At 42.0% G+C, this 288,358-nt stretch overlaps 1 protein-coding gene across 1 annotated transcript; it reads right to left on the bottom strand.

The window, feature by feature from the left end:
* Positions 1–117,742: 117,742 nt before the first annotated feature.
* col12a1b (collagen, type XII, alpha 1b) lies at positions 117,743–286,755 on the bottom strand (the record flags this gene model as incomplete). Its single annotated transcript, XM_080745150.1, has 84 exons — positions 117,743–118,995; positions 122,123–122,299; positions 130,211–130,279; positions 130,926–131,111; positions 132,053–132,119; positions 132,455–132,490; positions 134,154–134,225; positions 135,142–135,195; positions 135,417–135,470; positions 139,969–140,022; positions 140,968–141,063; positions 141,592–141,645; positions 142,779–142,865; positions 147,421–147,498; positions 148,964–149,122; positions 156,922–157,031; positions 157,886–158,028; positions 160,510–160,648; positions 160,874–160,912; positions 161,023–161,187; positions 161,751–161,894; positions 162,020–162,143; positions 163,053–163,192; positions 164,516–164,590; positions 165,796–165,948; positions 169,219–169,335; positions 170,525–170,671; positions 170,810–170,929; positions 172,116–172,245; positions 174,422–174,564; positions 175,859–175,988; positions 179,521–179,663; positions 182,238–182,367; positions 182,663–182,802; positions 182,989–183,118; positions 184,706–184,845; positions 185,098–185,227; positions 185,498–185,637; positions 186,432–186,561; positions 188,961–189,100; positions 189,519–189,648; positions 191,818–191,957; positions 192,893–193,022; positions 194,140–194,279; positions 197,678–197,807; positions 198,062–198,201; positions 198,828–198,957; positions 199,248–199,387; positions 200,471–200,600; positions 200,888–201,027; positions 202,103–202,232; positions 202,520–202,659; positions 206,957–207,086; positions 207,450–207,589; positions 208,134–208,263; positions 219,984–220,123; positions 222,107–222,239; positions 222,692–222,831; positions 224,918–225,047; positions 226,983–227,119; positions 228,305–228,431; positions 230,524–230,669; positions 234,121–234,250; positions 235,326–235,462; positions 238,245–238,394; positions 239,455–239,619; positions 240,100–240,219; positions 240,537–240,686; positions 243,969–244,093; positions 244,538–244,730; positions 245,821–246,087; positions 248,340–248,609; positions 265,313–265,585; positions 271,013–271,288; positions 271,698–271,979; positions 274,377–274,979; positions 275,199–275,489; positions 276,012–276,185; positions 277,974–278,138; positions 278,627–278,890; positions 280,910–280,960; positions 282,329–282,472; positions 283,002–283,118; positions 286,677–286,755. 84 exons carry the CDS (start codon positions 286,753–286,755, stop codon positions 118,874–118,876), a joined length of 12,006 nt encoding a protein of 4,001 aa, XP_080601276.1. The 3' UTR covers positions 117,743–118,873.
* Between the last annotated feature and the right edge of the window lie 1,603 nt (positions 286,756–288,358).

Raw genomic sequence — 288,358 nt, 5'->3', positions numbered from 1 at the left:
TGGTGTAAAATTATTTTAATAGCCATTCATCACTATAAGGTATACGTCTGGACGGTCTGGGTGTAGTCGTTTTAAATACAGCATTTCAACGACTATCTTTAGACCATGTAAAAGTTATCCTTGGTACTAAGGCGCGGTAAGCCGGTAGAGTGTTAATTAATTACCGTGATTGTGTGTAGTCACTCACTGTAAAGTGGAAACGTCCAAAAACAGCATGCTACTCTGAATTACATTTCTGACAGCAACACACACAGTCAAACACAGCCGCGGCGCCGCCCCCGCCAAAATCATTCAATACGTATTGATTAAACATAATAATTGTAATCGCTATAGGCTTATTGGGCTCCCAATACATTTAGTTTCCTCAACAATGCGCACTACCCTAAAATGAACACAGGTGGGCAATGTCACCTTTTAATACGGCCAGAAAGTCTAAACTGATATATCAGCATTGATGGCCGAATGGATAGCGTCGCCGATTTGAGTGCCAGAGATCATAGGATCGAATCTCATCGTCGCCCTACTTTTCACAACTTTCGACGGCCGCTAACGGCGAAATGTAGACTTTTTGTATCCGACTAATAGTGGTCTAGTGTAGCAACCTGTGTAAATATAGCCGACTAAACAACTAGCAAAAAATTGCAAATCTAGACCTTTACAACACTGATTTTCAACGCGTGGTGTAGAAGATAAAAACACCACTATTAGGCAACTAATAAACCTCAAAATGCTCAGTGGGACAGTATTAGGCCTGGATCCAACTTTAAGTCGACGCACATGATTCCAGAAGTGTAGTGCTTATTCGCTCTTGTATCAAACCGGTACTCGAAACGTACTTAGAATTTAACATATTTTCTAAAGTAAATATGGGGGCGGCTGTGTTAAGAACGTTTCGTTGTCAAGCTCAACGTTGGGCATTTGGACCTATACATGGAGAAATGGAGCGAATCTGTTTGGCCTAAACATGGAGATGTGGATAACACTATATATGGAGATAGTCTAGTACATCATGTCATATGGGACTACCGTCATAGACAGTAGCCATTGTTAGGTCGGGGGTCAATGGCTGTCTGTCTGTCTGACTGTCTGTACAGGAAGTGATGTCACATGACATACTTTTTATGCCCATATATGAGTCCTTCTGTAACACATCTCCATGTTTAGGCAAACTCCACACAGAAAGGCCCTATCGCCAACCCAACCTAGGGTGTGAGCGATAGGGCCTTTCTGGGTGGAGTTTGCGTGTTCTCCCCGTGTCTCCTAGGGTTGATACCCTCACAAAAACACGAACAAACTCCCCCCAGAATGACAACAACTAGAATCGTCAGAGAAACGCTGTGGTTGGCCAGATTGTCAAGAATTGGCGCGACCTCGCCCTTTAGGGCGAGGTTGCATGTCACCCTGAGGTCGCATTCCACCCTCGGGTGTCTTACTAGTTTATGTATTACTAGAATACTACTAATACTACTAATATCACAATTTAAAAGTACTGTATGTTAACCACATTGACCCTGGTGTCCCTATATATTTTTTTTTTTTGGGGGGGGGGGGGATCTATTGTTAAATAAATGTGACACGTGAGCTAATTGTAAATTGCTGCTCATCAGGAGCAACTAGGGGTTCAGAGTCTTGCTCAAGGACTCTTCGGCACTAACTCTGGCGGAGCCTGGATTCAAACTGGGAACCCTCCGGGAACCCTCCATGTTCCCGAAGACGGCAACTACCCTGAGCCACTGCTGCCCCCCTGCATGCTTGTTTTACACTGTCAGAGTTAAATTAATGATGTGTTGTTTACTGTCTGAACTTCACTACTGCTGCCCTTCTGTATGCTTCCCAAATATGACGGCATCAAATTTGTGTGTGCGTGCGTGCGTGCGTTCGTGCGTGCGTGTGCGCGCGCCAGTCACACACTTGTGCAGTCACACACTTGGCCAAAGGAGATGGATTCCGATTCTGACAGTTGTTGGTTGTGAAATATTAGTACTGTCTCAACACAGTGCTTTGTCTGTTTTAGACTACATTGCAAAACTCTTGAGTTTCATTTAAAAAAAAACAGCTGAAATGAAAAAGGTTTCCCTCACCTCTATAGCCTATCAGTGGTTATAGATTTTTTTTAAAGTTTAGACTTATGATAGGTTATCAGTGGTTATAGATTTTTTTTAAGTTTAGACTTATGATAGGTTCTTGGTTTATCTATGATCCTAGATTACTACTTCTATGCATTGTAATCACCCTGGATTAAGTGCGTCTGCTAAATGCCTAAATTAGAAGAATGTTGCCAGCAGTCAGCGGATAACAAAAATGTTCCAGCAGTAGACTTGAGTACTGTGCTTATGTACGTGTTCTGAGTGTATATATAGGCCTACTTTACTTGAGTACCATTTGTTTTTTGGAAACGTATTAGGCCTACTTTAACTCTAATGTCAAAGACAGATAGGCCTATCGTATAAATATGTACTCTGAGGCCCTCTACACTAAGGGACAGATGAAGCTGTTCTTGTTGAGGAGATTCAGGTCCTTAAAAGCATGCAACAGGCTGCTGCAGATGTTTCAGTGTCATCTTATTTTGTTTGTGGGTGGGGTGTAACAGAAACACAAGGGATGCCAACAGACTGAATGCTGGTTGAGGAAGGCTAGCCTTAGTTACTGTTATACTGGGCAATCTGGAGGTCCCCAGCTAAATGATGGAGAGTTTGTAACCAAATGGACCCTTATAGATCTTTAACTCTTGAGAGTGTAAAATGAAACCAAATGGACCCTCCATTTGCTTTCATTTTCTCAAGAGTTAAATTGTTGTCAAACCTCTGCATTACTCAATTTACAATTAGTCAACACAATTAGAGAATGTAGAAGAATTGGTATTTTGATCAACGTTTGCCTGTTATATTAGCCGGGCAGATAACAGAAATAATCGTTCACTTGCGGATACAAGCACCAAAATTGGCACACATACTCCTTAGGGATTGCTCTTTTCATAAAACCATCTGGCCAAATCAAATTTCAAGATGGCGGCCATTTTTCAAGATGGCCGCCATAAAATACCATAGACCTGTCCTATTTGAATGATCTTGGTGTCAAATCATACATTTTTCACTATGTAGAATCCAAATTTGGACCCATGGACTTACTCACTGGCTTCCTTGTACCATATATCAGTCCCGGAATCCTAATATTCTGCTAAATTAGAGGTTTGTGTTATGTCTGACTCGGATAAAATGGGTGGTAGTGTATATCTTAGTATTGTTAGAGGTTTATAGTGTGTGTGTGTGTGTGTGTGTGTGTGTGTGTGTGTGTGGGGGGGGGGGGGGGGGGGGGTAATGTAGTAATGTAGTAACTCAACAGAGCGGATTTCAATGCACAGCGGCTGACGCGGCTAAAATGCATGGTAGATATAATAGCGCCGTGGGATCACTCTTTGTCTAGTCTCTATTCTTCGACCTTTTTGACTTGGGTAACCCTGCCAGGAGTACAGGAGTACAAGACTCCTGCCGACATAGCTCTGGGGGTCATGGAGACACGCAAACTGCCTCACCACGATAAGGTGATGATCCCGTCGAGGCAGGAGGTAGTTTTTTTTTTGTCTTTTCTTTTTCTTTTTTTTTCTAGGGCCTAGGCAGTATAGTACAATAGTATAGTAGGCCTATACTACAACGCTTCTAAACCTCGCACCTGCAGCTGCACAGTGCCGTGCAGGTCAGACCAAAGTGGTAGCATTTGCATCGACTGCAGCATTCCAACTTGCATCCACACTTGGTCAGCTGCTGGCAACTCTCTGCAATGGGTGGGAGCTCAGTCCAATCAATCTGCCACAGATCTCCTTTCTTGGTCCAGCCCCAGTTGTCAGGAGTCTGCATTTCTGGTTGACATACTGTTGACTGACTCCAGATGCAGGCCGCTTGATAGGAAGCGCGCTTCACATGTTGCTTCAGTGCTGCTTGCGTTGGAGGAATGGCTTCGTATGGCCTCTGCTTCCGAGCAAACAAGTCCAACCTCGCATCATTGACACCTTCAGCTGTGCTGGATCGGTCGTACATCATGACCACAAACTTCTCCAAGGTTTTCAGGTCTTCATCATCCACTACAGGTGGGTAATGGCTGAGTTTGCTGAAGACACCAGAAGCCTCATCACAAACATTCCAGGTTTGCCACGCAGACTTCTTCCCCTTTACGCGGAATGCTGAAACAACATCGCAGCCAGTGAAGGCATGGAAGAAGAGCATCCCTGTGCAACACAGGTCATGAACAGAATCCACTTTAAGTTCTGTCTTTGGCCAAAGGCAACCCACTGCCCAGCCCTGAGGCTCATAGGGCAGGAGTCTATGTCCTGTTTCTGTGAGGCTGCTTGATGTACATTAAGTACCCCTAGAGGACATGATAATAGTTTGTCACAGGGACATACCCCAATCCAGCCGGATCATCACCTTATCGTGGTGAGGCGTGGTCTGGCCAAATCAAATTTCAAGATGGCGGCCATTTTTCAAGATGGCCGCCATAAAATACCATAGACCTGTCCTATTTGAATGATCTTGGTGTCAAATCATACATTTTTCACTATGTAGAATCCAAATTTGGACCCATGGACTTACTCACTGGCTTCCTTGTACCATATATCAGTCCCGGAATCCTAATATTCTGCTAAATTAGAGGTTTGTGTTATGTCTGACTCGGATAAAATGGGTGGTAGTGTATATCTTAGTATTGTTAGAGGTTTATAGTGTGTGTGTGTGTGTGTGTGTGTGTGTGTGTGTGTGGGGGGGGGGGGGGGGGGGGGGGTAATGTAGTAATGTAGTAACTCAACAGAGCGGATTTCAATGCACAGCGGCTGGCGCGGCTAAAATGCATGGTAGATATAATAGCGCCGTGGGATCACTCTTTGTCTAGTCTCTATTCTTCGACCTTTTTGACTTGGGTAACCCTGCCAGGAGTACAGGAGTACAAGACTCCTGCCGACATAGCTCTGGGGGTCATGGAGACACGCAAACTGCCTCACCACGATAAGGTGATGATCCCGTCGAGGCAGGAGGTAGTTTTTTTTTTGTCTTTTCTTTTTCTTTTTTTTTCTAGGGCCTAGGCAGTATAGTACAATAGTATAGTAGGCCTATACTACAACGCTTCTAAACCTCGCACCTGCAGCTGCACAGTGCCGTGCAGGTCAGACCAAAGTGGTAGCATTTGCATCGACTGCAGCATTCCAACTTGCATCCACACTTGGTCAGCTGCTGGCAACTCTCTGCAATGGGTGGGAGCTCAGTCCAATCAATCTGCCACAGATCTCCTTTCTTGGTCCAGCCCCAGTTGTCAGGAGTCTGCATTTCTGGTTGACATACTGTTGACTGACTCCAGATGCAGGCCGCTTGATAGGAAGCGCGCTTCACATGTTGCTTCAGTGCTGCTTGCGTTGGAGGAATGGCTTCGTATGGCCTCTGCTTCCGAGCAAACAAGTCCAACCTCGCATCATTGACACCTTCAGCTGTGCTGGATCGGTCGTACATCATGACCACAAACTTCTCCAAGGTTTTCAGGTCTTCATCATCCACTACAGGTGGGTAATGGCTGAGTTTGCTGAAGACACCAGAAGCCTCATCACAAACATTCCAGGTTTGCCACGCAGACTTCTTCCCCTTTACGCGGAATGCTGAAACAACATCGCAGCCAGTGAAGGCATGGAAGAAGAGCATCCCTGTGCAACACAGGTCATGAACAGAATCCACTTTAAGTTCTGTCTTTGGCCAAAGGCAACCCACTGCCCAGCCCTGAGGCTCATAGGGCAGGAGTCTATGTCCTGTTTCTGTGAGGCTGCTTGATGTACATTAAGTACCCCTAGAGGACATGATAATAGTTTGTCACAGGGACATACCCCAATCCAGCCTTTGATGCTGAGGTCATAGATTCAAGATGTATGACAAGGTCCATATATGGAGTTCCCTGATGTCTTCAATATTAAGCCCATATCTAACAGGACTTCATATGGGAATGCCCATATATGGAGGCCACATTGGCCACATACCACACTAACAGAATCCATATATGGCCAAGACAGATGGCCAAGACAGCCCATATCTGTGTGACTGGTTCTACAGACAGGGATCTCCATGTATGGGCATAAAAGGGTATGTTGTCAGTTGTCATGGACATCATAGTACTTTCACATAACAAATAACTGAGTAAGCATGTTTGGGCTCTCACAGCATATCTCCATATACAGTACATGGACCTCCATATATGGGTACCAGGGGGTCTCCATATATGGGTAAACAGCCGTTTGGATAGCCCCCTGTAGTAACGCTGAGGACACCTGGGGGTCCCGGACCCTGTGGAAGACCCCTGGTATTAGCTACAGAGCCCAGGTACAGGTACAAAAGCTTTTATGCTTCAAGTATGATCTAATTGTTCTGGAGCAGGAGCAGAGCAAGGACTGTACTGAGATAGGCTCAGGGGTCATTCCGGGGGTCCCAGGTGAGGAGAGACCCCCACCAAAAGTCATAAAGGTTATTCTGGCTGCTTCAAAAGTGCAATATATGAACTTAGAATGTTTTAAAACCTTCAAAACAACTCTAATATTATGAGAATTGGACATTAACTGGCTGACATACTGTTCTGCGAGGTCCTAACATAGATGACCCCCCAGAAAGGGGGCTGGGGTCAGGAAAATCTGACACCCATCATTTTCTGACAGTTTGGTCCCTATAAAAGCCAAAGCAGTAAAAAAATACATTTTAGCAAAGAAATCCTTAGAAGTACACTTCTTATCACACTAGGTAGTAACTCCGAGGACCCCCAGGGGTCCCGAAGCCCCTGTGGAAGACCCCTGGTATTTGTTACTACTTTTTTTTTGTTTTCAGAAAAAAAGTTATGATCTAATATGACATTGTTCTGGAGCCGGAGCAGAGCGAGTACTGAGAAAGGCTCAGGGGTCCATCTGGGGGGGTCCCAGGTGAGGAAAGACCCCAACCAAAAGTCAGAAAGCTTATTCTGGCTGCTTCAAAAGTGTAATAAATGAACTCAGAATGTTTTAAAACCTACAAAACAACCCTAATATTAAGAAAATTGGACATTAACTGGCTGGCGTACTGTTCTGGCATGCAGGTCCCAAACTAGATGACCCCCAGAAAGGGGGTGGGGGTCCGGAAAAGTTGACACCCATCATTTTCTCATAGTTTGGACTCTATAGAACCAGGATCTGCAAAAAGATCAATTTTAGCACAAAAATCCTACAGGAGCTGTTTTTTGGACGCATCGCACCACACTATTAGCAGAATATTAAGATTCCGGGACTGATATATGGTACAAGGAAGCCATTGAGTAAGTCCATGGGTCCAAATTTGGATTCTACATAGTGATAAATGTATGATTTGACACCAAAATTATTCAAATAGGACAAGTCTATGGGATTTTATTGCGGAATGCAAGATTACTGTATATTCAATGGCGGCCATCATGAAAATTGGCCGCCATCTTGATTTTTTTTTTGGCCAGATGGTTTTCTGAAAAGAGCAATGCCTAAGGAGTATGTGTGCCAATTTTGGTGCTTGTATCCGCAAGTGAACGATTCACCTGTAATATGCACTTTATCTGCCTCGCTATATGGAATTGTGAACACAATCGTATCCAACAATTACAAAATACCGTATTCTACGTTTTGGGTCTGAGGGGCTAAATCTCATCTCAAGTGGTGGTCCGTGGCTCAAATGCGGAATAGATAACGGACCTTGATGTGAAATAAGTTGAAAACCACAGCTATAGAGGGATAAGATAAGACCTTTATTGGGAAATTCAGTCACAAAAGGCAACACAGCAGTTGAAGATACAGTTACGGGGCAAGACAGTTCACTGTAGAGCAGGGTAAAAGACAGTTCACATCGCTCCACCTCACAAAGTCCCCTCACCACCATGTCGTCATATTTTTAGTTTGGCTATATTTTAGTGAAAGGTTCTGAAAGGTTTTCGTCTAGTTTTAGTGGACTAAATAGTAAATGGCGATGCATTCTGAGCTTGTAGAACTGCTATTTCCAGAGCGCAACACCTGAGCACAACCACACATAAAATTACTTGGTTCTACTGGATCTCATCTCCACTAGTCCCTCTCCTAACATCTGCTACTTTTGTACTTTTTCTACCGCTTTGGACGTGATGAGGTTTATACCCCACAGAGAACGATAGGCTATGTTCTGTTCTTGGACTATACTGACGCCAGCTTGACTCATGGAGACTACTGGGATGCACACTTCCAGAGCAATGATGACAAATGGCCGCTTAAGGATAAACGTTTCCGTTTTACTGTTGATAGACTGTATATATTATATGCTCATTATATTCACTGTTGATAGACTGTATATATTATATTCTCATTATATTCACTGTTGATGGACTGTATATATTCTCCAGATACTCACTGTTGTAGGCTGAACACTGTCTCCTATCCCACTGTTTATAGTGTGTTGATATCCATTCTTAGGCAATAGATATAGATGGATAATGTACCGGTATGTTAAAACATACATTATGTTAACTCGGTGCAGATGGCTATTAATTTATTCTATTATTATTTTTTTGTTTGTTTTTTGTTATTATCTCCCTGCCCCACTTCTACATTATCGTTTGTCGGGTGGAAACCTCCTTACAAAACTGGATTCAATTTCACAAGTAACAGATCTGCAAGCTCAAAACATGTCGCTTCGCACAGCATTTCGAGCTTGCAGATCTGCTAATTTTGATGCTTTTGTGTGACACTGTTGTATGATCAAGTAGGACATGCCTTACCCCTTATCCCTAAACTTTTCACTATTTTGAAAATCTTTTTAAAATACTTCAAATAGCCGATCTACATCGGCACGTTGTGAGCTTGTAGATCAGCTATTTGAAATATTTAAAAATGATTTTCAAAATAGTAAAAATTGTCAAAAGAGCTTAGGGATAGGACGAAAATAGAGCCCAAGAGGTTTGTGCCCCGAAAGCAACAGTATCCTGTTTTTCATGTTTACAGACTACTAGCCTACTGGTGCTGCTGACACCTGAGTTCCCCCGTGAGGGTCCATAAAGAAAGAAATACATCTGTCTGACTGTCTGGTACTGATGAAGGTCAGGATAGTATCAAGATAAATGCAATGGCCAGGGGGCGCGTGTACAGGGGCTCCCGTGGTTTTGCACTTTGCTTTTCATGCTGACCCCAGACCATTCTGGCGTGCGCACGGAGCAGTGGCAGCATGCAGGCCTCCAACCACTCCATCAGTGTCGGCTGCCTACTGTAACCGCTGTTTAAACTCGCACGGGCGCTGAGAAACGAGAGCCCTTTATCTTTATTTTCCACAGCTGCGGGGCATGGGGGCAGACGAGACGAGCGCAATGGAATTGGATAATAGGTATTTTGCACCGCGTGGATCATCTCTGTATATACGATATGAGATCTTGTGTGGGTAGATTTGGAACAGCGCCTGTGCAACTGACAAATGAAAAGTCTTTTGCAGCTTGTCACACACTGGATCACCTCAGACGTATAACTCTGCCTCGGCATCACGTTGATGGGCTGCAAATCCTCAACCCCAGAATGTCTGCTGCAAGGTGCTGGAAACCTTTAGAGGGTACCGGAAAGTTTCTCTCTTTCCATTGGAATAATCAGTCATTGTCAAAATAAGGTAATGTACAGAAAAGCACCCCCCCCCCAAAAAAACAGAAGCAATACTACGCGATAGCATGGCAAATATGTCAAATATGAAGTAGACTATAATGCAGCAGAATCAGTGTTTACATTCGAGTATCTAAATTACATGTAACCGCTCCTTGTAACGCTTTGTAGGATTTTGCATTTGTATACTCCGTGTAACTCTGATAGGCCTATTCCCTATACAAAGAAAAGGTAGCCGACGACATTTCGTAATAGTTGTAGTCAACAAAATCAACACTACAATGATGGTGTCATCAGAGAACTGCTTGAGATGACAGGTCTTAGACAGTGAACTAACAGTAAGAGTGACAGAACAAAGGGGGCGTGAATTTGTAGGAGCCTGTGTGTCTCTAACTCCCTATTGCCGGAGCCAAGTATTCCTCAAATATATCATAGATGTAAAACCCATTATGCCTCAAGAGCTGGTTTGCACAAACAAAATAATCAATTAACCAAAATCATAAGGACAAAAACAGCAGGGACACAGAGCTCCTACTATTAACAGAAAGACAAATATTAACAATACAATTTAAAAAAAAATTGAAAACAAATAGAAATGCAGGCAGCCCTTTACCTCATTGAGAGCCACATTAGGCAAAGAGAGACCATGCTGTCATCACACCTTGGTGAGGCCATGCGTCATGAGCCACCCAGAGCTGATGCGGTATCTTATCTTAATGGATGTCATAAGGATGTCTTTTCAAATGGGGGTCCGCTGCCTGCCAAATGCATATCAACTTGGGGGTCCTTCATGACCTGAAGATGTTTGAGAGACACTATGTTAAAGAAGAGACCAACCCAGTGAACTCACCACAGGAGTTGTTTCCTGAAACAGCTGACGCATTATCCTTGTCATGTTAAATCCCTAACTCTTTTCTTTTTCTTTTCATTTTTTACTCCAGGGGACAGTTTTTCTCTTTCGCTCTGTCCGCTGTTTTGTTCCAAACATTTCCACAACTTCCCTTCCAGTCTTTTCCTGTTTCTCATCTGCTGTTCTCTTAAATGTCATCGGAGGAACCGTTTGTGTCAGAAAAGTGTAGAAACAAATTTGAATACAGTTGGAACATGTTAGCATGCGGTCCTGTGTGTCTCAGTGAGAGCCAGTTTGTTCCCTGCTAAGGTCATCTGTGAGACAGTCTCTTGAAACAACATGATTCCACCTTATAGTCATGTCATAATTATCCATTTAAACCCTCTACTACAGGTCAGGTATACCATGTTTCTCAAATGGGGCTAGCACAACTGAATAGAAAACTGGCTACTTACTTTTATTTTCAATATATTGACATAAAAAATAACTGGACTTTTGATGTCAGTATTTTCTAATGAAAATGTTGTCGGAGGAACTTGGATTCAGCAATCAGGAAAAGGGGGTACTGAAGCACAAAATGTTGCGAAACACTGCTCTATACTATTTAATCAGAGTCTCCCAGGGCTCTATATACTAGGGCCGCTCCTGTTTTCCCTCTACATTAAATATTCTTCTAGACAATATCTCATCTTCAAGCTCAGTGTATTGCCACATAAAGCGTTGTGACCTTGTACATCAATTCATGTGTTTAATAATGGCAGGCTATTAATATGAAGTTAATTCACATCCTTGTAAATAGTAGGCTAGACATTTCCCTATTCTCTGATTTGGTTTCCATACCCTGGACACCGTCTCGGCGCACAGAATGCTCTGGTAATGTCATTGAACATATTCCCTTGTCTCGTCTTTAGTTTAGCATTAGCCAGTCATTCGTTTAGAGGTATGCTTTGTCAGAACTACTCAAATTCTCATCTCAATGACATTCTCTTTCTTTTGCAAATTGTCATTGGAACCGGCAACGTGACAAGTCAAGTTTAATCCTTTAACTGTTAGGGTTTTTCTTATTGCCTTATAATTTGCCTCTTATTCATACAAGATAATAGAGGCTCAAACACCCTCGTAAAATTAAGTAGAAACTGTAAACAGTCACTAAAAAAAGCCACGCTGTCATTTTAAGGGTGGACATTTGAACCCAAATCGGGTTTGCAAATGATATCACTTTCTCCCAATAACAATAATAATTGCATCTGAGTTTGGGTGAGAAAAATCTATAAAGCAGCTTAATGTGAGCCTAGCAGTTGTGATGGTTAAACAGCACTGCAGCACAGTGCCTAGTCTGTCACAACTTTGCTATTGAAGTGTGCACGGACGCTGCCTGCAAGCAACCGTAGCTTTTGTTGTTAAACAAATAAAGATACGGTTGCACTCAAGAAATATTATGAATATAATATAATATAAAACTAATATAATATCTCATTCGTTGAACCATTTATCATGACAACGCACCTCAGAAGTCAAGTCAGAGCGAGCTTTTGTCTTTTTTGTGTGTTTTTTGGAGCTGTGTGCAGCTCCCTATACGTGGCTGTGTGGGTCTGTCTGTGTGTCTGTCTGTGTGTCTGTCTGTGTGTGTGTATGTAGCCTGACTTCGGCGCGTAACTAGTGCCGCACCATTTACGCCACTCGCGCAATATATACATCAAAATGTGCGGCTCGGCCGGGAATGGTGTTCTATTACCTTTCGTTCCGATCCGCCTTACCATGCCGACGTAATCGGCAAAAAACGACGCTTAATTGTCCCCATTGACTTATAATGGGACAATGCAGGAAATCACTTTCAAGTATTTTTCTCTCGTAAACCATAGGAGCTACAGTTTCAAACCTCGGAGAGGAGATTCATAATGATTTTAAGAATGAATCGAAAAATAATTACATCACTCGGCCTCATGGTGGCGCTATAACGGCCCACTTTACGTTTTGCCCCGTAACTCTTGAACCGTGGATCGGAAAATTAAAATTCTTTTTTCCCTGGATTCCTTGGATCAAGACGCATCTCCCCATTTGCGCCAGGATAGATTTTCCGCCATCTTGAATTTTCTCCAAAACACACCTTTTGCTCCTTTTCCTACATATTTTCTTCAAATGTCACAAAAATCGGTGATGTGTGTGTGTGTGATGATCTACACACACACACACACACACACACACACACACACACACACACACACACACACACACACACACACACACACACACACACACACACACACACACACACAGCTCCACTTCACACGGGTGTGATTTTTCTAGTTTGATTGATTGATTGATTGAAGACTTTATTAGAAGTTTGCATAGGAAAAGGTACAGTTTCATGACGGTACAGTTCACTGGTACAAGGTCTACTAAAAGGAGATCCATGAAAAGACTAAGCTTATTTCCACTGGAAACCATTGAAGTATCTCATATAACATTGAATGACAGACAAATAGAACACAGTACTATGCAGTAGATATGTAAAGAAAAACAAAAAAGAAGACAGTAAGTCTAAAACAAACAGTATATACAAAGAAGGGGCAGGGGAGGGTAGGGTTGGGCTAGGTTCATTTTTTACCAGTTGCGAACGGCTGCTGCCTGTAAGTGGTTTTTCAGGGCAATTTTAAAGGATGCTAGTGATCCACACTCCTTTATGGCCTTCGGTAAGGCTTTCCACATTTTGGTGGTATAGCAGAAAAAAGAGTTTGACCCTTTGTTGGTTTTGACTCTGGGTTGAAAGTGATCTGTGGCGCTGCCTCTGGTGTTGTAATTATGGACATCCTTAATGTTTATAAAGTATTTTGATAGGTACTTGGGTATCATAGTGGTGTAGTGTATCTTGTACACCAGGCCCATTGCAAGTTGCTGTACTCTGTCATCTACTCTGAGCCACCCCACTCTTAACTGGTGAGTAGCGGTGAGGTGAGTCTGATAGGGAAGGTTAAGCAGGACCCTAATTAAGTGTGCCTGTTATGCAGTAACAGGCAACTTATTGGAGCTGTGTGAAGCACAGGCTCCCTATACGTGGCCGTGTGGGTCTGTCTGTCTGTGTGTGTGTGTGTCTGTATGTAGCCTGAACTTCCTAAACTTCGGCACGCCACTAGTCCCACAGTTTTGCCACCACACACTCGCGCCATATGTCAAATCGACCGGCTTACTCGGGAATGGTGGGCTAGTAACTTGCTAAGAGAAAGGTTCAATAGTTTAATTGATATTAATTTATTAGTGAATTAATTTTTCCCATTGACTTATAATGGGAATCGCAAAAACTCACATTCAATTATTTGTCTCTCGCAAACCATAGGGGCTACAGTTTCAAGACTTGGAGAGGAGGTTCATAATGATTTCAAGGATTAAATAAAAAATAATTGTGTCATTTGGCCTCATGGTGGCGCTATAACAGCCCAGTTTACGTTTTGGCCTATAACTGTTGAACCGTAGGTCGGAAAATTAAAATTATTTTTACCCTGGATTCCCTGGGTCAAGACGCATCTCCCGATATAGGCCACGCCCATTTGCGCCAGGATAGATTTTCCGCCATTTTGAATTTTCTCCAAAACACACTTTTTGTTCCTTTTCCTACATATTTTCTTCAAATGTCTTAAAAACCGGTACACATGATCTATGAACCTATGCAATGAACATACTCAAGGGATATTGCGATAGTCCATTCCGTTCGTTCGTAACGGGCTTCCAAAGTTAGCGGGAGGGGCCCGTTTTGCAAACAATAGCCATAAATCACAAACAAAAGGTCCAGTCAACACTGAATTTCAACCACAGGTCGGGGGTGGCATACTCAACGAATCCCCAAAAGCATTTCCACTCTGCCTCATGGTGGCGCTATAACGGCCTACTTGTCTCGTAACTCTTGAACCGTAGGTCGAAAAATTAAAATTATTTTTTCCCTGGATTCCTTGGGTCAAGACGCATCTCCCCATATAGGCCACGCCCATTTGCGTCAGGATAGATTTTCCGCCATCTTGAATTTTCTCCAAAACACACTTTTTGCTCCTTTTCCTACATATTTTCTTCAAATGTCACAAAAATCGGTACACATGATCCTGGGTGACCAGAGAGGTGCCGTTGAGTCTAGCCTGCCCTGAGCATCAACTGCAATACACACACACACACACACACACACACACACACACACACACACACACACACACACACACACACACACACAGCTCCACTTCACACGGGTGTGATTTTTTGTTATCACTCATACTTAAGCCAAGCAGGCAGACATGGTTTCGCCCCAAAGTTTGGCACGCTACTCCTCCCACAGTTTTTGCACCACACACTCGCGCCATATGTCAAATCGACCGGCTTACTCGGGAATCGTGTGCTAGTAACTTGCTAAGAGAAAGGTTCTATAGTTTAATTGATATTAATTTATTAGTGAATTAATTTTCCCCATTGACTTATAATGGGAATCGCAAAACTCACATTCAATTATTTTTCTCTCGCAAACCATAGGGGCTACAGTTTCAAGACTTGGAGAGGAGGTTCATAATGATTTCAAGGATTAAATAAAAAATAATAGTGTCATTTGGCCTCATGGTGGCGCTATAACAGCCCAGTTTACGTTTTGGCCTGTAACTGTTGAACCGTAGGTCGGAAAATTTAAATTATTTTTTCCCTGGATTCCTTGGGTCAAGACGCATCTCCCGATATAGGCCACGCCCATTTGCGCCAGGATAGATTTTCCGCCATCTTGAATTTTCTCCAAAACACACTTTTTGCTCCTTTTCCTACATATTTTCTTCAAATGTCTTAAAAACCGGTACACATGATCTATGAAGCCATGCGATAAACATAGTCAAAGGATATTTCGATAGTCAGGGGCACGTTTCGCAAACAATAGCCATAAATCACAAACAATAGGTCGAGTCAACACTGAATTTCAACCACAGGTCGGGGGTGGCATACTCAACGAATCCCCAAAAGCATTTCCACTTCGACCCCTAGGGGGCGTCACAAACGCGCAAAACGTAACCGTTTCGTGCCAGAACGCGTTTTTCACGGGGACCGATCCTCTCACAACGAAACGCAGACAACTTGGCGGATGGTCTCACAGTCCAAACCGCTACACAAGGTCGCGCATTTAGCGAGCTGCAGGCACACTTGTCAAAATTGACTCTGTCAATTCTAGTTAGTTTATTTTGGGCTGTTTGGAGTTTAGTTTTCAGGGCTTGTGGGGCGTCACGATACCATACGTGGACTCCGTAGTAAAAGAGGGGCTGGATTATTGCACCAGCTATGGTCTTCAGTGTGTTGAAATTGACCATCGGGGCGATCCTCTGTAGGAAACGAGTTCGTTGGTTGATTTTATTTATTACTTTAGAAGTCATCTTTTCACTGGAAAGATTAGCTTCAAGGATGCATCCTAAGTAAGAGATTTCGTTTTTTCGTGTTATGACCTTGTCACCCACTTTGATTGTGAAGTTATCGACTTTTTTGAGGTTATGATTTGATCCAAAGAGGATGGACTCCGTTTTTCCCAGGTGAATTGATAATTTGTTGTCGTTAAGCCATGTGCAGATCTTACTTAGTTCAGAGTTAAGTGTCTTTTCAACCTGCAAGTGGTCCTTGCCCGAGACTAGGAGAGCCGAGTCATCCGCGAACAGGAACAGGTTGCAGTCGCAAGCAGATGCCATGTCGTTCACGTATATTAGGAACAACAGAGGTCCCAGTATGCTACCTTGAGGAACACCACAGCTTACTGGGAGGGGGGGGGGACAGGGTACCGTTAATCTCCACCACCTGTTCCCTCCCCACCAGGTAAGATTGCATCCAACTCACTGCTGCGCTGTCAAGACCGATGGCTTTTAGTTTCTCAATCAGAATAGAATGATTTACGGTGTCAAATGCCTTCTGGAGGTCCATCATGACCATGCCGCTATATTTGCCGTCATCCGCTTCGCGTTTGATTTGGTCGGTCAAATAGAGAAGGCATGTGTCGGTGGAATGAGATTTTCTGAATCCAGATTGGAACTCGTAAATCAGATTATTCTCATCGAGATATCTTGCAATCTGTTCGTAGACTATTTTCTCCATGACTTTGGATATGGAGCTAAGAATGGAAACGGGACAGTAGTTTCCAGTCTAGTTTGCTACCTTTTTTATGCAGGGGGGTTACTTTTGCTAGTTTGAAGTCCTGTGGGACATGACCCTGTTCGATGGAAAGGTTAATTATGTGGGTAATGATTGGAGCAATGGTGGCGGCTGAATCTCTGAGAAATCTAGCTGGAATTTTATCAAGGCCAGTGGCCTTGTGTTGAGGTAGGGCGCTCAGTTTTTTAAACACTTCATCAGTTGTCACTGTGGCAAGTTTAAAACTGTCTTTTCTGACGCCCAGTTTATTGTTGAATTTCTTAACAAATTTTACACCATACCGCCCAGATGGGGCGACCAGTCTTTCAACCAGTGAATGGGCCATGGTGGTAAAGGTTTTGTTAAGATGGGTAGCCACTTCACATTTGTCAGAAATGAGAGCGGCGTCCGTTTTGATGTTTATGCTGTGGCATATGGTTTTAGGTTTTAAGCCTAATTGGTTGTTAAGCAACTTCCATAGGTCTCATGGTTTGTTTTTGTATTCGTCAATTTTGACGTCGATGTAGTCTTTTTTGGCGGATCTAATTAGGGCGATTGTCTGGTTTCTGAGTTTCTTGCACTGAGCAGTAAGATGTTTGATTTGGATTTTGAGGTCAGGGTTGAATTTCTTTCTAAGCTTTTTGCAGCACTTACGTTTTTCATCGTACTTTTTGTCTCTGAGTTTAGCTGATTCGGTAATAACTGAGTTATACCATGGCTCTTGGCGGGCTTTAACCCTGGTGGTTTGCAAGGGGGCCACGTTGTCTAGAGCATCGGTCAATTTGGTTTTAAAACCACACCATGCTCCTTCTAGTATATCATGTATCCATATAAGTATATCATGCACAGTATATCTGCTGCTATACTCACGCACCTTTATATCTTATCTCAGCATTCTCAGGTCATGTGTAAATGTGTGTGGAAAAGACTGACACGCACATGTTTCAACTTAAGAACATACACTGAAATATATACAGAAATGCACACATAGTGATTGATTTGGTGTAGGACCACGGCCCTGAGGGTGGTTGATCCGGACCTGATGTTTAATCAATGACATTTAGGGTAAATTATTGCACTCTCTTGAGTTAAATTAATGCTTTGGATTTTGCTGCATAGGATATTAAAGATTTTTTTTCCACATACAAAAATCCCCCAATTTCACTCTCTGGGACGTTGTGTATATTCTTTTGAATTTGAAACTTTGTGTGTGTATGAATAAAAAAGCTGTGTATTTTGGATGAAATGCAGAATACAGCAAGTTTTTGAAAGTCAACCTAATATTATGACTGGAACAAGATTAATTGAAGCTTTTTAATTTGGTAACAAAGGGAGCTAGATAAAGTCAAAATTAATTGATGTAATTATTTTCCACAGCTACTTTGTTTATCTTACCTCACTCTTTTCCTGAGTGTATTGTAGATTCATAGCACTTTGCCCATTGGTAAACCTGAGTAAAGGCCCATTCACACTGGGCCAGATAAACAGATACAAATACGTCTCCATTCAAGTGGATGGTAAGATACAGATAAAAAATATCTGTCACAGTTAACCCATTTAGAACGAGTACACATTATTGTGTATCATTATTTTATGCTTTAACTATTGAAAAATAGCAGATATACAAGCTCACAGAGCGGCACTGAGTGCCGCGCTGCGAGCTTGTAGATCTGCTATTTTTGAAAAATTGTGAAAATTAGAATTTTGACCCAATTCTATAAGTGTCTTTTGAATCCTAAGATTTTTTGAAAAACCTATGTTTCTATGTGTCAGCAATCTGGCTCGCCATCGTCAAAGAAAAGGTCCTTTTCACTTAACTGGAGCTCAGTTAGTCTGTTCTTGAGAGACTACTATGTCAGTGGTTCTCAAACCTTTTCATGTGAAGGACCCCCATCTCAAAATATTTATTTCCAGGGACCACCCAGAAGCAAAATTTGAGTTACAAACGTTCGCTTTGAAAACACATATAGTCAAAGATTTGCACACATTTTCACGACTTTTTCAAAAATAGCAGATCTACAAGCTCGCAGCGCGGCACTCGGTGCCGCGCTGTGAGCTTGTATATCTGCTATTTTTCAATAGTTAAAGCATTCAATAATCATAGGCCTAAATGTGTAAAAATGTACGAACTACAAGCTCACAAAGCATTGCAATGTGATGCGCTATGAGCTTGCACATTTTTCTATTTTGGTGCGATACCAGCACATAACTAAGTATAAAACAGCTATTATGTCACTGTTGTTCACTCAAGGGACACACAAGTCTCTTCTGTATCACAAACATTCTGGAAAAGTCCAAGGCTATTGGCTGTACCTGTCAATACATTCTTCTGACTTGGATCAGTGGATGAGCAATGAGAGGTGGTTTGCTCTGTAAGGGTCCTTTATCTTTGCAATCCATCATCGTGTTCTCGTTCCCTCTATCCATTTATCAGGATGACTTATCTGTTTTTCTTTCAATTTAGACTGGATTGCAGTTGCTTAATGAGAAACAGTTTTTATCCCCTTAGTTCTTACTTCGCTCTTTGGCTGGGCTCCCATTGACACATATAGCTGCACACAGGAATGTTTGTGCATGCACACGTGCACGCTTGCACGCACGCACACACGCACGCACACATACACACACAGGCTCAACCCCATGGCTGCTACTGTAAATGAGCACACACACACACACACACACACACACACACACACACACACACACACACACACACACACACATTTATCTTGACTATATCTTCATAATGTCCTGTCAGTTCGAAACTTTAAATTAATGAATAATTGAACAGTGAACGGATGGATAATGTATTGGTTGTGGTTGAACTTTCCACACAGCCCCTAAGCAGCCGCCGCTTGAACCAACTCACATGTAGTTCAACCTCAAATGTGTGCTGCTACCACCTGGCTGTCAATCTATCTATCTATCTGTAAAGGGATTACAAGGAAAAATAACATGCACACATTATAAAAGGATCCATTTTTCGGGGGATTAGACGTCTGACAATACTAGTCTAAAGGGCTAGGCTAAAACCGTGTCATAACTGGTCTAAAAGCAAAAGTTTTTTTTCACGGCTATAGGCTAAGCCTAGACGTTGAAACAACAGCGCATTAATTCCGGGCCTCACAATTCAATACAATACTACACACGTATAGAAACCAAAGTTTTGGTCCAATAGCTCCATTAAGCTCCATGAGGAACCGGTATTATCCAGGATAAAAGCCTTCTTGGGTCACAGATAATTGTAACCCCGGCCGACGTCAAAGTTGCATCGCTCTCCATTTTCCATGATGCTGTTTCCGTGTCAGATGTTTGAGTGATATCGGGAATTGTTACCATCTTGTGGCAAAAGCAACATGTCGACAAGCGCCTCTGACGTAGCCAGGCCAACCACATGCTTTCTGTTTGCTCATGTCACATTCACACAGCAATTACAGATCAGCAGAGATGCATTGTTGTTTCTGGGTTCACCATGAGCAGGGGGTTTGGATTGGGTTGTTTGTAAATGATTAAATTACATGCAGGAGAAAGGGGGGGCACATGAGGTACACAGATATAGCACTCTGACAATGAATGTGACATTATCACATAATGTGAGTGTAATGAGCACATGTGCCCTGTTCCAGCTGATCGATCTATTATGAATCACCCCATTCACTGGAAAGGAATCCTAATTGTACTACCCCTACAACCCCGCACTCACCCGAGTTACACAAATTACTCCCAAAGCCACATTTAATATTAAGGCTTCTCGAACGGCTGCACCCTGTGAATAAAAGGCTTTTATTGTTCGAGTTTGCCTCAGTACCTTCCTTCTACGCTTCTCCATTGGCTGTTCTCTCGGCCACCCCGCCCACCTCTTTCACCCGGTTACGCAAATTATGGCCCAAATCCCCTTTAATGGTATTGGATTATCCATTGGCTAAGGCTGTCGTGTGATCGGTCTGTGGAAAAAACATGATTTACGATTCTGTCCAGTGCATTCCCCGCTGAATTCGAATCCCCCTTCTGCCAGTACATTTTTTGTCTTTCTTTGCTTAGTTTTTTGCCTTTTAACGTTATTCTCTTAATAAATGTGTTGTTCTGTTGTGCAAAGCTACTTTGGGTACCAAGAAAAGCGGATATTTTATATAAATTGGGTGTATTATTATTGTGTTTTCGGGCATCAGTCTATATAACATGCTATCCAAGTTACATTTTAGTCTTTGCATAAGTATGGTTGAGCTTGAGCAAGTGCTACGGTAAGTGCTATGCACTTCTTACATGCATGGATACTATTGATCGATGAAGAAACTTGAAGAGGAGAAAGTTTCGTACATCAATTTGTTTCCCTGAGGTGATGTGCTGTTGTCACAGGTGCATATTCATTTAGTCCACACCCGTTTGGGGTATTTTCTGTGCTGTATTATTTGCACGTACGTGAAATGTGTCCTCTGCATTTTCTCATCCTATAGGAGCATTGGGCAGCTGCACATGTTTTTGCCTTTGTTTCTTTTCTTCATGTTTTTACAGCGCCACCCACAAATCATATCAGAAACAGCATACACATATTGTATAATAGGTGGGTGTACGAGTCAAGCAGGCAGAATTGAGAGGCACACACGTTGTAGCTGTAGTATAGGTACAATTGAATTTGTTTTAAAATGTCCAAACTGGAAAAAAAAAAAACATTTTTAAAGCTTGTTTGCATAGAGATTACATTGAATTACCAAGCCAACCATTAGCTTGGCTTCTCTCAGTGTGAATGCAGCATTAGGTTAGAAGACCAATTTTTTTTAAATTAATGGGGATTCCCATATTAAATGGTAATAGGTACCACGTTGTTTGGGGCATTTATTGCATGCTGCAGAACATGATTCATCATACTTAAGTTACTATACAGTACGTATTTCAGGAGTCACATGCAATTTATGAATTATCTTCAAGTTATCTGTTTCATGTGATTATCTGGTCTAGTTATTTGTGTTACATTATTGGCACTTTTAATGCAGGTGGCTGGCTCTATTAATGCTGCATTATTTTCAAAACGCAGATCTACAAGCTCTTGTATCATCGTGTGATGAACTACTTAGGCTTAAGTGAATAAAGAGTTAAAGAGTTAAACAGAACATGCATAGACCCCTGGGGGATCCCGGTCAACAATGTATAATAGGGTTTTAGTGCTTAAATGGGATGCAAATGGTCTCTGTAAGTGATTGGAGCTGTGCAGTCAGTGCACAATCTGCACATTGAATGCATATACCGGTAATGCATGCTTGCAATTCCACTGGATTTCCATATACTGTAGGGACATTTAACCAAAACATTCCACAAGACAACATTGCCTTTTTATGTGTGTTTTGCCAAAAATAGATTTTTGTATTGAAATTTGGCAAATTCTCCAAAAATATCCCATGGACATTTTCTGGTAATTTACCTTACAGTTTGTGACCCTTTGCAACCCCTGACTGCACATTGCGATAACATTCTGTTACAGTACAGTGCATAATGGCTGTCATATTCTAATAAGTGTGAAATTCTCTTTTCAGTGTACCAATGCAACCAAGACCGATATAGCATGTTGTTATTGGCCTTTCAAATTATTGTGGTTTTGAAATCTAGCGCTTTTCCAGCGCTGAACGCGTTTCCTTTTTAGGCCTGAGGCAGATTGATAAACCTGGAGTAGACATAATGAGACAGTTATTCTAAGGATCCCATTGTTGTTGTTCTGCGATGTGTTAAACTTAGCTGACAGGCTGGACAGATGAGTGAAATTATGAGGAAAATCTTGACAGCGAATATTAATTGCATCTTTATTCAGTCTAGTTTGATTGATAACCTCCTTTACAGACAGAGAGACATCCCAGGCCAGATGCACAGCTTTTCACTGTAATTAAGGTACTTATTAATATAAAGCTTTGGTTATTGTTGCATTGTAATAGAATAAATTGCTTTCTCCAGCTCCAGCATTATGCACTTCAGAATAAAACATTACAACATTTTCCAGCCATTCTCCTCTCCAACTATCTGGTTAGTCATTATCTTTAGAAAACTAGAGTTGTGATGTGCTGTGAGCTTGTTGGCATTTCAAAATCTTTTTTTTTTTCTACATTTTTATCCCACGATTTTGTAACCCATTTTCACCCAGTGCCAATGCCTAAGCTGTAATCCTGGGCTCTGCTCTCCCTCTGCCAACCTGAGGAGGGCCCCGAACTGAGCTCAAAGAGCATCTGCCACATATATAAAACAAACATATTAAATATAAGGTAAGTGTAAACAAATCCTGCCTTGCCAAAGGGCGTTGAGCATTCTTCAAAAGTCGGTAAAACGTTGCACCAAGAATGAAAAATGTCTCCAGAATGGAGGCCCAGTAGCTTCCCTCTCCTCTCCCCTCCCATCCTCTCCCCCTCCCTCCCTCCCCCCGGCTGTCCCTGTTCTGCAGTCAGCGTGTGCAGCTGCATGTGCGGTGGGCTTGTCTGTCCCCCAGAGGGCACATTCACCATGAAAGGGGGCTGTTTAGACTTCAGCTGTCATCGCTTATGCTGTTAAACACACAACAAGCTAAATGAGGATAACGTGAGGAAAGAGGACCCCTGTAATGTTATTCCCTCAGCATGCTGCTCCACTGTCAGCTCCGCTGAGAGACCATAAGAAGGCCCTCTTCTCCTCCATCTCCCCCTTTTGTGTCTTTCATCTCGACACATGTGTGTGAAGAGTGGGTCAAGTGGGGTAATGGGGGGAGAGAGAGGATAGATGGAGAGGGAGAGAGAGAGAAGCACCTGTGAGTTTGTGAAGGGCATATCCCTGTTCAATAACAAACATATTATGAGGCAGATGCACGCAAAGGAAAGTCTTCGAGAGGGTTCATGCAGGACGGATGATCGCAAGCGACCCGTCCCGCTTGTTGTCGACATTCTTGTCCAATATAGGGAGAACAAATGGAAGAGATTAAATAACTGCGAGGCTGTCATTTGAATGAAGTTGTTCGACGGTGACAGTTCTGGAACTGGAAAGGTCACAGGTTTAAGTCTTCAGCAGTGAAATGTACAAACAAAATCAACTGAAAATCTCTGTCATTTAGAGCCTCCAGCCAGCGGAACTACTTACCTACACACATTAAACAAATTAGAAGCAAAATACTTATTCAAAAATCACTCAAACAGAAACTTGTGTGAGAGACCACACAACAGGAATGAAGTCACCTCCTGACGTGATGTTTTCTTTAAGCATTGAACTTAGTTTGTTTAATAACCTCTGTACAGACACTGTTTAAGTCTTCAGGCATTTTGTTTACTTTGACTTTAAATTATGTAACTTTTGTTTAGAGTGGCAGGGTGTCAGTCGATGTTTCTTTGTACAATTGGATGTCTGTATGTTTTTATAATTTTGTGTGGACTTCAGGAATATTAGCAACCACAGCCGAGGAACTTAATGGGTACTAGCCTACTGTATGAGGTTATGTGAACGAACGGATGCACTGTAGTCTGTGGATGTTTACTCCATTTAATATTGGATTTTATTTGTTTAAACTGTAACCAAATTGCATATGGTGGAAATGACTCTACATTTAAGTGGGAGAGATCATCTCTCCCATTTATAGTACTAGAAGCTGGGCCGCCCTTCGGGCGGCCCAGCGTCTAGTCGGCGACCTGGCCAACTCGGAACAATGTAAATAGGGAATGAATGCCCCGCCCTTTAATGCAAACCCCATTATACCTGTTTTTTACCTGGTCATAGGACCCGTTTTGACCATCTGTCTGCCTGTGTCCATTTATGCCCATATATGGAGATATCTGTATCTGTCTGTCTGTATGTCGGCGTCCATTTTATGTCCATATATGGAGATCACTGCAGTTATAGTTCTGGGTCCATTTTATGCCCATATATGGAGATATCTGTCTATCTGCGTCCATTTTATGCCCATATATGGAGTATCTGTCTGTGCCTCCAACTGTGTTGCAGACACAGTGCCGGTTCCCCCTTTAATGCAAACCTCATTATACCTGTTGTCATTGTCATAGGACCCGTTTTGAACATCTGTTTGCCTGTGTCCATTTATGCCCATATATGGAGATATCTGTATCTGTCTGTCTGTCTGTCTGTCGGCGTCCATTTTATGTCCATATATGGAGATCACTGCAGTTATAGTTCTGGGTCCATTTTATGCCCATATATGGAGATATCTGTCTATCTGCGTCCATTTTATGCCCATATATGGAGTATCTGTCTGTGCCTCCAACTGTGTTGCAGACACAGTGCCGGTTCCCCCTTTAATGCAAACCTCATTATACCTGTTGTCATAGGACCCGTTTTGAACATCTGTTTGCCTGTGTCCATTTATGCCCATATATGGAGATATCTGTATCTGTCTGTCTGCGTCCATTTTATGCCCATATATGGAGATCTTTGACCATCTGTTCATTTTATGCCCATATATGGAGAACGCGCGTGCCCGTGGGACGAACGGTTCTCGAGATACGCGGATTACATACATAATACACACTCACAGAGATTTTTTGTTGACTCATGTGGCGTACGTGATGTCAGAGCCTTTTATGAAGTGATGTCACAATGAGTCAGAGCTTTCGCCGATTTCCTCCGGAACAGCCTGATGTCAACAATCAACCCCGCATAAGGAGATTCCGAACGTTTCGCGCCCGTTCGGGAAAACCGCACGTCGGGTCGGGTCGAGACCCGGCACTGCACTCCGTGCCGCGGCGGGGAACGCGCGTGCCGAATCTGAAGCCGGTGGGACGAACGGTTCTCGAGATACGCGGATTACATACACGCAGACACGCAGAGACTTCTCGCATTTATAGATAGATTAGCAGAAGTATAGAGGCCAGGGTATGCGCGTGACATCATCATCATACCCGGATGTTATGCGGGAACGCCTACTGAGTGGCAAAAAAACGACTTTCTGACCATGACAGCCCATACATCCAAACATCCTATCTGATTGCATTAAACAACGTTAAACAACGTAAAACTCACTTTGCCACTCGATTTGCCATTCACTTCATGCATGCGCATACCCTCTATAACATGTTTTAATGCAGGACATATGTATTAACAACTTTCAAACTGGCATCCTTTTTTGGGTGAAAACTGACGAAATATCCACCAAATGTCCCTAAACTTCCCTAAAAAGTGATAATAGCTGGCTATTTTCACAAGTTTTTAAATATGGCTTAAGTGGTTAAGCACGACTACAATGGCTAATTACTGTGCGCTAATGATAGGTGCAATGATAGAATGAAAATGAGCCTCTACAATGGTTACTGTTGCATAATATCTCTGCCAGTAACCCTCGGTACCCTAGTAAGGGGTGGCTTCAATCAGTTGTTCTGTGCTTTCAAGGCTAAGCGTCCTTCAGCTGTGCCATTCTGCTTTGGATGAAGGGTCGATTTGATCCATAACCCGAGCTTGAGAGCAAGGCACTGCCTCAACCATTAGTCTGTCTTATTTTTGGCCGCTCAAACACAGGAGTTCTTTGAGGCATGTCTGCCAGTAGGTATTTATGTGAAGCTGAAATATCTGTGTTTCAGTACCAAATGCGCATTGTGTAAGCCTTTTCTTTCTTTGTTTTTTTTTAAACATTAAAAGTTTAACCGCAGAATCTCAACGTCAGGATGCCTTTTGTTGAGGTTTTGGAGTGTGCAGATGGTTTTCGGTCGGATCTGCCAGTACGGTACGATCTCTAAATGATATCTGGTTGGCACATTTGATGCCCCACCACCAAGATGTAATGGATACCAGGTTAATGTCAGCGGGAGGAGAAGCACCGAAGAGCGCCCATCTCTTATATCAGTGCTCACTTAACAAAGCCAAGTAGGAGAGATTCAGTCCATGAGGGAACCATTAACCTTTGTTTTTTTTGTTCATATAAATTCAAAGAAGAGAATAAACAAAAACATTATCAAGTATGCCTTGCATCCGGGTGCTGCAGTATACACTTCCTGCCTACCACCGCGGAGCCGGGGGTTTGATTCCTCAGTGTTGGCCGGACGCTCTGAGGAGCGCAGTTGTTCGTGGGTGGGATTGGGAAGCCGGCAGGCCCAAGCAGGGGAGGGAGTTCTCTGTGATTGCAGTAGTGGTCACTACAGGTTGGTTGGAATGCCTGTTCAGCATGCAGGGAGCACAACTGGGATAGCATATTCCTCCACACATGTTACGCACTCCACTCCCAGAGATGCCCTTTCACTATGCAGGTGAAAAGTACTCTGTATAGAAGTAGATGTCCTTTTGGCACTACCCCTTCTTATATCTGACAAAAGATTTCCAAACTAACAATGCCTTGAGAGCTTGTAAAAATAAAACATTGTTATTTTTTGACAATAATGACCAAAATAGGGATGCCAGGTTGAAAGTGTTTACACCTTTTAACCATTCTATTTATTATTGTGCTTCACAATGATGTTACTGTACATTGCCAAGTGCCAACGTTAGCTCTGTTAAAGTTACAGGATAACTATTGTGGACTACCTCCAAGAGACGAGGCCTCACGCCCCTCCCTGTGATCTTTGGTGCCTCCCGCAGGGCTGCAGGTTGGGAACCACCTTCTCTATTTGACAGTGACAGGGACTAAAACAATAAAGACATAAAGAAACAAAAATAAATGTTAAAACAGTAGTAGTAACAAAAAGTAAGACATCTTTAATTATCACCCCATGTCTTCTAAGTGTGATGTCATATAACGAAGTATGTATTTGGGCTCGTGCATAAAATGTATTGCAGTGTATTGCAATAAAACATTACGAAGTAGGGGTGTAACGCTATAGTAACTGAATCGAGAAATCTTTTTTAATTTGCAATGAACTACTATATCGATATGCAAAAGCGAATATCGTACCGTTTGGCTCTGTATGTCGTATCGTTTTACAATGCAAATAATCGGTATTTAATCGTTTTGCAATGCAAATAATCGATTGTGTATAATCTCTGTGTTCATGTCAAGGTGAAGGTTTGTCCATGTGTTGTAATATAATGTCCATGTATTTGCTAAAGAATCACAATGTTTACTTATTTACAGTATATCCATAATAATATTTTTTCACATAAAAAACTGCTCTATTGACATGTTTCACACAGATTTAAAGTCTTTGCTAAATAGTTACTATATCGATGTTAAATCATTGAAACTGAATCGTATCGTATCGCCATGAATGAACCAATATCGTCCATGTATCGTATTGTCGTCCATGTATCATGATGCGTAAAGAATCGTTGTTCAAATGTATCGTTACACTCCTATTACGAAGTGTTACTGAAAAGCTGCCTGTTACGTAACGCTACTGACATGACATGACCAGCCATGTAACCTGCAAAGTTATCATACAACTGTCTTTTTTGACACATTTCACTCTGCTAAGGCAGGGTTCAATGGGTTCAGTGAGGAGTGTTCAATGTTTGAATGGATGACATTGCATGAGACACAGAGTAAGCATGTTAAAAATGCATGTTTATTGCAAGTGTGATGTTGACTGTCTTTGGGAGTCGAAGTACGTGCAAACAATTCCATCATTCATGTTTGCTTAAATGTGTTGTCCATAGTGAATCACATTCACTAATCGTTTCAAGGGAAATTAAATGGAAATCTGGCAAACTGAATTAATTTAATACATCCTATTAAAAGAAAGAATTCTTTCACAACATCTTGTAGCAGAATGTTCTTTCATTTGGTGCCAAGCGCTGAAACTGAAAACACATTATCCACCTTATCCTCACTCTTAATCCTAGTAATTCCCAATATTGGGTTTTGTTTGTTTGTTTGTTGGCTTCCTTGTTTGCTATTGTTGACTAATTCCCCCCCATTCCCAAGAACAGTCAGCTGGTTCTGGCCATAAGAAGGCTGAGCATTAAAGTCAGTAATGTCCGTTGGCTGTACAAAGAGGCTGTGTACAGCACACAAGATGCAAACAGCAAAGAAATCAGTGATTCTCAAACCTTTTCATTCTGAGATTGAGCGTACAAAGAGCTTACTTTATATTGCTTCCATTATGGCACACATTTGTACACTCTCGCAGTTGCCCATTATTTCGCTGGGAACCCCCTCAAAGACCCTTGGGGGTTCCCGGACCCCATTCTGACAGAACAATAGGCCAATTAAACCTGATACTTCATTGTACGCCGGAAATAGATCAACAAGCTCAATACTTGTTGTGCATATGACGCGCATATGATGCGTTTTGAGGTTGTGGATCTATGACAGAGCATAAATTAGGCATTATCCTATAATTAGTTGTGTGCCAGTGTCTTAATTTTCATCTTAATTTTTATGTTCTCTGTATTGTTCTGTGTGGACCCCAGTAAGAATAGCTGTTGCCATGTGTAACAGCTAATTAGTATCCTAAATGAACTCAAACAGTAGATCTGCTAGACAAAGGATGCAACAGAAACGGGAGGCTCTCTCCATTCCGACATGTCGCCACTCCGAAATTGACTTCTTATTGTCGGAGTGGCGACACTCCCATGGGGGTTCGGTTTAGGGTTAGAGATAGGGTTAGTGTCGGAATGGAGACATGTCGGAAAGGAGACATGTCGGAGTGGAGAGATGCACTCAAACTCATGCACTTTGAAATCCCACCAATGATGTCTTCAGCACAGAGTGAGTTGACATTAATGATACAGTGTAGAGAGTGCGTTAGTAATCAGGTTGAAGAGAGATGAATCAATTTAAAGACACCTCAGTGCCAAATAGATTTGATACAAGATAGATTAGATGGATGGATGGATGAATGGATTCATGGATCGAAAGGTTGGTTGGTCCGCTGGTCAGTCGGTTGATTGATTGATTGGTCGATCCATAGATAGATACGAAGGTAAATAGATAGGTTGATAGATAGGAATAGGTAAATCGATCGACAGCCATTCCATTATACCCGGGATATTCAGCGTATTCAAATTATTTTGATTTTAGATGCCCCATTCTTGGACTCAGTCCAGCAGATTTCCTCAGTTTACCAGCACAGGTATGAGGACAAGACATTTGCAACATCGGCATCTGGAATCTATAAACGTGATCTAGAGGAAGGGACTATACAGTATATGTGATATCATTTACCCATGTAGAGCGTTTATTCATAAAAGTGAACAAAGTACTAAAAAGTGACTCAGGATCGCTAAGATAACAGTTTGAATGTTTGCCCACTTAAGTATTTCCAGTTGTTTTATGGGGGAACATTAGCCAAATAGACGATCTACAAGCGGTGAATCGGTCTGCTATTTTGGGGGCGAAGAGATTTGGTGTAGACGGCAAATCCTACAGTTTTGTAACTTGGGTCCATTTTAACTAAGACTAGAGGGATTAAAGCGGTTGAGTAGGTCTCCGGCAAGGTATCATCACACTTAGGCAATAAGAGGTTTTGGATTGGACTGTCACTTCAAATGAAATAAAAATAAGGAAAACCGACAGCACATCTGTAAACACTTGTTGTAGTAGAGGAAAAAGAAGCTTTGTTTCATCAAGAAAGAATGCGATCGCTTTTTCCCTTCTTCGTCCAAGGTCAGGAGGAGACACCTCTAAAGTGTCTCTGCCTGGTCTGGACTTACCAGTGAGGTATACCCACAGTGAACAGCTCATGTGAAAGTTAAATCAGTGTCAATGATATACGCTAATAGAACGCTATGGAATAAGCATTTAAATGGCTATAGTCCAAAAACGGAGAAGTAGTGTGAAAGGAAAGACTACACAAACAGCACCAAGATTATTTCAGGAGCCTTTAGTCTCACTAACATGGATCGGTTTCTGTTTTGCAATGTTTTCCATGTAGATGTAGAGAATAAATGCTAGGGTGATTATTTTTTATATATATTTTCAGTGACTTTAGCTGTGTCATTTTTAATGAAGTACAGTCTTGTGCTTTTGCTTTTGGAAGGTTTGTTCTCCCAAGTTCCTGCATCTAACAGTGTATGGAATGAGAATGGCGAACATTGTTTTAATTATGCATCAGTTTTAACAGTTTTCAGAAAGAACAATGGGCAAACTTTGAACCTGTGATGGTACCAGACGCTGTAAATTATCAAGCAGAACTTGTCTTCCACTGTTGGTGGACAGACTCATGACAAGTCAATAAGTTCAATAACCAAGATATTTTGACTTGCAGAAAAACAACCATTTCATTCTGATCAATGACAAAATGTGTTTGCTTTTGCTGGTCAGTCATAACAGACTTGTATGGTCCTTCGGGGCTTCAACTCATGCTGCAGACAATAACCTTCGTCGGACTACAGTATGTCCTTTCAGAGAATTATTTGTAAATTGTCTTGAAGTGTTGCTGAAAGAATGTGACTACAAGTTCCACCCACAAATCCATTTTCATGTGTGCTCACAGTACCTTTCAATAAAGGAGATTTCTTAGTTGACACAATGGGCATGGCGTTGGCTTGTGGTATCCTTTTGAACTTAGAATATTCATGAGAGGTTGAATCTTGGACAGAAACCACATTTTCCTTGGAGCTGAAGAAACGATTAATCAGTGATTATTTGCATGCGATTTTAATCCGGCGTTTAAAGAACCCGTACACATGTGCCACGTTAGGAATATACATGTTCCACCTCGGGCTTATTATCAAATCCTGCTGGAATTATTCAAGGCAACTATTTCATTCAGCTGTAAATATACCTCTGACCAATTGTTTCTCTTCTCTCTTTAATTCAGTAAACAATACATCTTAATTTCACATAGGCTGATCAAAACAGCACAGTGGAGATGGTCATTTCCCTCATCCAGGTTTTCTTCAGTAAAGGGCTATCCACACTGTCTCCTACCACCAAACTTTTCGTCGGAAAGTCTGATCTTTCCGACGTGTAGCTTTCCGTACTCCAAATCGGGGTAATGCTTTTCAGAGTGACGTTAGTTGAACCGGACCTTTCCGATGAAAATTTCAGTGGTTGGAGACAGTATGGACAGCCCTTAAGGGCCGATTCATCATCCAATAAGGAGCCGAATTTATTTCAGTTTGGGATGCCCCCCCCCCACACACATACTTTGCACATAATCAGAGCGTATACATCATGATAATGATGTACTGTATGCTGTACATGATGAGAGACACAATGATGATGTTTGAAAATAACAACTGCAGGCTTCAATCAAAATACAGTAAAGCTGCTCGGCATGCAGCAACCATATTGTAGATTTGAAATGCCAACATTCGTAGGCTTAACACAATATTTATTTACTTCTCAGTGATTGCCAGTCATCCACTCGAGATTAAAGTCACGCTTCACTCATACAACCCGGCTCCCCATCATAGCAGGTGTTAAAAAACACAGGCTGACACGTCGAATCCGTCGCCACTTGGCAAAGACATAAAGAGCAAAGCGACTGAAACCCTGCAGAGGGATAGCACGTCTAAAAATGTTTCCAATTATGTTTTTGATCAATAAACACTTTGTAGTGATATCTAATATCAGAATGCCTGCTTGCTTGTTGTTTGAAATGTTTTCTCAGGGGGTTAAAACAATGTTATGCTTAGAGGTCTTTGCCCCTAGTGGGATCCAGACTCTGTGTCTTTAGACATGAGGATAAAAGTCCACGTTGGTCCACAGATGCGTATATTTACAATCTCATAAGGGATTCCTTTGAAAGCCACGTATCTTTACTGATTGAGGGGGAGGACAGCCTGCTGCTCCCAACTGGCTCCATTCGTTTCTTCTCCATATTCAAAGTATGTTGTACTATACTGTAAAACGAGGATCCCCTGGTAATGACTCCGAGGGTGCATATTCAATGAAAATAACAGATCTACTAGTGCTGCGATAGCCATATCCACCGGTGCAAAAGATATAGTCTGGCTACGTGAGGCTAGTGCTACGACACATTGTGAACTTGTGGATGAGCTATTTAGTATGAAGATATTTTATGTAGAGGGGAAAAAATAGGGGATCAAGTATAGACTCCTTCGGCATCCTGGTTCTGTCTTTTCGTTCTCTTCTTCTGGAAATGATCAAAAGCTTGCACAAAAACTAATTCCACCCACTGTTTTACATCTGTAAACCTGTGATGTGACAATGAAGATGATTCTTCATTGTCAAAATGGTCTATGTTAATATGGCCAAAGCTTTGACTAGATATTGTAATGACGTGTTTAGACTGGTATGGTCTTTAAGCTACAGGAGACTTCTACATTCATTTGGCTGGTGGCTGGTGTTAAAGGACCGGTTCACCTCTGGGACAACCAGATCTTATTTTATTGTTGTTTGGGTCACGATCAACACAATCCTGAGTAATTTTTTGTGTTCAATCTGTGTTTTTAGATATTTTAGTATTTAAGCATGCTACAAAGCATCATATGATGCATTTTGCATCATATGATGCATTAGATGATGCAATATCTTGCTACAAAGCATCATATGACCAGTTGTAACATGCTGAAATACTAAAATATCTAAAAACACAGATTGAACACAAAAAATAACTCAGGATTGTGTTGATCGTGTCCCAAACAACAATAAAATAAGATCTGGTTGTCCCAGAGGTGAACCGGTCCTAATGTTTCCCTGTGGCTGAGTCATGCCGAACTTCTGTGACTGGACAGCATGCAGCACCATGAAACCTGTGTTTGAGTCACTGCAAAGTAAATGTATGGCAGAGCTCAGCAGCTTCAGTGTCTCTTACGGTTACCCAAACCCTCCTCTGACATTGATTACATTGATTAATGACTTGATTATGTTGTATCCAGTTCAGCACCACAACTATCCGCTAATCAGTTTCGCAACCAACCGGATGAAACTCTGGTGTCGTTTTGCAGCCTTGTACCAAATGCAGAGGAACAGATGGAGAAAAAAGGGAACGGAAAATTCCAGGCTAAAGAGCAGGAGGATGCTGGTTCAAATCCCCAAATCAGCTGGGAAAGTCTTAGCAGCAGCATGGGGGCAGAGACTAATGACAATTCCACAAAAGAGGCAGTTGTGCAAGGTTTTATTGTTTGTTTGCTTGCTTGATTTATTGATTTAGTTGAGGTAAGCAGGGTTTGATTTGATGTTTATGTTAGAGTTGTTGCTTTTTAAATCTTTGATAAATGTTTATTTAGAAGGTATTTATTATTTCCATGTGTTGTAATGTTTGTTTGTTTTACACAGAGGACCACAAGTATTTTAAGTAATGTTTTTAAGTGCTATCCTCTGGATTGTTTTGTCTCATGTTGCCATGAGATGCTGTTTTAATCATTATATCAATCAATAAATCACGGTGCAAATACAATTGAACACATATTCAACCTATTTTCATATAATCGGTCCACACTAATGCACATTATAAGATGGCACAATGTATGTCTACTCACTCTGTGGGCTGTGTTTAGACGATCTAGGCGCATGGTCTAAAATGCAGGGTCCCAGGGGACCCTTTGGCTAGTTAGATGGTGTATAACACTGGTTGCAGAACCTGGCGATCAGCCTCTGAATTAGTCATGGTGTGTTGTGTGTTTCGGGCTTTTATTCAACCAGTAGTTTTTAAACCACTTATCAAAACATGATGGATGGCTGCATGCTCCGTGTGTCAGGAGTAGAGTGGGTGTTGTGCTGTCTGAATAGTAAGGAAATACCTGTACCTTCACTGCGCTGGCTGATGAGACCAACTCAAATCAGGTCTGAGCGCAAAGCACAAAGTCTGTGCATAAGATAGCAATGCGCCCTGTTATGCCCATGGACACTAAATAGGAGCAAGATCATTTGGTATTTAGATATTTGGTATTTTTCTCCTCCTATTCTTTTCCACCGTGGTAGTAATGTAACCCAGTTCTATACATTAGTGGCCAGGTAGCCTACACCTTCGCAACCCGGACTCCTAGATTTCATTTTATATAAATCTTCAGATGAGAACGAAGTATGTGAAAACATATAATCCTGTCATTGTCTGGAGGTTGTGGGACAGATCTACATCTCTGCTTCTGTTACCATTGGTTCCATTGTTTGTTCCGTCTATGTTGAAGTACTTGGCACCATAACGGCTGTTTTAGGGGATGTGTTTTATGGCTTGTGCTAATCAGTAGCCCGCCTCGTGTAGGTGGGTTGTTTCCAAGCTCTTGTATTTTATTTGTTCAGTTAAAACTTTGTTAGTTTGTTTTTGGTTTGTTGCTTTTAAGGAACATGACACCATTTATTAGTTTTGAGAAGGATAATGCCTTGTGTTCTTAATAATTGAAAAAAAAAATCCTTGAAGTTAAAAGGCATAGCGAATAAAAGGAAAATTGGATAGTTTTATTTTATGCCGTGTTTCAGGAATATGTCAAGACAGAACTGAATGAGAAGCACTTCAGTGAACGGCCACATACAGATTAAACTCTACCCTTAAAATGTGTAATGCTGGTGAAACCTGATATTTCTTTCCCCATAAAGTTAAAAGCATGACTTGCATGATCACTGATTTAAAGCCCCCCCGTATTGTTGTATTTTCAAGTCTGTTATTGTCCCTCTGTAAGCTGGTTTCTGATTCATGTCTGGCCTTTTTATTGTTTGTTTGATTGGCTTTTATTTACTGCTGTCTCACTGTGAAGGGCTTTGTCACAACGATGTCATGCATTTGCACTGGCAGGATGTGATCAACTAAGGTTGGGGTACATCTGGGCCTTAAAACTGCAATCCGGAACTTATTTAAATGATAAAACATTAATTTAACCAATCGGTATGGGTGGAGTATGTTATTACAATTACAACCAGCACATCTGCAGTGGTTGTAAGTGTTGTCCCTGCTCATCTATTGAGTCATTTGGACCCTGGTAACCGTGGTGGACTCGGACACCTGCTGGTTGACAAAGTAGTCCTGCCTGAAGCTCATACGCCGAATAACTCCGCTGGCCAAAGGTGGATTCCCTCTCGACGGAGTGGTAGATGTTTGGTTTTTTCGCGGGACACCAGGGTTTGAATCCTGAATGTGTTATATGTTGCAATCACCTCTCTCTGTCAGGAGAGGACATGGTTGTACTGTAGCTTTAACCACTGATTTCAACTTGAACCATTTCACTGATCATTGAAATCCATAACATTTTAATCTCTGTAGTCTGTACAATAAAGATGGAGCATATGGACAACTCACCACCCCTCAAAATATTGTTTTATAGTAGATACATATCTGGGGTGGACACAGAAGAGAGACAAACAAACTATGCATTAACTGTTTCAAGACAACAAGTAGCATGTTTGTAAGTGACTTTGTCCTTTGAAGTTTTATGTAGTTTTATGTAACATTTCCTTTTGCTGGACTACCCATCTGTACTTACAACATGAACCAATTTAAACCACTTAAAGCGTATATCATCTCTGTCGGGCGGAAACCTCATATCCAAAACAGTCACTTTTCAGTTAAAAAAAAAGTTAAAAAATAGCAAAAGATTTACAAGTTCAAAACATGTCGCTTTGCACCCTGTTCCGAGCTTGTGGATCTGCTATGTTTATGCTTTTGTGCTGTAGTGTGTGATAAGTCAATAACGACAACCTTCTTCTGGGTATTAATATATTTTACTCAGTATAACGACAGGCAAAATAACAACACTGTGGCCACTGCCAAACACTATAGACTGACTAGGGATTATGGGAAAAACCCGCGCAAAGCGCAATACCAGCTGGGTACTGTAGTACCGTATACACTCACTCAGTACCATAATAGGCATAATGGTGTGCAATACAAAAAACATAACGTTTACAATCTCCCACTCTTTTTTTCTTTTTTGTTAACAGAAAAGTCAAAGTCTATAATTAGAGGCATGAAAAAGTAAGAACAAGATGACCAACAAAAATAACTTCTGTCCTGAAAAAAATACTACAATTCAAACTGAATAGTCTCTATTCCAGTTTCCATACTCCAACACTGAGTGCCTTCAGGAGCTGAAGAGCGGATGCACCTCGTTTTGTCAAACAATCGGACAGCTGTTCTCCTGTAGGTACCCATAGTATCTGTTGGATTCTTCGGCTCTCGAGAAGTTCCTTGATACCACTTATTTCAAGACGAAGCCTTTTCTCTGTGACTGACTTAGTAGACTTGATGGCATCAGCAAGGGAGTGGTTGTCAGTGACACACAATATTGGTAAGGCATGCTGTGTTACATTTCCTGTAGTAAGTTCTGCATACAGATCAGACAGAGAAATTGCACTGTCAACAGCATCTGCAAGGGCAAGTGTTTCTCCAGCTAGTGTGCTTCGGACGACTCTCCTGATCTTTTTTGATTGCCAATAGACAGGTGAGAATCTTCCTTCCTCACCCATCAGCACAATGAGATGTCCCCCTTGAGTGCCACCATCTGGAAGGTTTCCTAGTGAGGCATCGCAGAACACCACAAGCTTTAGAGAACTGTCTTTTCCCAGGTTCTGAAACTTAAGTGTCACTTTTTCAGATTTTAACTTTCTCACCACCTTATTTGTGTCATGTAGAGTCTGCACAGTAGCATGTTTTATGTCGGCTGCAAGGACACACGTATCAAACATAATATCAGGTCTACTTTGTCTAGCAACCCACAGCAGTTGACCTATTTTTGATCTCAGGTCATCAATTTCACTTTCAGTGAGAGGAGCATCCCGTCTCACGGCACGGGAAGTGTCCACAGGAATTGGCTGGAGATTCTGTATGTAATTGTCTTGATGCATACATGTTATTCCATTTTCAGTGACATACTCCATGCCTACATAGCGAAAGCGGTCATGTTCTTCTCTACCCACTTGAAAGGCAGACTGCAGGCGGGGGATTACTGTTTTTTCAAAGGTGTGTGAACCACCCCAGATGAAATCATCAACATGACTAGCAAGCACCCCACACACTTTACAATCTTCATCCAACCAATAAAAAATGGCAGGGTCAACTTGTGACATTTTTCCTCCTGTTTGCAACATTGTTTCTTTAACTCTATTGTACCAGTACAGTGAGGCGTCATTCAGTCCATAAACACATTTTTTCAGCTTCCACAGAGTTCCCTCAGTTTTAGCTTCAGGTGGTGGACGGACATAGATGTCTCGGGATAACTCATTTCCTTGAAGAAATGCTGACTTAATGTCCATAGAGTGAGGTGTCCATCGGTTTTGACATATCACTGACATGAGTAGTCTAAGAGACTCTGAGGCACATGTTGGCGAGTCTTTAGGGAGATCTTTTGTGTTTAGCTCTTCAAATCCTCTCGCCACTAGCCTTGCTTTTGGAACTATGCCGTCTGGTGTGTCTTTGAGTGTGCACACCCATCTTGTAGAAATACATTTTTGTCCCATGTTTTTTACTTCATCGAACACTCCATGTTTCTCCCAGTTACTGATTTCAGTGAGTTTGGCTGATTCAAAAGACACATCCTTTGTAACAAGTACATCATCTTGCTGTCTGTCAGATGGCTGTGGTTCAATCTGCAGTGTGTCAACCTGTGAAAGGTCAGCTGACCTTGTTGTGCCAGTGAGGCTAACTGGCTCAGTGTACTCCAGGTTGTACCAGTTCTTATTCTTTCCAGTTGCCTTTCCTGCTCGACCTAGCACTTTTGCTGTGTGTGAAATTCCGGTGTCTCTTTCCACATACTTAATGCATTGTCCAGCCTTCAGGTTCAAACTACAGTCTGTTCTTATAATAGAAGGTTGCAGGTTAGATGGATCATTGGCATGCTCATTGTTGTCTCTGTCATTATTAGAGCCCCCTGCAGCATTCTCTGTGTCATGCACACTGTCTTCATCACTAGACACAGTATCGGGGGGTAGATCTACAACATTGTCCATGTCACATTCTGCTGCATTATGTTCTGTCTGACTTTCTTGGCCGTCGCCAGACTTGTCGGTGTAGTGATCTTTGGCCTTGCGTAGTCTGCAGTGATGCACCCTGACATAGGTGCCTCCATGTCTAACAAATATGACCACGCCGTCCTGTCCAATGACCACCCCAGGGCCTTTCCATTCATTGCAGTCCATTCTTTTATAGTACACCTTATCTCCAGTTTCATAGTGTTCATCTGTGGGGCGAAGCTGTGTGCGCAGAGCTCTCCTGATTCTCTCAGAGCACTCTGCCTCAGTAAACGCTGTCCTTGCTTGATGCAATGCTGAAATGTGCTGTCCTACCCATTTACTCATGGTAGTGCCCTCCAGGGCAGGTGGTTTATCAACCAGCACAGAAGGTAGGTTCGGATTTTGCCCAAATACTAGCTGGTATGGACTAAATCCATGTACATTGTGCATTGTATTCTTTGCCATCAGGGCCCAGTCTAGGGCTGTTTTCCAGTCACATCCACTGCTTTTCTTCACCTTTAACAATATCTCTGTAAGGGTCTTGTTATGCCTTTCACAGAGCCCATTACTCCATGGACTGAAGGCAGCAGTGGTTTTGAATTCAATATTAAAGTTCTCTGCCATGTCTCTCATTTCCTCATTATTGAATTCGCCCCCATTGTCACAAAAAATCTTTGATGGGGCCCCATGAACACTGACCCAGGAATGCATAAAGTGCTTCACAATTTCACTGGATTTCTTTGTGGTCACAATGCTACCAGCACTGAACCTGGTGAAGTGATCGATCATGTGGAGGTACCAGACATTTGGTTCTAGCTCATGCAGATCTAATGCCACAGTCTCATTGTATTTTGAAGCCATTGGTAGACCAACTGATGGCTTTGGCTTGGGTTTGTTGTACTTGAGACATATTTCACAACTGCTTACGATGTCCTTCAGAATAGCAATACTCTCTTCATCATTACTTCCAGCACTAGTCAGTAACTTCTTAAGTTTATCAACTGAAGCATGTCCAAACTGCTTGTGTAGTTTCACTAAGGCTTTGTGTTTTTCATCTTTACTCATGTTATCTGTTATGGCCAGAACCTCATCAGCTTGGGGTTCATTCTCACAAGTGGCTGTGCAATCTTTGTCCACTATGCTGACACAGTAATGTCCTGAGGATGTAATCTCAAGGGGCACTGGTTTATGAAACATTGTGGCTTTGTCATTTTCAATGTCAAGCACTGCTTTTGCCCTTTTAAGTGACGTTTTGCTAAGTAGTAAAGGAATGTCCACTGGGACCACCTCAGTCTCTATGTGGCACTTGGTTTGGCCTATTTTTGCTGGGACTTTAACCTTTTTTGTGGAATGTACAACTTGCCCATCACCAAACTTGAAAGCTCTTCTACTCTGTGCATTTTCCATTTTCTTCCTGTCACTCTCTTTCAGTGTATGAATGTAACTGTCCAGCCATTTTTCACCACAGACTGTTCTGGTGCATGCTGTGTCAATTACAGCTGAACCTAAGGCCTCTACCATGAATATTTCAGCATCAGATACTGACTCTTTAGCAAACAATGTAATATTGCACTCTTCAATTTTTTCTGTCTCCTCATTTTCCTCTGTCAGTTTTACATGATCAGCCTTATGTGGGCAGTCTTTCACCCAGTGGAACGTACTTTGACATATTGCACACTTTGTCCTCCGACCATACCTGTCTAGTGGGTTTGAGCCGGTCAATGGCGCCCTCCCTTGGTTGGTTTGGGAACGAGATTTGTTAACGTCTCTCCTTTGATCTACATAGAAAGCAGCCTCTTCTTGACGCACGTGGATCCCTCCGCCGCTGCATGTGGGTGACTCGGTATTGTCTCCAAAAATCCTTTTTAGAGCAGACTTCATGCTTGCGAATGTGAGCGTTGAACAAGCTGTAAGCGCAAGCTGTTTGTCTTTAACATCAAGATTGGCTGTATCCAACAACTTGAACGCCAAAACAGCGTCAGGGAGAGCCATGTCAAATTTGCGCATTTTGTTGTATCTCTGCTCGAAATTAACGATGTAATCCGCCATGGAAACTTCTTTTTCTCTCCGGATCCTGTCAAAGTCTGTGTATGCGTCATACGCCCGGTCCTTTTCTTCTTTAAGGAATACACCATCCAAAGCATCGAGAAGTGTCTTCATTCCTCCATCCTTGTTCAAATCAGCCGCAGCTATTTCTAAAGCTGTATCTCTAGCTCTTCCCGTCAGTGATAGAGCAACAGCCAACGCTTGTTTCTTCTTATCCAGTTCTGTAACAAGTATCCACATTTCAACTTCATTTTTCCAGCTCTCATAAGACTTCTTTTCTTCAAATGCAGGTGGGACTCTGTAGTTAGCGTTGTGAGACATCCTCTGCTACCATTGATAAGTCAATAACGACAACCTTCTTCTGGGTATTAATATATTTTACTCAGTATAACGACAGGCAAAATAACAACACTGTGGCCACTGCCAAACACTATAGACTGACTAGGGATTATGGGAAAAACCCGCGCAAAGCGCAATACCAGCTGGGTACTGTAGTACCGTATACACTCACTCAGTACCATAATAGGCATAATGGTGTGCAATACAAAAAACATAACGTTTACAGTGTGATCAAGTGGGGCATTAATTTACGGAAAAACACAAAAAGTTTTAATGTGGAGAAGAGAGGTTTCTGCCCGACAGCAACAATATACATGGTTGAGAGAGATCAACCAGGGGCTCAATGGAGATAAAAGTCAGGTTAGATATACATGGTTGTTTGGCTCTGCTTTTACTGGTTTCTTTTATTACAACGATACCTCTGTGTAGGGACGTGCTGGCCATTGGGAAAAGCGGGACAACTCCTGAAGGGCCGGTTAATTCCCGGCCGGTCCAGGCCGGCCATTAGGAAAAAAAATAAAAATAAAATGTCGGCCTTCGTTCCATTTTGGGGGCTGGGCGGCCAACAAAGTAAATCGTCACTGTCGGGCAGAAACCTCGTATCTCCAAGTTTCAAATTTGTTAATTTTTTTGCAAAGCAAAGCCCTGCTTCATCATACAAGGCAGTCACACAAAAGTAGTGAAAACAGCGGATCTACAAGCACACAACGCCTCGCGGTGCGAGGCGTTGTGTGCTTGTAGATCGTCTGTTTTCACTAGTTTAAATCATTTTTAAAATGATAAATACAAAACAAACGGTTTTGGACATACAAGGTTTTCACCCGACAACAACGAAATATAACTGATGTACAGTAATTGGCCCACTGGCTTGTCACTTGTCATGATCTGAAATGGCAAATCTTTGAGTAGCAGCAGCGCTATAGAGAGAGAGCGCAATGAGGGCCTCTCCAACTCTTTTTTTTCCCCCGGGCTGAATCAGGGGCCGAGCATGTCCCTGCCTCTGTGTACGCCTACATGTAGAAACATTGGACTACTGCTGCACTACTGCCGGAAAACGGCAATGCACATAAAAACCCTATAGTATAAAGAGCAATTCCGCAAAACATAAGACAGTGTTTTCCTTGTTTAGGCCCATATATTTCCAGAAGTTAACTTTGTTGCGGGGAGCTTTCAAGTTCAAGTATTTAATCAGATGGACTGGAGGTTTTATGTGGAAAAAGATCCGTTCTGACTTTCAAAGCTCTCATCACAATTAGCTTTTATGTTCCCCTCTATCGCCTCATATCCATGATTGACTTTAACTGTGCCAGGAGGCTGAACTGCCACAGTTAATGGAATGCATCATTCTGAAAGTCTCTGTCTTGGAGAACACACTTTCGCCAGTTGGTTAGAAATAGACAGAAACAAAGTACACTAGTAAGACGCCTAAGGGCGACATGTGGACCGCGCCCTAAAGGGCCTTGGCGATAGGGCCTGGGTTTGATGCTTGGGGGATCTCCATATATGGGCATAAGGGGGTACCCTAACAGGGCATCATCTGGGAATGCCCATACTGTATATGGACATTTTATTTTGTATCCTTTATGGACTTAATATTAACATTTCGGGGAAGGTAGGGTGTAAATCAAAGTAAAGCAGGCTCTTGGGCCAAAAGTTGTGGTGAAAATAGTGATTCTACATTACACCCTCCCAGTGAACCTCCTCACTGTCTGGTGAAAAGAAGTGGCTGGCGACTCACTCCACGTGTATTGGAGGAGACACGTGGTTCACACACCCTGAAATGACGGGGACTATAGGGGGGAATTGTCAATGACTAAATTGGGGAGAGATTGTAGATGGTTTACTGTGTGTGTGTGTGTGTGTGTGTGTGTGTGTGTGTGTGTGTGTGTGTGTGTGTGTGTGTGTGTGTGTGTGTGTGTGTGTGTGTGTGTGGAGGATATAGAAGCAGACTCGGTAGTCTTTGAGCCAGATGAGGTTTAGACAGGGATCAAACCCCTGACGTCATTGGTTACCGAGCTATCTCTGTTAAAGGCCACACTTATTTTATGACTGTATAGGAAAATGAGCCTCTTTTACATTTGTGTAAGCATTGCTGCTATTTGTATATACATTACGTGTGTGACTATATGCAGCAGAATGTTTGATCAGTCACCCCAGACATAGTCTCTCTGTGTGTGTGTGTGTGTGTGTGTGTGTGTGTGTGTGTGTGTGTGTGTGTGTGTGTGTGTGTGTGTGTGTGTGTGTGTGTGTGTGTGTGTGTGTAACTAAACTGTAAGGCTATAAGGGGGAAATCATTAAACAGTTGTAAACTGAAAATGAAAACATAACCTCTTTGGCCAAATTTTATTTCGTTTTTATAACCCCTTTTGTTGTTTTTACAGGAGCCTTTGAAGGTTTAGCTGGGCTTGCACTTGAAACAAACATTCGTTCCGGTATTCTAAAATAAAAAGCATTCTGTAGTGCTGAGCGTATATCAAGTTGAGACCTTTTGGGAGGGTGTGAGCTACTGCTATACATTTTCTGCAGTTCCAAGAGGAGTTATATAAGTACCCTTAAAGTGGCAATATGTATTTTTTCTTTAATGAATAAAATATACATTTGTAACTTATACAATTGGAGGGGTTGTATTTTGTCTCTATGCCCTTCTTTTGATACATTTACATTGTATCAAAGGTCAGGATCTGACACAGATTTGTTTCAATTTATCCCCTGAGCAAGCAGGCAGGCTCTATTACCTGTAGCTAAGATGTCAGCACTTTAACTGGGTTACAATCTGGGGTAGAAGAGGAAAGTTACATACTGTAGTTCTGCTTTAAATAAACCTTAAATAATCTGAAACTACCATCTGAAACTCCTATCTGAAACTACATTAACCACCTTCCATGGTGTTGAAAGCTGTAACAAACATCAATGTAAAACATTGTAACAATAATGAATGCGACAGAACACGATAAATGTCCAGTATTATTATTTCGTCTGTGCATGGTGAATACCTGGACAAGTTGCTTGTGAGTGTGGAAAACCAGGACATTTGGGTGTTTTACAGATATCTGTCGGGACTCTGCCACCCAGCTTGAAACCGGGACAATCCTGGGCAAACGGGGACATCTGGTCACCATACCATTTAATCCATTTGACCGCTGCCATCACTGTTCCCACTGTTCTTCAATGCATGTCATTCTCTGCAGCTCATTAGAAGTTGGCCGCAGCGTTTGTTTTTATTTGAATTCCTGAAAAGCCCAAATCACAGTACTAAATAAGCAGCATGAAACAACTTCAGCAAGTTCGTTTCCATTTTCACCATTACACCGCGACTTGTGTGTACTACTACACTGCATAACGGCACTCCTTGATGACATCACTGGCAAGGGGACATTCAGATTAATCCAAATCTTATGGATTAGTGTAAAATGGTTTATAATCCCAAGAATGTTTGTTCGAGATCAAGAATGATTTTAGTATGTTGACCAGGTGTGTTTTGTTTGGTTAACTGGTCTTTTAATGGCTTTGTCCTAAGGCCATTACTTGTTATTCGATCTCTTTCAGATTGTTAAAGTGTAGTCTGTACTTTGGGGTTTAGAGGCTTAAGCAGAAGCTCTTGCTGTCTTAAGGTATCCGCTTTCTGAGCTGTTATCTGAACTGGCTACAGACGGGGGAGATAACAGGTCCGTCTGAGGAACACTGGAGCCTCCCGGAGAACAGGGGATTCTTGGGGTTCATTCCTAAAGTTCTGGGGATTTTCTTTTTAATTGTTTATGTATGTATGTATTTTAAATCTAATTCAATTTGATTCAATTCTGATTAGTTTAGCCAAGTTCAGCATATTTTAGTTCAGTTGTGTTTTCTCCAGCTCAGCCCAGTTCTTCTTTATGTTCAGTTCAAGTTTTATTTAACATGGGTGATCTATCTATGGTTACTAAATATTAAATCACTTTTCCATAGACAGGAGACTGAAAAAGAAAAACCTCTCGTCACACTGTCATCAAATGCAAGTGTTTTTGATGGGAAATCAACAATGTTTCGGTCTTTTAGACCTTCATCAGGCTATGATTATCTAAAGATAGCCTGCTGAGACCGAAATGTTGTTGATTTACTAAAAACAGTTGCATTTGAAGATGAGAGGTTTTCTCTTTTGTCGGACCTTTGTTTGGTCTGTTCCTCTACGCACCTGTCTCCTAGCTGTGAGCGTGCAAGAGACTTTCTTTTCATAGACAGGATACCAAATACTGTACAACACACCAATATACATCGTTGTAGTATACATGCATGTTGATTAGTTTAAAGAAAACACACACACACACACACACACACACACACACACACACACACACACACACACACACACACACACACGCAGAGTACACTATCTACAATCCTTTTTATCTCCCTTTGTCAACACAATTTGCCTTGGCAAAATGAAACCATAACACAGTGAATCAATTCTACATGTACTACTTTACATTTTATTGCACCATCAAAACTCGAAACATAAACGCAACATAAAAGATGAAACCATGGCAAATCAGCAGGATTAAACTGTGTACATTAAGTCCATAAAAGTGAAGGGGTTAGTGGATTTACTAGCCTCAGGTTCTCAGACAGTTCATTCCAGAGTGGAGGAGAACCCTGGTGAAAAATAATTCTGAACCCGCTTACACTGCAGCACTTAAAGAGGTATAAAATAGAATATATACAGTATCTCACTGTAGATATACATTCATGATATTTGTTATATAGAAGATACTCCAGAACACTGTATATTTTATATTTGCTTTTGATATTTGCTGCATGAAAAATTGGCGCTTCACCGACGCATTTCACAGTTTGTTTTAGTGCCCCTTTCAGCAGTTTCTAGAGTTTGCTTCTAGATTGTGGCGCTCTTACGGCGATAGTCTTCTTTCACTTTCTCCCCGCTGTTTGGCAGTATGCTATCATACTCTGGTTGGTTATTGGTTATAGCATCCAGCCACCAGAGGTTCTGTGGAGTGTGGAGAAGCAGAGAACATAGAGAGAAGTGTGAGTCAGAGCTGTTGTAGGCCTAACACATGTGCGAGAAAATAAAGATGCTGGTCCCCTGTTGAACTTATTTGTGTTGTAATTGGTCTGAACATGTATACTGTACTATAGGCTTCAAGTGGTTAACGCATTAAAACCAGGAAAGCATCTGTGTCATTTTAGATAATGTTGGCTGTATCCTATTCAAAAATAGCAGATGTACAAGCTCACAGCAGGTCACTTTGTGCCAAACCCCTCTCCTTCTCTAATTCTCTCCCTTTCCTGTCTCGCTCTTCCTGAGAAACTGAAATAGGAAAGAAATCTGGACAGGAGATGGAGGCATGTATAACGCCTCATATCCACCGTTAACTTTAACTGGACATAAGTTTCAGTTATGGGGGAAGACTTTTGTAAAAAAAAGGGGGAAACTAATCACACCCAGTGTGAAGTGAGCGGTGCTATTTATGAGTTAATCTCATTAAGCGTCCCATGAAGCTTAGCCAATGTGACCCTGGGCGTACACATACAACAAATGCCAAAGTGGATGTCGGAGCTTAGCTCCTTCAAGAAGCACCGCTCAGAAAATGTATATACCCCACCCCCCGTCCAAAGAAGAAGAAAACAAATCGGCCTGTTATAGTGCCACCATGAGGCTGATTTGAAAATTTTCAGGTACCATTTCTTCCTTCCTTGTGAGAATGTGCGTGCAAAGGTTCATGAAAATCGCTCAAAACGGAGCACTCCTGCAAACTTTCGTTCGACAATTCCTTTTTTTTGTGTTTACATCTGACTTTCATAATGGTGGAAATTGTCTCCAAAGAGTTTTATCTCGGTGGAGCTGCTGTAAAGAGGCAAACTGCCACTCGATCCCACCCCCGGCTCAGAGCTGCGGTGCGCTATTTTTTTTTTTGTTAAGCGACTTGGTTTATGGATGGAATAACATCAGATGCTGTAAGAAAAGCACTTGTCCGGAATCTCCTTTACTGTAATAATGATATGAGAAATGAATTTGCCCCCCTCCCTGGCTGCTACTGCCACAGTGCCCATGTGCAGTGCTCTGATGTCGCTGGCAGCAGAACACTGTGGTTGTACTTGGCATTTCCCAGGTGTGAACATTCATGTGTGTCATTTATTATGACTATGAAGGTACTGTTTACTGCCCTATAATTCATGCCATTTTCCTTGGACGTCGTAGCTGATGTCAGCGTTTAAAAATGACTTTTAAGTTCAGCGAATACTTCATCGCTTTAAAAGCGTTTGTTCTCCTACTTATATAAAGACAATTTGACAAAAAAACAGCATTCTTCTGACATCCTATTAGACAACGGCTCTCAAAGTGGGGTCCAAGGACCACTAGGTGTCCTTGAGGGGGCTTCCCAATGCAAAATGAGGAACAGTTTAAACACTCAAGACCTATTTTATTTTTGGGGTATTGAGAAATAGCTGAGTTTGTGTTGTTTTGACAAATCTGGACAGATGACAAATCTTGTCTTATGGGGAATAATATTTTCTAATTGGGTTCCACAGCAAAACACATACCAATTTGGGGGTCCTTGACTTGAAAGAAACTAACTGTGAGAAAGACTCTGAACCCCTAGTTGCTCACGGTGAGCAGATCGGTGCCTTGCATGGTTTCCTCCGCCGTGTGTGTGTGTGTGTGTGTGTGTGTGTGTGTGTGTGTGTGTGTGTGTGTGTGTGTGTGTGTGTGTGTGTGTGTGTGTGTGTGTGTGTGTGTGTGTGTGTGTGTGTGTGTGTGAGAATTGGTGAATGTAATACACAATCTCTGTTGTGTGCCTTGGACAAAGGCGCTTTATAAATGCACCATTTAGTTCTGCTATTCTCACTAGTTTGGGTCCCGGGAAAATGTCTAATCTCTCTTTTGGGTCTCGACCTGAAAGTTTGGGAACCACTGCAGCAGTGTATAGCCTACTGTACTATCAATATAGGCCTAAAAAGGCCCCCAAAAAGGAAAGCCTCGCAGCTCCGGTTGGTTTCTGGATCCACTAATCTAAATTACATTTTATTTTTTATCGATCAATCACAAGAGGCCACATCTCTCTGACAGCTATTTGACAAATATCATTGGGAAAATTTATACACTTCATTGAATATGACAAGATCAAAATACACTACAAATAAGCTTTGACAGCTTCATGTGTCCTATATTATGACACATGAAGCGGGGAGATTGGAAAGACTTGCGCTAGCAATTTACACAAACATGTGTCTAATGGCACGATAAAATCACAAGAACAATTTCTAAACTCACTGATTGGGCTTTAAAGACATAATTTAAGCCTTACTGCTGACAAAGTGCAACCCTTTAAATCTTGGGAGAATTGCGTGGGGATGCTTTAAAAGAGTCATCAGCCTGGAGGCAGGATGTTTCATTCAGACATTAATTATGGTTCCATGTGGTGGTAATTATTGTTGGTTAGGCAACGCACTGGAATGCCTACAAGTGCCTTTTCTGTGGTGAATCTGCACTGAAATGTGTCTTTTAAAGGAGCGTGGGGATTCCAGATTCCCCACTAGATAGGGAAATATTATTCCATTTCATGACTGCTTTTATCCACATCACCACCGTGCGTGCAGTGCTGCTGTGATTGTGCATTTGTACATTGTACATTCTTACTAGATATGGCACAATTAAGCAACTAAACCCCTATCCTGGTTGTGGGCCTTGTGGCAGTTTGTTCTCTGCTCATTGGGGTCTTACAGTATATAGTCTTAGGGATAATTAACCCAAAAAAACAAACTAACTACTACAAAAAATACATTTTGGGCGACTGGAATGTGGACGTTTTGCGTAAAGACGCACCCATGTTCAAGTCCTTTGATGGGTTATGCAATCAATACAGCCTCACTCAGCTTGTCACAGTACCCACCAGGGTGACAGAGCACTCTCAAACCCTCATAGATCTCGTCGTAACCACTGACAAGTCCAAAGTCACCGCTAGCGGGGCTATTGTATGCGGTCTTAGTGATCATTATATGATCTACTCTACCCGTAAAATACACAAACCCAAGGCTAGTGGCCACAGAACTGTCGTTGCTAGAAGCCTGAAGAACTACTCCAGTGAGGCTTTTAATCTCAAACTAGCGGGTGTAGACTTTTCCCCAGAGCTGCAGTGTACAGATGTCGAAGAAGCATGGTGTGGTTTTAAAACCAAATTGACCAATGCTCTAGACGACGTGGCCCCCTTGAATACCACCAGGGTTAAAGCCCGCCAAGAGCCATGGTATAACTCAGATATTGCAGAATCAGCTAAACTCAGAGACAAAAAATACGATGAAAAACGAAAGTGCTGCAAAAAGCTCAGAAAAAAATACAACCATGACCTCAAAATCCACATTGAGCATCTTACTGCTCAATGCAAGAAACTTAGAAACCAGACAACCGCCCTAGTTAGATCCGCCAAAAAAAACTACATCGACGACAAAATCGAGGAATACAAAAACAAACCACGAGACCTATGGAAGTTGCTTAACAACCAATTAGGCTTAAAATCAAAAACCATATGCCACAACATAAACATCAAAACGGACGCCGCTCTCATTTCTGACAAAGGAGAAGTGGCTACCCATCTTAACAAAACCTTTACCACCACAGCCCGTTCACTGGTCGAAAGACTGGTCGCCCCATCTGGGCGGTATGGTGAAGAATTTGTTAAAAAATTCTACAAAAAACTGGGCGTCAGAAAAGACAGCTTTAAACTTTCCACAGTGACAACTGATGAAGTGTTTAAAAAATTGAGCGCCCTACCTCAGCACAAGGCCACTGGCCTTGATAAAATCCCAGCTAGATTTCTCAGAGATTCAGCCGCCACCATTGCTCCAATCATTACCCACATAATTAACCTTTCCATCGAACAGGGTCATGTCCCCCAGGACTTCAAACTAGCAAAAGTAACCCCCCTGCACAAAAAAGGTAGCAAACTAGACCCTGGAAACTACCGCCCCGTTTCCATTCTTAGCTCCATATCCAAAGTCATGGAGAAAATAGTCTACGAACAGATTGCAAGTTATCTCGATGAGAATAATCTGATTTACGAGTTCCAATCTGGATTCAGAAAATCCCATTCCACTGACACATGCCTTCTCTATTTGACTGACCAAATCAAACGCGAAGCGGATCAGGGCAAATATAGTGGCATGGTCATGATGGACCTCCAGAAGGCATTTGACACCGTGGATCATGCTATTCTGATTGAGAAACTAAAAGCCATCGGTCTTGACAGCGCAGCAGTGAGCTGGATGCAATCTTACCTGGTGGGGAGGGAACAGGTGGTGGAGATTAACGGAACCCTGTCCCCCCCCCTCCCAGTAAGCTGTGGTGTTCCTCAAGGTAGCATACTGGGACCTCTGTTGTTCCTAATATACGTGAACGACATGGCATCTGCTTGCGACTGCAACCTGTTCCTGTTCGCGGATGACTCGGCTCTCCTAGTCTCGGGCAAGGACCACTTGCAGGTTGAAAAGACACTTAACTCTGAACTGAGTAAGATCTGCACATGGCTTAACGACAACAAATTATCAATTCACCTGGGAAAAACCGAGTCCATCCTCTTTGGATCAAATCATAATCTCAAAAAGGTAGATGACTTCACAATCAAAGTGGGTGACAAGGTCATAACACGAAAAAACGAAATCTCTTACTTAGGATGTATCCTTGAAGCTAATCTTTCCAGCGAAAAGATGACTTCAAAAGTAATAAAAAAAATCAACCAACGAACTCGTTTCCTACAGAGGATCGCCCCAATGGTCAACTTCAACACACTGAAGACCATAGCTGGTGCAATAATCCAGCCCCTCTTTGACTACGGAGTCCACGTATGGTATCGTGACGCCCCACAAGCCCTTAAAACTAAACTCCAAACAGCCCAAAATAAACTAATTAGGGTCCTGCTTAACCTTCCCTATCAGACTCACCTCACCGCTACTCACCAGTTAAGAGTAGGGTGGCTCAGAGTAGATGACAGAGTACAGCAACTTGCAATGGGCCTGGTGTACAAGATACACCACACCACTATGATCCCCAGAGGAAAAATCTGCTTCTCATTTAAAGCTTTTCAGTTGCTCATGAGACGTAAGGGAGCCACACTTTTGTTTCTCATGTGTGCTTCATTAGAAGATCAGATATTGCTCTCCTTGAAGCTCCTTGTAGATCCTAAAGGTGCTTTAGGATCTTTAAGGAGCTTCTCATTTGGAGCCATGTTTGAGAAGAATTTGAGTATCTTATTCTGAGATTACAGGGAGTGAGAGACGAGATGTAGGGGAGCACTCTCTATTGACTCATTAGTGTATCCTATATTACTCTCATATTGAGCCAAATATGAGAAATAATTGAGTAGCTTTATTTGAGATGATTCTTACTTTGAGCCATTAATGAGCAATAATTGAGATTTAATTACCCAGAACCTTTTTTTCTCACTTGGAGCTGTAAATGAGATACAGTATACATGCAGATATTTTGATATAAAAACAATACAATAATTTCCTTCAATAAAACTTTATTTAATTTCCTTCAATAAAACTTTATTTTCTGTAAGGTGGCTGAAGATGAAGTGCTTTTAACAGTAGTCTTTTAAAAGACTACTTTAGAAAAGGTTTGGGTTGTGTATTTACCTTGCCATGATGTAACTCTAAGGTGGCCAAGAAAACAATACATTTTAGTTATACAACAACCCAAACTACGACCAAAGTGGTCTTTTATTCCAAATAAAATAAAAACAAACATCACAGTTCCTCCCCTTACTACTCATGAATGCAGTGCCAAACAAGAAAGTGACCCTAATCAAATCAATGTGACCAAAACAGTCACTGCTACTTAAGTCAAATACATGCAAAAAAAAAACACATGCAATAATACTTAACTAATTAAATGCGCACAGCTTAAAAGTTCACTTAAGAGTGCAAAGTGCCCATTGGTCAGTGCAAAAAGCAGAAGTGACATGTACTCCCAGCAAAACCGGACAGGAACAAACAGTCAGTGATAACTATTCCAGTTATAAGTTACAGTTGTCCTTACCAAACGACCGTTGTGTTTCATTGTATAATGTGAGGACAACATTCACGAAGGACTGCCAGTCTCTCACGTCTCCGTCCTGGGTAGATGAATCTATCTGTTCCTCTGTCTCTTACTCCAGTATCCGAGGATCTCGGGTGGGAGTTCTTAAAGATTGTATTAAGTTTCCTGCACCCTGGCCAATTCCTCCACCCCTGCAAGGAGAACCCAACAACGGTGTCCGCCTTCCTCACCAGTCTGTTGAGGTTGAAGGTGTCACCCGCTCAGTTGTTCCTCCCCAGCACGTTATTCCAAAGAAAACTGCTCCACTTGCCATACCAGATTGGTAGAACATCTGTAGCATCCTGTTGCACACGCCAAACGATCCCGTCTTCTCAGGAAGAGCAGGCTGTTCTTACCCTTCCTGTGAATCGCCTCTGCGTTGTGCGACCAGTGTTTCCACGGACACCGCCTTCCATCCAGCTTCGGTGCCATACCGTAAGACATAGTCTGCAGACAGGGAAGATGAAATTAGCTATATAAGCACAGTCAACATGTTTTCCCCACGCCAGTGATGTCGTTCGAACCTTCTCTCAGTCAGTGGGGGAAAATAAAAGATACAATGTTACATTAAACCCTGAGACACAATCTCTTCCATTGAAATAACCAAAGAGTTAATGATCGTTTCGGCCTACACCTGCCACTGTTCAGCGACTGTTGCAGCGCAGCTATCTACAAGACTCTTATTAAGAAGGACCCAGAAGGGGCACTGTTTGATGTAAAGTCATCAACAAAACTTCCAGCTAAACCTTCAGTTTTAGAGGGGCTTTCAACAGGATAATCACAAGGTTTGTGTGCTTTCTTAAGATAAAGTACCAAAGAAATTAGAACAACCAGGCTGACCGCATTTAAGACAAAGTGTCTTTCCTGAACAAAGTCTGTGGATTAACTTCAAGTGCGTTGTTAGTGAGTTGGCATTGGCCTGAGGGACTTTACAAATAAAACAAAACATCTCAGTATCAAATCAGTGCATCATCAGAGCACTCAGATAACAATATACTTTTCAGTATTAAAATTCAGTGCAGCATCAGAGCCCTCAAAATAAATCTTCTCAGTTTAGCATCAGAACCCTCAAAACCATCTCAAAAGTATCAGAAATCAGTGCAGAATCAAGAGCCGGGAGTCTCTGGTAGGGGACCCAACCGGTAGGAGACAATATAATCTCAAAAGTATTAAATAAATAAAAACAAAATAAAAATAATAATCAGTGCAGCATCCGAGCTCTCATTTATTTGACCCTGGGATTGACCTTGGTGGTAGCAGCATCTATCTGGTAAACAGCACTTTGCAAGAAGTGGTAGACATTAGCCAGATCCCGGTTGTACGAGGTAGCGAAGACGAAATGATTTTTAAAAAGCGTGTCGAAAGAGGCAAGGGAGTCTGGTGACTTACACGGGATTGCACGTTTGTCAATCACAATGAAGTATTTGTGTATGGTACACCTCTGGGTCCCCACAGCCAGTAGATAGGGTTGACGACTCTCGTGATGCTGTCCAGATGCCCCTCGACACTGGTCCCAGTCTGTGACAAGAGAACTTCATTAGTCATGTTATTACAATTAATATGTTTGCAGTTTAGAGCCCCAACTTTATGAGATAGCCACCAGAATCACTTCTTGCCACAAAATGCAACCAACAACATTCTGCCTTATCTTTATTCTGCTAAATGTAAAATAAATAAACATATTCATATCGGTGTATCTCAGGCTGATGGGGATAGATCTGTGGGGGGCGAAAGCAGACAATTATCACAGGGCAGTCGCTGATTACAGATGAGCATGGTTATCGCATGATTTCACAAAAGTATAGTTTTAAGGGTGACTATTAGGGACAGAACAGTGAGCCATCTTAAACTTTAATTGAACTATAACCTTACCTAGATGAACTTCACAAGGTGGTCAATGGCTTGTCGGGCTGAGAGCTTCCCTGGTCTCTTGTTGCGGCCTTGAGGTGAGGGTGGCATGAGGTGGATAAGGCAAGATGGAGGACATCTCACTGTCCCATCCTGAAAATACAAGGGAGAGAAAAAAAAAACAGACATTTTTACTAAAATCTCTTCATTTTGGTTTCGAAACCAATTCCCTCTTCCATTAGTATTAGTCATTTAATTCCAGCATACCATTTTCCAGTTGTCCTGTTGGGATTCAGCTTTATGAAGCAGATCTTCAAGGTCGCCTGTCTGGGTGAGGCCATGGCTTTGTTCAAGGACTTTCTGCCTGTAGCGAGCAGGCCCCTTTTCCAGGAACTTGGAAAAGGGGCAGCGATGCAGCGATGTCATCACCAAACATCAGACTGAAATTCTGCTCCATCTGCAGACAAGATGGAATACAGACGACAACATGGCATACATTTTTAATAGGTTCACCTTATGACCAGGGCTGTGATCTGTTTAAAGTCATTTTTCATTTCAGTTCGACTTTAAGGCAATACATACCATTCCCGCAATGTCAAGAAATCTTGGAAAGGTGGTGAATATTTCAGAGGACTTCACTGGGTCATGAACCATTGCTTGGCGATGGGTGAAGGTGTGTTTCATCTTCTCCTCGACGATTGCTTCATCAGTTGTATGGTTCATCAGTGCGATGGCCTCACAACACTGGGTTTTGACAGGGGATTCTGACACTCTGTAATGATCCTCTCTCCTCCAGGTTTGGCCATCAGAATGTTTTCAATCATCTAAGTGGGAGGGGGGAAAAGGGGGGGACAGGGATTTGGTGGCCAAATATATTTACAGTAGCACAAATGTAAACCATGCCCCCATTTACCCCCCTGCTGCCCCCTTTATCAGAATCACCATCTTGATCTCCATTTCAAACAGTCATCTGCAAATCTTACCTGAGCGAGATGAGTCAGGTCAGCTCTGTTCCTTTGGGCAGGACACGGCTGCAAAATGGTGGTGTCATCAGTCCCCATTGTCTGCACTGGAGCTGAGAAAGGCTAGTTTCAGTGAGCCTCACTGAATCTAGCATGTTGACATAACAGGAGTGATTATAATAACATGTGATTAGCAAGAGGGGATCATTTGTGTTAAGAGTAATGTAAAAGAGATATTATAAATAAATATTGCGTGCCGGATCAAACAACATGAAGTGCTTTTGCGCACTGCTGCCAGTAGCCTACTTATTTAGCGTCTGGTACTAACTCTGCTGTCACGTACTGCAGTTGTTCTCAAACTTTTCAGGCCGCAACCCCAAAAATAATCATATTTTAACTGGGGACCCCCCACCCTGACGAGCACTAAGAGTTGGGACAGTACATTTTGTATAACACTGTTCTATTGTGAAAGTCTAGCAGATCTACATGCTCACAACGCCTCGCATTGCGAGGCTTTGTGAGCATGTAGATCTTCTATTTTCACAATCTCTGAGTCTAATATTTGATCATTTGGCCCAATGTTTAGTCTGTCATTTTAGAGGTATTAAAAAGTCCTTAAATTGTCACTTTAGAAATGTGCAAATACCCTCTATACACTTAAAGTTTGTTGGTTTGTTTACTGTTGAGAAAACAATGATTAGCCAATCATCAGGGGACCCCCCAAAATAATTTAGGGACGCCCCTGGGGGTCCCGACCCAAAGGTTGAGAACCACATTTCTAATACCTCAAAAGAACAGGGGAACAAAGGAAAGAAAAGACCGTTATAACATTAAAAGTAAACAAATTATATAAAAACTGGTCAAACGTTGCCCAAATTGTCAAATGATATAAGAGGCAACAATTGTGAAAATAACAGATCTACAAGCTCACTGCATTCCAAGTGCTTGTCAGGGTGGAGGGTCCCCAGTTCAAATATGACTATTTTGGGGGGTCCCCAGTTCAAATATGATTATTTGGGGGGCTTAAGTGGTTAACAGTCAACAGGATCACTGATTACATTAATTATGAGAAGCAGTGTTCTTGGTGACATCACCACCAACAAGTGCCACAGGATATAAATAACAACAAGTGGGCTTAAAACTTCATAGGATAGACCAAGGATATTCTCCTCAAAAATATAAAATAAATAAAAAATACCAACAGTACAAAGGCAGGGCCCTTAGCCAATGAGGCTAAGGGCACAGGGGTATATATTTGTCCCATATGAGCCCACACTGTTTTGTATGAACAGTATTTCTAGTTAAGAACTGGTTCTCAAACTGTTTTTTTTATTTAAAGGACCCCCTGTTTTTAGTATGCATATGGCCATGATCCCCCATCATCCATAACTCCCCTAGAACTGTACAAATGGAACCAGATGGACCTGTTAGGGTTAATTTGGTTCCATTTGTATACTCTACTACCATTGCTAGCTAACATTAGCCACAAATACCACACACACACACACACACACACACACACACACACACACACACACACACACACACACACACACACACAGTATTGAACAGCTGCTAGCTAACTTTGGCTCTGTTAGCCACAATACCACACAACAGGCTGCAAGCTGTGCACAAATACACAGCAAAGCACCTTCTGTTAATACAAAATAAAAAAACGTCCACTTCTATCAAAAGGGAAGCTTATCTTACACATTTTGAACATTCAGTTCCATTAGGATGTAGTCTACTGTAAAAACGTTAGCATCAGCTAGTGTTAGCATTAGCTAGCGTTAGCATTAGCTTAGTTGTACTGGTTGGATGAACCTTTCAGAAAAATACACACTTTGTACAAAAACACTGCAGACAACATTCTTAAGTAACATACAGTACATGTAGGTTACTTTATCCAGTGGCTATGTTGTTTCACCTACCTAAAAAGGATAAAGTCCATGAGAGCATATAACTCCTGGTTGTTCTTCTCTTCAGCACTGACTGACTGAGGTTCAAAATGGCAGCCAGCCCAGACTGGTTCAAACCAGTTCCAAGTCGTTCCAATAGCTCCTCTCTGTCTTGAGGAGCAATAGATGAGCAGCAAATGAGCAGCAAATGTTTCCTCTGAGAAAGTATAATAATAAGGATATGCCTCGCCTCCTACAGAGCTCTGTTTCCTGCTAGATCAAAGCAATATGTGATGTCACTGTTCTCATCCTTCCCAGTTGTTGTTTGGGCAATTAACCCTTTGACTGACTGCTGCTGAAGCAATAATGCATTGTTTTTCATGAACTACTGTACACTTATCTAAAGATTAGATCTGATCAGATCAGATCAGGGGTCTTCAACAGGGGGTCCGCGACCCCTAGGGGGTCCGCGGGGATACTGCAGGGGGTCCCCTAAAAAAGGGGGGGGGGAAATATATAGGATATATATAAATATATAATTTATTTTAAGAAAGAAAAAAAAGAAAAAATATATATTTTAATAGCATTATTATTATAGCAGTATTGAATGCACAATGTGATTTTACACAATTTTATACATAAATATACAATATATGTTGTAGCCCCCTTCCCTACCCTACAAGGTATCTCGGTTATAACTATTATAATTATAATAAACATACTATAAAGTGTTAGGCCTATACATCATTGGAAAAAATACTATTTTTGTCAATACTGCATGTAGAAATACTCTGTAACAAATCATTCTAAATTTACTTAAAGTACAAAACTGTTGGTATGAAAATGTATTTAAAGTGCAAAAGTAGAAAGTACTCATTATGCAGAATCTTTGAAAAGAGCAGATCTACAAGCTTACAATGGCATTGGTAACATTTTTGAGAGGCCATTTTTGCGACCGTTAGGTCGCAGTTACTATCAAAACCTTCACTGGCAGTCTGTCTGCCTGTCCGTCTGTCCGTCTGTCCGTCCGTCCGTCCACATCACGGCACACCACACTTTTGCCCTTCTCCACAACCGTTGCCCCTATCCATGCCAAACTTTGCACACACACTCCTTGCCTGCCAATCCACAAGCTCCACCCCTCCAGAGACCCCTGGAGCTCCAGGGACACCCAGGGACCCCCTGGCGCCACTGCCAAAAAGTCAAAAGTAGCCGATCATACATGTGCTTATCTCCTGGTTAGGGAGTCTTACTGGTATTGTTCTGCTCCAGGATTCTGGCTACCCCCCCTAAATCACATGCGCTGAGTCAGAATATGCAGGTTTTATTCCAATGCGCAAACAGGAAGTGTCTCAAAACTGCCACTTCCTGGTGTGTTTTGGGTATTACGAGTTGGTAGGTGCTCCGATATATTTTTTTCTCATGTCTGCATGTCATTTTAAGCCTCAGGTCGACATTCAGTAACCCTAATATTCTATCGTGATTTTATAGTAATTCAAAGGAGGCTAACCCTAGTTTAATCCTAGGAATGTCGCACAGAAATAAAACACACCTCCACGTGTTCGTCTCGGTGAGCTATTCAACATACTAAAAGATGCGCCCTTGACACATGATGGTTTCGGACTTATAACACGAAATAGCTAACCCTAGGGTCAGCTATTTCGCGTTATAAGTCAAAGACGATGCGACATCAGACCTTGGTTCCGAGATATGTTGTAGAGCTCTCCGAGACGAACGTGTGGATGTCTTGGTTATCCTCCTACGACCTTTCTTCCCTGGGATCTCCAATTTGACTAAGGGTCATAGAGTCTATAAACGTTAGAGCACATTGAATGCCAGGCCAGAGAAAGCTATCTCCTCACAGGAGTGTCTGTGTGGGATGAACCTTATACTGGCGTGTTCAGCTCGCAGAGACGAACATGTGTATGTGTGTGTGTGTGTGTGTGTGTGTGTAACTCCTCTATACGACACTCCTGTGCCGAGAGAACGGCCCCTAAAGTTAGAATTAGGGTTAGCCCTCTAGGGGTCATACATCAACGCGTTCGTCTCAGCGAGCTGATCAAGAATCTTTTTGCCATGTGTCTGTGCGTCCCCTAGAACCCGAGCTAGCTCTTTTAGAAGGGTTAGAAATCGACTAAAGCATTTTTACGTGACGGGATAAGACTAAGAAAGATCTAACTGATCAGTCTTGATCACATGACTAGCGATTTGTGTGAAATTTGAAGGAGTAATATAAGAAAATATGTATTACGTAAGTCGGCCTGCTGGTGGCGCTATAAAAGGCATGTGACAAATGTAGGGCAAAGTTGAAGTTTTAGTCATGCTGCATAAATTGTTGAAACTCATGTAGTAGTAATAATATCTTAAAATGTAACTAACTTATAATGGTTATCCCCCAAATTAGCATTCTATTGATGCAGACCCTTAGTTTTCATTAGATAACGTTTCTGTAAGTTCTATACTTTATCTTAATAAACTATCTGATACATTGCTTTTAACATTCTTAAATTGGCATGAGATTGGTTCTGTATGTGATAAAATTGAGACATAATTTATCTAATTGTTGGTATCATTCGAGAGCTTGTACTAGCTAGAATGATATATACTTAAGACATTTTCTGAATATGCTATAAATAAAGCAAGTGAATTAAAATGAGCATTAAACACAAATGCATGATCAAATGAGAATGATTGAAGACTGCATCGTTTATAGCTATATACTGGCCAATCTGAGTCTTTAATGTGACTTAAATGAGATAATCTTGAGAGCTCTTTTACAGCTCAACAGTGGTCATTCTGAGACAGACCTGAGATGTAACAAAAAGCCTTAATTGAGCTTTAAATGAGATTATATTGAAAGCTATTTTTTATATCACTTGGAGCTAAGTTTGAGACGCAACAATCCAGATGAATTGAGCAATATTTGAGACATTATTGAGCTCTCCTGTATAGCTCATCAGAGCTTCCATCTGAGGCATGTTGCTCCCCAGAAATAGAGGAGAAACAGGAGCAATACCTGAGATCTCCTTTTTGTATCACCTTGATCTCATTTGTGGCTTGAGAAACAAAAGAGCAATAGATGAGGGCTCAATCATGGATTCTGTTTTCCTCCTGTCAAAATACTTTATAAACGTTAAGGATGTCCATAATTACAACACCAGAGGCAGTGCCACAGATCACGTTCAACCCAGAGTCAACTCAAAGAAAGGGTCGAACTCGTTCTTCTGCTACACCACAAAAATGTGGAATGCCTTACCGAAGGCCATAAAGGAGTGTGGATCACTAGCATCCTTTAAAAATGCCCTGAAAAACCACTTACAGGCAGCAGCCGTTCGCAACTGGTAAAAAACCTAGCCCAACCCTACCCTCCCTGCCCCTTCCTTGTATATACTGTACATACTGATTGTTTAGACTTACTGTTACCTGCCCCTTCCTTGTATATATTGTATATACTGTACTTACTGATTGTATAGACCTACTGTTTTCTTTTTTTCTTTACATATCTACTGCATAGTACTGTGTTCTATTTGTCTGTCATTCAATGTTATATGAGATACTTTAATGGTTTCCTGTTGAAATAAGCTTAGTCTTTTCATGGATCTCCTTTTAGTAGACCTTGTACCAGTGAACTGTACCGTCATGAATCTGTACATTTTCCTATGCAAACTTCTAATAAAGCCTTCAATCAATCAATCAATCAATCAATCAATCAAAGAACTACTCCTTTAAGGACTCCCAAATTGATATGGACCGAAAAGACTCTGTGTTGTAAAATAGGGTTAAAGTGGTTAAACCATCCGTCTGGGCCACCCCCTGGAATCCCCTCAAGGAGCCCACTTTGACAACCACTGCTCAAAGGTACCTTTGCTCACCCTGCAGCATCAACTCACTCCCACATGAGATGACTGGACCTGGCCAAAGTCCCTGATGTTATTGGTGTTTACATCATAGATATAAAAAGCTAGATGCCTCATCCACCGCTGCAGTTCATTGGAGTAATGTGTAACAACTGGAGGCCGGACGCCTGGAAAAACTGAGGGATCACTGCCAGTCAAAGTGACTACTGGCGTCTTTTCCGGGACGTATCAATTCAATTCAACAGAGCTTTATTGGCATGTTTCCATCTAGAGTGTTTTGTGCACAAATCGTACACTTTTAGTTGACCTTGTACCAGTGATTTGTACTGTCATGAAACTGTACTTTTTTCTATTGCAAACTTCTAATAAATTATTCAATCAATCAATCAAGCATGAAAGTTGGCACACAGAAACATGCCATATGGAACATTTTTGGCTATAGGGACATTGCAGATTTGTCTTGGGAAACTTGTGGGAGCCAATCAAAGTTGGGCTCCCATAGACTTTACTATACAGTAAAATAATACAAAAAAGAAATATGCTTTAAGTAGAATGTGAGGGGTCAAACTAGGGTTTTTTCATGATTCTGAATCCAATGCAAGCATTTGTTTTGCATGAAAAAAAACATTCCTTTACGAAACACGACCCCCACAAAACTGAAAAGTGACGACTCATCACTAAACCATAGTTTTATGGGGGGCGTTTTTAGCTCAAGGAATGTTTTCTGTGCAAAAAAAATGCTTGCATTGGATTCAGAATCATGAAAAACACATAGTTTGACCTCACATGCTACTTAGGCTAAAGCATATTTATTTTTTGTATTATTTTACTGTATAGCAAAGTCTATGAGAGCCCAACTTTGATTGGCTCCCACAAGTTTCCCAAGACAAATCTGCGATGTCCCTATAGCCAAGAATGTTCCATATGGCATGTTCTAACTGTGTGCCAAATTTCATGCTTCTATCATAAAGTGCACGATTCCATCAACATACCGCCTGAAACGCCCGGACTAATCCATTTCCTGCTGTTCTTAGAGGCTGCCTCTGATTGGCCTACCAACTTCCGTTTCTGTGACGTACATGGAAGCGATGCACGCGGAAGCGATGCAGATTCCCTCGGTCCCCCGATGCATGCCCCAGAGCCGAAGGAGGCATCTACCTTTCTATGTCTATGGTTTACATTCCCTAGTAAAACATGGAGTGAACGAGTGAAAATCTACAAAAGTGTGTGTGTGTGTGTGTGTGTGTGTGTGTGTGTGTGTGTGTGTGTGTGTGTGTGTGTGTGTGTGTGTGTGTGTGTGTGTGTGTGTGTGTTATTGTTCATTAGGATCCCCTTTAGTATTCCTGGGGTCCGACACAGAAAAACATTAATAAAAACATTACATGTAATCAACTTTACAATCACTATAATCTAAAAATAGAAAGAAAAAACAAATTAAAACAAAAGTGCAATAACAGTAGCACAATTATGCCAAAATCATTTACAATATATTAAACATTGTGCCTCTGAAGATTAGTACAGGCTTCTTTGAATTAGATGTTCTTTTAAAGGTGATACACCATGCATTTAAAAAGTATTTATGTCATATTGTTTATGTCCCAAAAACGTTTTTCAAAAGGTTTGAGGCTAAATTACCACTCCAGAATAGAGAGCCTCTCTCATTTTTTAATGGCATTTTCAGCTGCAGTACCACCTTTGGCCTGAAGTACATGCTTGAACTACATGCTTTTAACCTCCGCCTTCCCAAAACCAGAGAAAGACACAATGGTCAGAAATGGGACTTTGTGAGGATAGAAGGTGCTAGTGGGAGTGGGACCCCAAAAAAAGGTTTTAAAATAGGAAAAGTGAAATTTCATGGTGTATCACCTTTAACTTTCTCTTAAAGGTGAATTTTTTGTCTGTATTAGTTATGCAGTGTGTGTGCGGGCAGGCGTGCGTGCGTGCGTGCGTGCGTGCGGAAGAGGGTAAATGCAGCTCTTTTCTATGCTGCGCAAAACCTTACTAAACTATTTTTTTGCCCAGATTTTAGAATACAAACCATCATTTAATGGCCACAATATGCTCCCCATTTTTACAAACATACGGTATACTGTACAAATGGTTCCAATCTGAAAACCTCTGTGCCTAAACCTAATGGTAATTTTGCGATTAGCTGTAATGTACAGTACAAGTCTACAATGCTGGAGTTTCTTGCAGAACATCATCATTAATGCTCCCCACCACCAGTTTTCGAGAAAATAAAAAGGTTAATGCTACTCTATTTATTGCAAAAACAATATGCCCTTTTATCCGTCTGTAAAAAGTGCCCTCTCCAGACTATGAATGCAGTTTTTACTATGGTGAAAGAAACGCAAATGCCCCCTTTCCATGCCATACATGAAGGCAGCATTCAAGAGAATTGCCTTTTCTAAACTCTCCTGAACTTGAAAGCAGCATCTTACATTGAAAGAATTACCCTGTCTGTGTAGAAATCCATGCCGTACACCACATCTCCACTATTGACTTCATAATGTTCAGTGTGGTATCAAGCACCGAAAATAGCCGACCTGGAGGTCTGCTATTTTCGATATTTTCACCAAAAGGCCCCTGCCTCTCTAACATTCTCTGCATGTCCCTGGTCCCTGGACATATATGATATGCTAGTTTCTAAATGTTTTGAAAAATCCCCACTCATTTGGGTGTTTTGTGTCATTGTATATGCACATATACATGAAATTCATCCTCTGCATTTACCCATCCTATAACACCTAGGAGCAGTGAGCAGCCATTCTACAGCTGCTCGGGGAGCAATTAGGGGTGAAGAGTCTTCCTGACAGACACACATTGACACATTGCTGGCCTGGCCTGGAATCGTACCTGGGAAAACCAGGGCCTCTGGCACCCCAGGTGTGCTCACTAACCACTCAGCTACTACCCACTCAGCTATTGCCAGGGGGCCCTGGCTCAAAATCTATTCAAATGGGCGGCCGCGGCCAAAAGCTTAATCAATTCGGGGGTCCTTCTTGATATGAAAATGTTGGAGAACCACTGAATTGAACCCACCATGTCGACACTGAAATCACAGAGCTCGCTTCGAGACGTTGAGAAAAAGCCAGGGAACGTTTTTACCCATGACGACAAACAGCCATAAATACCAAAGACAGTTACTCTATGATTGCCATATCAGCAAAAACCTACTATGATTTAAAGGAGACGACAAAGTGTGCTCTCTTCTTCTCACCCATTGCCAAATAAATACTTGTACTGTGACAGGAGGAGACAACGAGAACTAGAAGAAACATTCTTGGGTTTCGTCACTCCTACGCTCTCTGCTCTTTGGCTTTGGAGGGCACATAAGAGCAGCAGCGAGGTGCTATCTCTGCCAGAGACACACAGGCTTTTCCAGTAAACGAAGTGACGCACATGGCAACTAATCAGCAGAGGATATGAGAGAGTTGTGAATTGAAGCTGAGCGCGTTACATAACAAAAAAATGCAAGTTTAAAGTGAAATTTTAGCTTGACTCTCTTTTTTCCCCCCGGTCGGACCGGCTCACAGCTGCACATTCCCCACCAACCCGTTCACACATACAGTACGAGTGCATTCACACATGCATACATGGAGGCACAAGCCCGTATCAGAGTGTACGGTGGAGAGCTATCCACCGGTGGAAAGCTTTCCACCGCAAGTCAGAAAATAAGTGCAGGACATCATAGTACGCCACGGTGGAGTCATATTCACCGTGACTGACTAGTCTAGATTGACCAATCAGTGAACGGGGTGTAGAGCCTGTCTGTCTGATAGTAAAAACAGAGAGATGTGTCGGTACTCGCGGTGGAAAGCTCTCCACCGTGAGGAATGATGTAACGTTGTAGTTTCATGACTCAAAAAGACTCGAAAAGACTACACCGCGGTGTAAAGCCTTCCACCGCCCAGGCGACTATGATGCCGCCGGCTACAGTCAGACATGCATGCACGCGCACGCACACAGATACATACACCCTTAGACAGCCAGCGTCTTGTAGAGCCACACTATAAAAATAAAAAAAACATGACAGGCATTTGAATTGACCAACCACAGACCACCATTATAGCCCAGACTATATCTGACCTTTTCTCTGGCAAAAGCCAGACATGCTGACTTGTGATTCAGAACCTCCAAGGCTGGAATTGATGACATGAGATACTGAGTCCGTCTGACCACATGAGACTAGTAAACCCTGACCCTCAGGGAAAATGCTAATCGCCGTCTTAAGCCTTGCCCCCCAAGGACATACTGTAGAGCAACAGCAGATTGTAAGGGATGAGAAGTTCGAGTAGTTTCAGTGATTTGAAAACATTTTTTAAATTAATTCTGAACAGCACAGGTAACCAGTGCAATGAGATGAGAATAGGGTAAATGTTCTCATGTTTTTGTACAGTATGTAGTAGTTGTAGTAATAGTTTATTTGGTCAATACTTTTTTTTTGAACATTACGATATGTCCATTTAATTTTTTTTAACGTCATCTTGGTTCGACCAAAAAGGTGTAGGCTGAAGCCCATGGCTTATTTTGCCTACCCTTGTCATATATTTTTAGACAAAAACATAAGAAAGTAAACTCTCAAAGAAAACAAAAACAGGAACAAAGATCTGAATAATAACAAGATTAACAATAATTTATACATAATATATACACATATATACACATGCCCATTTTGTATATACAGCCTACATAAACACCACTATATCATTATCTAGTATATACCTACTATTACTTTAAGTATGATAGATAATAATATGTAATCATGATAGTATACCTACGTATACTAGTAAAACACCTCAGGGCGCCAAGCGACCTCACCCTAAAGGGCGAGGTCGCACCACAGTGATGTGGACATCAGGGATGTATGTGGACATTAGGGATCTCTGTATATGGGCATAAAAGGGATTTGTTCCCCTGGCATCACAGGGATCTCCATATATGGGCAAGGGATTTGTTCCCCCTGGCATCACAGGGATCTCTCTAACAGGGCATCATTAATATTGATGACATCAGGGAACTCCATATATAGTAAGTCACCTCAGGGCGCCAAGCGACCTCACCCTAAAGGGCGAGGTCGCACCACAGTGATGTGGACATCAGGGATGTATGTGGACATTAGGGATCTCTGTATATGGGCATAAAAGGGATTTGTTCCCCTGGCATCACAGGGATCTCCATATCTCCATATACGGGCATAAAAGGGATTTGTTCCCCCTGGCATCACAGGGATCTCTCTAACAGGGCATCATTAATATTGATGACATCAGGGAACTCCATATATGGGCATAAAGGGGATTCTGTTAGTGTGACATCACAGTGAAGCCAGTGCGTGATGTCAAAGCGGCAAACCCATTCTAGTAGAGTGGTTCTCCTGATGGACGGACGCTTGTCCGCGTCCGTCCATCCGTCCGTGTAGATGTATCTACACGGACGGATGGACGGACGCGGACAAGCTGTGCCGTTTCTCATAGTAAACTGCGACCTTCGGTCCCAATAACCCTCGTTTGTATATGTCTGGGGTGGTAGTGTAGAGTTCAAGAAACAGCGAGACGAGACAGTAGTCGTATGCGAGACGAGGTAGTTTACTTAACTCCACATTATGTGTACAACGTACAATCACACGGTATCACTCAGTGCAGGACTGACAGCCCTACATCACGTGATCACCACCACCTCAAATAACCCCAGAACCTCAAAACCTTACGACTCTAACCTCCCACTCTCTTAAAGGCACAGTACCTCTTTGGTGAATGTCTATAACCAACAGTCTGTCAATGTAGGTCACCACAGTAGATTGATTACTGTGGCAATCCAGTAAATAATGAGTTAGTAATCTAGACGGTCGGAGACAAAAGCATGAATTAGAGTTTGTGCCTCAGTGAATGAATGATCTCACCTTGACAATACTCCTGACTTGACCAATAGATGATCTTTTGATATTCCTAAAATGTTTGGAGACGTTCAGGTCAGAATCAAAGATTGCTCCCAGACTTTTGGCCCCATGATGCACTTTAAACCCTGGGAAACTAAAGTCTGGCTTTTGCAATCCCTGTGAGTATTCGTTCCAAACATCATCAGTTCAGTTTTGTCACTGGAGTGCATGTGCAAAATGCTAGGAGAGCATCGCGCATAAATCACACAAACTAGGTTTCTATACTGAGCCAGATTACTAGCTCACACAGACACTTAAATCAAGTTAAATGAACACAGAAGTGACACATGTCACACAGGAAAGTATGTGTTTAATTTAAGTTCATGGAGTAGATTGAAAAGAAGTGGTCAAATCCTGGACACAAATTGCGTCCATCAGGTTCAAAGGGTTAATGTAGGGTAGCCACTTTCTTTTGTTTATGAAGAGTAATTTATTTCAACTGTTATATCCTCACCATTCTACATTATGGGCTACAGATAATGCAATATTCTATATTGGGCTATATATTATATTATTACACAAGGTGTGAGATACACTTGTACTTTCTTTGTGATCAGAGGCCAAGATCCTCCATTTGTTGTTGTGTCTCTGCGTCCAATAAGCGCTCTCGCTCAGCCACATGTGGTCAAAATTAGCGAGCTGGATGTAATAAAATCCAATCTGCGATCCGCTAGCGAGGGATGCAGCCAGGCAGACTTTTTTTGTTCATCTGCCGATGACATGGGTTCTACAGGAAATAAATCAGTGTCCTCTCAGGCTATTAAGAGCTGTTTGCCGTTATCATTTTATTCACATTGACTTTACATTTTGCTGACGCTATTACGTATCCAGTCAGACACAAGTGCAACTGTACAATATCAATTCTCAAGCAAGTAAAGCGGTAGAAAGACGTATTATGGAATATAGATTGATTGATAGAATTTATTAGAAGGTTGCATAGGAAAGGGTACAGTTTCATGACAGTACAGTTCACTGGTACAAGGTCAACTAAAAGGAGATCCTAGTAAGCTTTTTGGCTTATTTATATACTGTATGTCCCCCCTGGGGACATACAGTATATAAAAAATAAAAAATAAAAAATAGCAGATCTACAAGCTCAGAATGCATCACGATGTGACGCATTATGTGCTTGTAGATCTGCTATTTTCAAAAGATTTGTATACATTTGAAAACTTGAAATGGGACATTCTGCATAATGATTACTTTTACTTTTGGGACTTTTAAGTACATTTTGATGCCAATACTTTTGTACTTATGCTCAAGTACATTATGAATTCTGGACTTTTACTTGTAACGGAGTAGCTACTACATTGCAGTATTGATGCTTTCACTTAAGTAAAAGGTTTGAGTACTTTTTCCACCACTGACAGGTACCCTGCTGCACACAGACTGTTTTGGAAGGTTGGTTTCCATGGAGACAGAGAGTGTACTTTTATTGAAGTTGTTCTGTGACAGCGGGGCAGAGAGAGAGAACAGCTCTGCTCCTGGATTTATGTACGTCTGCATTTATGTTCAGCGGTGGAAAGTAAGTAAGTATAGGCTACATTTACTCAACTACCTTTGCTTCAGCATAGTTTTGTGGCACTTTTACTTACCTACAAGTACTACTTTACCTACTTACTTACATACAGTATACAGTATGTCCATATGTTGATACTTTATATGTCTACTCCACTATATATCTCGGAGGCAGATATTTTTTACAATTATTTGAAAACTTTGAAGTTACTAAAAGTAAGTAAAAATATATTTTGTACTTGGTTTATTCAAAACTAGAAGATCTATAAGGTCACAACGCAACACAGCACATTTGTGAGCTTATTTGTTATTTTCAAAGGTTTTGAACACATTCTGAAAACCTTTGATCAAACCAAAACAAACAAAAAGTCAAATGGGACATTCTGTATAATGGGTACGTTTTGGTAATTGTATTTTGATGCTAATATTTCAAGTACTTTCACTCAAGTAAAAATGATGAATATAATATGTGGCTTTGCTACTTTTACTTGAGTAAGGAATGGAGTACTTCTTCTGTTTATGTGGAATGCCATCCCTGTGCACAACCTGATCCAGCTCGCACTGTGCTCACTGCAGGCACTACCAACATCTTTTTGTTTGCTTTGTCGCTTAGCACAGCTTTTTTTGTATTATTATTATTGGAGTAATGGATTGGAAAGGAGATTCTTTCCAAGGGGATTCATTCATGAATACTGTATATGCATAACTGACACCTTGCTTCAATAAAAAGAAAGACAGCCTGTAAAAGTCCAGAGACCTCGGAGGCCCTGCTGCTCCTAGACACCGGACATTTTGGGCGAAATTAGGTTATGTGATATTTTGTGTGAAATTGTAAATATTTGTCTACAGCAGGGGTCTTCAAAGTTTTACAGGCCAAGTACCCCTTAGCTGAGAGAGAGATGAAGCATGTTTACATATTAGATAATATATTATTCACATTAAACCTTTTCCAGTGATTTCATGTTCTCTCCCCTCCCGTTTTCATGCGAGAACTTCTGTGAACTCAGATACATAGAAAGCCTCAAAGACTTATTTGACAGCACTATCATCAGTGTTACATTATTTAAGAGAATGTTTTTTTGTTAATGCCAAACCTTCAATACTTAATATCGTTGCAGAAAATAGCTTAGGCTATTAAAAAATAACAGATATACAAGCTCATAGCTTGTTACTTCGTTCCGTGCTAAACAAACATATATTTTAAAGCAAACATATTTAACTTAAATATTTGGGGGTCCTTGACATGACACTGGCCTTGAGTAAAGGCCATGGCATCACAAGAAAAACTGAAGTCTTCTTCTTTATCATCGTCCTTGATGATTGGTTGGCAACATTTTATTTCTTGTTACTGTACTTAGGGGAGGCCATGAGGTGGCTGTCGTCGGCTGTCGCCTTCTCCCCCTTACTGACGTCGACCTAGGCAGGGTTTGAACCTCTCAACCTTCCGCATGAAGGACATTATGCAAACCACTACACCAACGTCACGCCAAAAACAGCAGTAAGGTTAATCCACTAGGGACATGGAAGTGCACAGCCACTTCCACGGCTATCCGGCCACTAGTTTTCAAGATTTGTTTTGATAACAAGCACTGTAGTGGTGGACAGAAGAACCAATTAACATTCTTAGCATGGCAACAACACTCAAGAGAGGTCTCTTGATGTGTGCATTTGCAGGCGAAGCGCACTGGTGTGTTGTAAAAAGACATGTCCAGATGTGCCTTGGTCTATATTTTCTTGCTCCTATCTATATCCTCACTTGAACTGAAGGTTCAGGTCGGTTCATTATTTTCATGGTCTCTTATCCCTGTTCAGAGGAGCAAGGAGCATTTCTCAGGAGCTCTAAGTGAGGAAACATGCATCCTTCTCTGAAGACTTTCCAAGCTGAACGGCATGACGTTAATGACACCCCTACAGCTGGTAATGTTACAATACGTGTGCGTGAGCGTGCACATCTTGCGGGTCGATGATGCCAATGTCAAACCGCAGCAGGGTTGTTCGTGGGTTTTTCCTTCTTTCTTTTCTTCAGAGAGAATGACACTTCACAGCACATTTCTTTGTCTCCGCTCTCTTCACATTGTTTTACAGGAAACATCTTTAACAAGGATTACATTTGTAGACGAAGGATGCATGCAAGCCCTGGGGCTCGGATCACAGATGACCTCAGCTGGACACTGAACACCACTGTCGCAGTGGAGAAAAGGCCCAGCAGCGCCTTCTCTTCCTACAACACGCAAATCATCAAAATGTCCGTGCATGGACAAATGTGTCCAGCATGGCAAGTCTTGTCGTTTTCTGTGGCAAATTCTGGATTCCGTTTTTTACGTCACCTTATAATGTTCTTATTTTGATCATAAGACGCAATTACTGAATGTGCCAGTCTCAGGTATCCATCAGAATACGTATGACACTGATTTACTATGATACTATGGCACATCAGGATTCCACCAGTACTAGTGGTTCTCAAACGTTATTTTAGAGCGGTGTGTTTCTGGTAATATTGTCAAAAATGTTTGACAAATGTCTACCACAAGCCAACATGGCGATGACCCCAGGAAAGCAGCCACACAACAACACGGTCCTCTCAAACTCCATATGAACAGAGGTTTTGACACCAAGCAGGCGTGTTCTGTTAGATCTTGGTAGGTGATTCTGTAACAAGGCATTCCTCTAAGAAGTCAAGCTGGTCAGGAAACTAGATCAGTCATATTCCAAGATAATCTGCATATCATATGCTGTGTGTGTGTGTGTGTGTGTGTGTGTGTGTGTGTGTGTGTGTGTGTGTGTGTGTGTGTGTGTGTGTGTGTGTGTGTGTGTGTGTGTGTGTGTGTGTGTGTGTGTGTGTGTGTGTGTGTGTGTGTACACGCACGCACACGCGCTTGTGTGTGCATGAGTAGAGATAGTGAAAAAGAGCACAGATTCACACAAAAAAACACTTTTAAAGCCTAAATAAAGATTTAACAAATGCAGCAACAAAGAGATCAAATGTCTCCAAAGGGATTAAAAGATTAGCCAATAAAACCAGCTGTCATCGTACCAGATTTCCAGGGTTGGGAGGTTTTCCAAATTCTGGGATTTTGATGCAGGGGAGCAATACACACAGTAGGCCTACTGTACAGTGTGTTGGAATATCCATGAAGTATGGAACCCTATAAACATACAACATAAAAGTGACATTAATCTAAAATAAAGCTACGTCCAAAACTGTGGTCCAAGTGGAAGACTCTGGGAAGGGATAACGAATGATAACCTGCAACAGCCATTGTGAGGTGACTGAGCAAGCAAATACATTACATAAATAGTAAATACTTTTCATGTGTTTTATATCTAAGCACCTCTTTTGCAATATCACAATATTTTTATGTATGGACATTTATTAAACCTGCTCCACTGTTGTTTTGTAACACGTCAGTATTTGCAATAAAATATTTTATAGTTCTGTGTGCCCTGGTTGCCAAACTCAAACAAATGTTTTGAAATGTTTGAAGAAAAGGATGGCTCAGGCCTAACAATATTTGATTGATACTGATATTTTTATTGTTGTGTTTTGATGTTTGATGGGGTTTTTTTCTACTTCAATTGTAAGAAACATCATAATTCATAACGTCATGTAATTATATTTTCTAATAAAACTTGACCTTGAACTTGATATAAAATCACACATTTGAGGATGATTTTAAACACATTTTCTGTTTTTATTTCATAGTGTAGCCAACCACAAAGCTACACACTTAAAAAATATTTTGTTTTGGCTGCTACACTCAACAACAAAATTAATAAACAAAAATTTAAGCTAAAGTATTAGGCTAGGTATTCTTACAAATTCTAAACATTTCTACATCAAATATCCACAATGAATGACCTTTGCATAACAATATGCAACAGTGAATTGATTTGCCTTAAATTACATCCATGGGGTGCAATATTTTATGATCAGAGTGGATTATCATCAAATTGCTCTTAATACAATGGTTATTAAGCATATTAATTTAAAGCGGAAATAAGACAGAAAACGATGCACACCCTCTGGCCAATCAGAATAGAGTATTCCCTGTGGCCATTTTAGTACTTTTTCAGTACTTTTACTTCTACTCCACTACATCTCAGAGGCAAATATTGTACTTTTACTCCACTACAATTATTCAGAAATATAGCCTACATTACCCACTTCAGCCCTGTATACATTTCGGCCATTTGAAAATAGACAATCTACAAGCTCTTCTAGATCTGCTATTTTCAAAAGATTGTATACATTTTATTATGATACCTTGTGAAATTGGACATTCTGCATAATGAATACTTTGTACTTTGGGTACATTGTGATGCCAATACTTTTGTACTTTTACTCAATTAGATTTTGAATTATTTTACTTGTAAAGGTGCCCTCACACCAAAATACCTAGAGTGGAATCCGCCAATGCATTTCAATGAGAATGGAGCGTTTTTTGCAGAAATCCTCTACTGGCAAAAAAAAACGCTCCATTCTCATTGAAATGCATTGGCGGATTCCACTCTAGGTATTTTGGTGAGAGGGCACCCTAACAGAGTTGCCGACTGTATTAATACTTTTACTTCAGTAAAAACAGGGTACTTTTTTTCCACCACTGCAGGTATGTTACATACCTGCTTCTTTAAATTGGCCGTAGATGTCTTGGAAGCAGACAGGCCCTCGTATGTAGGCTATACGTGCTCAGCTAAATACAATAACAAAACATTCTCTGTTTACATCATTGCTCAGAGACCAAGCAAGTATTGACCTCTGACATCTCCTTAAACAATTAGCAAAGATAAGAACCGATAACTAAAGATACAAACTGTTAAACTGATACCGTGAGGCCAGAACAGAAGCACTGGAGGACAAGTCTGTCAATCAGTTCTCAGAATGGTGTCTGGGGACCCCCAGGGGTCCTTGAGGGGTCACAGATCTGTAACAGAGGCATATGTCTGTCAGTCACTGTGACAACAGAACCCCTGGAGGCATGTCTGTCAGTCCACCGTCAGTCACTGAGCAATCCTGAAGCACTGTGGATTATGTTCCCTGTCACTCATCATGTAATTGCTTTGTTTGTTGTTCCTAAAAGAACTCCAATCTAATCCAATTGCACACTGCCATTGTAATCGTTCAGGGGTGGTCCCCCCCCCCCCCCCCCCTTTTTGAGGATGATTTGTACTTTGTCTCACAACAGTGATATTCACAAAAAAAATCGCAGATTTTCAAGCTAATGTGTTCGCTTGAAAATGTGCTATTTTCATCAAGCTGGATTGGGCTTTACCGCCACCAGTGACTGCAGACCCCCCCATCTCAAAATATTTTGTCCAAGCGATCCCCAGAATCAAAGATTTTAGTTCAAAATGTTCGCCTGCGACACAGAGCTTGCTCACAGACACCGGGATTGTTTTTTATAACCCTTGTATCCCTGCTACACACACACATGCACACGCACATGCCATGTTTTGTAACTCTAACGTCATTGTGTACAGCCATCCTCCAGAGAAGTGATCTCACAGTGCAATGTTGCACTATAAAGAATGAATGATTATGGCATCCAGATTTCCAAGCATGGCCTTGTGTTGTAACAGGATTCATTCAGCATGGGAATCTGCTGTATTTCAGCCGAGAGCAAGCAGTGGTTCACTGTTGCACCGGTGGACAAACATGCGGGTGTGTAGATCAGGGGTTCCCAAACTCTTTTGTCTCAGGGCACCCCATAAATATTTTTTTAATCCGAGGCACCCCTACATTATAATTTTCACTCCCAGCACCTTATATCTATAGCATATCGTCGACGTTGTCGGGTGGAAACCTTGTATGTCCAAAACCGTTTTGTATTTATCATCTATAAAATGTACTAAACTAGTGAAAACAGCCGATCTACAAGCACACAACGCCTCGCAACGCGAGGCGTTGTGTGCTTGTAGATCTGCTGTTTTCACTAGTTTTGTGCGACAGTCTTGTATGATGAAGCACCAAAAGACGTACACATTTAGAACTTGGAGATACGAGGTTTCTGACCGACAGTGACGATATTTTAGTGATTATGTTGCGAGGAAAACGTTGAGATAATAGCCATTTTGGTTAGAACTGACTGAAAATAACTGTACTTCAAGTAAAATGATACTAAATATATTTTCAAGTGTCCAAATAAATTCCAAATTTATCAAATTATCTCGCGGCACCCCTGGACTGCCGTCAAGGCACCCCAGGGTGCCCCGTCACCCACTTTGAAAACCCATGGTGTAGATGACACCTGGGAGGAGAGACGCCAAAGAAATCACAGCCCTCAGTTAATTCTCCCGGTATTCTCTCCATAAGTGTGTCTGGCCACTGGGCACGCGTCAGAGTGGTTGTGAACAGCTCTCCTTATAAAAAACAAATAGTGAGATCCAGCATTATAGTCCTAAAACGTATCTGTAACGAGAGCCAGAGCCTTTAGGCCTGTATCGAGGCCAAGTCCTATGAGAAGCTGTACAATGCAGTTTTTTCTTCTTCTTTTTTTTTATTAATATTGAACCCGTGAAATGTCAAAACAAATTTGTGTGCTTTAGTAATTGAGTAAATAAGCTGTCCTGTGCACAAACTTTGATCCGTGCAAGCGTGTTGAAAGATAGGGACATGTTTCTTTGTGGTTTGCTGGTTTAGTCCAACCCAACACTCAAATGTTATACTGTAGAACAATACAAGAACATTATGAGTGATTGTAATAATTGTTACAATACGTTTCTATGTCGTGGCTCCTAGGGGCAGAGCTGTCTAGAAGTGTGTGCGCGCGTGCACGGGCCGTGGGATTTCTGCAAAGAAAGCTCAGCATGTTCACTGAAATCATTTGACATCTGTTTGCTTATAGGTTTCTTGTTACAGTTGTGCTGTGTCATTGTATATTAATATCATATACCCACATAATGCAATCAGCATTGTGAACAATAGGCCTATACAATAGCCTACCACAAATGTATACATGACCATTTGTACATCTGCCAAAAGGGATAAAAAAAAGCCTGAACTTAAAGGGATAGTTCACCCCCAAAATGACCTTTTTTTTCTCCTATCGATTACTCACCGCATGGAGCCTTGCTTGAATTCATGGATATTTGTTTGTTTTTGTCGCATTCCTAAACCAATAATTTGAGGAGATTAATTGTGTCTCCATAGGGAACAAAGCAGGCTCTTTGTGTCTCCATAGGAAACTATACTGCTCAAATTATCGGCTTAGGAATCTTATCTCGAGAACCGTCTGACCGAGCGGCTTCAAACCTGGTGCATGTTGCTGAGAACTAGAGGCAGTGCTGTGCCCGCTGTATTTTTAGTGTGGTTGCCCCTGCAGGGCAACCACACTATAGTACTTGTCCGACTTTATTTTGCCACACTACTCCTTCCATAGTTTTGGTGGCACACACTTGGGCTATATGTCAAATATGAATGAATGAATTTTCTCCATTGACTTTTCCCAAATATGGAGATGACTGACATGATAGATGTCCGACCTAAGCCTCTATCATAGTCCAAGGTGAAGAGCTATCACCTCACTGCGGTCTAATTTTCTAGCTATCACCTAAAAATTATTATAACAAAGCCTACCCTAGGTGATAGCTAAAAAACTACACCGCGGTGAGGTGATAGAGTTCACCCTGGACTATGATAGAGGCTCTAGTATAGCAGTCTAACCGATGGCAGCACTATGATGTCATATTGATGACAACAGGGATCTCCATATGTGGGCATGAAAGGACACCGTCAGACAAATACAGAGATCGCCATACAGTGTGGGCAAAGGATTTACGCTAAGACAGACAGACAGACAGATATCCATACATGGTATGAAAGGGAGACAGACAGAGACAGACAGACAGATACAGATGTAATTGGCATATAAGGGACACAGACAGACAGACAGACAGACAGACAGACAGACAGACAGACAGACAGACAGACAGACAGACAGACAGACAGGTACAGTGGGTTCTCTGATAATAGGTATATAAGAGGTACCTCAGCTAGTATGGTAACATAAGATGTTACCTTACTAGACAAGTCAAATATCAAACAATATTTGGGTACTGTAAAAGGAACCTGTTACAACTCCACTAATATGGTTAGGTTCAGCTACTGTTCTGCCAGCTCATTGGACATTGCCAGTGGGGCCAATCAACCTTGGATGTAACCCATTCCACATAAGTGCTGCAGAGTATAACAACTATAGTCCTTTCAGCTTTTGAGTTTGTAATAGGCAGGAAGGTTGTGGATGGATAGGCACTTAGTTTAGGCTTACCCTGTTAGCCATGCCAAGAGTCATGTGATTTGTATTGTTTAAGCTTTTGTGAATTAACTCAGAAGTGTGTTGATGATAGCTGTCTGTAGTTGATGTAAGTATGTAGGTATGTGGCCTTAGCTTGTTGGCTGGGCCTTTAGCCAATGAGGGAGCAGCGTCCTCGGTGATGTCACCACCAACCAACAAGTGCGACCTGATATAAGGCGCAAGTTGGCACCTTGACAGAATGCAGTCTAAATCTACAATTATATGGTCATGTATATGCATTTTTGTCAATACAAAACAATAATAAATCTGTGAAATCTGAAATCCACATGGAGGCAACACCGTTATTAGATCCTCCCCCCCTCCCCCTTTCATTGAAACCAGTAGAAAAACTTGAAGTCATTATCGTACATTCTCTGTTACAGTTTGTTCCCTGCTGAGAGAGATGAAAAATAACAGGCGTTGTGATTTACAAACATGCTACCCGTAATAAGAATTTCAACAGTAGTGACAGTTTTATAGGCACACAAGAATCCCATATTGTACGATTAATAATACGTTGGTTTAGGACCAAGATGCTTGGCTGAACCTCACCAGTGTTGGGGGCGTTAAGGGGCAGGTGGGACTCCTTTTCAAGAGAGGCCAAGTCATTAGACGAGTAATGTTTCCAGTGACATCATGTCCACTTCTCCCAACGCAGAAAGCATAAAGTAAGAGAATCCACTCCAATCCATATGGCTAAGTCATCTTTGTACAGTAGCCTACTGTACATATTTTTCAGGGTGATAGAATATCAAAATTATGTTCTTAGTCTTATCTCTGTTTGGGTGTGTTGCATAGCAGCGATTGTGCATTTGATCCCTGGCTATCAATCACGTAACTATAGGGACCCCCTGGAATCCCCTCAAGGAAACCCTGGGGCTCCGCAGATCCCATGTTGAGAACCAGCGCGCGTAGAGTGACCCAATGACATTAAAGTCTCTGGCTTGTGTTCCTGGTGAGTGGCAAACGCTTACCACACATGAATAAAGCAAGAAGAAATAACATCCAAATGGGATCGCCTTTATAGACTAGTTTTGGAGCAGCCAGGCAATGGCCTGGCAAAGTGCAGGCTTACCTTTTGGCCATCCTGTCCCCATGTCCCCAGAATAACACCATGCTCTCTGCTTTTCTGAGTTGCCTGCTTTATGCATAAACATCATCAATGACATTGTGAATCGCTCGTCACTCCTCTCTAACAGCTGTAGCTGTGCTGTAGGCACGGCTCAATGGACATAGTCGTTACTGTCAGTGGTGTGTTCTAGTTTTTTTTTAAGGGTATACACAAATGTTTCCCTCCGACACGCACGGCACGCAGCCACGCACACATGCGTGTGTTGTCACTGAATGAAATAACCGTTCTATTGTAAAGTAGTTAATGTGTGAATTACTTGTAACTCAAATGGCAAGCAGCCTTCACCTCAGATGCCACATTATCACATGAAAAAGGCTATTTGAACTGAAGTTTACATTCTTGCTGGCCCCAGCCCCTCCTCCTGCGTATCAGATACGTTGGTTACTGGAGGGTATACAATTCTTTTAAAATTTTCTTGGACGGCATTCTACGTACAGTATATAGCGTAACACGGTAGAACACACCACCAACTTTACTGTTAATGCATGCATAATATGTATTTACTGCTTGTATGCAACTCTGCACAATTGACATACAGGACATGCAAAAAATGTAATAGTAATCATTGTGTCATATCAGGTCATAGTTTTTTTTTTATTTTTTTATTGGGCACTCCATTTGGAATGGAAACCCCTAACCAACACTCTAACCCCTGGCAGTCTGAGTGCCACGCTCTACCCATTAATCTGCACACGGAATGGCAGCCCTTTCCATGGCACTTTAGTCATTTTATTGTTCTGGCCAAAGGATAAAACAGCATGCGGTCTCGCTAACGTTTTCTTGGATAGGCAAGTGAAATGGGAAATGGCAAACTGCATGTTCAAATGTCTTTACCCATTTCATCACTTTCAACCTGGCGTTCCTGTTTTAGGCACAAAGAAAAGCTACTCACTGCAATTGTAGATTTAAGATTATTAATACAAAACATACATTAACCACTTCAGTGCTATATACATTTTGGCAATCTACAAGTTCATAATGCATTGTGAGCTTGTAAATCTGCTATGTTCAATAGATTTTATTTTACATTTTATACATTTGAAAAAAAAAGACCTACCTTTTCTACTTTCAAGTACATTTTGATATCAATACTTTTATACTTTTCTCAACCACATTTTGAATTCCTGACTTTTACTTGTAATGGAGTACTTCTACATCGCATTACTGGGAAAAAAAAGTACTTTTTCTACCACTAGAATTAGCTGTGCACCCCACTCGCTGTGACCCTTACTGATTCTGGGGACCGCATGACTAGCTTCATCCATAGGCCAACATTTCCACATGCACCATAGCTTTATAATAATGGTACTTTCTTTTATCCAAGTCAAAGCGTTTGCTGTTGTTTACGGTATGTGAATCCTTTAATGAATATACAACTATATCTTTAAATGTGGCACTAAATAAAGATTTACCATTTTAATTTAATTTTCATGGCCTTTTTAGCCCCACTATAGCTAAATTAACCCATATTCCTTTATATAATGTATAGGGGTTGGTTGGTTGGATTACGCAAAACCTCTTCATTTATCAACTCCCTTTATGTATTTGTATTGCCCCACTGCTTTATTCTTTTATTTTAGATTTTGTATTTACTTTTTTATTGACAAAAATGCATACAAAAGCCCCATATGTTTACATACATACGAACTGCAGTCTACATAGTCTCAAAGGGCTTTATAGTGAGAGCAGTGCAGTCAGTATACTAGCCTGCTGTGGTTGGGTGTAAGGATGAATATTGCCTCTAGGGGGCTCTGTATTTTTTATTTGTGTGCGTGGGTGCGTGCGTGTGTGCTTGCGCCTAATATGAGCATCTCCTCTTTCTCATTTTTCATCCTGTATGCTGTATGATTTTTGTTTCTTGTGCGGCGTTCATGGTGACATGACGTGTGCATGCATGCGTGTGTGTGGCTTTCTGTCTTTCACTCATTCAATCTGTCTTGATTTTGTGTGCCCTTGGCTTGGTTTCAGTGTGAGTGATAATTGTGTGTGCGTGTCTCTCGCTGTGTGCATGTGTGCTTGAGTTGAGTGTGCAGTGGTGTAAAGTAATTAAGTACATTCACTCAAGTACTGTAGGCCTACTTAAGTAGGCCTACAATTTGGAGTATTTACAATTTTCAGTATTTTTACTTATACTCCACTAGGCTATGTCCTATCTCAGAGCAGGGCTGCCAACATTGGACTGTCAAAATCCAGGAGATTTTAAGGGTGTGTGGTTTGGGGGGCGTGGAACTCCCCAAGCAGGGGGTCTGGAGGTCCTCCCCTGAAACATTTTAATAGAGTAGATATTTTGCTGTGTTCTGCAAGGCTTGCTTTACTAGCATTGAAAAATGATTGGTACAATTTCAGCCAAAGACAAAAAATTACTCCACGACAATTATTAGAAAACTTTAGTTACTATTTACTTTGTAGATTTTGATTATTATTACAAATCATACTGTACATACATTACACACTTCAGCCCTCACAATCGTCGCATATAGTAGATCTGCTATTTCAAAAGCTTTTTTATACATTTGAAAGCTTGAGAAACAAGAACAATTCTGCACAATGCATACTTTCTACGCAACTTTAAAGTACATTTGGATGCAAACACTTACTGTATAGCCTACTTTGAATTTTGAATTCCGGACTTTTACTGTGTGAGTGTTGCGGTATATACTTTTACTTAAAGGAGCTATAGTCAACTTTTTCTTGAAAAACGGATGCTAAAATAAAAATAATGTTTAGAAAATATTTTATAAAAAAATAAGCTTCATATATGTGTTTCAATTAAAAAATGACCACAAAAAGCGTAAAATAATGATAAAATAATCATTTTGGCCCTTTGTTTACATTTACAGGGCCCGTACTTTGTTTACATCCTAGTCTGTAGACTAGGATGTACACCTACAATGAAAAAGTTGACTATAGCTCCTTTAAGTAAAACATAAAAAGTGAGTACTTTCTGATGTGTGTGTGTAGCATACCATGAAGGTGTTCACGTGTTTGAAGGAGTCTAGATCAACACCAGCCGCGAGCGGCAGCGCTTTGCGTCTCCGCAGACCCCCTCATGCAGACCCCGGTCCTCACACATGGCTGAGCAGAGGGGGATGTTTACTCCACGTGTAAATAAAAGCAGAGGGTAATTTATGTGGATGTGTGAACATGCTGAACTAATAAAGGGGGGCCATCTGCCTCTGAAAACAATAGTTGGCCATTTCCTTTTTTTCCTCCTCCAGAATAAAACAGAGACAGACAAAATGCCATCAAGCATCTCGGATTCAGTTGCGTTGCAGAGTTTGAAGACGTCGCGACATGATACTGCATGTCAGACCCAAGATTAAGATTGCAGAGTGAAATCTATAATGAGAATGTACAATGTAACCCAAAAAACAGGCCTTGGCCCTGGATACTTTTAGCTAGATTTGGACACTTTTGGTTCCAAATAGTTACACTATTTAACTGAAAACTCCCTTGAAACTGAATTTGAAGAATATAAGCTGGAATTCCAAAATCTGCAAGCAAATACTTGTTAAAGGTTGTTAAAAGTGAAAATACGTGACTTTTCCTTGAACAGAAACCCATTGTAAGGGAGACCGTTGATAGAAATTAACTAGAATCACTGTGTTGTTTAACATTGTGTTTGTACCCGTGCCTCCACAAATAAACCAGACACAGCACAACCATTGTTAAGTTCAACTGTGATGTATCTGGTTTGTGTATTTCTATGATCAAAGATTTGTTTACGTTTTCTTTTCCTGAAAGGAGTTTTTCTGCTGTAGGAACCATATGTGCTTTTGCTGTTTTCATTGAAAGTCTTCCACCTACAGTAACACACATCTATCATTGCAGCCCCTTTGAGCAAGGCAGTTAAATGCCTGTACACTGTACAGTGTAGTTGTGCTGGACACATTCCAGTTATGAATGTTTGGGTATCACTGTGATGTTCGTTTCTCCTTCCTCCTTGTGTCTAGCCAGTATATTTGACACAAGCGAGCGAGATGGCTTTATTTATTTTTTGCCAGGTCAACTCCAGTACATTGTGGAGTGAAACTTTCCATTTCTTCAGCTTGCAGTGTCCTTCGCCAAACCCACTGGTAGTTGAGGGAGTTCCAGGTAGACCCAGGCTGGTCATAGCCGGTAGCGAAGAATTCATTTGATATCTCCATCCATCGGATGCGGGTGCAAGGAAAACCTCCACGTGACGAGTCCCAGCCAATAACAGCCGACAGAAGCTGTATCACTGTAACTGCCTAGCATAGCTATTTCTGCAAATACTGACTGTTGGAAACAATCAAGTTTGGTGCTACAAAATAAAAACACATTTAGAGAAACCTTCCCTGCATAATTTAAGGTTACTGTTTAACACAGACATGACCAAGGACCTCTGTCAAGGATCATGCATATATTTCATAACAGTGCTATACCACAAATGATATTTCCATTACCAGGCTGTGGTTTAAGGTTGGGATCTGTCATCGGGCCTGAATATTAGGCTGTATTTTCTCATTCTGATGACTAGTTCAGAATGATGACCTCAGAGCATTGGGGGAGAGGAAGCCAATAGACTCTCTTCTACTAATGTGCTTTGGTCATGTCCTGGATTCTGAGCAAGTATACCATTTCCTCTTAATTTCTTAAAGTGGTCATAATAAGCCTCATTTATACTTTGTCGTACAATGGTTTCGCATGTCCAGGAGCAGTTAGGGAGTTAGGAGTGAAGTGTGTTACTCAGCAGGGACCCATAGGACAGAGCCAGCGACCAAACCGGCGCCCTATAGCCTATATATCATACTTAAAGTCTGTAAACAAAATCCTTGACATATTAAAATAGCATACTACACAATCTAAATACATCCATGAACAAGTAAACACGTAATTTGATCTGCAAATAACATAACTAGCATCTTCAACAAGTGCAGATGCAAATAAAAAATCTAGACGTGGATCCACATGAGAACGGGGGGCTCCAATGTGGATCTATGACATACAGTATGACTCCAAATAGCATAATTTCATTCCCAGGTTTCATACCCGTTTCCTGTTCATTTCCCCCATAGCTTCATTTGATTGGCTTGGCAGCAGATATGAACACATGTCACCATCACGTCTCTCCGTGTCGCATCTGCTATTTTCGTAAGTCTGCGCACAATGAAGTAAACTAGGGCTCAATGAGAGTTGAGGCCTTTATGCACACAAGTTCTTTGCGATATTTCCTGCTGAGGGCGGGAGGCGGGAGGGGGGGCTGCGGGCACAATAAACCTAAACAGGCTGGTGAGGAAGGCTGGCTCTGTCGTTGGGGCTACGTGTGTGTGTGTGTGTGTGTGTGTGTGTGTGTGTGTGTGTGTGTGTGTGTGTGTGTGTGTGTGTGTGTGTGTGTGTGTGTGTGTGTGTGTGTGTGTGTGTGTGTGTGTGTGTGTGTTTGAGCCCGGCTGTTAATGATGAACGTCATCATTAACAGCCAACAGCTAGTAATGTTAAAGTATAGGGTGAAAAATTATAAAAACGAGTAACAACTAGAAGCAGTGCTCTTCCGAGCACAGGTCTCCACCAGGCCACACAAATTGGCCTGTTATAGCGCCACCATGAGGCTGATTTAAAAAATGTGGGGCAGAGGTTCTGAATTAGCATCCAGGGAGTGTGTGTGCTCAGTTTGGCAGCGATCGGGCCAACGGCGCCGGAGATTAGCTGGTAACAACCAGGCCACACAAATCGGCCTGTTATAGCGCCACCATGAGGCTGATTTGAAAAATGTGGGGCAGAGGTTCTAGATTGGCATCCAGGGAGTGTGTGTGCTCAGTTTGGCAGCGATCGGGCCAACGGTGACTGAGATTAGCTGCTCACAAACTGCGAGGACGCACGGACGCACGCACGGACGGACGGACGGACGCACGGACGGACACACGGACGGACGGACGGACGGACGGACGGACGGAGGGGAAAACATACTCTCCCTCAGCCTTCGGCTGGTGGAGACAATAAGTTGTAATAATACTGTAATATGAGTAATGTATGGATGAAAAGTACAATGGCAGCTGATTACTCTGCTGTAGGCCCACTGTAACAATAATCAACAATGAAATTGTAGTTTGATTTGGTCTCTATTGATTTATTGACATTTATTGACAGCTGTTCAGAGGTCAACACCTATTGCCCCCGCCGGCTTGTGCAATGTGGTTCAAAAATGTGCTAAGTGAGTCCAGAATATGAGTGAACGGTTATTTTACAGAACCCATATGCCGGCATACATTAACCACAGCACAGACATCTGGTATTTAATGCTGCAGTCCTGCATTGCATCTAAATTAGTATCTCGTGTCTCACTTTCAAAACAGCTGTGTTTTCTCCTCTGGCATGAAATCTAAACAAGGGGGGGTATGAGACATACTCTACCGCACAGCAAAGGGCGAGAAGGGGCAACCCCTCCAGAGGATTTCCCCCCCTTGGAGGTTTGATATCTGCACGCAGCCGTCCTTTAATCAAGCCAACGATGGGCGGACAAACATGCATTCCCTCCACGTTTGTAGACGGAGGCGGACGTGCTGAGAGAGCGCTCCCATTTCCAGGTGTATGCGGAAAAAGGTATCTACATTAACAAGTATTTCTCAAATTATACTCTCCATGTCGGGATATTTGGCCCTCACAATGCTAACACACACACACACACACACACACACACACACACACACACACACACACACACACACACACACACACACACACACACACACACACACACTATATATATATCACTTGGGGGGACATTACATAGACTTCCATTCATTTTTATGCAAGTCCTGTGGCCTTACCCTAACCTCTATCCCTAACCCTAAACCTATAACCCTAACCGTTGTGGGGGCCTACTATTTTGTCCCCACACTGTCAGAGGTCCCCTGCAGGTGACTGTGTGAACATGCGTCTTGTCCCCATAAGTATAGCTAGACAAACACACACACACACACACACACACACACACACACACACACACACACACACACACACAGGGCCGTTTTTAGCTATAGGCGGACTAGGCGGTCGCCTAGAGCGCCAGCCTAGAGGGGGCGCCGAGGGGGCGCCGAAATGGAGGGAGTGGACCCAAACCAGCCCAAAACCGACCCAAAACCGACAAAATTCACGGCAAAACCCGCAAAAATCGCGCGCGCGCTTTGCGCGCGCGGGAGTGGGGGGGCGCATTCGAGAGAGCTCGCCTAGAGCGCCGATTAGGCGCGCTACGGCCCTGCACACACACACACACACACACACACACACACACACAGTGGTACAGGCACCCACATGATCTCTCCGTCTGGGAATTACTCCTGGCACTTTGTGCTCTGTAATATTGGTGGTGTGTACCGTTGGAATTAAATACAGCAATGAAGGAGCTGAAACATATTTTACTGTGTCGTTTAGTCCAAGTCCCTCTGAACGAGTCTCAGCTTTAAATGTGAGTGTGAGGGTACATAGGCCTACCTGGAACTATTTAACAGCAACAAATACGTCATCCTATAAAACTTGACCGATTGCAGCAACTGCAGCGAACCATTCAGTAGTTTTTAACCTTTTTCAACCACTTAAACCCAATAAAACAACTAGTGTACACTTAAAGTGATAGTTCACCCCTTTTTTCTATTGATTACTCAGCCCGTGCAGACTTTGAATTCATGGAAATTTCTTTTTGTCGCATTCCTAAGCCAGTAATTTGAGGGGACTCTTGTGACTCCATAGGGAACAAAGGACTCATTTTGTGTCTCCATAGGAAAACACTGCTGGTCATCGAGTTATTGGCTTAGGAATGCGTCAAAAACTAAAAACTAAAATATCATCAATTCAAGTCTCCATGGGGTGAGTAATCGATAGAGAAAAGGTATTTTTTGGGATGAACTATCCCTTTAAGTTGGCAGGGGTAGGGCTCTATACCAGATCCGCTAGTATTTCCCTACTCTGGGATCACTTCACTTTTCGGGGTTGTAACCGGTCTGGAGCGGAAACCACAACATGTCATGTTGTTGTCCTCAAAGGACTACAATTGGCCGGAAAGATCAAACCGGATTCAGTTTTAACCCAATTCCCCTGCGCTCAAGGACATACTTTTAGGGCCTACCTAATAAACTCCTTGATGCAGAGTAGTTTTGCTTTTGAAAAAAATGTTTGGTAAGTATGCATCTTTTAGTCCAACTCGTAGCGACTGGCAAGACTACACTAGGCTACTCGAGCATTTTAATAGGGATTGGGGAAACAAACGGGAGGAACCAAATCAAAGCGGCACCGCTTCTTCTAGTTTCTGCATTAGGCGGAAACCAAATGGCCTGTTGTGAACGAACACCAGGCTTTCCCCCAGAAAGCCTGGTGAGGCGAGGTTAGTATTTCCCTCTACACCACATCTCTTCACCGTCTACAGCAGATCTGCAAGCTCACAAATGATGCGTTGTGAGCTTGCAGATCGGCTATCGGCACTGAACGTTCTCCCCAGAATGGCGACACGTAGGGTATGTGGCTTATGTGTCAGCGCATACTGTTCATTAGGACAGTGGTTCTCAAAGTGGGGTGAGGGTTCCAGGGGGTCCCCCCCACGTTATCCATTTAAATGTTTGCTATTAAAAAAATAGATCTACAAGCTCACAGCTTGTACATCTGCAATTTATTTTTCTATTAATAAATCTGTTTAAAAAAAGATAATATTAGATAAACCCACAAATCTTCTCTAGACCTCTTCAGATGGGCGTCCGTGGCCAAACATATCAATTTGGGGGTCCTTGACTTGAGAATCACTGAATTAGGATGAATGTCTATCTGGACCCTGCATGCAGTTACCAGGCAGTGACATGTGTCGATGTGGACGGATGAGAAGACGGAATGAACGAATCAAACCGGAGCCTTCCCTGAACAACTGAGATGTGAACCAGGCGATTTCCGACAGATAGTGTTGAAGTGTGATATTTCCAAAACACAGCGCCACTGGGATGAACTCTGGCAAGTTGCTGTTCCGTGCCCTACTGTAGCCTATACATCGTCGTTGTCGGGTGGAAACCTATTGTATGTCCAAAACCGTTAGTTTTGTATTTATCATTTTAAAAAGGATTTAAACTAGTGAAAACAGCCGATCTACAAGCACACAACGCCTCGCAGTGCAAGCTTGCGAGGCATTGTGTGCTTGTAGATCTGCTGTTTTCACTACTTTTGTGCGACAGCCTTGTATGGTGAAGCAGGGCTTTACTTTGCGAAAAAAATTACAAATTTGAAACGTGGAGATACGAGGTTTCTGCCCGACAATGACGATATGCAAGATGTGATGCTGCCGTTGAGGATACAAACCTCACATAACTGCAGTAACTGCGTTATAGGCCTACTTTTGTCTCCTGATTAAAGAGTTTACAAAGTCGTTCATGAGTTTTGTGGCCGTGGACATTGGCCGCTTAAGACCTGTTGACAGCTCATTGTGTATTTGGTCAAGAACAATGAGGTTGTGTACTAATTTCAATAGCATTATATTGATATTGATATTACAAATGATATAGCTGAGTAGTGGTCCTGCATATCGTTGTAGTCGGGCAGAAACCTCTAACCTCCATATTTAATTTGTGTGTGTGCGGCTGTGCGCAAGGGCGAATGTGAGCAAGTGAAAAATAGGCTATTTGCAGCGCTTTGTAGAAAGCCCCTGTCTATATAAATGCTGTACATTGACCATTTGCAGTCGATTTTGTGGGGTATGGTAATTTTTATCTAAACTGCAATGTGTCAAGTTGTAGGCTTGTAGATCAGCTACTGTAGTTATCCACCTGTTCCACGTTAATTTACTGTAGAATTATTTGTGGTACACTTCCGGAGAACAGCAGACATACAAGCTCACGTCGCACACCTTCTACGGCTACGCAATGCACGATGGGACGTTGAAAATGTGTGGATAAATCAGGCTTAAATTGTGACGTGTAAAGTCAGGTTGAAAGTGGTTTAACGGTTGTCCTCTATATTGTGCTGAGCAGGGAATTCTATTTACATGAGCCTGAACACATCAAATATAATATTTGCATATGTATCTACATTATGAATTAAGCGTTTTCCATCTGTGAATTATCTGACTGATCTACGACCAAGGTGAAGAATAACACGAGGTGGCACACTCATTCATACATTTAATAGGCTTAGCACATCATGCATCATGCATGTACTGTATGCAGATATAATGGAACCTAAGTAGGGTATGAGTTTTGCACCCAACCATCACAGCAGAGGTATGCTCCCAGTCAGTGCCTTATTACCACAAGGGATTAAGGAGCCTGCCTCTCTTGGGAGGTCGGTTGTTTGCCTTTGGCTGGGAGTTGAGAGGAACAGGGGGATTATAGGGAGCCACGTTGTTGTTATTTTCCCCTCACACTCTCTGCATAGCAACTAAATACAAGACACTGAATATTCAGCCTTGGCATTTGACTGCTGCGTTTTGCAGCTATTTGGAACTTCTTTCGACCGAGTAGGGCCTGATTCAATAAAGCACTCACCTCATTCCTTTGAGGAATTGTAAATATAAGCCAAATTAAATAAAAAAGATTATAACCGTAGCCATAACACTACACCTAATAAGAAAAACCCTCATCCTGTTGCCGTGTGTCAACGATGAAACTTGCCTAAATAGTGCCAGGAGGCAGCGTTCGATCAGTTTATCATCACTTGCATGCATAACTCTAAAAGATGCCAATTGAAACAAATTGATTGTTTGAATATTTTATGAAACAGCAACAGTAAAGTCATACACTTACAGTCCTATTTTGTCCATGTATTACCCCTTATCCATAAACTTCTTTGCTTTTTACTATTTTAAAATTTAAATAGTTCAAATAGCTGGTCTACCATCTCACAACGTGTCGATTTACTGTAGATCGGCTATTTGAAGTATTTTAAAAATGTTTTTAAAAATACGTTTAGGGATAAGGGGTGATGGACGTAAATATAGCTGTTAATAGTCCAAAAGGATCACAGAAATTTCCAGTGGACTTGTTTCCATTGAGGCACAAATCCGGCACCTCCTGCAGACTCGAGGCAATACAGTAGATTTAGAGCCTGATATACTGTATGTCATATTTTGGGTCATATTTTGTCCCAGAGCTCACAGATGAATGATGTTTTGAAAACCCAAATATTTTATGAACCCCATATCAACCTGGCATCCCTATTTTGGGCATGTCATTATACAATTAAATCTAAATCAGATCTACAAGCTCACAGCCCATCGCAATGTGATGGATTTGGAGCTTGTAGATCGGCCATTAGTTATTGAAGGTTTTGGAATAGGCCTTAATTTGGCAAAAATCGGTACGCATCCGCTAACCACCGCTACCATTGTCATCTGAAAAGGGCAAATAACAGCTGATATATCGGCCGGATCGATATCAGTCTGGCTCTATCAAACAGGGGTCTTCAACAGGGGGTCCGGGACCCCTAGGGGGTCCTCATAGTTACTGCAGGGGGGCCACCAAATCCTTGTGTGATAGGATAATTATTTTAAATTAACAATTGGACCCTCACATCCCTATACTCTGAGGAGAACTTCAGCCAAAAATAGCAGATCTAGATCGGCTATTTTTGGCAAATAGGTTTGGTGTAGAGGTAAAAAAAAAAGAGCAGACCAAGTACAGAGTGAAAGTTCAAAGGTCAAGTTTACCAAGTATCAATGATTTATGATTTTAAGTGGTTAAGTGTCAAACAAGTCTATGAATCTATCTATGAAATCGATGAGAATCTCCATCACACATTTATACAATATGTAGAGGGGGTCCCTGCTTCATCTCTCTCTTTGCTAAGGGGTCCTTGGCCTGAAAACGTTGAAGACCCCTGCTATAAAAGATGCCAATTGATGCAATCCAGCAGGACCTGCTGCTGCAGCCTGTAGGCAGGAGCACAGCGTAGCCCGTTCACTGGATGATGCTCCCCAATGAGTCATCCCCAATAGCCTGCGAACAGTAGAAAAGTGGCTTTCATTAATCACCCAAATGGCTCCTCTGAAACAACCTAAGTACTCAGACGGAGGCAGTAATCGTCATGACATGAAGCACAATGTAAGTGAAACCAGAAGTGGAGACGCTGCTGCTGGGCCGTGGCGATGCCATCATCTCCATTCACGTCTGATCCCTTTGTGTTGCACTGAGAGAGGCTAGAAACAGAGGTGGGAAAACATTATAGCGGAATACCTCCCTGTGACAAATTACAATGTAAATTGTAGAATACAAGGTTAGAAGAAGTGGGATTTCATCATCATACATGTGTTTTGGATAACGGGAAAGTGGCGTATACCAAAAGCATTTGAAGATCAAATCCTCGATAGTCCACGGGAGTTGCAAACACTTATATATTATGACTCTCTCGGAAACCAAGCAAAATGACAGCATGCTGGAAAGTTATTCATGAGATAATTCCGTCATTGAACTGTATTTAGCCTAAATAGTGTCCAGCTGGAAGATATAGGGCTGGGCAGTGTATGCAGATTATATCCATATTGTGATATGACTATGAGGCTAGATATTTACTGCTATTTTGATATCGTAATATTGTGATATGGCATCAACACATGTTATGTTTTCCTGGTTCTAAAAGCTGCACATTCAAAATGCAAAATGAATGGAATACCTAAATACATTAGTTAACATAACCTGTGCCTCCTCATCCTCTGTGGCATTTATAAAAAAGAAAAAGATCTAAGAGACTGAAAGATGGTTTGTTATCGGGGCACAGAAGACAGGGGCTTCAGTCAAAGACTGTTCAACTGGTTAGTGTTAGGTGCAGGGACTAAATAGGGAAAACGGGACAACCAGGTGTTCACAGGAGATATAAAAACTCATAGCATCAAACATGAGAAAGAAAAAGAAAACGATCCAGGCACGCAGGAGTAAAAGCTGAGGAAAAGCCTTTATTAATGTAAGGCAACGTAGGCCTACGGTGCCAACATGTTTCAACCTTTTTTGTTTTTTTTCCTCATCGGTGACTAAATATGGTTGGAAACTTTGGTCAAAACCACACTGTGATTGTCGTGAATGAGTGATACTGTATGTACAGGAAAAACTTCAGAGAAAACTCAAGATGACTGAGAATGTCAGTGCGGGACGTGATCAGACTGTCAGCAAGAACAATCTGTTTACTGTACATAAAGATGTTTTATTAGGGTTGCAGTGCATAAACCTCTCATTACCATGATGAACACATATTCATTGGTGGAAAAAAAAAACATAGGAAAAAAGAGATATGGTCAGATGAGTCATCTTTCACCATGTTCTCACAACTGGGCAAATGCATGTACACCAAGAGAACGGTACAGGCTTGAATGTTTTAGTGGGGGGGTACCGCGGTTCTGTGGGGGGAGTTTCCTTACAAGGTCTGGGAAGAACAAAAATGTATATGAGTAAAAGCACAAAGGTGATCAACATTTAGTTACAATTAAAAGTATAGAATGTTTGACCCACGGGTGGGTCGCAATTATAGCATAGTAGCCTAAATTGACTGATTGAATAATTTATTAGACAGAATTGCAAAACAGTCAAGTACATTGGTGTAGCCGAATTTAATATTCTTTGTTATGCTAAAGAAAACGACAAGCGACACAGCTTAATATTGAAATATTTCCATTAGTTTCTAAATGTTTACCTCTTTCTTATATCATTTGACAAATAGTTTGTTGATTACTTTCGATGCAGTAATTTTCTTTCTTTCTTTCTTTCTTTCTTTCTTTCTTTCTTTCTTTCTTTCTTTCTTTCTTTCTAATATTGAATACCAGACTATTACTTACAACAGAGTATTTCTACTTGGTGGTATTGATACTTTTACTCAAGGTAAAAATGTGAGTACTTCCAACACTGCATCCCAGTTCCCAGAATTCAAACCAATTGAACCCAGATTTAGGACCAACATGTTGGCGCTCTCCATCACCGTCATCAAAACAGGGTTATATGTTTTGTCAGAATGGTGTTCCTTCCATCCAGCCCAGTTCCAGAGACCTGTAGAATCCATGCCAAGGTGCATTGAAGCTGTTCTGATGGCTCCCGGAGGCTCAAAACCTTACTAAGACATTTTATAGTTTTTATCTGGTGTAAACCAGATCTTTAAAGAGATGATTTTCTGGCGAGACTTTCAGGAGACTTTCAGGCGACCTATTTGCCGATTGGCTGTCCATGTCACATGGTAACCGAGCTAGTTTCATGATTGGGAGCGGCCCTCCAGACTATGGAATTCTGGTCTGGTCTAATGAAATATTTTGTCCAGCAGGGAGCACCATTCCTTCACACTGAGGCCAGTGGCTGTGGTCACACATTTCTGGACACCAATGTCTGTGTAACTGTTACATCCATGCATTCATACAACTGCGAGTCTGCCGCTGCGTGGCCGTGCTTGATTTGGCTGTCTTGTTCATCAGGAAACATGCTCCCTCGTCGATTGGATTTTACAAAACAGACCCGCGTCGTCACATTGAATCCTGTTTAAGAAGAGCTTAAAACACAACTTTCTAATGTTACATTGATGACGTGAGGAACGCTAAAGTCGTCTTGGTTACATAGTAGGCTATGCGAAAATAACAAAGCTCAGAGTCGCAAATTCAATGATCGCTGCATCAGCACACACAAAACACGGGCGTGAGAGAAGTAAATGAATGAAATGGACATCACGTTTAGCCGATTCAACGATTCCAAAAGTCATACGATTGGAAGTTATTGCTACATGCGGCTACATGCGTCTCATGCTGGTTTTGTTAGGCAACAGCCAGGGTCCAGGGAGTGCACAGAATTTTAGAGAGGCATGGGCTGACATTTCTAAAAGGGCCTTTTCATACGGATAAAAGTTAAGGGCTCAAGCCCCTTTTGCTGTATGTGCGCACGTGCCTGGCAACCAGCGCATCACATTACAGACTTATAATTTCAATCCGTTTCTTTGCAAAAACACATTTCTTTTAGAAAACATTTGTATTCTTGTTTCTCCCAGTGTTATGGTTTTTAATGTGTAAATATAGCACTTTATTATGGGGAAAAACGTGTGTAGGCCTATTTTCCTTTTTTAAATCGCTAAAATAGCGCATTTTTGAACACATTTCCTTAACGGTTAACGGTTAATTAACTGATAAGGCCTGACGGTTATCGGTTAAGAAAAAATCTCCATTTGGCCATCCCTAGACATATAGCCTACAGTAAGTTAGAATATTATGAAATATACATGAGAAAGAACACCAACACTAACTTCAACACACCAATACACCAGATTTTAAATTGACTGTGTGTCGATTCTTGTTTCCCTTTCATTTTCACCCCGATATGCATTGAGACTGATTTGACACTTGAATTTTTTGTGGCTATTCTTTTGTTTTTAGCTTTGTCTGTTTTAGTTCTACTGTATGTGTAATGTCTAAAAATAAATACATGAGATAATGGGACTCTGGGATCCAATGCTGATACAAGTACAATATGATACTTATAACCTGCTGTGCCCAATACATAAATATATTAAATAAGGAACCAAACCCCATGGCAATGTCATTAATGATGGCTTTAATACAGTAAGAAATATTATTATTATAGCCTCTAACACTTGAGTCTTTCCTTTGCAGAGAGAAACCCCCTCAGAAACAGGTCTATGGTAAAACCTAATATCAATTATTTAAATTGATTCGATTTTTTTAATTGGTGGCAGTTCTTGGGACAATTGGTCACAATGTTAAAAAGCCGGCTCTGTTTTATTCTAATCAAACAAAGAAACTAAAGTTACTAAACTATCTGTCGCACCCCCACCCCCTAAAAAAACAGACATTCAGACTATTAACTCTCCTACTGCCAGATCATTTATTTATTTATTGGGTCTGGCGCCATCAAAAAGCGGCTTACCTTTGCGACGTTATAGTAGATAGACAGACAGACATTTATTTATTTATTTTTTTTTTTTTTGGTTGTGCAATAGTGCACTTTGGTCTGCCAGGCAGCAGAGGGCGGCGTCATGCGAGAATGAATGTGAATTTGCCTGTTATGTGTTGAAGAAGAAGAAGACCAGTCACTGGCCCCAGAGCCTTACAGCCAGAGGAAATCAACAAGGAAGTGAATTGTTCTCCGTTGATCTAACGCATAATGGATTTTTTACACCATCACCGCGGAAAATGTGTTTACAGTAGACGGCCGCGCGACCCCTCATCAGCTTACAGTCATCAGACGAACGAACCGAACGAGCGCCGTATTGGCGGTAAGGTCTTGCGCAATCGGGCGAACGTGAACGTTCAAAGCGTGGGAAGAGTTAACAAGGCCTATAGTATGCTCTTTTATGGAAGGTAAGTGTAAAATCCAATGACTTAAAAAAAATAATGGAATCACACTAACCACATTTTACAAGAGGAATAAAACACATTTCTTACCTACAGCTTATGTCACATTGAATTTAAGCAGTGCTTAGGCTTAAATTCAACGCGTTATCACTGGGGAATGTAGAATCTCAGACCGTGTTCCCTCCGATTATGACCGGGCCATAAATGATAATGGACAAAGTAGGCTACACAAGTGCTTAATGATTAAGTGCCTTTGCTCCTTGTTTGTTTAATATCCTCACTTATTCAGGCGCTGTGCTAATCCTATATGAGTTGTAAACTTAAACTCATAAACAGCCAACAACTGAAGAAGAAGCCAGCCACTACTAACCTTATTTGCCCTCTGTACAGACATGCTGCAGAAATGTTATGGAAGAGAATAGAGGGGAGATTAACATTATTTTTGTCAATGGAGAACTCTGCGATGCTTAACCACATTTTGTTGACTTACATTTGTGATATATTGCTCATTCGGAAAGATTGATTTTGCGGTGGTGGGTGCCCCCATTCTTTTGTAACTAAAATGACCCAAAGATTTAAAATTCATGTCAAATTATCGTGAGCCAGTGTCATGATCATTTTCCACACTCATCACCCCTTGTTTTATTATTAACGGGGGAGAAGAAAAGTATTTTCCACTCCCCAGGAGTGAATTTGAAGATTGAAAGTATAAGCATAATGGTGTCCACATGTGACATTGTATAGTCGTCCCTCTGAAGACGGTCCTGAGACAGTTGTTTTGTGTCCTGAAGAATGTACCCCACAGGGATGTTTGAAAAGTGTCTCTGTGTTAGCTGTGCAATGGACAGTATAGTATTTGTTTTCAGAAGAGCGTGAGGAAGACCAGCCACTGCGAGATCCTGAGTGTCATCTATACTATAATTTTGCGAATGTCTGAGTGAGTGAGTGAGTGTCTGTCTGTCACAGCGTTTCTCCTCAGTGGCTGGAGCAATTGAAATCGCATCACCATAAGCATATGAACACACCTGACATAACTGTGAAGCCCGTTTGTCACTTTCACAAATCGTATGCTGTATATTAGCATTTTATACTATCTATTCTGCATCTAGCATGAGGCACATCTATTCTGCATCTAGCTTGAGGCAAAATGTTTAACCAGCTCTGTGTGTGTGTGTGTGTGTGTGTGTGTGTGTGTGTGTGTGTGTGTGTGTGTGTGTGTGTGTGTGTGTGTGTGTGTGTGTGTGTGTGTGTGTGTGTGTGTGTGTGTGCAGGCGGGCGGGCGTGTGTGCAGGCGGGTGGGCGGGCGGGCTGGGGGGGGGGGGGGGGAACAGTATCTCTGTAGCCATTAAACGAAAAGGGTTTCTTACATTGATGCTCCTACATCATGCAAGCACCAGTTAAAGTTACTTTCCATCCCTCATATACTGTGTGCACAGTGCACATCCCATAACCCACACACTGCACATCATTTTGGAGCTCATATCTTTGAACGGGTAAGAGCTAGTTTTAACTAAATATGGACCCAGAGTCAGGATGTTGCAGTGTACGGGAGAAGATGGCTCAGGATGGGACAGTATGCATGGCCACATACACATACTTTTCAATTGAAACCCATCCACATTCAACACAATAACTCTTCTGTTGCGGTACAGGACCCCGAAAGGGAAAGTACCCCACCTGTCTGCATGTGTGCTGGAGAACCCAATATCCTACTTGTCTGTCGGTGTGCACCTGGATCCTCTGGTATGCAGTGAAGTGCTCAGCACCTCTACTGCAACAGCAGTAGCACACTATCCTAAACACCACAACACTATTAAACATCTTTCAACCTCCTTCAACTATAAATGTACATTTACAGTGAAATGTCTCACACACACTCTTCTCCTCCAGGCTAGTGTGTTAGTTGACCAGCCATAGCCCAACTTAGTCATCATTAATGTCAGCTGGATATTGTAGAAATACTGAGTGAATAAAGCTCCAAACGCACTAACCTTCTTGTTTTTAACAGTTACACGCTGATACAGTATATCTTCCCTGGCTCTTAATTTGGTGGTATACCACATTGTTTGTTGAACTTAAGTTAGCCACTTAAACATCATTGTGTTCAACTGTTTCTCTCACTCTCGGACTGTCCCTCATCTCTTCTCTTCCTCCTATACGCGGATCGTTCCGATCCGCCTGACCATGCCGACGTAATCGGCAAAAAACGACGCTTAATTGTCCCCATTGACTTATAATGGGACAATGCAAGAAATCACTTTCAAGTATTTTTCTCTCGTAAACCATAGGAGCTACAGTTTCAAACCTCGGAGAGGAGATTCATAATGATTTTAAGAATGAATCGAAAAATAATTACATCACTCGGCCTCATGGTGGCGCTATAACGGCCCACTTTACGTTTTGCCCCGTAACTCTTGAACCGTGGATCGGAAAATTAAAATTCTTTTTTCCCTGGATTCCTTGGGTCAAGACGCATCTCCCCATATAGGCCACGCCCATTTGCGCCAGGATAGATTTTCCGCCATCTTGAATTTTCTCCAAAACACACTTTTTGCTCCTTTTCCTACATATTTTCTTCAAATGTCACAAAAATCGGTACACATGATCTACACACACACACACACACACACACACACACACACACACACACACACACACACACACACACACACACACACACACACACACAGCTCCACTTCACACGGGTGTGATTTTTAGTCCTACCTCCTCATAGGTAGGTTGACTCATAGGTTGATTACAGTTGATTGACACCTGGCTCCCCAATGTGTCCATATGAGCTTGGTGTATAAGTGAAACATGTATAAAGAACTAGTTTGGAATGGGCCTTACTGTTAACTGGTTAATGTTACTGCCTGACATATGAGATATGAGACCACGGTTCAAGTCTGCATGCTTGACTTTGTTGTTTGATGCTATAGTATAGGGTAAGATTTTGAACACCTATCGTTCATCTTTCGTCCTTTGTCGTCTCACACTGTGTCTCTCTCACTCATTTGTGATAGTTTATTGTCTCCACTCTCACCAGGCCAGACGGCCAAAGGCTGCTGCTCCTGTCCGTGTCTGTGTGTGTGTCTGTGTGTGTCCGTGTGTGTGTGTGTGTGTCTGTGAGCAGCTAATCTCTGGCAACACTGGACCAGTTGGCTTGAAACTTTGCACAAAACCAAGGAAAGGAAAAACCACTGCCCCAAACCTTTTACATCGGCCTGTTACGGTAGCTAGATTTCTGCAAAAACACATCTGTCCCCTAGTGTTTTTTAAGTATTCTTTTGAATGGTAGCCTCAAAATGTAAGTGGTTCTTTAGCCTTGGGGAGGGACAGCGAATACAATTCCCGGCGGGTGCCGCGACGCTGCCGCGACAGGTGCCTGCCCCGTTACCTAATCCTAACCCTAACCCTAACCTCAACCTCAATAAAACTATGCGCCGACGGTCCTACCTGCAAAAACACATCTGTCCCCCAGTGTTTTTTAAGTATTCTTTTGAATGGTAGCCTCAAAATGTAAGTGGTACTTTAGCCTTGGGACTCTGTGCTGAGAGTCTGCACATTAGACCAAGACACCATCATACTAAAAAATGAGTAGTTTTGAAGTAGGCTACTCTGTGTAGAACTCTGCACATTTAACATTATTATTTATTTTATTTTAAGATTAAACAGGTGTCCCTTAGTGTTTTTGAAGTATTCTTTTGTATGTTATCCTCAAAATGTAATACAGTAGAACAACACTTTTACACCTATGTACTGTAGTTGTTTTTAAGTGTTAGAGCACACCTCACCATTGCCCCCTGCCCCCTTGCACCTTTGGGCTCTCGACAAGTGTCTCTGAGTACTTTTGAAGCGTTCTTTTGCATGTTAGCCTTCAAAATGTCAAAGGGCTCTTTACATTACACGGAACTCTGTGCTGAGAGCCTTTGTGTTAGACCACTAGACCATCACTCTCAATAGGTGGTGTCTTCTACTACTTTTGAAGTGTTCTTTTGTATGTTGGCCTAAAGTTAATTACAGAAGCTCTGGTACTCAAACAAGGGACCTCTGTGCACTAGACCTTTGTTGCCGCTCAAATGTAAAGGCCTTTTACTGTTCCTGTGTGAGCTTGATGGATGGGGAGATGGGTTGAGCAACGCTTTGGTTATATTAAACTTTCATGATGAAACAAGGGCAAGGTGTAGCAGTTGACCAAATAAGGTGGATTCATTGTTTCACAATTACATAATTGTGAAGCACAAAATCATGATTATGATATTCTCGATAAATTGTGTGAACTGAATATAAAACAGATGTTAATAATCTCATCGGCAGCTGATGACCACTATTATATTATTTTCTGCATACTTTAATAGTGCTTAATGTTTGAAGGCATCCCGGAATACTGACACTGTGGACTTATTGACATGAATAGATCACTTTGGGGTGTATATTTCTTAATCCTTCACTTTCATTCCACTTGATATTCCAATCAAAACAACAAAAAAGGAGAAAGGAAAAACAAAACCAAAATTAAATTTATTGCCAGTATTAAGTCCAGGAATTCTGACTCATGGGCTCGACCAAGAAGGAAAATACATATATGATTCAGTTTTTCAGTCTCATTTCATAATATTTATTTTTGGGACTATTTTGAAAACATATTAAAATGTGCAGCTCCAAATTTACACATTAAAGGAGAAGACCACCCATTTTCAATATTGAACTGTGTCATTAATATACCTTAGAGGAGTTGTGTGGAAATAGAAAAAAAGTTCCCCCCCTTCTGTGTTGCCTAGAACTGGAGGATTGATTTTGGGGTTTGTATTGTAAAGTACAACTTGATGACATCACACATTGTAATTTACAATACAAACCCAAATCAATCCTCCAGTTCTAGGCAATACAGAAGGGGGGGAACTTTTTTTCTATTTCCACACAACTCCTCTAAGGTATATTAATGACATATTTCAATATTGAAAATGGGTGGTCTTCCCCTTTAAGTAAAACTATATTTTTCCAATATGGTCCTTGATCTAAAAAGGAGGAGCCATCAAATATTTTATTTTTTTAATTTTGGTCACAATGTGACCGTGGTTTTCTAAAATGTAATAGCACATAGACTATACAGACTGGAGTGCTATTTGAACATGACCGCGCCAAGTTATCCAATTGCAGAAAAATACACAGTACTAAATATTTTCTTATGATCGTCTAAACTTTGTGGCACCCACTATTACATCATTGCATAAGAGAAATTCCATCCATCTGGCAAACTATAAACAAATCTCAGAAAGCAAATACTGCCAATCCCTTTTGACCCAGAACTGATCTCTATTATCACTGCTACTCTTCAGAGTTAAAGCCCTGTTATACTTTGCTGTGCATCTTTGTCACGCATCAATATAAGTCTAAGTATAACGCAGGCTTTACACTGTATGTGCTGCCACACAGCATGCATCTGGTCTTGCTGGATAGATTGTATGACTTCACATGATTCAGTAGAGCTATTAGCACTACTGCAGGCTCCATGGCAGGATGTTGTGTGCTGGCAAATTATACAGTTTGTCTCACACTGGGCTGCCTCCATGACTTCATCATGCACTACGACAGGGCTGGCCAAAAAGTGGACCCCGTGGGCCACATTTGCTGACTGACAGCAGTATTTTAGGAAAGGATGGTCCAGCTTTGATCTGTTTTTGATGCATATAGATTTAATTAAAAAAAAATCCCTGTCACAATGTCAGAACAATTAAGCATCATGTAAAGATGCCATGCATTATTATCAACTGTACGTTTTACTTTTGTAGATGCAAAGCTTTTGATTGAAATGTTGAAACTTATTTTAAAGGCATGTATGAGGTTTCTTAAAATTTACATGTTGGTTTTATGTAATTTGCACAATTTTCACAAAATTACAGAATGCGCCTGAAAATTTCAAATGGTGTAAACACATAAAATAAAAAGATATTACATATTTGATCCACTTTAAGTAAATGAACGTGTTGTAATTTAGTTTACAGTTTGAAATGTCTTCAGGATTCAAATTCAAAAGTAGCAAAATGAGCATATCTACAGTCTTAAAACGAGCTTGGAGATCTGATACTTTTGATACTTTTTTTGTGTGACGCTGTAGTATGATCAAGTAGGGCATTCATTTCCACCCCCCAAAAAACACACTAAAATATTATATATTAAAATATGGAAATAAGAGGTTTCTGCCCGACAGCAACGATTTATGTTTTGTTGAGATTGATGGGAATTCTGAATTGGAAAAGCCAAAAACAGAGGCACGACTTGATATGCAGTATGTGTGGGTCATCATCACTATACTAAATACTCAGACTGTAAAATAAGTCTCCGTTCATAATAACCCAATGGCACCAGAGAGTTGTTTGCTTGGAGACCGTCTTCCCCTTTCTCCTCCTCACAGTGGCGTCAGTTCAGAAAAAGCTAAGGTATGGCAATATGACTGGTGTCTTGCACGCACGCCTTCGCGCGCGTGCAAGACACCAGTCATATTGCCATACCTTAGCAACAAGCATGATATATTTATTTTAAGAAGAAGTATATATAATATATAATTATATATACCTATAACATAATAATAATACCTTGTTAAAGTGACCATTTTGTTAAATTTTGCATTTGTAGTTATTTTACTGTAATTTACCAACATAATAACCCGCACAGATAGACAAAGAGACATTCATGGATTCAAATTTAGAACAAACTTTTATCTTCCCCCCCCTGGACCCAGGGTATGGCAGCTGCATACCCCTGCCATACCCAATTGACGCCCCTCCCTCCACACTTTTCAAATCACTTCACCAGGTCAGCTGGCTTCTCCTTGGATGAGCGGCGACGCTTACCGCGGCTCATTTAGCACAGGAGTTGGTTATTAATTCCTAATCAGTCATAAAACACACACGAATAAAGAAATATTGCTCTTGGGTGGAGTCCTAACTCAAGACAGTCATTAAGTACAGTTTGATAAATTAATCCACCATTCCCAGTAGCCCATAATGACCCAGCAGATTGGCCAGTTGGAGCCGTACTGGTATTCTAATGCATAAGGTAGGCCTACAACTCATTCCTCCTTCTGGTTTAATTGTCACACCGCTGAGAGAATGATGTCCGGGCTTTGGTGATCTGGCAAATGTGATAAATGCATAAGAGAATTTTCCTCAAAACTCTATTAATAATATTTAACTCACAGTCCCAAATTTGTATTAAGATATTTAGCACCTGGAGGGGATGGCAGAAAGTGGAGAAATGCTGCTCTGATTATGTGGCCAAAGACAACATGGATGGATGGCACGTGTACGCTATGTATTAGTAGGTATCATTAATCTACGTCTCAATGAAACCTCCATGCAGCATGTTATTTTCAGCTGTTGTGGCTAATCGTCAATATTGCACATGCCGTCTTTAACGGACGATACATCCAAGTGTCACACAAACACAAACAGAGTGGCACCCATGCGGTCATAGCAAGACATGATGCCAAAGTCCGGCCAGTGTTCTGCAATGAAAGGCCGTTGAGATGAAAACATGGTACTGGCACCAAATTCCCCTCAATGGATAGAGCATAACTCGAACACTGTCAGGGTTAGTGGTTCTGTAGCAGGATTACATTTTCCATGTAGCTTAATAGGAAGAGTAATTCATTGCCAAGTGTCAGGGATTTAAATCCCAAAGATGTACAGCATACGGCATGGGGCATTGGCTCAGAGATGCCACCAAACAGCCTCTGTTGCCAATGTAGGGTTTTTTTTTAGTTCCAATTTTTAAGTATCTTTGATTGGTGCAGGGCTGAGCATAGATCAGATTTAATGTATTTATTTCACAGCAGATAGTCAACATATTACATTTAAAATCACCCTTAACCCATAAATTTAAAAAAAATCTTTCAATGGACTCAAATCTTGTTTAATTTGATGGCCTTCCTGCCTTGGCAGTTGGCCTTTGTGCCCTCAAACAAATGGACAATACCAAAGGCCAAATGGCCTTGCCCCTAAAATGATGAAATTCCAGGCCTGGCTGTGAGTGTTCTAGGATATGCTGTATAGCAAATGGCAGCAGGTCACTGATTATAATTGAATGTGAGTTGTTAACTTCTTTCAACCCTGGCGTTAGTTACAATCTGAATCACTCACAAAGGGCTGTTCTCCTCCCATTAAGATTTGAGGCCACAAAGGGCCGTTCTCCTCCCATTAAGATTTGAGGCCGATTTAGACCTCTTAAATCACCGGTGCCCAAACCTTTTTCAAAGGGGGCCACATTAGAAAATATTAGAACACCCAAGAGCCGAATGACAAAATGTATAAAATGTGTCCTCGAATGGATTATAGATATAACTGTCAATAGCTATAAGATCTGATCATTATTCTACTGTTGAAATGAATAGATTATAAATATAACTGTGCACCAGTTTGTGACCTATGGCCTTTGTGTTTGACCACCAGGGTCGATCCACTGTTGAGGTGATCTGATGCTGAGAACTCCACCTTCTCTACGAGACCACACCATGTTAGAGTGTTACCAGAGGGTATGAATTTAACCCACACACCATACAAATATACCCTACCACCACAAGAATCAAAGGACCATTCACACTATAACTATGGTTCACCACTGTATTTTATAGTGCTCAGTGTGAACTGCCCTTAACACCACAAAAAGACACAATTTGGGACATTAAAAACAGGTTATATACGCCCATATTGTTAAGGTTATTTTAATTCAATGGTTAATTGGAAATTGTATTAATTAATGTATTATTGATTTCATTTTCCTGTAATAATTATATCTGCTCTCCTCCCAACAGATATGCACGCGCGCACACACACACACACACACACACACACACACACACACACACACACACACACACACACACACACGCACACACACATTTGTGTCAATAAAGAAATTAAATCAAAACCCACGTGTTTTTTTGACGATATAGGGTTAGGTTCATGTTTTTGACAGTATTATTGGTTCATGTTTTTGATAGTATTATTACAGTATGTTGTCATAGGATATGTTGTGTCGTATGATACGAGTTATTTTACTATATAGAGGGTATGTGCGTGACATCATCATCATACCCGGAAGTTATGCGGGAACACCCATTGAGTGGCAAAAAACTACTCTCTAGCCTTGACAGCCCATACATCCAAACAGAAAGGTCCTATCTGATTGCATTAAACGATAAACTCACTTTGCCACTCAATTTGCCATTCACTTTATGCGTGCGCATAGCCTTTATTAATGGTTGTATTGAAAATGTTAAATTATGACGTGAGATGTTTATGTTGTAACAAAGACATGGAATAGAAGTGGTCGGAATCTATTTTATGTAGGTTTTAAGTCAACCAGGCAGAATGCTGTCTAAAATCTGTTAAACAACTGAATGCAGTTGATAACTATGTGGCTCAGCTTATAATTGTTCATTAATGTGATATGCTGCATGCCATGACTGATATTTTTTCAGTTAAACATTTACGCTTGGGTGTAGTACGACACCGTCTGAAACCTTATAGCCAATAATTATTTTAATGTAAAGACCAAAATGTATGTAAAAACCCAAGAGCTAATCTGTTTGATTAGAAAATGTTTCTATTTTGTGTAACTTACTTATATATAAATGGTAAATGGTGCATTTATATACAGTAGCACCTTTCTCCAATGAGTTTTATGATGGAAAAAACAGAACACCACATTAAATGTGCAAATATTTAAATATTTGTATGTTTTGCTTCGACTTTTCTCTTGCTTCGACTTTAAATATGAACTAAAGTGGGAAAGACCTGGTGGTGTAAAGGTGAAGCACAGGATTTGTGAGTGGAAAGTTGGGGGTTTGAATCCAGGCTATAGCTGTTTTAGTTTTTTGTCCATAAGAAGAGTCGGATGGATTTAGTCCACCTCCCTCAGGTGGTAGAGGGGAGGGGCTTAAAATGTAAATAACATTTTAAAAAATATTTGTTTTGTTTGCTTTTCCCCTTCTACTCTGCCTTCTTTCATCTCCACCCATCTTGAGACATTACTTTCGGAATCTCGTTAGTGTCGTATATCTTACAATCTGATGTTTACCATCTTTCGGGGGATACGGGGATTGTTCGTGTTTCACCATCTTTTGGGATTTTCTTTTACACAATTTTCCCCTTCAACATCTTTCGGGTTTTTCCTTTGCACGATTCTGCCTTGTACTATCTTTCAGGGTTTTTCCTTGAACCGCCTTTGGACTTTTCCTTCACCACTGGTGAGGTTTGAACTCTCAGACTTTGAACTCTGAGGGAATTATCTTAACCACTGACCACTATGGTTCTTACTTAAACTGTTCTCTTGCAAGATTTTAAGTGACAAATTAGAGGTAAAACTTTGAAAAATTACTAAACTGGGTTTGAACCAGGAACCTCTTGTTTGTCAGCACTGCGTTATCTCCACTGCACTACCATGGCTCATTCAGAACTTGTTCTCTTGCACAATTTCAAGTGAAGATTAGTTAAAGGTATAGGAGCCGGTTAAAACTTTGAGCATCACCCTTGCCAGGCTTGAACTGGTAACCTTTTGGCCATAAGGGCTAAAACTTAACCTCTACTCCATGAAGGTCTACACAAGCTTTGTTTGCTTGCACATTTTCACTAGAAGTTTAGATAAAGGTGCAAAAGTGAGATATACGCTAGAGGGAATCCTTTGCTGGAGTCGAACCAGAACCCTATGGGTTGCCAGTCAGGGATTGAAACGATTGTGGGGGGACTAACTAGCTTGTTCAACACTGCCCCAATGGGAGGGGTTGATGCTTGCTGTAATGATGGTCAGATAGGCACCAATGGCCCAGAGCTACTGGATGTTCTCAGTGCAGAGGTTAAAATATGTTAAAATCTCAGTCCTCCTACATTGCTATAGCACTTCTATTATATAGGACATTTTATAATACAAAGGGAGTGCTTTAAGCTCTTAAACACCTTCATTGAGAGACAGTGTAGTGGTCTGAGGATCAGACTCTCAGTGCAGATGTTCCATGTTCCTCCAATGTTCTTCTAGTAAGTAGTACTTTGTCATTTTCAAGGTTAAAATACAAAGAAGTACTCAAAAGCACCTGAATAAACCTGCAGTGAGAGATGGTGTAGTGGTCTAAACATTAGACTCTCATTGCAGAGGTTGTGTTCAAATCTCAGTCCTCTGACATAGCTATAGTGCTTTGACAGGAATACTCACAATCTCTGGAAAACACCTGCAGTGAGAGACAGTGTAGTGGTCTGAGGATCGGACTCTCAGTGCATACAGTAGGTTCCATCTATCTATACTATAATTTTGCGAATGTCTGAGTGAGTGAGTGAGTGAGTGAGTGAGTGTCTGTCTGTCTGTCTGTCTGAAACAGCGTTTCTCCTCAGTGGCTGGAGCAATTGATCTGAAATCGCATCACCATTAGCATATGAACACACCTAACATAACTGTGAAGCCCGTTTGTCACTTTCACAAATCATATACTGTATATTAGCATTTTTATGGTGTATCTACTATCTATTCTGCATCTAGCATGAGGCACATCTATTCTGCATCTAGCATGAGGCAACATGTTTAACCAGCTCTCTCTGTGTGTGTGTGTGTGTGTGTGTGTGTGTGTGTGTGTGTGTGTGTGTGTGTGTGTGTGTGTGTGTGTGTGTGTGTGTGTGTGTGTGTGTGTGTGTGTGTGCAGGCAGGCGGGTGTGTGCGCAGGCGGGTGGGCGGGTGGGCGGGCGGGCTGGGGGGGGGGGGGGTAGCCATTAAACGAAACAGGTATTTCTTACATTGATGCTCCTACATATTATCATGCAAGCACCAGTTAAAGTTACTTTCCATCCCTCATATACTGTATGCACAGTGCACATCCCATAACCCACACACTGCACATCATTTTGGAGCTCATATCTTTGAACGGGTAAGGGCTAGTGTTCAATAATTGAAGGGTAACATACAAAATAACGCTTAAACAACGCTAAAGACCACACCAATGCTTTCTCATGTAACTCCTTGCAACAAAACTATTTTGAGGTCAACAGCACTTGATCTATTATCAGACTCTCGGAGATGTTCAAATCCCTGTTCAATGTTTTCAAGTCTTAAAAAACAACAACTAAAGAACGCTTCAACAGTACTAAGAGTGACAGACATGAGTCTAGAGAGACTGAGGTATGGTGGCCTAATCATTGGCCTCCCAGCCTTGAGACCTGAGTTCAAGTCCCAGTTGCTCTGTGGTTCAATGCTGGGATGTTTAACTTTACCAACTAAGAGCTAATACTAAAGAACACTTCAACCTTTCTAAGAGATGTGTGACTGAATGGTGTAGTAGTCTAATTATCACACTCACAGCACATATTCAAATCAGCAGTTTAATCTAATTTTAATAATTGAAGACTAACATACAAATGAATAGGAGTAAAATTGACCTGGAGAATGTGTCTGAGTGGTGGTGTAATGGTCTAAACTAAGCATCTGATTTTATGTGCAACCAGTCCTTGTTCAAATCCCACGCCTCATGTTATTCAAAGCTGGAGTCTCAACTTTTTACTAACTGAAGGCAATCATATAAAATAACTCTTGAATTGTAAGAAACAACTGCATTAAACAGTTTGTTTTTTGGGGGATTTTGGGACTCACTTTTCTCCGGGTGTTTCGCCTTGATGGGACTGACTTTTTTCCAGGTGTTTGGGGATTTTAGGACTCACTTTTCTCCGGGTGTTTGGCCTTGATTTTGGGACTCACTTTTTGGGGGATTTTCAGGGATTTTGGGACTCACTTTTCTCCGGGTGTTTCGCCTTGATGGGACTCACTTTTTTCCAGGTGTTTGGCCTTGATTTTGGGACTCACTTTTTGGGGGATTTTCAGGGATTTTGGGACTCACTTTTCTCCGGGTGTTTCGCCTTGATGGGACTCACTTTTTTCCAGGTGTTTCGCCTTGATTTTGGGACTCACTTTTTTGGGGATTTTGGGACTCACTTTTCTCCGGGTGTTTCGCCTTGATGGGACTCACTTTTTTCCAGGTGTTTGGGGATTTTGGGACTCACTTTTCTCCAGGTGTTTCGCCTTGATGGGACTCACTTTTTTCCAGGTGTTTTCTCCCTGTTTCCTGAGAAGTAAAGGTGTACAGGGTTATATCTGAAAGAACTCTGTCTAGCTATAATCTTACAGGAAGAAGTTCTAAATGGTGAAATTCAACTGACCTTTTTCTGTCAATTCCAAGAATTGACAGTCACATGAAAAAGAATCCACCACTGTGCTCCACATACCTTGATGGCATGGTACTTGAACCTGCAATCTGTCTGTACCAATCAAGCGCACCACACCACTGAGCCAAGGCACCTTTGGCCCCTCAACAGGTATCCCCTGGTGATTTTGAGTTGTGCTCTTGTATTTTAGCCTTGAAAATGTAAAGGTACTTCTGAATTCTACTGTAGGAGGACTGGGACTTGAACACAGACCTCTGCATTGAGAGTCTGATCTTCAGACCACTACACTATCACTCACTGCAGATTTACTTTAGTGCTTTTGAGTACTTCTTTTGTATTTTAACCTTGAAAATGATAAAGTACAACTAGAAGAACATTGGTGGACTGAGATTTGAACATGAAACCTCTGCACTGAGAGTCTGATCCTCAGAGCAATGCACTCTCTCTCTGCAGGTGTTTTCTAGAGCCTTTGAGTATTCCTTTCCATTTGTATTATAACCTTTAAAATGACAAAGTAGCTATGGCAGAGGACTTAGGTGTAGTATGGTGGGTTCATCATTGGACTCCCAGCCTTGAGACCTGAGTTCAAGTTGCTCTGTGGTTCAATGCTGGGATGTTTAACTTTACCAACTAAGAGCTAATATACTAAAGAACACTTCAACCTTTCTAAGAGATGTGTGACTAAATGGTGTAGTAGTCTAATTATCACACTCACAGCACATAGATTCCATTTTCAAATCAGCAGTTTAATCTAATTTTAATAATTGAAGACTGAATAGACTTTTTGATTACCACCGCGCTCTGACTCTACTGGTGCGGTATCCCTTTAAATCAACATGTAGAAGGAGGAGGATGGATCGCACACAGTGGCAAGAGTTGTTTTTTCTTTATTGTCGGCTGTAAGCCTTCATCAGTGTATCTAGAGATACACTGAAGAAGGCTTACAGCCGAAACGTTTGTTTCTCATCCATGCAAATGCAACAATAAAGAAAAAACAACTCTTGCCACTGTGTGCGATCCATCCTCCTCCTTCTACAATAATTGAAGACTAACATACAAATGAATAGGAGTAAAATTGACCTGGAGAATGTGTCTGAGTGGTGGTGTAATGGTCTAAAGCATCTGATTTTATGTGCAACCAGTCCTTGTTCAAATCCCACGCCTCAATGCTGGAGTTTCAACTTAACTTTACTAACTGAAGGCAATCATATAAATAGTAAGAAACAACTGCATTAAACAGAGTTTGTTTTTTGGGGGATTTTGGGACTCACTTTTCTCTGGGTGTTTCGCCTTGATGGGACTCACTTTTTTCCAGGTGTTTGGGGATTTTGGGACTCACTTTTCTCCGGGTGTTTCGCCTTGATGGGACTCACTTTTTTCCAGGTGTTTCGCCTTGATTTTGGGACTCACTTTTTTGGGGATTTTGGGGGATTTTGGGACTCACTTTTCTCCGGGTGTTTCGCCTTGATGGGACTCACTTTTTTCCAGGTGTTTCGCCTTGATTTTGGGACTCACTTTTTGGGGCATTTTTGGGACTCACTTTTCCCCGGGTGTTTCGCCTTGATGGGACTCACTTTTTTCCAGGTGTTTCGCCTTGATTTTGGGACTCACTTTTTGTGGGATTTTTGGGGGATTTTGGGACTCACTTTTCTCCGGGTGTTTCGCCTGGATGGGACTCACTTTTTTCCAGGTGTTTCGCCTTGATTTTTGGGACTCACTTTTTGTGGGATTTTTGGGGGATTTTGGGACTCACTCTTCTCCGGGTGTTTCGCCTTGATGGGACTCACTTTTTTCCAGGTGTTTCGCCTTGATTTTGGGACTCACTTTTTTGGGGATTTTGGGGGATTTTGGGACTCACTTTTCTCCGGGTGTTTCGCCTTGATGGGACTCACTTTTTTCCAGGTGTTTCGCCTTGATTTTGGGACTCACTTTTTGTGGGATTTTTGGGGGATTTTGGGACTCACTCTTCTCCGGGTGTTTCGCCTTGATGGGACTCACTTTTTTCCAGGTGTTTCGCCTTGATTTTGGGACTCACTTTTTTGGGGATTTTGGGGGATTTTGGGACTCACTTTTCTCCGGGTGTTTCGCCTTGATGGGACTCACTTTTTTCCAGGTGTTTCGCCTTGATTTTGGGACTCACTTTTTGGGGGATTTTGGGACTCACTTTTCTCCAGGTGTTTCGCCTGGATGGGACTCACTTTTTTCCAGGTGTTTCGCCTTGATTTTGGGACTCACTTTTTGTGGGATTTTTGGGGGATTTTGGGACTCACTCTTCTCCGGGTGTTTCGCCTTGATGGGACTCACTTTTTTCCAGGTGTTTCGCCTTGATTTTGGGACTCAATTTTTGGGGAATTTTGGGGGATTTTTGGACTCACTTTTCTCTGGGTGTTTCGCCTTGATGGGACTCCCTTTTTTCCAGGTGTTTTCTCCCTGTTTCCTGAGAAGTAAAGGTGTAGGATTATATCTGAAAGAACTCTGTCTAGCTATAATTTTAAAGGAAGAAGTTTTAAATGGTGAAATTCAACTGTCAATTCCAAGAATTGACAGTCACATGAAAAAGATTCCACCACTGTGCTCCACATACCTTGATGGCATGGGACTTAAACCTGCAGTGCAATCTGTCTGTACCAATCAAGCGCACCACACCACTGAGCCAAGGCACCTTTGGCCCCTCAAAAGGTATCCCCTGGTGATTTTTAGTTGTGCTCTTGTATTTTAGCCTTGAAAATGTCAAGGTACTTCCGAATTTTACTGTAGGGGGACTGGGACTTGAACACAGACCTCTGCACTGAGAGTCTGATCTTCAGACCACTACACTATCACTCACTGCAGGTTTGCTTTAGTGCTTTTGAGTACCTTTTTTGTATTTAACCTTGAGAATGACAAAGTACGACAGGAAAAACATTGGAGGACTGAGATTTGAACATGGAACCTCTGCATTGAGAGTCTGATCCTCAGACCACTGCACTGTCTCTCTCTGCAGGTCACTCTGCAGGTGCTATTTTCAAAATGTTTGCCTCTTTCTTATATTATTTGACAATTTGGCCAATGTTTGACCAGTTTTTATAGTATAGTTAATTAGGCGGGAGGAGCAGGACAAAGGCTCTCTAGTTATCAACTGGCATAATACAAGTGAGCTTGTAGATCGGCTATTTTCACAATATTTATCTGTGAAATTGAGTGAGGCAAACTAAATGTAATGCCTAAAATTCCAAGTGCTCGTCAGGGTCCAGGCCCTAGTTCAAATGTGATTATTTGAGGTTCACAGCTGAAAAATTTAAACATTTGCGACCTAAGGTTGCAGTTTACCATGAGAAATGTCACAGCTTGTCTCCCTCTCTCTCTGTGTGTGTGTGTGTGTGTGTGTGTGTGTGTGTGTGTGTGTCAGTGTGTGTATGTGTGTGTCAGAGTGTGTAGTACACACACTGACACACAGGACCATCTAAGTGATTACCGGTACACAAATGGAAAGCATTTAGGCCTTCAAACACCTCCTGTCAACACTGTCATGATGATGGTGCATTTGTATAGAGCCTGTATCCAAGGGACTTTACATAGATTGTGCATTATATTCACCCATTCACACACACATGGTGGAGGAAACCATGCAAGGCACCAACCAACTCACCGGGAGCAACTAGGGGTTCAGAGTCTTGTCAAGGACTCTTCGGCATGTGGACAGGAGGAGCCGGGATTGAACCGCCGACCTACGGACCTACGGTCAGGATACCAGAGCAGAACCTCTCCCAAATGTTTCAGACTGGCCGGTTTGCCAAACACGTTTTTATATTACTCCTACAGATTTGTCCAAACATCATGCAAATCGGCTCACAGTATCTCTAAAGTCATGTGATCAAGACGATCTCCCAGCTAACATTGGCTTCCAAAGGTTGCAGGATTGGTTCGAAAGAAAATGCTTCAAATCATGAACGCAGTGTGCGATTGAATTGAAATTCTAAACACAGGAACATGACGGTCGGGGCTTGGTCTCTACAACCATGCGTGAACTACGATGGACTAAAATCGCTTTGGGAAACGTGGCTAATATCACTTATCGTCCCATCCCTATTTGAGTGCATGCGTTCATCTTCTGCATGGACTATATATAGTTTTTCCATAACACCACCCATGATGCTGTCTTCCAAAAGATCCTCTGTTATCACTTAGCTAATCTCACAAATTTATGATAGGATGACCTTTTTTTTTAGAACTATAGACTGCTTGGACTAAAACTGCTAAAACTTTAAAAGAGCTAGCTGCTCTGGCCCAGAAAACAAAATGCACCCAGGTGTCCAGCATATCATTGCAGCTGTCTGAAACTGTAGTGTGGACGTGAACAGGTTAAAGGGGGGCGTGGACCTTCATGGTTTTTGTTGGCCTTCGGGACCATGTGGGGGAGATGCTGTGAAACAGCGTCTCGTACCATCGAGGTTCACGCTCGGTCGGAGTCGTGCTGTGAAGGATCCGGCGCAACTCTGCGTGCAACATAGTTCATAAAAGACACGTTTTTAAAATATGTGGCGTGTATGTGGATATGGAAATTAATTCAGACACAAACAGACAGGCGCACACATGCACACGAAGAGACACAGATGGACTGCCACACAGGCAGGCAGGCAGGCAGGCATGCACGCACGCACGCACGCACGCACGCACGCACGCACGCACACACACACACACACACACACACACACACACACACACACACACACACACACACACACACACACACACACACACACACACTTGTGAAAGGGGCTCAACACAGAGACAGAGGGGTGAGTCATAGTTTTCACACAGTATACCTGTTTAATGACCTTGTAGCATTTATTACAATGTACTAGTATGATTTACTGCAGGGGTAAATGCTAGAATGGACATGGATTTTCCCTCATCTCTATGGAAAACGTTTGGACATGTTTTACAGTAGCATCTCATGTCAGTATTCCTAACATTTGTTCCATATTGGAGGCCAGTCCTTATTTTGCGGTATGGCACCCACTGTTTGAATATTGCGCCACTATACTTTCTTTATGATTAAGTGGATACAAAGATTATAAAACCCTGGATTTACCCTTTTTAATGTTTGTTTAAATATGTTGTCTGTTATCTGAGTTTTTAATACAAGGCATGACAGAACACATAAAAAGGTTGTGTAATTAGGAGTAAGACAAAGGCATCGTTATTGGTTATGATGGTAAGCATAAAGCCTTTTCTTTTCCTAATTATTCATATGAATTCCAGAGAAATACATTTTTACATTTCAGAAATGTTGAAAATGGGGGTGCCAGGGTCAAAGTGTTTAAAGAAAAAAGAAGAAACAAATCACATCAACAACCCCAAACTAGATGAAGTATAGCCTAACTGAAGTATAAGTTTAATAAACAAAACCAATTTGTAAGCACAGGTCTTGAGATGCTGCATAAGTTTAATAGTGAACCCAGACACGCTTCACTTCCATGCCAGAGATCATTCTGTTAAAGCAGGTTTAATTTTTTCTTCACATGGTGGTGTAACTCTTCCAGTACAGTCCAAAGTCACGGTCAAATTCAGGACTCTATCTTTATATACAGTATAAATCATTAGCTCTAGTTTTATTGACTCTCCATGTGATTACACTCATTGCCTTTGGTATTACTCATGGATTCCAGTGGAAGGCTCCATCTTATAAAATAAAGTTGCATTCTCTCGCTGGAGACGAGGGCTTCTTGCAAATATCTTGTAAAAATGTAACCATTTAAGCCCTATGTTATAATGTGTCTTATGGTGGTGTCGCGGAGCCGCCAGATAGACGTGCACAACAGCTCAGCACAGAACAGAACAGAACAGAACACGTTTTTTTTTCTCTCACTATGCTGCTGTTTCTAGCCTAGTACAGCCTGTCACTGGTGCACTATGCACAGTTCAGAAACCTGTATGCCAGTGACATCAACGATGGGGATTCCAAAGCTAATAGAAACTGCAGCCTCTCTCTTCCTGGAAAGTTACCATTCTGAAATAGAATTAAAAAGCATTAATAAAAAAAGAATATATTATATATATATATATATATATATATATCTAACATATAATTCACCAAATGTCTGAGTGAGTGTCTGAGTGAGTGTCTGAAACAGCGTTTCTCCTCAGTGGCTGGAGCAATTGATCTGAAATCGCATCACCATTAGCATATGAACACACCTGACATAACTGTGAAGCCCTTTTTTCACTTTCACAAATCGTTTAATTGATATTAATTTATTAGTGAATTAATTTTTCCCATTGACTTATAATGGGAATCGCAAAAACTCACATTCAATATTTTTTTTCTCGCAAACCATAGGGGCTACAGTTACAAAACTCTGAGAGGAGATTTATAATGATATCAAGGATTAAATAAAAAATAACTTTGTCAGTTGGCCTCATGGTGGCGCTATAACAGTCCACTTTACGTTTCGGCCTGTAACTCTTGAACCGTAGGTCGGAAAATTAAAATTATTTTTTCCCTGGATTCCTTGGGTCAATACGCATCTCCCCATATAGGCCCCGCCCATTTGCGTCAGGATAGATTTTCCGCCATTTTGAATTTTCTCCAAAACACACTTTTTGCTCCTTTTCCTACATATTTTCTTCAAATGTCACGAAAATGGGTACACATGATCTCTGAACCCATGCAATGAACATAGTCAAGGGATATTTTGATAGTCCATACCGTTCGTTCGTAACGGGCTTCCAAAGTTAGCGGGAGGGGCCCGTTTTGCAAACAATAGCCATAAATCACAAACAAAACGTCGAGTCAACACTGAATTTCTGCCACAGGTTGCGGGTGGCTTACTCAACGAATCCCCAGAAGCATTTCCAATTCCACCCGTAGAGGGCGTCACAAACGCGCAAAACGTAACCGTTTCGTTCCAAAACGCGTTTTTCAGGCGGACCGACCCTCTCAAAAAGAAACACAGACTACTCTGCGGATGGTCTCACGGTCCAAACCGCTGCACACACACACACACACACACACACACACACACACACATAGCCATTAAACGAAACGGGTATTTCTTACATTGATGCTCCTACATATTATCATGCAAGTACCAGTTAAAGTTACTTTCCATCCCTCATATACCGTGTGCACAGTGCACATCCCATAACCCACACACTGCACATCATTTCGGAGCTCATATCTTTGAACGGGTAAGGACTAGTATATATATATATATAAAATGATATAGACCTACAAGCACTGCACGTTTTGAGCTTGTAGATCGTCTAATTTTGGTGAAGAGACAAGGTGTAGACCAGGGGTGTCCCCCGGGGGCCAAATGCAGCCCGAGGACCAATTTTATACGGCCCTCTGCTTCATTCCAAAATTGTATTATAAACGGCCTGCCAGCACCGTCAAACAAGAACATTTTCCCAGAGTATAATTTGTCAGGATTGTTCCCTGTTGTCTGGCTATTTTATTGTATTGTATGTTAGCTTGCACGTCTGGTTACATTTGGTTATGTGAAATAATGCTGAGCTATTTGTGTTTTGTTCAGAGTGGACACCTGACAAAAGACCATTGATATTAAATATTGGTGATGATAGTTAAATAATTGTTAAAATGCGATGCATATGTATGTGACTTTGTTATGGTCCGACCGAAAGTACATTGTCAGGAGATAATCGGCCCTTGGGTGTTTTAATATTTTCTAATGTGGCCCCCTTTGAAAAAAGTTTGGACACCCCTGGTGTAGACGCAAGAAAGTGGTCAAAGTACAGTTAAGTCCGGTTCTCTTCGACTAGAGGATTTTGTGTTTTGGTTTCACAGGACAGTGCAGTGCAGAGCGGCACATTTCCAACCCTAGTAGTCGCTGTACAGTAGTCCAGCGTCTAGTCAACTTACTGTACCTCAGCTTACTGTCTTACTTACTTACTTGCTGCAGAGTGGCTGCAACACCTCTCCACAGACCGACTGACGCCACAACATGCCAAACCTCTCCTGGCTCTTTCCATGAGGTCATTCCTGGCCATAGCAAGACCCAGTGAGTTTATTGCTCTGCTAAGTACCTCAAAACCCCCAGACTGAAGATGAGTTTCTATTGCACTTTTAACAGCACCGCATAAACACTGGTCTGCATGTTGAAAGCCACGCTCATCCTTCTCCCTTTATGGTCGACAGACTCCACACCAACACATTAGGCCTACCATCTCCCTTTATGCAGTCGGCAAACCCTGAAGACGCGATTACACAACAATATTGATGGATTGCGTGTAATCCCTTTGTCTCATATGCTTCCAAGTTTGAGACTCCTGCTACTATACGTATTGCATTCCAGCTAAACGAATTATGATTTGAGTGAAAGCACTGTCACTTTCAAAACATACTTTGAGCGGATCAGTATTTATGAAGCCGTGCTGAGCCATTAATCAAAGCGCTGCCCTCATTGACGAATGAGGCTTCGTGACCAGGTGTTGGCTGAAGGTAGGCACGCGAGCTCAGAGCTGAAGTGCAGTTACTGAGCTCTGTGCTGTCTCACAGACACTGTCCAGGAATGGCTTGCAAATGTCTCTGGCTGTGACTCCCAGACAATGTGCTGCCTCACTGGCCCACACAGGTTCATGCATTTTGCAACCATTATAGCGTTTACTCTTGAGTGTGAAACTCATGCTTTCTCACCCTGCTTCCCAGGCCATTTTCTATACTTCATGTGATGCAAATCAATGGATTCATGTCAGAAGTCACTCACTGCTGCAACTTGAAACTGGTAAAAAGACAAAGCCTACAGTATATCCTTACTGTACCTCCCCCTGACCTTTCTACTGTAAATACCATTTATTTTTTATTTTGTTCTCCGACTGTCTTATACAGTATATTGTTTGCATAGATAGTACTGTGTTTTAAGGTCATTTAATGATGATGAGTATGAATTGTAAAAAAGGACCCCCAATTTAAACAAGACAGCAAATTCTGATTAGTCTTAATAACACTCCATTTCGTTTTAGACCTATTTTAGTCATCTGAAATTGTTTAGTCTTAGTCACTTTTAGTCGACTAAATATCCAAAATTGTATTCTTTTTTATCTTAGTCAATAAAATGAACACTAAACATTAGTTATGGCGGGCGGCCCTTGAAATGAAAAGGTTTGAGAACCACTGAGTTGTGCATTTACAGCTTTTGTCAGAGTGTCTTTGATCAATTTGTTTCATTCACCAGGTTCAAGCCAAGGGCGTTTCTCAGCTTCAATCATCTGGGGCACGAACCAAGAAACGTCGCGAAACATTTCATTGTGCGAGGATATGGTTTGTGTTTTTCCCCCCCATGAGATGATTGCATCTCATTCAGCATTCTTTTTCAAGGCCCGGGGAGGGACTTCAAAGCCGTTGATAAGAGTGATTCTCAGAACAAGGCCATTCAGCCGAATAGCCCATCTCTTTCCAATTAGATCACAGCTGATGAAAAAAATATAACAATGTTGATATTTTCTATCAACCTCAATTGCAGAGATCATTCATGGAAACATGTTCTAGTTTGTGGTCCTTTCCATATGTTGCTGCAAAACTCAGGGTAAAGCTGAATTCATTGTTTAGTCTTGGATCCATACAGTAGCTGAATTCATTGTTTAGTCTTGGATCCATAAATGTATCTTTTGGCTGCAGTCCAAATGCTTTTGAATCCAGGTTCAACGGGGGCATTGCACACGGTTAAAGTATCATTCAACAGCAATCACAGCATGTGTTTAGTCAACAGATATTCCCACATATCTCTTGATATATCAATATGTAATTTCAAGTAGGCTACTGGAGTGTAGCACCATCAACAATAAAAGGTTATAAAATTACAGAAACAGCATACTATTATGATAAGATCAACGATCAACCAATCAATATCTGTCTGTCTGTCTGTCTGTCTGTCTGTCTGTCTGTCTGTCTGTCTGTCTGTCTGTCTGTCTGTCTGTCTCTCTCTCTCTGCGTGTGTGTGCGTGCGTGCGTCTGTCTGTGTGTGTGTGAGAGAGAGAGAGAGAGAGAGAGAGAGAGAGAGTGAGTGACACAGATGGTAGCCTATTGCCTACACTTGTTGGCCTCTAAATGTAAATTGTAGATGTCTAGCACTCAAAACCAGCTACTGTACTTGCAGTGCATTTGTGCGTATATTGATTGGATTGCATTTTCAAATGCATCCACCACTGGGTTTCAGAAATATTTTTGGGGTGGAAAGAGCTATGGTGAGAAGTGTGAATAGGCATGATGTCACCAGCTATTCGTTTCTTAGCAACCATTAGCTACAAATGAGTCACGCTAGCAAAACTGAAATAACCAGAGAAGGAATTAAGTTGTCTCCGTGTTGTTTTGGATTGTGGATTGATGTTTGTAGTTTACAGCAGATTAGCGGGTCTTATTTGGGTACTTAGCAATTAAGCTTTATGTTCATAAGAATGATTCAGAAGGAAAATATCCAAAGAGGGGGAAAAAGTGGTGAACTTGTCGGATGAAGCCAGTTCTAAACGACTTGACTGCATGGGTTTTTAGGGACCATAAAACCATGATCACAATATTCTCTGCCAAACACATCCAGGTCCAGTATTGACAGTTATGTAGCAGTGGCTGTCATATTTGTCATATCTTGAGTCATAGGCTGGACAGCAATAGTTGTATGCGGGGTTCCACACCTAAAAATAGCTGATCTACAAGCTGAGAGAGCTTAAGATTGGATATTTACATTGGACATTTCTGTCAAAATAGTTTTTTCCCCCCATGGACATGCAAATGGATCCGGGAGACAATAATATTACCAGAAACACACAAAGAGACTAATACTGTGTAGTGCAATACAGTGGTCAAGGGACCGTCTGGGTTCCTTGAAGGTGGACCAAATGGACCAACCAATACAGGTCTGTAACTCCTAGAGTGTGTAACACTCTCAAAGTTATTGTATTCCTTGAAAAGTCTTATACTGTAAGTCTGTAGTGGACTCCTAATGTGCCATCATAGTAAATCGGCATCATACATATTCTGATATTCTGAAGAAAACCTAATGTTGTGGAAAACACAACACGTGTCTGTGTACGGACATATTGATGACCCCTGACCTGTGTGCACCTATGGTTAACACAAACTATAACAGTGAGGACGAATGGTTAAAACACACACAAAACGACACTGGCTGTAAATTTTCAGTAGTTTTATTGAAAAATGCCTCTTCTGTTTTCAGAAATAAATAAGAAAATTAGGCTGTGGGATTCACAATCTGCAGTTAAAATACATGAAACAGCAATACCATGTCCATAGTCTTGCACACAGATTCCAACTGCATCCGATATTGATAAAAACAACAATGACAACAACTATATTCTGGTCGGAAAAACAAAACAAAAACAAACATACTAAATATACACCACAGACATGCAATTCCACCTTTGGTAAAATCAGCTGTGACTGGATAAGGGAAAACTGATAAATATTTAATCAAAGATACAAAATGAAAGCTGTTGTCTAACTGCAATAATGAAAACTGACACTCCTTTGAAGGCACACTGAATGAGCAAGACTATATCTTTAAGTTAGGCAGAGCTGAAAACAAAACAAGTATGGAAAAAGGCAATGTTATGGATGCTATGATACTGAATGAAATGTGGTTGAAAAGAGAGAAAAAAAGGTCTCATCTAATGATGCCCCAACACAAGAGAACAAACATTACTTTTCCCTTTCTTCTAAATACTATCAATGGCTTGGTCATAAAGAGTGCATGGTTCAACACGTAGTTGATTCAAATATGTTACACAGCTAGGAAAACTAAGAGAGAAAGCTCACAGGTTTTCAATGTAATTGTTTTACAGGGTTTTGTTCTTTCTTTCTTTTTTTCCTTTAAAATAACTCCCTTGCCCCACCTCATCCCCTTTATCTCCACCTCAGAAACATAAAATCAAACATCCCTGCCCTCCCAACAACAAAGGACAAATATTCACATATAGGCATTCAGGTTTTGCCAAATAAAGGCGAGGTATCAAACCCCATATTCTTTTTGACTTTGCATCAAATGTGCATATCCCTTAACCACTTAAGCCCTATTTTTCAAATATATATTTTTAAATAGCCAAGCTTGTAGAAGTTTTCTCAATTTTGGAAAATAAAAATAAAATAAAGAAAGAAATAAGAAAACAAGAACATTTTGAAAGGATATCAAAATCTTTGACAACAAGGACATGCCCAAAGTGGTTAAGGGTGACAACATGTGAACATTTTTGTGAACATAGCTACAACACAGGTATAGAGAGCAAAACAATAAAGAGAGAACATCTTATGGTACTATCCTTTTGGGGGCCTTCCTTGATAGCGATCTCTTTCGGCGCTCATTTTGCGAGTCCTCATCCTCCTCAGGGATTGGGACAACGTGGGTTTCAGGCTCAGGTTGGTATGGGTCTGCTCGGAGATAGTGGTTTTTGCCAATTGAGCATTAAGGGTGGCACATTTTGCAATGTTTGTTTCAGCATGCAACAACAATTAAGTCATTTATTTTCCTCTGTTCTACTAAAACCTAATTTAGACTTTGTGGTGCGACTGTGTCGAGCGCCGAAAATAACAGAAGTACAACACAAGCTCACAGGAGCAATGTACTGTAGGCCGGCTATTTCCGGCACGCGACGCAATCGTATGACGAAGCATGAATTAGGCTTAAGCCTAATGAGCGAGGTAACACAATTGAAGTGGTGAGAATTGGTGGTGGTGAACTGAGCTCATCAGCACTGGCAAATTACTTGTAAACAGTTCAGTGCATTGTTTTATCATTACATTAGCACAATTGCGTTTGAGGCACACTAATTTGGAATTTGACGCATGTCCTCATCGCGCAACAACGTGACGTATCGGTCTTGCGACAAAGTGCAAATTATTAGGCCTCGGAGGCCTTTGACTTTCATCCCTTAAAAGAACTTCTGCAGCTCATTAATTTACAAAATATCACAAAATAGCTCAATAAAAAGAAAACTCAAGTATGTGTTCTGCTACTGTACCACCAGCCTGGAGATTGTTATTGATTTGCGATTGTGTTCCTAGTTCTCATAAAAGGCACTGGTGCTAGACTACCCTCCAAAGTCTAAAAGCAACAGTGAAGATATACCGTATCTTTATCGCCTGTCCAACCAAAACTATGGTTGGTACAGGAGAATAGATCCTTATGGTTATAAACCTTACAGAATCTCTGTAATCTCTATAATCTCTGTGTGCAAATTAGTTAAGGCTAATTCACTGTATACTTCCTCGCTCGACGAACAGTGACTTATTTTCAACTGCAGGTCCAACTAGGATTGAAAATAATGTCACTTTTGTTGAGCGACACTTGTAGGGCAGTATAGCTCGGCATTGGGAAAGCACTACAGCAAAAGGAAATTACTACAATGACAAATCTGCTACTTTGTACAAAAGAATGACAACCAAATGGAACCAAAACCTCCAGGGTCACATGTACAACACGTTGGACTGCATATGGCCCTGAGCAGATTAGACGATTACGTCAGTAGAAGAGGAACAACACCAAAAAAAAGCAAAGAAAAAAGAGGCATTCAACGTGTTGGCATTCAGCAAGCAGCGGGGTTGTTTGCAAGGCACAAGCATCAACTACTACTACTACTACTACTACTACTACTACTACTACAGTACTACTACAGATGTTAAACAATATTGTTTTTAGTGGACATGATTTCAAACATCATTTACAAGGCACAAACATCATTAGTTATTTATGTACAGACATCACCTGGAGAAAATGAAACGGCGTTAAAACAATGGTGTCGTAGCTGATTGTTGACGGAGCTGAAGTTTGCTTGTGGTGGAGTTTGTAGCTGCGGTGCTTTTTTTTTTTTTTTTTTCTCTCTCTCTCTCTCGCGCGCTACAAATCCACTGGTTTGTGTTAGTTAGTATATTTGTTTGGCTGTGGTATGCATGCTAGCTCCTCCACCCGGGCAGAAGGTCGCTCTCTGTTTGTTCTCTTTGGACGTCAAGATGCAAACAGGCCACTAGGGTTGCTGCCAATCACCCGTCGGTGTGTTTGTTTTACTTGTTTCTACTCGCTCTACTTGTTAGTACCAGCATCATCCTGCTGCTGCTGCTGCTGCCGATGTTGTTGTTGTTGTTGTTGTTTTGCACCACAGTTTTTTTGTTAATGGGTTTTCTTTGGTGGTTATCCTCGAAAACAGCTCTAGAGCGGGCGTTTCAGTAACAGGACGTTTATATTTGGTGGGTGTTTGTTGTGTGTGTTTCTTTTTTCAGGAAGTCAAAGTGAAAAGCAGCACAGGCGACCTAGAGAGGTTACTATGGTGAACCTGAAACAGGCCAGAGAGGGATGGGGAGGTGTCAGTGAGGTCAAAAGAGAGACAGAGTGCATAACAACCCTACAACAACTGAGATCGGTTTGGTTTGGTTTTCCACACACCCAGTGTGTACCGTGCTGTACCCATACTGGCTCATTGTTATGTTTTCCTATTTGTTTTTAGTTCACAATTTCACAATCAGATACACTACGAAGTGTGCTGGAGGTGTAAGAGACAGTGTTTTGTGTTAAATACTCTTCAATAGCTCTATATTCTGCAATATACATAATAATATTGTAATATTGCTAGAATGTTTGCTCCGTAAAAGGGGTCATTCCATCTCTCTAGTAGAAAATACAAAATACGACGAAAATAGATTTACAGGAGAGAGGACTCATACAGGATAAACAAGTGATGATGAACTGGAACACCATTTCCAAGTTTAAGCTCATAAATGTTTGTTTTTTTAGTTCTCTCTCCTGATTGGATCAAATTGGAATCCCTACAAGAGCTGGAGAGAGATGATATTGGGTACTACATAGCCCACTTTGCTAAACGGAGCAGATAGTGCACCTGTAGTGCGTCCAGTGTGAGTACAGAACAGTACGGATACTACCAACTAAACATTAGTACATGTACAAATGGCGGCACTGCAGTGGAAAATTCAATCAACTGAATTCTACACTTGTGTTAATTTCTGATCAGTGTTTCCTCTGTATTCATTCAGCAGCTGGCAACTGTACATTAGACAAGTCTATGTTCCCTTTTGGTGTTGTAGTGTGCATTGAACATTTAGAGCTCTTGCAACCTAAAGCTAAAATCAGTGGTGAAAAGTAACTACTGTAAGTACTTTTTTTTTTTACTTGAGTATTTCCAATTTTCAGTACTTTTACTTCTACTCCACTACATTCAGAGTGAAATGTTGTACTTTGTAGATTTTGATTATTATTACAAAACATACATTAAAAACTTCAGCCTTATACATTTCGGCCATTTGAAAATAGCCGAGCTACGAGCTCTTTACTTGTAACAGAGTATTTCTACATTGCAGTATTGATACTTTTACTTAAGTAAAGAATTTGAGTACTTTTTCCTCCACTGGCCCCACTATAGGTACCAGTGCAACAGAAAAGCACAGAGGAAATACTGTCCATTATTATTATTGTTATTATTATATTCATGCACTGATGCACTCTAGTCTATTTGTGTGTGAGTGTGCCAGTTCAGTTCTGCTCACGTACCTCTGTATCCTTGGCCGTGGCCGTTGTAAGGAATGCCCACGCACTGCGAGGAGTCGCAGTAGCCAGGGGGACCGGCTTGCCCCCTGAGCCCTGCGAAGCCCTGGCGACCACCGGGCCCACGAGGTCCAGGGGAGCCTGGGGGACCGGGGGAGCCTGTCCTGCTCTCACCTGGTGGGCCTGGGGAACAGAAGATAGGGGGAGGGAGAGAGAGAGAGAGAGAGATAGAGGGGTATGTCGGTCAGTGGTTCTCCAATGTGTATCTGTGAAGAACCCCTATATGTTAATAAGTATTTGGCCACAGCTAGATCCCCACGGGAAAAGATGCTGTGCCAAGAGATTTGTGTTGTTTAAATTATTCAATTCTTTTTTTTAGATCATGACTGCTTGATTTCCATTGTCTGTGAACCATTTCTTCTCTCTCTAACCCTTTACCCACAAGATATTGCATTTCGTTTTGAGCCTTTGTATTCTTTCTTCTGTTGTCTTTAACTTTTCCTTCCTTTAAATTAAATCAGCGGCTACAAATAAAATACATCATTGTGATGTTCTCTTGGGAAGTGGGCCAAGAACAACCCGAACTCCAAATGTAAACCATTAAATTCATTGTTTGGACATGTCAACGTTCAGTGTGAGAGCGACAAATCCGAACAAGTCACCGTTTGAGCAACAACCAAAACATTCTCCTGTGTTTGCTGCTGCAGTGTCAACCAGCCAATATCCATCAGCCAATCACATGTGACCTCATCACCCACTGTTTGGACTGTTATAACTTATAACCGCTGACTTATAACTTATAAGTCAGCGGTTCCCAACCTTTTCTGGATGAGGGCCCACTTGGAAATATCAAAAAGCGCCTTAACTTAAAGGAGAATTTCGGGGAAAAGCTATTTTCCTACCTTTAAAAGTATCTTTTTGGTCGCCAAAATGATGGTCCAGCAGTTGTTGTTTTTTTCTATTTTGGATCGCTATGTCCTACCCAAACAGGGCTTCTGACAGGAACGCGTGGTTGAATTGTTAATCCGGTTATTTTGGTCACTCGAAAGTACAGCTCCAAATACTGTTAGTAACACAACCCACCGATAACATCTCATGGGTAGCGCCATTATTGTTGTTAAAACGCTGAACTTTGAACTCCCATTGAAATCCCATCTCTCGCCAAGTCTCGCGGTACTTCTGGGTCCCATTCACTTGGATTGGAGAACAAAAAATTGACTTTCGAGTGATCAAAATAACCGGATTAACAATTCAACCATGCATTCCTGTCAGAAGCCTTGTCCTTGTCTGCTATGGCCTTGGGTAGGACATAGCGATCCAAAATGTAATATCTTGCTTCTTTTGAAAAAACAACTGCTGGACCATCATTTTGGCGACCAAAAAGATACTTTTAAAGGTAGGAAAATAGCTTTTCCCCGAAATTCTCCTTTAAGTGGTCAAATGGGTGGGCCACGAGCATTTTCAGAGCTTGTTTACTCTAATGATCAATCAATTGTGCTTCTGACTTGGATCAATGAAACTGACGTAGTATGCCTTAAGGGATATTTCACAAAGAAAGGGTAATTTTATCGTCTTATCAAGCTTTTGTGAACAGCCCGGACAGTTTTTAAGTTGCTCGATTCAGTATTTAGATATTTGATATTAATTTTATCAGACACGCCCCCTTCATATGTTCATTAATTTCATTATCATTATTATTTTTTTCCTTTCTCTCAAAAAATATTACACATTACAATTACATTAAAAAAAGTATTACAAGGTGCTCACGGCCCCCATGTTGAGAATTGCTGTTAGTGTAAGTCGTAATCGTAGAGAGAGAAAAAAAGGAAACCTGTGATGGCTGGTGACTGTCTCTGCCACTCGGAACATTCAATAACAACATCAAGGGGGGAAAAATAAGTTCCGCTAATCCCTTTTTCCACCTCCGCCCCTTCCTCCTCCCCCTCCTCCCTCTCTCCATTATGTCTAGACATTCATAAAGCCGACTTGGAGCGCTTCCCGAGCTCTCATTCACTCTCATCTCAGTTCGTCTCTTTAAGTGTCCTGTGGAGCATGTGTTGTGAATGAGGCAACAGGAGGAAGGCACCCCCCCGACTAACCCCACCACCCCACCCCGTCCGTCAGGCACCTCCGAGTCCGACCATGACTCATCACCCCCCCTCCCTCCCTCCTGTACTCGCTTCTTCCCCACCAAATTGGGGCAACTATAACTGCTACCCCTCCGACCTCCAGACTTTCCACGACTTGACCTTGAAGGCCTGAGAAAAAAAAGAAATCAGCCTGTCATTTCTTCCCATTGAGATTTACAATTATATTAATTATTTTAAGCCTTGAATCAAGCCATCTAGGATCATGGTGAATCATGACCATAAAACCTTTGATTCTGTGAAAGAAAATATTTGAATATTTAATTATACTAGACCTTACCCGTTCGAATATATGTGCTGCAAAATATGTGCAGAGTGTGGGTTATGGGGAAAGTAACTGTAACTGCTTGGTGCGTGCGTGAGAATATGTGGGAGCATCATAATGTAAGGAGCAGCCCATGGAGGAGTGTATATTTATGATGGATACAAATAATTTAACAGCAAAATTAGGTGAATAGAAGTATGAGGATGTATTTGCTCGACATAATTAATTTTTCTATACCCGTTGGAAGATGAGACACACATCACCCGTTGCATGCGTGACCCATGCAGAGAGAGAGAGAGAGAGAGAGAGAGAGAGAGAGAGAGAGAGAGAGAGAGAGAGAGGCTGCAACATTCCTAACTGTGAAAGAGGTGTGTGTGGGCCCGGGGCTAAAGATCCCATGGCCTGGAGGAACGGACCGTAACCCTGACAACAGGCTGTAGAGCTGTAGAGTGAAGAAACGCTAATAAATAGCTAGAATTTGGGAAAAATGAAATTCGGGCTCCGTCACCGTGTGTATAATGCTAATGGCCAATGCCATGTTAAATTTGAGATCAGTCGCTGAAGCGAGTGAATAGATAATGCATTTTGTGACCTACTGACTGACTGACTGACTGACTGACCTCTCTCTCTAATTATAGTATGGATGATATACTACATTTAATAAATAGTTAAATACCCTTTGTTTAGATTTTTTTTTTCAGCTTTCTTCTGATTCTTTCAAACAGAATCAAAGATTTTATGATCATCACCAGGGTCCTGGATGGCTTGATTCTTATATCAAAATAATCAATATTTTATAATCAACGATTTTTTTCTTTCTTTTATTTTCCCCCTTTTTGGCACCAGTAAACCACGCCCACTGCAATGCCCTATTTGATAAAATGTGTAACTCTGGGACTCAAATCTGCACTTTAAAAGCATTAACTTCAGTGTTCGTTTAAAACTCACAGAGTGTGCAAATAGCACACGTCCATCTGGAGGAGTACTGCATCTGTACTCCCTGAGACACACATGTGTTACCATGCAGTGTGTGAGTGCAAACAGTTACATTGTATTCACTGTATAGTTGTGCGCTACATCTGCAATAAAACCGGACTGTTGTAAAACAGCAGTACTGTGTATTTACTATACAGATGTGGGGATGGCGGGGAATTAGGGTGGCTGGCAGAGGATTCTTTTTATCTGTAACAGTATGTATTTTATTATATTTTTGCATGAAAAGGTGTATTGTTGTACATTTTGTAAGCATTTCGTTATCTTGAGAAGCGTACGGTAACAAAGGTTTGCAAATAATTTGTAATGGAGCAAAAAGTGCAATGTTTGCCTCTGAGGTGTAGTGGAGTAGAAGTATAGTATAAAGTATTAGATAAAGTACCAGTAAGACTCCCTAATCGGGAGATAAGCGACCGTCAGGTCGCATACACAATCTTTAGAAGGCAATCAGGAGGGAATATGGTAAATGGGACAGATCCATGTTGATGACATGACTTTAGAGATACTGTGTACCGCTTTGCATGATTTTAGACCAAAATCTGTAGGAGCAGTGTCCCAAAATGTGTTTTGCAAAAATCGGCCTGATGGTGGCGCTAGAAGAGGGCCATGTGAGAAATGAGGGGTGGAGGTTGTGAGTTGCCATCCAAAAAGTGTGTGTGCAAAGTTTGGCATGGATAGGGACAACGGTATAAAGTTGTCAAATATGTCAGTCAATTTAGGTTACGTGTCACATCTGCCATGTGCAACATCAAAGCCTACAAGCCAAACAAAAATGTAATTGTCAACGACAATAACACAATTAAATCATTAATCGCAATTATTTGAGTGACAATTAATGGTCATGTGTAAAATGTTATAATTGTGACAGCCCTAATTACCACACATCTTTACTTAAAGGAGTACTTCACCACTTTTCAACCTATCTTCATATAATTGGTCCTCACTATTTATTTATTTTCTCAGAGGAGGGTTGTGGGCAGGTCAGAAACCCATCGTTTTGTGACATCATTGATTGGGAATCCAAGCTAATAGAAAATGCAGGCTTTCTACTCCTGAAAAGTTGCGATGTTAAAGTGGAAGCCATTGTTCTCGCGATAATAAAAATCTAAATATTTTTTTCAAAAATATTGATTAATGTTTTGGGGGGAAAATGATGATGTCACAAGACGATGGATTTCTGAACTTCCCACAGCTCTCCTAAGAGACTTGGACAGAGTAGAAAAAAATTGTGCTATTTTATTATGAACATTAGTGAGGACCTATTATATGAAGATGGGTTGAAAAGTGGCAAAGTCCTCCTTTAAGTACAGTACTTGCAGTAAGTTGGTTACTCTCCACCACTGCATAATATGACTTGTGTTGACTGTGCTAGAGTGGAAGTGGAACAGAGGGGGGAGGTGGTGGTTGTGCATCTGGCTGGATGGATGACCTCATGGTATATGGTTGCATGAGCTGGGCCGGATGTATGGGCTGCTGGAAGCAGAGTGTTTTGTGGGGCAGCTGTATGGAGTGACGGAAGCCTCCAGCTTTGCAGATCCCCAGACTGTCTGGGAAACTCGGGGACGGCAATGCTCTCTACTCTACTCCCATCCCTCAACGACCACTGGGGTGCCCTTTAGCCAGGCACTCCCCACCCCAAGTCACAGCAGTGGTGTCAGTGCACAACTGACTGACAGGCTGGACAGGACAGAACAAAAATCCCCCCATGTGTACAGTAAGTGTAACTAGATATGTCTCAAGACGGGAGCTCTTTGAGGCAATGTGACCAGAAGGTGGCCAGATTCAAAAACTCTGGGCTGTGGGAAAATGCAGTCCCCCTCCTCATGGAGAATATGTGTTGAGATGCCACTAGGCAAGGCATTTGCCTCTAGCCCAAGTGTCGAGTATTGTGACAGGGTCTGATGAATGATCGTGGTCATGATGAATGGGCCACAAGTAGGCAAGCATGAAATTGTGCAAATCAAGGAAATAGGTTGTTAAAAAGCTTTTTTCATGGTCTGAGGTTAAACAACGTTTAAAATTAGATATACATTCATGACATCATACTCCATCATTCAATGTATGACAATACCAGTATAGACTTTCGCAATCTGGTAACGAAACTCTGAATAATGCCTTACTTGTGGCACATTCTGTTAGACCTTGTCACTACACTACATGAAACAAGACATGAAACCTTGTTTCATGTAGTGAAGTAAGTCACTATGAGAACCACATTTTTCCAGAGTCATTGAGACAAAAAAGGGGCTGCCAGTCAAAGCAATTATTTGTTTTGACTTAAAACAAGAATGAAGCGCAAACAATTCAACACTCCTCATAAACTGTACCAGCCCATAGGCAGACCAATACATAGGCATGAGTCACTGAGCCACTGCCCCCTAGTATCCAACCCATGTGTGCCAAGTAGGGAGGCACTGGGTACCATTTTTATAGTCTTTGGTATGACTCTGCCGGGGATTGAAGCCCCGGCCTCTCAGTCTCATGGCAGACACCCTAACCCAGTTGTTCCCAACCTTTTCTGGACCAGGGCCCACTTGAACATTTTTAAACACTCAAAAGTGGTCAGATGGCCCACCAGTGGTCAGATGGGTGGGCCGCATGCATTTTTAGAGCATGTTTATTTCAATGATCAGTCAATCGATTGTGTTCTGGCTTGGATAAATGGAACTAACCTAGTACATTTTAAGCTAATATTTATTGTCAATGAAAACTCACTTTTCTCACTTATCGCGACGCCTCAAAGGCCCTAAAAACAAGGCTCCAAATTCTCCAAAACAAACGAATTAGGCTTCTGCTTAACCTTCCATCTCGGGCTCACCTCACCGCTGATCACTTTCTAAGCATGGGGTGGCTCACGGTAGCTGATAGAGTACAGCATCTTGCAATGGGCCGGGTGTACAAGATACACTACACCACTAACTAACTACAACACCAGAGGCAGCTCCACAGATCAACCCCGATTTGGCAAAAGAAAAAGGTCCTGGGTTCCATTCTCGTGGGGGAAGCTGGGGGGCGTGTTCTTTCCTCCGCGTCATCAGCGCCCGCACCCTAGGTGGGGTTGGGGAAAGGGCCTTTCTGTGTGGAGTTTGCATGTTCTACCCGTGTCCCCTATAGATACCCTCACAAAAACATGCAGTAATCCTGGTCTTTATAATGCCTCCCCGTGGCCAGCCAAGGCACCAATGCATTCTCCTGCTATGCCGCTAAAATGTGGAACGCCCTACCGAAGGCCTTAAAACGGCACTGAAAAGCCACTTAAGAGGCGACTGCTATTCGAAACTGGTAAAAGAAAACAAAGCCTATCCTTACCTCCCCCTGACCTTGCTATTGTAAATACCATTTATTTTGCATTGTGTTTTACGACTGTTTTTTTTTTATGATTTCTGCATAGTAGTACTATGTTAAATCTGTCTGTCTTCAATGTTATCATCATCATCATCATCAAATAGCAGATCTACAAGCTCGCAGCGTGGCACTCGGTGCCGCGCTGTGAGCTTGTATATCATCATCATCATCTGTCTTCAATGTTATATCAGTTTAAAAAAAGGACCTCAATTTAAACAAGCCACAGGCTTTTTGGGGGTTTATCCTTTTAGTTGACCTTGTACCAGTGAACTGTACTGTCACGAAACTGTACCTTTTCCTATGCAAACTTCTAATAATGTTTTTATCAATCAATCAATTTCAAGGTTTTAAAGAAAGTTTTTATATTAACTCTCCTACTGCCAGATTATTTATTTATTTATTGGGTCTGGCGCCATCAAAAAGCGGCTTACCTTTGCGACGTTATAGTAGATAGACAGACAGACATTTATTTATTTATTTTTATTTTTTTTGGTTGTGCAATAGTGCACTTTGGTCTGCCAGGCAGCAGAGGGCGGCGTCATGCGAGAATGAATGTGAATTTGCCTGTTATGTGTTGAAGAAGAAGAAGACCAGTCACTGGCCACAGAGCCTCAGAGCCAGAGAAAATCAACAAGGAAGTGAATTGTTCTCCGTTGATGTTAACGCATAATGGATTTTTTACTACATCACCGCGGAAAATGTGTTTACAGTAGACGGCCGCGCGACGCCTCATCAGCTTACAGTCATCAGACGAACGAACCGAACGAGCGCCGTATTGGCATCGAGGTTCTGTAAAAAATGGGGCGAACGTGAACGTTCGAAGCGGCGGGAGAGTTAATGTTACATTATCAAAAAAATCTTAGTGTTTTGCCAATTATTTGGGCCGCAGGTTAGAATTGCTGCTCTAACCACAAGGCAACGACCTGATCAAGCAATATCGCTCTTATTCTCTACTGCAATGGGTTACACCCCGCCATTCCGAAACACCGCTATTCCGAACGTTGACTTCTAACCCTAACCCTACCCCTAACCCTAACCCTAACCCTAACCCTTACCCTAACCCTAACCCTAACCCTAACTAACCCTAACCCTACCCCTAACCCTAACCCTAACCCTAAACCTAACCCTAACCCTGCTTCGGAATAGCGGTGTTTCGGAATGGCGGACCGTTGCCACTGCAATGTACACAGTGAAATCCCCAGTGTCAATGTAATCCTTTTGTAACTCAGAGAGCATACATTTTGTACACTCAGTGAGTTAAAATAACATGAACACTCAGGTTTTTGCAGTGCATTGTGAGTTTGAAGCGGAGATAGAGAGTAGATAGATTGTGTTGTGACATACCAGGTGGTCCTCTCTGTCCTCTTTGTCCGACACCTGGCGAACCTCTGTCTCCCTTCTCTCCCGCAGGGCCTGAAAGAAATAAACAAGTGTTGAAAGATCACACGCTGTGGATCTGCTACAGAATAGCTAGACCTCTGCTGTCAGAATCCGGCACTATCTGCCGTTTATGGTCCAAATTATACATGATGAAATGCCTATCCATCCATCCATCCATCCATCCATTTACAGCAGTGGTTCTCAACCCCAGGGGAGTCCCCAAATTATTTTGGGGGGTCCCCAGATGAGTAACTTAATGTGCAACATTGTTTTCTCTCTCAACAGTATACAAACCCATAAGTGTATAGAGGGTATCTGCACATTTCTAAAGTGACAATTTAAGAATAAAGTGACTTTTTAATACCACTAAAATAATAAATTAAACAATGGCCAAATTGTCAAATACTAGAGGCAGAAATTGTGAAAATAGCCGATCTACATGCTCACAACACCTCACGTTGTGAGGTGTTGTGAGTATGTAGATCTGCTATTTTCACAATAGAACCGTGTTATACAAAATGTAATGCCTCAACTATTAGTGCTCGTCAGGGTGGGGGGGTCCCCCGTTAAAATATGATTATTTGGGGGATCGCGGTCCGAAAAGGTTGAGAACCAATGATCTACAGTACACATCCATTACCATACATCCAAAACAAAGAAGACCGACGCCGACGCCTACCGGACTCTCCCTGCCGCCCAGGTTGGCCAGGAGTTCCTGGGAATCCGTTCCTTCCCGACTGTCCTGGTTCTCCTCGGGGACCCTGATTTCCAGGGGGTCCGGCGGGTCCGGCGGGACCTGGGTTGCTGCTACGGTAATTGCTGTTGGGGATCTGGTTGATCATACTGTTGACACGACTCATTTGTGCTGAGCACCCAGAAGGTGGTTTGGGAGAGAAAAAAAACATGCAAAAAAGAAACATTTAAAACTAGAAGCAGTGCTCTTCCGAGCACAGGTCTCCACCAGGTCAGGCATGTAATGTGTTTTACATAAGTCGGCCTCCTGATGGCGCTATAAAAGGCTGATGTAAAAAATGCAGGGAAAAGGTTTTACCTTGGCCTCTAAGGAGTGCGCATACAAAGTTTGACACTAATCGGTGGAGTTATAGGTGAAAACATGAATCGGCCTGTTATAGCGCCACCATGAGGCTGATTTGATTTTTCTTAAGTGGCATTTATTCCTCTGCCTATTGGGAATGTGCATGCACAATTTCACCAAAATCGCACACTGCGTTCAGGATTTCAGGCATTTTATTCAAAACTGACCAATCCTGCAAACTTTGAAAGCCAGTTTTAGCCAATCAGGATGGAATATGGAAAATCTGACACATCCATGTCGATCACATGACTGTAGAGATACTGTCTACTGATTTACGTGATTTTTGGACAAAATCTGTAGGAGTACTGGCAAAAGTTAGTTTTGCAAAAGTCGGCCTCCTGGTGGCGCTAGAACAGGCCCATGTGAAATATTTGGGGCAGAGGTTCTGAATTGGTGTCGAGGGAGTGTGTGTGCACAGTTTGGCAGCGACCGGGCCAACGGCGCCGGAGATTAGCTGGTAACGGACAAACGGACGGACGGACAGACGCACGCACGGACGGACGCACGCACGGACGCACGCACGGACGGACGGACGGAGGGGAAAACATACTCTCCCTCAGCCTTTGGCTGGTGGAGACAACAACAACAACAACAACGTGCAGACTTCTCTTTCTCTAAAGACAAGAGTCTGTTTGTGGCATCTTGCTCGCCTAATGAAACCAGAACTATTTCCAAATGTAGCTGAGTAGGAGAAAAGAAAACTCACTCACCATTTACTAGCCGCTCGCATACTTCTCTGGCAATGGAGCGCATCATGTTCTGAGGTGCAAAGTCCCCCTAGATATGGAAGGATGGTATTCATAATAATAATAATTATGTGTTACATTTCATTATGTTACATAACCATTTAGAACAGAAGAAAAACTGTTACTTCATATCCATTGCTCAATACTTATACAGATGCATCCTGTAACATTTATGTGCAATTTGGGAAGTAAAGGGCTTCAGATAGAAAATGACTTCAAGAATATTCAATACGGAGTCCACTTGTAAATAAAAGGCTTCCAGTATTTAAATAATTAAGTGATGTTAAATAGTGTAAGTTAATCTACTCTCATAGAGTAAATGCTTCTCAGAACTTCTAAGATATAGTAGCGTGAATATTTACTCACTCTCTCTCCCTTGTCTCCCTTTGAACCGCCAGCTCCCTAGAAAAGAGAGGTAAAGAGAAGCTTTCAACATCGCTGCACACTCGAGTTCCAGACACACTATTGATGGTGGTGAAATGCCATCCACAGGGGGTGGGCAGCCTTTTTTGGCAAGATATCTACGATACTTAGGCCTGGGAGATCTAAACCTACGCACCAGTGTTAAGGAGATTCTATAAAAAAGAATATATACCACCTATTTATAACCAGATTTATGCAAGAGTGGAATGTCAGTTGTTGAGTTTTATATTTGTAATGTTTGGCAAGCGTGACGTTTTTTTTCCTTGACATAGAGTTGATCTAGAGGCACCAAGGAGATTCATTAAAAAGTATATAACTATTAATAATCCAAATTGTGTAAGTATGCTCCAAGGTGATCATTTCATTTTAAGAGTAGCATGTGCATTGAGCATGTTAATTGTGGGACAATAAAAATATCAAATTAGTATTCATATATCAAATAATAATTAAAAGGAAATTTATCAGAATTAAATACCGGTACATGTACACATAGGTTTGGGGACCTTTAAAAAGAATCTTCCCCTTTCCACCAGTTTCTGCCTTTGCAGAGCACTCTAAATGATCATCACGTACAAGTTACATTATTGATAGGTTTGTTGATTGATGGAATACTTGATTGATTGAATACTTGATTGATTAATTGAATACTTTATTAGAAGTTTGTATAGAAAAAAGTACAGGACAGTACAGTTCACTGATACAAGGTCAACTAAAAGGATAAAGCTGTTAGGCTTGTTTGCATTGGGGTCACTTTGTACTCAATTCATACAAGAATTGCGTACAAAGGAAGTGGTTGTAGAGAGATGCTCAAAGAACAACGTCACCATGCTCGGTATATGACAGATTTCTTTCAAAATACATCTAAGCATTTATCAGAGGCCATCAAGTTCATATATGGGCATTCCAAGATATGGGCTTAATAATGATGACTTCAGGGATCTCCATCTCCAAATATAGGCATAAAAGGGACAGATCACATGAGACTGACACAATATGTCCATATATGGGCATTCCCAGATATGAGCTTAATATTGATGACATCAGGGATCTCCATATATGGGCATAAAACGGCCAAGGACGGCCATATATGGAGCGTGACATGAGGCGTGACTGACTGACTGACAGACATGAGGCGGGGTTTCTACTAACTGCTCCCTACGGTCACAATTGATCCACAAAACTAGCGTTGTTTGTATTGTTGACCAATTTCTACCATATAGCGCTAGTTTCATTCAACTTTGACCCCTCTGTCACGTGGTACTATTTTTTGTGTCCAGTATCACAACACCACTGCATTGTATGCCCCCAAAACAAGGTGCTTTGCAGTCAGCTGATCAGAACAAAAGTAGCGCTATATGGTAGAAATAGGTCAACACTACAGATTCATCTATTTTCAATGAGTGGCTCCCGCCCCACTGCAACTACTTCATATTCATCAGAAACTGACCACGGGACTCTAGCAATCAATTAATACCTTTGCAACCACTATATTAATAATTTCCTACAGCTTTATGTCAAAAACAAACACTTTAAGCTCTTTACTCATCAACTGGTAAGTTAGACGTGTGATAGAGGGAACAGGGATACTATATACAGATGTAGATGTATACACATTAAATAAACATAAATAAAGTTGACTCACAGGATGTCCATTGTCACCAGGTTTGCCAGGTTTTCCGCTATTCCCAGGTATTCCTGGATTTCCAGGTTGTCCCTGGGAGAGAAAGGAATAGTGGACAATGACATCTCAATAGGAAACCTCTGTGTTAATCTATAATGCTATGCTTCCATCCAATGGAAATAAACCTTTTCATAAAACATATTGTCTCTGTCGGGTGGAAACCTAAAAAAAGTAAGCAGATCGATAAGCCTCGAAAGTCGAAACGCGTCGCTTGTGGATCGCTTAAATATGGAGGTAGGAGGTTTCTGCCCGACAGCAACGATATTCATCTCTATTTACTCTGAAAATGTTGGAATTGCACAACAAAAAGAAACTCATACAGCCTGGTGGCCAGTGTCCAGTGTGAATCATCAATGTGGATCACCAATCAACACAGTGCACAAGCCAAAGTTTAGAGAAGTGGGCTCCTGACCAGAAGGTCATTGGCTCTCAAAACATTTGTGGGTAAAATCAATGAGCAATGCTCTCCCATCCGTTAACACCTACTGTTGAGGTTCACTTGAGCAAGGTGCTTGGAGCTAGCCTAGCTTGTAGCCACGTAGTCGTAGTAGCCAACAGCAGAAGTCTGTTTGCATTGCGAAACTCCCATGTCTGAGTTTGTTTGGCTGGCTGTATGAATTTATTAGAGGTTGTCCGACATACATTTTTCAATACTGATTATGATATTTTGGAGAACAGGGAAGGCTGATTGGCCGATATCAACAGATATCAAATATTCCGATATCCATAATTAACGTAGTGAACTCTGTACCCTAAAAGTAGTCTTGCACGATTAATTATTTTTTAACCAATTTCACATTTCAAGCAGTCTAAGCACTCTTACTGACTAGTTATGTGTAGAGCTTTTTTATGCCTTCAAAATTCAAGTGAACATTTCTTTTTATAACAAACAACAAAAACAAACTTGACGTTCTTGATATGTACCTATTAGGCAAAAAACATAACATACCATGGTGCCTGGTGGGCCCCTCGGTCCAGACACTCCCTCCTTTCCTGGGGGTCCCTGTAGGATAGAAGGGCAGGATAGAACAACGTGTCACGCCAAATATGGTTCATACAGTGCTGTGTCATGTACTGTATCTCTGTGCATTTTGTCTGTTGTGAGTGGCTGTTGCGATTTACAGTCTTCTTTGCTGCACCCCAGAACTGGTACATAAACTCGTACATGAACAGGATCTGTTAAAATGTGCGATGGTCATAAAAATACTCAGTTTTTGTACTCACCCTCACTCCAGCTGGCCCGATTGGTCCAATGGCACCAGCGGGCCCAGGTGAACCCTGAGGGAAGTCAAAGACAGGAAAAGGGACCGACTCAAATTCAAGCTGCAGTTTCTCTTTTCCGCACAACTCACATTAGCAGAGGTCAGTGTACCTTTGACCGACCGACTCACACCAGCGTGTCTCGCTGCGTGTCAAAACAGTAAATCTCCTTTTTAGCTCTCATTTGCTCGGAAACCCTGCGCACTATTTTTATTGTCAATCCTCTCTCGCCTTTGATGCCTTGGCATAAGATTTACAGGGAACATAATATATTCCAGAACCCTTTTATTGGCCATTATAAACCGGGGCCCACGTAGCCTGCAAGTCATTAAATGCATGTTGCTATAGCATCTGCTCCAGCATGGTCACCTGTGAGCCAGTCCATGAATGTCCATTTTGAATCACAATCACTTTGCATGTAACAAGGATTTTGACTTGATGGCCGTTTTTCACTTACAGAGGAACACAGCAATCAAACCACTAGTGGTGAGAGTAGTGACAAATGTAGAATTCAGGGGATGTGGCCCATTTCTATGTACAGTACATCATGATTCATGTATCCTGATGATAGTGATGGTGCTGGGCAGTATAAAGCTACAATCTGGGACTTATTGTAATGAATAAAGCATTATTTTAACCAATCTGTATGGCAGAGTATGTTATTACAATGTAACTACCACAGTTGCAGTGGTTGAAGATGGTTTCCCCACACTTTATTGAGAAACATGGTCCCTGGTATCGGGTGGTACACCTAGCTACTGTATTGATTAACAATATCAATAATGTTATTTGAAGCAGATAGCACGCTGGATTGGACACTAGATGCACCACCATCTTTGTTGTACCGGTAGTTCGGTCATCGTTGTTGGGAGATGGAAACAAAGTTAAGGATTGTAACTTTAACACAATGTCAAGCATGGGTACAGTGCAATGCAATTTCCATAGCCTAGTATGTTGCCACATTTATAAATGTATATGTTGGTGTCGCACTGGCAACTCCGATGTCTGCAATTGGCTAGTTCCACTATACTGTGAGCCGGAGGAACAGGAGTGTTGTAATTGGCTAGTTGGTAGCAGGACACTTATCCCATAGCCTGGAGGGACTAGCCTGGTGCTGCCGGCCTCTATCACACACTTCGTTTTTTGGGGACAACTTAGCTGCGGTTGTAATAACAGGAAATGACATAGTTGTCGTTTGCAGATTTGACAATTATTTGAGAACTGAGATCCTTGGTCTGCTGTCAGTGTGCACAATAAGTATGAAGCTGATCGGAGCTAATAACACTGGAAGACAGCCATGGAAGAGTGTTCCCAAACAGAAGAACCACATCTCTGCTTAGGGGGTAGGACACTTAACTGAAACCTTACTGGAGGAGAGGATTCTTTGTGGTGTTCCTTTCTCTCATCCCAGAGACTGTTTTCTACAAAAGTCAGTGAACTGAACAGGCATACCCCCCACTAAAGATCAGGAGGGGGGGGGGGGGGGGGGGGGCAGGGGTCTTTGTATATCCCAGAGGCCTTGGGTATAAACAGCTTTAATAGATACCATCTCCAGTGATCTCCACAGACTGGTAGTCTCTGATTAGGGACATGTGAAAGTGCACCGTTGTTGTGCTCTAAGTAACAGAAAAGGGCTGGAGCCTGGAAGCAGTTCAAGAGCGATTTTTGTCAATATTCATGAGACACCAGTGGCAGCCTCGTTCAATCTGTCAACCTTGTGTGTGAGGGGGAGAATATCTCATTGTTCCCTTATTGGCGTTCATTTTTGTAGAATTGGCTGTCGTATGACTTTGTCGCCCATTACACTGCCTGACAAACTCTGTTAATGTTGATAAAAGGTCAAAGGTCATGTTTAACGAATATATCTTTGATAGTTGTTAAATGATATAATATCAACTTTTGTAACAACAATACTCTTGGTGACTGGAGATAAACTATAATTTGTCTTAGTATTGGGATGTTGGTAAAGACTGACACTTTGGAAAGCCCTTCAAACTGTATGGAGCTTAGGCTGGCAAAACAATCTTCTAAATCACAATTTACTGATAGTAGCCTATTATAATTTTTTGACCTATTTAGTAAATTGTTGGGCTGTGGAGCTTTGGAGTTCATTGTTAAATGCTAATAATGCTTTGGCTTCATTATACAACAGTCTGTGAAGTAGAGCATATCGATGGCATCAAAGAAAAAAACTAAAACATGTGACTACAATTTCACCAGTGTTGGGGGTAACGAGTTACATACGACTTAGGTAATATTATTACTTATTTTTGTAAGGGAATATTGAGCTACTGTTTGAAATTGAGTAATACAGTATAATTACAGTTACTGTTCCAAGTAACATAAGTTAGCGGTCACAGTTAGCCCAATTATGTGAATTTAAAACAAAAACTATTTTTCGGCTGCGCTACATCATTTCCAGCTGTGTTGGGCACACGGTTTGCCCCTGACTACAATATGTTATGACCTGTAATCCAGTAGGGATCAGACAACCCAAATACTGATTGTGGCAAATTCTGTATCTGTTTTCACTGTCCAACCACTAGTTAGATTCATCAGCATAGTCAAAACTTACTATTAGTGAAAATAATACTAAAGTAAATATGTAAGGGATAAATACTGGCTCCGTGGGGGTTGTCCATATATAACATCCCGACGGACTGATAACTTATCAGTTTGAAGGGAGTTATCAGTTTGAAGGGATGTTATATAATATGGACAACCCCCAAGGAGCCAGTATTTATCCCGCTTATTACCCGGCTACTAAATAAAATTAATAATTTTGACTCAAAACTAAAAACAAAACGAAGTATTTCCTTGTTTACAGACAGCTGGAAGTGTTCCACAAGTGTTGCGCTGGGCGTCCTCCCAGCGCGACACGGTCGCCTTGGAAAACAAGGAAGTGCTGATTAGATAGAATCCATTTTCTGATACTAGGTCGTCTATTTCTCGCTTAAAATAAATTTAAAAACATTCTTGAGATCAACGTTTAGTTCTAAATGTCGCTGTGTGGTTGTTTACATGGCTGACATGTTGGATACGGCACTAAATTCATGCAGCGCAGGCTGCACAGTTTGACTGCAGCAGGTGCTCTGAGTCTTTGATTAGGCAGCGGTCTGTTATAGAGCGGAGCGGTCTGCTATCCAGAAATAACAGACCTCTGATTTCAGCAACTGACCAATCAGAATCAAGCATTTTAACAAGCCGGGTAATAATGAGTAATATTACTATGAAGTGACAGTAAAAATGTAATGTAAAAGTGCACAACTTTCAATGAGTAGTAAATAATCTACTGTAAAATGTTCAAGTTGTGTGTCTGTGGCCGGCGGGTGGGCGGCTTGCCAGATTAGGCCCAAATATGTACATGTCTGAGGTCACAGCACCAACGGATTATGCACAAATATTGTCATGCCAGGTGTCAGAGCACTCGCACAGCATCACCATTGTTAGGCAAGGGTTTCTATTGCGTGTGAGGGAGGGAGGGGGGAGGAGAGGCGAGGGAGAGAGAGAGGGGGAGGAAGAGAAGGGGAGAGGGAGGAAGAGAGGTAGGGATCACCTAAGCAATAGCGACTTTAAGCTTTGGGACGGCTACGGCAGATGACAACGGTAACCGGAAATGATCAGCGCTCGATAGATCAACCTGCCTCTGTTGCAGCCGTCTGTGCTACGCCAGAAGCTCCCTTTCCACGTAGCATCTACAACGTCTGCTGCATAGACGCGTCGCCATGGGAACCAGAGAGTTCAGTAAAAGGGGTGGGACCCCGTCAGCGACGGCTGTTTGCTTAGCGATTTTGACCGCTACGGCGATTAAGTCATAGCAGCCGTAGACCCGCCTCGCGTTGCGATACGGGCTGCTTAAACTGCCTATTAACTCGGCCTACACTGGGTACCTAAACCTGAACACTTGATAGTGTTGCTTTGTTAGATATTGTGCAGCACACAACCCCAGCAACACCAGGCAAGCTTTCTGCTTGAAATGAACATCCCCAACACAGAATTTCTCTATATTTAAGTTCATTTGAGGTCAATATACATGCAACATGCAAAGGTCATTTACTGTATTGTTGTAGGAATTACGTAATTGAAACCTGCTAAAATCCCCTTTGTCTAGTAAAAAAAAGATTTATGGGTGGCAATTAAATAAAAGGCATTTAATTTAAAAGGACTTAAAACGTCATCTTTGCAGATCCTGACTGAAGGAAGAAGACATGAAGGCAGCAGCAGGTCTGTTATCCCACTGCGTATATCAAGGTGATTTTTTCCTGGCCCCACGTCAAGACTAGAAAGTGATTAAACGTAAAAACAACATGCAGACTCACTCGCCCTTCTGAACGCTACCCTCCCTCACATCATTATGGATCACCCTCCCTGCATATGAAATACTGTCTGTACAGTAGCTCAGGACCATGTTGTCCAGAGCAGTAGCCTGACGGTACACAGTTGAATGATCATCTGCCCATTTTCCCCCCGTCTAAAATCCACACAGGCCGGGGATCCTCGCCAAAACAGCACTTACTTTCGGTCCAGGTAGTCCTGAGTCGCCACCATCTCCCTTTGGTCCGGGACGGCCCTGAAGGGAACAGAGAAACAAAAGCATTAGAGGGGTAATCAGCTGGAAAACCAGGTGGCGAGACGGCCTTGTGTTCATCCACAATAACCCTGACGTCCCCATTACGGGCATGTCATTATAGGCCCCTTTGTCTAGGCCTAAATGCTTAATTTATACACGTACGCTGGTGTTGTGTGGCAAAAATAGCAGATCTACAAGCTCACAGCGACATGCTGTGAGCTTGTAAATCAGCTATTTTCGCTGTACGACGGTGTCAGGCTTAAACACTGACACTGTCAGTATTTATCCAAAATCAACAACAACCCTGTGTCCTGAGAGATCACACTTCACACTATATTGGATTCCATCCTGCAATCAACAGGCCAGAGGTTTGATCCCAGGAACAGCATACTGTATGTGACAGGAATGCTCAAGTTGCCCTGGACAAGAGCGTCAGCTAAAAGCCTATACATGTAAAAAAAAACTAAAGAAAAATACAAGGAAAGGTGAAATTGAAGCGAGTATTAATAATGTGTTAGTTTTGCTGCGTAGTCCAACACAAACACAGTCTGCCAAACAGAGAGATCTGCTACTGTGTTAGGATGAAAATCCCACTGTTGATATATTAAGAGACACACTGTACCGAGAGAAGATATCAAGTCTATCCACAGCAGACATGAAGGAATGCAGGCCTCTGCCACCATTACTTTTCATCTTGTAAATAGTTCCCTGTGTAATAAATTGCCCAAGGTGTTCTGGGATGCAGCATGGAGCTGCTGAAAGCTTATGTCTGTCTGACAAACAAGGAAGTAGAAGTGTATGAGACATATATTTAATATTTCATCTCATCCCCATTTATGCAACGGCCAAAAACGGGTGCATATCTTCTACTCTCGGCCTGTGTGCTTCAGTGTAAGATTCATGCCTTTGTGCGTGCGTGCGTGCGTGTGTGTGCTCTGGACTCACAGCTTCCCCTGGCATAGATAATCCACTGGGTCCCTGAGGGCCAGGCAGACCTGTAGGCCCTGGTGGTCCATTATCTCCACGTGGACCAATAGGACCCTGTCAGCAGGATGAAGAGAGAGAGAGAGTTATGAAGAGATAGCCATCAATTGATTCACGGAAGGAATTCATAATTCATATCATTCCGAGATCTCCTTTCCGTGAGTTTTTCGACAGTTTAAACACGCTACTGTTGCAATCTGCCGAGGTAAGCGAGCGTGCACCAGACGACATGGAATGCTCAACCAAAGCTCCCCTCCATAATCGAGGGAAAAGGACCCAAAAAAAAAACCCCACTCCGACGTTAAGTGGGATCAGATGCGCTTCCACCCCCTCTTCAAAGCCTTCACACTGTAAACAAGCCCTTATTTTCATCAAGGCACAGATAGTGCTAACCTGGGATAGTCCAATACCCCCCACCCCCCGCATTAATAAAATAAAAAAGCAATTAAATTACATAAGCTGTGCCATAATCGTGGCTGTTTACTTTTTTATGACTAGAGACCTCTTTTGCTTGAATTAAAAGGTGACCTACAGGGGCTTTGAAGCAGAGAGAGGCGCACACAAACACACAAGGGAGGTACTTACCGCAGGGCCTGTTTCTCCTCTCTCACCCCGGGGACCTTTGCTACCAGGTGCACCCTGAGGAGAGAAGGAAGAGCATGTTTTGTCAAAGTAACACAACACAAGAGGGGAGAAAGAGAGAGAGAAATTGTCAATTTCTATGAGTCATTTCATCCTGTAGTCAGAGTGGGCCTTTGTCCAATACTGCACTGCAGTTTTGCAACCAAGAGAAAAAAAAATAGATGTGCCAGTGAGTGGAGTGAGTTTCAGTTTCAACACGGTTTAAAATGCCATTTAACTTTGAAATAAGGCAGATCACTCCACTGACCCAACAACGTCATTCAAAAAAATTCTCTCGCCTACGGGATATATATTTAATAAAACAAAAGACCTCAGACAGACCTTTTCTCCCCTCTTAAATGGCCATGAAGACACATATTCAATGTTTTTAAGACAGAGTACAACCTTTTAAATAAATTGTAGGATTGCCATCGTTGCCGTGTCAAGGCAGTTATGACACAGAGGCCTCCTGCACTGCAGTTTACCTTAACACCCCACTGTTTGAAGAACAGCCCAGCTTTTATTAGACATCACTAAGAAGTTCCCCCTGCCATGAATGTCCTTCAGGGGGAAATAACTTTCATTGCACCGAGTGGTGAACATAAATAACATGTTAGAGTCTCTGCATTAACCTGGTTGAGGGCCAGAGAGAGAGAGAGAGAGAGAGAGAGAGAGAGAGAGAGAGAGAGTAATAATGCTTAACTTATGCTCTGTCAAATGGAGGTGTTGCTCACTGAACATAGCTGATGTATTTATTGATGTATCTCGACGACACTGCAAATATATATATCGGATATCTTCAGTGAGCGGTGGAGTATAAATCAGGCTTGAGCGTCCCGAGCGTCCAGACTGAGACACACCTTTAGGAATCAGACTTGATTGGCCTTTCAAACTACCTACTGTAGGAATGTGGTTCAAATGGTGGTTGAACCTGATTCAGGAAAATCCATTTTCATTTGCTTTTCAGTTCTTTTGGTGTTCAGACTTGATAAAACTCTGATTCCAATCTGGATAGGCCCAAAAATCCAATTGGGGCTGCCAGTCTGAACACAGCCTTAAGACGCACTCTTAAGGACACTCTAGTCTCTTGACAGCAGTACAGTAAATATGCAGTGTAAAATTATGCATGCTGTGTTTCATGGGGTCCTTACCACTGGGCCCTGGGGCCCTGGGGATCCTGAGCTTTCTGTGATGCATGTGCAGGAGTTGGGGAGGGCCGCGCACTTGGCTTCATCTCTCTGTAGTTCGGATAAAGAAAAGAGGAAAAGTCAAGACGTAGTTGGTGAGCGTGGAATTTTGGGCATGTCATTACAAGTGAAAATGTAAGACAAAAACAAAGAAATGTTCATTTAAAAACATTCGTGAAAAATAAATGTGTTGTGAGCTTGTAATTGAGCCATTTTCTCAATCCTTTAGAAAATGTTGTGGTTAATTTGTGTTTTTCCCCCCCATACTTGTCAATGTGCAGACTGCCTTGAACGGAAAGTCATAGTCTCTTTATTCGCTGATTACATCAGACGCGTGTAGAGGAATTTGACATGCAACATCGGTGCAGGAACGTGTGAATGCCCAGAATGCACACACATGGGCTTACATCGCTGCATATTGTCAGGAGGAAAGCTGCACGAAGTGGCACTTTGACACTTGCTTATTCGAGGTTTAGTTTTCTGGATTTAGTTTGCGAGGAGATTGTCCAGGTTCACAAACGCTGGGTGTTCTGTACAGTAGGAGCCCAGGAATGCTAGTATTTACATCTGTTGTCAATGCAATGAGTCTGTGACCTTTGCATTGCACAGTGTTGTTCCACAAGGTTGGTTTTATTGTTGCCGATAAGGTCTGTCCTATAATTGTGTGTTTATCTTACGTTGCTCTGGATTAGAGCATTAGATACATGCCAGAAATGTATGTGTGAATGTAAATCCTGGACATTTTTCCCATTTGGTGAGCTGCAGTCACTCCATAAATCTGTTCCGTTTTAGGGAGGACTTTAGATTTGAACGCTAGGGAAGTATCTCACCTAAGATAGGGAAGAAGTTGCCAGCACTCAAGGAATCTCCTTTTCACATGATTTTATTTACCTCACTGGACAGGAGCAACGTACATATTCTGACCAACAAGGTTGAATGTTATTTTGAGCCGTGCACCAAAAATACGTTATCTAATTTGGAGTGTTGCAGGCTTTCTGCTCTGTTGCAGATATCTTTCTCTACTAGTTATCTCACCTAAACAACTTGGACTCTCATACAACCATAATGTACAGGTTGACGATGAGGAGCAGGTTGGGTTTTCTCTGATCTCATCGGTGTGTGAATGGTAGAATGGATAAATACATTGTGAAGCACTTTGGATAAAGGTGTTGTATCCATTTGCCAACGCCTATGACTGTGCTGTGCACGTCTGTGAAACTGAATCAATCAAACCAGCTGTCTCCGAATTCCACTGATTCACATCATAACCCCCGAGGCCTGAAACGTGTTCAACTATTGATTGTACACACTCTTGACACTGCTTTTATTTGTTGGAAAACAGGGCCGGGGTGTTCTTTGAGCAGTCTGTGGGGAACGATGTGAGAAAGTCCAGATCAAGAGAGGCTAGAGTCCAAGGCCAGAACTACACAGCCGTGTGTACTGTACTGTAGACAAACACTTCACCCCATAAAGTACTTGGATGACTCGGCTATATTGTTGACTGTGTTCGTGCCACGCCACACCACGATCACATCATTCGTGATCCAATATTTACTTCATTTATTAAGGTTAGGATTCAGGTTAGATGGATTAGGTCCAGAGCCTGTAGTTGGTTTCTGAGTAACCGCTCTGTAATAATGTACACTGGAACAATGCCGGTTTGGTCAGTCGCTACAGTTCTCTGTACAGATGTAGCCTATACAGTATGCTACACAGCTTGAAGGTGTACAGCGGAAGGTACATCATCAACATATTTGCTCTCCATATCATGGATGGCACAGAGCCATCGCACTGTATGTGATGTGCATATCCATAAACTGTTTGTTGTCAATACAATACAATTTGGAAAGCCGCCGTGTGTGTTGTGTTGTTGTGCTCGAGGGTCCTACAGCAGACTAGTAGTCCAACAGCATCGGGTGTTGGGGGGGTAGGAGAGCCTTTTCAGGTAGATTTTCTAGTCTCTGCAATGACGTTACCAAGAAAATACAATGAAAAAAGAACGTCAAAAGGATCGTATAGTAGGGTTAGTTGCTGATTAAACCACTTAAGCCCTATTCTATTCTTCCTTGTATGATAATGTCACATAGCAAAAATTGCTGATCTACAAGCTCACAAGACAATGTTTTTTTTATTTTTTATGAGATGCCCAAAAGGGGGACATCAATTCTAAGTGCTGTTTATTGTTGTAATGTCCGTGTATTTTCTACGGAGGTTGCAGAGAGTCAAACAAGGATGTAGGTTAAGGACACCCTTTCTCGGCCTGTCAGGATCTGCAGCTGAGCCATGCCACATGTGAACATAGTAATGGTCCTTTTAAGGACAAACTTCTGTAGACCAATTCGTCGTCCGTTGATCGACAGCAGCGGGGGGGTCAGAGTAGCAAGGAATCCTTAAAAAAAATATTACAACTCCCATAAGGGAGTGCTCTCATTGCACCAATGGGTCGCCCTCCTCCCACTCAACTGTACACTGATTGGCCCAAACTTCACCCACTACAGGCGACGGGCCAGGAGCAGACTCATTACTTGAATCAAGCTCCTGGCCTCTTCTGTAGGGTCCTACTACAGACTAATAATACTGCACACACGCCGCCAGTACTCAGAACCCCTGCTCAGTTCTTTTCCATTTGCGTTTTTCTCCAAATCTCGTCATTATACCAATGCCCTCCACGTATATAGTACCTGTCACTGATGACCCCTACCCCCTAATAACATACATTTGAGGATCAACACTATGTGATACCATGTAGGTTGTTTGTCTTGAAGCAAAAAATAAAAAATTAATCTTGATTCGGTTTTGGTTTTATTCTTTTTCACTCATCAACCATGTGGAGTCAACCAGATGCTTCTTTTCACCTGACAGCGAGGAGTTTCACCAGGAGGACATGAACACATGACGCAGAGGAACACTCCATTCCTTCACACTTCCACTCCCTGCTGAACTGACACCCCGACACACCTGTACAAGTCACTAAGTGCAGTGACCCGCAAGCACAGCCAAATGACCCCTGCCATTTTCAGCCAGCAGCTGGCTTGATGATTTAATATCAGAGAGAGAGGACTCTACTGCCAACTTAAGAGTGATGTGGGGATAAAGGTGGAAAAAAGGAAAACATAAAACGATTCTGAATCTTTCAGCGCCATATATATTTTTGCATTAAAAGGCCCTTTTTTCCTTCAGTCGTCATTGCATGATGACACATGGGAAAGCTGTTTATTTAGCCATGCCCAGCTGCTCCTTCCCTCTTTTTCCTTACAGCATTGTAGCAAAATGTGCTGAGTTTGCAACAATGGACATTGGGTCTGTGTGTGTGTGTGTGTGTGTGTGTGTGTGTGTGTGTGTGTGTGTGTGTGTGTGTGTGTGTGTGTGTGTGTGTGTGTGTGTGTGTGTGTGTGTGTGTGTGTGTGTGTGTGTGTGTGTGTGTGGAGGGGAGATCACAGTTGTAGAGAAACGCTGTTTGGACCGAAGCAACATCTGTGAAGCTAATTATCACAGTGACAGTGGAGTCCAGACACAGTATGAAATAGTGTCAGGGTTTTTCCACTGTGCCTTCACATGGAGGATGATGTAAGCGTGTCTTAAAGTAGTGATATGCAGTGGTTTCTCTTCCCCGGTCAAAGGAGAGGTGAGCCAGCAGGCATTGGAAGCATATGTTGGGGATCGAGAACTACCTCTTTTGTACACAGGTCACAGAATTCACCTGCTACTTTAAGTACTCTACAGAGCCAGAGAGCTTTTTACAACATGAGACGACCTCTGGACATACGAACAGGTGTACGTTTGCCATTATGTGTTTTAAACAAACACACAAAACCCTCGTACATGTGTAAGAGAAATTTGATGTCTCCCCGTGACCCAAATTACTAGTGAAAATACAAGCTCACAACACGTCATGATAAGATGAGCTGTGAGCTATTTTCATTACTTAGAAAAATATATTTTATGTTTTATTTATGCATATAAAAAAAAAAATATATATATATATATATATATTAATAAATATATATAATATTATATAATTATTATATAATAATAAATATTGGAAAAGAAAAAGGGAATATTTACGAAACACAGGTCTAAAGCGTCCATGTGCAACTGTTATACCATTATAAGCCAATCAGAATGTATTCAGGTAAAAGCTGCAATCCATATCATGTCCTACTTGGGTTTCAAACCCACGTCCCCACTCCCCAGTGTGAGCACTGACATTTCTACTGTTGAGCCATACTAGAAAGCTTATTTTGGGTAAAGAATGTATTGCGTTTTGGGCTACTCTACCATACAAATTCTAAATAAAATTTTTACACACAAAAGAGTTATGGATAGCAGCTTTAACCGCTTTCAATGAAAAGTTTCGAAATTAGTTCAAATAGACGTCTGGAAAGAGTCTGCTGCTGACCGATGACCTGGTCATCAAATTATTGGCTCAGAAATGTGACGAAAAGATCTCCATGAATTCAAGGCTTCATGGGGTGTGTAATTGATAGCAAATAAGTAACTTTTTGGGAGAACTACTCCTTTAAGTGGTTTTAAAGAGGATGTTCCTATAGTGATGTGCCCAGTTTAACGATAAGTGACTCCACCCATCGGTGGGGTCTTGTCTTACCATAGAAGGAAGGTCGCAGCATCTGTCTCTGCTAGACCAGGCCAAGTTGCAGACGATATCAAACATCTGGAGCTGGAACTATGGAGGAGGGAGAGAGGGGGGGGGGGGAAAGGATGAAATAAAAAACAGGGGAATGGTGTTGTGCTCTTTGATACGCCCCTCCACATCCCCAAAAAACAAACACAAAAACAGAGCAGAATGCAGTGCAGGCGTAGCAAATCAGATGGAGTTTAGAGTGGATCCTCTTGCCGCGGCCTGCGTGTTGACGGCTTCATGGCTTACTGATGCAATGGTATAACAATGCAAATCTTTTGCAAATATTTAGACATTCTTGTAAGCCGAGATCAATATAAGAGCTGGTCAGAACAGTGCTAGATGACCCTGATTCCCATTACAGAATGCAGAAATGGAGTGAAATCAAATTAAAACACTGATTATAATAACACAGAGAGTCAGTAAGAAGACGAATGTATTTCAAGAGTTCAAATGTAGAGTATATTCTAATCTGTACACTATAAGGTTCTAGATATCCACCATTTCAATAAATGTATGCCTGCTCGGTCAAAACTATCCCGGCATTTAAATGAAATAACATCAGTTTACCATTGAAGTTGTAAGTCATTTTAAGGCCTTTAGACGTGTATGATATTTGATCCTTAGGGTAGAACAGTGTGTTTTTGAATTATTGCCTTGTGAATTTCAGATGTGCAGCATTTGGGAATGTAACCCATCAAACATTAACAAGCCTTTAATTGCAACAATTAACTCTCAACTAGCACATTTCCTGTTTGGAAGTGTTGAGCTCGAACTTGAGCTTGAACTTTTATGGAAAATGTGAACCAACTCTGCAGTGCAGTCAGACACGGCTAAGAGTTGCCCATAAGGCCCTTGTACTGACTAGATGCTGCACTAAACGCTCATTGCAATTAGGAACAAAACTTTGCTCTGTCTAGACCAGTGATTCTAAAAGTGTGGTCTGTGGACATCCAGGGGTCTTTGGGAGGATTCCAGGGAGTCGCCAGCAAAATATGGAACAGTGCAAAAGCTTGAGCCCTAAAATAGCCAATCTACAAGCTCACAATGCGTCACATCACGACACATTGAGAGCTTGTAGACTGCTATTTCCAAAACATTTTGGATAAATCTTGTCCATAGCACAAGATCAGATCTGTGGCCAAATACATATCAATTTGGCGGTCCTTAACAAGAAAAGGTTTGAGAACTACTGGTCTAGACTGATACAAGAGAGACGGGGTTGATGGATGGTGGCTATGTCATTAAGAGTTATTTTACAGTTCAACTCAGTTCAGTTCTTTACTTGTTTCACCTAATTTCTCGGTGTCCTCACCTCCCTCCCCCACATTTCACTATACATTCTTAACCGCTATAATTCATGGCCTTGTGTTTTCCGTCAGTCTTTTACTGAGACAGATCCAGTGTCAGAGCCAACTTGGACATCCTCAACTTAATTCATTACACATTCGTTCATAAAACCTCATCTTAATTCTTCATGACGGACCTGGTTTCAGGGTTCACTACTTACAGTTGCAGACTGTCCTGCGGAGCCGATGGACTTGGACATCTTGCCAAGGACCTGATATCCGTCACTGGACGTGTTTCCAGCAGGCTTGATCTCTTTCTCTGCCACCTCCTGGCAGTCAATGTTCAGCTTGACACTGGACGGGGAAACCATGACGTGCAGCTGTGGGGAGATAGCGGTGGGTGGGTGGATGGGTGAGAGAGTGAGAGCGAGAGCGAGAGACAGAGACAGAGACAGAGACAGAGAGAAAGGAAACAGGCAGAGGGGAAAGTATAGATGATAGAGGGGAAAGAGAGCAGAAGCCTTTATTATAACAAGACCTTCCAAGACCAAGTCGTGACTTGTGTGTCTGCTTTATATATCCTGATAGCCTGCAACTTATTAGGGTATGGTTGAGTCTGGCAATGGACCCCAGCCGTGCACTGTGGATGTGCCGTTTCCTCCCTACAGTAGTACTGTTTACTGTTTACAAAGAGCCTGTCAATATTCACCAAATCAAAATAGAACGTGGTACCAACTACCTGGAACATATACTGTCTATCTGTTTCTCCTATAGAGACACGGTAATATTTGCTACCTGTCTATTATTTCTTTATGTAGCAATGTAGGGCAGGTGTCTTCAACAGGGGGCCCTCCAAATCTTTGTGTGATAGAAACCTTTTTCTCCTTTTTTATCTTAACCACTTGAACCTAGTGTCAATGTTCTGAGAACTTTAGCCAAAAATAACAGATCTACAAGCTCACAGCGCCTCACGCTGCGAGGCGTTGTGAGCTTGTAGATCAGCTATTTTCGGAGGGGAAAAAGGGTTAGGGTTAGTACAAAGTGAAAGGCCAAGTTTATTAAGTATTGACGGTTCAAGTGGTTAAATATCTGAAAACACAACTGGACATGAATTCAAAATACACTGATGATTGTGCTGTCAAACAATGACACTATGGAATCTCTGAAAAGGTTGTGGGGGTCCCTGCTTCATCTTTCTCTTAACTAAGGGGTCTTTGGCCTGAAAACGTTGAAGAACCCTGTCCTATAGAGACCCGGTAATATTTGCTACCTTTCATGTCTATTATTTCTTTATGTAGCGATGTAGGGGATTGTTAGTGCATTCTCCTCGCTCACACTGAAGCTTAATTTCAAATTCATCACAAAGTTTTAACTGTAAAAGTGTCGCTCACTTGACTCAGATTATAATCCTCTATCCTTCTATATCTTGTCACCATTTTGATAGATGCTTTTTATAATAAGCCGATCTGTGTTGGTTACTTGTTCATATGTTTTGCTCTTTAGATTTGTTTTTCTTGATACTAAGATGCAACATTATGTCTATATATTATTTAGACACATGTCGTTTAGACAGTTACTATGTTTGATGTTTACCTGGTATACCCATTTCTTTGAAGCACTACATTGTTCTCTTTGCAATCTACTTAAAGGGGAAGACCACCCATTTTCAATATTGAAATATGTCATTAATATACCTTAGAGGAGTTGTGTGGAAATAGAAAAAAAGTTCCCCCCCTTCTGTGTTGCCTAGAACTGGAGGATTGATTTTGGGGTTTGTATTGTAAAGTACAATGTGTGATGTCATCAAGTTGTAATTTACAATACAAACCCCAAAATCAATCCTCCAGTTCTAGGCAACACAGAAGGGGGGGAACTTTTTTTCTATTTCCACACAACTCCTCTAAGGTATATTAATGACATATTTCAATATTGAAAATGGGTGGTCTTCCCCTTTAAGTGACTATTTACAATATTGTCTGTTGACTAGTATTTACTCTGATTGCAAATTGTACAGTACAGCAAGTCACTCTGGATAAGAGCATCTGCTAAATGCCTAAATTGTAAATTGTATAATAGTACAACTTTGAAGCGCTTTGAACTCATTCTTGTTTTATGCAGGTCTAACACATAAGGCTTGACTTATAGTTGGTTGCGCACCAGTGTCGCTTGCCAAAGACAGCCAATCTTCAAGCTCACACCGCTTTGCAATTGTAAATCAGGCAAAACCCTCTGTCCTCAAATCTCCCTTGCCCCCCTCCTCACATGACCTCACTTTGTGGTTCACCATGAAAACTGCTTCCTTGCACTCTCGTTCCCCTCAAAGCCAAGCTTACACAAGCAGTGGCTAGTCTGGGGCGAGCTCAGCTGTAACTCTGTAATCACATTCTTAGTGAGCAGGAAAATGTTGCATTTACAAATCTATGCGACTGCCTCGGGGGGATTATTGGCAACCACGGTTCTGAGGTTGTGGTCAGCGTCTGCGGAAATGCAGAGGCATGTTTCAGCAGATCACTGAGGCAGCGGCAGGGAAGGCTCATGTCTAAGGCATTCAGTAGTTTATGGAGAGTGTGAGACATTTTCTGATGGGAGAAAAAGGTCAAAATACGCCACTGATTTCATGTCAATCCAGCCTGGAAAGTATTCACATAAACTGTGTGTGCGTGCGTGCGTGCGTGTGAGAGGAGTTGGATTACAGAAGGAGATGTCCAACTAAAAAGAAATGGAATTGCACTTTATTTGATGTCCCAGGTTAGAGATTGTATTTAGGTGTGTTGATCCAAGCTTATTTGTAAAGGTATAGTAAGTGGTCAAACACTGAAAATAGTTGCAAGACCAGCATATTTTATGCATTTTACAATTTTGAGGTGTAATTGAAAATCACATATAACCTAAAACAATGTAATTCTAAATTCTTGATAGTGTGGCTTCCTACAGTACGTGAAAAATGACACATTCAATATAAGACTAAACACCTAAAAACATGTAAAGTGATTTCCTGCAGCAACAACAACTAAAAAGGGTGACGGCACTTTTACTCAAAAGACAGTTAGCAAATAACAGTAGTTCATGCAGTTCAATAGTAGCCCTTGGCTTCCACTTAACGAGCGATTCCGTTTTTCTATAAAGTGCAGGACTGCAGGTACAGTACCATGTAACTAAAGGGTTGGCTCTCCAGCTAAATTGCTAGGTTGAGGACCTATTACAGAAGAGCAGCTGAGAGTGCTGACAGAGGGGTGTTGAGGACAGCAAACAGCTGAAAGACGCTCATCAACGCCAAGGTCATCCCCGCCCACCCTGCTTTCTGCAGGTGGCTGTGTCTTCCCTGACCCCAGGTCACTGGGTCAAAGTTCACACCCTCCCGTCCCTACACACTCTCCTCCCCATGTTACACAATAAAACCCTCTGCGTGAATTGTATCCCTTTGTGTACTCTGAGAGTAAATACAAATGTAACCAAATGGACCTGTAAAGGCCAGAGTTAAATGAACTGTGTATGCATGCATGGTTCATCATACTCTGAATCTCTACCAAACAGCGGGGTATGAAAGGATAGTAGCTAATGGTTACAGGTTCATTCCTCAATACAATCAATGAGCACCAATCAACAGCCATTAAAAGCTTAGGGTACACTAAAGCCCTTTGCACACAGGACAGTTGCGTTTCTTCCGTTTGCTGTATGAATAAAACGCATTGGATTTGGTGTGCAATGCTGTGCGGAATCGTCGCTGCGGATCGAGTTTTTTACCGCATGCGACAAGACGCACAAATCGAACTGGGTTCGATCGAGAAAAAAAACGCACGGCCGCAGCCACTCGTCTCACGGCCAATTCGGATCCGGTGTGCATGAGGTCGTAGAGAATCATTGTTTTCTTTTTAAAAAGTGAAATTGTCCGTTTTATCTGTACGGATAAACGCGCCTGTGTGCAAAGGGCTTTACGCTGTCCAGCGGATTTGACCCCTCCTAACCACCACACATCCTGCCCTGAGATTGGGAGGTCGGGGGTCAATCTGAGTCATACCAATGCCTCCTCGCTTGGCACTCAGCATCAAGTTAGGTATGGATTGGGATTAAGTCCCAGGGACATACTGTACTAGCATCATATCCAGGGGGTGTATATGTAAACCAGTAAGACGCCATAATGGCGAGGGGTGACCGTCAGGGGGTCTCGACCCGCAGGTTGACGGCCTCACACTAAGGAAACAGGAGATAGGCTCCTGAACTATGGGCCACATGGCTCGGGAACCATAGGTTCTCCAAACACTGTTGATTTAGTTGACTAAAACTATGACAAAAAATGTTTGTCAACTACCTTTTTTTCTCTGATGAAATCAGAATAATTTTTTTATAAAAACTAAATAAAAACTAAGCTATGATGACTAAAACTAATACTAAATATACATCAAAATTAGCACTGTCCCCCATACCACTTACTGTAGGAGCAGAGTGCAGCCACAGTGCAGCGCCCGGGGACTGACTCCAGTACCTTGGACAACGATGGACAGCCATGTCTCCTTGACACTCACTGTAAGTCTCTCATGACACAAGTAAAATTCGATTTTATGACCGTTTCCCACAGGAAAGGCCTCCCGCCCCAACCTATCATGAATCTCAGCAGAAAAGATGCTTACTGGCACGTGCACTAATCTGTTTCACTGTGGCTTGAAAGAGGTATCATCCAGCGATGATGTCTGATCACTAACACAGAGCAACCTCACAGAGAGGATCTTCACCGCCAGGTCTCTTTCTTTTATCTCCCATGTGTGGGAGGCTGCGGGGTCCTTCAATAATCCTGGACAGATCAGTCCATTTGACTCCACGTTGCTGGTAAAGACATTTTGGGGAGTAACTGGGAAAAGATCTGTGCCGCGCTGAGTTTGCTGCTTTGCTAAGTGCAGCGAGGGGAAAAAGGATTATGTAAATCAGGGTGAGTGGGGATGTGGTGGAACGCAGGCCATCGCCTCTCACCACAACAGTGTTCTCTCTAAACCTGGCAGCCGCGTCTAAGGCAACAAAACTCTCAACATCAATCTCGATAGGGAGGGCTGTTTTCAGAGACAGGTCTAAATCATGTTTGTTTGCGCCGTGCGCTGGCAGCAGACGGCAAGCTCCATGAATCAAAATTAAAATGTTAAACACCAGTTTCCAGTTCTATGATTGGCAGGGATTTAGAAAAGGAAAAAGCATTTGTAATCCTCCTTTTACAGTGGTTTGATATCCCTCTAAACCCAAGTAAATATGCAGACAATCACAGAATAACTAACCAGTTATTCAACTTCAAGTTGATGTTCACAGATTTTGAACTCACAGGACCGTTAAAATTGTCCTTGAGCAAGACAGTGGGCAGTGCTGTGTGGCTGAACTCTGAACTCCTTCTGAACAGCAGCAGAAGAAAGGATAAACCTCCTCCTCCTCCTCCTCAGGGCCTGTCTGCCGATCTATCCATCATCCAGTCTTCGACACATTTATGTTCTAAGTATGTTTGTAAACTTGAATACATGCATACTTGTGTATAGTGTACACTATTTCACGCTGAGCCTTGTAAGGCAGCTGTAGGAAAAAAAAGCTCAGCCTATTCACATACTGTATGCAGGGAGGTAAAACCACAAAATGCCATCAGCCGCCCCTGAAGCAACGTCAAGTACTCTCCTGCGGTCTGCTACCAGAGGCAAGGACGAGGGCTCTGGGCCAGAGAGTCAAGCTGCACTGAGGCAACAGCAGACGAGAAAGGGAAAAACGGAGGGGGAGACGAGGGAAGGACGGACGGGATGGATAGGAGTCCTGAAAAGAGAAAATCCTCCCCCATTCTGGCATTCTTCAGAGCATCTGATGTAATTGTTTAATAGCTCTAGCAGTGACCCAATATTTTCCAGACCAGTGAGCCAGCAGTGACTGCAGCGGATTTTTTAATGGTCCCCCCCCTCAAAAAAAGAGCTTATAGATTCTTGTGAAAGTTTACTATCCGGTTGTACGGCTGTCTGCACTGCCATCCTCCCCCCCCAGTAGTGCTTACAGTAAAATGCCCCGTGTCTGCAGCATACTGTATGACGGAACCCAGCAAATAATTAGTTGCGCACCATTACCGTGTGCTGAAAGTAGCCGCAATGTGTCGCAGGGCAGCTTGTAGATCAGCTATTTTCATAGCATCTCTCTGTAGCATTGCTTCAGCTGTGCTGTGTAATGCTTAAAGTAATTTAATTAGCTAATTGAAGCAAAACTCCTCTAATCAATGTCATCATTCAGCTAATGCAAACACAGGTTATCGAAGCCTTATCGAATAGACTCTATACGGTGAGGGGAGTCCAGTCACGTGTTTGGCATTCAGCTGAGCAATCAGTGCCTTGCTTAGTGGCAAAAGGCTGGAATGAAGGTTGAACGCTGCACATGATAGAATGGCTTAGTCTAAACCAGTGGTTCAGAACCCCCTCAATAAACCCTGAGGGTCCCTGGACCTCACTTGGAGAACCACTGGTCTAACCAATAGGCCATTTTCTCGCTAAATGAGTAATATTATGTACCTAAATAAAATAACTACTTTGTGCCTTTCACATTAACTTCAAGGGATCTATTACTTGCAGTCCAGCCCATTGAACACACTGCACTGACAGCGTATCATGTTTATCAGATGAAAAACACATTCTGTATCTGTTCAGACTCATCTTTCAGGAGGAAAATAATGGAAAATAACAACCATTTTCACCCATGCATTTTTTCCTTTTAATCATACAATGGGCCTTTCTTTTTCTTCCGACTTCAAGGAACTAACTCAGACCATAAACAATAATAAACTCGATAACCTGTTTTTTCCATGACACCGATGTCATTCTCGGTGAAGCTCAACCTCTCGAGGGACAACCGCCAAATGGAATCAGTTCAGCTCAGGTCATACTGTCTTTTTGATAAGCCTGCGCCCACACAAGTCTAGCAGGAGACTGCTAGCCGTCTCCATCACTTGATTAGCTAATCAATGACACGCAGCACGCACGCACGCACGCGCACACACACACACACACACACACACACACACACACACACACACGCGCGCGCGCGCGCGCGCGCACGCACGCACGCACGCATGCAAGCACACACACACGTTTCCACTTCTCAAGCACCAAGCTGGAGTGGTTCTCAAAGTGGGGTTCGGGGACCCCCAGTGGCCCTTGAAGGGGTTCCAGGGGGTCCCCAGCCAAATGTGTTATATACTGTATACTGTAGGCCTACAGCATCACACATCACAATCATTTTAACCCCTTTATCCATATTTTATATACCGTAAGTAACACAAATCTTCTCTTCTGGGGGGGTCCCTGGCACAAAACATATTCAGATGGGGGTCCGTGTCCAAACATATATCAATTTGGGGGTCCTTGGCGGTTCTTGGCACGGAAAAGGTTGAGAGCCACTGGTGTAGAGGGCCATCTGTTTGCCCGAGCAGAGTCCAAGCAACACGTGTCTGCAGCTGTATCTATAATATACAACACATTTGGAATGCCAGCTATTCAGAGGATCGGTACGAGCCTCACGATGGCCAACAAGAACAAAGGAGAGAAAGACGGTTTGATTGATGCGCCACACCCCTGGTTTCCCCTTGAAATGTTACATAATTCAACCATCAAAGTGATCCAGTTTTCCATAGGCTCATAAGGTTTCACGTCGAAGTCATTCTCTAGTCGAGGAGATGCAACTGTTTGTGATCAAAGACACTTTTGGGATTCAGTTGTAGAACCGTGCTCTGCATAGGAAATAACGTGGAGAGTTCTTGGCGCTGCTCGTTTAGGTTCGTATAACTTTGCATGTTTCTATAACTATTATCAGAGCCTTGCATTTATCTGAAACTGCACTACTGCAATATTTTTGTTCCACCCTCAATTATTGATACAAAAAGATCATAATTATCTACAAGATCAGTTGTTTTTGCTATTTTTGACCATTTTGGCAATACAATGACATGCACAAAATAGAGATGCCAGGTTTAAAGTAGTTAAAGAGTTATGCAACTTTACACCCAACTCGTTTCTACTGTACATGGCAGGTTGTGTGACCCTCTGAAATTAAAACAGAATGACTAAAACATCCCTCACATTAAATGAAAAATCTCCAAAGATCGTAGGGTACTTAACGATGTGTTCTATTGCTTTAAGAGCATGGTCCAGTGTATCCACAGCCACTCAGCAGTGTTTACCTTGTGGAAGCTTCCATGGAAGATTCTCTTCACTTGATCACTGTCAAATGTTACTCTCTGGACCTCTCCCCGCTCGTCCTTGTTATAAAATGATACTGTTTTGCCGGAGGCTGCAAGAGAGAGGCAGAGAAACAGAGAGAGAGAGAGAGAAAGCACACAGATTGCTCTCCTTATTCTGTGTGAAGTATCTGTGATGAGTCCTTAAACTAAAAACAGGGGCCAAACAAAACCCTCTCCCGGGAGTGGATTTCTGCAAAGCCAAGCAGATAGATGCAGCTTGGTGAAAAGCTGTCCTGCAAACAACAAAAGCTAGGTGGGGGTCTGAAGTTAGCCGATGACATGGGATGCTTGTGGTGCAGCAGTCGGAGCGGTTATCAATTGGAGCCTGAGGGGACTGCTGGGGCCCATTACATTTACTCCTTTTCACAAGAAAGATACTGTGGCCCCAATGAGACGCAGCTGCTTTACTTGTCCTCTCTGCATATTTTTACATTGCTTGGTTTTTAATGCCGGTGTACTCTGCCTATAAACATTGTCTCTGCCATACAGATGTAACCATGGTCAAAATCCCTCACTTTTGGATGCATGTGTACTCAATTAATGCTAAATTATTTGCTACGGAAGGAATTGTTTGGGAGAAACTGGGGCAATTTGCAGCATTTGGACATCACAAGAAGGGCTGTTACAACAAACAAACTATGTAGTGTTACAATATATGCATTTGGCATTCTGCAATATGGTGTTTAAGAGATAGATAATTGTCTGGGGAAAAGACAGATGAATGCATGGAGAGCAACTGGTACAATGGCTACCACTGTAGGCCTATACAGTATACAAACATACATACAATCAAATAATTCAGAGGAACATTGCATTGGCTAGTACAGCTGTACTCCCAGTACTGACTTCAATAATGACACATAAGCCTATTCAGCAGATAAACAGAGAAGAGAGGAATAGTTACAGTCAATTGTGAGTCCGGTCTCTGGCTTGTGATCACTGCTGGACACCTGCCATATGTCAAAGGCCTCGGCAGGTGAGTCTGGCAGCAGACGGAACATCAAGATGATTGTGTAGGAGTGTGGAAGGCCTTCTGGGTGGATGTCCCTGGATAAACACAAGATGTATGGAGAATACTGAAGGCTGAACAACAAGGATTTAACCACTTTCAACCTGGTCAGCTATTTTTGTGCGACACCGTCATACAACAAAGTAGAAAGTGGTTCAAGTGGTTAAGGTAACGGGATTGCATTTATATAGTGCCTTTCTCCAAAGCACTTTACAATGTATTTCATAATCACCCACTCAGTCAGGGGTGGGGACCTGGTTCTGCTTTAAGATTCACTCAGCTAATGCATGCTCAGATGGTTCTGAAGAGCGTTTGGGGGGGGGGGGGGGGGGGGGGCTCAGTTGGGGGTTTCCCAGTCGGCCCTCTCTACCCATTCAGCTATGGTCACCCAACAACCGATGGCACAGGACACCATGCAAGGCATCAAACTGTTCATCGGGAGCAGTTAGGGGTTAAGTGTCTTGCTCAAGGACACTTTGTCACGCAGCCAGGAAGAGCTGGGGATCGAACCAGGAACATTTTGATAGGAAATGTAGAAAATGTTTTTATCAATGTTGACCTGTTATCTCTCCTATGGTACAGTACCAACATCAATACAGCATGGAATTGGGGACAAAATCGTATTCAACTACAACAAAATATTCTAAGTCTTGCGTCTGAGAGGCAAAATCTCATCAAATGGTGGTCTTTGGCTCAAATGCCGAATAGATAATGGACCTTGATATGAAAAGGGTTGAAGACCACTGCTGTAGATCCATTTTGTGAGGGGAAAAAACAAACAGAACAGGGAACCTATTTGATTGCTGACACGTGTATGTAAGTGTGCGTCCATGCGTGCACGTATACGTCCATATATTTTGTGTGGGCGCCATGCAATTACGTCACCGTGTTACTGACACTAACACTTAAAAGTGTGTGTTTGTGTGATCGAGGCAGCGGCACGGATGGCTTTGAACTGGGCTGAGAGAAGACAATGTTGTGCCAGAGGTTGAGAATGAACTGGAAAGCTCTTTTTAAAAAGGTCCACTACATTCTCTGATGACTCACTGGGACAGGCGATCCTAACAGAGTTTACAGGACATCATAAATCCATTGACCCAGTTTTCTTCAGAGGCAAGAAGCTCTCGGCTGTTTCTCTGGACATAGCTGGGCAAGATGCATCATGTTACTGACACACAGCACAGTCTTCAAGCTGCTAAGACCAGCAGTCTCGCCAGAACCTCACACTGTACAACCCTGACTTGATTTCTTAACAGATTGGTTAAAACAATTATTTTTCTTTAGATCATTACACTTTTAACCCTCAGAGTTAACACTAAAATTAACATATGTTGCAGTGTTTACAGTGCTCACACATGGTCTCAAGTGAAGGTGTAGTGATTAAGTGATACATAATACAGATATAAGCATCTTATTAGGAGTCACACGTTTTACCCCAAGGTCTGGAAAGTACATTACACCACATGGAGCCATGACTGTCCTTAATGAGTACCAGTTCTACATGACTGCATATCTGAGAAGACAGATGTGTGTTGGGCTCACTCTTTGATTTGAAACTATTGGCTATGGCATCATTTTAATAATCCCCTTATAAGCTGCAGTTGCGGTGAAGGAACATGTATAAGAACCTGACTATGTATTTGGTTTAATGTCATGCATGGCCAGAGGACATTAAAATGGATGTGATTAGCAACATATACAGTAAACACCAGATTGTAGCAGGCTACAGTCATCCCCATGTGCAAGCCATCAGCTCACATGCTCTTGGTAGCAACAGACTACAGGTTAGAAGAGCTGGTTAATGACCTAAAAGGTCAACGGTTCAAATCTCCCCCCCAACCAGCAGGGAACATGATTGTTTGGGAAAGTGAACAAGTCCTTATGTTTTCCTCCCTTCAAAAAGGATAAGTATGTTTTTAAAAAGTGAAAACCAGCTCACGACTCAACCAGTGGTCCGGGGGATCACCAGTGGTCCTTGAGGGGGTTCCAGGTGGTCCCTTGCTAAATGATGGAGAGTTGGTAACTCTCCATCAGGGAATAACTTTAACACCTGCAATGGCTAGTTTTAATTTAAATTTTCATAAGTTGCATTTCCACTGTGTACAGCTTTTCTGTGGCTAAGTTTCAGAGTATAATGATATGCACTCTCAATTATTATTGACTCATTATCAGTCCTATAGTACCACATCTATACAGCATGGAATTGTGGAAAAAATCGTATCCAACGATAACAAAAATATTAAATGTTTGAGAGGCTAAATCCTGTATAAATAATGGACGTTGATATTAAAAAGGTTAAAAACCACTGGCTTAAGTGGTTAACAACCAAAAACTCTTCAGTGAGGTCAAGTCCCGCTCAAGATCTCTAATGTATGTCAACACTGCTCTCTCTCCGTTTACCTCCTAACCCCTCTATTGTATCTCTCTCCACACGCACGCACACACACAGAGCTTTGGAGATACATTCATGTATACACAGCACAAGAACAGTATATATTCATTATGTCATCCTAACTCACGCTGTGGGCTGGGTGAGGAAAGCGTCCTTGTGCAGCCTGTAGGCTGTGTAGCTGTTGAATGAACCTGGTTCCATTGAAACTCCCTTGATGTAGCTGTAGGTTTTCTCTGTCAGGTTGAAGGCCTCCAGCATCCTGAAGCCTGGAACGAACACAAAAATTGAACCACAGCCCGGACAAAGTTGCACCAACATTTAGCCATACGATAAGAGTTTTGTTCTTGTATATTGTTTATGTTTATTATTATGCTGCTACAATGACCAGCACAAAGATAATTTTACTCGTGTGCAATCGTACACAAAACTCTATATTTTTGCTTCTGTATTGTAGAGGTATGATTTCAGAGACCCAAAGCATGGGTACTTACCAGGTGAAGTGAAACCATTCACGAAAATCAAGGGACAGGCTGGGGAACAGAAACATAAAAACCAAGCTTTACTTCATGTTCCTCAATATTGAGTAATAATACTATAAATATTCTTCCGTAATGAATAAAAGAACATTGCACAGACGTACATGATGTGGCAGTTTCGCAAATGAACGTGATCAGGTTGTCTCTGATGGTGCTGAAAGCATCAAAGTCGTCCACAACAAAGATGTGCCTCTCGCTCGGCTTGCTGCCAATGTTCTGCAGTTCAACGAAGTCCACGTCGGCAACGCCAACCACAAACACACTGTAACCTGGTGATGGAAGATACACGTGAATTCAGAACACCAGTTTTTGTGCTAAAGTACATACTGTATAGGGGCGGCAGTGGCTCAGGAAGTTAAACCGGAAGGTTCCCAGTTCGATCCTGGGGTCCCCCAGAGTTAGTGTCAAAGTGTCGTTGGTGCCTTGCATGGTTTTCTCCGCTATAGGTGTATGAATGAGTGAATGTGATGCACAATCATTGTAAAGCTACTTGGATAAAGGCGCTATATAAATGTACCATTTACCATTTATTAGCCATTTAGAGATGATAGAACAAATATTATTTTGGGCTATTACACACAGGAAAATCATGAGAGTTTAAAAAGGACCCCTAAGGGTCTGAGAGCTATAATATGATGATGTCTTAATAGGAAAACTCACCGATCTAACTAGCTTCGGCCTCACAAAAGTGATTAGCCAACATCACTATGGCTGCTGTACATAGTTATGTGTATTGTTGCATTTGTGTACAGTCATGTCCTCACGCCGAACACCGGATGTAAACATATCCATATGTCTGAGCAGCTGTGGAACAAACACTGTGGCCCCTTACCGGCGTGTTGCAGTGTAGCTGCATTTTTGTTCACTTCATCCTGAGAGCGTCCATCTGTGATCGCCACAACAATTTTGGGAACACTCCTCCTCTTTCCGTTCTGAATAGAGAAGGCCTTCTCGTAGGTGTGCTTCAGGGCATGGCCTAGTTAAAAGATAAGACGAAGAAAAGGGTGACTTTGAATAGATGATGATTTGGGCTGTGGGGTCATAATTATATGGTTGCAACTAATTTAGTACTTATGTTGGAATGTAAGAAAATAGACTGACCTGTTTTGGTGTTTCCTCCGCGGTATTTAATCAGTTCAAGAGCGGACAGGATTATGCCCTTGTCTTGGTAAGCGTTCAGCCTGAATTCTGTCTTAGCATCATCACTGTACTGCACAAACGATACCTGTTTAGAAAGACAAGAGGGTGACTTTAGCAAAATAGACCCAAAAACAAGCAGTTACAATGAACCCTTATCACGTTAACAGTGACGCACGCACGCACGCACGCACGCACGCACGCACGCACGCACGCACACGCACACACACACACACACACACACACATTATGTCATGGGACTACACTACAGTATGAGCCCTGCTTTTCTGCCATTCACTAGGATACTGGAGTCTTTCCTTTTATTTGTCTCTTGGAGTCACTATAGGGATGGAGTGCATGCGTGCAGCCCTTGGAAACAATGAATGTATATTGTCAGCTCCAATGTTGCTACACCACAAGTGATTCCTGCCATTAATCAACCCACACATGTATTCAATTTTAGAAGTCCCACTTATTAATTGCTGCATGGTTCCTGAACTACTGCCTAGCCATTTGCTCTGTTCCCAAGAGATCATGTTTACCAAAATAAATCAAGTTTTGCTTTCTTTTCAGACGCTGAATACAGCAAGACTTTGTGTGGTACTTGGCTGACGAATATTAGAATTTAGTTTTAACTACTCAAACCCAACTCATTAATAGGCTCACAATGCACCCCAAGGCATTGTGAGCTTGTGCATTGTCTATTTTCAAATGTTTTCAAATGGATCTCAATTTATGTAAATGCTGTCTGTCTGTAACGACATGCCCAAAATAGGAACGCCATGAATAAAGTGGTTAAAACATACTCTTGTACGGACAGCGCTTCAGGATAAATGCATGAGGGGTGCAGATGAAAGGTTATCTCGCTAACCTTTCACCCATTCAAAAATGTATTTATGTAATAATTATGTTACCCCATTCATCTGCTTGATAATTTACGTGTCAAAGTGCTTTCAGACAGTAATTCCAGTGACGTCTGTAATTTCAAGGCACCAACCTGCATTCCAGAGATCCCGATGACGTCGAAGGCTCCAACCACGGAGGAGACAAACTGCACCACTTTGCTGAAGCTCTCCTCGCCGATGCTCCAGGAGCCGTCGATGAGGAACACTAGATCTGCCTTGGCACCTTTGCACACTGGGGCGAGAAAAACAAACTCTTTAAAAGGGGGGGACACATTAAAGCCCACCGCCGACTGCCCAGACTGGCTGCGTCTGCTGGCATTAGAGGCACCAGCGGAGAAAATGGCATCATCGTCCTCCTCATTACATAATTAGGGTTTGCGAGTTGGACATAAAAACGTCCACGGAAACCTCGCAGGCAGCAAAACAAAATGATTGAGAATAGTGATGTAATGAAGCTATATGCAATTATCGGTTTAATTGATCAAAAGTTCCTCGAGAATGCAGACAAAACAAAGGAACATTTGGTCACCAGAAGGGCGCTGACTTTTAATGTCTTTCTCTTTCACTGGCTGCATTGAATCAGATGAGGGAGAGGGGGTGTCAGAGCCTGAATAATCTTTGCCTGATGTGAGGGCGTGTCCATTCGATTTCTTCCAATCGCTTCCTTTCCAAGGCTTCATAAACCAACTTTTACTGAATACCTTTATCACACAAACAGATTCTTTGGATGAATCTGCTTTTCCTTTTTCAACACCTACAGGACGCCGTTGGGCCTTAACGGGTGTGTTCTATGTTCAAACACCCCGAAGGCCCAAAAGGAACATGTGGCGGCCATTAGAAGACAACTGGCACCGCTTACATCCAGGGGGAGTGTTCCAGTCTTCAGTGCTTCGGTCAACACGCTGCACTGAGTAGCTTGTGATCACAGTTGAAGCCTGAATTAATAGGTTTGATCCGTTTAATCCAAAGTCTGTTCATTGTCTTCAAAGCTGACAGCTACACCAGTCTGGGGAATTGGTGTTTGTGTTGTATCAGTGGATGTGGCAATACTTGTACAATGCGTAATCCAATGTACAACATACTGTGGCTATAGCAGGGCTAGAGATACAAACGTTGATTCACTTTCTATTCAGGAAGTGGGTTTTTCTTTCCAATTTAGCAACTGCATTTTCAACACCAATCATTTGCAGTCTGTTATTCATCTGAGTGGAATGGAATCTTTTTTTTTTTTTTTCTTCTTTTTTTCTGAATGTTTGCTCTTTTTCACGCCTCCCGATTTAGTACGGCTCTGAATCACACATACTGTATCTGGGAGCTCTGCAGATATTACTGTATGAAGACATTGGCGTTGTTTAAACATTTGCATAATTATGTAAACTAAAAGAGACACATCCTTTGTGTACAGTGATGGATGTGTGTGTGTGTGTGTGTGTGTGTGTGTGTGTGTGTGTGTGTGTGTGTGTGTGTGTGTGTGTGTGTGTGTGTGTGTGTGTGTGTGTGTGTGTGTGTGTGTGTGTGTGTGTGTTTGTGTGTGTGTGTGCAATTAGTCTCTTACCTGCCCATGCAGGGGGAATGGTGGGTGGAGGGGGAGGAGTTGGGGGGAGGGTAGGAACTGGAGTTGTCATCACCACTGGGAAGACATGGAAAGACATGTGGTGAGTTGAAACTACTACTGTACTACTAGTATATAAACTCCTATTATATAAATCATGTATATGACTTTGTTACTGCTAAAAGTATTTCTAACACCGACCAAACTGTCAACCAGTTGGAGGCCTAACCCAGTGGTTCTCAACCTGTGGGTCGGGACCCCCAATTATTTTGGGGGGTCCGGAGATGTTTAGCTTAATGTTAACATTGTTTTCTCACTCAACAGTAAATAGACCAACATACAGTATAAGTGTATACATGGTATCTGCATATTTCTAAAGTGACAAATTAAGGACTTTTAAGACCTTTTTAGTACCTCTGGTCAAACATTGGCCAAATTGTCAAAAAGGCCAAAATTGTGAAACTAGTAGATTGAGAGGAGTTGTGAGCATGTAGCTCTGCTATTTTCACAATGGAACAGATGGAGTCAAACTAATGTAATGCCAACCCCTACAATTCCAATTGCTCGTCAGGGTGAGATATGATTATATTGGGGGTCGCGGCCTGAAAAAGTTGAGATTGAGAACCACTGGCCTAACCAACACCAGTCTCAATGTTAGAGTAGGGAGACCACCTCCAGCCACTGCACATGTACTAGTTATCAGTGGCGTAGAGTAACTAAGTGCATTTACTTAACTCATTCGCTGCTTTTTTTTAAATGGCTGCCAAGTGCTAGGATGCCCCCAGTCTCCATGTAATTCATAGTGGATGGATCATGCACGCCCATGCCTAGATCATGCACCATGCGTGTGTGCACGCTGTTCACAGCTTTCAAACAAAAGAATCCGCTTGGAAATCCGTTCAGGCATTCATGAGATAGCAGCCATTATGTTTTCTTCATAAACAAACATCTCTGCCATGTTTGAAAGATGGGGCTGGTATGGGGGTCAAACATGCAATTTCACGATCCTTTTTTTTATTTTTTTGCACTGTATGTTTGTGAGAGCCCAAGATACATTTTCTGTTTGCACAATGACGTTTTCCTTGACCTTGATTCAAACAACCATAACATAAAATCGGGTGCTTGTTTTAAATTGTTTTAAAGTGTTTAAATTGTTCCTCATTTAGCTGGGGAACCCTCTCAATCATTACTGTGGGTCCCCCAACTCTCCTGACTCCCCGGACCCCCACTTTACGAAACAATGGCCTAGGCTGGGACAGTACAGTCTCCAGTACAGTACTTACAGGTCCTCTCCTTGGTGCTGACTCCAGGTCCCTCCAGGTTGGGGGTCTGAACAAAAACAGTGGCTGTGTAAAGGGAGTCTGGGGAAAGTCCATCGAAGCAGTAGTATGGGTTGCCTGCTGGGATGGTGATTTCATGCTGGCCTTTACTGGACGCTGCAGGAGATAAGGGAAAAATATTCATCACAAAAATGCATTGGTAACTAGTTTTTTTATACCACTCATACAATACACTGTGGCTATTAGCAGGGATAGAGACAGTGATTGTACAGTATGTGTACAGTTGACTACAAAGAGCTACTGATCATCGGTTATTCAAACTACTCAGACTGACTCTGACTGTCTCTTTGAAACATGGAAATGTATTTTTGTGGGGGAAAGCAATTAGCCACATTCCTAGGTGATTTGAAATGTTATTCAAATCTGATTTAAAATATGTGACACTTGGACACTGAAGCTTCATTCATACTTTGTCGTATGACGATGTGTTGTAATAATATAATGTCCATTTATTTGCTAAAGAATCACAGTGTTTACTTATTTATATCCATAATAATAGATTTTCCCTTAAAAAACCTGCATATTGACACGTTTCACACAGATTTAATGTCTTTGCTAAATAGTTACTATATCGATTTTAAATCATTGAATCGAATCGTATCGCCATGAATGAACCAATATCGTCCATGTATCGTATTGTCAAACATGTACTGTATTGTGATGCGTATCGAATCGTTGTTCAAATGTATCGTTACAACCCTACTAAAGATCGTATTTGAGAAACAAATCGTATTTGTCTGCAGTCTGAACAAAGCCTCAAGCATGAGTTTGATCCCCGCCAAACTGCTGTTGTGTAAGAGACTGGATCCCTACCTGCCTAGACAGTGCTGACCCTCCACTTTGACCCCTCTGGTGACATGCTTACATGTGCACATGGCTTCAGAATGATGTATAGCAAAAACAGTCTTCCTATTTATTCCGTGCGCTTGACTACAAACAAACACAGCAAGTATGTTTACTGTGGAGACAGCTGCTGTAGAGACTTACAACTCACAACAGAGCGAGGAAATGGAAGCGACTGAGATGTCATCCCCCTCGCCGAACCGCCGGATCCTAGCGCTCCGGTGAGGCAACGGTTTCAAAACACATACTTTAACGTCAACACGATACGATCCAAATCACTTAATGGACTACTTGAGTCCATTACTCTGGGAAAAACCCAGTTGCACCCATTCGGGGTCCAGTTCATTCTAATACAGTGGCCCTCGTTCATCAAAACACAAGATACAAAGGGATTAGTTTTGTTGACAGAAGTTAATCCATGAACATTTCAACTCGGCGTCAGGCAATACTGAAAAAAGGAAGGATGCTGTATGCTTTTAATACTCTTTGACCCTGCATGACAGTGTCATTTTAAAGCTTTTCAAATATGGAGAAACAATTGATCAAGAGAAGCTCATGGCCTTGTAAGGCTGAATCGCTCACTCCTCACTCTCCTCTACACTTAGTCATCTCAGCACCAATCTCAGACCACTGTTTGCATTCCAGCTTGAGAACAAACAGTTATTTGTTGACTGGAGAGCACTGTCTGCTGCGTCTTAGAAGAGGGGTTGCCAGATTCTCAGGGTTTTGAGTACTTCTGTCTCACGCTAATCTGGCAGGGTCATGAGTACCATAGAGATTTATACCATATGTGTACAGTATGTATATGTATGTATATGTACTGTATATGTATATTGTATGTGTATATTAGTGCCACTTCCTGCTGTTGTTCTTTAATTGCTAACTCCGCATCCGTGGGCAAACATGAACCAGATGCATTCAAAGACCCTCTGTTGGTAATTTAAAAGGATGTAATCTTCTTACACGTAAGGACAATTAAAAGCTTGATGGTGGGGGGCTTTCAAAGCTTGCCAAATCTTGCATCCTGTCGCGCACAAACAGTCACGGGAGGAGGAGAGTGAGGATAAGCATTTGTCTGTGAAAAAGTCTAGACAGTGGACAGTGGGAAGGGTCGCGCACGAAGTCGGCAGAAGATCTGATGCATCGCTGACTACAGTAATGACATCATCTGGAGACGTGCCCTCAGAACATCTGCAGAGCCTTTCGTTGCGCAAATCACCTCAAACAAAGTCGCCTCCTATAAACGTCTGCCTCTGCTTGTGGTTACCACCGTGACTATGGGCGTACACACAATGACAACACAGATAGCTGCCAAGATAAAGGAGGCAAGTCTGTAAATGAGGTGTGTCGACCTTGTTAAAAGCAGGGTTTATGTGGATCTGTTAGGGTGTGATATGGATTTTCTGAACATGGTTTAGGGCTACTCGACCTCTCATCGGCTATCGATGATTTAGTCTCTGGCGGCAAGGGTGAGTGTTTCTGGGCTTCCGTTGCAGTCAGTGGATAACAGGGCTGAGACTTCCTCAACCTGTGAAATTGCTCTCTGTGTACCACCTGGACACTAATCTCATGTCACCAAAGCTTGTTCAATCGTGATTGGTCAGTACTACTCTGACCAATAACAAACTACAAACCAGGACACTTACGACACCAAAAATATTGCCCCTTGCCTACATATTCCGCATTCATAGATCATGATACACACTTGGAAGCTACAGACTGAAACGTTCAACTAGGCTGCACTGCTGGCCACCTGCCTACCTGTTTAATTAGACACCTGGGATAAAAACTATTGCATCAATATTGGGGTGTGGCCAGGTGAGGCCAGCAGTGAATCCTATTGAAAGTTTCAACCAGTGCTGCCCTACTGTACTGTATGTACTTTGCACAACATCTGTGTAATACTCACAAGGATAAGAATGCCTTCTCCTTCAGATCTCTCAATCCTACTGAGCATTTGACAGGCTTATTTTGCACCGTGATCTTCACTTAAGACAAAAGAGGGTCTTTACTTTCATTATCCTCATCCGTAATCGGTTGTATTTAGCAGAGAGTTCTCTTACTCTTACTCTCTGCATTTTCTCTGTTAAAAGAAAATGCATTGCCATTGCCAAAGACATTTGCATTTGACTTGATAGAAAACATATTTAACAAGTGGAATTTCTTCCTCTGCCTAGTGGGAATGTGCATGCACAATTTCATCAAAATTGCACACTGTGTTCATGATTTGATGCATTTTGTTCAAAACGGACCAATCCTGCAAATTTTGGAAGCCAATCTTAGCCAATCAGGTTGGAATATGGCAAATCTGACAGATTCATGTTGGTCACATGACTGTACTAGAGATACTGTCTACCGATTTGTAATGTCCAAAAATGTGTTTAGCAAAAATTGGCCTCATGGCTAATCAGACAATAAAATAAAACATAGTATCGGCCATGCCTTTCGGCCTGGCGGAGACAACTAATAAAACATTTTGATAGTGAAACAACAAATAAAAAGCCAGAGAGGATTTGGACTTACGGTCCACAGGGTCCAGTCTGATACGGTAGGAAGTAGCTGCTCTGTGAGGAGTCCATTTGATGCAGAAGCGATCAGCGCCAACCTTCTCCGTTTCAATGTTGGTCACGTTCAGGAAGACTGCAGAGAGAGAGAACTGGAAGGCTTAGGAAAGGGAATTGACACGATTCCTACATATTGTGCCCTATTAAATTCCAATTAGTCATGACTATTCCATGACATAATGTCTATAGACAAATCAGTCAGTGGAAAGAAGTAGGATTGTACTAGCTTAATGGTGGTGCAAGTTATATACAGTATTTTTATAAAGCTCTATATTCCGTAATCATCACCGGGATACCAATTTTAACCATTCAGGAGAGATAACTCGAAGGAGTTCATTTATCAACTTCAGTAGATATCAGAAAGCAGTGATTCTCAAAGTGTTTCATATTGACAATATCATATTTATCATAACCTTTTTCATGTGAAAAAATGGACAAGCTCACAAAGTGTTCCATTGTGACATGTTGTAGACCTTGTGAGCTTGTAGATCTTCCACCACGCATCAAACTGTTAACGGTAGGTCACAGACAACTAAATGTTGTTTATTTTCAGAGGCATGACTGATGAAGATTCAACTGTCCGTGATGCTCCAGACAGTGCTTCATGCCTTGAAATCTGGTATTTTGAATAGCAGATTTCAATCTGCAATTATTGACAATTTAGCTGGGGACCCCCTGGAACACCTTCAAGGACCACACTTTGAGAACCAGTGCAGTAGAGAATCCCAAAAGAGAATATGTTGATGCCTGTGTTTTGTTACTGTATTTGTGCACTGTTCCTGTGTATGACATAATGTCTGGCACGATTACTGTGACCAATGATTGTCTACATTAAATTCAAACCACATTCTTTTCATTTTATTTATAGACGGGAGATACACAGTCAAATCGTGTTAATTCCATTTGCAACAATGAGAGTGTACAAATGGAACCAAATGTATTCCATTAAGGGTCCATTTGGTTACATTTGTACCATCTTGGAGTTAACTGACCGCTGAGGATTTTAGAGTGTAGAGGAAGGCACTCTTTGCCACTTTCAAACATGGCATCCCTATTGTGGCTGTGGCCAATTATAGGGATGCACTTTTTTTTCCCAATATAAAGAAATAGCTGTAATACAAATTGCAGATCAACAAGCTTGCAATGCTCGTTGTGAGCTCGTAGATTGTCCATCTCTGCTGTGCAAAGCCGGCGTACGACCAAGTATAAAACAGGGCTAAAAATGGTTATAAAGAATGTAAACCCAGGTTCTATACTGTACATACGTGTTGTTCCTTTCCCAATGAGTGGCCGGCTGGTGCCTCCAGTGTACTGCGCAAACACTTGCACATCATAGGTGGTTCCAGGATTGAGGTTCTGGAGGGTATAAGAGGTCACGTCTCCCACAAACACATCCCGGGGTTCATCCTTGCCTGTAAGGTCATAAAGAGGCACACATCTGGATTACTTATAATTATACACAGGTTATAGTAATGTGGTAATGCAGGTTGTTGCCACAATATCCAGGGAGAATAGTCAAGTTTATTTTCACACATATGAAGTCAGCTTACCCTCTGGGGAATAGACTAGTTTGTATCCAAGAACCGGCGCTGGCACGGGGTCCCAGGCCACACGGAAGCGGGTATACCATTCATCCGAGACGCGCAGGTTTCTGGGTTCCAGCAGGCCCACTGTAGCGAGGCAACCGAGATGCATGTCAACACATAATCAGTCACGGCAATTAGCCTCACAAATGAGCAGGAAAGTAGGGGTGACCCCGCTCCATTTCCAGCTTAGCACCCAGTCGACAGACTGCAAAGATATCTGTCATTCTGTTTGCAAATAAAGTATTTAAATCTTATTCACCCATTTGCAAAATAATTCCTTTAGTTCCAATGCAACTTTAAATAATATTATTAAATCTGTGCAAGAAACAAGTGAGATCTTTCCACAGTTATTTAACCCTATACAATACAAAGTGGAATTACTTGTGAATATTTGACGAAACGCTGCTTTATTTTCATAAAGCAGCGTCTTCCTGGCAGCCAGCTCAACATCCACGGCTGCTGTTTATGAATGACACTATGAGGAATACATGTGTTTAGATTGGGTTTACTTTTGCGTGGCGTTGCCCAGGGAGATGGGCAGTGTACAGTACTGTAGGTAGCAGCTATGGCATTCTGCCCTTCCAAGGAGCCTGGCACAACAGCCCTTAGGCCAGCGCCAGAAGAGAAAGACTCTCTATTGTTTGTGTATCTCAGGCTAATACTCTCCAGCCACTGAAAGCTCTTCTGAGTTGGTCTACTGTGAGTTCTCGACGCCAGAAGCTGTTTGAACTGAAATATGTTGGCTCTGATGGAGTACACTGTAAATCTATTGTGAGAGGTTTTTCTTTTCCACTGAAAACATTCTAGTCTTCAAAACAGGACTGCTGGTCTTGGAGTTGTATTTGGTTTGAGTAATAGTTTCTCTCAATATCTTAGTTTCTAACCCACCCTACAGCAGTGCAAGATTCATACTTGGTTGTGTGCTGCGTTGCGTTTGCTTGTAGATTTTCGGTGCACTTCACCAGAACGCAACTACGTATACAAACCCTTAAGGTGTTGATGGTAATAGTATCCTGAACCCATCATACTCATACTCAATATACCTAAACTCATTTAGACCAACCTAAACTGTATGTTTTCGCAAGTTTGTATCCAGCACCTAGACTGAGTGCACTGTGTGTCCAGAAAAGTCCTTGAGTAAAGCAGGTGGAACCCAATAGGTTCTAGAAGTGCTGCCATTTGGCTAAAAAAAACATAAAATGTTGGTCCTTAGACCACAAGGTTATAACAAATCCCCAAATATCCCTTGTGTTGTATTTCTTAAGTGTACCCGTGCGGCCGTTTCCATTGAGTGTTCCTCCTGGCCCTTCGGCGTAGATGGCTTCCACAGTGATGTTGTACGGAGTGTCTGGGAACAGGTTCTGCAGCATGGCATTGTTTCTGTTCCCTGGAACCACAGTCTGAGGGAATGAAAAAAGACTGATGAAGTTTACAGTTTCAAGTATGGCTTAAAGGGATAGATTCAGTCTACTGTGCTGCCAAACATCTCCCTGGGAATAATAAAATACGCATGTAGCCGCCCATCAATCGATCAATCTATCCATCAATCTATAATTATCTATTATTAAATGCCTCTGCAAAAACTACAAAAAAAATGTAAGTCACAGCTGCTAATCGTAAATGTTATGTACTAATAAATAACGAGTTTCCCAGGCCCTCTAAACATAAATCTCTTGCGGACATGATGTGTGAATATCCATTACGAAGAATCCTTTCATCGCCCTTCCCTTGGCTTCAATTATCTGACGCACGCACGCACGCACGCACGCGCACACACACACACACACACACACACACACACACACACACACACACACACACACACACACACACACACACACACACACACACACACACACACACACACACACACACACACACACACACACACACACACACAGGTGTCTTGCTAACGAGCAGAGAGGGAGCACAGCTGGTCTGTCGCGCCTCTTCGCTGTTGGTCCAACTCGTTATTTAAGCTCATTAATAACATTCAAACAGTCCCCAATGAGAGTTGTGATCGGTCTCTGCCTTTAACGAGGCATGGCAATTGGCCATTAATCTAAATGAGTCAAGAGAAAGCAGAAATTTGTCATTTTGCTACATGCTCTGTTTGCAACTCGATGGATGGAGGAGAGTTTACAGTACAAAAATGTACAGAACTAAAATCTAGTACTGCTGACCAGAGCACTGCTGTATGTCACACAAGTGTTGGTCAATCAAATCCAGATGTTACGACGGTGACATTTGTTGGTCAATAAAATCGGGATGTTACGTTTTGTGAAATCTTTGGCAATTTTAATATGAGTCCAACATACTGTACATATGATCGGGAGAAAGCATTGCTTTAAAAGGGGCAGGAAACCTGAGGCTGATTTTGTAGTTAGTTTTCCAGTTCAGGTTATAAACAGCTGCAAGGTAAAAACATGCAGGCAGGCCAGTCAGTAACACAGCTGCAGCTACAGCTTAATAAAGGGTGTGTTTGATTTAGATGTGACCAGAGCCATGGGTGTACCAATGTGCAAGGCAGTAATCAACCTAAATCTCACACAGAACTATAACAGCTGTTCTCAACCTGTGGGTCGGGACATGATTTATTTTTTTCTTTCTTTTCCTTTTTTTTTTGGGGGGGGGGGGGGGGGGTCCCCAGATGAAGTGAAGTGACAATTTAAGGATTTTAAGACCTTTTTAATACCTCAAAGAAAGAAAAGAAAAAGACCATTACTGCATCAAAATTAATCAACAAACTAGACTATAAAAACTGTCATGTGAGCTTGTACATCGGCTATTTTCACAATATTTATCTGTGGGTACCAAGTCAAACTAAACATAATGCCTCAAACTAAACGTCATGCCTCAACTTGTCAGGATGTCCGCTGTTCAAATATGATTATTTTGGGTGTCGCGGCCTGAAGAGGTTGAGAACCACTGTACCATAAGGTCAACATTATAAAGCCTGCCATGTTTTAACCTGAAACCACAAGATCAGCCTAGGCCGGTTTTCATCCGCCTTTGAGTACCTCATAAGTCATTATCTACAGTCTCTCTAAAATCTTGAAGAAGGGTTCCTTGAATGTTCATTACTTTGTCATGGCCTAATTTATCTATATCTTCAAAGTGTACCATTACTGGTTAGAGATAGAATTTAGTTCCAAAATGGGATGTCCATCAGTCATAACTCTTTGTATGTTTTAAGGAAAGGGTTTTATTAGCTGTATGTTAGTGTCACAGTAATATGTCATGAGTGCACCCTCAGGTGAATTCTTCAAATACTTGGAAAAACCTAGGGATGGGATTATGTTTTTTCAACAGACTTAAATGATCTACTGTCCCTTACAAGTCCTATCATTAGTTTTAATGCAGTGCCATCAATCATCATTCTAGTCGGAGTGAGGAGACGGCAAATGGTCGAAGAATAAATGGACTAGTAGTCTGTGCTCTTATTTTCTACTATAATCGTTGGATATTATTAAGGTGTTCAGACCTTTTGTGCAATCAATCTTTCTGTGAGGTCGCTGGTGTCACTTTTTTTTCAAATGCTGGAAGGTACAGGTTTATACGATTTTGTGCACTTACATATTCAGTGATGGGGTCTCCAGTCATGGGGGCGTAGGCGATCTTGTACTGCGTGACAGGACCCTCAGCATGGTCCCAGCCAATGGTCAGGCTGCTGGTAGTGGCATCGAACACACGCAGGTTCCTAGGGCCAGCGCGGGGCACTGGAACAAGGACATCTCTCATGAAGGCATGTAACCGATACATCAAGGGTCTTCAACAGGGTGTCCGGGACCCCTAGGGGGTCCTCAGAATTACTACAGGGGGTCCTCCAAATCTTTGTATGCTAGACGGTTATTTTTATAGCGTCCATATTCTGAAAACTTTAGCCAAAAATACCAGATCTACCAGAAGCTTTGGTGTAGAGGGGAAAAAGAGCAGCCTAAGTGCAGAGTGAAAGGTCAAGTTTATTAAGTGTTGACGGTTCAAGTGGTTAAATATGACATGAATCCAAAACCCACTGATGATTGTGCTGTTAAACAATGAAACTACCGGTATATGGAATCTATGAACAGGTAGTGGGGGTCCCTGCTTCATCTTTCTCTCAGCTAAGGCATCCTTGGCCTGAAAACGTTGAAGACCCCTGATGTAACCGATACATGATTGGATGTACAGCATGTGATGAGTCCATGCAAACTGCAACATCTTTAGCAAGTAATAATTATCTTGTGGTAGCATTAAAGTTGTGCGGGTAATATTTAGGTGATGGTTTGAGCTTTTAACTCTTCCTCAGATGCTCCTACAGTAGATGCTCGAAATGTCACCTTGGTGGCAATGGAGTAAATATCCTTGGGAGCAGTGTGATCCAGTGTGCAGACTCTATTTTTCTGTTTTCACCTGTTCTTCTATGCAGCACCTGGGATTTTATCGTTTAGATGTGTGTGCTTTGGTAAACATTTTTGCATAAAACGTCCAGTTTCCCACAAAGTTCCATTTGGATGAAGACATCTCTTGAATCGGTTATAATATGTTGGAACGAGTGGAGTAATCCGCCTTGTTTATAGATACTGCACTGTCTCTGGTTCCAAGGCAATTCTTAACATGCAAAACTGCACTGTAAACAAGTGAGATTTAACACAACCCACTGTGAGATTGCTTTCTGATAGCGGCATGACGCATCACCATGTCAAATGACTTGTTGGACAGAAACACAGACATCTCTTGCAGCTTATAGAATGAGCTTATCTAGTTGCAATGACTCAGCGTACTGTATACTGCATGTACGGAGACCCGGTCGCAAGACTGTACACATTGTCAAAGAGTCAAATTGCTCCGACTCAGTGAGGTAACTCTGGTTTAAACAGCACACTAATCAGACACATGCACACAAACGTATAAACAAATATTCACATGCACACACACACACACACACACACACACACACACACACACACACACACACACACACACACACACACACACACACACACACACACACACACACACACACACACTTACGTGTTTTGCCATCGTCCGCGGCAGGCTCTCCCTCTCCATCAGCATACAGAGCAGTTACTTTAACAGAGTAGGGTGTGTCTGGGATCAGGTTGTCCAGGAAAGCATTGTTGATACTTCCAGGAACCAGAACCTAACAGAATGAATGGACAGAGTGAGCTCAAACATGGACATCTACAGTGTCTTTATTGATCCGTAATATTTTCATGAAGTTCTTACAGCGTACACCTTTGTTGCAGTTTTTGCTCACAATAATACAGTGAAATCACTACCTGTAGTGCTTTTCAAAGTTGACCTATTTACTGATTGCATACGAAACCATCTGTGCATTACGGCGCATATGAAACCGGCAGCCGCAATGTACATTATGACCTCACTGCTAATCCCGCCGTGCTCTCTGTCATCTCCCCGGAATCATCGTTGCCAAGAGACTAGCCTCTGAATACTAACAAAGCCGCGCGAGGTTTGGCCATAGACCACCAAACAAATCATTCATTCAGCGAGGGAGGCTGACTGATAAACAGTTAGTGTTACGCTGCGGCTGGTGAGTGCGCGCGCGTCACTGTTTGTGTGGGGATGTCATCGACGCCATGTGAGGGGTGTTTGATCGAGCACGTCTCGGCACGTAGCTCACCGCGCGTTCTGACAAACAACACGTTTGTTTTTTTCTCTTATCACCGGGATTACCATGTCCATCTTCTGTCCTGTGCCTTTAGACAATGTGGGCCATGACAACAGGGCCCTTACGTCATGGGAAAAGCGTCTACTTGTTGAACTGTGGTCGGCTTCTCTCCGAGACACTTGTTGGTTTTTGGACTTGTGTAGTGCTGGGTACTGTGGTTTTGTAAACAGGCTTTGACTGACTGATTTCTGAATGTATACAATAGGAAAGAATCCTAGGTATTAAATCCCATCATTGCCTCCTCTCCTATGTCTCCCGTACAGTGTTTAGCTCTCAGCTTTACTCTCATCTCTGAGAAGACTATAGTAAAGCTTTTAGGGTTCCCACACATTTTTATCAATGAATTTCCAAAACTTTTCCAAAACTTTTCCAGAATATTTAACACAATTTCCAGGACTATATAACAATAATTCAGCGCAATAACGAGTCGCCTACTCTTACTATACATGCAATGCCCAAAGACAGGCAGTGTAGCAAAAATAAAGCGTGCACGCTGAGAACGGACCGTTGCGTGCATGCAGATCCTGCACGATGCGATGGACACGCACATTCCCATGTCAAAAGGTAAGAAAATCGTGGCAGGGAACCCTCAAAGTCAATTTATGGTGGCAGTAAATCGATAACCAAAAAACAATGAATAGCTATTTTTCCAGGACCCTTGATCAAATCCAAAACTTTTCCAGTACTGGAAAAATATTGTTCTAATTTCCAAAATATTTCCAGGAATTTCATGACCGTGGGAACCCTGTTAATACTCTCATCTCTCAGAAGACTAATAGTACAACTGAATTCATACATCACATGACATGTTACTTGATGATATTCAAAGTTCAAACTAACAACACAGCAACACGTTAGCTTGAAAATCTGTTATTTTCCGCAAGCAACATCATCATATACTATGGGGTATAAATTAAGGGCTGTGAGGAATAGGAGTGCAGATTAGGAAAAAAATATATACAATTTAATTTATATTTTTAAAAAAAACAGTTAAACATTATTTGATTCATCAAAAAGCAATCGATTGAACAATCGCTGAGAAAATAATCAATAGTTGCAGCCCTTAGTCAGAGTGTATGGTTTAAGGTACCCTGTGGAGCCATATCAAAACCCACCGGAAACATTCTCTTGCTTTCTGTCTCCTTCACAGCTTTACTATCAGGGATGGAAACAGAGAAATGGAACTGCCAACATTCCTCTGATGAAAAACGGATGACGGGACAACAAAGGTAGTGAAGATAAAATCCATCCATCGCGAGAGAAAACAAATATAGGAAACGGTGACTAGGGGGGATATTGAACTCTACGGTGCCTAGCGATGCACAGCTGCATCAAAGACGAGCCTAATCACAAAAACTGGCTCATTAGCTTCATATTACAGGGCCCGTGGCCTCAAAACTTCAAAACAAAGGAACTTTTCGCTGATGCCTGTCACAGATGTGTGCGAGTGTGTGGTGAGCACATTTTCCAAACTCCAGTCGCAGTGATTGGTGGGGAAATTCGCACCGCTCGCTTCCCCCCGCGATCCAGAGATGTGCATCCACGCGTGAAATCAACGCTGATCCCAGAGACACAAAAAGCTGACAAGTCAGGATTTCCATCGCTAAGCACATCAACGTGATTACCGCCGTGCTAACATCTGTGAGGCTCAGGAGAACACGGAGTGTTTATATTTAGACTATTTATGCATAATATATGCTTGGACTGTACGCATGGAAGGAACACCATCGACTGACCAGGTGAGCCCGTCTGTAATCTCTTACTGATTCCACACATTAAACCCATGTTTGTCTTGGTAAAAAACAAACCTGCACGACAGGTTCAAGAAGTGTTCCGAAGCCACGAAAAAGCGAGGCATGGACTTGTACCAAAGATTGTGCAACGCGGTGCTCGTGAAGTGTTCCTAACACGCTGCACACTCAAACTTGCACGCCAACAATGAGAATGCCCCAATACACTTTGACTTTCCCTTCAGTGGTCTCACGCCATTTCCAGTCCTCTGTGAGTGAAAGCTAGAGAATAGGGATTCTTTCCTTCGACTTTCATCGACACAGCGAATACGGAAAATGGCAGATCTACAAGCTCGCAATGTGTTGCATCACAGCATGTTGTAAGCTTTTAGATCGACTATTTTCACAATTTCTTAATTTTTTTCGCATTTACGGTAGACATTTTTCAAATTTTAATTTATTATTTTGGCCTAAAATAACATGCCCAAAATACGGACATCAGGTTGAAAGTGTTTACATTTTCTTGCCATAATTTAGAGTTTTAGACATGCTGTAAAGGTCAGTTTTATGCTCTAGGAAGGTGCCAATAATATCATTCTGAGTACAGTCCAGAAATGTCCCGCTTATCTCCATCTGAGGGTTAAGGAGAGTGCGAGCATCCAGGGAGGGACTCCTCCACATCCCGAGGGCACATTCTATCTCTAATAACAACCTGTGTATTTTAACAGTGAGAGAGAGAGAGAGAGAGGGAGGGAGACGGAGGGTAACCGAGTGACTCCAGGGGTGTCTCACCATATTTCTGGGCCCTGGGTACAAGGGTGTACAAGGATTCACTGCGGGCCCCCCCATGAATGTTCTTCATAGGGGGAGCGGGTTTAACCCATTTAGACTGGGAACGCATTATTACGCATTATTTTGTGCTTTATAACTATTGAAAAATAGCAGATATAAAAGCTCACAGCTGCAAGCTTGTAGATCTGCTATTTTTGAAAAATCGTGAAAATGTACATGTTTCTATGTCAGTGGTGGTCAAATTTTTTCATGTGACCCCCCCCCCCCCCCCCCCCCAGAAGCTGGAGATTTTCACACATTTTCACAACTTTTCAAAAACAGCAGATCTACAAGCTTACAGCGTGGCACCGTAGTTCTGCTATTTCTCAATAGCTAAGTAAAATAATTAAGGCCCCTCCACCTTGGGCCCTAGTAACTCAGTCCCACTTTTCCCCCCCTTGTGACGCCCCTGAGTGACTCACAGACTCTGAAGGCTTGACTCCTGTGGCTGGTTGGTAGTCGACGCGGTACTGCTGCACCTGGCCTGTGGCGGGCTCCCACCGGACGTTCAGGCTGTTGGTGGTGGGGTTGTACACCTTGATGTTCTTGGGCGGTGTGCGTGGAACTGCAAAAAGGTCAAAGTCAAAGTCAGAGGGCAGGGATAATAATCAAGAATCAACTCGTTTGTCACATCACATGATTGCCGGTGTAAAAGTCCTCAACATGTGCAGTTACGCGAAGTGTTAGGATAGGGAAAGGAACTAGGCTACAATCAAATAACTGGAAAGTGTGGTCAATTCAAATATACAATGTCCAATATACATACTGTAAGGTGCATGATTAATAACAATGAATAAAGAGCTTGTACAGGTAGAACATATATCCAGCAGATATAGCCAATATAAAGTCTCAGTTTCATATGCATTGCTAAAGGAACAAAGGAGACACATTTCGCAAGCAAATGATGAAACATGAACAATCCAGCATATACATACAGAAAGAGCCAGCATATTTTGAAATATTTGGTAATCCAATTATATAGGTTTGAAAATGGGATCAAATAATCTATTCATATGTTTGTGCATGCAAGCAAAAACATTAGCAAAAATAGGTTTTCTAAAAAATCTAAAAGAAAATCACAACAAATCGCAATGTGACGCATTGTGAAAAAATCAGATCAACAAGCTCACAAAGTGATGAAAGCGTCCCAATGTGACATGTTGTGAGCTTCTAGAAGAGCCATTTGTCATGCAACGAACTGCACGGTGCTTAAGTGGTTATCCATGATTAAACTGGGGGAGAAGCTCAAACGCTGACAGAAGCAAAAGTCTCCTGCAGGAAAGTCATTTTATAGCATCTATGCGGAGAACACGTAGAGTAGTAGCACAGTTTTGGCTTTATACAAAAGCCTCTTAACTTCCCTTTTAAACCAAAACAGATGTGCATATTTCCCTGGTGTTCAGCGTCTCAGCCCAATAAAAGAGATGTTGTAGGTAGTAGCAGACCTAGCTGCCTCCTTCATGAGAGAAAGAACCCTAAAAGTATAATCACTTTACTAACAGGGAGGTGGAGTCTGTCCCATATGTCTATTGGTATGCTGCTCTAACTACCCGAGTACTGAAAGAAAGGATAACAGAATTCAAAGTTGATCTCCCGTGCAGAAGAAGTACTGGTGATCTAGAGGCAGGAATTTAGAGCGGTTCAATAATCAAAATGTTCAATTCATAACAAAAATGTACCCTTGTCATTACCTTTGACACTGAACACACACAAAGTAGTTAGTCTCCTTCCCCACGTCACCTGGTATGGTTTAAATATTTGTTCTTTTTTAATCATCTCCATTGAGTTTGTACATGTCAAGTATTGTTGGATGGGATAAGCTTCTTGGGAGACTGGAGTCAATGCTAATTTAAAGAACTTTAATTGCACCTTCATTGCACTACTGTAAATATGTTGGACGGATGTCTTTGACTATAACAGAACAGGTTGGTGGAACTCGTGATTTTATGGTCTTGGCTTTGCAATGCTTCAAAATCAGTCCATAAAACCAATCAACCGAACTTTTGGTAGATCAGTCAGGCACAAACATGACATTCCTCATAACATACAGATAAGATCTACAGTAAATCGGTATGCCAAGAAATTGGTATGTTTCAAAAACGGTTACCTTTAGCAGCTTTTCGATATTTACTCCACTGGGGTTGTGGAGCCTTTTGTGGCTTCATTATGCACCATGAGCTCGGAACCACAGTTCTAATTACTACTTTTGAATCAAGTTCTGCTGACGGAGCATGGCAAGCCATTTGGGAAGGAACAAATCTAATTCACAAGATAAGATGTCAAGACATGGCAAACAACAATGAGTTCATTACCGAAATGTCCATTTTGAAGAAGAAATATTACTTGGGGGTTATCATTGAACTTTAGGTGTTTAAGAATAGTTTCTTTTTGGAAATGGTGACTATTTTTATTTGGAATTAAATGTATCTGATGAGATACTGTACAAGTTCCCCTTTGGTTCCAGCAACATAAAACACCATTTACATTTACGCTATTGTGCGTCCTAAGGGAGACCTTATAAGACTGGAGACCTGATGTCAAAGTTTCAGAAGAGCGGATCATAGGAAGGAACAGATCATACCGGGTTGCTGATGATTAGTTTATAGCCAAATTTGCAGTAGACCTCAACGTTTCTTTATGGGATGAGGATTGAGGAGGGATAATTGCTAATCAAAGGGTGCAATACCTGACCAGCCGAGCAACTAATCTACTAAGTGCATTAAAAAATATTGAAGGTCCCAAGGAGGATTTCCGTATGTCTGATATCTACAAAGGTTATACCACTAAAAGCTACAGGAAACCAAACAAAAAAGTACTATGCCATCCAAGACTATTGTCAGGACAGCAGCAGCTCAGTACACTGCCTCATCCATACCGCAGGAGTTACAGAATGGAATCATCTGAAAATAGTACATTTTCTATGAAGGAGTGAGAGAATGGCAAGCTCGTGTCAGTACAGCTTCAGTCCAGCAAAGTATCAAAATCATAGAAAATATAAACTTTATATTGACACTTTTACAGTAACTATTGGCAGACATGAGCCACAGACAGAAGACCTCACACACAGTGTACCTAACATAGCAACACAGTGCACACCGATGCACAGGGACAGACAGGACAGATCAAGCTCCTGACTTACGTGTCTTCCCATTGTCAGACTGACGCAGGCCCTCTCCCTCCGGGTAGACGGGGACAACAGTTACAGTGTACGGAGTGTCTGACAGAAGGTTCCTCAGGATGGTATTGGTGGTACCACCAGACACTTGCTCCTGTTAACAAAGAAAGAATTGCGTTGCAACATCAATACAACATGGTATATGGAATCCTTGCTGTATCTCTTATATGGCAGCTTTAATCTGTACTTTCACCATGAATTAACTAATATGACATTTGCCATTATAGGCAAATATTTTCAAAAATCACACAGTGATGTATTGTATATGGGGTATACTGTAATTGGTTCAACTTGGAAGTCGTGATTCAAGTGTATAAGGATAATCGTGTGATGTAACAGTAGGCTAATCAGTGAGTTCTGAGGTAAACAAAGACAGTTTGAAGTCTCACCATGTCCTCTGCTCCGCCCGAGGCGGGGACGTAGAAGAGACGGTACTGACGCACGTTTCCTTCAGCTGGCTCCCAGCGCACCTTCAAGGAGCTGGTTGTGGGGTCGGTGACCTGCAGATTCTTAACCCCACCCAAGGCCTCTGACAAAGACATACAATCGTTAGATGCCTGTCAGTTTCAGCATACTGAGTTATGGCCAGACCCAGGTCAATGAGTTTGTAAACACATCGTAAAATCATGGGTCTTACTTCAAACTCTGAATGTGTACAATGTATCAACAAGTCACCGAAAACAAATCACGATACAGCTATTCTGTTCACACTTACTTGTTTTTCCGTTTTCAGACGCGCGCTTGCCCTCCATATCGGGATAAACAGGCACCACGGTCACCTTGTACTCGGTGTCTGGCTTTAGTTCTCTCAGAACCGTGTTAGTGTTCATCCCAGACACCTGAGTCTAAGGAAAAGAAAATGGCAGAATGAATGAACCATAAAGCCTTGACACTAACAGAACGTCTAATTCCTGTGATTCCTGTGGCCCAGTTTCTAATTTTGGCCTGGTTGTAAAATTGTCTATATAAAATCACACCCGTGTGAACTGAGCGTTGGAGTCTGTGCGCGCGTGTGTGTGTGTGTGTGTGTGTGTGTGTGTGTGTGTGCGTGCGTGCGTGCGTGTGTGTGTGTGAGTGTGAGTGTGCCTTGCCTGTTCTGGCCTGGCCTGAACAACAGCGCCCCTCCCTTAACATGTGTGGTCAGAAAAGGTTTGAGGCTACATACAGACCCACCCACCCACATACATACATACATACATACAAACAAACATACATACATACCTACACACACGGCCACGCTATGGAGACGGTGTGACCACCGCTCAAAAATAGAAAGATAGTCTTCCCACTGATTCATGCCCGTGAAATTGTTAAATTACCACAAACGGGAAGGTTTCGAACACATAAGTCTGAAAGTATTCTTGTGTCCTACAATTGGTATTTTGACGCGCTCCCTAGTTTTTCTTCTTCTCTGAGCTGCTTTTTTTTTTGTTTGTTTTTTCACACTGATTCTTAACTTTGCACTATTAGGTTGTGTTGGTAGTTTCTGAGTATTCTGCTTTGTTTAACAATGTCAGTGAGATACTTGTTGCACTAACTAGCATTGACTGTTACGGTCTCTTTTTGTAAGACACTTTATGTATATATACTTATATATTATTCGCCCCCTCTATTGATACACCTTCTCTTTATTGGTACTGTACTGCTCTTTTTTTCCTCTTATCTATCTTTTTTTTCTTACTTCTCTGTAACTTTGTAAATACTGTATACTGCTATGCTACAACTGGACAACTGAATTTCCCCCTTGGAATAATAAAGGTATCTATCTATCTATCTATCTATCTATCTATCTATCATTTGGATATGTGTGCTTTGTAAACCTTTTTAATACATCATCACAACAGCACATTGTTTACAGAAGCCAGGATTTAAATTGGGGTTAATGGGGGATGTGGTATGAAACGGTTCACTGATTTATTATTTCTTTAGATGTCTGCTCACTATCACTTTTCACATTAAAGGAGTTGTGATATATTTTAGTTAAAATAAAATGTACTATTAAAAAGTTAAAGCTCTCTATATTCGACAAGTAATCACAGCTATAGAGTGCTTGTCAGTAACAGGGGTCTCCCGTCTGTCCAGCACTTGGGGAACAGAAAATACATTTTAAGTTGGGTTACACATTTCATCCAATCAGGGGAGAGAACCCCACAAAGATCATTAATTTATCAGCTTGTGTTCCAGGTCCAATTTAGTCTGCTCATTTATTAGTTTCATCACTTGTGATAAATTGAAAATATTATTTTTTCCTGTTTAGTAAAGAGTTGGAGAGACAGGGAGACCCCTTTTGCAACAAACACTCACACATTTTGCCCAAAATGATCATCTTTTAACTTTTTTTTATTTCAGTAATATAGGATTGTCATGAATCAAGAGGCCCTCTCAGGAACATATGGACAGTTTTGGACACAGTGGACATTGCTGGTAAATACCATAGCTTCGGGTCCTCCGGCGAGGGGGGCGTAGATGACGTTGTACTGCCTCACATCTCCCTCGGCAGCGTCCCAGCGCACCCTCAGAGAGTTGACGGTGGGGTCGGTCACCTTCATGTTCTTCACTTGGCCCAGGGGCTCTGAAACGGGGCAGGAAAACATCAAGAGGGGTTCCCAAACATTTTAGATCAAGACCCAAAACTTTGGTGTCTCCAAAACATAAAAATGTTAGTCAAGGTAAAAAATAAAATAAAACACATAAAAACATATATATATATATATATATATTTATTAAATGGGCCTTATGTCATATGACATCCACCGTGACCTTTTGCAATCTTAGTTGTGTAAGCTGGATGCCCTGCATAGCATGAGCGTGGTATGTCACTCACTTGTCTTGCCCTTCTCTGACTGGCGGATGCCCTCCACATCTGGGTAGACTGGCACAACTGACACATTGTAGACAGTGTTGGAATTCAGGTTCTTCAGCAAGGTGGTGGTGGTGCCTCCAGACACTGTCTCCTGTTCAGCAGAAAGGTTTACTACATTTGTATTTGTTTATTATATTTTACTTCTCTGAGCCCTTTTTTGGCACCAGCCGTGGGAAATTACACATTATGGTGTGCTTTGTAACGGTGTGATTATGGTGAGCAGAGACTGATTTTTTTTCTTGTACAGTTTATGCAGTTAACCACATGAGCCCCAGTGACCCTATTCCTGATACATAAACGTCATTAAGAAATACAATTATTATATATTATTATTATTATTAGTGACTTGTGCAAGTCGTACCATCTGTTCGGGGCCATCAGGCTTGGCAGCATAGAAGACCTTGTACTCGCGCACTGGGCCCACCGCGGGGTCCCAGCTCACTGTCAGAGTGGTGATGGTTGGGTCCTTCACCTTCAGGTTCTTCACACCACCAATGGGATCTACGATTATGGCGATTATAATTAATAATTGGCATTTTGCTGTCAGGCTTTGCTCTTCATTTGTATCTACAGTACACACACAAACTTTACTTTCTACCACTTTTTGTGGTCACATGTTCAGATACTGGATTCTGATTGGCTTAAAACAGTGGTAAATCAGTCAACAACCTTGAGTTGGCTCATGGACCCCGCCCACTGTTGTTTTGCAGTTGTAACATTTCCAAGATCAATGCGCCTCCCAAAAAGTGGCAGCCAGTTTCTCCATTCGCGGCCACTCTCCTATTTTGAAGGCTGGAAGTAGATTGAGCTCACAATTCCCAATTGACAACCTTCACGATTGACCCACCTTTAGTTCCGGTTCAGATGGTGAACAAGGAAGGAGGATCTATGGTTATAAGTTATCATGGTTGTGCTATTTTAGCGAGAAAATGGACTCTAAAGATCTGAAAATCCATTGTTTTCTATGGGATGGGAGCACTTTGCGTGCACGTGGACATGCGATGGAAACGAATCGCGGACTTCACCAGTGCCACAGTGATAGCCGGACCGAAGGTGAGCCCACACCAGCTTTACTGTATATACAGTATATTCCGCGTGACATCGCGGGATCAGCACTCCGGACACTGTTTAATATTTATGACAAGTAGCCTAGGTTATGATTTCTTTTTGGTTTTGTTTGTTTGTTTTTTGGCAGTGAATGTGGCTTCGCCTCGTGCCACAACCCTGAAACAGTGGTAAACCAGCCAACAACCCACTCCCTCCCTCTCAGGGTAAATGGCTTACATGGTACTCACTTGTCTTTCCGTTGGCGGACATAGGTGAACCCTCCATTTCATGGTAAACGGTGACCACAGAGACGGTGTATTCCGTGTCGGATTCCAGGTTCTTTAGAAGCATGGTGGTGGTGTCTCCAGGCACCTGGTCCTAAACACAGACGAAAGATCAGCCACAACATCATTGTCAGGGTATTTCTTTTAGACATCATAAGTTAGGGCTGTGTAACATTGACAACATCTACTGTAATATCACAATATTCTTTACCAAATACCTCAATATTGTGACAATAGTATCGTACTATGACAATATATTTTTTGTATATGGAACATTTGGTAAACATTCAATATGGCTTAAAAATGTATTAAAACAAGGACAACACTTGACTTATGCCATATCAGGATATTACAATATTCAATTCACATAAAGATATTTATTGCGTTACCAGGGGAATCCTCCAAATGTCAATCATTTAACTCATTGAGTGCCAATCCCGAACTAGTTCGGCTTTATTAGCGTATCGTAGAGTGCCGATCCCGAACAAGTTCGGCTTTAAAAAAAAAAAAAAAAAAATTTTTTTTTTTTTTTTGAAAATATTTTTTTTGAATTTTTTTTTTTTTTTTTTTGGACCCCATCAAATCTGGTGAACATGATTTCAATCGCAATTTTGCATGTTCCACCCCCATACAACCCCATCTAACATACAGGGCAGCCATTTTTGTTTACATTACATGTAAAACATAATGGCGATTATCTCAAGAATGCCTGAACGGATTTCCAATCGGATTTTTTTGTTTGAAAGCTGTGAACAAACTGCACAAATCCACTCCAATGCAATCCAGGATTGCATTGGATTTTTTAGAGCTCATTCTTCTCTGTTTTTTTCCCATGCATGAGGTGTGCAAGGTTTAATCATGGCTAAGTTGACGAAAATAAGGCTTCTAAAATGCTTGGTAGCCAATAGCTAACTTCAAGCTAACTTCATCCTCTTCCTGTACATGCACAAAGGAAAGTGTTCAGGCAAGTAGGGCTTGGGCTTGGGCTCCAGGGCTTGGGCATGCATTACCAGCATATCTCTATTATTCTCTGGTCACTGGGCGCCCTCTAGTGGTGATAGGCTGGCACTCAATGAGTTAAGTATGCAAATTAGTCATGAAACTTAAACAACCAAGTCTGTGCATTTTTTTTGGTCAAAGTTGATCCCATTAATAGTCTTTAAAAGGCACTGTAGCCAAAGTGCCAATATTTATTTTAAGACGCAGAGGGAAAGTTGATCCCATGCCAAAGGGCTAGTGCTCGCCCAGCAGTCTGCTATCACCCAGGCGGATGCACACATGGGCCCTTAGGCCATCTTACTGGTGATATTGATATAATATCGATATATTGCCCAGCTCCATTGCAAGGTGCTTACAACTGCAGTAAAGACAAACAGTGTCTAAACAAGCTTGTGAAGTCAGTGAAGAGCAAGTTTGGCACCCAGAGAAGAACTCTCAAGCCTCGAGGAGTACGTTCCAGCCTGCACCAAAGCCACATTTCATAGATGAAGACAGCATGCAATCAATAACTACCCTTACCTTTGATCCCAACATCAATCCTAATGCTTAAACCATCAGCGTAAGGAAAAATGTGTTCTGTTCTAAGGCCCTTGCCTCAGTCTGTTAAGGGTTTAAAACGGCATGTCTTGTGTTAGAGACAGAACAAACAGCCACACTGCACATGACCGTGTGCAGAATGTGTTCTTGGTCAAGTTGTCTCGTTAAATAGAAGGTTCAAAAGATCATGTTGTATGTTGTTTGTTAACATATAGTACACAACCACCATGCGTATGATTGTGTTCTCAGTCAAAATGTCTGAATAAATAAAGTTTAAAAACAGAATATGTCTCGCATTAGTAAAACATGTAATACAGCACTGAATAAACGGAATCTCACCTCCCAGTCACCTTTCCTAGTTAAGTAACACTTTAAACAAATGTGTATAGTGTCTTGTATAATAAAACAAATTACACACAGACACAATGCATTCAATTGCTTCATAAGTAAACTTGTTTTGAGCTTAATTAAATGTTAGAAACAATGCATCTTGCATTAGTAAAACTAAACTGGGCTATGCACGAATGATGCAAGTTGGGAATACATATATATACTTCCTTCCCATCCTGCATCGCAACATTACCGGCATCACATACTTCGCTTTTGTCTACTTTCTGTTCCAATGCATTTGCTGTCACTTATATTGGCATTAACGCCGTGAAGCCTGAACAGTCGGGCGATTTCAGAGTTAACCCCGGGACAGAGTGGCGTGCGTGCACACGCACACGCACACACACACACAAATATATTTGACATCAAGCCAGTCTACACAACAGACGTGCCAAAACACCAGGTTCTTGGTGTATGTCTTTGGCATTGATTAAAATAGAAATCAGGACAACACTGAGCTTGAATGTGGTCTCAGTCAGCTTGCTACTGTACAATGACGCTTCACAACAGTACACCCTGAAACAGTGAAAAGGGGAGGCGCGGGTTGCTTGGAGAGAAGGTGCTTACCACATCCTGCTCCCCTCCAGCAGCTGGTACCCAGATCACGATGTACTCGCGCACGTTCCCCTCCGCCGGGTCCCAGCGCACGTTTAGGGTGCTAGTGGTGGGATCTGTGACCTGCAGGTTCCTGGCAAAACCCAGGGGCTCTGAGCACAAAGGAGTAGAACGTCAATGACAAAGGAGGAGCAGGAGGAGAAGAAGTAAGAAGTAAAAGAAGTAGAAGAAGAAGGAGAAGACAAAACTGGGATACTTTAGAGACAGGAATACTTTTTTGGTCAGTCAGTCCTTGGAGCTCAGTGTTGTCACACAGCTGTTGTCTAGCCATGGATTACTGGCATCCGGGGAGCAATTTGTTCCAATGTCTTACACGAGAACGGAGGGGGTGGGGGGATGGGGAAGATAACTGGTTTTAATCAAATGTTTCCATTAAGTCAGATTCAAAACTCAGCCTAATATTATCAATATTCTTTCTTTCTTTTCCACTTTTTTTCTTTAAGGGAAAAACATTAAGTCTGTTGTTTGTTAGTCACTGGCGTATGCAAGGTGTCGAGAAATTCCACGTACTTGTCTTTTCCTTGTCAGTCAGGCTGGCTCCATCCCCCTCTGCATAGACAGGGACCACAGTGACCGTGTAAAAGGTTTCTGGAAGAAGTTTCTCCAGCACCGTTTTAGTCGTGCTCTCCGAGACTTGCTCCTAAAAGAAACAAAAACAGAAAGGGCGAGAAGAGAAGGTGAATTGGACGCTCCCATAACTATACTTTAAAATCCTCAGTGTTAATTTAACTCTGACTGTAAACATCTATACTATAATTTTGCGAATGTCTGAGTGAGTGTCTGTCTGTCTGTCTGTCTGTCTGTCTGTCTGAAACAGCGTTTCTCCTCAGTGGCTGAAGCAATTGATCTGAAATCGCATCACCATTAGCATATGAACACACCTGATATAACTGTGAAGCCCGTTTGTCACTTTCACAAATCATATGCTGTATATTAGCATTTTTATGGTGTAGCTACTATCTATTCTGCATCTAGCATGAGGCACATCTATTCTGCATCTAGCATGAGGCAACATGTTTAACCAGCTCTGTGTGTGTGTGTGTGTGTGTGTGTGTGTGTGTGTGTGTGTGTGTGTGTGTGTGTGTGTGTGTGTGTGTGTGTGTGTGTGTGTGTGTGTGTGTGTGTGTGTGTGTGCAGGCAGGCGGGTGTGTGTGCAGGCGGGTGGGCGGGCGGGCTGGGGGGGGGGGGGGGGGGGGGGAACAGTATCTCTGTAGCCATTAAACGAAACAAGTTTCTTACATTGATGCTCCTACATCATGCAAGCACCAGTTAAAGTTACTTTCCATCCCTCATATACTGTATGCACAGTGCACATCCCATAACCCACACACTGCACATCATTTTGGAGCTCATATCTTTGAACGGGTAAGGGCTAGTTATTATGTAACCACCAAATGGACACTTACATTTGTACTCTCTCAGAGTTACAAATTGTTTAATTAACACTTAACTGTGTATATACACCTGACAGCAGGGTGCACACGTGTTTAGAAGCAACAGGTCTGATCCCCTGAGTTAAACTCTGAGATGTCCTTGAGCAAGACAGTAAACCTAAAATAAATCTTCCTCAGATGGTTACCGTGAGTAGAAATTGCAAACTTCACTATACAATATACAATATACTGTAACTAATAGATCTGCAGTAGTTGGAGGAGGTCTCCCTACTCTTCAAATTGTGAAATTTAGACCCCGCTGTCGGGGTAGGACACCTACAGTACTGGTTGACAAGTAGCCCTGCCGGATGCTCATAAGTCCAATATTCATCCTGGCCAAAAAGCGTATTCCCTCTGAGTGGGAAACCCTGGTTTCGTGGGTGCGAGACCCTGGTGTTAAAGTACCAATTAGCTCTCTCCATCAGGAGAGGTCAAGTACATATACTGTAGAACAGGGGGTCACCTGGTAGTTCAAAGCACCATTTTATAACCAAAAGGTCCCAGGTTTGATTCTCGACGTCTGACTATGTGCCCAACTGGTGCTCTTGAGTTGTACAGGATGTGAAAAAGATATCATCTTCGAAAGACAGATGACACCTGATGAAGGCTATGGTAGCTGAAACATGTGGGACTTGTCATCCAAGCTTTCTTCACTCATGTAGCCAATTTCCCCTACATTATGTGCTTCTCTTATTCAAATGCCTCGGTAGATACAGCAGGAATGTGTCAGATTCCATCTTCGCGGTCTGACGCGCAAAAGAAAAATCCCTCCGCCTCCTTCTGGTCAAAACCTCTCCCGTTTATCTTGACGCGGCGGATGATTGAGAGTGAGAGGCAGTGGCATAGACCAGTGGGTGAGCGAGCCAACTCCAGGAAGGCTTTCATCCCGTGCCATAGATTCACACCAGCAGCCCAATGCAGCCGCCAGCGTGCGTTCTACATGGCTGTTCACACTGTGTTAACTTCCAACCAGCCTGAACCACTCCACGGACGCAATGGTGCTGACGGCAAACCCCTGGTTTCTCTAATCAAGTTTTACACACACACACACACACGCTTGCGCGCATGCTAATGCTCGCTCACTACAATTTCAGCTTCTCAAGTCAAGCTTGTGAAAGCAAAATCCCTGCAATGATGGGATTTGTTTTTCTAAGGAGAGGTGGTGCTATTGTTTGGAGGTATTATTACGCTGTCACCAAGTGTGACTTCACAACGTGCAGCGATGAGAGTCACTTTGTTTGTTTTTATTCTTTCGATGGGAGATGTAGGTATTATTATTGTATGATCTAGTATTCTCAGATCAGTTCCCTTTTATCTCACCTGCACAATATCCTGAGCACAGCTGCCAAATTGAATTGAAATGCAGAGCTCCTTACCACAATCTCCATTCCTCCATCAGTGGGAACATAGATGACCTTGTAACCCTGTACATTTCCATCGGCTGGTTCCCAGGTCACTTTCAGAGTGGTGAAGGTCGGGTCGGTCACCTGTAGGTTTCTTGCTCCACCCAAAGGCACTGTGAGAGAGAAAACAAGCATCATTATAAAGTATGTAATTGATTCCTAACGTTAATATACATCAGTGGTTCTCAACCTTTTCAGGCCGCGACCATAATCATATGGGGACCCCCCAAAATAATTTGGGGACCCCTCTGGGGGTCCCGACCCACAGGTAGAGAACCACTAATATACACAATAAAATCCTCAGTGTTAATTCAGTTACTTCTATTGTAAATAAATATATTCTTTTCTTTCCTTTTTTTCTGTTTTTTTCTGACGATATCTACTGCATAGTACTGTGTTTTATCCGTCATTCAATGTGATATGAGATACATAACGGTTTCCTGTGTAAATAAGCCGAAAAGCTTACTAGGATCTCCTTTTAGTTGACCTTGTACCAGTGAACTATGAAACTGCAAACCTCTAATAAAGTCTTCAATCAATCAATCAATCAATCAATCAATCAATTAAACAATCAATCAATCAAACTCATGTAACACAAAGTGCACAAATGCAATATTTGTACACTACAAACTCAGTTAAATTAACATTCAAAATGTTCTAAGCGGCCATCAGAAGATCAGTGGCCCTCAGCTCGCCCAGCAACAATAGCAAAAGAGATAATATAAAAAAAAGAACAATACAGTACAAAGTCATAATAATATAATGCAATTTAATGAATAGTAATATGGCATGCTCAAGATAAAGTCCCCTGAGGAGTCATTTAAACAGCAGTGGGGGTGAGGTGGTCGTTTAGTCTGGTATTGTAATAGTTTGATACTGCAAATGGATTTTAGATTTTTATGACAATATTTCAAAGCATGCACAATGTATCTAGAATATATAAAAATGTATTTGTTTTCACGTAATTACGGAAAATAATGAACGTTTCCACAAAATATATATTTATTTTGAGACAAAGGTGTATACAGTATGTTCCCATGTGACTTACATGTCTTTCCGTTCTCGGACTGGCGTTTGCCCTCTCTGGCGGGGTAGACGGGCTGCACTGACACCGTGTATGGAGTGTCGGGTTTCAGGTTCCTGAGGACAACGGTATGGGTGTCTGCAGGGACTTGTTCCTATTCAGACAGGGTTGTAAAAATAGTTGGTTTGAGTCAGTGGAGCTCAGCTCGGGTCGTGGGGGGCCCCAGAGTGCGCTAATTTATGATTTGGCGAAAAATATGTTGCAGGCTTGACACTTTTCCGCCGAAGCGTAAATTACGCTCAATGCTGGGTGTTACTCTTAGCCGTCTAATGAAGGACACATTTTTGATTTCGACACCTGGCTGTATTAATGGTCTGCAGGAATGGAACTGAGACCACATGTGAAATATCAGATGACAGATGAAGGACAGGAGAAGGATCAAATACTTTTTTCTTCTTTCTTTTTTACAGTCATAAGGTGACTGGGACATGTGGAAAGAATAGTGTGCAAAATTGGTAATGTGTTGCAGTATTTTGTACACCAAACTACTAGCATGTCTCCTACAGGACACAAAGCCACCCATTGAAACTGGGAGAGCATCCGTGTCATTTCATTTTAGATTTTAGCGTTGGCTAATCAAAGAAATAGCAGATATACAAGCTCACAGCGCTGCACAAGTGACGCGCTGTGAGCTTGTGCATCTGCTATTTTTCTAAATATTTGAAAAAATCTTGAAAGTGACAGAACTACTGATTTAGAAGGCATTCATAGAATCAGCCTCGGGTATTAAAAGCAGCTCTCATTGGAAGCATTTGTGTAACTGATACAGGGTTCATCGCCATGTTGGCTTGTGGTGGACATTTTTGTTGCCACGGACATACAAAATGAGGAGACAATAATATTACCACAAACACATAAAGACATAGCCCTGAATGACCATAACAGGTCTGTAACACTGAGAGCGTACAAATACTGTAGACCCACATGGATTTGGTTCCATTTGCACACACTCAGTGTTATGGGGGTCCTTGCAAATGACATATTTGAGAACCACTAGTACTAGTGAACTCCTAATATGTCATAGTGTCTGTCATAGTAAATAAGTAGTAAGTGTCATACATATCCTGAAGAAAACCTGGATTGGGAAAATAAGACAATTATAATGTTGTGTAAAAAAGAAAATCTAGAATTTGCCACGGACAAAACCAAGTCTTGCCGTGTACGGTTGATGACCCCTGCATTGATAGCAGTGCATCCATCCATGTACACACCATTTCCTCTGGGCCTCCGGCCACCGGGACGTAGTAGACCTTGTACTGGCGAACGGCTCCTTCAGCAGCGTCCCAGTGCACGGTGAGCGAGGTCATGGTGGGGTCCGTCACTCTCAGGTTCTTGGCTCCTCCCAACGGCCCTGGTTCAAGACATTTCAGTTGCTCAGAGATATCAGTGGGCGGGGGCAGCTTAACGCCCCAATTCACACCAGCACTGGTGTCGTATGGTAGAACCATACAATCTAATAATTTCCATTAACCCTTTCAGTGCCCAGAATCACCACTAGAGGGCGCCCAATGGCCATAGAATCCACCATAGACATACGCTGTATGCACAAGCCGTGCGCAGCCATGACGCGCCTGAACACTTTCCTTTGTGCATGAACAGGAACAGGATGAAGTTAGCTTGAAGTTAGCTATTGGCTACCAAGCATTTTAGAAGCCCTATTTTCGGCGATTTAGCCGTGATTAAACCTTGCACACCTCATGGATATGCATGGAACAGAGAAAATGAGCTCTAAAGATCCTGGATTGCATTGGAGTGGATGGCAAATATCGGCGGCGCGACGCTCTCGCGGGCCGTGTAAACAGATGACGGCCGGCGGCCCGGCTCGAAAATTTAGCCCGTGCTTCGGTAAGGCCTCTGGAATTTTTTTTTTTTTTTTTAAAAGCCGAACTAGTTAATAAGGTCCAATCTATCCCGAACTAGTTCGGGATAGGCACAATAAGAGTTAAAATAATAATAATAATAATAATAACCAAAAATAACCAAAAAAGGTCACAACATTCCTTGTATGGGCCGTTCTGTGCGTGAGGTCAGTTACTTTATGTGTATTAGCCAGTGATGGGCAAGCTACTTGGAAAATGTAGTAAGCTAAGCTACAAGCTACCCTTGATGAAATATAGCTTAAGCTACAACGAAGCTACCCACAGAAAATGTAGCAAAGCAAGCTACAAGCTACACGGAAAAAGTAGCTAACTACTACAAAGCTACTTTTTTTTTTTTTTTTAATCAACTTCATGATCAAGTACAACTTTCCACCAAACAAATAGGCAGGCAAAAAATGCTCAGTTCGGTTGATTATTATAAAACTGGAAACAAGCCCTTATGTCTGGCTTTTTGTGTCATCCTTTAATTTACTTTTTTTAATTTACTTTACGTACACATTAAATGTGTACCTTTTCAGGCTGTGACCCCCCCAAAAATCCTTTTTGAACTGGGGACCCCACCCTGACAATCAATTGGAATTAGGAGTTGAGGCATTACATTTAGTTTCACTCTGTTCCACCGATAAATGTTGTGAAAATAGCAGATCTACAAGCTCACGTTTGGAGCTTGTAGATCTGCCATTTTCACAATGTGTGCCTCTTTTACTATAGTCAATTTGACGATAACTTTTGATGTAGTTTTGGTCTTTTATTTATATTTGTTTAGGGGTCTTCAACGTTTTCAGGCCGGGGACCCCCAAACTGATGGGAAGATGGAGCAGGGACCCCCTACCCTACCACCTCGTAGGGTGGGGGGGTCGGGGCTACGACATATTTTTTATTTTAAATATGTACAAGTTACAGCGAGCAGGGTGGGCCGTACCACTACCATTTCTAAACATACTACTTATTAACTGAGAACCAATGTCAATAATATCAACAATCTGTCAATTGCATAGTAATCATGTATTCAAGCTATTCAAAATGGATAGAATCATGATTATTTTTTTAACATAAATGTAAAAAAACAAAAACATTTTTTGAAATCTTTTTTTTTTAAGCAATAATTTCGCGGACCCCCTGCAGTACCTCCGCGGACCCCCTAGGGGTCGCGGACCCCCTGTTGAAGACCCCACTTTAGGTATTAAAAATGTCTAAAAGGTCCTTAAATTGCCACTTCACTGTCATTAGTTAGCCGTGGACAAAAGAGTGCACTGCAGTGACTTGTGTGCTCACTGTTTTGTCGAAACAGTTGATTAGCTGCAGCCAGCGGTGGAAATGTACTTGAGTACTTTTACTTTTATTTGTACTTCAAGTAGCTTATTTTTAAAAGCATGTACCGGTATGCACTCTTGAATACATACGTTTATTTAAAAGCAAGTACTTTTTTTACTCTTACTTGTAACATTTTGACTGAGTTTACTGTGGATTGGAGTGTGACCAGGAGTACTCTGTACTCTTACTCAAGTACTTCGAGTACTGTCCATCTCTGGCTGAAGCCTGATTTATGCTCCGCCCCCGGAGATCTACAAGCTCACAATGTTGGCATTTGCAACGCGATGTGAGCTTGTATGTCAGTTGTTCTCAGTCTCACTTCTCACACGTTCCCTGAACATGGTGCGGGCATGCAGAGGTGGGACGTTCGCGAACGAGTTGAATCTTTTGAACGGCTCTTTGAAGTGAACGATGGGATCCGGTTCGCGCAGTAGAGAGTGCGTAGTAGAGAGCGCATATAGTGAGACAGATCGTTGGCTCGGTCTCACTTCAAAGAGCCATACATCCCTCTAGATGCGGGCTGAAGTGTCAGTCGCTGTCGTACTCAACACAGTGAAGTGAAAGCATGCAGCGCTGTGCAGAACAACATGTTTGGGGATCTGTTGGGAATTATTTTCCTCACAAACGTTATTTAGCAGTCAAATTTCGCCGGGATAGTAACGTGTAGCGTTTGTTGCACGCTACGTCACTACTGGAGTCTAAAAATAGCTCCGCTACGCTACAGCTACGCTGGTTCAAAAGGAGCTGCGCTACCGTGACGCTACTGAGAAATGTAGTTAAGCTATGTAGCGCCGCTACTTGTAGCTCGCTACTGCCCATCACTGGTATTAGCACGGATATCCATACATGGAGATCTGTGCTAATCCGTACTAATAGAGACAGAGTGAAATGTAGGAGTGGTTTGCACCGCTCGAGAAATTGTGCGAAGAAGTGACTTTGCACAACTCAAACAGGACACATGTGCATACTGTATCTCCTTGTATGGGAACAGCTGTGGCGATGTCGGTCTCTGCGTACTTTCTATGATGTTAGTCTCGTGTGACGTTAGTCTCGTACTACGGACATAGGGACATAGGGACATAGGGACCTACACACAAAGCCAGACGTAGGAGTTTAAGTAGTGAAAATAGCAGATCTACAAGCTCAAAATGTGTTCCGTAAGGCCAAATTGTGAGCTTGTACAATAGATATGCTATTTTCCCAGACAAACATCAAATTTTTTGGGGGTCTTGTCTTGAGCTAAAAAGTTTGGAAACCACTAACTAGTCTATGGTGAGCGCTGCCTAGGAGGCAAAGCCAGCAAAAAGAGGTGTAGCAAAGTTGAGAAAAGTTCCAACTTTTCAGCTGCCACCGTGCAGTAGGACAGAGAGGCAGCCAACCAAAAGCTCATTGTGGTTGAAAATAAGGGTGAACTAGGTGACATAAGCCTTTACACACACCCATGTAGTGGAAAAATGCAGTGATAGAAATCGCTACCGCTGCTGGTGTGAATTCGGCATTAGAGCACAACATGAAAAGTGGTGTGTCATTAAGGAGCTTAGTGAGGATGTCTTACTTGTCTTTCCATTCTCAGCCATCTTCTTTCCGTCTCCCTCGGCGTAGACCGGTATCAGTGAGACCGTGTACAGCGTGTCAGGCTTTAGATTTCGCAGCACAGTGTTGGTGGTGGAGCCCGACACTGTGTCCTGAATACAGACGTTTGAATTGTGTTCATAAAATCTAACCAGGAGCTTAAAATGCATTAAAACGCAATGATCATGTAACTTTGACAAAAGATTATGCACATTGATATAGCAGCGTGTTGGATTACTGAACCTATCTAAAGTCATTGATTGTCATACTGTATTGAAAGGAGTCCAGTGGCTTTCTACAACATGCTTTGTAAAATAGTTGGAAGTAAAGGGTATGCGAGTCGTCGTCAGTGTAATGAACATCCTACCGTGCTCTCAGCTCCTCCAGCGGCAGGCACATACACCACTTTGTACTCCTTCACCTTCCCCTCGGCGGGTTCCCAGCGCACGTTAAGAGTGCTCATGGTGGGGTTCAACACCTGCAGGTTCTTCACTCCGCCCAGAGGCTCTGATGGCACACGGCAAAACACCAGAGAAATGAAGGTCACCATTTCAAATCCCAAAATAGGAGGCACAACTAGTCAGCAATCTGTACAAATTGTCAGGATGAATGCAAAATTGGGCAGGTTGTGGATTTGAATATACACATTAGCTAGGATAATGTATGTGATTAATGACAATAGCTCTCCCTCCCCAAAACAACAACAGTTAAAGCACCCTTTAGCAAGGCCCTTAAGCGGTTGGGTACCGTAAGACAACCTTGAACCTTGTGTTGTGTACTGACAATAGCCAATATACAATCTCACAAAGCATCACAGTGCGATGCGCTGTGAGCTAGATTGGCACATTTCTCAAAGACAAGGGATGAGGTATGAGGGGTGCACTGGGAGAAGGGTGCTGAAGATGGAGCTACCGGGCAAGAGGAGAAGAGGAAGTGAGGGGGTTTGTGGATTTGGTGAGAGAGGACATGCAGCCAGGTGGCTGCAGTGACCGTGGAAGACAGAGAACAGAAACAGATCGAAACCGATGATCTGCTGTGGGAACTCCGATGGGAATTAGCCGAAAGAAGACTTTCATAATGAGGCAGCATTTGGAGTTTTGTAATTTGGGAGTTGATGAGTGAGCCAGTCTTACTTGTCTTTCCATTCTCAGACATCTTCTTGCCATCTCCCTCGGCGTAGACCGGCACCACTGAGACCGTGTAGAGCGTGTCGGGTTGAAGGCCTTGCAGCACAGTGTTATTGATGGACTCTGACACTTGTTCCTGATTATTGTAACAACAGAGGACACGTATAAGGGACTGCAGAGGCGCCCTTGAGCAATCCATTTAAATCCAAACTGTTTGAAGGACCTCCTTTGGTGAATTGTAGAAGACTAGTGAATTAGAGAAGACTCTGGTTGTACAGCACGTTGTTCTCTGCTGCAAGGGCGTACTGTAGGTTCAGATTTCACGATTGGGAAACGCTATGAATTTCTGCACATTCATTGAGAAAGTACAGCGTTTTACTCTGCACACAGTATTTGTGTCTCAAGTTAAGCTGATAGTGTTCCTACCATTCCCTCAGCTCCTCCAGCTGCAGGCACATACAGCACTTTGTACCCCTTCACCTTCCCTTCGGCGGGCTCCCAGCGCACATCAAGAGTGCTCATGGTGGGGTTCGACACCTGCAGGTTCTTCGCTCCACCCAGAGGCTCTGGTGGCACACGGCAAAACACTCGAGAAATTAAGGCCACCGTTTCAAATCCCACAATACAACTGGTCTGCACAAATCGCCAGGATGAATGCAAAATTGGTCAGGTTGTCTTGAGAAGTTTGTGGGTTTGAATGTACACATTAGCTGGGATAATGTATGGGTTGAAGTAAATGTCAATACTTCTCCCTCTCTTGAGCAAGGCACTTAAGCCTGAGTTATAACTGATTTGGCACTGTGTTGTGCACTGAAAATAAGTAATGTACAAAAAGCATCGCAGTGTAATGCGTTGTGAGCTAGATCGGCAAATGTCAGTGCGTGACAACAGCCCAAACTAGAAAGGAGCAATTCAGAGACATTCCTGGTGTGGTTGCCTATATATTGTGATGTCACGTAAAGCCTGACCAATCCTGTTTGATTGGACATTACATTGTCCAATCAAAAAAGGGACAGAAAAAGTACATTGAAATCAATGGACTTTTTGGGAGGTTTGGGGTTACTCGATGAAATAATAAAGCTGAAAAAGAACTATTGTCTGGTTGCCCTGTAGACGACCACCCTAATGGGACATTAGCCTATTGCAGTGGAGCTTCCCAAAGGACATCGGCAGAAGACTGATTGTTTGTGACTAATGTATGTTTAGTATGTGATGTTGCCTTTATACTTAGTGCTTGTTACTTTTGTAATAAGACAGGAGGCAGAGCTAGTGGTGTCAGAATTTACGATTCTCATTAGGAGTGACAAGGATTTGGGGATAAAACTAGAGAGGCGAGGTTGAGATGGTTTGGACATGTGTACACAAGGGATGAGGGGTATACTGGGAGAGGGGTGCTGAAGATGGAGCTACCGGGCAAGAGGAGAAGATGAAGGCCAAAGAGGAGGTTTATGGATTTGGTGAGAGAGGACATGCAGCCAGGTGGCTGCAGTGACCGTGGAAGACACAGAGAACAGAAGCAGATCAAAACAGATGATCTGCCATGGCAACTCCAATGGGAATTAGCCAGAAGAAGTAGAAGACTTTTGTAATAAGGCACAACTGTATTTGGAGTTCTGTCATTTGGGAGTTGATGAGTGAGCCAGTCTTACTTGTCTTTCCATTCTCAGACATCTTCTTGCCATCTCCCTCGTCGTAGACCGGCACCAGTGAGACTGTGTAGAGCGTGCCGGGTTGAAGGCCTTGCAGCACAGTGTTAGTGGTGGACCCTGACACTTGTTCCTGATTATTGTAACAACAGAGGACACGTATAAGGGACTGCAGAGGCGCCCTTGAGCAATCCATTTAAATCCAAACTGTTCAAAGGGACTGTGATGAATTGTAGAAGACTAGTGAATTAGAGAAGACTCTAGCTGTACAGTACGTTGTTCTCTTCTGCAAGGGTGTATTGTAGGTTCAGATTTCACGATTGGGAAACGCTATGAATTTCTCCACATTAATTGAGAAAGTACAGCGTTTTACTGTGCTCACAGTATTTGTGTCTAAAGTTAAGCTGATAGTGTTCCTACCATTCCCTCAGCTCCTCCAGCTGCAGGCACATACAGCACTTTGTACCCCTTCACCTTCCCTTCGGCGGGCTCCCAGCGCACATCAAGAGTGCTCATGGTGGGGTTCAACACCTGCAGGTTCTTCCCTCCACCCAGAGGCTCTGATGGCACACGGCAAAACACTCGAGAAATTAAGGCCACGGATTCAAATCCCACAATACAACTGGTCTGCACAAATCGCCAGGATGAATGCAAAATTGGTCAGGTTGTCTTGAGAAGTTTGTGGGTTTGAATTTACACATTAGCTGGGATAATGTATGGGTTGAAGTAAATGACAATAGCTCTCCCTCTCTTGAGCAAGGCACTTAAGCCTGAGTTATAACCGATTTGGCACTGTGTTGTGCACTGAAAATAAGTAATGTACAAAAAGCATCGCAGTGTAACGCGTTGTGAGCTTAGATCGGCAAATGTCAGTGCGTGACAACAGCCCAAACTAAAAAGGGGCAATTCAGAGAAATTCCAGGTGTGGTTACCTATACAGTATATTGTGACATCACGTGAAGCCTGACCAATCCTGTTTGATTGGACATTACATTGTCCAATCAGAAAAGGGACAGAAAAAGTACATTGAAAACAATGGACTTTTTGGGAGGTCTGGGGTTACTCCAGATGAAATAATAAAGCTGGACAAGAAACTATAGTCTGGTTGCCCTGTAGGTGACCACCATAGTGGGGCATTAGCCTATTGCAGTGGAGCTTCCCAAAGGACATTGGCAGAAGACTGATTGTTTGTGACTAATGTATATTTAGTATGTGATGTACTTAGTGTTTGTTACTTTTGTAATAAGACAGGAGGCGGAGCTAGTGGTGTCAGAATGTATGATTCTCATTAGGAGTGACAAGGATTAGGGGATAAAACTAGAGAGGCGAGGTTGAGATGGTTTGGACATGTGTACACAAGGGATGAGGGGTATACTGGGAGAAGGATGCTGAAGATGAAGCTACCGGGCAAGAGGAGAAGAGGAAGGCCAAAGAGGAGGTTTGTGGATTTGGTGAGAGAGGACATGCAGCCAGGTGGCTGCAGTGACCGTGGAAGACACAGAGAACAGAAGCAGATCAAAACAGATGATCTGCCGTGGCAACTCCGATGGGAATTAGCCAGAAGAAGAAGACTTTTGTAATAAGGCAGCATTTGGAGTTTTGTCATTTGGGAGTTGATGAGTGAGCCAGTCTTACTTGTCTTTCCATTCTCAGACATCTTCTTGCCATCTCCCTCGGCGTAGACCGGCACCAGTGAGACTGTGTAGAGCGTGTCGGGTTGAAGGCCTTGCAGCACAGTGTTAGTGGTGGACCCTGACACTTGTTCCTGATTATTGTAACAACAAAGGACATGTATAAGGGACTGCAGAGGCGCCCTTGAGCAATCCATTTAAATCCAAACTGTTCGAAGTGACTATGATGAATTGTAGAAGACTATTGAATTAGAGAAGACTCTAGCTGTACAGTACGTTGTTCTCTTCTGCAAGGGTGTATTGTAGGTTCAGATTTCACGATTGGGAAACCCTATGAATTTCTGCACATTCATTGAGAAAGTACAGCGTTTTACTGTGCTCAGAGTATTTGGGTCTCAAGTTAAGCTGATAGTGTTCCTACCATTCCCTCAGCTCCTCCAGCTGCAGGCACATACAGCACTTTGTACCCCTTCACCTTCCCTTCGGCGGGATCCCAGCGCACATCAAGAGTGCTCATGGTGGGGTTCGACACCTGCAGGTTCTTCCCTCCACCCAGAGGCTCTGGTGGCACACGGCAAAACACCCGAGAAATTAAGGCCACCGTTTCAAATCCCACAAAATTCACTCTTTAGCAAGGCACTTAAGCCTGAGTTATAACCGATTTGGCACCACGTTGTCTGCACAAATCGCCAGGATGAATGCAAAATTGGTCAGGTTGTCTTGAGAAGTTTGTGGGTTTGAATGTACACATTAGCTGGGATAATGTATGGGTTGAAGTAAATGACAATAGCTCTCCCTCCTCAAAATAACTACTGTAAATTCACTCTTTAGCAAGGCACTTAAGCCTGAGTTATAACCGATTTGGCACCACGTTGTGCACTGAAAATAGCTAATGTACAAAGCATCGCAGTGTAATGCGTTGACATTACATTGTCCAATCAAAAAAGGGACAGAAAAAAGTACATTGAACTCAATGGACTTTTTGGGAGGTTTGGGGTTACTCTAGATGAAATAATAAAGCTGGACAAGAACTATAGTCTGGATGCCCTGTAGACGACTACCCTAATGGGACATTAGCCTATTGCAGTGGAGCTTCCCAAAGGACATCGGCAGAAGACTGATTGTTTGTGACTAATGTATGTTTAGTACTTTATACTTAGTGCTTGTTACTTTTGTAATAAGACAGGAGGCAGAGCTAGTGGTGTCAGAATTTACGATTCTCATTAGGAGTGACAAGGATTTGGGGATAAAACTAGAGAGGCGAGGTTGGGGTACATTGGGAGAAGGGTGCTGAAGACGGAGCTACCGGGCAAGAGGAGAAGAGGAAGGCCAAAGAGGAGGTTTATGGATTTGGTGAGAGAGGACATGCAGCCAGGTGGCTGCAGTGACCGTGGAAGACACAGAGAACAGAAGCAGATCGAAACCGATGATCTGCTGTGGCAACTCCGATGGGAATTAGCCAAAAAGAAGAAGAAGACTTTCATAACGAGGCAGCATTTGGAGTTTTGTCATTTGGGAGTTGATGAGTGAGCCAGTCTTACTTGTCTTTCCATTCTCAGACATCTTCTTGCCATCTCCCTCAGCGTAGACCGGCACCAGTGAGACTGTGTACAGCGTGTCGGGTTGAAGGCCTTGCAGCACAGTGTTAGTGGTGGACCCTGACACTTGTTCCTGATTATTGTAACAACAAAGGACATGTATAAGGGACTGCAGAGGCGCCCTTGAGCAATCCATTTAAATCCAAACTGTTCGAAGGGACTATGATGAATTGTAGAAGACTAGTGAATTAGAGAAGACTCTAGCTGTACAGTATGTTGTTCTCTTCTGCAAGGGCATACTGTAGGTTCAGATTTCACAATTGGGAAACCCTATGAATTTCTGCACATCCCTTGAGAAAGTACAGCATTTTACTGTGCACACAGTATTTGTGTCTCAAGTTAAGCTGATAGTGTTCCTACTATTCCTACCATGCTCTCATTTCCTCCAGCTGCAGGCACATACAGCACTTTGTACCCCTTCACCTTCCCTTCGGCGGGCTCCCAGCGCACATCAAGAGTGCTCATGGTGGGGTTCAACACCTGCAGGTTCTTCGCTCCACCCAGAGGCTCTGGTGGCACACGGCAAAACACCAGAGAAATTAAGGCCACCGTTTCAAATCCCACAATACAACTGGTTTGCACAAATCGCCAGGATGAATGCAAAATTGGTCAGGTTGTGGGTTTGAATTTACACATTAGCTGGGATAATGTATGGGTTGAAGTAAATGACAATAGCTCTCCCTCCCCAAAACAACTACTGTTAAAGCTATACTGTGTAAGTTGCTCAACTAGTGGTCTGTAGCAGTATAGCAAACCGCGTTCACGTCTGCTTTTTTCGGCCGTTTTTCGCCGCGGACCGGTCCTTCAGACCACTGCGTCCGCCTCGCCTCGCCGAGACGCATCCATAGAGGTCTCCCGTGTCCCTCTACGAGCAGCGGTTGGGGAGCTACATGCTAGACTTCTAGACCAGTGTAAACAAAGCTGTTGAAGCAAGCTATTTCCTGAAGATACTGCAGATACGCCTGTGATTGGCCGGTAGTGTACCATGTGTTTATGATCCGCGATATGATTGGCCAACGTATACACAACGTATACAGATGATGCAGATGACGTCATTTTGCCGCGAAATTCTCCCCCCCTCACGGCTCATAGAAAACATATAAAGAGAAGGCTTTAGAAGCTGAAATTAACGGAGTGGGGGTTCTAAAACTTTAGCGATTTAACAGTTAGGACAATTTTAAGATTTCTTTTATAAAAAAAGTTACATGGTATAACTTTAAGTCACTCTTGTGCAAGGCACTTAAGCCTGAGTTATAACCGATTAGGCACTGTGTTGTGCAATGAAAATAGCTAATGTACAAAGCATCGCAGTGTAATGCATTGTGAGCTAGATTGGAAAATGACAGTGCATGCCAACAATAGTCTACTTGCCAGCCCATAGAGCCCCATTGTGAACCCGGACATATTGAGTACAATAAGGTTTTATGTTAGAAATGTTGAGTAAGGGTCCCCAGCATGTAGAAACTGCCGGATGCTAACTTGCATATGTTGAGCAATTTTCATAATTTGCATAATTCGATTTATTTAGCATAATCCCCCATAATAATGGATAATATGTCAAAAACTGATTGGCCGATTTGAACAATATTGGAGTGGTTTTGGGGGTTATTGAGGATGCTGAATCCATTTTCTAAATTCAAAATGGCCGTTTTAAACCGGAAATGGCCTTATACCAACTTAAAGTGGGGTGATTTTGATACTTTTTTATGTTGTATATGGCCATTTCCGGTTTAAAACGGCCATTTTGAATTTAGAAAATGTCAGAAATGGATTCAGCATTCTCAATAACCCCCAAAACCACTCCAATATTGTTCAAATCAGCCAATCAGTTTTTGACATATTATCCATTATTATGGGGGATTATGCTAAATGAATCGAATTATGCAAATTATGAAAATTGCTCAACATATGCAAGTTAGCATCCGGCAGTTTCTAAATGCTGGGAACCCATACTCAACATTTCTAACATAAAACCTTATTGTACTCAATATGCCAGGGTTCATTTCTGGCAAGTGGACTACAACCCAAACTAGAAAGAGGAAATTCAGAGAAATTCCAAGTGTGGTTGCCTATATATTGTGACGTCACGTGAAGCCTGACCAATCATGTCTGATTGCACATTATATTGTCCAATCAAAAAAGGGACAGAAAAAAGTCCATTGAACTCAATGGACTTTGGGGGGTTTGGGGGTTACTCTAGAAGATGAAATAATAAAGCTGGACAAGAACTATAGTCTGGTTGCCCTGTAGGCAACTAGCCTGGGCTGGGATCCCTTCACTTTTCGGGGTTTGATCCGGTCGGGAGCGGAAACCACTCTACGTCATGTTGTAGTCCTAGACGGACTACACTTTGGCCAGAACTATCAAACCAGAAACAGTTTTAACCCAAAATAATTCCCCTGCGCTCAAGGATATATTTTTAGGGCCTACCTAATAAAACCCTTGATATGCGGCTTAGTTTTGCTTTTGGAAAATTTGTTTAGTATATGCATCTTTTAGTCCAACTTGTAGCGACTCACAAGACTACACTAGGCTACTCGAGCATTTTAATAGGGATTGGGGAAACAAACGGGGGAACCAAAACAAAGCGACGCCGCTTCTTCTGCTTGTGGTTTCCACCGAGACCGGATCAAACGGCCTGTTGTAAACGAATACCAGGCTTTCCCCCGAGAAAGCCTGGTGACACGAGGTTAGTAAGCGACCACCCTAATGGGACATTAGCCTAATGTCCCACTAGGGTGGTCGCTTACTAACCTCGTTGCAGTGGCGCTTCCCAAAGAACATCAGCAGAAGACTGATTGTTTGTGACTAATGTATGTTTAGTATGTGATGTTGCCTTTATACTTAGTGCTTGTTACTTTTGTAATAAGACAGGAGGCAGAGCTAGTGGTGTCAGAATTTACGAGTCTCATTAGGAGTGAGAAGGATTTGGGGATAAAACTAGAGAGGCGAGGTTGAGATGGTTTGGACATGTGTACACAAGGGATGAGGGGTACATTGGGAGAAGGGTACTGAAGATGGAGCTACCGGGCAAGAGGAGAAGAGGAAGGCCAAAGAGGAGGTTTGTGGATTTGGTGAGAGAGGACATGCAGCCAGGTGGCTGCAGTGACCGTGGAAGACACAGAGAACAGAAGCAGATCAAAACAGATGATCTGCCATGGCAACTCCGATGGGAATTAGCCAAAAAGAAGAAGAACTTTCATAATGAGGCAGCATTTGGGGTTTTGTCATTTTGGAGTTGATGAGTGAGCCAGTCTTACTTGTCTTTCCATTCTCAGACATCTTCTTGCCATCTCCCTCGTCGTAGACCGGCACCAGTGAGACCGTGTAGAGCGTGTCGGGTTGAAGGCCTTGCAGCACAGTGTTAGTGGTGGACCCTGACACTTGTTCCTGATTATTGTAACAACAAAGGACACGTATAAGGGACTGCAGAGGCGCCCTTGAGCAATCCATTTAAATCCAAACTGTTCGAAGGGACTATGATGAATTGTTGAAGACTAGTGAATTAGAGAAGACTCTAGCTGTACAGTATGTTGTTCTCTTCTGCAAGGGCGTACTGTAGGTTCAGATTTCAGGATTGGGAATCCCTATGCATTTCTCCACATTCATTGAGAAAGTACAGCTTTTTACTGTGTACACAGTATTTGTCCATCCATCATCTATCCATCTTCAACCACTTATCCGGAGTCGGATGAGCGGTAGACACAGTATTTGTGTCCCAAGTTAAGTTGATGGTGTTCCTACCATTCCTACCATGCTCTCAGCTCCTCCAGCGGTGGGCACATACAGCACGGTGTATTCCTTCACCTTTCCCTCGGCAGGCTCCCAACTCACATCGAGCGTGCTCATAGTGGGGTTCAACACCTGCAGGTTCTTCACTCCACCCAGAGGCTCTGATGGAACACGGCAAAACACCAGAGAAATGGGCTTCTGGCCAGCTTCACAAGATCACTGATCACTTCAAATCCCATAATACACAGAAGGTACAAGTCGGCTGTACACAGGCACACTCGTAAATGCACGATTGGTCCAACGTTGTCTCAAGGTTAGAGAACTGGGATTTCTGACCAGAGGGTTGGTGGGTTTGACTATCCATATTGGCAGAGGCGAATGGGAAAGTGGATGAAAACAACACTCTCCATTCCCACAACAGTTGGTGAGATGCCAGTGATCAAGGCACACAACTGCTCTTTGGAAGCAGCAGCTCTTCAGCTGCTATCAATAGAAGAATCAGTTGTTCTGAAAATGGCTGAAATCTGTGTAATTGTATGATGCAGAGAGAGCATTACCGAAAGGCTGTATCTGTAATCAATGTTCAGTTGATGAAGAAAAGCGGTTAGAAGACATTTGATACTGGCTGGAATGTTTCTTAATCTCGATGAGATCACTTCACCTTATTAAAAGGATGAACAAAAACAAATCAAAACATCTTCTTACTGGTCTTTCCTTGTCCAGAGATGTTCCTGCTTCCTCCGTTGGGATAAACGGATGCCAGGGTGATGAGGTAGGGTGTGTCAGGGGTCAGCTTCTGCAGGATCACACTGGTCTTCTTCCCTCCCACTTGGGTCTGTGAGGAGAAAACAGGTCAGTACAGCCCGATGGAGAATAACCAATTTTGGTGAGTCCCAGACCACCGACTACCAATGTTTTGACTAATATTGTAAAGTTTCTGTTTGAGAACATTTAAGCCAAAAACATATGAACACAAGACACATTTTTGATAGATAGAATATTTGTATTTATTGCTTATCCTGTGTTTCTTAAACTACTTAAGCCATATTCAAACATTTTCAACTTAACTGCCAAATACGGTTGGCCAGTTAGGTTTAATACGGTTTATAGATTTAAAAACATGGACGATATATCTGTCTGGTTCTACTTGTCATTACCTTTGTCCGCTGCTACTGTGTTCTTGTACTACAATAAAGTCAATATTAATATTATTTTCAAGATGAGCCAGAATTAACAAGCTTCAAATTTCTCTGGCAAGGCAGCTAAGCAATAGCCTGGCTAATGTGAATCTGGACCGCATCTAGAGTCTGTGGGAAGGCTACTTGGATCTTGTCAACAGGTTACGTAGATAATGTCGGGTCCTGACATTATGTTCCCATTTTCAATCTAACGAATCTTCATCAGCTACGAATCGCCTCATGAAACCATAGTGTCACATGTTATCAATCAACCAGCTGGCCAACAGTCATGTCATAACACAACAACAATGTATTCTCAACTGAAAAGGGTGCAGACACAAGTCACGTCAACAGTTTATTTTCCGTACTTAACATTAAAATAAACAGACTTATTAATTATTAAAGCTGCTATCTGTGTCCATGAAAGTGTATTTTTTTAGTCAACTAAATGCACAGACAGGGAAAAGGAGTTGGAGAGGCCCTCATTGCGTGCTATAGAGAGAGATCTCTCTCTATAGCGCTGCTGCTATAAATTTAAAACTTGGAGATACGAGGTTTCTGCCCGACAGTGACGATTTACTTTGTTGGCCACCCAGCCCCCAAAATGGAACGAAGGCCGACATTTTATTTTAAGATTTTTCCTAATGGCCGGCCTGGACCGGCCGGGAATGAACCGGCCGTTCGGGAGTTGTCTCGCTTTTCCCAATGGCCAGCACGTCCCTGTGTACAGGTGATTTTGTCGCCAAACTTTAATTGAGTGCAACACCCGAGCGCAACCAAACATAAAATGACTTGTCTTTTAGTTCTACTGGATCTCTTCTCCACTAGTCCACATTTTAGTATAGTTTTTATTTGTTGACAAAATTGTCAATATATTTAGTCTCAGTTATAGTCAACATAGCTTAGTTGTTTATTTAGTTTTCGTCAGTGAAAAAAGGTAGTCGACGAACATTTTTCATCATAGTTTTAGTGAAATTACTGCATTGTACATTCAAACGTCAGAACCAATCCAGACACAGTGGATGAGTGAATATTGAAAACTGAGCTGAGATGATGTATCATGTGGTCGGCATCAGCCAGACTAGCAAAAGCGATCTGTGGGTCCGACGTCTCGACAAGACTTGTTTGTGAGTGTGACTTTGTTTGACAGTGTTTCAACTAGAACAAGGGGACCATTCGTCACAGAAAGATGACGAATGGATGACACGTGTACATGGTTTCTGTGGTCAGGGCTGCCACAACCACAGCTCCCACAGTGCAGGAAATACCTCAACAACAAAGGCGGCCTAGAGCCAAGAGCAACTCTAAACCAGTGTTTCTCAAACTTTTAAATTTCAAGGTCTCCCCTTAACTCTGACAGTGTACATTTGGTTCATATCCTGTATATAATGCCCTTTGTTAGTGCCCTTTGTAAAGTCTGCTTTTAGAAAAAGGCAATACAGATTTACAAATACTATTGCTAGCTTATTACGATATCAATGTTAAATTTAGATCTATAAAATTAATTAAAGCAGTAATCACTTATCCCCCCTGCATACCCCATTCCAATCTTAGAGAAACAAAAGGGAAACTCCCAAAAGACTGATTATTCATCTAATGCCATCCGTCTGAACTGGGCAGCACTTTCACAATACAACGTCAGAGAACAATCTGTCCATTTATTCATGAATAAGTGTGTCTGTGTGAATGCAATGCTGCAATATATCATCATGGCGAGGACAGAATACAATAGAGTAAACATGCTCATCATAGGCGAAAACAAGCTGCTTGAAGGCATGTGAAGAAATATGAGTTGTTGAATTTGACAACATGAAATGCAATAAAGATCCTTAATGGTTTGGGGAATTTGTATTTATGTATATTTATTTATATTATGAGTTAATATAATAATAATCTTTTGGTGGACTGAAAGCTGGAATCTTTGTTATTGTAGTGTATCCTAACCCCAATTATAGCAGATCTAGGGCTTAAGTGGTTCAATCCTGTTAATCTGGTTGCACACTGCTGCGTTTCGTTGTGTTTTGTAAATCCAAACTCCACAAAAAATAAATTGAGAGAGGAGAGAGAGAGCAAGGGACCCAGTGGCGACAGTTGCGAAAATCGGGGGAAAAAAACAACCCTGGTTCGAAAATAAATACGAAATGGGCGGCAGTGTGCAAACGTGATTGACATAACGTGAGGTTGATTTTTTTATTCACGTGCTCCGAAATTCGCTCCGATATTTGGCAGAAAAAAACGCAGCAAGTGTGCAAAGGCCTTCAGAGCTCGAGTTCTGTACAAAATCAGATACTAATTTCCCACAAACATTATATATGATTTATGTTCATATAATCGTATATCATATATAACAACCATTCAGCAAGAGACAACTTGCCACCAGATGTGCGGGTGGGATGTTCTAAGCGTGTTGTGATATACTGTGTGTAATACATTCTGCTGGGGGATGAGAAACGCAGTAAACAGATTTGCACTCATGACATCATGCCTCAGTCACTGACATTGTTTGGGGTAATGCTGTCATAACATCTCAAAGGACACAATAAAAAATAAAAAGAAATCATAGCCCTGTGGGATTCTTCTCATACGAGCATCAGCTTCCCTCAAGGTAAGCTCCAAGTCGTTTGTAGCACTGATCAGTATTGGGTAATAATGCTGGAATGTTCTGGTTCTGGTCTGCCAAAAATCTCTTATAAGTATACAAACAGGCTTGTGAGGACGCTGGCAGCTCTCATGTCCAAACTATGGTGAAAGAGCACAGAATATCTGGATGTTCCTGCTCCCAGTCCTGTCCTAACTGGCTGACTGACTGGGTGGCTGGAGTTGTTTTATTGAAGTCATTGTTGCGGAGGTCCCCTCACGTTTCTCAGTGTGTGGGAATATTTCACATTACAAACCGGCGGCTTCATGGAAGCTTTGTTTCCAATGCGTGTGCAGGGAGCACGATACTGTGACCTTGGGAGACCTCCCTGGCTTTTGCTGACATTTAATACAATATAAATACATCCTTTTCTTGACACCGGCTGGCTGGAGCAAATTAGGGATGTCCCCCGGTCAAATAAGAGCACTGTTAACTGCTCCCCTAGCACACGAGTACAATAGCTCAGTGTACAGTTGTACTGTAATGTAGGCAAAGGGAAGATACTCTCAAAAGAAGACTTACTTGACTGTACTATGTTGTTGATTTTGTGATTCAATGAGACATCGGGGATAGGAGGAGCTCATCTGATAATGGCACACAACCCGTTTCCTCTAACATGGAAGCTATGTTTCTACATGGCTTCATATTAGTAAAACAAATCAGCAATTACTTATGTAGGTAGGCTTAAAGGACAACTTTGGTTTTTTACAACAAAGGTTCATATTTTAGATTGTAATTAGAGAAAAGAAAAGATGAGTGTTAAAATGTTTTCATTTGGGGGCGCTGTTGAGCCAGCATGCTGTAAGGACGCGTTTGGAAAAGCTCTCACCAGACCTCTGTTAAAAAGTATTATTTTGAGGTGCATTGTTTCTTTTATCGGTGCAAAAACAACATCTAACGTTACCTAAAACTACCTGAAGGCAATTTTGAGCCTTAAACTGGGACACTCATGGCCAACAAACTGAATCTCCGCAAATATAGCTTCGTGGATGCACCTCCCACTGCTCCCAGGCCCGGGCCCAAACACTCCGCGAAGCCGAGTACATCCGAGAGCCGTGAATGCGAGCCCGTGCCTGGGGGTGAGTTGACAATGGACACCGCGGCTGCTACGCTAAAGGCAGAGATCCTATCGGAGATTAGAGCGGACATTTCCTCTCTACTGAAAGAAGAAATACACAGGGCCTTTGCTGACGAATTCGGCTCTCTTAGAAAAGAGTTACAGGATGTTAAATCCGAAATTGTGAATAATACAGCGGCTGTTCGCTCCGAGTTGGACACCGTGAAGGCATCCGTTGGAGAGGTGGAGCAAGGCCTGTCGGAATGGTCGGATACAGTAGCTCAACTTCAAAACGACATCAGGAATTGTAAAGCGGAGCTGGAAGAACTACAGGAGCAACACAACGACATGCAATCGAGAATGAGACGCTCCAACATACGCATAACAGGGCATGGCAGCTCGTGTTCTCCAGCAGCCGTTTCTGAATTTCTCAAGACCGTCATAAACGACAAGAAGGATTTCCTGGTCGACCGTTCGCATTGGGGCTCGGCCCCAAGCAGAGATGGAAGGCCGCGAATAATTGTAGCCAAACTACACTATGACCAGGACTGCGTTGAGGCGTTACGTAAGGCACGAGAACATGGCCCATACGATTACAAGGGTAATCGGGTTAGTATTTTCCCGGACCGGACAAAGAGGGACGCCAAGCACTGCGCAAGTTTCAATTCTGTAAGGCTACTCCTGAAGGACCGAGCTGACGTTCGCTACGGCTATGTTTTCCCCGGCCGCTTCCTCATTACACCCAGCGGAGGGACCACCAACGAATTCAAGACGCCTGAGACAGCGATGGCCTACGTGAAAAACAACATCACCGCGACTGCGAGGAGCGGCGCCGTAGTGGCGGAGGGCAGCCCCACAGCAGCGGAGAGTACTGACGACCAATGATGCGGTTCACTATATCCTTTTTTTTCCATCCTCCATGAATACACCATAATCATTTTTGATTTCAGGTAAAGGACACTTTTCTCTCTCTTTCTCCTCGGACTGATAGTAAACTGTTAACCTCCCCGATCATTCATTTACTGACAGTAAAGGCATACATTTTTTTTTCTCTTTCCTCATAATATGGACACTACTGTTGGAACCAGTGTGAAATAATGCCTTCTTCCCAAACTGAACATCGATATGCTTATGTTTGCCTTATATACTATTTGTCTACTTGCCTTATTGGCTTAACATTTTTTTTTCTCTTTTCTTTTAAACTACTTATGGTGATGTATAGGCAATTTAGTTATTTCATTTCTTGTTCATTTCTGCATTTATTTTGTTACTTTTTTGATGGGTGATTAGTTAACAATAATTTCAATACAGTTTAGCTAGACTGTTAATGTCTGGGAAAGATTGGGGGATTGAATGTGCCCGTTCCTGTTAAATGTGTATCTTTTTTTTTGTGTTTCACTACCATCTCTTAAGTTTTCATTTATTAATATGCAGCAACTGTTGAAGGATTTATTTGATTTCTTTAACTGGTTTAAGGCCTAGTTGTGCCTAATATATATATATTTTTTTGTTTGTTCCAGTGTAAGGTTGTACGCAATAGTTCAGGTAAAGGGCAGTATTTAATTTGTCTAGCATATCTCCCCTCCCATTTTTTTTTCTCTCTTCCTCATCTAAAAAAAGGGGCAGTGTGTGTATTTGTGGATGTGTGTGTGCGTGCGTGCGTGCGTGTGTGGGAGTAAATGTGTATATTATGTATATAGACCTTACTGCCCTGTGCTGTTATTCCCTTTTCCTCCCATGGAGGCACTTACTACTTGTCCAGCTAGAGGGCAGCATTTGTCAAGAATGAATACATATATATATATATATTTTTTTAAATTAAGGCAGCTTGTGTGTGTGTGTGTGTGTGTGTGTGTGTGTGTGTGTGTGTGTGTGTGTGTGTGTGTGTGTGTGTGTGTGTGTGTGTGTGTGTGTGTGTGTGTGTGTGTGTGTGTGTGTGTGTGTGTGTGTGTGTGTGGGCACATTACCTTTTCTTTTAAATGTTTTATTTGTATTATTTAACTTTGATTGCTCTACCATTAGAGTCATTTATTCCCTCTTCCCCTAAATGGATGAAACTATCTATTTGGGTTCATATGCTAGGTTTAAAAATATATTTGTTATCATTATTATTATTTCATTCTTATTTTTACTTCTCTTTTATCTGCACTTGGACAGTCCTTATTTGTTTCACCGATCATGTAGTATACGGAGTGTACATATGTACATTCTGTATATATATATAGTTTTTCACTTGAGTAGAGGTCTGGTGGGGTCTGGCTTCCTGGACAACCCATCGACCCTCACTACCAACACCATGTGTTGGCCTTTTTGCAAGGGATATAGCAGTCACCATGTCTTTTCAGGTGACAAGTGCTGGGGTTTTTATAGACCTGTACAGATTCGCATTTCATTATATGTTTGTATATTTCTGTGTTTTTATGTTCCTTATGTGGTTATTCGCACTATGCCAGGTTGCATCAATGTCTTACTATGCTATCTTTCATTGTTACTTTCCAATATGTATTTATATCTCCATTATATTTCTTACAAATTACATTATATTACTAAAACTCTATGGGAGATGTAAATAGACCAAAGGGTACTACCGGTTGCCAGGTTAATTTTGTAAGCTGGAATGTTAAAGCTTTGAACAATGTTGTGAAACGAAAAAAGGTGCTCACTCATCTTAAACATCTGAATATTGATATTGCCTTCCTTCAGGAAACCCATCTCCGTACCATTGACCAATCCAGGCTGAAGGGAGGGTGGATAGGACAAGCGTATCACTCCAATTTTGACTCCAAGGCGAGGGGGGTAGCTATTCTAATTAATAAGAACACTCCATTTGTGATGTCAAGCGTTGAATCTGACTCTAAGGGGCGATATGTTATTGTAGTGGGTAAATTGTACGATTTTTCGATAATTTTGGCTGCTATTTATGCTCCAAACTTCGATGACGAAGCATTTTTTGTTAATTTCTTTTCCCGACTCCCAAATTTGGATACACACTACCTCATCATAGGTGCAGATGCGAACTGTGTCTTATCTCAAACCTTAGATCGCAGCTCCCCTAAGACTACGACACTGTCAAAATCGGCCCAATCAATTAAACTCTTTCTCAATACATACGGTATGTCAGATGTGTGGCGATTCCGTAACCCTACCTCTAGAACATACTCCTTTTATAGCCCAGTACATGGGACACTCAGCAGAATTGACTATCTGTTTATTGATAGGGAGCTTCTTTCTATGGTGAGTGAGTGCGAGTATCAGGCTAGAGTTATTTCAGATCATAGTCCCTTAACAATGAAACTGTGTATTCCCGGTGGTGTTCCTAATTATCGCCAATGGAGGCTTAACACCCTCCTCCTCTCCGAGGAATCCTTTGTCAATCAAATTAAATCAGAAATTGTTAATTTTCTCAATCATAACCAAACTCCAGGAATGTCCCCCTCGACTATATGGGAGTCGATGAAGGCATACCTACGGGGACAGATTATATCGTACACAGCTATGCGCAGGAGAGCAGATAGGGAACGGCTTAAATACTTGGCTGATAGTATTTTGAAGTTAGACACACAATATAGCCAGTTTCCCTCAGATGAGGTGCTTAAACAACGCCTGACACTTAAAATGGAATTTGACCTCCTTTCTACTCATAAAGTGGAGAATCTTATTTTGAAATCTAGACATATGTATTTTGAACATGGGGAAAAGGCAGGAAAAATCCTAGCACACCAACTTCGTCAGAAGGCTGCTAATCAGTATATATCTGAAGTAAGGGATGAACAAGGAACAATACACACTGACCAGACTGAAATTAACTCATGCTTCCGCGATTTTTACTCCTCTCTTTACACCTCTGAGCCACCAGACGAAGAATCTGCGTTAGATAATTTTTTTCAGGATCTTGAAATCCCAAAAGTAAACCCTGGAGCTGCCGCAAGGCTAGAGCACGACATTTCGATTGACGAGATCATTGATTCAATTGGGAGTATGCAAAGCAGTAAGGCTCCAGGGCCTGACGGATTCCCGTCCGAGTTCTTCAAAACGTTCTCTGAACAACTAGCTCCACTGCTCCTATCTGTTTTTCAGGAATCACTATCCGCCCAATCCCTTCCTCCAACTATGCGGGAAGCAACGATTTCACTAATTTTAAAGAAAGACAAAGATCCGTCTCAGTGTGGCTCGTATAGACCGATCTCACTACTGAACACTGATGCTAAAATCCTCGCAAAATGTCTAGCTTTCCGCCTTGAGGATTGTCTCCCGTCGATTATTTCAAGTCAGCAAACTGGCTTTATTAAGAACAGATATTCCTTTTTCAATATTAGACGCCTTTTTAATATTCTCTATAGCCCCCCCTCACCCGACATTCCAGAGGTTATACTGTCGCTTGACTCTCAGAAAGCGTTCGATAGGATTCAATGGGACTATCTCTTCTATACCCTTGAAAAGTTCGGGTTTGGCCCTAAATTTATCTCCTACATTAAAACTCTATACTCCTCCCCTGTGGCGGCTGTGCGCACAAACAACAATATGTCGACCTCTTTCAGACTACATCGTGGGACACGCCAAGGTTGCCCTATTTCACCCCTACTATTCGCCGTCGCCGCAGAACCCCTAGCGATAGCCCTAAGACAGGATAATGGTATTAAGGGTATTGATCGTGGAGGGCGGGAACATAAACTGTCCTTTTATGCGGACGACCTATTGTTATACATATCGGACCCTCTGCTCAGCATTCCCAATGTGTTGGAACTATTAGATAGATTTGGTAATATATCCGGCTATAAAACTAATCTTGATAAAAGTGAATTGATGCCGGTTAATGTAGCTGCACAAAATCTCCCCTTTGAATCAGTTCCCTTTAAAGTCAGCACAGAAAAGTTCAAATATTTAGGCGTATGGATAACACGTAATCATAAAGATCTTTATAAGGCCAATTTTCTGCCTCTGATGAATAATCTGAAAGAGGACATCAAAAGATGGGATCAGTTGCCCCTTTCCTTGGGCGGAAGGATTAATACAATAAAGATGAGTGTGCTACCTAAGTTCCTATACTTGTTTCAAAGCATTCCAATTTTTTTAACTAAGTTTTTTTTCAAAACTTTGGACTCTCTTATCTCTGCCTTCATCTGGAACAATAAAAGTCCACGTATTCGAAAAGCTATACTTGAAAAACCTCGCCCACAGGGTGGCATGGCACTCCCAAATTTTATCTTTTATTATTGGTCAGCCAACATTAGGGCACTAATGTACTGGATGAAGGCTGTAGATGGGCCTGATGTCCCGGAGTGGTTGACTTTAGAGGGTTCATTTTGTGCTCCCACTTCTCTGCCAGCACTATTATGCTCCAAACTCCCACCTCAAAAGCCTACTTCATTTTACAGTAATAACCCCATTGTTATACAGTCAGTAAAAATATGGAACCAGTTTAGACGGTCATTTGCATTGAACGACTTGTGTCTCTATGCTCCAATTGTCAGAAACCATATGTTTATTCCCTCAATGTTAGACGGAGCGTTTGATGGCTGGCGTAGGGGTGGGATTTCATCTCTACATGATCTCTATGTGGATAATGTGTTTGCATCCTTTGAACAACTGGTGAGCAAATACGGTATTCCTAGGTCACATTTTTATAGATATCTTCAAGTTCGGGACTTTGTTAAATCACAGCTCCCAGGGTTCCCTCAGAGGCCCTCTGCGTCCTTGTTGGACACTATCTTTAGCCAAGGAGCTGACCTCAGGCGGATCATAGGGAGAATATACGAATTTCTTAATCTGCATGACTCAGCATCTCTAGATAATCTCAAGATTAAGTGGGAGGAAGATTTAGGAGAAGAAATCCCAGAGGAAAATTGGCAAAAAATTATACGTAGGATTCATTCTTCATCCATCTGTCAGCGTCACGCTGTCATACAATTTAAAGTTGTCCATAGACTCCACTGGTGCAAAGCTAGATTGTCCAAATTTAAACCCAATATCGATCCACTATGTGATAGATGTAAGCAGGCTCCTGCAGATCTACTCCATATGTTTTGGACTTGTCCAACACTGTACGACTTTTGGAAGTCTGTGATTGATACATTATCTAAAGTTATTGGACAACCACTTGACTACTCTCCCTATATTGCAATATTTGGTACTATGCCACCGGAGGTGTCAATAAATAATGTCAAGGGTAACGTCTTGGCCTTCTGTACATTGTTGGCCAGAAGGCTGATACTTTTTAAATGGAAAGACCCGCTTCCTCCCACTTACTCACATTGGATAAGAGAAGTTATGCAGTTCATTAAGTTAGAGAGAATTAGATATTCCCTTCGGGGATCAATTGAAAAATTTGACATAGCCTGGCAACCTTTCATGTCATTCATAGAGAGCATGAAGGCAGAAATTGTAACCGCAACATAGTGCAATTATATCTATTTTAGTTTAGTTTTGTTTTACTTTTCTTTTCTTTTCTTTTCCTTGTCTTTGTCATGTGTTTTTCTTTTCTTGTTACAGGTCTGTGGGGTGGGTGGGTGGGGATTTGTATTTGTATTTTCATGTTTGTTTGCATAAAGAAAAAATGATAATAAAAAGACCTTGATCAAAAAAAAAAATGTTTTCATTTGCTTCGTTCTATTGTTTTATCACGTTTACCGTGCTAAAATGTGGGGCATGCGTACGCATGGGGGCATGCGTACATGTGGCTAAATATGTCTTTTTAGACACAATAAGCAAGCAGTTTCTTTATTGCTATTTTCAGTAACACTTCTAGCCCCATAAGTCACATCCAACCATGAAAGGTTGCGTTGTATCTTGGGAATGGGCTTATCTGTGTAAAATGACATATTTAGCCACTTGTACGCATGCCCCCAACCACTGAAATAAGAATCTCTAAAACAATAGAAAGAAGTAAATCAAATGATTTTAATACTCATCTTTTATATTCTTTAATTACAATCTAAAATATGAACCCTTGTTGTAAAAAACTAAAGTTGTCCTTTAACGTGATCTAAAGTGGACCAACCTGTACACACTGTTATTTGCAAGTAACAAGATCAGATTTGTGAATTCAAACATCGTCGACCAATCTGAATTGGTTGCTCTGGTAACAACGTAACAACATATTATGCACAAGTGATGCTTAATCTTAATTTACGGTTTTAGCCCACCAGAAATAGGAGATTTACGAGTTCACAGCGTGGCACGCGTGAGATTGAAGATTGGATGTTTGCAGCAAGCGGCAATGTCAAAACGATGAACTAAATCATGCTTCAGTGTACTACTGTCCAGACCGAGAGACATCTTTAGAAATCTGAATTGAATCAAACCACAACGTGGTTCATGTCATGTAATGCAATTATAAATTAATTAATTAATAATTAATTCAAATCCTCCATCTTCGGAGTTCCGATTTCCGTAACAGAAGCTGAAACGAATGCTATTGGGTGGAGGAAGAGCAAGGGTGGGTTCATTTACAAACGCTCTGAACTAGCGACAGCAATAAAGTATTTATGACAATGTTTACTAAGGTAATAAAATCAAAGTGTAAAGTCTGGTCAAATACCCATCGCGTGAAATAGCATAATAATAGGTCTTCTGCAACCAGCAGGAGGGGAAATAGCCACACGTTCTAGGCCATTAATGAGAACTTCAGCATTTTCAGCACTTCCTTTGGCGAATGCCTGGTCTGAACATAACAGCATACTCACCGAGAGGGTCTTCCCTCCAGCCTCAGGTTGGTAGGTGATCTTGTAGTTCTGGACAGGACCCGGGGCATGGTCCCACTTCACCGTCAGGGTGGTGGTGGTTGCGTTGAACACATGCAGATTCTGGGGCGGGCCGATCTCCACTAGGAACACACAGGACTCACAGTTAGAACATGCACACCTTCATGGTGGAAACTGTGACGAGGATGATGATGATGATGATGATGATGATGATGATGATGATGGTTGTGAGGGTGAAGATAATGATGATGGTGAAAATGGTGTTGGATTAGTGGCATGAAAAGTTGGGCCAGGAAGCCCCAGGCAGCAGCAGCTCGACTCCCACAATCCCTTGGGTGATGTCATACAGTAGGTCATGAAGCTGGATGGAGTAATGATGGTGATGATGATATATTGATGAGGTCCACACTCCACAGAATAGTGGAGTCAAAACATTGAGACTGAAGCGTCTGGCAGGCAAGGGTTGGAGTCAATGAACATAAGAATTTGATTAGGTAATGCCACTTAACCACTCTAAGTTTGGCGTCCCTATTTCTGGCAACATTTTTTAAGGATTTACAGATTTTACTTTGGAGACGACAACCTCATAATGTCAAGAGCTTTACATTTTATTTGACACCTGATGGAAATCTTTGTTGTGAATTGAAGTGGTTATCCATGACTTGAACCCTTGCCCTCTGGGAGAAATAAAACATGCGACAATAACATTCATTCAATGACTGGTGTAAAACGCTGATGAATGACGTGACAACATGACATGTTTTCAACATTAAATGTGCCCTGACAGGCTGACAGAGATGACATGGAGACAAAGTGGTCGACAGCGACAAGTTGACAATGGTTTCAAAACAACACAGTTGGCAATGGTATATAAAATGGCCGACAATGAGATTCCCATGGCAGACCATCTGTTACTGGTCAATATTCACACTTTTTAGCATTTTGCTCTGATTGTGTGTTCACACCGGTAGCAACAAATCCCTGTGCAAGCCCCTCGATGTTTTAGACGTGTAAGTCGCTCTGGATAAGAGAGTCTATTAATGCTTAAAGTTTAGTACTAGTAGAAAAACTAGTAGAGAGTGAGCCGAATGACACAAAGGGGAAATTCATCCAAGCGAAAAGACAAATGGATGTGGTTTCGTCACTGTAGCTACTGTAGTTTAAGCTCACTAAATGTTGCTTCAGTGCCAATACAGTATAATGTATCATTACCGAGATATACACGATATATTGTATACCATAGCATTTTGTGGTGGCGGGATTTATAGATTGCCAAATGTGTATCACTGTATCTATTTCCCAAAGTTAGAATTAGCACATTGATATGAACAGTTGCTGACATTCAATGACATTGAATGGAAGGTTTACAAGGCCTATAAACCACAATTGTTAGTACTGACTTGACTAACTTTGAATGAATATGGCTAATCTACTGCATTTTTCCCCATGTTTTTAATATCGTTTTGAATATATCAGCTTCCTGTGGTGTGAACACATTTAGAGGCACACAAATGCACATGCAGTTATGAAGGGCAAAGACAAGTGTGCTACTTCCATTAACACTCATTATCGTCCACAATTACCATTCCAACCACAAACATGGACATGAATATGATGATTATTATAACGTCCTTCTCCGTTTCAAATAACATACCAGTTGGACTCTTTAGCACTAGAAAGAGATGTTGGGGAGTGGGGGGAAAACAGTGTTATTTCAAATGCATGTTTGTTGTGAGGTTCTTAAGAGTGTTTAACAACATTATAGTGTTACAAAATAAAACAAGAACAACAATCATCCTGGATCAGCAGCAAGATACATAGATACAAATTAAATAAAGTCTAAACTAAAATGCATATGATATAGAAATATTAAAAATACAATAAGACAGTGGTTCTCAAAGTGGGGTCCAGGGGCCCTCAGGGTTCCTTCAAGGGGTTCCAAATGGATCCTTACAGGTCTGTGACTGTGAGAGTCTCAGACCATTTGTACACTCTCAGTCACGTGGGTCCTTGAAATTACAAAGTTTGAGAACCACTGCATGAGATATCAAAATAAAGCAGAGTTGAAAAGGTAGGGGGAGGGAAAGGGTGTGTGGTTTGCTTACAGGTGCGCTCAGTTCCCATCAGGTCCTCGCTTTCCGATTCGTCAGGGTAGATGGCAGTGACAGTGACATCATAGGGAGTATCTGGGTCCAAGTTCTCCAGAACATGGCTGGTTTCATCGTGGTTTAGAATGGCCTGGAGCGCGTCAGAGAGAACATGAGAAAAAGGAAAGAAAAACAGCAGAGGAGAGAGAGAGAGAGAGAGAGAGAGAGAGAGAAAATAAAGTCATCCTCTATTCTGACATTGTTCTGATAAAGAACTATTTCCTCAGGCATAAATTGGATATAGTCAGTTGGTGATTTATTAAACGCCTTAGAAGTTTTCTTTATTCTTATCAAAGTGAAATATTGTCTGGACAATATGGCTTTGACTATTGCACTTCTTTACTAGTTGTTACTTAGTCATTATCAGTGGATAAAGTTCAACCTGTTTGCAATGTTAGAGTGTATCACAATGTCTTCGGTTCAAAGCCGGCTCACATCTCGCATCATCCTCACTCGTTCTACCTGGTCTTTCCAGTCTTTTGTGTCATGTACTGTATAACAAAACCACTGGCGTCATAAATCAAGGCAACCATTTCAACCTACGTATTGGAAATTGTTTTCTCCCTTCTTGGTCCAACCAATGCGGTAGAGGGCCACATCTGGGGCCCCGTGCTCCCAGGTGGCTCGGAAGGAGGTCTGGGTCACCTCAGAGAAGCGCAGGTTCTTAGGGGCCGGAACAACATCTGCTCACATGTTTGAAAACAAGAAGGGAGGTGGCGGGAAGGAGGAGGGGTAAGGTGATTATGAGGAAGGCTTGAGAGATGAGCTAAGAGTGTTTAACCAGAGTGCCTGCTGCTTCCCATGTGAGGAGTATTTATCTAAAAGTGCTTTTAAGTGCACAATGCAACATGCTGGCAGTGTGCGTGTGTGTGCGTGTGTGTGCGTGTGTATGTGTGTGTGTGTGTGTGTGTGTGTGTGTGTGTGTGTGTGTGTGTGTGTGTGTGTGTGTGTGTGTGTGTGTGTGTGTGTGCGCGCGCGCATGTGTGTGCTTGTTTGTGCGTGCATGCGTGTGATAATGTTCAAAACAAGTTCACCTGGGTTTAATGATGAACAGAGCACCCATATAGTAAATGATTGCACGTTAAATCACACATGCACACGTGCATGCATTGGTCCATGACATGTGCAATGAAAGCTCAACTTGTCCTCTGGGCTTCAAGACGTTAGCGTTTGATTGTTTGAGGAAGGGAAGTGATGTCACGCCGCTCATAAAACGCTCATCACATTATGGTCTTTGTACATGACTCTTCATTTACTATGCAGGATCTGCTGTACATTAGCAAAGAGGTGTGCCAGGAGGGTTTGAACCCGTTGCCTGTACAACTTTTGGGTTTGTTGTTGTAATTCATCCACTGAAAGTGCTATGTAACACAAACCATCTGTGACTTTGGGAGTAATTGAGTCAGGTGGAGTAATGATGGGAAGTTAAATAGGATTTGAACCTGTGAAATCCTGTTCAAGCACTGGATTTGTTGGTTGTATATTGTCATTGTCAGGCAGAAATCTTCATACTTAATCTTTGTTATACTGTATTGTTTCATAAATGAATGCTCTGTACATCATTGCATGACATGATGACAATGTCACAATTTGCGCAAACCAGCTCACAATGCATCACAATGTGTTGAGAGCTTGTAGCTATTTTCATAATTTTAGCTTATAAGGACAAATGACAAGGCCCAAAATAGGGACACCAGGTTGAAATTGTTTAAGTCTGTCTGTGGGTTTTATAAACCAATGAAAAGTATAACAAATGGCTTCTAACTAAATTACTAACTGCAATACATGTGACCAGTTTCGTTTAATGACTATAGAGATACTGTGTACGGATTTGGGTGACGTTTGGACAAAATCTGTAGGAGTACTGTAAAAAAGATCTTTTTGCTAAAATCGACCTTCAGTTGGTGCTAACAGGCCATGTGGAGTGGCACCCAGGGAGTGTGTGTACAGTCTGTACACAGTTTAGGCCCATATTCTCTACAGACAGTAAATGAAGCCTATTTGGCAAGCGTGTGCATTCTGCCATCGTTCTACACCCTGTCCTAAAATGGAAATGAAACCACAATTCTATTGGTTGGGGTGGGGGGTCTGTTGTCTGGCCCTGTTACAGATTTTGTCCAAAAATCATGCAGATCGGTACACAGTATCTCTGTAGCCATTAAACGAAACAGGTATTTCTTACATTGATGCTCCTACATATTATCATGCAAGCACCAGTTAAAGTTACTTTCCATCCCTCATATACTGTGTGCACAGTGCACATCCCATAACCCACACACTGCACATCATTTCAGAGCTCATATCTTTGAACGGGTAAGGACTAGTTTAACAAAACGCATATCCTGGTAATTGAAAGAAGACTTTAAACTAGCGACTGGGAGCATAAAGTACTTGTATTGAGTTGCTCACCCAGCGCATGAAGCCAAATTTCAACCCCTTCTTCCGGGTTTGAAACGTGGCGTAGTGGGGCCTATGTGACGCGGTTTGCGTCATCGTTTGTGTTCATGGACGTGCTGTAGAAGCCTAGATGCACGTTTCTGTTTCTGGCTCCAACCTCAAACGGCCACCATGTTTTGCTTCAGGCCTCCCCCTGGTGTCTGGGGGCTTGGTTCAAACGGAACCAAATGGACCTGTAAGGGTCCATTTGGTTCCAATTATAATTCTGGTTCCTCAATGTTGCATCTGGTCCCCCCCTCTCTATTCCGAACCCCAACTCTAGTTTTACATACTGAAGTTAAGTTACTGAAGGGATAACAATGGCATTCAGACCTGTGATGGCCTGTCCCAACATGGGGTGTCCAGGTCCTACGTCATAGACGGGTGTGACGGCCACGTCGTACTCCGTCTGAGAGATCAGGCCGCTCAGGTCCAGCGTGGTGATATCACCGTTCACTTCCACCTGCAACAAACATGTGACATTCAGGACCACTGTTGAACATGAATAGCTACAGTACATAATACCACGGCAAAATCCTGAGTGTTCATTTGAGTGTACAAATGGATCACTTGATTTAATATTCAGGATTTTGCTGTGTAGATATGATATATTGGTGCACTATTATGTATTAAGATGATCAGATGGAGGGCTCAAAATAGGAGTTTGGAAACAATCAACACTTTGAAAAATTGAGGAATAACTACTTGCAGCTAAATGTGTATTTGATTTAATCAATCCTCATGAGTATATTTTGTATCTATATTTGTATGCTGTTAACATGTGTTAACAAAACTACTATTTTCACCAAAAAGTGCTAGAGGAGGAGGTTTGTGAGTGGGGAAAAAACTTTTAAAAGGAAAAAGCTGAAAAAGTCAGTTCTCGATGGACGATACACATGGAAGATCCTATCCCAAGTACTGTATTTCTGTGAAGGATCACTTCTGACTTCCTGGCTTACGCAGAAGAGGAAGCCCACACTACTGCGGGCATAAATCATTTTTAACGTCTCTTGACCTACACATATATCACAGCTTCTTAGATGAAATAGAAAATATGATATACTGTAGCGCCAAGCTTAGTCACGTGTTTGTTCTTCTAGGTTGCATGACTCCACAGTAGCACAGGCTTAACCTTTTGGAAGACATGAATTCATCAGAAAGCAATCCTGGAGGGAGTGGGTCTGTGCTTGACAAGTTCTGGAGACTTCTCGCAGGTGTCCTGCACAGACACCTTCGGCTGTCTCTGGGTCTCAGACTGTTTGGCTTTTTCACTGACATCCCTGTGAAATATTACGAGGATGGAGTGACACTGCTGTGATCTAGACGGGCTGGAGGATGACGGTTCGAGACAGCCCTCGGCTGCCAGCAGACGTATTTTCCCATAATCTTCTGCCAAGGAAGCTAAGCTCCCCCTCCACTTAGAGAAGGGTTATAACTCTTTAGTCTTGACTTTGTCACCCGTCCCAGAACAAACAAGATATCACCAAAGGTTGCCGAGTAAAACAACCCAAAATGGTAGCCTTATAAAGTCTGCACTATGCTTTTAGCGGGCTTTATTGTGGCCAAAAAAAATAAGAAGAAAATAGATATAAAAATCTATCTCCTAGGGTTGACACCCTCACAAAAACATGCAGTAATCCTGGTCTCAATAATGCCTCCCCCTGGCCAACCTGGGGTGCCTGATGGAGGGGAAAGGAACTGGTTGGAATAACGTATTCCTTCCACGCGCTACGTCCAAACCAGGAAAATCTCCACTGTCAGGTGAAAAGAAGCAACTTGGACTTCTCATGCATAGAAGGAAGCATGAGGTCAGTCCGTTGTCTCCCCAGGCGCGGCAGAGGGAGAGCAGAGCCCAGGATTACATAGGCAATTGGCACTGGGTGAAAAATGGGTTACAAAATTGTGGGATAAAAATTTTAAAGGAGGAGGGGAAAAAAATAGAAAACAAAAATCTATCCCCGGACTGGATGACCCCTCACATGCTATTTAAGAAGATTCTTTTTAGGTATTTTTTTCCTGTATAGTAAGTGAAGGGACCCAAACTTGAACCCCCTGAATTTACCTTGATCCACTAAGAATATTTTGGACAATTTTTAACATGTGTTTTGGATGACTCTTAGGATCATAAAAAACCTTGAACCATTACTATTGCAATTTATTTGGGGTCAAACCTCAGATTGACTGGACTATAAGGTGGAGAGGGTCCAGCAGGTGAATATGTGTCATTGTAATGCTTAATTTATAGTCCCTCTTACCATGGTCCCGCATACAGGATATAGCCGATGTACAAGCACAAAACGTGCCGCACATGCAACGCATTATAGGCTATTTTTGGCACTGAAAAAGAATACACCTGTGCTTAAAAAAGTGAAAGGTGTTAGGAAGTGTTACGACTAACCTCTTTGAGCTCTCCTTCATCAGGCTTGTAGGTGATGATGTACTTGCGAACATCTCCGGGCGCGGCGTCCCAGTTGAGCTTCATGGTGCTGTGGGTAACGTCCGAGATCCTGAGCTTCCCACTCGGAGGTATAGGCACTGGTGGGGAAGATTGTAAATTGTGTCGTAAAATTGTAATCGCAAACTGTTCTGTATAAGAGTGTTCACCTAATAATAACCAAAGGGTTAAAGTTCCTGCCCACCACCATTGAGATTGGGGTTTGATTTCTCCCTGGCTTGGCCGTGGGCTCCGACGAACACAATTAGCTGTCGTTCTCCGGTCGGAAGACGTCACATGTGACAGAGGAGAGGCGTGGTTGTCCACAGCCTCCCCAGACCAGACAGTAGGTCACTGCCATGTACATACAGTATAGGGAGTTATGAGTTATCAATCAAAGTTGGGGTGAAAAAGGAAAAGAAACTGTTGATTAAAAAAAAACACTGCTAAATGCCAATGAAAAACGCAATATAATAAAAACCGTCGGTCTGAATATCTGCACGGTCGCATGAGGAAGTTATTAAAAGCCTCTAACATAGCGAGCCAAAAGTCATTAAATAAATGAAACATTGATGTCAGTTTGTTATAAAGGGCTGTCTCATTAGCTGAAATTATTTCACTGCATCTGTTTAGTTTCCCTCAAAGAAATCCATATATAAGATATTTAAAAATGTGACATGGAACGTTACGAAATGCTGGCGCAAATGTCAAACGCACTGTTGAATATTAGTCACGTTGTGAGGCTATCTTAAGATCCTTTTATATAAACCAGTCACATTCTTGACAGGGCAAGCATCTGTACAGTGGAAATACTGAGGAATAAAATAAACAATGTTTCTTTTAAAATGGAAATACGTACATTACGCACTTTTATCCATTCTGACGCCTGATTTATACTTGGTTGCATGTCGTGTCGCACACCGGAAATAGCTGATCTATTTTTTGATGCGCTCGACCGGCGCAGTATAAATCAGGCCTAAAAGTCCCCCTTCATTCATGTATATCGAGCATCAATATACATGTATATGCGGGTAGATGCAGATGCAGCATGGGTCTATCCATTTGGTCCTGCAAGGGGTCCATTTGGACACTCTCATTGGTTACAGACCCGTAAGGTTCCATTTGGAACCCCCACTATAAGAATCATGAAAGTAAAATCCTGTGTTTTCTGAGGGTCCCCAGAAGGGGGTCCGTGGCCAAATACATCATCAATTTGGGGGTCCTTGACATGAAAAAGCTTGAGAAACAATTATGTACAGTATAGCTGGGACAGGACAGTTACGTACAGGTGACTCCTGTCCCCTCCTGGGGGTCGCTGGCAGCCTCTCCGTGCAGTGCGTACAAAGTGATGGCGTATGCCGTGTTGGGGGTCAGCCCGACGAGCTGCACGTTGTCCACATCACCGACACGCACCTACACAGCAGCAGGACCAAAGGTGGTGGGAGGAAGATGAAGGTGGGGGAGGGAGAGAGAGAGAGAGAGAGAAGAGAGGATGAGAGGGGAGCATATGATGAGGGAGCGCAGTCAGGTCAGAATGTCAAGGGGAATGTCAAGACGGACACCAGGAGAGAAAGACCAAACGAGTCAGATCTTGTCGGGAGGTTCTGTGTGAACACCTGGTGAACTCGTAAAGCTCTTCATGCACACTGAGTTATAAACACGTCCGAAAAAGCAAACAAATGTTGGAATCAAAGTAGGTTCGATGGAAAATGACACGCAGTCAGACGGCAGAGCAGTAGAGTAGGTGTGCAGGAGGTGTGTCGTCCTCTTTTTTTTGTGAGTAAAAATTGGATGCCTAGGACTGATCTTCCTGTCGTCTGACTGAACGCATTCGCGCACCGTGTGACCTGTTGTGATGAAAGTAATGTTTGTTACATTGTTTATATGCTGGATCATGCTTATACGTTGGACTATGACACTAAGGATTCTGGCGTGATTTAACCGATTTCATCCTGGCGTCGCCTATTTTGGGCATGTAACAGGTGACGGTTAAACAAGAAAGAGAGAGGAAATAGCAGATCTATAAGCTCACAACACGTTGCAATGTGATGTGTTGTGAGCTTGTACATCAACTATATTTACTGTAACTTTGTGCTATTCGTTGTACGACTAAGTATATCAGGTTAAAGTGGTATACGGTAGGTGCCACCAGGTACACGGCAATCAGATTAAAAATAGTTCCACATTGTCTTGTGCAATGAAAAAATAAATAAAAAACATTAATTGAAGCATTTAGTCTCCCTTAAGTTAGTCACATGATCTACCTGAGAAACAGACTTGAGAGTAAAACAAAACCCAGTGGCAATAAAATGCTTCTATTTCACGTCAGGGTAATTCTTCTTTTACCAGGTTAAAACATATAGCATGTGTTGAACTTTCAGCTTTGTCTTGCTTTCTATCATCCCGATGACTTCAGGCCATGAGCTAATCCTTCCCATTACCCAGAGTGTCCGAGGGGTCTGGCTTTTGTAGACCTTGCCTGAACACTACTGTAAAAGTGCACTTCCTGCTCCGTGTGCACTGCTCATGGCATTGCCATCTGGAACCAGTGAGGCGTCGGCCAGCAGAAGCGTTGGCTAGCATCGGCCTTATAAAAATCAATGTGGAAATGCTGAGCGTGCAGATCAGGAGTGTGTATGTGTGTGCATGTGTACAGTGTGTGTCATTTTATGGGCATGTGCGCACACACGCGGATGTGTTCGTGTCCTTTGATGGGCATGTGCGCACACACGCGGATGTGTTCGTGTCCTTTGATGGGCATGTGTGCACACACGCGGATGTGTTCGTGTCATTGTCTCATGTGCATTATTGCACATGCAATCATGCATGTTTCTGGTTTGAGCTCACGTGTGTATTTCTGTGTCTGTGTGTGCATGTGTGCACACACATGCATGGGTGTGTATGCAGCCATATGCAGATCCTTGCATGTATGTGTGTATATGCAACTCCCAGGATGCCAACCCAGGTCTGGTGCATGAGAAGGGACACTGAAGTCAAACCTATTATCCACTAGTCCAGAGGTGTTCAACAGGGGGTCCGGGACCCCTAGGGGGTCCTCAGAGTTACTACAGGGGGTCTGCCAAATCTTTGTGTGATAAGAATTTTCTTTTTTTCTCCTTTTTTACATTAACCACTTGAACCACTTGCATCCATGTTCTGAGGAGAACATTAGCCAAAAATAGCAGATCTACAAGCTCACAACGCCTCGGCAAATCTCAGCAAAGGGGTTCGGTGTAGACGCCAGCAGGTTTACTAAGTATTGACAGCTCAAGGGGTCGAATGTCATAAAACACACATTTAACATGAATCCAAAATACACTGATGATTGTGGCGCGCTGTCAAACAATGAAACTAAATGGAATCTATGAAAAGGTTGTGGGGGTCCCTGCTTCATCTCTCTCTCAACTAAGGGGTCCTTGGCCTGAAAAGACCCCTGCACTAGTCTAAAGGGGAATTCCCCTTTGTGCTATGGTACATGTGCAGTACACGCCTGCATGTTCCTCACCTCTTGGTCCACCCCAGGCTGAGAAGCATTGAGGGCTTTGTAGAGCAGCATGTATCCAGTGGCTCCTTCGGCCTTCACCCAGTTCACGCGCATGGTCGTCATGGTTTCATCGGACACGGTCAAATCCGTCACTGCTGGCAGAGGCACTATGGGGAAGATTCACACACACTTTTGAGTTAGAAGTGCAACAGTTTACCACACTAATCACTGTAATAGATTATAAAAAGATAATTGATAATTTATATATTATTAAGTAAAATAATCAATTTAGTAATCGATCCATATCTTGCATGACACAATTATATAACACACACAAAAAGTATAAAATAATTGTGCTTAATCAATTAAGGATTAATCGAAAAAAAAAATCAAAAAGCAGATCTACCTACTCAGCGAGCGAAGAGTCTATGGTCTGTATCCATATATATATATTTGTCCGTTGTGTCATAAAGTCTTTAATTCAAATTTTGGACACTTGTAACTTGTAACTGCCCACAACACTAGCCAAAATACTGTTGTACCCCACCATCCCTACCGTACTCTACCGTGTCAGAAATTCACTTTGTCCAACAACAAAAACAACATAGTTCCAACTGAAAAGTGAAAACATTCTTTGTCAGGAGGTATAAATGAATCATCTTAACTTCCTGTCCAACTCCTCCACCACTCACCCTGTAGTTAGATTAACGGTCAAAAGATCTGACTTCAGCCTTGCACTTTGTAAGTCGTTCTGGATAAGAATGTCTGCGTTGTAAATTGTAGATGTCACTTGTTGCACTTCTGTAGCGCCCCGTACATTGGCTTGTTAACTGGATTTATGGCTGTATATAGTGGTGAGAACAGTAGGCTACTGTGCATGTGTTATTAAAACTAATGTCCTGTCATGTTATTGCCTTAAGCAGATCAGGCCTGGTTGATGTGGTGATAAAACTTGTGACTGTAGATCAGGGGTGGGCAACTTTGATGATGGCGAGGGCCACTATATTTCCACCTTCACTCCAGAGGGCCACATTGCATATTAGATAGATAGATAGATAGATACCTTCATACAAAAGAAGCAAAAATTAAGCAAAAACTACTATACTAGTCATTAAGCTAATAATATAGACTGACGGAATTAAAGCAGGTCATGTTTAGAATTGTAACAGCTGAAATCAATTATAATATCAGTATTCCGGTATTAACCTGCGGGCCGCATTAAGTAAAGGTGGGGGCTGCATGTGGCCCCCGGGCCGCCAGTTGCCCATGTATGCTGTAGATATTAGATATTCCTAACCAACCTAAGTGATATCAGGGCCAGCGGTGGCCTAAAGGTTAAAGGAGCGTGCTTGTGGCTGAAATCTGGTTGTGAAAGTGACTGACCAACACGCACCCCTTCCCTAATCACAGTTGAAGTGCCATTGAGCAAGGCGCTGAACCACCGACTGCTCCAGTCTAGCTGCTTAGTGGCCAATAGTATATGAGAGTATAAGTCGTTGTACTGGACCGTTCCCAGGTTTTAATGTGGGTGTGCCTGTGTGATTGTGCAGAGAAAAAAAAAAAGCGCATTCATACTCAACAACCCAAGATAAAGCAAAAGGAGTAGTATTGTAATATCTCTCCAAAGATAACCTAAGGTCACACTATTAACCTATGGAGAAGTTCAATGGCCACCACTATAATTAACGGGTTATTGGTGTGAAAGCGCACTAAACTCATTCATTCATACCTAAATAAACACAGGTTTTACCAAGACCAATAACCTAAAAACACAGACGGACGACATCCACGTTTTAAAAAGCCTGGCAAACCCTACTAACCTCCTACCTCGGGCCAGTGAGTAAGCCACATTAACATTACAGGCGCTGGTTAAAGACCTAACCCGACCTATAACGCAGTGTTAGTTTACATGACTGTAAAGAAAGCCACGATGGCAGCGTCCAACACTGAGGACAAACAAAACACTCACTTCATCATTTATGACAGCGGGAAATGGCTACTGCATGTTTGCCGTAAAAAAAAGGACAAATAAAGGAGACATTAAAAGGACAAACGAGCAAATAAAAAACACTTACGGGTGTGCACAAGAGTTATTAATCAGTTTACTTAAGATATACAAAATGACCACAAAGTTGGGACACAATGCTTAACAGCTCTTTGTGACTTGGCACTCTCGGATTTTACATTTCCCGTTCTGGCTTCAGATGGGACTCGACTCACAGTGTTGGATCATGGGAATCAGGGGATTGTGTGTGTTTTATCAGTTCTCAACCCTAAGATCACACACTAAATATACTCTACAGTAAGTAAACAAGGATGTTGAGCTTGACTTACACACAGCACAAAGCAAATAAACATGCTCCAACGAATCTAAAACAGTCTAATGAGCGAGGAAAATAAAGAAAAGATGGGAAAAAATTAAAATAATGAAAGTCAAAGAGCTTTCCCACAACACAGGGAGATTCTGCCGAGGACTGATGTTAGACAAGTGATGCTAGTCTCTCTCTAATCGAGGTCTTCTGTCTTCCCCAAAGGGCATCCTGTGTTTTGCGAATCTTACAGCTTGCATGGTCTAACTTACTTGTGCATGTAAACAGAATCAATCAAGTGTGTGTGCATCGCGTGTGTGTGCGCGTGTGTGTCAGTGATGCAACGGTTAAAACAGATGTACTGTAGGATTGAATCCCATGGTCTACATTTGCGCTCTCCTCGTGGTCTAAATGTTCTGAGCGTGAACTTTTGTACGCTTACAGGTCAATTTGGTTACATCCGCACACCCGCAGAGTTGCAGACGGATACAATGGACACTGAGGAGGCAGACATGGCTGCCATGTTAGCCAGGTGGGAACCACGTTTTTGGGGTAATTAACATTAATCCTAGTGAACGCTAATTATGGGTTTAAAGGAATAACGAGAGGGGTTTATCCGTTGAGGTTTGTAAACACCACATTCACATCTGCTCAACGACAACAACAACAACACCAAGTGGCCAGAAACGTCCCGAAGGTGAAGGGTGTCTGCAGATAAGTGGGTCATAAATGATAATAACAAGGGGTTGTTTTTCAAACTAGCGACCTATGGTCGCAATCATAGATGTCTGAAGTCATATACCACATGAGACTGAGACAATATGTCCATATATGGGCATCTAACATCATAGATCTCTGACGTCATAGACATGAGGCTTAATGTTGATGACATCAGGGATCTCCATATACAGTATGGGCATAAAATGGATTGTATTAGTGTGGTTGCCCTTGCACAGGGCATCATCTGGGAATGCCCATATACTGAATGGACATACTTGTCTCAGTCTCATGTGGTCTAAAGGGAATGCCCATATATGGACATATTGTGTCAGTCGCATGTGGTCTATGATGTCAGACATCTATGATGTCAGATGCCCATATATGGACATACTGTGTCAGTCTCATGTGGTCTATGATGTCAGTCATCTCCATCTTCATTGATCTAAATGAATACTTACAGGTCTATTGAGCTATACCGTACCAGTCAAAAGTTTGGACATCAGTTCAAACTAAGACTTACAGTACATATGGTTTTATTGAACTAAACTAAGACTTACAGGTGGTTTTGTTGAAATAAACGAAGACTTACAGGTGGTTTCTGTGCCTTTCAGAGGTTCGCTGCTCTCTTCTCCGACCTCCGAGTAAACGGTGACAGTATACTCTGTATCAGGTGTCAGGCCTGGCAGCACTGCTGTGGTCACCGCACCATCAACCATTACCTAGGACAGAAGAGAAGGCATGGTTAGAATCCACATGAACATCATTCTAGAAAGAATGAAGGAGAGAGAGAAAGCGAGAGAGGGGGGACTGAACCTATCTAACATCTACATCTGTATCCATATCCAACCTACATAGAGATAAATTAAATGTATAGCATTAATATTTCCACTCATAACCACGCTGGGCTTCAGTGTCAAACGGGTTAGCGGGAAGGAATCAATCCATGGGGCCTTCTGTGATGTATTTGTTCCATATGGTAACCATAACAATAAGCATCAACCCATGGAGAGTTGTTGCGAAGACAGAATTAGGGCGTTTGTGACACATCTATACTTTTATATGTATGATCTAACCCAGGGGTCTGCAAACTTTTTGTGGTTTGTGGTCATATTTTATTTCATGTCAACATTAAGTTTAAATATGACACTGCGTCAAAATAAAATATTTCCAACAGATTGTGATTGTCCATATAAATAACAATCATAACCCACCTACTTTGTCTCCCAGAGTTCCTCTCCAGTCATTTAGTTCAGAGTTTGAAAGCATGTAGAAGTATGTGCAGGATGCAATTTGGATACAGATGTGAGGAGACTTACTTTAATCGACTACATTTTTTTAAATATTTTAAAAGAAAAATCCTCTCTCTCACTCTCATATTTATGCCAGTGTGTCAAAATGCAGCCTTAAGGGAGAGAGAACCTATTGTATGAGAAAATTGATGGTTATTAGATTTGTAATCAGTTGTATAAGTTCCATGGCTGGCAAAAATACATTCAAAAGGACATGGAGCCATATAGCCTATAATCTGGAGTTAATGCTAATGCTTTTCAATGGTTAAATGATTATAAAACCCCACAGACAGACTAAACAACATTCACCCTGGCATCCCTATTTTGGGCATGTAATTAAAGGCAAAAGTTTTCTTGTATTGTGACAGTGCCATATAATGAAGTATTAAATCGGGTATTCCATGAAAGAAAGAAAAAAACAAGGCAGTGACGAAATTAAGCAAAACTTAAGCAAATGCATTGTGCTTTGGGAAGTTACGAAGGAATGAAGGAGAAGATAGATAACCTGCTGAGTAGGACCTCCGGCCGCCAGCATGTACTCAACACGATACTTGTCCACAGGGCCATCCGGTGGGGTCCAGGTGGCACGGAATGAGTGGTGGGTCACCTCCGAGGTCACCAGGTTAGTAGGAGGCTCTGCTCCTCCTGAAGCAAGAGAGAGAGAGAGAGAGAGAGAGAGAGAGAGAGACAGACTTTGAACCCACAGACTTGGTACCCACTGCACACAAAATGAAGTGGAAACCGAGCTACACTTCCTAACCGCCTGCCCACTGTACCAAGACATCAGAGACACATACTTACCACAAATCATAACCACCCAAGGAGAGTTTGAAAACATGACCAACTAGAAGCAGTGCTCTTCCGAGCACAGGTCTCCACCAGGCCGTGCGTCCTGGTGGTGCTACTGTATAATAGGCCAATGTAAAAAGGGTGGCATATGTTCTTCACCTTAGATCTTTCATGGCAATCGGACGCTGCATGCATGATTTCAAGCATTGTGTTCCAAAAATGTGTTTTGCTAAAGTCTACCTGCTGGTGGCGCTATAACAGGACAATGTTAAAAAGGTAGCATTTGTTCCTTGACCTAGTGGGAATATGTGTGGCAAATGTCACGGTAATCGCAAGCTGCGTTGATGATTTGAGGCATTTTGTTCAAAAACGGAGCAATCCTGCAAACTTTGGAAGCTAATATTAGCCAATCAGGATGGAATGTGAAATATCAGACGGATCGGACTTGATCACATGACTATAGAGATACTGTGTACCGATTTGCATGATTTTTGGATAAAATCTCAAGGAGTAATATCCAAAAATGTGTTTTACATAAGTCGGCCCAAAGGTGGCGCTATAAAAGGCTGATGTGAAAAATGCAGGGCAAAGGTTTATCCTTAGCCTCTAGGGAGTGCGCTTACAAAGTTTGAAACTGATCGGTGGAGTTATAGGTAAAACCACAAATCGGGCTGTTATAGCGCCACCATGAGGCTGATTAAAAAAAAATTAAGTGGCATTTCTTCCTCGGCCTAGTGGGAACGTGTGTGCGCGATTTCATGATAATTGCACTTTGCGTTTGTGATTTGAGGCATTTTGTTCAAAACGGCTCAATCCCACAAACTTTGGAAGCCAATCTTAGCCAATCAGGATGGAATATGCAAAATCGGACAGATCCGTGTCGATCACATGACTGTCGAGATATTGCCTACCGATTTGTAGGATTTTTGGACAAAATCTGTAAGAGTAGTGCACAGAAATGTGTTTAGCAAACATCGGCCACTAGTTGGCGCTAGAAAAGGCCCATTTGAAAAATTTAGGGCAGAGGTTCTAGATTGGCATCCAGGGAATGTGTGTGCTCACTTTGGCAGCGACCGGGCCAACGGCGACTGAGATTTGGCACTCACAAACTGCGAGGACGCACGGACGCACGCACGGACGGACGGACGGACGCACGGACGGACAGACACACGGACGGAGGGGAAAACATACTCTCCCTCAGCCTTCGGCTGGTGGAGACAATGATTAAGAAAACTCCCATATCTGCTGGGTGAAGTACATCAATGTGCAAACACAGCAGCAAGATATGTGACCTGCTGTGATAGTAGAAGGATATCAAATGGAATACAACCACCTTAAAGACTACTGATCATGTGTATACTTTCCTGCACTGTCTGCAGTGAGTTATCTCGATACATGAAAACTGTTCCACCCCTTTCAATTGTACATATTTCATTTTGATTGTATTATATTGATTGATTGTATATTGTACTGTGTACAATATACAATATGGCAATGTAATGGTATGTTTTCTCATGCCAATAAAGCCCTTTGAATCGAATTAAATTGAAATTGAGAGAGAGAGAGAGGAGCCAAAATGTGTGTGATCTGACAAGTCAAAGTATTCACCCAGTGAACCCTGCCACCACAAATCTGTCCTCATCCTCTTGGCTCCTCGCCCTGTCTGAGGGGGCGACTGCTGCCCCCTATGTCTATATATTTTCAGCGCTCTTGACAAAAGCCTTCGCTTAAAAGATATTTTCCCCCCTTCCTTTGCATTGTAAATCACCGGCGCGCTTCCTGCTCAAACTGATTTATACGCAAACGTTTACTTCCAACCTCACAGTTTCCATCAGCTACTTGGAGCTCTGTTTCTCTGTAACATCGCTCGATGGGCTGAATTAATCAAGAGTGTCAGAACAAAATGCTTGAGATGATATCCGCTTGGCTTAGGTTTTTATCTTTATTGCCTCTAATCGGTTGCCAAGTCAGGCTGATCTTCTTGGTATTCTCTACCGCCTGTTGCTAAGCTGTTTACTGACCGGGATTAAAGCAACCGTTTCTTCTCGTCTGAAGACTTTAATCTAATGAGGGCCCGCTGCCTAGTAGTCATTAGTCAAAAGTGATGAAATGACATCGTTCACAGAGTGATGAGATGTTTAACCGCAGACTACAGCAGCTCCAAGTGTTTTTCTCAGACAATGTCAGGCCCCGTTCAGACGACAACGGCCTCAAGTGAAAACGGCAAAATAAAATGATGTGCCCTCTGTTTAGATGGCACCGGCATTTTCGGGGATTGAAAACACATTAAAATGATTTGGAAGTGGAAATCTTTGAAAACGCTTCACCTCCCGTCTCCATGAACACATGCATACGGGGCAAAATGTGTGTCGTCAGGGCTTCCGTCGGCTCACACCGATGTAATCAAGATGCCTTTTAGCTCATACAGCTCGTTCCCGTTCTCGTTACCGTGTAAACGTGGCCTCAGACTTCTGTATCGATTTCGCTGATATTAAGCTCAAGCTCAAGTTGTGAGCATTTACTGTAGATGGGCTATTTTCTGGTTAAGATATTTAGTTTAGAGAGAAAAGGATGGGGCCTGGGGGACTCCGGTCAACTAAACATAATAGGTTTTAATAATTAAGGCTTTGCCTACCTCCAGGCCCCTTGACGCTGTTGCAGAGGTTGTCGGTGAGGTCATCCACGATATCCAGCATGAAGGAGAAGTCGCCGACGTTGTACATGTGAATCTCATCTGGGTCTGTGGCGATGGACCGCAGCTCGTTCTCATCGGCGTTCTTCACACCTGAAACACAGTCATGACATCACCACATCAACTCTGGGCTTAACCATTTTTGAATCCCAGCATCCACAATCTGGGGTTTACATTTGCCGAAAATAGCAGATCTACAAGTTCATTTGGTGGCGAAAGGATTTGTTGTAGATCAAAGGTGGGCAACTTTGATGATGGAGAGGGCCACTATATTTTCACACTCACTCCAGCGTGCCACAATGCATATACAATCTAATCCTGAATTATTATTGCTATTTTTGAATTGGAATCTGAAAAGCACCTTCTATCCTCACAAATTCCCATTTCTGACCGTTGTGTCTTTCTCTGGTTTTGAGAAGGCGAAGGTTAAAAGTATCCCAAGGGTTCTCAAAACAGGCTATCCAGATTTGCTGCCGATTGTGACGTCATCTGCCGATTGTGACGTCATCATCAAAAAAAAAAGAAAAAGAAAAAATGTTTTCAAAGAGGGGGGGGGGGGGGGGGGGGTTCTGCAGTTCTGCAGCTGAAATGCTCTGAGAGCCATTCAAAAATGAGAGAGGCTCTCTATTCAGGAGTGGCAATTTAGCCTCAAACCTTTTGAAAAACGTTTTTGGGACATAAACAATATGACATAAATACTTTTTAAATGCATGGTGTATCACCTTTAAAGAAAAATACAAATATATATATATGTGTGTGTGTGTGTGTGTGTGTGTGTGTGTGTGTGTGTGTGTGTGTGTGTGTGTGTGTGTGTGTGTGTGTGTGTGTGTGTGTGTGTGTGTGTGTGTGTGTATTATGAATAAAATCTCATTATTTTACCAATTATTTGTAGACCCACTTGTAATACCGTGACCCACAGGTTGGGAATTGCTGTTACAGTATATAAGACAGGTCTAACTGGAGAATTTAAAACCAATGTTACAGTAGGCTTCCAACATGACCCTTGGTGAACTTATTATCTTCAGGTGAAATGACAGTAAATCAGGCCTTCACTCAAGGTCAAGGAGTGAAAGAGAAAACAACTTTAACACCAACATATTTGCATGAGCTTTTCTGGGGATAACAAAATAGCCTGCACCCTGACACTACTCACCGATGGCATAGAGCTCAATGCCCTGGTCTCTGAGGTTCTGAGAGTTCCAGACAATCTCGTCCTGGGACTTTCCGTCAGTGATCAGGACGCCGATTTTACGTGAGTCAGGACGCATTCCCACGTTTGGCTTGAAGTTGTTGTTGAGGATGAAGCTCAGAGCCATGCCTGTATAGAGGAACACGGTGAAATGACAGATGTTTACATTGAGTGTGTGTGCGTGTTGTCCTACTTGGTGTTCTAGGTGTGGCTTACTGCTAACAACAAAATGGGGGTCAAGGTGTACAAATCTGACTTTATCAAGAATTATAACTATATAATTTTAGCTTCTACCCTGGCAATGGCAAATATGCAGTGAGCGTGCATGAAAACACAATCAAATATATTAAACAACACAATATTTCTCATTTAAACTCTCTTTCATTTCTCATTTTCCCTACACATCCCTATTTTGGGCGTGTCATTAAGGTGAAAATGTTAAATGTTCAAAAATAGCAAAAGATTGCAGATCTACAAACTCACAACGTGTATGTTCTGAGCTTTACGTTATACCGGCGTATGACAAAGTATAAAATAGGGCTTAAGTACTTAAAGCTGCTCTTTATCTAGTGGTTAGGAAACAGTGTTTTTGACGTATTGTTAAGTTACCCGTCATGGTGTTTCCTCCTTTGTACGGTAGATTGGCCACAGCATTCAGCAGGGATGCTCTGGTTGCATGGGCATTGAGATGCCACTCAGTCTTGGGGTCTCCACTGTACTGGGCCAGACCTGGAGAATGAGAAACACACTTTCATTGTCAATCATCACAATGATAACTTATTATGTTTGTATCTCTTGTTTATGGTGTCTCTGATTGACATTTTACACACTTGGCAGTAATAAAGCGACAACTTACACTGCTGGCTCCATTAACGCCCTCTCAGTGAGATGCATAGAAAACAACAGCAAAAGAGACCTTGAAGTCCACTTTACGACAACATTTATCTCATAACAACACTAGTTGATTATAAAAGATTATAGTAAAGTGAGAAAAGAAACAGAAACAAAATGTCACTAGAGGGAGCAGAGAGAGGACTGATCATTACCAATCTGCACTCTGTCAGGGGCGATATCGAAGACTCCAACCATTCGGGCGATGAAGGCACGGATGGTTTTGAAGTTCAGGCGACCGATACTCCAAGATCCATCGACCAACAGCACAATGTCAGCCTGGGCGGTGGTCTTACACTGGGCATCTGTTACAGGTGGGGGAAAGCCGTGAGCGAGAGTTGCAAAACAACCTGGACACCCTGCAGATGACCAGGCCATGAAACATTATGGTACAGAAGGATGTGTGTAGAAACTACAGCAGAAACAAGTAAATCTGGGGTTTAAAATAAGAATTAGACAATAGAGAACTCAAGTACGTCATAGAGAAAAAAGAGAAATGCATACCGCAAGTGTCACAAAATCACAAGTGTAATATACAAATACATACATAGTAAACAACGTTACACAACATGTTTTGAACATTATATAACACAAATTACACTGGCTCTCATATAAGACATTATATAACAGCTGTCAAGCATTCTTGGCTGGATTAACTGCTTTCTTCCTTGAGGGACTTCTGTGTTCCTTCCATGGCAGTCTTCTTCTTGTATATCCAAAGGCTCAACAGCCCTGTGGCCTTTCCAGAAAGCGAGCCTGTCGCCCCGCATAGCAGGAGCGAGCCTTCCCTGACAAATTGATATATGACAACTCCTCTGCCAAAGTTATTGCACATTCCTGTTGCTCTCCCAACTCGCTACTCCAGTCACCTTTGGGGGCGAAAGCAGTCACTCGCTCGCCCCAAGATTTTGCAGGACGGGCGGCGAGGATGCGCTCAGTGGCCGCGATGGGGAATAAAAATCGGACCCTGTGTCTGCAATTGAAAACAGGTTAGGAGAAACAATTGATTTATCCACACTTTTTAAAGCAGAATGTAGAAACAGATGCTTGACGAGGGGAAAGCGGAACTGCGGTTGAATGGAATCATGGCCGCAGCCTGTTTGATTTTCTACCTCTACGGTAAACAGAAGACTCATCTGTCCCTCAAACATCCCCTTCATAAAAGCAGATGTCATAAACACAGATGGACCTGAAAGCCTTGTGATGCAATACAGGCGACTATGTGTACAATAAAATCCTCAGGGCTAATTTAACTGAGACTGTACAAAATGGACCTGTAAGGGTCCCAAATCGTAAGAGTTTTGTATCGTGAAAGATTTGACCGTGTCGTAACCAGTGTCTCTGAGCAAGTGCCTTTGAAAGTGAGTGTAGAATGTAATTTGATTGCTGGATGACTGTGTGTCATTATTGTTTCGTTTTTTGTTTTGTTTTTCAGGGCTGACAGCCCAGAGTCAGGTTGATTGACAATGAAAGCTGACACTGTCTGTAATATTTCTCTCACATTATGGTTCTAGGATGACGGTTGCATTACAGTATGTGTGCACTCTGACCCTTCCTAGGTTGATGGTAATGTTGTTACCAGGGGTGGGCAATCACCTCTTTTTGATTCACCAGGTGATCAGACTGATGTGATCGATTGAGTTGATTGATGTGTATGAAACCTTCCTTCCCAGATAGTCAGCGTTCCTCTTGCCTTTTTATGTGTATTAATTGCCTATAATGACATGCCCAAAATACGAATACTAAGTAAGCAATCATGTGCCCGAAAAGGGTGCCCATCCCTGATCTACAGGAGCTGAATCATACTCCACCGTTGTAAGTCACAGTATGTCGCCTAAATGTATGATGTGTACTAGGGATGCAAGAGGATAAACGTTAAATGACACGTTAATAGCACTGTAACTATGCCTTGGATAAAAAAAAAATCCAAAAACTGCATAGGAGACAGTCACCCCAGAACTAGTCTGGTTGGGTGACGTCCGGTGTTTGAGGTTCTACACGCTGGGAGCTGTGTGTGGAACATCCTCCCCGTCTCCTGCTTCCAGGCCCAGTGGGCAGTGTGTCACTGTGTCTGCTCTCCATTACAGCAGGAATTTGAGCCCAGGGTCAGTGGCTCCTCGGGGTCTTATAAGAAGCATAACATTTTCCTAGCCGCATGCGGCCCTGAGCTGCTTACTCTCTGCATTGTAAAAAATCTGTAATTGCTAGCAGAGCCCCCCCCCCCTTTCCATTAGCCGTTATAGCCAAAGTGAAAAAGAAAGGGGAAATATCAACTTTTGTATGGGTAAAAAAAAAAAAATTGGCCGACGGATATGGAGTGGCTAAGACTGTAAACCATTCCGGGGCCTAATGAGGATGTGTGTTTGTGGTGACGCAGTCAAGGTTGGTGCTTTGTGTTGTGTGTGGGCTTCTCGCACGATGGCAAATAGGCAACACGTGAGGCGAGACATTTCCGATTGGCTAATAATTTATTAACGCAACATTTCGGCATGTGTTGCCGTTTCTCTCCCAGCCCCCACCCCCCCCCACCCCGACCATGCTGTGATATGTGGCGTTGTAGGAGTGGATGAGGCAACTCACGCCAAAGAGGCTAAGAGCAATTTGCGTTAATCATAATCACGTGCGATTGATATTTGATCCATAGTTCCAATACGGCTCTGATCCTAATTCTCCCTGACAGGGAATAATTCAGCGTTCTGGCTGTGTGATATTTCATATGTCGGGCCACTCCTTTTGCTGTTTTGAGAGGAGGACAACTCATGTCATCTCTGTCTGAGTGTCTGGTCTGCAGGCATGCTTTGGAGCGTTGCTGTCGTTTTATGCGCAGGGTGCAGAAGAGGCGGAGGTCTGTTTATTATGGTATCGTGAGATAGGGGTGGGCAATAAGGAAAAATACAATATCACAATATTTTCCCAAGCTGTATCACGTTACTAGACTCTCTGGGTTCCTTTTGGGAGGTCTAAATTGAACTTTACAAGTATGTAACTCTGACAGTATAAAATTAAAACAAATGGACCCGTAAGAGTCCATTTGTTACGGGTCCATTTGTTTTCATTTGTATACCGTCAGAGTTAAAGGGGAAGACCACCCATTTTCAATATTGAACTATGTCATTAATATACCTTAGAGGAGTTGTGTGGAAAAAAAAAAAAGTTCCCCCTCTTCTGTTTGTATTGCAAATCACAATGTGATGACATCACACATTGTACTTTACAATACAAACCCCAAAATCATTCCTCCAGTTCTAGGCAACACAGAAGAGGGGGATTTTTTTTTATTTCCACACAACACCTCTAAGGTATATTAATGACATAGTTCAATATTGAAAATGGGTGGTCTTCCCCTTTAAGTGGAGACCTTGACATTTTAAAATTTGAGAACTACTGATTTAGACAAAAATGCAGGTTTTGAATTCTGCAATGAATCTCTGTATTAACGATTAAACAGGATTTTTTACAAGGCTCCCTCAATTGTATCACGATATGTACGATACATCTGAAAAGGCATATCGTGGAGACATTGTATCGTCTGAACTCTCAACGATAATTATCACCGTATCGCCCACCCCTATCGTGAGATGTTTTACCTGATGAGTCTAGAAGAGGGATATCAGGAGATTCAACAAGGGTGGTCTTCTCCTCCCCGGCCAGAGGTGAACTCTCTCCTCCTTCAAACATCCCAAATACGGCGACAGAGTACTTAGTTCCTGCCCTACGAGAAAAGAAAGAAATCAAAATCAGTGAGTTTATATGTAGATGAAGACCATGATATCTACAGCATACACTGCAAACTGCGTTTGTCTGAGAGTGTCCTTAGTAATCCCATTAATTTAATTCCAAAATTAGGTACCATTCGTACACTCTTTGGTGTTAAATTAGTGTTCAAATGGTGTACAAAGAAAATGAACGAAGATGGAACCAAATGCCCCTGTAATTTACTGATTAATTGAATTTCAATAGTCCACGGCAATGGAAACATGTAATACCTTTGTGCTACATACTGTTAACAATTGTGTTAAAGAGCAAGAATAGGACTACAATTGAAGCCATGATATATGGTATTATACCACAGCTACATGTGCCAATACCTGTATGCATAATACAATCAAAATATCCCGTGGCCTCTTGTGAACTATTGCTAAAGTGTAAATCTCACCTGAGTTCTTCTAGGACCACAGTGTTGTCATAGGGGCCAACAAGAAGCTCCCCAAGGTCAATATCATTCCCACTAGGGTGGAAGGTGACCTTGTAGCCCGTAACATTTCCAGGAGCTGGATCCCAGGTGACTCTGAAACTGGTCTTGGTGGGTTCAGAGGTTTGCAGGTTTCTTGGTGCTTTATATGGCGACACTGAAATAGACAAAATAAGGGAAGGGGACAGATAAACTTTAGAACAAACTCATGGCAACAACAAAAAAAAGGGGAAAAAAAAGAAACAGCACAAAGCAGCTTGGCAACAATACAGAGGTTTCATTGAGATCAGGCATCCCACATTCCAGCCAGTTTCTCATTAGTCCATAATACAATTCCTTGAACCCCAATGTCATTGATTACAGAAAGCCCAAGGATTCATGCCGTGAGTGAGTACAGCTAGCGTGTGAATGATTGCTTTGCTGTGATTTGAGTGTCTAGGTGAATTTAGGATTGGCACTTAAATTAAGGGCTGTGTCCTGCGCTCAAGTGTTTCCTGAGCGCAGTGTATGTTTTGAATTGTTTTCAATGGGAAAGCCGCGTATATTTATACTATGCAAGAAATAGCCGTAGTGTTGCGAGGTGCCGAGTGGCTATTCTGCGCTTAGCTGTGCATGTATGGCGCTTTTATGTGTTCACAGAGAGTTGAAAAATCGTCAACTTTGGGCGTTCGGATGAGCGTTTTAGACCCATTTGTCCAGCAGTCTAGCAGGACCCTACACGTAACAAAATATCAACCTTGAAGTCAATAAAAAATTCCGTCCTTGAGTCTTATTTTTGTTTACAAAAATAAATGGTGGGAAAAAATGTGCCAGTGATATATGATAACGACTCTTTCCAAAGCAATGTGGCTTGTTTCAGGAACTTTAGTGAATCAAGTGATGTTATTTGGGGAAAAAATCGATTGTTTCAAGATAACGTGACTAGACTTGACTAGACTTGACTTGATTCGAGAGCATTCCTGAAACACTTATTGAGCCACATCGGAAAGAAATAAAATTACCTCACCCTAGATTTGTTTTCTCTTGCTTTAACGACAATAAGATTTAGAGACTGAATACATAATGAAGTAACATTTTTTTGGCAGTGCACACACAATACACAATAAAATCCTCAGTGTTACTTGAACTAAGAGAGGGAAAGAATGGACCAAAACGGTCCATTTGGGCCCTCTCTGAGTTTAAGTGATACCACAGACTTTGCAAGTGCACCGTCAACTCTGGTAGGTTTGAATTATGGACCAACGTACATGTGGTTCCTACTCCTTGCCTTGCTTTGCCTTCTCCGCGCTTGTAGATGGGGTGAACGGTGATGTTGTAGGTGGTCTTGGGCTTCAGGTTCTTCATGACAGTGGAGGTGACCTTAGCCGGGATCTTGAGTGCCACCTCGTTGCCCCCGGTGCTGGGGACATACTTCAGACGGTAGTTGACCACGTTGCCTGGTGCCGGTGTCCAGCCCACCCTCATGGTCCGCTCTGTCTCTTCCGACACGGTCAGTTGCTTACCCGCAGGGCTCGCTGAAAACAAAGAATGCATTAGAATTGATGTTGCTGTACTGCAATCTACCTATAGGCTATGCTGGTGATGCAGCGTGTCATGGGTTCAACTCCTGATCCCGACGACCTTTGCTGCGTGTCACACCCCATTTCCTCTTTCCTGTCAATCTACTGTAATCTACCAACAAATGCAGAAAAAGCAAAAAAAATATTATTCAAATATATTTAACTCATTGACTGCCAAGGCACGAGTTTCACGAGTTATTACAGTACTCCCAGGCTGCCACAGCCCGAGTTTCCCGAGTTGGAAGCCATTTTGAAAAAAAAAAAAAAAAGTTTTTTTTTTTTTTTTTTTTTCAAAATTTTTTTTTATAAAAGAAATTCTAAAAATGCCTCAAATGTATTAGGCATGATCGCAATTGCGAAATTGCATGTTTAGCCCCATAACAAACACATCTTTCAAAATGTCAAAAATGGCTGTTTTGTCTGACTTTGAAGGCTTGTATCTCATGAATGCCTGAACGGATTTCCAAGCGGATTTTTTTGTTTGAAAGCTGTTAAAAAGTACTACACGTATGGTGCATGATCTAGGCATGGGCGTGCACGATCCGTGCACTAAAAATTGATCCGTGCACTAGAAATTTGGAAGGTGGCAGTGTTTGTTTTGTCTGACTTTGAAGGCTTCTATCTCATGAATGCCTGAACGGATTTCCAAGCGGATTTTTTTGTTTGAAAGCTGTTAAAAAGTACTACACATATGATGCATATATGGTGCATGGGCGTGCACGATCCGTGCACTAAAAATTGATCCGTGCACTAGAAATCTAGGATAGTGGCAGTCTGGTACTTGGGGGCCATCTTGAAATGGCATTCAATGAGTTAATTAACCTCTGTGACTGCTCTCTATAGACCACTGTGCTAGTCTCATACATCAGAAAATTCAAAGAAATTGTATTTAATCAGTGAAGTAAAAACTAAAAAGTGTGATTCATGCAGCCAGCTACAGGTTGCTCAACTCTAATAGCCTCAACAATTATTTTCATTGTACGCCCCATTACTTAAATGTTCAACTTCTCTATCGTTATCTCTTGTATTTGGTCATTATCAGCCAACTTGTAATTATAGGATTAGCAATAGCAACTCTCATATTGAGTCATTTGGGATATGAGTGCCAGTGGTGGAAAGTAACCAAGTACTTAAGTAAAATGTTTTGGTATTTGTACTTTACTTGAGTATTTCCAATTTCAAATACTTTTACTTCTCCTCCACTACATCTCAGATCTAAATATTGTACTTTTGTTACTAGTTACTTTGTAGATTGATTATTATTACAAAACATGCATTAATGACTTCAGCCCTATAGGCTACTGTATACATTTCTGCCATTTGAAAATAACCGATCTACAGGCGCACAATGCGTCGGGATGCAACGCATTGTGAGCTTCTAGATCTGCTATTTTCAAATTATTTTGATACATTTGAAAACTTGTGAAAGAGACGTACTTTTACTCGAGTATATATAATTCCGCACATTTACTTGTAACAGAGTATTTCTACATTGCAGTATTGATCATTTTACTTAAGTAAGAAATCAGAGTACTTTTTCCACCACTGAACTCTTTAAAGGAGAGGTGTACAAAACATGTTTTAAGGCTTGGATTTGAGAGAGTCCAAGGCTCCCCTGGAGGTTTCCTTGAACAGGCTGCTTTTTGAGGGCGGTTTCTACCATGTGTGTTAGAGAGACCAGGGGTAATATATCATCAGTTTTCGAAAGGAGTCTTTTGTCTGTTCCAATATACTATATGGTATATGTTACACTGCTAACAGAATGCATACATTCCTCTTTAGCAGTGACTGGTGTCGTCTCAGAATGCAGAGCATATCGAAACTGTCAGCACTTCCCTTTTGCACTCCGATCCCAACATTAAAAAGCAATATGAAATTGCATTGTCCAAAAACGCTGGAAACCAGGACCAAAGGCCCTTCACTGGAAACGTCAGAGATGAACAAATGGGAAACATTGACACACACATAGCCTATGCCTTTCCCTTGAAGTGTAACAAATCAGACACATTAAACTGTTCTGGCAAAAAACTCTAATATGAAAGCAAGAATGCTTTCTTATCTCTCTGTTATCAAGATAGTTATGATCATAAATCACAAAACTGAAATTGTCTCAAGACTGGGGATGAATTAGCAACTACAATTAGTTGATTCACTTCCTATGAAATTCAGCACATCAGCAGAGTACTCAGACATGTACTACTGCTCACCGTCTGTGGTCTCCTGTCCAGTGAGCGGATTTCCCTCTCCGTGTCCGTAAGCTGCGACCACCGACACCCGGTACAGTGTCTCTGGGGTCAGGCCTTCCAGCTCGGTTTTGGTCACATCCCCTGGAACCATCTTCTCGCCGTTCTCCGGGGAGAACATGGACTTCCAGCGGACCCGGTACTGTTTCACGTTACCAGGAGCTGCGGTCCAGGACGCGGCGAAGCTCGTGTCTGTTACATCACTGGTCACCAGGTCTTTTGGAGAGCCCAGCTCTGAAATAACAAGGAAGGCATGTGTTTAGTCATGTGCTGGACAGAGGCAACCGGGGCAAGTGGATTGTTATAGTACAGGTGGGAATGCTAATCAGTATCATATATCTTATTCAACTAACTACACAGCCAAAGTCTGTAAAAACCTGGAAACCGTTTGCCTGAATGAGCTGGTTGATTTGATTACTCAAAAGGATACAAGTAAATTCCCAGTACACTGCAAAATTGTGAGTGCACAAGCGTTAAACGAACACTCACGATTTTGCAATTTAGAAGCGGACAGTACACCAAAGTAGGGCTGCACAATTAATTGCTAATAATCATAAATCATAATTTTATGCTTCACAATTATGTAATTGCGGAACTTGGCAATTATTTCAAAGAACTTATTTGATCAGCTGTTGCACCTTGCCCTTGTTCCCTCACCAAAGTTGAATATAACCAGAGCATTGCTCAATCTTCCCATCCATCAGGCTCACAGAGGAACAATAATTTGAGCAGCAAAAAAGGCATTAGACGATTTACAAAAAATATCTTTTTCCACAAGAAATCGAACTCTAGGGACCCTGTTCTGGGTATGTCATAATAATAGGCGAGCAAAGATAGGTAAATATTTGACAAAAATATATTTTAACATACAACAAAGTATACAGGCAGGGTTTAGGTGGTTAACAATAATCATGATTGATAATCAGGATTATAATATTAAGCAAAATCATCTGGAAGATCATTGTGCAGCCTTGCACCAAAGACCAGAAAGAATCGATGAAAGAGACATGAGAGTTATGCTGGCCAATATTTTTCTCAAGATTAATTGGAAGGCTCTTCCACCATGAAATAATGTAAGAGAAGGAGAGACTAACACAGATGATGCCTGCACACCAGTAAATACATTATAATAATAATAAAAATGTACCTACATTTACAAAATTACATGAAATTAGAAGTTATGATGGTTTTCTATCTTGAGTCACCCTAAGACTTTACTGTCTAAACCATTACTTAGAACAGGGATTCCCCAACTTTTCCATGCCAAGAACCCCCAAATAGTTATAACCTCTAGCTGCGGCCTGTCTATCGCAAATGGCTGCCAATTGAAATGTATTTATTTTTTAGTGAAAATAGCCGATCCAGAAGAACGTCTCACGCTGAGACGTGTAGTGAGTAGATCAACACTATCTACGTAGATCTACTTTAGATTTTTGTATTTAATTGAATTCTTGAAATATTGACTATCAAATTCCAGGCTCAATTCCAGAAGGGGACATTGTAAGCTCAGCTCAGAGCCCAGTGTGTCAGGAATCCACTGAACGAATAAAACAGCTGCAAAACAGCCACATATTTATACTCTCAGACTAGTTAATGAACACTCTGGATTTTACCATTTTTGCATTACAAGAGTGAATGTAGGATTCAGAAAACCCTGAGGTAGATGCAATAAGGAGCCATGTTTTGATAAGCCAGGGGTTATTTAGGCTAGACCTCACATCCTTGGACTAAACTGTCTTCTTACTGCATTTTGACATAGTGAGTTTTGACTTTGCATTTACCTTGATTGTGTTTGTATTCTGACCAGTGTATATTGTTGTGTATTGTTTGCCTGTGGCTATGATAAAATACATGTGCGTGCGCAAAACTATCCAACTTCTGAGTGCAGTTGACTGGCTGAAAAGGGGCTACAGCCGAAATCCGTGCCATTGGCTCCTTTGAACCTTGATGATCTGTTCCACTTCGGAAAACGTGTCTGGCGCAACAAAACATGCTTCTTTCTGGGTCTGGGACATTTGAACTGATGTACAGGACAGGATATTGACTATAAAGTTCAACATCTGCTGCACAAATAGTGTATACAAGCACACACATACAGCAGGTACTGTGGTGGCAAAACTTCCATTACATGTGTGTGTGTAACTATAGAATAGAGACCATGTAAGGAGTGAGTCGAGTGACCATCTGTTGTTACCTTTCTGTACATCTCCTATAAATGTGTGTGGGACATGGGTGTTTGGGGCTGATGGGGGAAGCTCTGGAGGGAGACGCAAGTCTCTCTCTGCTCTGATGAGACCTACAATAAAGTATAAAGTTGGAATCCTGGCATTGCAGTCCTGCATCTTCCTGATCTGTTTAACTTACTTATAGTAACACCAAAAAAACTTCCATTACAGTACAATCTTACAGAACACTGTGGGGTTTTGTGAGAAAGTGGTGGTCATATTGTGTGACAGCAAACGCTACTCCTAGCTGACAAATTGCATTCGGCAGCCCTGTTGGCCAAAAATATATGTTTATCAGCCGAAGCCAAATCTAATTTCCACCCCTGTGGATCACACTAACGCATGAGTTTTCTATTAATTGTCCTGAGGGCATTAAGGCAACAGGAGGATGACTTAAATATGTGCAAATGGTGGAAGTGATTGATGTAATATTAGAAAGTATAATGTGCTTAGAGAGCATGGCAACAGGTTCCAGAGGGGGCGTAGTAAAGACTGTAGCCAAGCTTAACTCATTTCCCACAATCCCTGTCGAAACCATTGATTTCCCGCTGTACCACGCTGCGATGCCCGTAGATCCCGGAAATTGAATTAGCTTTAATCATTATGAAACAATTAAAAGTATGATCGCAGTATATAGCCGTTTCGGAGTCTTAGGCCCGCCTCCTAACTGTATCCTGCCGTATTTCCGGTTCTGACCGGATCTAGGTTTCCGTATCCTGTCCAAGACCCAATCGTAGCTTCCGTCCCATATGTTTGCATTGTAAACAGAGGAAGGAGCAAGGAGTTAAAAGGTAATGAAAATTTGTCAGGAAAGCAGTTCAGCTTATGTTTAAAATAGCAGCATATGAGTTAAATATAGTGATCGTTTTGACAAAAATGTCAGAATAGTCACATTTACAATAACTGCATTTGCTAATAGTAATTCCATTTACTATGTACAAAACTGCACATGCATGTGACTGAAGCCCATAGGTGGTTTGGTTTATTATCAGTCAAATGAAAGAAAATCGCCACATTCATCTCATGAATGAGATGATCAATCAAAAATAGAATATAGACACATGAAAAATTAGATCTAACTTCTAATCAGTTCAGCATTACCTAAACATGCATCTTTTTATATCAGCAAAACCAGCCTTCAGATAATACCCAGAAAAAATCTGAAGGCAAGGGAGGACATTAACCCCAACTGTGAGATTAATTTGACAAATCAACAAGTCGGCTGAGTCTGATTTGAGAGACGGGTTTTTCCAAGTGCAACGCCAGAAATAATCCATCAAAACTAATATTTCTTTTTCTAGGCAATTCATCCAAGGCTGAATGAATTCTAATTTCCTTTCTTCTTCTCCCTTTTTTGTGCTCCCCATATGTGCCGCTAAATCACTATGGGTAATCTCACAGGCCTCAACACAGAAAAGCCAGCTACGATTATTAGATGCGATTAGGAGCGAACATTGTAGCATTGAACTTTCCCTGGAAGAGGATGCCCTTGGTAGCACAGTCATCCAGTGTGCCCAACCAAACAGGGATAGATCTAACTATCATGACTTGAGTCTGGCACTGGCTTGTGAGACATTTGTCAGCCCTCTCCCATTAAACTACAATCCATTATTTATTTTAATTGAATAAAAGGTTAGTTCTGCCAATCTGTGATATGCCCTCCTTACATTAGTGTACTGGGCCCTGGTTGGTTTCTCACAACCTAAAGCCTGCCCTACATATGCATACTGGGCCCCTTTATTCATACGTATCCCCATTAGCTGCCATCAAAGTAGCAGCTACTCTTCCTGGGGTCCACAAAAAACATAAGAATACACAATACAATACATAACACAACACAACACAATAAAACCCCCTGGTTGATTCCTCACAACTTGAAAGCCATGGAATCAAAATCCATTTGTCAAACATTCGAGAATCACTAGCAGGCTACTGGTGACTTCTAATGTGCCATAATGTCGTAGTAAATCAGTGTCATAGGCTACATATTCCGATGAAGTTGATGATACATTTGGTGGTGTGCTTCTAGGGCTTCTGCCGGTCCTACAGCGTGAAGTCGCGTCCTCGCTGCCCTTCCTCCCAATGTGCTTTCCGGTTCAATTTGGGGACGGAAATTCCAAGAAGGCTTGAATTAGCTGAAAATGTGCCTTCAAAAACTCGGCTATTTTCACAATTTCTGCCTTTAATATTTGACAATTTGGCCAATGTTACATTTTTATCATTTTAGAGGTATTAAAAAGTCCTTAAATTGTCACTTTAGAAATGTGCATATACCATACACTTAAACTTTATGTTGGTTTGTTTACCGTTGAGTGAGAAAACAACGTGTGCACATGAAGTTAATCATCTGAGGACTCCCCAAAATAATTTTGGGACCCCCCTGGGATTGGCCAGTCGATGCGGTACCATCTTTATTGTGGTTCAGACATCTTTGCAATTACCTCTCTCTATCGGGAGAGGGAGACAACGGATATACAACTGATGGACTGTAGCTTTAATGTGTTTCTGTATATATAAAAAAGAACAGACCTAGTTCATACTTGCATGATTCACTAAAACCCTGCAATAGCCACATTTTCAATAAAAACAATTATAAATAAATAAAACATCATTGCATGGCCAGAGTTTGCCTTTTTTCCCAAACAATTCTGGAAGTGAACTTTGTTTAGAATTGTAGGTGTGTGCGCACACAAGCGTGCACGCGTGCATGTGCATGCACGTTTGTGTTTGCTCATTTGTGTCTGCACAGTATGTGTCCTTTGGTGTGCAGCTGCTGCTCACACATGTGGATGTGTTTGTGTCCCTGGCTCATGTGCACGTGCATTATTGGGCATACTTTTTTTCTGGTTTCGTGCTCACACAAGTATTTCTGTTTATGTGTTATTTTCTATTTACACTGTCAAGTACTGACAGACAGTCCAGCATGGCCACCAATAGCCTCAACCTTCTCCTTCACAACCACGGCCATTAAAAAGAAGGGTTTCAGGGAGCCCTTTCCTTTTCAAAGCCTGGACATCTTGAGAGTCTGGAGGCCCTCGACAATAACAGCCGCAGACAGCGCAGCTCAGATGGCGGATGGAATCTGGCAGTGGACAGAATTAAGCTGCTGCCTGAAATCCACTGCTCCAACCTTATTTTCCACTGGTCGTTACAAAAAAAAAGAAGAAAGAATTAAACCACAGTAAATGTAACATCTTTCTCAAATCTTTCCATCTCTTTTTTTCTGTCTGTCTGTCTGTCTGTCTCCATCTATCTACCTATTTATACATACATATAGTTGCTGTCGGGCAGAAACCTCGTATCTAGCGCCCCCGATGGCCTACTGGTCTAAGCGCATATACATAGGCTTTGTGTAGCCTGCAGCAGGTCGCTGGTTCGATTCCCGAGCCCAACCCAGGTTACTTTGCTGCGTGTCTCTCCCCGTCTCTCCCCCCCATTTCCTGTCCATCTACTGTCTGTCAATAAAGGCATAAAAAGACCCCAAAAAATATCTAAAAAAAGAAGAAAAAATAAAACTTGTATCTCCTTATTTACCAGTCTCTTCATAATTTAATTCATTCATCATATGACCGTGTTGTGCAAAAGAAGTGAAAATAGCTCACTGTTGTCACAAGTGATCTTGCGAGCCCTAACCCCAACCCTAACCTATGATGACATGCCCAAAATATTGATGCCAGGTTTAAAGTGGTTGAGCCTGTCTGTGTGTTCTATAAATATTTAACCAATGAAAAGCAATAACAGGAACTTGACTGAATAATAACCACATTGGATCCGTTGGAACTCTGGCTTTCTTCCATTTCCTGAAAAGCAAAGGTTTTGGACATACAAGGTTTCCACTCGACAGTGAAGACATCCTTCTGTCTGTCGTAGTGTCGGACGTTGTGAGATTGTGGATCGGCTATTTTCAAATAGCCAAAGTAGGCTATATCCACAAGTTTCCCAGTGAGCGTACTGGAGAAAAGGGTGTGTGCTCCACTTCCTCCACACAGCTGATTCAAATCACCTAATAAAGCACCATGTAATCACCATGCAGAGGGGGGCGCCCGCTGGCCTACTGGTCCAGGCGCATACCACTTAGGCATTACCACATTGGCATCGATGCCTGGCGGCGTCGCCGGTTTGATTCCCAATCCGGACGACCTTTGCCGCGTGTCACTCCCCGTCTCTCCCCCCATTTCCTGTCAGTCTACTGTCCTATCAATAAAGGTATAAAAGCCCAAAAACAAATCTTAAAAAGAAAATAACCATGCAGAGATTCAGGTGTGAGAGGTTCACATGCAGCAGCAACAGCAACCAGTCAGAATGAAACAGCTAACAGGAACAAGAAGTATGCCCACCTTATACGCAAGGGCTTATGGGACACAGGAAACTTGTGGATAGACAACTGTTTAGTTTGTGTTTTAGTTAAAGTAGTTACTTCAAATAAATAGTAACTCAAGTTTTCATAAGAATTGTAGTGGAGGAAAAAGTACAATAATTGCCTCTGAGATGTGTTGGAGTAGAAGTAAAACTGGAAGTAAAATAAATATACCTCAACATTGTACTTAAGTAAAGTACTTGAGTAAATTAACTTAGTTACTTTACACCACTGCATATAGCTCTTGCTACAAAGTCCACTGCATGCTATCATATATCATTGCTTTGGGTTATAATTGTTTAACACTCACTGTTGTTCGAAGCTGACAGGCCCAGCACTGGATCCTGGCCAGATGCTGAGAACTACAGTTCAGTAGGCCTATTCCCACTGTATGTTAGTCTTAATAAGCGGCCCTTTCGCCAGAAACCACTTGAATCTTTTCTATGCAATGACATCATAGCAGAACAGGGAGTGGGTTCCAGTCGATCCCAGTTGCTGAAATTTCAGCGATGACGGAAAAATGTTTCCTGTATTTCCTTCACCTCCTACTTTTTCATTTTGTTTCTTGGCTACTGTAAGTGTGGGCCATGTGAACTGTAGCTTAATAAGGCACCAACATTGCAAAGGTTATGGGTCCCCCAGTGTAACTGAATGGGTAGCAGTGGTGGAAAAAGTACTACATTGTTTTACTTAGATAAAAGTATCAATACTGAAACGTAGAAGTACTCTGTTACAAGTAAAAGTCCAGAATTCAAAATGCACTTGAGTAAAGGAATGAAAGTGTTGGCATGAAAATGTACTTAAAAGTAACAAAAGTAAAAGTACAAATTGTTTGAAAATAGCAGAGCTATTACAAGCTCACAACTCATCGCACAGCGTTGTGAGATTGTAGATTGGCTATTTTCAAATAGCCTAGGTTTAAAATAGGGCAGAAGTGGTAAATGTATGTTTTTAATATTATAATTTATAACTGCAAAGTAACTGGTAACTAAAGTTTTCAAATAAATGTAGTAGTAGTAGTAGTACAATATTTGGATCCGAGATGTAGTGGAGTAGAAGTAAAAGTATTGTAAATTGAATATACTCAAGTACGAATAAATCAAAATAGTTACTTTACACCACTGATGGGTAGTACGTGCCACTGACACCGCAAGCGGTTGGGATCCATTCCCTGTGGAGCCAAGCAGAACGTACGACACCACCGGGATTTTAGTTTTCCCAATTCATCATCTAAGAGCGTGACAAGTGAAGGAGCATGGGTTTGTGTCAAAAATGTTAATCCTTTCTCTGTCATCACCTTATAAGCTGGGAAGGAATTGCACTGAGCTGAAGTTAACAAAAATACTATAAAAGTGGTTATTTGGCTCCTAATAACAGGGGCACCTCTTTTGGTGCTATATAACACCTATCTTAAAGGCACATGGTTCTAGAACCATTAAGCTGGGTTCAAACCTGGGTGGTTCGAGCGGCGCGATTACATACAAAGTGAATGCAAAGACGAGACGGGCGCGGCACGAACCATCCGAAAGGGGCGGCGCGAACGGTCACCTCGTATCTTCGCCCCCACTTGGAAAAATCCAACTGAAGTGACCTTCGCTTCAACCTCACTCCACCCATTGCGTCTTGACAGCCAATCAGCGTAGATGTTGTCCGGAGACACAGACTTGTTTTTGGTGTTTGGAGTTGAGACTCCCTTTTTTCCGGGTGTTTCGACATGATTCCAACGGGACATGATTTTTTACCAACCAGAGTGAAGCGATAGAAGCGACTAATAGAAGAAATAGCTTCAGGTTTGGACACAGCTTTAGAGGTGCATAAACTAAGCTTAAAAACCAGTATGAACCAGCAGGACCTCTAAAGAACCATAAAGGTTCTTTGTACAGCAGCTGTGCTATATAGCGCCTCAACCACCCCAAAGAACCGTTATTTTCTCATGTGTACGTCAGAAAGGGGGCTTAACACAGAGACAATGCTCAGCAGAGCCCAGCCAAGGTGCAAAGCCAGTTTTCATCATCAAAGCTGATTACTGGAGTTTTTGGCAAGCTCTTAACCTTAAGTAGAGCATGAAATCCACCAATATAAAAAATATAAAAATGTTGATGTATTTTCAAAGATGTGACAGTTTTGGGACTTTGCCGTGTGGGCACAACGTGAGAAATCCCCAAAACTGCGCTCCAAGGCGAAGGCCACCTAAAGGTGTCCAGGCATAGAGCCTGGCAATTAATCATAACCACCTAAGATCAAACTAAGCCCCACCTGGCTCGCGGACACATTGAATAAGCCTAGGTTTTCTTACTGGCAGGACATAGTTGCATATGACTTGTTGTGAATCATAGCTGTCACATCAATATTTATTAGCTTGGACCTTTCTTCATAGTGCTGAGGATGAGGAGATAATCCTCCCCTCCAAATCCAATTACACAGTAAAATCCTCAGCATTCATTTACCCATTTGTAACTCTGAGAGTGTAATAAATCTAACCAAAAGAACCCTTTGCGGGTACATTTGGTTACATTTGTAAACTCTCAGAGTTACATGATCACATATCCCTTTCCAAGATTTAGAGGCCAATGCAATGTTTTATTGGTCATTCAGTTTAAAACACGGGAATCTAACTGGGTTCAACTGAAAAAATGACACGCCATCACAGCCTCTTGTTGGGGACTTGGCGGCAATTTTGATGTAGCAAGACGTGTGTTTGTTTCAGTTATCAGACTGTGGGCAAGAGGTTTAGGGAGCATTTGCTTGTGCGATTAATTCGCTCAGAAAAAAAAATCATTCTAAGTGTTTGTGTCACAAGAATGCAAATCTTATGCCGCGATAAAGCAACATGGTTACCTTTTGGAATGTTGATTTTTCTCCATTAATAAAAGCATCAACCTATATGAATGAGCATCAACGATGTGAATAGTCTAGTGCGAAGTATTCACAGACACATTTTCGCATTGTCACAGGGTTCCTTGTGACAAATAAAATGAAAGTGTGTGTGCAAATATTTCCAATGCAGTCTTGTGTTGTAGAGTGGGTGCTACGTGGCACTAATATTGCCAGGGTTTGGGGTTCCATTCCATTCCAAAACTGGCCCCAATCCTACCACAGTTCCAAGTTCCATTCCCAGTGGGGCCACCCATGAGTGCAAATGTGTGCCGTTGTGGTACTGTCGTACTGGCACACTGCATGAAGGTTTCAAATTCTGTTATGACTACAAACTAATCACAATGTTGCTTTGGCAGTATGTGTGAAACTGGAGTGTATATAGTTTGTGTTTTCCTGTGCCAGGTAGCAACAGGGAGGATTGAAGTCTTTGGGTTCACCTCATTTCCTAATTTCCTAAGTTACTAAGTTACTGCAGCAGCAGCAGCAGCAGCACAGCAGCCAGGTGTAAGTAGTCATAACCACTGCTGCTGGTCGCAAGAGTGTGGTCTCATTATAATGTTGTCGATACAGGCCAAGGGAAATGCTCAATAGGGTCTAAATGCATCTTCAAAAAGACAGAGAACAGGGGAGCCGATAGCCAAGTGGCTTGTACCACTTAGTCCCAGGTTCGATTCTCAAGTCTGACAGACCCTTGCTGCATGTCACTCCCCGATTCTTTTCACTGTGGGCTATCAATAAAGGCAATAAAATGAAAGACCCCACACTGGGGCGCCTGGTGGCCTAGTGGACCAGGCGCATACCATATAGGCATTGCCATTTCGGCATCAATGCCTGTCGGCGTTGCCGGTTCGATTCCCGATCCGAGCGACCTTTGCCGCGTGTCACTCCCCGTCTCTCCCCCGTTTCCTGTCAGTCTACTGTCCTATCCAATAAAGGCAAAAAGCCCAAAAACAAAATCTTTAAAAAAAGAAAGCCCCCACACTATCATAAAAAGACAGAAAACTAATTACGTTCACACTGACACACTATTGTTAATGTCCTACCAGGGATTTGAAATCTTGTCTCCCGCATGGGGAACCCAAATTTCTACCACTCTTCTAAGCCAAAATCCCTACTGGGCCAGGAAAGATACCGTATATGAGTGTCAGGCTCATATCTCCTATATAACTGTAGGCGTCCTATACGACACCAGGCTCTGAATTCCTCATTGTAAGCATAGGGAGATACTTACAGGATTCACATACTCTTTATACATTAAAATAAGTTACGATTACAGCTTTAATTTGGGGTTTCCTGTGGGGTCACGGGGTCATGTGTACAGTACAGTATAAATGAACCATGTGAAACATCTGAAAAAGCACCAAAAGTGGCGAAATGTCATGAGGGCTTTTTTCCACAACAGAAGTGTTGTTGTCCAGATCTAGCACTAAGGGAAGTCCTGGTAAATGTCAAGGTTTTGGAGCTGGTCCAGTGAACGTTGAAGCGAGAGGAGGACTTAGTGTGCAGTCTACAGGTTTATGCCAAACAGCTGAGAACGCCAGAGCTACACAAACAGCAAATAAATAGGTCTAATTTATAAACATGTTTTAACATTATCCTACATTCCATGATGCAATCATTATTCAATCAGAGTACATCTGTAACATACAGTACAATGTAATGATATCATTATAACATAATGATAATAAATCTGTCAATTATCTGTTATTACACTTTAATGGCATACATTTGTTTTAGATTTTGATGTATCAAAGAAAACCTGATAAGGAACAGCATAACCAGTTGATCTTGGCATCAAGATACCGTAAATGTTCCATAGATCACAGCTTCAGCCGGGAAAATACGTATATGATTAACTGTCTTTTGATATTGTAAACCGCCACCTTTTCCGAAATAAAAATATTGAATCAAAAAAATAAAAGAAATACAGGTGGCCTTAATAAATGTTCTCGTCATTCAAAAGAGAAAATTGGTTTGCTTTACAAAATGGTATCAAATGTTACATATCTGAACTGGCATCAGCATGGTAAAAGTTTCCAATGCTTTTCCAATACTCTCAGCCTGGTGTTATGCCACTGGGCAGGGACGTGCTGGGCCCCTGATACAGCCCGGGAAAAAGAGTTGGAGAGGCCCTCATTGCGTGCTATAGAGAGAGATCTCTCTCTATAGCGCTGCTGCTACTCAAAGATTTGCCATTTCAGATCATGACAAGTGACAAGCCAGTGGGCCAATTACTGTACATGAGTTATATTTCGTCGTTGTCGGGTGGAAACCTTGTATGTCCAAAACTGTTTGTTTTGTATTTATCATTTTAAAAATGATTTAAACTAGTGAAAACAGCCGATCTACAAGTGCGAGGCGTTGTGTGCTTATACTGTAGATCTGCTGTTTTCACTACTTTTGTGCAACGGCCTTATATGATGAAGCAGGGCTTTGCTTTGCGAAAAAAATTATACATTTGAAACTTGGAGATACAAGGTTTCTGCCCGACAGTGACGATTTACTTTGTTGGCCGCCCAGCCCCCAAAATGTAACGAAGGCCGACATTTTATTTAATTTTTTTTCCTAATGGCCGGCCGGGAATGAACCGGCCGTTCGGGAGTTGTCCCGCTTTTCCCAATGGCCAGCACGTCCCTGCCACTGGGTCTACTCAGATGTTAGGATGTTCTACATGAGACACATGCTGTGTATTGAGACGCTGCAGATGGAACAATGAACACAGGCTGCGGACAAGGCTATTAAATTCCAGACAAGCCTTCACAAGGTGGAATGGAAAAAGAAGGTACAGCGAGACAGAGAGAAGGGGTGCGGTATAGGCAGCAGGAAAAAGACAGACAGACAGAGAGACGGATAGACACACAGAAAGACAGACTGCAAGCAGACAGGCCGAGACAGAAAGAGAGAGTGACAGACAGACAGACACAGACAGAGAAAGAGCATGTACAGAGGAATGACTCAGTATTCCCTGGTTTCTCCCAACCACCCCGCCCCACCCTTCTGCACCTCTCGGCTCTTCACACCCCATCACTCCCCTGCCCCACCTCAGCTGGGATACATTCCTGACCCACCCCACGTGCCCACTCTTGGCTGTTACAGTATACATCTCTAGCACAGTAAGCACACATCAAGTTACTGTAAATGTCCAGTGTAATTACCCATGTTGCCTCGCCCAGAGCAACCTCTGGGCGAGTGGCTCAGCACAAGACATTGACTAGTATGGAGCAGTGGTTTACAAAGTGGGGTCCAGTGACCCCCAGGGAATCCCCAGCTAAAGAATTGTATAGTTAGGAACCAAATGGACCATGACGTGTCTAACTCCAAGAGTGTACAAACGACAAACGGAACCAAATGGGGTTCTTGTGTCCTAATACAGTGGTTCTCAACCTTTTCAGGCTGGGACCCTCAAAATAATCATATTTTAACTGGGGACCCCCCCACTCTGATGAGCACTAAGAGTTGAGGCATTACATTTTGTATAACATGGTTCTATTGAGAAAATAGCAGATCTACAGGAGCCTCTAATATATTTGACAATTTGGCCAATGTTTAATTTTTTCATTTTAGAAGTATTAAAAAGTCCTTAAATTGTTACTTTAGAAATGTGCAGATACCCTCTATAACCCTTGATAACATCACTTAAACTTTATGTTGGTTTTTTACTGTTGAGTGAGAAAACAATGATAACATTTAGCTAAACATCTGGGGACCCCCCAAAATAATTTGGGGACCCCTCTGGGGGTCCTGACCCACAGGTTGAGAACCACTGGCCTAATACATGCTGTAATGAGGGTCCTTGAACTTAAAACACTTCGAAGAACCAGACCTGCTGCAGTACGACACTGTGGATACAGCAGCAGAGACTGAACTTGAGGCCCTTTGGCCCTTGCAAATGCACTAAGCTTTATACTGCCTGTCACCGCTGAAATATGTGTCTGTCTGTGTGTGTGTGTGTGTGCGTGTGCGTGTGCGTGTGCGTGTGCGTGTGTGTGTGTGTGTGTGTGTGTGTGTGTGTGTGTGTGTGTGTGTGTGTGTGTGTGTGTGTGGGAGGGGGGGTTACCTTTCCATACTGCACAAACTGCTAGGTTGTTATGCAATTTGGTGGACGGTGACACTTTGATCTATAGTGTCTTACTATACTCTCTATCGAGCCACAGTGGGAAGCCAGTTGCCACAGAGTCTGTGACGGACGGATTTGTTATTTTTGCTATTTCTTGAAGTGATACGGTAGCAGTGTTTCTGTTAGGCCCCAGGGCCAACAGTGACCACCCCTTCCCCCTCCCTCCCACCCCAAAAACACGATCACTAAAAACTGATCCTAGATCTCTAGAGGCTATACTGGAGTCACCCTTGGCAGGAGAAGCAGATGTCTCCACTCTCTTTCTCAACCGCAGTCCTTCCCTTTGTCTTTCATCATTCTCTCCATGTCTATCACCTTTTCTTTTATGTTTTTTTTTCTCTTTTCCACTCGCACCTAATCTCTCTATCCCTCAACTTACAGTATTACTCTTGCCCCCCCCCCCCCCCCCCCCCCCTTTCGTCCTAAATCGCTCTTACAATTTCTCTTACTCTTTCTTTTCCATGCCTTGAATTCTATTTCCTTCTCCCTCTCCCCCTCCATCTCTCCCTTCTCTTATTGTTTATTAGTCCATTTAATGACTCCGTTGTTTGAAGTCTCTCTGGGCACTGAAAGACAGGCAAGTTTGTAGCGTAGTACCCCGGATGGGAAATCAGCACCACATCTAAACGAGCTCATGCGTTTTGACCACCTATTCTATTTAACTGATTATGGTCAAGAGCAGCAAAACCTCAAACATTAGCTGGTTGAGTTATGCAGTCATAATGAAAAAAAATCAAACCTCGGTTCGAAGTGAAGCGGTGAATCTTAGTATAGAATTGTCTGGAGAGCCGGTATGACAGCCGGTATAATAGGTTTTTAAAAAATATATAAAAAGTCCTGCTTGCTGGTCTCTTAGTTGTTTGTCAACTGCATCCCTCTATAATTATTTCAGTTTCTGTTATCTTTGTGGCCTACTAAATTTTTCAACTTCTGCTAGATTTTCAATGTATTTACTCTTGTCTGCCTTAATGCTCCTTTTTACCATTCTGTTAGCATCTGTATATTCTTATTGTGCCTTTGCTTTTGCTCTTATGTGGCTATTTGTCATTGCTGCAAAAGGTGGGACCTATTGCATGTACAAGACAGATAAAACCTGAAGGCCAAATTATCATGTGAAGCTTGACCATTCCTCAAAGTATCCATTCATCTGACCGGGAGGGACACCGCACACATATTCTGGACGTACAGGACAGATAAAGACTATTCATTCTGAACTGAAATGACCATATATGGACATGGGACACAACATTTTGCTTTTTGAAAAAGCCTATTCATTCTGGACTGATATTTTGCACGTACGGGACAGGAAAAACCTGTTCATTCTGGCCTGGAGTGACCATATATGGACATGAGGCGACATACATTGTGTTTTTGAAAAACCCTGTTCATTCTGGACTGAGATCACCATATATGGTAATTAAACGGACATTCTGTTTTTGAAAAAGCCTGTTCATTCTGGACTAAAATGACCATATATGGGTGTGATACACACAAAGCCACTCATTGGAAGCGGTTTTCACCGCTTCAAAAACTAGAAGCACAGGTCTCCGACAGGTCAGGACTCAGGAATGTTATTGTGGCCTCCTGGTGGCGCTATAATAGCCCAACGTGATCCAATGGCAATCCGATGTTGCATGCATGATTTGTTGCATGCAAATGTGTTTTGCAAAAGTCGACCTGCTGGTGACGCTATAACAGGCCAAAGTGAAAAGGGCGGTAGTTGTTCCTTGATCTAGTGGGAATGTGCGTGCTAAATCTCACAGAAAGCGCAAGCTGCGTTCATGATTTGAGAAAATTAATTTGAGGCATTTCGTTCAAAACTGACCAATCCTGCAAACTTTGGAAGTCAATCTTAGCCAATCAGGATGGAATGTGGAAAATCAGACAGATCCATATTGATCACATGACTGTCGAGACACTGTCTACTGATTTGCGTGATATTTGGACAAAATTACTGTCAAAGATATGTTTTGCAAAAATCTGCCTCATGGTGGCCATGTGAAAAATGTGGGGCAGAGGTTATGAAATTGGCATCCAGCCTTTCAGCCTGGCGGAGACAATAAAAACTAGAAAAGAAAATTTCTAAGAAATTTTAAGTGTGCCTGCAGCTCGCTAAGTCCCCTGAAAAACACGTTTTGCGCGTATGTGGTGCCCCCTATGGGTCGAAGTGGAAATGCTTTTGGTTATATGTTCAGTATAGCGCCCCCCACTTGTGGTTAAAATTTAGTGTTGACTGGATGTTTCGTTTGTGATTTATGGCTACTTCTTACAAAACGGGCTCCTCCCGCTAACTTTGGAACCCTGTTACGGAAGAACGGTATGGACTATCAAAATATCGTTTAAATATGTTTATCGCATGAGTCCATAGATCGTGTGTATCGATTTTTGTGACATTTGGAGAAAATATGTAGGAAAAGGAGCAAAAAGTGTGTTTTGAAGAAAATTCAAAATGGCGGAAAATCCATCCTGACGCAAATGGGCGTGGCCATATGAGGAGATGCGTCATGACCCAAGGAATCCAGGGAAAAAGGAATTTTAATTTTCCGACCCACGGTTCAAGAGTTACAGGCCGAAAGGTAAAGTGGACTGTTATAGCGCCACCATGAGGCCAACTGACGAAATTATTTTTTATTTAATCCTTGATATCATTATAAATCTCCTCTCCAAGTTTTGAAACTGTAGCCCCTATGGTTTGCGAGAAAAAAAATATTGAATGTGAGTTTTTGCGATTCCCATTATAAGTCAATGGGTAAAATTAATTCACTAATAAATTAATATCAATTAAACGATACAACTTTTCTCTTAGAAAAGTAATAGCACCCCATTCCCGGCCGAGCCGCACGTTTTGATGTTTATATTGCGGCGGTGGCGTAAATCGTGCGGCACTTATTACGTGCCGAAATTTTGTGGCGACATTACTTACTTAAGTATGGCGGATTACAATAAGTGTTTTGCCATTGCATGGCAGGCACACTTAATAAAAAGTGTGGTCAAATGATCATTCCAGTGCCTCAGCAGTATGTGGCCAACGTGTGATGCTTTTGCATTCTTTGCATCATCTTCCTTTCATTTCTTGACTGTTATGCCTCATTTATACCTACAGTAGGTACATGCCAGAAATTGTGTTTCCCGGCGGGTGGGCGGACCTCTGGCGTCATGTCACCATGACTCGGCCATAACCATAAGGAGTTCAAAATGCAGCTAAGCCCAAATATGGAGTATGTTGTCTAAACTCAATGTGGCACTCTATTTTAGAGTGCAAATGTCTCCGATTACATCCTTAGTTGCATACTCAATCCAATCTCCAGAAGTAAACCAACAAGCCAGAGATGTTAAACGAATAAATAATGGGTTCGCTTACCCTCTAGCGTTGTACCCTTGCCCTCCAGGGGGTCTCCGGTCCCGGAGGCGTAGCGTGCGCTGACAGAGAGCTCGTACTCTGTGCCTGGCTGCAGGTTCTTCAGGAGGGTTGCCGTGTTGTCCCCTTTCACCGACACCACCTTCCGCTCTCCACCCGCCACGGGACGGTATGCCACGCGGTACTGGAGCACGTTGCCAGGCGCTGCCTCCCACGCCAGCTTCATGGTGGAAACCGTCTCGTCAGAGACGCGCAGGTCACGAGGGGAGCCCCTGGCTGGTACAGAGTGAGAGACAGAGAAAGAGACTACGTCAGGGGTCTTCAATGTTTTCAGACCAAGAGGGTGAGAGTGAGATGAAGCAGGGACCCCCACAACATTTTCATAGATTCCATATAGTTTGATTGTTTGACATCACAATCATCAGTGTATTTTGGATACATGTTAATTTGTGTTTTCAGATGTTTAACCGCTTGAACCGTCAATACTTAATAAACTTGAAATGTCACTCTGTACTTAGTCTGCTCTTTTTCCCCTCTACACCAAACCTCTTTGCCGAAAATAGCCGATCTACAAGTTCACAACGCCTCGCAGTACATCTATGTAGATCGGTGTTTTCCAACGTGGGGTGCAGGCCCCCGTCGTAGTGTGCAAAATATGAGATCTTGTCTGTCTGGAGGTGGTCTAAAACGTTTTAAACATCATAACCCCCCCCCCGTCCCCCCCCCCCCGTCATGGTGGGCATGTGATTTAAGTCCTACTTGTCTTACAGAATCTATTATCCAGTAACTTTAACATAGCTAAAATGTTAAAAACATAACAAAATGTAACCACTTTCAACCTGGCGGCCCTGGCGGTAGCATTTTAGGTATGTCATTATATTGTAAGAAATAGTCAAAAATACTCCAGAAAAGGTTTTAAAAAAGAGTGAAAATATGTTGGATATTTTCCTTCGTCGGTGTACAACAAAGTAAACGTTTTCAAGTGGTTAACATGTTGGGGGTCACAGCATTTGTCAGATAAGATGTATAGGATTGGGGGTCCAAGTAAAATAAAAGGTTTGGGAACCACTGAATCATGAGATGAGAGCTGGGCAAAAGGGCATGTTTCTACAAACCTCAAAGTCATTGCATCAATTCATAGTTTTAAGATAAAGTAATGAACGAGGTAAACATTGTAATAGGAACAATATTGTGAGCCACATTGGTTGAGGGGGATAAAATCCATCTGAGAGGCAGATGTCTGTTTCAAGCCAAAGAGGCGAAAGCGGCAGGAAGTTTGGCTCTTTGAGCACTGCAAAAGAAAAAGTTCATTCTGATATATACAGTAAAATGTGCTGTCTATTATTAAACAGTCGTTCAGTCTTAAACTCTTAAAACCGAGTGACAACACCGTTTACGAACACAATTCATTTGTGTAAAGAAATAACGATGACATACTGAAACAACTGGAAGAGATCTGCCTTGTTCCATATTTCTTCTCATTTCTTAAAAATCTTACACGCGTGTTTAGGAAATTAAAATCTAAAATTTGAGATTCGTCGAGCAGCTGCTTGTCTAAATGCATTATTCTGTAACGTCCTCAGAGGGTTTCAGGGAACAGAAAGAATGCCGTTGCTGTGGTGAACAGAAGTAACTTTTGTTTATTTCTGACAGCCTCCTTAGTGTTTTGGCTTGAGGCCTATAAACACCAGTATCCTCCTCTCCACCAAGCAGAGTTTCACTCTCTTTTCCCAGCATGAGCTCTAGAGACATTAGTCACTACGCTGTATTAGTTAATAAGCAATAGTTCACACAATTACTCACCCTTGAATTAACTGAGATTCTTTAGTTTTCCTGAGTCGCATTTCTGAGCCAATAATGCACTATTTTGACTAAGGGACGTTAAGAAGAGGCCAATCGTAAGAGCAAAACTACATTTAAAACATTATCTTTGAACAGTGGTGGAAAGTCACTAAGTACATGTACTTAAGTACAGTTTTGAGGTATGTGTGCTTTACTTGAATATTTCCAATTGTCAACACCTTTACTTCTACTCCACTACATCTTGGTACCTTTACTTTTACTCCACTACATTTATTTGAAAACTGTATTTACTAGTTACTTTGTAGATTTAGATTGTTATTACAAAACATACATTAACCACTTCTGCCCTATATACATTTTGGCTATTTTCAAAATATTTTGGGACATTCATCACAAATGTGCACTTTTACTCAAGTACATTTTGAATTCTGGACTTTTACTTATAACAGAGTACTTCTATACTGTAGTATTGATAATGTAATTAAGTTAAAAAAAAATGTACTTTTTCCACCACTGTCTTTGAACCTGGATCATCAGTAGGCCACCCAGTGATTTCACTGTGAGATTGAGATTGAGAGTGAGATTGTAGTTTTGCCTGCTCTGACTACTCCTGTGTCATCAGCATTATTGGCTCAGGAATGCGACAAAAACAAAAGTAATCTCCATGAATGCAAGGCTTTATGAGGTGAGTATTTTTGTATGCACTGTTTTGGTGCACTGATCGATAACGTTTTAGATTGATCAAATACGTTTTAAAAATATGTATTTTTTAAATCAGTGAAAGGATTACCTACTTAATCCTTATTTTACCAGTAAGACTCCCTAATCGGGAGATAAGCGACCGTTGGTCGCTTATCTCCACAAATAGGCCAATATCTCCGCATCAGTATGACATCACACTGCTGACATCAGTATGACATCACACCGTACACAAATGACCCTTATATAAGACCGGCATTATCTACCGACAGATTAGTAACAAGATGTCAAAATCGTTGAAGGTTGAATCTCCAGATATGGAGATAACCAACACATCCCTCCATATATGGAGATAACCGACGAATTTCACTAAGTCTGACCTCACAAGCCCCATATTTGGACACGAACAACATATAACTCCATATATAGAGACATAGCTGCTGACATCAGTATGACATCACACTGCTGACATCAGTATGACATCACACCGTACACAAATGACCCTTATATAAGACCGGCATTATCTACCAACAGATTAGATGCAAGCAGGATCTCGACTCTGACACAACTCATCGGCTCATAAGCTGGTTCTCCCTCCATATATGGAGATAACCGACGAATCTCACTAAGTCTGACCTCACAAGCCCCATATTTGGACACGAACAACATATAACTTCAAAACCTCCATCGTGTCCAAATATGGGGCTTGTGAGGTCAGACTTAGTGAGATTCGTCGGTTATCTCCATATATGGAGGGATGTGTTGGTTATCTCCATATCTGGAGATTCAACCTTCAACGATTTTGACATCTTGTTACTAATCTGTCGGTAGATAATGCCGGTCTTATATAAGGGTCATTTGTGTACGGTGTGATGTCATACTGATGTCAGCAGTGTGATGTCATACTGATGCGGAGATATGAGCAGGGCAAAGGTGTGACGTGTGACGGACGGACGGACGGACGGACGGACGGTGGAGGTTTTGATACTAAACTGCGACCTGACGGTCGCAATAATTCGTGGCACAATGGTGTCATGCAAAAATATAGAAAATAGCAGATCTACAATCTCACAATCTCACTTGTCGTAATGTGATACATTATGAGCATGTACTGTAGATTTGCTATTTTCAATAATGAAAACGATTAGTTCAATAAACTGTTGCACCCCCATTAGTTAGTAATAATAATTAGTTATACCTGCATGTGACTGGGTCACTGGTTTTATTAACATGATATTATTGTACTGGTGACACTACATCTTTCCCTGTTTGACCTGCAATGTAGCAGAAACAATGAAAAACGATTCCTCATAGCGAGATAGTGATGACTGATGAGATGATTTGATTGTAATTTCCTAAAATAAAAAACGAAATATGACCTAGCGATGACATCACCATGCTTGATTGCAAAATTCCACTGGCAATACCTTAACATACTCTATACTTATAGGGTAAGTATTCATGGGTTGCATTTGTAGTCCTCCACCAGCCATTTTGAGGACCACACAGGTGTTTTGATTAACGTAGAACATTGGTTCTGTGCCAATTAGACAAACTGAACACCTGTGTTGGTCCTCAATATGGCCGGTTTAGGACTACAAATGCAACCCATGAATATAGGGTGTATGTGTGTGTGTGTGTGTGTGTGTGTCACACACACACACACACACACACACAAACACACACACACACACACACACACACACACACACACACACACACACACACACACACACACACACACACACACACACACACACACACACACACACACACACACACACACACACACACACACAAATCACTTGAAAATCAGGCATTAGATGTTTAGCACTTGAGGCTCAAGAGAAGATTAAGTGAGTTGTTCAATCTGTGTGCTGCGATCCCACCCAGCAGGGTGTCTTCCACTGGCTCTGGCTCTCTCCAGAACATCACAATGATAGAGTGGCTAAAGCAAGGGGATGACTGGCTCAGGAAGGAGAAGATGGCTTTCCGTGTCTGCTTTTCTGCACCATCTATCATTCTGGGTACATTTTGACCAATTAGTATTTTCCAGCTAAAATAAAACGAAATAATACACCCTCCCACCACCCTATATTTGTTTCCCTCACTGCAAAACGGTGGATTTTTGTTAAGTAAGTGTTTTATTTTGTTGTTGTTAAATTCGGATACAGCAAATTAATAATTTTATAGTTCTGAATATATTAAAAAAATATAGAATATCCTTCCCAAATGATATTCTTTTTAAAAGTCACATAAGTTGTACTAGGCTACAATTAGAAAGAGAATAATACCACATAAACTTCCCTGGTTTCTGACATCAATTCAGCGATTCAGTGTTCTGGTGTTGCCCTCGTTAAATGTAGGGTAAGTGATACAGTTCAAGACTTTGTTACAGTTCAGTTAACAGGAGTCTCCCTGTCTCTCCAGCTCTTTAGTAGGCCTAAGCAGAAAATGCATGGTCGGGATATCCATTTCATCCAACCAGGAGAGAGTACTCGTACAGGATTCAGATTAAACAAATGAAAGAAGTGAGTACACAAAGACATGAGCAAATAAAATTGGAATCGGAACACTATGAATATGAAGCTGATGAATGGGTAGTCTTTCCTGATTAGCTGATGATTGGCCTGAAATTGTATTTTCTGTTTATTAAAGAGGTGGCGGGACAGAACAAACACTCTATAGAAATGAGTACTATCAGAATATGGACCTTTGAACAAAAAACTAAATATATAATTTACCCTACGTAAATTGGTTATGAGACACAACCAAGCAGATCAGCACCTTTGCGATCAGGACTAAAGTTGGTGTTGTATGCTGGTTAAAGAGCAGCTGTCAGTCATCAGATGTCAGTCACTTCAATCACTGATCTAAGTACCTAGTGTGCCTTACACTATGCTAGCCACTGCTAGCAACTGCTCTTGTTTATGATTATGTAGGAATCAAAGTTAGCTGCTATTATTACATGTCACTAGATTGGACCATCAACAAAATGCCTAAGATGGAAACTCAAGGAGAAACAGTGTGTGTGTGTGTGTGTGTGTGTGTGTGTGTGTGTGTGTGTGTGTGTGTGTGTGTGTGTGTGTGTGTGTGTGTGTGTGTGTGTGTGTGTGTGTGTGTGTGTGCGTGTGTGTGTGTGTGTGTGTGTGTACTCTTTGGAAGTGTAGAACATGCATTGAGCCTGAAAGCCCTGCTCACCTTCTTTTGTGGTTCCGTCAACCTGCATCTCTGGTCCCACTCCCGACCCATACTCTGGGGTTACAGTAACATGGTAGGTGGTTTTGGGGAACAGCTGATTTAGAACAATGCTGGTGTCAGGGCCGTCCGTGGTTGTCTCCATTGTGGCACTGTCTCCCCTTACTGGTACGTAGGTCAGTCTGTACCGGACCACGTCCCCTGCGGCCGGCATCCATGACACACGGAAGCTGTCCATTGTCTCTTCGGATACCTTCAGGTTACGTACTGGACCTTTCTCTAAAATAAGAGCAACTTCATTAATACCCCAGGAGATGATCTGGTTTTGTATTTGCAATTGTACTGAGAAAATATTGAGAAACCTCAAAGTTGCAGTGTTATGTGTGGATAAATAAATATGACAAAATGAGATTAGGTCATTGGTTCTCAAAGTGGATTCCAGGGACTCTGTGGGTTCCTTTAGGGGGCTCTAAATTGACCCATACAAGTCTGTAACTCTGACAAATGGGACCAAATGAACCCGTACACTGTCAGAGTTTAAGGGGAGACCTTGAAATTTGAAAGTTTGAGAAACACTGGATTAGGTGATACATTTGTGTCTGTTCTACTGCATTCTATCCCGTTTCAGTCCAGATAGTTAATAAAAATATAGCTCAGGGCTTATCATGAAAGAAAACTGCAGACTGACCTTCCAGTGTTGTTTCATGGCCAGTGACAGGAAAGCTGTCTCCTTTGTCATACTGGGCAACCACGTTGATTTCGTAGCGGGTGACCGGCGTCAGGTGGGGGAGGACAATGGTGCGGGTGTCCCCGGGGACAGACATGGAAATGAAATGGCCATCGTCGGTATCATCAGCTGGCTTAAACTGGACCAGGTAGGACTCCACATTAGCTGCATCGATTTCCCACGAGGTCCTGAAGTTCCTGGAGCCCACCTCGGAGAAGGACAGGGATTTTGGTGCGATCAGCTCTGGTGGGGAAAAGGCAAGTATTGTCAACATAGCTATTTGGTCTTTGAGCTGTCAGGGTGACTACTACGTTGCAAGTTACATTTAAGAAAATGTAATGAATTATAAAGTCAAATTTCACAAGTGAAATAAACATGATTGAAATAAGAGAATTAAATCCTGAGTAACATAAAGTTAATTTCTAGTAATTAATTAGAGATCTAGTGCAACAAACAAAAGAAAAAAGAAATCAAATGGAATAGCTTGGCTCCAATGTGAATCTCAGACTTCATGTTAGGAAATGTATTTAAAGTTTCAGCCATACATTCATAATGATGCAGCATCCAGTTATATCTTAATGTATGGGCAGGGGCGTCGCACCAAATTCTAGGGACAAGGATTCACTGCGGCCCCCCCCCCCATGAATGTTCTTCATAGGGGGAGGGGGAGTTTAACCCATTTAGACTGGGAACGCATTATTTTGTGCTTTAACTATTGAAAAATAGCAGATATACAAGCTCACAGCGTGGCACCGAGCTATGAGAAAAACCTATGTTTCTATGTCAGTGGTGCTCAAACCTTTTCATGTGAAGGACCCCCAAAATGATATGTATTTGGCCATGGACCCCCATCTCAAAATATTTAGTTCCAGGGACCCCCCCCAGAAGCAAAATTTGAGTTACAAAATGTTGTTCGCTTAAAAAATACATATATTCAAAGATTTGTACACATTTTCACGACTTTTCAAAAATAGCAGATCTACAAGCTCGCAGCGCAGCACTCGGTGTAACGCTGTGAGCTTGTATATCTGCTATTTTTCAAAAGCTAAAGTATAAAATAATTAAAGCCCCTCCACCTTGGGCCCTAGTAATTCAGTCCCCCCTTGTGACGCCCCTGTGTATGGGCATCCTGATCTGTCAGTTGCTGGACATGTCATGGGGTCAACTCTCTCTCTCCCCTCTCTCTTTCCTATTTCCACTGTCTACTAAACTGAGAATCAGAGTAAACCGCACATGTAGCCAGTGATTAGCAGCACCAATTGGGGTGAAAGGTTAGAAAGATTCCATGGGAATAGTGTCCTTCAAAACACCACAGAAAATGTGTAATAGGCTACTGCATGTCGTCACGGGACACAGAACTCCAAGTAGCATCCCAGACAGTAACTCTTCATTCCTCCTCTATGGTTGTCTTTGTTTATTATATGAGGATTATTTCATAAGTAAATCTAGTGTGAGTCACACTTAATGGAGTTCTGACTTAGCTGGATACCTGTCAGCAATATAATTCAAAATGAGTAATGTGAGTAATGTGAGGGACTATATTTCACCAGATGTGGGTCAAATAGAGCATGCAAGTAACTCTGTGTTTGTTTTATATAGTTGTGAGTGCCGGATGGGTGGGGTTTGCCACAAAGGATCGTATAATGACTACCAGAAAGTTTAGACAAACAAACTGCAGAATCAGAGACTCGATTCATAATATTGCAGCAATTGACAATTTATCTGGCATCATCTGATGTGTCCTGCTATGGTAGATCACATCCACCCGGTACTGTGGGGGGATTAAAACAAATGCTAATAATTATTTGCAACTACTACTTGACCCTTTTCTGATATTTCCACATGTGAGACCTCTCTCTGCCCCTGAAAGATCAGAAGGCAGACATGTGTGCAACACATTGTGAAGAGAAAACGTCAAGCTTAAGAAGACAACTCTGAAAAAGTGACATGAATGTAATTGCATGCATGTGTGTGAGGTAGTATTCTCAATTCTTCTTGAGAGGAATGGAGATATTTTTTTTGTTAATATTTGAATGTGGAGATGAATGTGAGATTACTAGCTTCTCTAAAAAAATACATTTTGGAAAGGAATATTCCAGCAGCGTAACCAGTACTTGACAGACTTTCTGTGCATGCCAAGTCTCAAGTTCTTTCATTCAAATCCAAGTCAAGTCACAAATCCAGATTTTCATAACCTAAGTCTGAGTCCAAGTTTCAAGTCAAAGCTCTGCCCATCCTCGTATATCCATGCCAGTTTGGTCAGTTACATGTTACAGGTTTCTCCAAATGTTACAAAAATGAGGACTGTGTCAAAGCAGTAGGCCAAACTAAGCATGTGATAGTAATACACGTAAAGTTGCTCATTGAATAACATACTTTTTGCTTTTAAATCCCTAGTCGAGTCTTAAACAGGTAAGCAGTCAAGTTGCAAATAAGTTGATTCTCACAGCAGGAGTCCATGTCACTCTGCAATACTGATTTTTGCATCTCAAACCTGACTCGAGTCAAGTTCTGAAGTCTACATCTCTTAGCTATACAATGTACATTATTTTTATTTTTATTATGCTAGTGCAGAGTGACAACTATACAAAAAGCACAGTATATTCTGTAAACAGGATTAGTGTTAATAATATTACTCACGTCGTTTGTTGATGTTGCGGAGCTCCTGTTCAATCCTCAAGCAGATGGCCTGGGTCAATTCCTTGGATATCCTCTGGAATGCATCAAAATCCTCAACAGTGTACACATGGGTCTCCTTGGGGGCATTGGCAATGGACTCCAGTTCAGATCGGACGGCATCCTTGACACCAACAGCAAAGATTTCCACGTCAGCATTCCTTAGCTTGGTGGCTGGCTCTTTGAAGGCGTCTGAGGATTTCCCATCAGTGATCAGGATTGTAACGCGAGGGACATTGGGTCGTGCCCCTCGGGTAGTCTGGAAGATCTTCTCCCTCACATAAGTCATGGCCCTGCCCGTGTTTGTGGAGCCTCCTCGATAAGGGAATGTCCTCACAGCCTTGACCACAGCATCAAGGTCATGGTGGGTGTTCAGGTAGAACTCGGTGTGGGGGTCCCGACTGTACTGCACCAAGCTAATCTGGATCTTGTCCACCCCAATGTCAAAAGTGTTCACCAGCACCTCCAGGAAAGCCCGTACTTTGGCAAAGTTAGCCAAACCAATACTGTATGAGCCATCAACTAGGAGCACCACGTCAGCCTGCACATCCACTCCAAGTGCACAATCTGGAATTAAATTGAATAGTTTTTTTTACATGATCCTCCAATAATCACTGATAGTACAGTGCACTCTGATGAGAGTGTACAAATGACAAATACATTTCTCAGACGCTCTCAGACTTCAATTAACTTTTTTACAGTTTATTTCATATCATCATCATCATCATCATCATTCCATAATCACAGTACAGTCGATAATTCAACCTTTAGAGATGTGTAACTCACCTGTGCTCACTATGACCGGCTCCGTCTTCTGCATAACCATGACAGGATCGCTGGGGGTCAGGCCTTTGAGGGCAAACAGGCTGATCTGGTACTCTGTGTTTGGAGTCAGGTCCCTAACCAGGGCCATGGTCTGTGAGTGGCCTGTGTACAGCTCCTGTTGTTTACTGCCTGTAATCATGGGGACCAGCTGCACCTTGTATCCAGATACATCTCCAATGGAAGGATCCCATGTGATTCGCATGGACTTGGAGGCCACCTCAAGGACTTGGAGGTTTGAAGCTGGCTCAACGACTGTGAAAATCACAATGAGAATCACGTTATTTCCCAACTAAAACGCATGTATTGTTTTATCTACCGAAACAGCAGAAAGAGATAGAGAGCATAGTACTGACACAAGGCATTGACTGAGACAATAGGACTTAATGGCCACATGTGTTAACAGCACAGTGCGAGGGTTACTGGTTGTTCAAATGTGTACAGATCATTCATTTATACATTCAGTCTGTATATCATATTTAATCAAATCATGATGGTACCACCAAGTGGCAGGTGCTAACACTCCATCCATGCATGCATGTTTATGTTTGGTAGTAGTGTATTTCCTTCCATGGTGAGAGCAAATCATCTTGCATGGATGGTTTAAACATTTTCTTTTAAATGTGCGCTGATTCGCTGTGAGCTTGTGGATGTGTTATTTTCTCTGCACAACACGTCACGTGAAGGATCAGGCTGGCCAAGACCATCAGCTAAATAGTTAAATGCAAATGTTTTATGTTGGAACACATAAACAAACAAACTAACTAACAGACAAACCTTCCTCTCCACTGACAAGCGAGTTGAGTTGATCGTCGACACCAGCGCACACTTGGGTAATGAGGTCTTTCTGGATCTTGTTAATCTGGTCAAAGTTAGCGACATTATAGACGTGTGTTCTGTATGGGGTGGAAGCCATAGCCTTCATCTCTTCCTCATCTGCCGCTTTGATCCCTAAATGAGACAAGGACAAAAGAATAATAAAGTCACGTTACAGTATACAATCTCTTATAAAAATTGTGAAATGTTCCATATAACCTTTGCAGTCCTGATTTCCTGCCAAATTACAGGGGGTTACTCATTCTTAAGTTAACAGGCAACACCAGTAAATTTGAAGCAATCCTTGTTAAAGTCAATGGCAACATGTGAAAATGATTGTGAGTGTCTGAATTCAAATGCCGCATTTTTTTCCCTTCAGGTTTGAGCACTGTAAACGCTGGGTAAAATGAGTTGATCTATAAAGACGTGAAATTAAACACTTCTTTTCCACGTTTGCAATTTAAGATTATCCAGCTGGATTCACTGTTGCTCACTGACTGAAGGTCATGTCTTCACTGTAATTCTTCTGTGGTTGGAAAATATGACAGCACGTGTGCTAAGAACAAAACCCATTTGATTCCACTCAAGACAAGTAGGTTTTACAATCGTCTCGCCTTTCTTTGCTTATTGACTCTGTTACCAGAGCAGTTACTTATGAAGTAACTTAAAAGCTGCAATCCGTGAGTTGCGTGTCGACTATGGATTCGAAACAGGGTTTCCCTTTCCTCGAGTTCGAGACCAAATCTCTCCCGTTCTTCCGAGAGGGAATCCTCACTTGGCCACGGGAGACAATGGGCTTATGCGCTTCGGGCAGTACTACTTGTCGACAAGTGGGTAGTCCTACCTGACACCACTGCAGCTGTAACATACTCTACCATATACAGTAGATTCATTGATTAAAATATCCTTTTATTCATTAAAATAAGTTCCGTATTGCAGCTTTAATTGGATATTTTACATTCATAGTCTAATTTAAATTGTTTGGAAAAAGGCATGTATTATCTTCCACAGCGTACTGTAATGCTGGCAAGAAGGCAGCTCTTATAGTTACGTCTACTCCGTTTGGAAAGAGTGACAGCATGTACTCAGTCATACTACAAATTGTCGCTGTCGGGCAGAAACCTCTTATCTCCATAGTCCATATTGTATGCTTTTTTTATCAGTTCTTTTTGAAAATTATTGTTATTATATTAGAATTCTGAAAAGTCCGATTTGGACATACAGTATGAGGTTTCCAAACTGTGAAAACAAATAGGACTCATAATCCTATAGTTGTCCTAATGAACTGAAACTCCACTTAAAGCTTTACAGCGGAATCTGTTCTTCAGTACAGAACAACATTTTTCTGCTATTGAGCCATTTTTATCAGTGTTGTTCTGCATTAGTTTTGCTTTCTTGACTGAACTACAAAGAGGAAATGTTATTTATTATTTATCTATCAAACAAGTTGACGCTGTACCAATAGCACCGTTACGACATTCAAGAGACCCGTAATGAAAAGCAAACCAGTTAAAGCCGCACTATAAGCACACAAAAGATACAAGCCAGTTGATTGTAATGTTGTAGAGCCTATTGTTGTTGTTGGGGCTTGTTTTGTGTGGCCTGCATGGTATGCAGGTCCACACTCTCGTCGGTCACTGTGACCATGTCTTTGCGTAATAAGGCTGAGAGTGCTCCTGGCACAAGCATTTCATTGTATCTGTACTTGTATGGATATGTGTGACAATAAACCTGAACCTGAACCTAGAGCCAATTGATTGTAATGTTGTGGATCTATAAATTGGAGGTTTATTTATTAATCTGTAACTCTGAGAGGGCAGAAATGTAACCAAATGGACACTTACGGGTCCATTTGGTTACATGTGTACCCTTTCAGAGTTAGATTATCACAGTGTATGTTTTATAAAAGTTTGGTCTTCATACCTAGGACAAAGATCTCTACACCCATGTTCTTCAGCTTCCTGGCGTAGCTCCCCACCTCGTCCTGGGACTTGCTGTCAGTGATGATCACAGCCACTTTGGGAAAGCCTTTTCTCGCACCAGCAGCCTCAGTGAAGGTGTTCTTCATCAGGAAGTTAAGGGCATCACCTGCAGTAGCACAGTGAATTACATTACTGTCCTAACGCTGAGTTAGGGTTGAAACCATCATAAAGACTATGGATACTAAGATCATACTAGGGTACATACTATAGTCATCATGATTATATCCATGTATGACATTGTTTTACACTACTCAAGGACATTAAGACTAATAACACATCCTGTACCAGCAATATAGTGAACTTTCTGGAGGTATAGTCTTGTAGCAGTTTCACAAAAATGCTGACTGTATAAGGCATAATTTCCTTTTAATCTACAACATCCACTGGCAAAGAACCTTGATGGATTGAATTGCATCATCATGCAGTGATGTTCCAAATCATTATTTTACAGTTATGCCCAGTCTGCGAATCAAGGCTACATAATGTAGATGTTATTGAGGTAGGTCATTATATGATTACTGGATTAATAACTATAGATGCATGATCATGTAAAAGGAATTGGCATGAAAGAGGAGGTATTGTTTTAACAGGTACCAGTCATGGTGTTGCCTCCCTTGTAGGGCAGATTGTTGATGGCTCTTAGGAGTGCGCCCCGCGTCATGTGCTGGTTCAGGTTGAATTCTGCCCTGGTGTCGCTGCTGTACTGGACCACGCCCACTCTGGCCTGGTCCGCCCCGATCTGGAAGGCTCCAGCCACCGCTGAGATCAGACTGCGGATGTGCTTGAAGTTGTCTCTGCCGACGCTCCAGGAGCCGTCCACCAAAAACACCAGGTCGGCGATGGCACTGAACGAGCATTCTGGGGAAAAATGGGGGTGTCGGAGGAAAAAGCAGGATGAATATGCTGACAATGTATAAGTCTCTTTTTTTCTTGGAGAGAGAAATGAACAAGATTCAAGATCATTTATCTGCACATGTACTGTAAAGGCAAATATTTGTACGTAAAAAATATTATAAGAGTCCTCCTGACCTACGGAAACAAGAGAACTTTGTTTCCATAGTCTTTACTCTTCACCCCTTGAACCCCATGTACATGTACAGTATACTTAATTTGACATCAAAAAGTCTAAATCTGGGGCGCCCGCTGGCCTGGTGGTCAAGGCGCGTACCATATACTAGGCTATGATGCCTGCTGGCGTCGCCGGTTCGATTCCCGATCCGGACGACCTTTGCCACATGTCATTCCCCATCTCTCTCCCCATTTCCTGTCAGTCTACTATCCTGTCAAATAAAGGCATAAAAGCCCAAAAACAAATCTTTAAAAAAAAAAAAAAAGTCTAAATCTACTGATCTACAAGCTCACAACACGTCACATCTGATGCTGCCCATGGCAGGGCCAACACAGTGCTCTGTCATACATCAGCCTTTCCCTAGAGGGAAAGCAAGTGGAGTCACTCATTCAATAAGTCCCTCTCACTGTACAGTAGCACCCAAGTTCCCTTACCCACCTGCAACAAGAAGAAAGAAATGCAAGTTTTGAATATTTAAAATACCAATACCCTATCATTTAAGCAAGGCCGCAAAGATTCCTCAATCCTTCACTCTTAAGTGGGCATCAGTACTATACAGACTTACTGATCAAGGGGAGTGGAGGGGTGAATCATACACTCTCATCGAGTAACAGCTATGGGACACCCTCAATCATGTTGGAGAGTCACGTCGCAAAGGGAGGGGATGTGGGCTCTTTCTAGGCAGCTATGAGGTAGAGGCAGCGCAAGACAAATGTGTGAAGAGGGATTACTACAATGGCTACCACTGTGTATACAGGCATCAATGCAGAAGATGTCTGTATTTATTGAGCTACAGGAACAATGGATGCAGTAAATGATTTGACCTGAGGAAAAAACTTCTTGAGAGATCCTGCCGTTTTCCATGGCCTTGCAAGCCAACAAAGCATTATCTTTTTGGCCAAAGAAAACAGCATTGGGTTTGCTGTCAGGTATATTTATAAGTGAGCTGTAAAATGTGTCTCTTGAGGCAAACTGTGGTCCAACATGTTTTCCCCTCTCATTTATAAAATGCATAATAATGTATGAGGGGAACTACCCCCTTAGCACTCACATACTGCCCAGGAAGAATGGAAAACCAATCCATATCCTATTGGCAAACAACTGAGATCATGACATAAGCAGGAGAAATTTTATATCGTAATTCTGTTGGATGTAGAAACATGTTTATCTCTTGGTACTCCATAACCCCTATCAGCACAATACGACTAAGTAGTGGTTTCCAAGCTCGACTATGTATTCAAAAGCATCATTCTTTGAACCAAGTTACTATTTAACAGTCCAAGTTGCTGGTGTGAACTGGACTGGGACGAGCAGCAGAGCTCTTGTAAATCAGGGGCTCCGTAATGATTTCCACTTCCCTCAGCACTGCAGGGCTGGGTCACATTCAGCTTCATAGCACCAGAGGCCTGGATACAGCTGTTACCTCTACACCTACATCGCCCCCCCCAAATGCCCTACAACTGAGCATGTGAAAAACTCCCTCTGACTGGCATGACTGGCAGGCTGACTGCATGGAAGGCAACAAACCAAACTAATGACTGAATGCCTTTGGGAGTTATATAGTCCACTTTTGAATGTTTTGCTATACAATGGAGTATTGTATGTGGATATGTGGAAACTCCCTTTGCAGCTGACCTAACACAGCTCATGGAACAAGCCCAATGGTAAACAAAAGAGATCTAGAATGAACTGGAAAGGTCTTCTTGAAGAACTCCATGTACATGTCATGAGTCTGCTTTAGTTTGGTCAAGTCACCCTTGAGAAAGAAGCAATCTGTGTAAAAGATTCATATTTGTATGCAGACTTACTGACTGAGTCCGTAAGCTGTGGTTTCCTGGGCGCTGCTCCACTTGACTGAACTAAAAAGAAATAATAATGGAATAGCAATTAATGAAAAACAATGATTATTTGCAATCACGGACACAACAGAAGTCAATCTGGGTTCCCAACTGTAACAGACCACTGTAACATCTAGTCTGCCTATGGTCTGTTAGAACTGCGATTCCCAGAATTCAGTTCTGTATTATGGTCTATTTACACAACTCAAATCCTAGCATTGAGGATACTATGAAAAACAACAACAGCGTTGTCAGAAACTAATATTCACAAATAAATACATTTCCGGTACATTTCCAGTGTCTGTGTTATTTTTGTAGGCAGGTGTTGGGGGCAGTTGTAGATAAATTGTCAAAAACACATTAATGCGGAATGGTCATTGTAAAAATAATTGTGAAAGATTATATAAAGATTCATTAAAATAATTACACAATATGACTTTAAGCCATCTCCAAATGAGAAATGTATCTGATATTTGCGCAAAGGATCCAGTCTTAAATTTGCTTTGACTTACTTCCCTACAATTCTTTAAAACACATAGTGTGGGGTGTTTTGTTGTGCTTATGTACAACTAATTATTTTGTGTGAGTGAGTGGGTGTCAATTTCCCACCACGTTGTGGATTATATCACTTTGGAACAAGCCCTGGGCTTTTACAAGGAAGTTTCTTATAAAAAATGTCCCCTTTGTGGATACAATGAGCAAGCAAAAACAAATTGTACACTAATGGGCTGATGTAATCGGTTCTCCCAGATTCCTTGTGAATCTCTAGAGCTCGACTTGGCTGTGCAGGTTCTGTAGAATCATGTCTTGTATGTAATGATGCCAGGAAGACCTTCCCTACCGCAAGTATTCTCATTACACTAGAGCATATGGTACTTTCCTGTCTGTACAATCCTGGGTCTCAATATACTGTAACTCTGAGATTATACAGATGTAACCAAATGGACCTGTGAAGGTCCATTTGGTTAAATTGTTTTAAGAGTTACACATTGATTAATTAACACTATTTTACTGTGTAGTCCTTTCGTTCAGTGCAGGGAGGGAAACATAATTAAATGATATATTGTTTAATCCACCATAATTGCTGATATGTCCCAAAATTCACTGGCTAGTGGCTACTTTCAATATTTTACCAATCAACAAAGGTTTTAGAACAGAACAGGACCTCTAAAAACTGGCTGGGTTCCTGCCTTAGTAAATGGTAGGGTATGATCTATCTTACATGCCACTTGCACTATTTTGCTAGCCAACCAGGTTTTTAGAATAGAATGTGCCAGAGTGAGACAAACTTTATCAGTGCTTTGCCATTTCCTTTCATCACCGTTATCAATGCCAGGGCCAGCGAGGACCTCTAGAATTCCATTACAGTAAGAATAGAGTATGACTTACTTGTGATCTGACCAGATATGGGTAGACTCTCTTCCACTCCACTGTATGCCGATATTGAGACTGAATAATCCACATCTGGAGTCAACTCTGAGATTGACGTCTGCGTCGCAGAGGCAGGGAGTGTAATTTCTTTTATCGGTTCCGCTACAACCATGTACAAAGACATTAGACATTAGGGAACTGTTGTAATAGATATTCACAATAGGCCACTATACATGACTTCACAACAGCCTCTGCCTCATAGTGTATCAAGCTGTGTATTAAACAATGAAGACTTCTTTTAAGCACAAAATATTGAGTAACTTTATATTGTAAAAAAAAAAAGGGAATGAAAAAGAAAAAACGCCGGGACACAATAATAACACAATAACATACTGATACATTTTGTGTACAAAACAGAAAAACTTAATGATAGTGAATGGTACCAGAATCTTTGAATAACTTTCCATCCTATCAATTGTATCCAGATGGAAGTTTATTTTAATTAATTAATGTATTCATTCATTCATTTAAAAAGAATGTAATCCTACGGAGGCATGTGTTCATGTGTGGATCTTTAGATAATGGCTGGGTGTGACTCGTGTTGTCAGTGAGAGTGATTGCTCCGTGTTAACGACACTTGTAATGTTACAGTCCAGGCATGCTGGGACCCGTAGTTTTAACGACTACCCACCTGTGTCTGAGGAAACTTGTATTCTGTAGCCCTCTATCCTAGAATATGGCCTTGTCCATGTCATTTGCACTGTGTTCTCATTTAAAATCTTAAACCTCAAATCTGAGGGCGGATCAACTGTGAATAGAAAAGGGGAAATGTTAATATCTTTGATGTTGAGCAATGAGTGTATTTTAGATGAAGTATGACAAAGTAGCATTTCCCAACAATCAACACTTCAGGGATTGAAGTTATATCGTTCACTGTTGGGGCAAAACATACAAGCACAGTACAGGGGTAAACACAACAAAGCATATTAATATTATAGGAAGAAGCCATTTTGGAGGAAAAATGACATCCGTTTGAGCTGTCAAACTGTATGTGACCAGTGGCCACAGTCAACAACTCAAGCAACACAGTCAGTGGGAGACAACCTTGTCTGCCCAAAGGACAGAACATTTAGTGAACACAAACAGGATGGGAAAAATAACAATAGCCATCACGCAAACACGGATACACTTCTCTGCAGTGGTATTCAATTGTCTACCATGCAGCCTTGGTGACAGGTAACCAACCATTATTAACCACATTAACTCTGGTGTCCCTATTTTGTTGTTTCAAAAATAATAAATATGTCATAACTTTTCAAAAATATTCACAATGGGACGCATTGTGAAGAACTTATGCATAATTTCGAGGAAGCACTTAAAACCCTATACTTTGTTGACCATGGTCCTCCAGGGGTCTTTTGAACCCCTCCTTTATGCCATGTAATCTCTTTGCCGAAAACACACTATATGCAAACTCACAACTCATCGCAACGCCACACTTTGTGAGCTTGTAGATCTGCTATATTTTGTTGAATGTTCACGAATGTCCGCCTAGTATGACATGCCCAGAGGGACACTAGGGTTCAAGTGGTTAAGAGTTTTTCCGAAATTGATTAGGCTGGTAAAATGGAACAAGAAATCACACTGTCACTGAGAAAATGTTATGATTCCCACCCTGTACATGGAAACACAATATGGAACAGCAAACATAGCAGTCCATATGTCAATCCAATGTCCATGACACTGAATTGACGAACAACAACCAGTGATGTTGATTATACAATGGATAAGGACTCTAAGATCTTATTTTGTTAACTGCACAAGTTCAGCGTTTTCCATCCATTGCAAACCTCATAAAAGAATACACAATGCCGCCCAGGACATGTGTAGATCTTTTTTGTTTCACAAAGTTCTTACAAGCGTCTTCACCAGGGGTATTTTAGCACAGGACCCAGTTTTAATAAAGTAACCTAACTTAATCTGATCCTTGGCACTTTGCTCATTAAAACATGTTATAACTCTTCTCATGTGGGCATTGGCACCAACAGGCCCAAAACAAATATAGGGTCCTGGCCAATACGGTGAGATTGACTGGTTTACATGAGTAAGAAAAAAATATATTAATGAAAGGGGGGAGGGGGGGGGGGGGGGAAATCAAAGGGCAGGAAGAAAAACTCAATTCAAAACAAGATTGACTGACACGGAACTAACAAACTAAGCAACATGCACATGTACATGAAAAGTTGTTTTCAACAACTTGTTTGCGAGGGACAAACACCTCCATGTACACACATTGGACCACAAAATAGGAAATATTTTATAATGATATTCTTCAGGGAAGAGACACACTGACTCATACTGTCTGCTCATGCATTACCTAATAGCATATTGGAAAATCACCATATAATTAAGTCTATGACTATAGGCCTATAAGTGCAAATAAAACAGCTAAATAGGCTAGCTACAACTGTGAATAACTGTGTAGCAAGAGCATGCAGCAAATGCATGGGTGTATCTATTTTGGCAACTAACATTAGGCCTACTTAAAACAATTAAAGTTGATTGTTGACACTGTAAATTAAATGTAACCAGTCTAGCTAGCTAAGCTATACAGTAATTGACCCTGTATTAATAGACAATAGAAGAAGACAGCATATCTAGGCTATGTGACTCTAGAAGATTCAGAGGATGCTGTCAAATAATAAAAATTAAACTGGGTCAAATGCCTTAATTGGTAGAGTTATGGTAATGAAGAATATCATTGTAAAATATTGTCGCAAAGCCATATAACTTTGACCGAGGGTGTGGGGTGTCAATGTGGGTGGGAGGTACAGACGACAGCAAAAATGGAGAACCACCAACCTGGCAAATCAACTCAATGGACTGTGGTCGGCTCCGCTCAGTTCTCCAAATGGATCTATTTGGTCTTTCATGGCCAAAACTACCCACATTTTAACACTTTTTACAAAGTCAAATACATGGAGAAGGCAGGGGGCGCACCGAGAATGGACACAGGTGTTGGCGCACGCAAGGCTGTTACTCATTAGCGCGCGCTCTCTCTCTCTCTCTCTCTCTCTCTCTCTCACTCAAGCACACACGCAAACACACTCGTGAATGTGTGCACGCACGCACGCGCGCGCACACACACACGCACAGCTGAAAATCTAAAATAATAATAACAATAAAAAAATACAAAAATCAGCTCAGCATGATTAAATTAACCACATATTTGCCTTCATAAACAAGCACATTCTGCCCTAAAGCCGTCTAAAAAAGTTTGGAATGTGGCAACTAAAATAGCCTAGCCTATAGTTTTCTCGAGATACGTATAGTAGGCTAGGCATATGTCTTGTCTGGTCACTCACAAGTCACAACAGGCCATTCCAATAATCACTTTGTTTAACTCCTCTGCTGCCCTGACCTTTTCCAAACAGCCATCCAGGTTGTGGCATGGTGGTGGTGGTGGGCATTAAAGGGGATGGTAGCTATGCAACTGAAACGAGACACTTGCATGACGACATGTATTTCCTATTTTATTCTGAGGGGTTTATTCTGAGGTTTTGGACTCTGACAGAATGTATCCGCAGAGCCTCGCTGGACCACATTTTCTCTGTCTAACGTCTCAGACCTCTGGAAAATAATGTGAAAGTCATATTTTGTCTTTCCGTTCCATCAAGAGAAAAGGGACAAAGGAGGGAAACTTGGCCACTATTCTCATTCTTATTCTCTCTCTCTCTCGCTCTCTCTCTCTCTCTCCCTCCCTCTCTCAAAAAAGGGAGGAAAAAAAGTTATATTATATCGTCCGCTGGACTGGGCTTGTCTGTTCTGTTGTTGGCAGATGGTGAGCCCCTCCTGGTGTAAGAAAAATAAACGGCAGCTACCTACCCCTGGATGTCATTCCAACCAATGACTATATCGTTTGTCTTTCATCTATTCTAGCTATCTGTTTCCCCCCTATGGCCCTAGAGAGAAATCTCAATTCACTCCAGTTTTTCTAGCCTAGGACAAACTGTGGTCATTCTCGTTTTCAGACAAAATATTTGGTAATTAGGCAACCTCGCGTTTTCAATTGACAATTAACTGTCAATTGACCCACTTTTTCAACTGACTGTTTGACAGGAACATGATCGAAGTGTCAAAAGAAAATACATAGACCTATTATGCAGCATTTAAACAAACTTCAAAAACACATTTTTTCATTATTTTGACATTTTATTCACATCACCTAACATTGGCAAGCTTACAATCGCATCACACCAAGCAGCACTGGGAGTGGTGTTTGGTCAAACCGCGGCAAAGAGAATATAGAGAGAGGTAGCCTATAGATAGAGGAGAGATGGAGAGTGAATATAAAGATGAACTTTACCTTTCTGGGCCTGAGCGGAGGAGAGAAGCAGCACTGCAAGCAGAGCAGCTGCTGCCGGAGACATCAGTCGTATCTTCATGTTAAAACTCTCTGCTCTCAACAGTGCATGAATGAACCTGCGATGAGAATGAGTCAATGAGCAATTACGCTTGGATGTTGAATTGGCCTACGAGATTGACAAATCTTGAGGGTCAATTTGGCTCTGAGAGTCTTCCATTTGTACACTCTGGGAGTTACAAATGGATAAATTAACGCTGATGATTATTTCGGGAACATTCTGAGGATAGGCCTATTCGTGGAAAAGGGGTGTCTAGCCAAATAGCCAATACTGATCAGATTCACTGACAAATACACCGTAAAAAAAACAATAGCTAATATCGTGGCTATTTATTTCAATCAGTTTCCCATGCTATTGGTACACCTCCTCCTGCCTAATACAAAATGCGTCCCACCTTACCTACAAATTCACCAGAGAATGAAAATACATAAAAGTTCACCACCACAGCTATAGCCTAATTTGTCAATAATAAAAGTATCACAAATAATTGTTCAGAATGTCCTGTGAAGGTATGAGAGAATATGAGTATCTCTATGAGATTGTATGTAATTCAAGTCATAAACCAATATCATTTATTATCATATAAAGCTTCTAGTGTAACAACATTTTGTAGTCAAATCCAATTTTGAGATTAAAATCTCCACGAAAGCTTAGAAAAACCTGACACAAAATGCTGGCGCTGTGCGCAATTACGCACGGTGCTGCCAATAAAGAATGTAGCCTCACATTCAATTATCGCGATAAATAATGTAGCCTACAATAAGTATAGGACACATTAAATAATTTAACATTTTGATAGTAACATGACCTTTAAAAAACTTCAAGAAATAAATCTCCTCGCAATATATGCTATTAATTCCTATTATAGGCTACATTATGGAAAACACGTGCGCAAAAAATGGAGCCTATATACATACGCAAAAGAAGACATGCAAAACTGACCTAGAGTGTTGCTGAGTGTAATCAATCGGTTTTTTAAGCAGTTTTGTTGGTATCCCGTCTGTGAAAACGATGTCAGTTTATCACGGGAGAGGATTAGATGGTCCAGTCAGTGGAAAAGTGTGAGCTCAACTGGTGCGGTTCCCAAGCGAGTCGGCCAGCCTCTTTCCAAGTGGGAAGAATCCCTTCACAATCTGCTACTTAATAGGGGGCTGCTCCCAACGCTCCCTTCACCCGCCGCACACTCACAACTCCTGGGTGTTCATTTAACTCTGTGAGTGTACATTAGAACCATTTTGGTTCCATTTGTGCTCTCCCAGAGCTCCATGGATTTTACTGTGTACGCGCTTACGACAGCCAGAGAACCAAATGATGTGTAGCTCTGTGAAAGTGGTGGGGAGACACATTCGGAAACTTTTACATAGTTCTCTGCATTCCATTGGGGTGATGGGCTCCTGAGTGTTTCAGTAACAAAAAAAAAGGAGACATGAGTTCTGGTTTCGGGAAGCGGGAGGTGTGTTGAGCTCACTGGTTATTAGGCTACACTTTTTATTTGAATCAATGGAAAATCATCATATCCAATGGATTAGATGTTCCAAGGGCCCCTTTTGAAGCCGCTTGATTTACAGAATATTACAAATTCACAAGTGTCATTAATTTTCACCGTGCGAGAAGTTGCAACCTG

Source organism: Nannobrachium achirus (genome assembly GCF_963921795.1).
Source record: "Nannobrachium achirus genome assembly, chromosome: 16".
Classification (NCBI taxonomy): domain Eukaryota; kingdom Metazoa; phylum Chordata; class Actinopteri; order Myctophiformes; family Myctophidae; genus Nannobrachium; species Nannobrachium achirus.
The sequence above is the reverse complement of the archived record's forward strand: the minus strand, read 5'-3'. Positions and strand labels throughout refer to the sequence as shown.